Source organism: Coloeus monedula (genome assembly GCF_965178545.1).
Source record: "Coloeus monedula genome assembly, chromosome: 3".
Taxonomy (NCBI): Eukaryota; Metazoa; Chordata; class Aves; order Passeriformes; family Corvidae; genus Coloeus; species Coloeus monedula.
Window position 1 is genome coordinate 38,263,627 of NC_138783.1, and position 249,210 is coordinate 38,512,836.

The 249,210-nt window shown below is 40.5% G+C and overlaps 9 protein-coding genes across 16 annotated transcripts; 4 read left to right on the forward strand and 5 right to left on the reverse strand.

Moving 5' to 3' along the window:
* Nucleotides 1–2,699: 2,699 nt before the first annotated feature.
* Nucleotides 2,700–43,050, forward strand: DEUP1 (deuterosome assembly protein 1; the record flags this gene model as incomplete). Its single annotated transcript, XM_082279486.1, has 13 exons — nt 2,700–2,743; nt 6,489–6,660; nt 7,992–8,087; nt 13,295–13,429; nt 16,236–16,349; nt 18,762–18,974; nt 23,714–23,859; nt 24,485–24,590; nt 26,218–26,415; nt 27,412–27,498; nt 30,006–30,205; nt 36,456–36,765; nt 42,880–43,050. 13 exons carry the CDS (start codon nt 2,700–2,702, stop codon nt 43,048–43,050), a joined length of 1,992 nt encoding a protein of 663 aa, XP_082135612.1.
* A 6,651-nt stretch (nt 43,051–49,701) lies between these two features.
* Nucleotides 49,702–78,821, reverse strand: SMCO4 (single-pass membrane protein with coiled-coil domains 4). Of its 3 annotated transcripts, XM_082279487.1 has the most exons (3): nt 78,693–78,747; nt 58,112–58,180; nt 49,702–50,708 (listed from the first exon to the last, which is right to left on the reverse strand). In XM_082279487.1, the coding sequence occupies exon 3, from the start codon at nt 50,574–50,576 to the stop codon at nt 50,397–50,399; it is 180 nt and encodes a 59-aa protein (XP_082135613.1). In that variant the 5' UTR covers nt 50,577–50,708; nt 58,112–58,180; nt 78,693–78,747; the 3' UTR covers nt 49,702–50,396. The 3 variants fall into 3 exon arrangements, with proteins under 3 accessions (XP_082135613.1, XP_082135615.1, XP_082135614.1); XM_082279489.1 differs by lacking the exon at nt 58,112–58,180 and having other exon boundaries at nt 78,693–78,821; XM_082279488.1 differs by lacking the exons at nt 58,112–58,180; nt 78,693–78,747 and adding an exon at nt 78,643–78,658.
* A 25,867-nt stretch (nt 78,822–104,688) lies between these two features.
* Nucleotides 104,689–148,205, forward strand: CEP295 (centrosomal protein 295). Of its 2 annotated transcripts, XM_082278703.1 has the most exons (29): nt 104,689–104,728; nt 106,313–106,443; nt 107,172–107,372; nt 109,191–109,315; nt 110,094–110,187; nt 115,013–115,126; nt 116,021–116,161; nt 117,273–117,456; nt 119,278–119,469; nt 120,369–120,593; nt 121,862–121,965; nt 123,442–123,654; nt 124,731–124,819; nt 124,946–126,017; nt 126,974–127,145; nt 127,287–127,439; nt 128,866–129,087; nt 134,463–134,569; nt 136,034–136,148; nt 137,697–137,930; nt 139,449–139,606; nt 139,837–139,999; nt 142,079–142,722; nt 143,374–143,544; nt 144,669–144,786; nt 145,542–145,742; nt 146,297–146,405; nt 146,896–146,995; nt 147,865–148,205. In XM_082278703.1, the coding sequence occupies exons 2-29, from the start codon at nt 106,336–106,338 to the stop codon at nt 147,910–147,912; spliced, it is 5,577 nt and encodes a 1,858-aa protein (XP_082134829.1). In that variant the 5' UTR covers nt 104,689–104,728; nt 106,313–106,335; the 3' UTR covers nt 147,913–148,205. The 2 variants fall into 2 exon arrangements, with proteins under 2 accessions (XP_082134829.1, XP_082134828.1); XM_082278702.1 differs by lacking the exon at nt 147,865–148,205 and having other exon boundaries at nt 146,896–147,328.
* A 1,009-nt stretch (nt 148,206–149,214) lies between these two features.
* Nucleotides 149,215–162,218, reverse strand: TAF1D (TATA-box binding protein associated factor, RNA polymerase I subunit D). 5 transcript variants are annotated; one of them, XM_082278465.1, is made up of 17 exons: nt 162,194–162,218; nt 161,788–161,860; nt 159,641–159,895; nt 159,086–159,536; nt 158,625–158,800; nt 157,960–158,017; nt 157,352–157,640; nt 155,675–155,724; nt 154,731–154,787; nt 154,283–154,413; nt 153,888–153,933; nt 153,006–153,042; nt 152,628–152,701; nt 150,857–150,907; nt 150,408–150,519; nt 149,985–150,048; nt 149,215–149,340 (listed from the first exon to the last, which is right to left on the reverse strand). In XM_082278465.1, exons 3-7 carry the CDS (start codon nt 159,880–159,882, stop codon nt 157,485–157,487), a joined length of 1,083 nt encoding a protein of 360 aa, XP_082134591.1. In that variant the 5' UTR covers nt 159,883–159,895; nt 161,788–161,860; nt 162,194–162,218; the 3' UTR covers nt 149,215–149,340; nt 149,985–150,048; nt 150,408–150,519; nt 150,857–150,907; nt 152,628–152,701; nt 153,006–153,042; nt 153,888–153,933; nt 154,283–154,413; nt 154,731–154,787; nt 155,675–155,724; nt 157,352–157,484. The 5 variants fall into 5 exon arrangements, with proteins under 5 accessions (XP_082134591.1, XP_082134590.1, XP_082134593.1 ...); XM_082278464.1 differs by lacking the exon at nt 154,731–154,787; XM_082278467.1 differs by lacking the exon at nt 154,731–154,787 and having other exon boundaries at nt 151,853–152,701.
* A 252-nt stretch (nt 162,219–162,470) lies between these two features.
* LOC309570723 (ester hydrolase C11orf54 homolog) lies at nt 162,471–174,119 on the forward strand. Its single transcript, XM_082277733.1, has 10 exons — nt 162,471–162,548; nt 163,441–163,527; nt 165,186–165,308; nt 167,339–167,437; nt 168,377–168,450; nt 169,010–169,111; nt 170,045–170,221; nt 170,963–171,112; nt 171,697–171,813; nt 173,797–174,119. The coding sequence occupies exons 3-10, from the start codon at nt 165,251–165,253 to the stop codon at nt 173,968–173,970; spliced, it is 951 nt and encodes a 316-aa protein (XP_082133859.1). The 5' UTR covers nt 162,471–162,548; nt 163,441–163,527; nt 165,186–165,250; the 3' UTR covers nt 173,971–174,119.
* Nucleotides 174,120–174,507: 388 nt separating this feature from the next.
* Nucleotides 174,508–188,101, forward strand: MED17 (mediator complex subunit 17). Its single transcript, XM_082277334.1, has 12 exons — nt 174,508–174,751; nt 175,066–175,232; nt 175,625–175,844; nt 177,216–177,352; nt 177,452–177,536; nt 178,651–178,803; nt 179,602–179,732; nt 180,807–180,991; nt 181,513–181,650; nt 183,315–183,432; nt 184,649–184,808; nt 186,768–188,101. Exons 1-12 carry the CDS (start codon nt 174,520–174,522, stop codon nt 186,971–186,973), a joined length of 1,932 nt encoding a protein of 643 aa, XP_082133460.1. The 5' UTR covers nt 174,508–174,519; the 3' UTR covers nt 186,974–188,101.
* Nucleotides 188,102–191,393: 3,292 nt separating this feature from the next.
* On the reverse strand, nt 191,394–196,636 carry VSTM5 (V-set and transmembrane domain containing 5; the record flags this gene model as incomplete). The annotated part of the gene is made up of 4 exons (XM_082278666.1): nt 191,394–191,437; nt 192,896–193,036; nt 193,137–193,466; nt 196,552–196,636. The coding sequence occupies 4 exons, from the start codon at nt 196,634–196,636 to the stop codon at nt 191,394–191,396; spliced, it is 600 nt and encodes a 199-aa protein (XP_082134792.1).
* An 11,660-nt stretch (nt 196,637–208,296) lies between these two features.
* Nucleotides 208,297–215,619, reverse strand: LOC309570791 (high-affinity choline transporter 1-like; the record flags this gene model as incomplete). The annotated part of the gene is made up of 8 exons (XM_082277805.1): nt 208,297–208,818; nt 209,250–209,467; nt 210,283–210,436; nt 211,416–211,559; nt 212,086–212,234; nt 212,703–212,858; nt 214,458–214,571; nt 215,562–215,619. The coding sequence occupies 8 exons, from the start codon at nt 215,617–215,619 to the stop codon at nt 208,297–208,299; spliced, it is 1,515 nt and encodes a 504-aa protein (XP_082133931.1).
* A 7,038-nt stretch (nt 215,620–222,657) lies between these two features.
* Nucleotides 222,658–233,388, reverse strand: LOC309571291 (transmembrane 4 L6 family member 1-like; the record flags this gene model as incomplete). The annotated part of the gene is made up of 5 exons (XM_082278665.1): nt 222,658–222,678; nt 223,172–223,358; nt 224,126–224,271; nt 229,681–229,746; nt 233,218–233,388. The coding sequence occupies 5 exons, from the start codon at nt 233,386–233,388 to the stop codon at nt 222,658–222,660; spliced, it is 591 nt and encodes a 196-aa protein (XP_082134791.1).
* Nucleotides 233,389–249,210: the final 15,822 nt, after the last annotated feature.

Genomic DNA, 249,210 nt, shown 5'->3' on the forward strand with positions numbered 1-249,210 from the left:
CCAGCTCTGATGTGGTGCAGACATAGCTGGGTCAAGGCCGCTATGGAGCCCTGATATGCTGTTTTGGGGGCCTATGGCCTCAGCTCAGGAGCAGCATTTCAGCTCAGGGCCATGTCCCTGGGTCCTGTCTGAGCCCCTGGGTCCTGTGCTTAGCACCGCACCTTGCTGCTCCCAACTTTCCTGACTTGTCTTGTGGAGTCCCCTCAGATATGCCCATCACCATGGGCTGGGCTGGCCATCCCTTGGCCATGGAGAGCCTCGGTCACCGCCCCACTCTGCTCCTCTGGTTGGGTGCTGTGGGACTGGGCTGTGTTGGGGACAGCACTGCCCTTCACCTCAGCACTGCCCGCAGCTCTCCGTTCACCTGCCCTCACCCCGCACTTGCTGCTGCCTAACCAGCTGTGATCTAAAGAGTTCCTGGGATACTTATGAAATTAAGTACGGCCATGAGAAAAGTGCAAATCAAAAATAAAATCATTTTTAGTAGCCTTCCTGAAAAGCTACAAGGAAAAACTGTTATTTTCTAGAATGATTAGGCAAACCTCATCTGGGAGTTCCTGTCACCTGCGCTAGGTGACCCTGCCTTGGCAGGGGAGTTGCACAAGATAATCTCCAGAGATCCATTCCAGCCCTAATAATTCTATGATTCTGCAACTTTCCTGAAACTCCACATAAAATTTTATTTTTGTCTCTTATTTTGAAAAAAAGTAAAAAAAAAAATTAAAATCATCTTTCACAGCTTGAAACAGCATTTCTGCTGACGTGAAAACCATCTGCCACAGCATGGTAGGTAGGAACCCAATGAAATAGATTATTCCTTAGAACTGGTACTAAAACTGCTGTTCACTTGGCTAATTTCAGTAAACATATTAAGAAAAACAAAGCCAAAGCTGGACATGTAGCACACAGATATAGACTAACAGGTTCTGAAACTGCTCCATGCAATTTCAGGACAATAAATACAAAGTGAATGGTACCATCCTGGTAGAAAAACTCACTGGTGTTTGAAGAGATCTAAAAACCCCAAATTATTACTGTAAAGAGTTGAAATAGCTGTGATTCCTAAAAGCATTTTGTTGTTGAGTAAGACAGACTGAAGGCCACAAGAATGGAAGGAGAAGTGTCATCAGGCCAAGGTCGTTTGCAAAATAATGTGAAAATCATTTGAAGCCCTTTGACAAAAGCATAGCTAGTTCATTGAGGGGGGAAAGGGTAATGTTCAGCATTTTCATTATCTAGTAATAACAGTGTTTTAACGGGAAGGGCAAAAAAGAAAAAAAAAAAGAATAATAAGAAAAAAACACCTTGCCTACTGATTTCTTAAATTATGTTAAAGGAAAAGTACATGTTCTTTACCCCGGGTGAAATTTTCCTGTGGTGAAATCCACTCCAGCTTCCCTCAGATCGAACGAGGGACAGCGGGATGCCCGGCCTCTCCCCCTGCCCCCTTCGGGGCCGGGGCCCTCCCCGGCGCTGTCCCGGCCCGGCCCGGCGCTGTCCCGGCCGCCTTCCCGCCTCGCCCGCCGCCCTCCGCGTTACCGGGGCGACGGGCGGGAGCTGTGGCGGGACGGGCGCCGGGGTCGGCCGGGCTGCAGGGCTCGTACCGCGGCCACAGCGGCAGCGGGGGCGGCAGGAGCGGAGGGGGAGCACGGCAGGTAACGGGAGGGGAGGGGGCGGCCGCAGAAGCCCGGGGGGTGCTCTCCGTGCCCCGGTCTCCTCGGGTGTCCGGGGATCCGCGGGGTTCCGTCGGTGCTCCGGTCTCCTCAGGTGCCCAGCCAAGGCTGGCCCTGTGCCGGTGTCACCTCAGGTGTCGATCTCCAATGGAGTTAAGTTGCTGGTCCTGTGGCAGCGTCACATCTGGCGCCTGGTCCCAGTTCAGCCAGTGCCCCTCTGGCAGTGTCACCTCAGGTGCGGGGCCGCTGTGAAGCCAAGTGCCATGTGTCATTGCCCACACGTCTGTGGGTACTGGTACCCGTGCACTTGAGAGCCCCACCGCCCTTCTCCACGAGGAATTAGGGCTGTTTCCTGCTCCCCCTTCACCCATAATGTCCTTGCATGCAGTCAGGCATGCCCCCGCATCCTTGTGTCCTGCTGGATCCACAGGACTGGATTGGTTCAAGCAATAGCCTTGTTCTGATCTTCCTCTGCCTGCCGAGGTATTTGAGGGCTGCGTGTCTAAGACTGCATCTGCCAGGCAACGGAGTGACTAGTCAATAGGAATCCAAAATTGTGCTTGAGAGCAGCTATAGCCTGGGTGGAGGTTAATCACGGTATGCAAAGGTACAAATGTTTGATGAACGCAGCCATGGATCTATGGCAAATTTAGATTCAAGTGCTTCAGAGTGTCTTTGCAAATCATTGACATCACACAACAGCGAATGATCCAAAACAAACTTGCATGTGGAGACGCAGGGCTAGGCTCAAGCTCAGCACCACCTCTGGTATCTCAGTGCTGCACCAAGTGCAAGAACCGCTGTCAGAGAGCTCACCTTACTCCCGAAGTATTTGTCGCCCATTCCAGCCTGTAATTAGAGCTGCACTCCCCTGTCCTTGTTGTTTGCAATGAGAAAATTACATAATGTGAAAGGAAAGCATGGAACTATCCAGTTTGCATTACTTGGCAAGGTAAATGAATGCATTTAAGAATCTGAATTACTTGATTTTTGGTGTTTTAACAGGTTAAAACGACAATCAGTATCATGGAGGAGGATTTACAAGTGTTCCAGGAACAAGCTGTGACTAAGTACGTAATGACTTGCTGTCTTGGGAGTTGCATATATGATGGAATTGAATTATGTAGGTTTATTAAAAATGTGAAACACAAAATATTAATGATTTTGGAAGCAAACTTGATTTTCTATTTCTTCTGCTTTCCATGCAAACTGGAGAAGTTGCTGATAATTAAGACAACACATCTTACTGCTTTAGCTAGTACTCTACTCACTGTTTCTGTTAGTTATTTAAATTTTTAAAATATTCATACCTGAACAAGGGGTGGGGAGGTGGGGAATGAAAGCTATGTGGGGTTTTATTAAGATGTTAAGAAATGCTGTTTCAAACTTTTTTTTTAAAAGTACTTGCAGTTGCTAGGCTACAGCAGTATAAACTTACATATCACAGCTCTTGAAACATTAAGAATCTTGAATACAAGGCTATTCATTGCTAAAGCCCTACACTTATTTTGCACAGATAATAACTACAACAAGTTACCCAAGTATTAAGTGCACTTATCATAGCAACACATAATCCTTTCTTATTTTTACATAATCCAAGTTTAGTTCTTCTAATGTTAATCTAAAAAAATATGTTGTTATTTAGTTAATATGTTAGCATAAAGTCTTTCTAAAGAAGTGAGAACATGGGTAAGATTTGATGGAGGACCTCATCCCATCCAGTATCTTCAAGGAACCTACAACTATAAGAAGTACTTCCCCATATAATGACTTAAACAGAATATTTATGCATCATAATTTGTAAGTAAAGTTACAAATTGTTTTTCAAATAAACCAGTTTATTCTGTTATTTTTACCAAGAAACAATACAAGGTGATAGGATGCACATTAAGCATAAAAGTATTCCTTAAAATAAAAGAGCAAGAATAATGCATGCAGTTTTCATGACAGATAAAAATTGCTGCAGTAATTTTTTTTTGAGGGCATTCTTTTTGTTAGTGATATGATTTTTAAAAGTAGCCATATAAAAGCTTGAATTAGAAAACCCCAAAGATATTGCTGTTCTTTGGCTACAAGTCAGAAGCCTATTTAAAAAATTCAAGATTCTTCCTTGCCTCCTCTTTAATCAACATATATGAAATTTCTATTTCTGCTATTGCAGATGAATCTAGAGGGAGTTGTCCCATCATAAGCCAGAATTCTTGCTAGTTAGTTATTTCCATTAGCTATACAAAGTATCTGGAAGAGTCGTTTAGGATACACAGTCAATGAAAGGAAACTATTTCAGTTTATGATGACAGTATTCCAGGGATAATGCAGTGCCTTTAAATTTTGGGAAAATGGCTGAGTAATGGTGGATGGAAATCATGACAATTACATTCCACCTGCAAGGACTCATAAATCACAAATTGTCCATCCACAGATATGTATGATTCTGTATGGCTGAAAATTGTTAATTAATTAGGTGTAGTTCTTAGAATGGAGCTTTGGGGTAGAAGATTCTAATGTACTATTATATCACAACTGGTTTATATACTTCTTACTTTTAGAGCAAGTTTTGCAATAATAAAATGAATATTGACTGTAGAAGCTGGGTTAATTATCAAAACCTAATTCATATACTATGTAAGATGGAAATACTTATTAACTGCATAGGTTTTACTTGTGTTTGCATAAATAGGGCCATATTTATTTTCCTATTTGTGAGCAAATGTAAATAATAAGGGAAGAGGGTATGAAGTCAAGACAGTATGAACCAAACATTTCTTAAAACATCTGGTTTTAAATAACAACTGTATTCTAGAGTGTATGGACAATAACATTCTTTCTATGTCTGTTAGGAAACAATCAGAAAAATACAGACCTGTGCAGAACTCCAAAGCAAAAGATGACTAAATAGAGCTAGAAAGGTTTAACTAGTGCAAAAATCATTTGTGATAAAGAAAAAGGCCTGGAGATGGTAAAACTTTTTATCTGGATTTTTGTTTGCCTAAATTTGGAAACATTTAGTTTTACATGAAGAAAAATAGTTATTAATGACAGTAGAATATGAATCATCTCTATTTTTGCTTATATGGAGACAGAATAAAAGAAGACTCAGAGCTTGCCTACACCACTTTGAAATGAGATAATTTTAAGTGTTTTGAGCTGTTTCAAAGTAAATTAACAAAAAAAAAAGTAGCTGCCACTTTCTGAAGTACAATTCATTACTTCCCTATGATGAATCCATTTGATGTATGCTTTCAGCAAAGTGGGAATGCTGAATCCATATGGGTAAAAAAACCCATGCATACTTCTTTGCTCATGAGAAAATTTGTTCTTTGAGTGTTTGTTTACATTATGTCTTATTGTACAAAAGAAATCACTGCATTTCACATCCAGTGATCAAAATCAACTCTCGTAACTGTGGTGCCATACATTTGGCCATATTTTGAGGGGGCTAATTAGCACTCTTCTCAAAACACTAATAGACTAAAACAACTGTTACTGCAGCAAGTAGCACCTCTCTGCTAGTGGGTGGGGGTGACTGCAGATCTGTGTTCAATACCAGAGCCTTGGTGCAGAGTAGTTTTGGTAGTAGAAGAGCAGCAGCAATCTACAACTTCACATACAGATTTCCTGTTGCAGCTGCAAGTGTGCTTAGAGGATCCAGGTAAGGATTAGAGAAAGTGAAGATAGACTGAGGAGCTCTTTCAGAATGGATTTTTCTTTCAACAACTCCCTTTTATATAATGATGGCTCTAGGTTCAAGAAGCATGTAAGAACTGTTAAGAGAAAATTTTTTAGCAACAAATGCAGAATTTGCTTGGTGCAGGAAGATCTGAAATAGCCAGATGTGGAAATTTAAGAGTGAAAGGTGTCAACCATGGTGGATCTGAAAGAGTATTCTGATAATCTAGGCTTGAAGTTGCGTTCTTACTTGCGTAACAATGCTTAGATTATCCATGTGACACACAATAAAGAAAGTACCTATTCCTGAAGGCTAAGATCACATAGGTGAGTCACTGCTGGTGGTTCACCAAAGTGCTGCCACAATGACATTACATGAGGCTGGAAGTTCACAGGTCCCTACAGCAGTAACAAGGAAAAGGTAGTCCTGATTTGGTATCACTTTATCTTCTGTTTTCAAAATCCCATTTTATATTCCACCTAGAGGGGAGCAAAGTTTGCTCATTATTAATGCTACTTTTGAGATGGGTTCCAGGCACTTGGAGGGGGGTGTTTTTGTTTTGAGAGACGTACATCACTTGCTTGCACTTAGGTTATTGTCATCCTGTGATTCATATTAAATTTCAAAACAGCATTGCCAACAGTTTTAACATTAAAAAGTCATTAAGATTCATGTGTGCGTTTAAAAAGCCTTTCCAAGCTTAACATTGATACTGTTACAGTTTCAAGGATTTGTGGATGTAAAAGAAGTTTTGAAGACTTTAATTTAAAAAATCATGCTGAGTTTTAATTATGATATTACAAATTTAACAAATTAGCTTACATTTCCTGTCATAATTACCAAAACAAGGGATATGCACAATTTAAGCACCAAATAAAAGATTTGTGATAAACCCATATCCACATTAAGGAGCTGTTTTTTCAGTTTAGTTCAGTCAAAAGTTGACCATGCAGGCAAACTCAAGATAGATGAAGTGAGGTTCCACCTACATTTGAAGGCATCATTTAACTTTCCCATTTCTTTCTTTCTGTTGTTGAAAAGTGGTTAGTTCAATCACAATTAAAATAGAATTGTAGCAATGTAAATAAAAATTTGTTTTCTCCCTTATTCTTTATTTGAAAAAATAAATCTCTTTATGTTTTTAGAGCTTCTCCATGTGAAGCTGAACTTCAGGAATTAGTGCATCAAATTGACATCATGGTAAACAGAAAGCAAGTAGAATGGGAAAGAAAGATGAGAACTTTGGAAGCAAAGATGGATATCCAGGACCAAGAATTAGCAAGTGCCCAAAGCAAACTGGATCAAAAAGGTCAAGAGGTATTTAAGAATATCACATTCTATAAAGAAAGTATTTATTCTGGTAGTTTCTTATTAGTATGCTTTAAACTCCCTATAAGGAGACTGTTTGTTCTATCATGTAAAAATACCAAACACCCCTTAAAGGTCACTAATTATCCTTAGTGTTTTGTTTTAAAGTGTGCTTCTGTTCTGAGAAGTGATTGTAAAAATGTCATTGAAAATCTCATATTTCTTCTATTTCCCTGAAGTCTACATCAAATATTCTTGGGTTAGCTGTAAAAAGATAATTTGATGTTTTTTCTAAATGCCAGCACTTCTCATTTCATCAGAAATTTCAAATGGAAGAATGAAGTTCAAAAAGTTTCCCAAAATTATGTCTTTGTTACTCCTGTATATACCTGACTTTTAACATTTTACATGATATACTGTCTTTGTATGATAATTTTATTCGTTGTGAAGATTCAAAATGTATTACTACTAAGACTTTCTTATGAAACTTAAAGCCCCAGTGTACCTGATGTTTTCTGTACTTCACAGTCTTTTTTGCTGAATATTCATTCAGAAGCATCAAGAAATCTTTGCATGGCATTCAGTTCTAGTTCAAGCCGGCTGAATTTAGGTGTTTATATGAGGGCATTGTTGTGTGAGCTAGGTGGCTAAATTGCCAGTGGGAGTTTTGGAAATGGAGTGACTCTCCCTAATGAGCAATTAGGAACTTGCCCTTAGTCTCTGCGGTCAGAGGAACCAAGAGAAGAATTCAGATAGCCCATCCTCAAAGCATCAATTTATTTGCCTGTACAGAGACATTATTTGAAATATTTTAGCATATTCTACCAAGCTTCCAACTGCCCCTCCAGAAAAGCACAGATGCCATGTATGCACTCTGTCATATTTCTCAGGTCTCTGTGAAACTCAATTCATGATATCTCAAATAGCACTTAGGGAGCTGAGATGAGTCTACAGTGTCTTCTGGTAATTTGTACATAAATAGTGGAAGGTAAATTGTACCATTTTATAAGCCATTCAAGGAAAATTTTCACAGTGTGGAACAGCATAGTTGGGTTAAAAAGGCTTTCATAAATGGTCTTTCATGACAGACTTGTACAATATTATCATTATCATACCATCAGCATGCAATGTGACTTTTTATTATAAAATCCCTGCTTTGATGTTGACACAATCTGGGTTTGTGGTATCCAGTTTTATTATCAACTTACTGAATTAATATTTATTTTTAAGATCCCTCCTTAAAGCAGTGGTCTTCTTTCAAAGTTTCAAATTACTTTCCCAAAAATTACGTATTTTGAAACATCAGAAAAGGTACATTTGAATGCTTATTTTAACTGTAGGTGGGACTACTTCAACAAGAACTGGAAAACTTACAGAAAACTAAATATGAAATGGCTCAGAGTTATGAAACTCAGCTTCAAGCACTGAAATCTCAAGTAAGACAAATGTCAGTTTCATTATTTTGTGATTGCAGTATAAAAAACTTATACATGCCAAATTGTATAGATATGCCATTATGGATTTGGGAAGGATGAATCGTGTCATACAGATGATGATGACTACAGCTTCCTACCAGGCTTCATTAGAATTTAGGTACTGTCATGTCCAAACTCTTTGGATGGATTTTGATGTGGATGTGACATCTGTTATGAAGACAGATACTATTTCCTAACTTCAGACTTATAAACTAAAGCCTTGGTGAATGAATAAAATAAGTAATTGGATTCATACTAATGTGACTCTGATGCACTTTAGGAATTTTAAGATTTATACTGTGCTTATCATGTCTTCACTCTACTTTTTTTCTGGCTTTAGTTTCTCTGATTTACTTGACTGTTAAAGTGGCCTGATAGCTTTCCATAAGGTATTGATTTCCATTGTATCAAAACTGGAGTAACCCGCAGTAATGATATTGGGAGTTTGTTCTGGCTTTATTTATTTCAGAGTGAGCTTGCAGTCCAGAAAGCCAGTTGTATCCTGGGCTACATAAAAAGAAATATGGCCAACAGATTGAGGGAGGTTGTTGTCCCCCTCTCCTGCTCTGGTGACGCCCCGCTTGCAGTGCTGTGTCCAGCTCTGGGGTCCCCAGTACAAGAAAGACTTGGACCTGTTGGAACGAGTCAAGAGGAGGCCACAAAGATCAGAGGGGCTGGATCATTTCTCATGTGGAGACAGGCTGAGAGAAAGGACAAGGGTTTTAAACTGAAAGAGTGCAGATTTAGACTGTATCTGAGGAACAATTTATTATTTTTTTCAGTGAGGGTGGAGAGATATTGGAACAGGTTGCGCAGAGAAGCTATGGACGCCCTATTCCTGGAACTGTTCAAGACCAGACTGGATAGGGCTTAGAGCAAGCCAGTCCAATGGAAGGTCTCCCTGTTTATCACAGGGGAGTTGGACTAGATGATCTTTTAAAGGTCACTTTCAACCCAAACCATTCTATGGTTTTATGATTCAGTTTGGCTGTGTTGGCTCTGCACCTGCGTTTTTGTTTCTTCAGTATTTTCTACTTCAATCATGAATCTAAATTCTTAGCAAACTTGAGTTGATTCTGTTTCTCAGATTTTAGCAACTAACAACAACTAACACAACTCTGCATTGTTTTTCCTGCTACTTTTCTGTTCCCTTCACTGGATTCTCCTACCAGAGACGTAGTGTTATAATTCAGAATTTCCAGTCACCACACTTATTATATAATAATGTTGGATTGCATAAATTGGATATCATTATTTTCATTTAGAAGTGATAGTACCACCTGAGTCCATCAAATGCATAAATGTATTACTTATTTTTAATGTTATGTTGTCTTTAATTTATATTTTCTTTTACACATGAGAACAGATTTGGAAAACAGTTCTGTAAATAGGCAGTGAATGCTTTGGCTGTTTAATAATTAACACTTTTAATCATTTGGGAAAGTAGCTAGAAATAAAAGCTGGTTTATCATTTACACAAATTACAGAAAAGCATCATCTTAGCATGATTATTGAGAAGATAAACATCACACAATGAAAAAGAGTGTGACATTTTATGTCTAAGTAGTAAGGTATCTTTAGCAAGGCAGAACTATCCTCAAAAATATAGTAGATCTCTCTTTTCTTTATAAGATTTGCTGCAGTATTTTTCAATTAATTATTTTTTTTATCCCATGCTAAAAATGATTTGGTTTATGTTACATGTTGCTAAGATTTTTACTGAAATTGAACCTTCTGAAATTGAAACTTCAGGCCATTTTTCATAAATATTTTTATTTTGGAGTTTTTAATTATCCTACAGATAATTTTCATGGGCAAATGCAACCTGTTTTCTCTTATTTTTTTAAAGAATCTGACATTTTCTAACCTACAAGCTTTTCTCTTTAAACCTGGTTATATTTCTTGCCCAAAGTCTCCTTTGTAGTTACCACTCAGACCACTTAACCTCTCTTTGAGTTTCTTGATTGCTTCTTTTTCTATCTTTATGAAAGAAGTTTGGATTTCTAGCTCTTAAGAATATACATCATTTTCCCAATCCATGTCTCTAAACATTTTGTTCTCTCTCAGTCATCTTATTTATTCTTCTAAAAGTTCCAGCACTGATGCTATTTGCATTTTATTTTCCAGTCCCTACTCCTCTCCTTTGACCAAACCATAGTTCTTTGGGAAATACCCACCTAGTTCACCTTGACTGAAAAAGAAAACTGCTAAATGGTTATGTTAAGGGGCCTGCCTTGATTCTCTATGTGATAAACAAAAGTCTGCCTGTCAGAACAATTCCTAGCACCTATGCTAGACAGTAGGCCTGTCCCACTCTGCTCCTCTTTTACCACATTTCCTTATTGAGTTTCTTTCCTGAACTACCTACAGTGCTGCAGTGTCTGCAATGGAATGGCTTTAATGTCCCCAATCCTCAGATACCCAAATTCATATCTAAAATATAGACCTTCTGTGACAATACTACTCTTTGCTTTATCTCCTTTGATTCCCTTCTTTGGGTTCTTGTTCTCACTTGGAAGTTATACCACCTTCTAAACTGTATAATCTTACGAGTTACAATTTCACTTTGCACGAGTTGTGTTACCATTTACCAATAGCGTTGTATCTCTCTCTACAGACGTATTCTTAAAATCCCTCCCAAGATTTGTTCCTTCCTAATCTTGATAGAAATTTTAAGGATCACTTTTTCTAGCAATCAGAATGCTGGGCTATTCAGAACAAATTTCTTTTCTGTGGTCCTGTGTGCTTTTTACCCTTGGTACTGCTAAAACTAGCTGTTTAATGAGCAGTATTCCCTCTGAATTGATTGTGTGCCCGTTGAATGCAGTAAAACCTATATTTTTCTTGTATAAGGGAAATAATTCCTGGTATGTAACCTGAAACTCCTGGGCCACACTGTTGCATTCATTCAAATGTGCAACATTTTGTCATAATTAAATAGCAAAAAATTTTGGGGTTCATTTCATTACTTTGATCCTTCTTTTTCTTTTTGTTTTTTTTTTTTTTTTATTAATGTCTAGTAGTTATTCTCACTTTGAAAGTGATGGAAATCTCTCAGCAAAAGAACAAGGATCCATACTTGCTCTAATGGCTTTGCAACTAATTTCCTCATTTAGACATTTAAAAGCTACAGGTGAGCTACCCCAGGCTCCCTTTAGAATCAACAGAAAGAAATGGACACTCCCAGAATACAATTCATGTCAGTGTATGAGAAGAATTTAAGATAGCTGAAATGACTCAGCATTTACAGGCAGATTTTTTTGATGCAGAGTATCTCAGGTTTGTATGTCTAACTTCCAGAAATCTAAGCTTAGCTGGATTCTACCCCAGAACTCACAAAAATACCTCTTTTTTTTTTTTTTTTTTAACATGTATGACACACAAATAGAACAACTTGGACCTTTTAAAGCAAATATCTGGCGTTAAATGGAAGGATTTTTGGCTTTTAGTCTAATTTCCAATCATGATAACATCCAGACTATAATTTGCCTTTAATATCCTACTGTCATTAAATATCTAATTCTCAAACTAAATTTTCTTATTTTGGCCTCTCTGTTCCATTTTAGACTGATTTACTGAATTGTTGGATCCTATATTTCCTAGCCTTTTCAGCATAAACATTCTAATACCTGTCTTATCTGAATTTGCTCTTCCCAGGCAGTTCACATATGCCATAATATATTCAAGAGCAAAACTGTTATTTGAGAAAGGATATCTTTCTTCCAAGGTCAGTGAGTTCCATGTTTTTTGAGCCTGGATACTCTGACTTATTTTAAATATTTTGTCTTAACTGCGTTCTCTGGCAAAGCCAATTTCAAATATAGGCAGCTTCACTGCAAGACGTTTGATTTGGTTTTGAAGGTGATAACTCAGCTCTGTATGCCCATGTTACAGAATTGCTATTCAGACATTCCAAGTTGCTCAAATCTATGCCTGGGCCTCTCCATATCAAGAAACTTTCTAGTCCTGGACAATCTGTCTTCTCACCATGTTTTCAACTAGTTTTTGCTGTCCCATATTATGATTCTCAAGTTCATCTTAAACATGTCTAGGACATTTCCAGACGATTTTTAAACTTTTTTCTGTTCTGTATCTTTTCTGGACTTCTTTGGCCATGTTTCTTATCTGCACAGACCTCAATTGCTCATTCAGTGTTGACTCAACAGGATTCCATTCCATTTCCAAACAGTAGTTCACTTTGAGCTGTTAACAAAAATATGAGATTTTATGGATTTTATTTGGGTGTACAAAGATCTTTATGTAGAGTCAGATTTTTTAAAGTCATATATCCTTAAATTTAAAGGAACTAAACAACAAGAGACATGATCAGTGTTTATAGTTGTAAGCTTCTTTTCTACACAGTATTCTTCCCAAAGTTCTTTCACTCAACCTCCCTCAAGACCATATTTTTAGTGTTTCCTTTGTCAATATCCTTGGGTTTGCATTTTTTTTTTCCAAAACCAAATGTACATATTCCTACCAAACAGTATCAGTTTCCTGTATCAAATCTGTTAACAGGCACTAGACAGACCCTTTGTTTGTGCAGTGTAGTGAACATGAAAACTGGCTGGTTTTCTGGAGAGGCTGGTCCTTTTCCTGGTACCTTCTCTGCCTCCGACTCCTAAGCCAGACTTTCTTGGTGAGGCCAGTAGGCAGTGTCTGTTGTCTATTTAGTGTCTAATTCTGAGACCCACTCAGTGGTACCAGAAGAGTGCAATCATCACACACATAACATTTCAACAATTTTCATTACAAGGAAGAAACACGCAAGTTTAATGTGCATTAATGGTTATCTTTCATTCTGACTAGTGAAGCACCCTTTAAAAATGTCAACACAAGATGGCAGTAAACAAGTATAGAACATTCCATATGAACACTGTAGAGGAAATGACTCTGTGGGTGACAGTGCCATGCAGAGCTGTAGCAGAATCAAGTATCTGTCAAATGAAACCATTTGAGCAGTTAGTTAACATTTATGTGAGAGCTTAGTCTTGTTCGTCTGAGATAATTTTATTAATTGATTTTAACTTTATTAATTGATTTTTTGTTACATTGATTAAACATTTAGAATGCTAAAGCTGTAGTTGGTGATTCTAGTTTAAAGAAAACTTTGGCCATGTGGTCATCTTTGATAGACTCTGCATGTTGAACTGTATTTTCGTTTTCAGTTCTCAAAGTTGACACATAGTTACGAAAAGCTACAGTCACATCTGTTAAAACAAAAAAAGCTCGAAAGTAGAGACAAATGTGAGGAAAACCTGGAAACATCATCTGACCCAAGGAATTTATATGTGAAACTGGAGGTAAGAATACTTTGTTGCTATATTTTAATTTTAATATGCCTCTATAACTAATTTTTTATTTAAAATTGTAAGCTTTAGTTTGCTCATAATTCTACAAAAATTATATAATTGTCTTGCTTTGGCAAGAACACTTGTTAGTTTAAATATTAATTAATACCAATTTTTTTTGTAAGTGTAACTATGAATAAGTTTTACTGTTTTCCTAATGAATAGATGCATACTGGATAACACAATCTCTTGAGGCATGAGAGCTTGTACATATGCAGGATACTGTCACATAACACCTACCATTAATTCAAGTTTTATAGACCTCAGGACAACCTTGACCACATTGGGCTACATAGAAAGAAGGATTTAGGATTGGAAAACTGCTTGTTACACATACGTCTTGTCAGCACCTGTGTGCCTGAGGCAATCCATGACTTTCACCTCAGTGCCTGATTTCCCTCGGCAATGCATGAGGAAGGATTAGGCACTTAAAAATACATTGTACAGAATCCAGTATACTGACTGGGGGACTAGATAATAGATGCTGAGGACAGGATTCAATCATATGCCTTATCTCTTTGGACACAGGCTGGATTTTAGTGGACTTATTCTTGGATACAAGAAGACACTGATTTTTTTCATAATTCCCAGCCTTGCCTTCTCAGAGGTTACTTTATGATCTGCAGAATAATCAAATATTTATTGGACCAACAGGAAAGTTAGGCAAGACAGAAAACTGGCATGTAAAGAGTACACCTGCAAGTGGTGTCTTCTTTCCAAATGCTCCTCTGGCTGCCTTCACTGGGGCAGAAACTGATATCCAGTATTATTTCTTAGAACTGAGCAATATAATCTCTAGGTATGCTAGTTTTTGCTGATTCTTTTTTACCTGTCCAATAAATTTCCTGATACCCTGAGCTAAGTGAAACAACTTCAAGAGGAAGAATTCTGGAGCCTGTTGTAAAATAACATTTGTTGTTAGGTAGAAAACTAACATGGGAAGATTATGCTTCAGATTCTGTCTTAAAAGATTTTTACACTGACTCCTCCACTTATGGGAAGAACAGTCAAACCAGTAATCTGATTAAGTGTAGGAGGATCACAAAATTCATATTTTGTCTGTCCATCTTTGTGAAGAGCATAATAAAGTAGTGTGTGCTCCAAGTGCTTACTGGACTGGGTGCAAAAGCAAGGAGAGTGGTACCAGTTGATATGGGAGCTGCTTGCCCAGCTGCTAGGCATTGGGAAGACTTTCATGTTTATCATGTAGATTTATGATGGAGATGATTTGGACTTTGAGAACTTTGCAATCAAGAAATTCAGCTCTAGTAGATTTTAGGTAATTTCCTACTTTAACCCAAATTAAGCAGGGTCTTAAGATGTGTATTTTGGACTTGCCTTTTATGTTATTCTGTAAGATACAGGACTAACTTCTGCGACCTCCAGGTGCCTGTATCTACGTAGAGATCCTAGACACATCCCAACTCTACAGTTGGGATGTTGGCTGTCTCTTCCACATGGAAGTTCTCACCATCAGAAAAGCTACAATGCTTTGGACTGTAGCATAGCTGCCAACATCAGCTACTACCAAGAATAATAGATGGGTTGTACATCTATCACTGGCTAAATTTATCACTACTGTCAGCTAATTTGAGAATAACCTTACTCAAGATTAAAATGTGAAAATAATGTAAGACAATGCTATAATTTGATTAATTATGCAGTATGAAAAATGAGTGCTTGGAATATATTCAGCAAATTTGAGTATTCAGGAAATAATTACTGTGGTGAAAATCTACTAAGCTCAGCAGTGCTTTAGTAAAGCCTTGAACCTGCAGTCTTCATTAAATAGTCTGAAATTTCATTTGTATCATGTTTTATAAAATAAGAAGGTGTTTATTGTTTTAAATGCCAAACCAGATATTAGGAAAACTATCAAAGAAGATTTGTATTAATCTATGCTGAGAAATATTCTGTTTTGTTTCAGTAGCAAAAAAACACCTTATTTTTTTTGATTTGGGGAATATGCCAGTTTAGCTTAATTATAAAACGTCATCTGTCTTTTTGGAACACCATTTCCATTAGTTTAAAGCAGTATACTGTTATTTTGCTGAATTTTCAGACTAAAAGAGCAACAGCTCTAGTAACTGAAGTTCTGCTTATTTTGTAGGATATTGCCTTTAAAATGTATTTGTGAACATATAAGGTCTGGCATGAGTTAAAAGCAAATTCAAATACACTATAAATATGAATGTAAGTGCAAATACAAAAACAGTACTAGATAATTCTAATATAATGAATTTCTTAAACAGTTTTTTGTTTCAACTAGGTGAATTCAGAACCTGAAGCAGCAATTTTAAAGAGAGCAAGAAGTGAAATTTATTCAATGTAGCTGCTGTCCCATTTAAAAAAAAAGGCAAAAAGCAAGAACTTTGTGTCTGAATATTAAGGGTTTGATTCCCTGCTGATAACCCTGCTCAATGCTAATACAACTTTAAAGTCACAGGAACTGCCATCCAATAAAATTTGTGTATTATAGTAGTAACTCTAATATCTTATTTTATAGTTTTTATTCAATTATTATGTTTACCACTCATTTTTCTCAGATGAATAGCCCTTAAGACTGGACTTTTTCTGGTGGGGATGACTGGTTTATAGAATTGTTCTTCTTTTTTTTACTTGGTTCCAAAATTATGAAAAGATTATGTATTAATTAAAAAACTAGGTTTTTCTCATAATGACACGTTATAAAATTCTTTAGATTGAGGAAGACAGATATTTTCCCTATGCTTACTAGCTTTGTTTTGCTGTCTTTCAGGAATTTAAGGCAAAATCAAGAGAATGGGAGAAGAATGGGACAACCTGTGAAAATAACTCTGTTTATGTAGATGTGCAACCAAAATTATTGCCCGAGAAATGTAATTTATTTCAGGTAAAATTCCTACCTTCCTGCTCTAGGAAGAAAACAAACTCTTAGCTCAGCTAGAGGTTCCTCTAACTTAATTTAAAAAAACTAAGCTCACAGTGAATCTTATAATGCATGTCTATATTGGTAGTGAATATATGGTAATGGAGAACCATACTGGAAGATCTAATGATACGTACAGTTATTTTAATTTTTCTCATGAAAATGAGAAAATGAATAAGTATCATAATGAAAATTTTAACTTTTTTGTTAAAAAAACCCCAAACAATTACAAAAAGCAGTGAATGTTCCTTTTAACATTTTAAGCATATTATAGAGATACTTTTATCTTCCATGCTATTTACAAATATGAAATTAATTGTGACAAGTTATTAAAAAGTATCTTACCAAGTAAGTAATGCATTCCATTAAGGTGTTGACTCAAATAAAAAGTTCCTTCAAATCTGATAGCCTTCATTTTTTTAAGATCATAAATATACACTAGTATCATTTATGCAGAAAAATGAGTTTTCATATGCTACTCCAGAATCACTGTTGGAGTTGTTTGTTGGATCACTTAGCCCTTTTTCATCATATTTTTCATCTTTCTAGTTACCATGCAGTTCCTAATAATAAAGTTCGTATTTATGATTATTTTTTAATTGCCAATTTGCTTATTGCTGTTTTTATGTAGACTATTGATATTGCATATTTTTATTTTATTAATTCCTTCCAATCCAGAAAAAAATTTATTTAATGATGTCTTGATGACCTATCCTTCTCTAAAATAACCCCCCAGAAACTAACTTACAAATTGACTGGGACACAAGACAGCTTGAAAATTAAGTAAGGGGAAGCCAATTATGTTGCTCACTGGTAATTCCCTTTTCCACTGTTACTAAGCTCATTGGATCTTAATCTAGTGAAACACTTTCTTAACAATTCCTGTGAGACTCTTTACACATATCCAGAGTTCCCAAAGATGACAGTTAAGTTTTGGGTTTAGCTGCTGAGAGCATTATATTCCGGCAGTTGAACTTCCATACAAATGTATTAAGAAAGCAAGTCTTTGGCTAGACAAAACTACTGACTGATGCATGCTGATTGTACAGTTAGACAAGTCAAAATAGAGTACTCAGGATGATCATTCACATTTTTCTGTTGAAGCTTTCATTGCCATCAGTGAACTGCTTTGAAGACAATTTCCTTCACAACTGCAACATAACACCAACTAGTTTTTCTAAATACAAGTCTGATGGACTGTTACCCTTAGCTGTTTCAAAAGCATTAATTGTTCCTGTATCTTTGCCTCAAATTCCTCTTTTGTTAGGTCTTTGATTTCCAGTTGGAGTCTTGCACTGTATTTTTCACAGGATGCATTGACACTTTGGTATATCAGAGTCCATAACTTGGATGTCAAAGAGACCTTAATTTTTTATCTATAGAAATGAAACTTAACCTGCAAATTTTTTTGGCTTTTTATTTGATATGCAGCCAGTGGTCCATTCTACCTACGTTCTCAGCCAACACAAATTACAGGGACATAGTCAATAACATCAGAAGCTATCTAAAGCATGACTTTCTGCAGTCCTTGTCAGTGAAATATGGTATTTGTAACCCTATTTATTTTTACTATGTATTTGCTTGCCCAACTTGATCTCTGCACATGATATATAGTTTCCGGGTCATATTTTGTTGTCATTTTTCAACTAATTCTCAGTCTTCTGAAAGATTGGTATTGCTTGTTAATCTCCCAGTAGAGGGATTCATGTGGAGAGTTTTTTAAACAGCAAAAACAGTTGCCATAGTAATTATGCTTCTTCACAGTGCCTCTGGATTCAGAAACACTGGCAATACCAATTTTCTGAAGTTTTGTTTTTAGGATTTTAATTAGTACAAGAAGCTGCATGGAGTGTAGGACTCTGCCAAATGTACAAATGATTCTTCCCCAAGTTTAAGGATAACGACCTCAAGGAAGTACAGTTCCTGTAGTAACTGAGCTGTTTGTACATGACCTATGTAATGGTAGTCCTCTAGTCAAAGGTTAATATCTATCCTGAGGCACACACACACACAACTCCTACTGAGTTCAATGAATCAAAGAGGAACATTTCTCTCAAATTATTTCTCACAGGTAACTGCTTTGAGTAGGTCATCATAATCACCTTTTTCACATTTGAGGCTCATTAACATTAAGTACTAGGAAAATACACAGCACAGGAGGAAAAAATCCTTGAAAAACTTCTATGCCCTTGAAGGTTCCTGAAACATTTTTTTTTACTGAGGGCAAGTAATTCAAACTGTTTGAATTGTGCCATCTTTTCTAAGCAAATCCAGGTGAAGACACGAATAGCCTTATGATTTCAGCAGTAATGACTTGGTCCTAGCAATTTACATATAATTATTCAGTTTAATTAAAAATATTTTCTTGTTTTATAGAAGCAGACCCAGAATTATCAATTCCAAATACACAGTAAGAAACAAAACCAAGAAGACCTAATTACCTATGCCCAGCCCAGAAGTGAAAATGATGATTTGATTATTGAAAAGCTAAAGGCAATTGTGAATGAAATAGCAAGAAACAAGAATAAACTGGAAGAGGAAAATATGAAACTCCATGAGGATCTAAAAATGTACCAAAATCAGTGCCAGGTAGTAATAGTTTTTTATGATGACTTTGGAATTAACATTGGAAAATCAAGATGAGATGCCTACATAAATGTATATTAGGTATATTCTGTACGGGAACACAGAATAATCTGGAAACAGTATGGGGGAGTTTTTTTAGTAAAACAGAAACAAGTTTGATTTGTAGAAGTATATTTTTCTATTGTCTATGTATCTAGGGTTTTATAATTCTCCTATATCCATAGCATCTACAGGAACTTCCCCTACTTTTGTTCCTTGTATATAAATGACTTCTGTGAAATCTCTTTATCTGATTTACACTTTGTTGTTCATTGTGCCATATAGCTGGTAAATAAGTATATACAAACACGTATGGTATACTTTGTTCATTTTGAAAGGAGATTTTGCAGTCAATTTTTAAGAATTTTTAAGATTCTGGCCATGTAAAGAACCATCAAGTTTTATCTTTTCCCTAGTTCACTGTTTTTTGTCATAGCACTGGTCTATGAAGACAGCCATTTGCTCCTCTTCTTTTGGTCGTGATATATGGGTTCTACAGGACTGAGATAATACAAGATCTTTACAGCCATTTTTATTAGCTGTTTGAAACATATTAGGAATGAGATTCTCGTTACTATTTTTTTCTGGTAACATGCACCAGTTATGCTTTTGCTTATTTATTTAAGCACTTCTAGGTTCATTAATATATTGAATTGCCCATAGTAACTTCAAGTCTTTTTGGAGAAAGATTTGTTTCTGTTTATAGACAGTCTTTCAGAGTGCTAGCAGCATATGCAATATATTTTATAGGAATTAGCATATGTGTGGCAGAGGTTAATTTCAGATTGTGTTGTCAGGTGTCGTCAGAACAGCCAAGTTTATACATGCCATTTTCACATTAGTTCTCTGAGTCTTTTCCCGGTATACAAGTTATCAGTGTGCAAGCAAAACCTCTGTTTTGGGGCCTGTTAAAAAGGCTGCCATCAAAAGCAGTGGGACTAGAATATGCAGTGGAACAAATCATGGCAGTTGGAGCAAGTGGATAGATGCTGTATGATGGAGAGAGTAGATGTCATTGTGCTGTAGCCTTTAAGAAAATCTTCAAGCAGGAGGAATTTTGGAATCATGTATTCAAGAGAATACAGGAGCTGTAGGAAGCTTGAAGACACTTCAAGTAGAAGTGGAGCTAGATGTACATAACAGTGTCATCTATAGGGCAGAAAGTTGCAGAGTAACTGTGTTGGTGGTGTGGAATGCTGCTATGTTATCTAGAAAAGCTGCATTTGGAAATAGCTTCATAAGGGAAACACTGATGTAATGTCAATGTATGGTGAAAAGGGGTAGCTCAGGGAAAATATTTTTTAGGAACGTCTGTATGAGAAAGAAGAAAGTACATGGCCTGTTGTCAGCCAGAAAAAGTAGGCAGGTTTGTGTGAAGGAGAGTTAGGTGGAGGGTGGGAATAGTTGGACATGATATGGATAAAGGAGGAAGAAGTAGATGGGAATCTTGGTGTGGAGAACTCTGATGGCAATGAAAGCAAATTGTTCTTCATATATTCCTCTATGCCTATGACCATTTCATGTGTGCTTCTAAGTATTTCTCTTATACTATTAACTAGCAAGTAATAAAGTGAAATGTATGGAAGAGCAGTTTGTTGGCTGTACAGAAAACACAAAGTTTAAAAAATCTAAATGGACACTGCAGTCTATTTCTCTACCTTATGAATTATCTGACAAACTTATCTGCAGCCATAACATGAGAGACAACCTGAAAACATCACACAAGGGGCTTGGTTCTTGAAAAGTCAGGATTAGGTTAGCTACTGAACACTAATATACATAAAAATACACCATGTAATTGTATTTAAAAGGTTGAACAGTGTATTGGGTTTGTGTTGGGAAGGTTTTGGTAATGGGGGCACTCCAGGGACAGCTTCTCTGAGAAGCTGCTGGAAGCTTCCCCCATGTCTGACAGAGCCAATGCCAGCCAGTTCCAAGAGGGGCCCACTGCTGGGCATGGCTGAGCCCAACAGGAGTGATGGTGGAACCTTAGGGTTAATGTATTTAAGAGGAGGGGGGGAAAATACCCCTGTGCACTGGGGAGAGAAGTGTGAGAATACGTGACAGGAACAGCCCTGCAGACCCAAGGTCAGTGCAGAAGGAGGGGCAGGAGGTGCTCCAGGTGCCAGAGCAGAGATTCCCCTGCAGCCCCTGGTGCAGCCCCTGGTGAGACAGCTGTGCCCCTGCAGCCCGTGGAGGTCCATGGTGGAGCAGAGATCCAGCTGCAGCCCATGGAGGGACCCACACCAGAGCAGGGGGATGTCTGAAGGAAGCTGTGGGAAGCCGGTGCTGGAGCAAGCTCAATGGCAGGACCCGCGGCCCAGTGGAGAGAGGAGCTCATACTGGAGCAGGACTTGCGACCCCACTGGGGACCCGCACTGGAGCAACCTGTTCCTGAAGGACTGCACCCCATGAAGGGACCCACGCTGGAAGAGTTAATGAAGAACGTCAGCCTACGGGAAGGACTCACCATTAATAAGTTCATGGAGGACCATCTCCCATGGGAGGGACCCACACTGGAGCTGGGGCAGAGTGTGAGGAGCCCTCCCTGAGAAGGAAGGAGCAGCAGAGACAAGGTGTGACGAACTGACCACAGCTGCCATTCCTCATACCCCTGCACCACTGGAGGGGAGGAGGTAGGGAACTGACAAGTGAAGTTTAGCCTGGGAAGAAAGGAGGCATGAGGAGAAGGTGTTCTAAGATTTAGGAGTTTTTTTCTCATTATCCTGCTCTGATTTGATTAGCAGTAAATTAATTTCTCTGAGTCTGTTCTGCCCTCGGCAATAAATGGTGAGTGATCTCTCCCTGTCCTTATCTCGACCCGAGAGCATTTCTCTTGTTTCTCTGCCTTGTCCAGCTGGGAAGGGCAGTGACAGGGTAGCTGTGGTGGCCACCTGGCATCCAGTCAGGGCCAGCCCATAACAAACAGCTTTGAGTAGAATTAGAACAAGAGCTGATCAGGAAAATTTTGGGACTTTCTTATCATATCAAACATGGCAAGCTAGTAGAAGCAAAACTTTCACAGAAGGAAAGAAAAGATTTAATGATTTTTTTCAACTTGAAACAGACTCTTTATATATCTTCTAAACAAATCCTAAAGTTTTCTGCTTCAAAATTAATTTTCATTTTAACCAGATGCAATAGATATTTTCTAAAATAGTAAGTGATGCATATCTGATTTGGGGTTTTTTTAACTGATATGTGAAACTGTTAAACTCTTGACCTGAAGTTCTGTTTCAATGATTATTGCAGCTGCTGCTGTGGCTTCTGTTGTTCCTGCTACTATTGTAATTCACAAGAAAATACACTTTATGTAAATATGGGTGATGACTGCAGTCTACTGCAGAAAATATGACTTCTGCCACACAATTGTGCAGAATTCATTAAATCAGAGGGGTAACCATCTCCCAAATTCATATGTTATAAAATAATTGTGGCTATTTCTTGAATGCTGGAGTCATGAAGATGAGAATAAGCAAGTCCTACCAACAACTTTAACAGTTCATTAAGCTTTATTTCACTTGAATATACCCAGAGTTGCATTTTGGTGTTTAAAAAAGCTCTCTTGGCCTCAGTGTAACAAAGGGTAAGATGAATGAGTCCATATATGCAGCCCCTAAAAAAAATCCCCAAAAAACACAAAAGCACTTCATATCTGTCTTCAGCAACACTTTCAGCCAGAGGAAAACCACAGGCTTCTTGGAAGGAAGGTCATTCTCAGAGGAGGCTCTAAGGGAAATAAACCTTTGAAGTTCTTCCTTGCAGTCTCGTTTCTGGAATCCAGCTCTCTTTTGAAATTTTAAAGGCTTTATTTTTGCTCTTAAAGATGGAAGCTATATTCAAATAAAATGAAGAAATTATGAAAAATGCTAATGTTTTTAGTGTAATAGTTTTAAAGGTAGAAGATCAATATCCTTGGAAAAATCTTTTTTTTTAATCTGAAACATGCTTTTGGATCTTAGGTGAGAAGCCATAAATATTCTCTGGATACTACTCTTGCAAGAACTAATTATTATTGTTACTTTTGTTATTTGTGGGTTATACTTCCAATTTCTTATATTTAGTATGTTTTCAGGATATTTTTCATTCAGTGAAATTCTGATTATTTTGGAATTCATGTTTATTCATGCCAAATGTAGTATTTGTCTTCAGGTTGTCTAACACGCTATCAATCAGAAATTAAAGATAAAACAGAAATAAAGTTTGTCAAGTCCTAAGAAAAATTTTTTTTTGATTGTTTGAAAATTTTGTGATGTTAATTTAAATAAGCAATTAACTCCATGCAAATGGAACTAGTTTTGAAGAAGATTTATACAGCCTTGTTGTTTCTAGAGTTTAGAAATTTGGAAATGCTGTTAGGAAAATAGAAAATGGAAGCCACTTATGGCACCAATTCCAGCATGTGGAACATGCTAAAACCTGCTAAAACAAGCAAGCTATATATTTTAGATGCATTTAGTACAATAAAGAACTTCTGAATTATGTTTCCTATGATAATTTCAGAGGCAGATGCATTGGAACATTGCAAGGGCTAAAGAATATTCAGAATCTGATTTTTAGATGAGAGGAACTGACATGGAAGCAATATCTTTTTCAGAAATGAAAATCACGTATGTACAGGTATTGAATATGATGTGTTAAAACCCAGCATTTTAGGCTGTCTAATTGTATTTAACTGTTTGTGCATTTGCTTGTTTCTTTAGAACATGGAGGCAGACGTCTCAGAAATGAGAAATGAGCTGCAGTCAAGGGATAGTCTCTGGAGAAGGATACATCTGGAATGCCAACAGTTGCATAAAGAATTATTGAAAATCAAGGAGTATAAAGATATGCAGGAAATTCAAATAAAGTATGTATGGTGAAGACATATTTTAATTAACAAATACTTCTGAGCTAATAACATTTTTCTTACTTTTTTTTTTTAATTAACTCTCTTTGAAAAGATACTCTGGATTCAAATGTCAGCTTCTAAATTTTGGACTAGATAATTTCATTGAAAATTATATCAGACAATTTCAGGCAATAGATGCAGGCTCTGTTAAAAGGTTTTAATGATGCCTAGATTTTTACAAATGAACGCATTTCAGATATTTCTGCCTATATCTTTACAGTGTTTCATTTTCTCAGCATTCAAACACTTTGGAAATAATGCAGTCAAGGTTCTCCCTAACCTCCTTTGAATAAAATCGTGATGGTTTTATGGCTTATCTTATCTGCTGTAGCCATTTCAAATTATATGAAATACCAATCTATAAGAGCTTTCAGGATTCTTTCTGCACATAGTTGTATTGTCCTTAATTTCTAGACAACTCCCAAAATCCAGCCTGGTTTAGGCCAAATGTTGGTTATGTTTTGGGGTATTTTTTCATCAGCAAGCAGGTGTTCTACAATTTTACACCATGGAGAGTATACTGCAAGGTAAAGAGTATTAAATGTTCTGGTTGTTTCATGTTTTGTTTATTTCTTACTTAAAGGCATCAATCATCTTGTGTTCAGCTTACTGAGCAACTAGAAAATAAAAACACTGAGTTATTGCTATTTGCAGAAAGTCAAGAACACCAAGAAGAAGAGCTGAAAAAGGTATTTAATATAATTTCCAGATCTTAACTGCAGTATAGGATTTCTAGGAGAGAGTACTGACCATGGGTATACAGTACTCTATGCATATACAGTAAAGAGCAGGAGGATGCATTGTAGGTTGAGGAGAGCTTGAAGATTTTTAGATGAAAAGGATTTCGTATATGGTTGCATTTAGTTGTGTAGCTGCAAAATTGACATTCTGATTGTGTGCACTAACTACCTACTTCATTGAAATAATGGAAGAGACCATGCCTACGCATTACTGTGATTCAGATAATACCGTGCAACCAAGAAAGCCTCTCAAGCTATGAGTAATTAATAGCCTGTTGAGCTAAGTTGTAATTTGTAGGTGGTCTTAGAGGTAGGCTATGCAAATAGATCAACTAATACAAGTCACTGTGGCAGGTACTCACACAAGGCTAAGCTTAAACAGGTACCTGCTGCACAGTGTAGGGCAGAGCTCTCTCGTTTGAACTATGCATCACATTGCGTAGCACATTTCAAAAGTGCTGTGAGCAAGCAGCAGTGGCATGGCACTGTGGAATGGTGAATGGCTTGGCAGGCTGAAATACTTTGCAAGTAGAAGATGCTCAGAACTCCTCTTACAGGCATGTTGTGGTTTTGCCAAGTAGCAATGTAAGCAGAAATCACAGAATTGATAGGGTTGGAAAGGTCCAGTCCCCCTGCCAAGGCAGGCTCACCTAGAGCAGGTTACAGAAATGCTTGCAAGTGGGTTTTGAATGTGTCTATTTGGATGCATCTGGCTTAGGTCCATCAATTTTGGGATGACAGTCATGATCTAGCTCTTAGCTTTTTTCATCCACATCTATTTTTTTACAATTCTAATATTTCTGTGCTGTTCGATAAATAAAAATGAAATGCAATCTGTTCCTCATTGTGTATAGTATTGCAAAAAGTTGTTAAAATGGGTTCAAAAGTTGTTATGCTGGTTTTTGTAGTTTTGTTTCTTACACAAAAAAAAAAATCTGTCAGTACTAAATTGTTGATTTTAGTAGAAAGATTATGAAAACAGTTTTTGAGTTGATACTTCAGAGGACTCTGCACAGGAGGTACTGAAGAAAGTTTGACCTTAAATTTTACATGTAGTGGTAGGAAAAATTCTCATAAGATGATTTGCCAGATATACCCTTTATTTCTAACATAGTTTCATATTAAAGAGCCTCTAGATTGATTTATTTATATTGCACCTAAGTTAATTTAGGCTTCATCAAACTTATTTTAAATCTAACTAAACTTAGGTACAGTATAAATAAATCATACTTCAATTTATTGAAAGGATATTTCCTTGGATATTCTTTACCATAAATTCCAGTTCTATACATGATTTTTATTACTTTCTTTTAAAAGGTTAATTGAAGTGCATTGTACTTGGTTCATTTCTAATATTAAATAGGCAAATGAAAGTACAAGAGAAGTGATGAAAAAATACGTAAAAATAAACAAAGCTCTGTGCACTGACTTCCAAAGACATTTTATTTTACAATCTCAGAATCTCTGATTCAGTTAGAAGAGTTGGTGTCTTGGAAGCAACAGCAGAGAAAGAAGCAAGTGATGCAATCATATTTACTGCACAGAATTTTTTCTTTTTGAAATGTATTTGCTACAGATAAGAAACCATGTTTATCGAGAGGAGCAGTCCCATTGCTCTGAGCAGGAAAGAATGAAGACAGAAATCTCTGACCTGACAGAGGAGCTTCATCATAAGGAGATCACTATAGCAACTATCATGGGGAAAGCTAGTCTTCTGGAAAGACAGTTAAAAATGGAGTTAGAGACAAAACACAAATTGTTAACAGAACAACAGGTATGCAAGTAGGCAAAAGCAGCCCACATCATTTTACTCCACACTATTGATAATGACATTCACTATCTGTGGAAAAGAAGACATTCTATTCTTGCTGTAGTTTTTATCAGCGGTGCTGTAATATCTGTGAAGTATTACAAAAGCAGCCAAATTGATACTGGAACAAGAAATCACCAGTAAATGTCAACTGTACATCTAAATTGAAATTCATTCTGACCATCACATCTCGTTACCATTTTAACATGCAAAAGATCTTGAAAACTTCTGGTTTGTGGTTATTATATATGCTTTAAGTTTCTAATTTTTCAGTGTTTTCTAAAGCTTTTTGAAGAATGTTACAAATCTGTGTAGAAAATTCTAGTAATTATATAGCTGGAAACTGTAAGATTCCAGTGAGGATTTTTATGGCAAATTTTTGTTTTAAGAACAAATATATCATCTTTGTTACTTAGTTTGTAAACCAAAAGAACCATTATATTTAGACTTTTCTGGGTAGCTCTGCATTTTCTGAGAGGGTCACTACATGTGGAAAATTGTGATTGAAGTAATACTTTACTTTTGACAATAGTGAAGTTAGTCTTAGGGGAAAATGAGAGATATCTCCTGCTGTGTGGCACTCTCTACCAGATATTTCCATATCACTAAAAGAGTAGATATCATTTCAAAATATCATGAACAGGATTTCATCCAGTTTCAGAGGCCTGTAAAATCTGTCCCTCTTTGTATGTAGCAACTGCATGTGAACTTCCTGTTTTCCTAAGTCATTACTTCTTTCAAAAAGATAAATAAATCCAGAGGCTTTGCATTTGTATATGTTTTATAAATGATTTAATGCTTCTTCCTGATTTAGTATTGCTATATTTAAAAATATTATAGTAAGTTTTGTGATTCTTAACATACATTTTGTAAAATTAAGCTTAAATATATCTATACTCAATGTTATTCCAGTTAAGAGTAATATTCTTGTATTTAACTAAGAACTTAATCTTTTCCTAGTTGTTGGAATTCCGTTACCAAGTTATCAAATCTGAAAACACACGTCTAAAAGAAATGGTGGAAAACCAGGAGTGTGAAAGTTGCATGGTAATTTTTTTTAACCTGTGAAGTATGCAGAATAGTTACTTATATTTATTATAAATGTAGATTAAAATCATGGCAGATTTAGAGATTTCTGGCTTGCATAAATTAAACAAATAAAAATAAGGTGTGCAACATAATCAAAACCAAGTGGTATTCACACACAGCCTGAAGAAGGGTTTAGCTAAGAGTAATTTTTACCTTAATTGTATTAACCTACAAGTAAGCTAAATTTTTCAGTAACTGTCTAGACACTAAACAATTTCTGGGAACTTATTTTTTTTGTAAGTTATGTCACTTATTTAAGTTTAAGCACTCATCATTCTCACAGACAAAAATATGTCCCTTTTTTAATATGTTACCCCTTTGTTCACATGGTATTTAAATAGCAGTGTAAAAAACTGACACATTTTGCTCCCACCCAGCTTATTTTAGAGTTTAGTATTTATATCTCCCCAAACAGGGGAGCTTTAAAATGTAATTGATAAAAAGTGTGCTATAAGATTATGTAGAACTGTGGTTTATGAAGATATTATAAATAGTATATATACTGTTTTCCACACAAAGCTTCAAAACATCCCCTGCTTACAGAACATCTACAGTTACTGTATCCATCACTAAAGAAAACCCCACTGGAATGTTGTTCAGAAATACTGATTGGGGGGATCTGTAGCCTGTTAATTGTCATGAAAGAATGTCACATTTATCCACACCCTTAAAACAGCATAGATGCCCATCAGTGATGTCTTACCTACACATACATACACACTATCATGGATATCTATATCTGTATAAGATATATTATTGTGGAAGCATAGATGGATATGTGTATGCATGTCTTAACTCTTCTCTGCAGTGACACTTTTCTTGAAGATTGAGAAGAGCTGTCTGACAAGGGTCCTTGGAGACATCACCTTTGTTATATTCTAACAGTAAAATCCAGTTACTACATATACCAAGGTCAATAGATGTTTCAGTAGATTTGTGGACTTAAAAATTCTTTCCTACTTTACTAATGTATTGTGAGGATCTAAACATTATCAATTGTGATATATTTGATATTAAGATTCCAGGGAATTGAGTGATTTTTTTGGATGTGTTTGTGCTGTACAGTGGAGCACTGCACAGACCTCTGAGACCAGTGCCAGCCTAAGTCAAGTATGGTGAGATGCATCATCAGGCAGGGTTACTTTCAGGGTTTGGATGTCAAAAGCAATGTAGCTGGGCCAGCTCAGTTTTGGGGTTCATGCCATTATAACTTTACTGCTGATTCTAGAGCTATTAGTGGTAGGACGACTTAGTGCTCTCCTTCTTCCTCGGTTCTGCCACCCCTACCACTTGTGAGACATAGCCAAGCACCTGCTCCCCCATAGTTGCACAAAATATTAAATTTTCTTATACTTGCTGGCATTTCCCTGCCAGCTTGGCTCATAAATTCCCCCTAAAGCTAAGCCAGGCAAGGTTCACAGGAAGAGATGGCATCAAACCAGTGCAAGGAATAGACAAGCTTTCAAATGCAGGAGCACGGTTATGACAGCAGTGTACTAAGAACCAAATCTGTAATACTAATGAGTTGCTGAGTTCCAAAAGAATAAAGTAAATCTAGGAATATATGAAAGCACAACTTAATGAAATGCAAGGCGTTTTAGTCTTTTGTGTGTGATCCGATAAACCTTTTGAGAAGTTCCTGTCGCTGACAGTACACTGCTATTGCAAATGTATTACACAACGCAGAGCAGGACTCTGCAGAGAGGTAGCTCCAAAATAGCTGGCTCAGGTGTGCAGCACAGGCTTCGTGGATTAAGTGATAGAAGAAAAAAAGAAACAGAGTATCCTGGCTAGACAACTTCCAGAGCTAATCTCCATCTTCCCTTCTTGAGATCCTAGTGGATGGGGCTCTTCAGCCCCTGATCACAGTGCACATGTGGCTTGCAATTTCAGTATTTTGCCTTGCATACCATGTGGGCTAACCCAGCTGAGAAGCAGGGTTTAGTGACAGGGACAGAGAGCACCATGCTGATGTGGCTTTACTCACTGCTTCTGAAACTGAAGGTGACTGTCTCAACACACATATTAAATTGGGTCTGTACACAAACTCTGTATCTAGTATAGTAATGAACTACTATAATTTTGCATGTTATTTTTGGAGGAAGTCTTACTGGAGGGAGCAATACAGTCTGCAGCTAGAGCTGTTATGGTTGCTTTTATGTCATCAGTTTTGCAAAGCAAGGGATGAATTTACAACAATAACATTTTGAATGCATGTTTGCTGAGAAATTTTAATTTGTTTTATTGTGTTATAGAGGCTGTTATCTCTTCTTTTCCATTTATCTACAGTGATTTTTTTTTTCTGGAGGCAATTCTCTTGGTTTGCCCTAAATTTTGTGTGATTATATATGGTAGCTAGGTCTTTTCTTTAGCATAGAACATTGTTTTGTGTTTGCTTGTTAAAAATACACCCATTTACTGTGGAAAAAATAACTACTTAATTATGGTATTATCTCCTTTCACAGAGTATAGATTTATGTAACAAAGAACATGGAAATTTCACAGCTTCTGTTCACAAAATGAAACATGAGAATTTAAGACTACAAAATAGCCTTGTTAAACTACAAAATGACACAGAAGCATCAATACTGGGTTGCATGGATACATATAGGGAAAGAGAGCGCAGCTACCAAACCCATTCAAAGATGCAAGAAAAGGAAGAGAGGTAATATTTAGATTGTACACATTTATGAAACTTCTTGTAAGTATTTTGGAAGGTCTAACTGGGCCAAACTGTCAATTTTTTTGCTGTTTCTGTTCATTCAGAACTCCCACCAATGTAAATATAAGATCTAGTAAGTATATTTGTAAGGACTTCCTACATTTTTCTGGATGGCTAATGGAAATTGGCAATAAATGAAGTCCCAGAAATGTTTAATTTCTGTTTTAGTATTTAGCACATGAAACTTTAAAAACTTTTTATGTGCTGCTCAAGTTACTCTTAGTTCCAGGTTTTGCAAAATAGAGCAGACTGTATTTTTACTACCAAATAAAAACAAGACAAGGAAAGGAAAGGAAAAACCAACATGAGAGGTAAACTGCTCAACAGGAGTTTCTCTTAATAAGCAGTTTGAACTATAAGCCCTGCTGAAAAGCTTTGTGTCCTACAGCTTCATTTGTTGGAAGTTTCATTAAATGTATTTTAATGCCTTTTCTAGTTTTGGTGTTCTTGGGTGACCTGATTTTAAAAAGAAACAATTTCAGATGCCCTGAGTAAGTCATTACTACAATAAACTCCTTGTTAGGAAAAAATAATGAGGCTTGAGAATATTCAGACTCATAGAAAGAATTGTAGCGATGACTTTCTTCTTATTTCCCTATATTCAGTGAGACATTGAATTCCCTTCAAACAGGTTATAATCATGGCATTGCAATAAAAAAAAAAAAAAAGAAAGAAAATAAACTCCCTGCTAAACAGTATTTCACAGTACAGGAAAATAAAAATTAATAGGAAGCTAAATATGTTGATTGTTTGTAATAAAGAACTTACATGATGGCATTAACATGAAACAGTTCTGTGAAGTAAAGTTTAAATAGTTGGAACCAAAACTGTACATGTTAAGATTTCAAACTCATACATTTAGGTTTTGGCAAAATTTAAAATTATTTTCTTTCTGCAAAATAGAGCGGCATCCCAATACACGTAGCTACGTTTTTGCCTAAAATTTCTTTTTAAACAATGTTGGTTTGTGTTGGAGATAGTATTCATGTGTATATAAAAATAAATAGATATATTATATGCATATACATAATATACATAATGCATGCACATATATATATATACATATATATATACACACACACACATATCTTTGGAAGTGGCAGGTATGGCTGATTTCCTGGGAAGTTTCAAATTATGTTGAAGATTTTGCTGAAACAAATACTTGCAAACCAAGATACAGGTTATTCTGCACCAGTAGGTCTCATAACTTCACAAAATTGGTCAGTGCAATTTTTGCGCATGCTTCGACTCCTCTCAAGTGAGAAAAAGTAAGATTTTTCCCATTTTCTCAAGAGTTACACTTGCTGGATATAAGGGACTGTGAAATTTCATTTATAAGAACATAAATATTTGAGACAACAGAACTATGCATGTAATTTGTAGGATTGTGATTTCGTAGCTATTGAAGACCAATCAAAACTGTGAGAGAGAAACCTGAGAGTTAACCTTTCTTACAACAGAAATCTCAGCCAGACTACTGGACACAATTTAAATTATTATTATTATTGTAATTAATATGATGAAACAGATATATTGAGCCTGGATTTCAGGATCTAAATCATGAATTAGAATTCCTAAATGAAAAGCTATTTAGATAAATAAATACACAGATTTTAAAATGTGCAAATTTGACATGTACTGTGTATGCACATCAGCCAGCCAATGTTTTTATGATAGGTCCCTCTCTGTACTGTCAGTTCTCTGTTCCCAAGCAGGAAACTACCTGATTTTTCCAGAAAACTATAATTAAATTTTCAGCTGTAAGATGTATGCAGATAAACTAGGAAATAGATGTTGGTTATGTTAAAATCTGGGCTAAGTTTATTTTATTGTGAGCATAAACCCTGTTATTTCTGGTTTAATTTGCAGTTCTGTTTCCATGGTAATTATGGCACTGGAGAAATGGCACAAAAATTTTTTTTACATGGCAAAAAATTAGAAAACTTGGTGTTTGTGCAAGGGACAGGTGTATATTCTACAATATTCTTCAGTTGTGTCTCTCAATCCATACTGGAATCCTGGGCCCAAGCACCATCATGTCTTAGACAGGAGACCTCTTGAGAAAACATACGAAATTGCAGGAAGTTATACTGGCAACCCAAAAAGCAGCATGATTTCTTCTTTCTTTCTTTCAGTATACAGTGAATTTCTAAATATTAGAAAGTAAGATACGCAGAAATAGCATCTTTTTGCTAAAAAAGGACTGTGCCCACGTTCTACCTATAACCACCTTAATTAATTGCTGTTTTCTTATATAATTATCTTACTTCTAATTGCCATTTACTAAGCTTTTCCCACCCTCAAGATTTCAATCCTTTAGGTTAGACCTTAACCATACACAGCTGATTTGAATTTGGGCACAGTTGAAGAGGAATTTCTCTGATGAAGCTGATATGTTCAGTTCGTTTCTCCTCAAATTAAAACATGCCTGTGGGTTCTGAAATGAAAAGCTATTTATTTACCACAAAAATACGCACAAAATAGGTAACTGATCAAGCCAAAGGGCACCTTCATCATGCAGGAAAAGTGAAGGGTAAATGCTAAGACTGAATGCCTGCTAAGGGATCTGGGGATTGCTTAATGGATGCGTGTTTGCAGTGAAGTATCTGTGTTAAGGAGGTTTTCACTACTCTTTGGAGATCATGAAACTCCTGTCACACTCACCACTGTATCAGGTATTGCAACAGATAAAGTGGAAGCAGTGAAAACAATTCTTCAGGGAAAGGCTTTTTATCCATTTTAAAATCAAATTAGGCATTATACTTGCCAGGTAAGAGCAACAGCACAAATTCTCGAAGACATTCTGGTCATTCAAGACCTGTAGTTTTCTTTCTCAAGACTGGATATGTCAACCAACAAAGCTGTGTAAGGAGTTTGGGGTTTTTTGCATCACTGAAGTCATTGACTGCATAGGGACCAGGCAGGTTTTATGTATGAGTCTGGAAAAATAGATCCTGTCTATATAAATTCCCTTTGTGAGGACAGTGTTCTTTCACTACTTGTTCCCTATGTCACCATGTCAACAGTGATATTATTTGTGTGAAGTATGTGTGGCTGTTAAATACTCTATGGCAGTAATCCCACCGAAAGCATAAGTTGTTCAGCTGCAGTTATAGTGTATTTGCATTGGTAGTGTTAACAAATGGGCAGCTTTTTATAAATTTGCAGACTGTATTTAAAGATCTTAGATATTATTTTGCACATGAACCGGTAGAACTTTAAACCACAACTGTAAAAACCATCCAAAGCACCTCTATGTCATTGTCATGTTTTTCCACAATACCAGGCAGCCCCAGCAATCCTATGGGTTACAGTAGGAATGGGAGTTCCTTTTAAAAAAAATCAAAAATTAGTCCTTTTTCTTTTTTTTTTTTTTTTCCTTTTTGGGAGGGGAGGAGCAGCATCAGTTTTTACTGTCTAAAAGCTACCATAACCTAAGTCAAGTAGCCACTCAAGTCTGAAAATTCTGTTCTTAGAGAGGTAACCTATAACATAAAAGTAATAATTGTTATTAAATACATAGAGAAGCAGTTCTGGGGGAAAAAAAGAACACAGATCACATAGACTTTACTGTGGGTTTAGAGAGAAAATTACTTCCAAAAAGGTCAGAACACATGAAAAAAAAATCTGTGATTTTATTATTCATGCCATTTATCTTCAGTTGTGGCAGGGCTTTTTCACTGTGCCCTTCGTCCAAACCATAGATGGAATGAACTTTAAAATAGGGAGGAAAAAAAAAAGAAAAAAGGTATTCTGTGCCCAAAGAGCAGAGTATATTTATGTAAAGAAAAACATGAAAGAAAGGAGAAAACTCTGCCTCCATAAAGGTAAACATTTTAGATTATTGAGAAAACTGGAAGGTTTGGTGAATAATCTCAGAGAGTTTTATGTTAGAATGTATAATAATATTATTAATATAGTAAAAATAAAATTATAATAATAAATAATAATATAGCATCATCCTTATAATTTGCTTTCCCGTAGCATTCAGAGTATCTTAATCACAGCTTCTTTTACAATCAGAGAAAACAATACGTTCTTCACTAGGTCTCTGAGTTGTTCTGCACAGTCCCTTTATTGAATACTCGGTTTCATGTTTTGGGGCTGTTGTGCTTTAACCTGGCAGGTAAAGAGCACACAGTCACTCACTCACTCCTCCATGCCCAGGGAATGAATTGGGATTTTTAAAAAAGTAAAATTCATGTGTGGAGATACAATTTAATAGGACAGAAAAGGAAGGTAGTAATAACAATCATAATCATAATCATACTGCTATAATTAGAATATGTGAAACAAGTGATGCCCAGTGATAACAGTGCAATTACTCACCACCTGTCATGTGATGCCCAGGCAACCTTCCCCCAGAGTTTTATTGCTGAGCATGATGCCATATAGTGTGGAATATCCCTGCGATCAGCTGGGATCAGCTGTCCCAGATGTGTCCCCTCCCAAATCTTTGTGCGCCCCCATCCTCTTCACTGGTGGGGTGGGGTGAGGAGCAGAAAAGGCCTTGACCCTGTGTAAGGGCTTCTCAGCAGTGACTAAAAAACCCCTGTGTTATCAATGCTGTTTCCAGCACAAATACAAAACACAGCCCTGTACAAATTACTGTGAAGAAAATTAACTCTACCCCTGTAAAAACCAGCAGAAGGGCTTACGTAGAAGCAGGTCCATCAAGGCTGCACAGCCACCCTCTCCCAACATCAAATATTTAAATTAAGACTAGAAAATGATGGTGTGATCTTTTCTGCAGAAAACACTGTCTTTTCCCTGCACTTAGCAAGTTCTTCTTTTTATTTAAAAAGAAAAAAAAAGTACTGAATAGCACTACATACTCCTGAATATTTATAAAATTACATTTTAGTGGCAGAGAACATGCTCTTTAAAAGCTTTTAAGCTGCATTTGGAATTATTAGAGTGTTTTAGGATATTTGCAATGATAGAATCCGTTCAAACAGCTATCATGTTTTAGTAGTTACCTCCCAAGATTAAAATTTCAACATAAACACAGGCCTCAATACAATGGAAATTTTTATCTCAGCTAGAAATATTGTAACAGAAAATTATTAAAATCTGAAATAAATTTTTTTACAAAGAATGATGCAACTGAAAATTAGTGTAATTTTGCAGACATCTGGGCAAGCTAGTCTCAAGATTTTCTGCTCTTATCAATACATTATCAGAATTGTTCAGTTAACTGTCAGGAAAAGAAGGTATTTTGAATGGGAAGAAAATGGCTTTCTCTTTTTTTTTTTTTTAAGTTACTGTTAACCCTAATAGGTTTTACTTTACAGAACTACAAATGATTAGAAATATGTACTTGAACATCAGTTCTGATCACTGAGATAGAAGAGTTATGGAACATCATGATAAAACGCTTAAAAATTATTTTTTATACTTGAAGATTTTGTTTATTTTTACAAAAGCATCTTCTTGTACAATTTTTTAGAAAGTGTATTTTAAAAATTTATTAATTTTTTTATATTAATCTCCAAAGTGCTGTCATTAAATCAGTGGCAAAATTAGCACTGCAGTAAAAATGCAGAATCAAAGATTCTTGTACTATTTTTTGTTTAAGCATTTATTCTAAATTCTGGCCACTTGAACATAGTTGTTTAAGATAATATTAGATCCAACCACTAATAATAGGTTTTTTTCTCTCATCTCACACTTTCATATTTCATTTCCTCTACTTGTGTGGCTAAATTCACTCTAGTTCCTATCATCCTGTAAGCCAAGACATGGCTAAGAGAGCTTGCATAGCTTTATCCACTGGAAAGCCAATAGCAAAGGCTAGGCAACAAACACTTAAGGAATATTGGCATCCTCAATATCTGAAGTGAGTTTGTGTTTTAGCTCATCCTGCCACAGTTATACCAACCAAGGCAAGGTTCCTCAACCTAAGCTCCCCCAAAAGGGTTTAAGTGAGGATGGTTTAATTTATAGCTGAAGTAGACAGAGAAAGCACACTCAGACTTCTACAGTAACTTAGGTGGAAATTGCTAAATTGCTGCAACTTTAATATTAAGAAGAAGATAATGCTGAATTGTACATCCATAACTTCATGCATGAAGCAGTTTGAACAGCTAAGTAATCAAAACTATGTAAACAAATAAAAGAGAAAAACCTTGGCTTTGCTGCGATAGCTTGAAAGTTTTAACTGGCTTTCATACTTTGATTTTTTTTCTTTTAGATCTTTCCAAAATAAATATGCACGGGAAGTGGAATGTCAACCGATTGCTGTGCTCACTGCCGGTGGATACCACAGAAACTGCAGTCCTGCTTTGTATGGCCAAGGCAATATCAGCAATATCACTGGTTCAAAAAGTGATACCACTTTATTTTCTTATCCACTTCACAGAGATCATGAAAAGAAAATAGTTTATAAATCTCCATTACCACCAGTGGGGTATCCTTTGGGCTTTCCTGGGCCATTTCCTGAAATGGGCAGAACAGGCAGTTTTCAGAGCCCTGCTTACAATGCAGAAGAAATCAAATTATCCGTAAGTAACTATTTTCCAATAACGCCAGTATTTTTTCCAATATTCTCAAAAAATCCATCTGTGGACCAAATGCAGCCTTGGAGAAGCCAAAAATTAGATCACTCTTGTTGTCATTGTTATTTGTACAGTGCCAGCCCAGCAAAAATGGAAATACCTTACCCTAACAGAAGTGTGTTTTTTCTGGAGATTAAACATCCCCTACTGAGCCATGCCTCTATTCTAATAATGGTGGCGATAATTACCTGCCATTATGTGACTGTGAGAAATACTTCTACATTTTAGCTTGTTGGCTTCTATATTGGGGCACTTGCTTTGTACTGCCTCTGTAAGTGCAATCTGCTTCAAGTATATTTCCATAGTACCTGCAAACTTACTGCCTTAAGTGCTGTTAGACAAATCAAGTTCCTACTTGATCTACATCTCTTTGATTGATGAATGAAATCCGAGAAATCACAGCAACTATTTTCCATATGTTTAGCCATCGTATTTGAAAAGAAACAGAAATTATAACTGCTGTGATCCTTATTTTTCTTGAAATGAAAGAGTAATAGGACAACATTCTTTCTTTTAGTCTTCACAGGCTGGAGACTATCACCCTCCATGACAAGTGGGACAAATCCCACTTTGCCTAGGACAACTTAAGAAAATCTTCCCATAACTACTTGGCTTTAGAGCTCCCTTTAAATTTGAGCTTTATCCTCTTCCTTAGTATCTTTTATTCTTCCTTAGGCCTCCACTACAGGCCACTATTGCTTTGCACTTGAAAATTAGCATTTTCCTGACCTCAAACCATGAAACCATACCATCAGTAAGCAGTGGAACTAAGAATGTGAGTAAGGAATGAACAACAGGCATCCCTCTGTCCAGCTGTCATGGATCTTTGTAACCAGGAGATTCTCAGCTGCAGGGCTTTGGCTGAACCTAGAGAGGCAGAAGAGGGAAGACTTCAGCATTTACTAGGGGGGATTTACAGGCAATTGTACCTGTGGTTGCTGTACCCTGATTCTGCTGTCCACTTCAGAAACAAATGCACATCCTTTCCTATCAGAGACATGGCTGTTGGAGAGCTATCTCCATAGTCCAGAATTCACTGTTGATAGGAAGAACCATAATGATGGCCTGCCTGGGAAGCAGGGATTGCAGTGCAGCCCTTCACTGACTGTGGTCCCATCAACTGTGTCCTAGCAGCCTGAGAGCAGGGAGAACCATGTAGTCCTGGGTGTTTGACCTCACTTCCATTTTTATATTCTTATGTTTCACAGGAATTTTAAGTAAATGGGTTTTGGGTTCTCACGGCTGAATTTTCCTCTTTAAACTGCTAATCATGAAAAGAGTTTGTGGACTTTTTCAGATGCGCCTGATAAACACCAATTCTTCTCTCTTCTGTCAGAAGTGTCAGACAGAGACACCAAATCACAAAGCTTCTCTTTCCAGACAGCCTAGGAAAAATGTCCGTTCTGAGATACTTCTTCAAGCTGCAGAGAAACTATTTCCCAGCTGGCACTCAGGACAGGGTCAATGCCAAGACTTTCCAGCTGGTGTGTGGGCAAAGTACATAATAAAATTATTAAGTAAGAGATATTTCTCATACAGAGTCTAGGTCCAAATCAGTGGCACTGAGGCAGGTACAGGTTCAAACGTGAAATTAAATCGTCACTCAGGCTGACACTGGATTCCACAGCTTTAGTGCAGAAATCATTCAACAGTCTGTTACTCCAGACTTCTGTGTTCAAATGGAAAGCCACTCTGTTGAGGAGAAAGAGGGGGGAAAATACACAATATGTTAAACCAGAATTCTTTGGCAGAGTTCTGAGGACTTCAGGGGTATAGAACACAGGGAGAGGACCCACAAGAAATCTCCAATATGTTCAAAACTTAAAAAAATGTTATAAGGCACTAGTTTTCTGAAGAATATTTGTAGCACAAATTGAAAACATCAAATTTCCAGGTGATGTCCTGATACCTACCAAAATTACTCTCTTGGTATTGAAGGGAGGGAGAGAATAGTCTGTAGGGCTTTAGACAGTGATGTCTCTCCTCCTGGTAGAGAATCTTCAGACAAAGATTAGTAAATGTTCCACTGAAACCTCCGCCCTTTCACATTCTTACTTAGATGTTACATGTATAGAGAGAGTCATTCTTGCCTTAGAATAAACTAGAAAGCTCAGCTGGGATTCACTGGAAATTCCCATAATCCCAAAAACTTTTGTTTCAAGGGTTTCCAAATACAGGGAAATACTTTTTCTCTGAACAGTACTTCAGGCTGTGCTCTCCTTCTGAAATGAGCAACTTCAGAAAATGATTGCCTGATCTTTTAGTCATAAATACTTGCTCAGGTTTCTCTTCAGATGATAGACAATTGTTGTTTGTTCTGGCTTTCAAGGCTTGGAAATACAAGAAAGTATTAAGCTGTAATAATGAAAATTTAAATTAGGCATTAGGAAATTTTCTAACATTAGTATGGAAACTTGCTTAATAAATAGATTGCAATGGAAAGTTGTGGAAATTCTACCACTGGACATTATTAGGAATTGTTTTGACAGTCTTGATCCTTCCCTGAGGCATGCTATAGTCCATGCCTCTCACTCCTAGGTATTACTATTACCTAGCTAGATTATCTAGCTAGGTAGGCCCTCTAAAAGTCTTCCTATGACACTCAGCAATTTTCTAGGCATCTCAAAATTAATTTTCACATATGAGCAGAAGTATGTTTAAGACAGGCCTCTGTACCTGCTGCCTAAGATATACTGCAGTGTAGGGTTAGAGGAAACTACTCCCAAAACATTCCAAATTTAGTCACTATGAGACTAAAATATGCCAGACCAGTTTCTACTCTTGGTATTACAAAATCTTTCCTGGAAAGCAGAAGCAACTAAACATGAGAAGAGTACAGCTCTGGGGTTTGACCCTTCATGACATGACCACTAAACGTGGAAATATCCCAAGTGTTAACGTTTTCTTGCTGCCCTGCTGAAGGTACATCCAAGAATGCTGGGACAACTCATGGGGCAAGTAAGAGGTTACCTCTAGGCAAATTAATTAGGCAGCTCTGTCTCCCTCTCTCTTTGAGAGACAACAGATCTAGCTTCCTGAAGGGCTCCTCCCCAGCAATCCAGAATTAATTCTTAACCACTTTGGGTAGTTCTTATTTAAGGAGAAGACATACTTAGCACGTATTTCATATATATAAATATGCATCTCTATCAGATGCACTCCTTAATTTCTAGCAAATGATGAGGCAAAAAGGCGATTCTCATTAGTGGTATACACCAAAGAAATATGAGATCAGCTGGCACTGTAGAAATGAAAAAATAGAGTCTTTGTTTCCTTATTACCCAAACAAGTTAGATGGAAAGCTTACAATGAACCCATCCCTATCCAGTTCCATTTAGAAAACCAAAAGACATAAAAGCAGTGATATCTGAGTAAAGGAAATACGAAATCAGGGAGCATGAATCTCATCTGAGACATGGATTAAAGAACTTTCTTTGTTTTTCTTCCTCAGAGGCCAAAAGTAAAGACAATAAAGAACATAATGAAAGAACAGACCAGAGGCTTGGAAAGCAAAGTGCTGCTGACAAAGAATGTTGCCTTTTAGACTTGCTTAGATAAAACCTTCTCTCAAAGTGCATAAAAACCAATGCATTAGGGACCTATCTAAAATCATAGTCTGTGATGTCTGACCCTCGTGTAAGGAGCTGTGGGGAGCCATGACCTGCTTATTCTAAGTGATAAACATTCTTCTCTCAACTCTGAGGGAATTCAGAAATGTCTCATTTGGGGTTTACAGTGTATTTCAAGAAGAAACACATCAAAGTACCAGTTGAATCAAAGGACATTTAACAGTTTAGGAAGACAGCTTGATCATGTGGCCAATCTACTTCCAATGACAAGTCAGTAATTGTAAGCACTGTTATCCTGAATCTCTAAGAACCTCTTACAACTTGATGTAAAGTTTCTGAAGACTGGCACCTGTGAAAATCTGCAGTCCAAGATGTGACATTTTTCTCTAGGTGATGACACCTATTAAATACATACTTCAGATTTTCCCAGTTTCTCATGCTTCTCATTGCAAGTATTTAATTTGCTCAGTATTCAATCAGTGATTTCATAACTGGTATTCAGTAAGTGAAACACATGGTGATTATTTAAGTAAAGCCTGCAAATCCAATGTATTCTTCATAATACAAAAGCCTCCTTCAAATAATTTAAAAAATAATTTAAAAGGCAATTCTATCACTGAACCCTGACATTACAAGGAGATGTATTTGTGATCTAGCCCATAAAGGAATAAATGTGCATGTAGCCATGGCATTCAGAATGTCAGGAAAAAACTCTTCATATGAGAACAATGATAATTTATGAATGAGAAATCATGAATGTGTTTATAAAGAAAATCAGAAGACAGGTGATGTCCTCCCATTTTCTTAAACTTTAGAAGATTTGCATTCTTTCTTATTATTGCTAGTACAAGGATTGAGAGAGGGGTGTTATGGCACAAAGTGATCCAATACCTTTAGGTTTCTTATTCATACATGTCAAATTAAGTCACTTTTTCTTGCCCATCATTTAAAAACACTAATTTGAAGGGATTGAGAAAAGGAATATTCTGCTTTTTCTGTGAATTTCATTTTAGGAGCCCTGTACATCAGGAGGCCTGTCTCACTCAGGAAGGATGGTAAGAAACTCAGAATTTATTTCCAGCTATCACTTACTTGTTGTACTTTGAAAAGAAAAGGGGTTTCCTATAGAAAATATCTAAATTTCATCTCAAGGTCTGCTGCAAAGAGTTTGAATGGATTGGTGCTTTAGAGCATTTCTCTAATTAGTATCTTTTAGTCTTAAAAGCTGCTAAAGAGCAGTTTTCAATGACCAAATCTGTCTCTAGCCACTGTGGAAAGAGGGATTACCCCATTCTAATACAGTGGAGCCTGGAGAAAAATTTATGGATGTAATAGAATTGACCTTTTCCATAGACCATCTGAATATTTGAACTCCTGTTTGATGTGCTGACATATAAACTTCTAACATTTTTAACTTCTAGAAAAAATAAAACCCAAGATTCTAGATTAATAACTTAATCAGTAACTAAAACTATTTAAGATACGGTTTAACTAAGATTAAAGATGTCAATCATTTTTCCCAATATATGACAATATAAAGATAGATGATTACCTTTCTTTTAATATTAAAGCTCCTATACTGTTTTTTCCTCAGCCAAACCTTAAAAATTCATGTCATAAAATTGCATTTATCTATACAAAAAAACATTGAATGTACTTAAACAAGCATAGTATCTTTAGGTGAAGAAAAAATTATTTCATATTTCTTTTGATAAAGACTTTCCAATGAATGCATCTTAGGTATTAGCAAGAAAATTAACAAAAATCGTTGCTAAAAAATTCGGAACTTGTTCCAGCAAAGATTCACACATGTCCTCTGCTATATACAACTCTGCATCCCATGACAACCATCTAAAGTCCGATTTTTGGTATGGTTTGTGTCTGAATGTACTAAATGCTCATTAAATGGAAAGAAGAATTTTCAATTAATTACTTGCAGTGAACAGAAATTTAGTATATTTTCCAGAATGTCTGGGCTTGGAGTTCATAGCACTGAAATGAGCACAGGTTTTCTTCCTTTCCTCAGAAAGCATCATATCACAGAAGCAGAGAACTAAAATTCCAGGAGGCAATCAGCAGTATCCAACACTAATTAAACTCTGTAATTCCAAAAAAGATTATTGTCCTCTGCCCTGGTCTACGTTATACAAATAACTAACATAACCTGTAGTTGATACAAAGATTTTGGAGGTTCTGCAGCAGCTTAATTCTGTCTAGTGGGATATTTAAATTTTTAATGGCCAATCTACAGCCTAATACTATGAGTATCAGAAATAATCAAACATAATGTTCATTTCATGTCATTTAGGCACATGGCTGCCTTTAAAAATGTATGCCTTTAAAAATTATGCTTTCTGGGAGAGGTGTAAAGCATTATTGTGTTATTAGCTGCTATAGGTCAGGATGTTTTTCACATCTAGAATTTGATAATGCTAATACATTGTAGCACTTGCTGGTTTTTCCTAACCATGATTTTCTATTCATTGCTCAGTCTCCCCTTGAGATGTTTTTCCCTGCAACAACAGAAAAGTTCCTTCAAGAGGAAGAGAAACACGCAAGAGAATTTGAAGAACGTTTAAATTCACACCTTGAAGAGTTGCAAAGATATTCTGAAAATACTCTAAAAAAATATGCCAGGATGCAGCAAAGCAGGCATACATAAGCCATTCACACAATTAAGAAAAGCAAACCAAGTAATCACCTGTGAGTTTCTTAGAACTAAAATCTGCAACTAGCTGCTTAATGTATTTAGGCACATTGCCAATAGCATGTATTTGTAACACCAAGTTTTCAAGAAAATCATCATTATCCTACAGATTTAAGTATACTGTGATTTGACTATATTACAAAATAAACTCTAAACATATTCTAAAATATACAGGTGGGTTTTGCACAGTGCAGCAGAGACCCTGTTGCAGCACTGTAAATTAAGAAAGGTACAATTCTGTAATGTACAAAGGGCTAATAAGTGGAATTATTCCCTTGAAATTAGAATCCACCAAAAGAAGTTCTCTAGATTGTACAGAAAAGTAATAAAGGCCTTTAGCCATGTCTCAGCTCCTGGCATAAAAAGCTTATCTATGCTCTGGTGATTCTTGGCTACAGAAATAGCCCCTGGGTCTCTGGAAATGCTGCTCCATGAGAAGAACATGAAAAGACAGAGCACATGTTTTGAAGCCACCCACAACTCCCCTTTTACCAGACCTATAGACTTCACCAGGGGCAGACCTTGATCTCAGGTGCTTTACCTTGAGACTTTACAATTTTTAAAACCTGTATTCAAAAGCACTTACTTTGGGTTTAAGTTTTGTTACCATGTTGGCTTGTTGTTCAACTATATTGGAACAGTGAGGAAGAAGTTTAACTTCAGACAACATGTGATCAGTCTTAGGTGAGGGCCTAAATTCTTTACATTTTCCTACATCATAGAAGAACATTATATAACCAAGCAGAGTTAATTCAACTCCATGTGGCAAAAATCTGCATAATACTGAGAGTCCTTTTATTTGCAATTCATACTGAATTCTATTGCTGTGCAAGCGAAACAGAAATTACAGACACTGTTGATGAACCACCAATTTCAGTGAATGAGATACTGAAGAACTGCTTTCCAGCATATACTGTTGCCAACTTCCTGGGAAAATCTGGATAAAAATAATACCAGGCTGTCAAACTGCTCCAGTTTGTGAGTAAAAGAAGTCTCATTAATATTCAGGACCATGGCTAAAATGTAAATTGTTTTTGGATGCTATATTTCCACTTAGACAAAATACACTACATCATACTTACACAAAATACCAAGATTTTAAATACCAGTTTGGCGCAGCTTGCAGTAAAATGAGTAACGAAGATGAGGACATCAAAGAACCTTTTACAGGAAAATTCAGGAAAATTACTAGACTCAGCTGGAGGAACAAGGACTGAATAAAAAGATGACGGAAGGACATCTGAACAAACTAAATATATATGTATCCTCAGCTTAGGGGGAGATGCAGTTTTAAAAGAATTAATGAAGAAATTCAGGAACCTCTGAAAATAAAGCTAAATTTTAAGCTGGGAAACATCTATAGAAGTAAAAGGCAGCAAAATACTGTCTTTCAGAAGGGCAAAATAAAAAAATTAGCCAGTTAGCCAGTCTTTTGCTACTGTCAGATTCAAACACAAAAGATGATAGTCTGCTCCAGATCTTCAATGAAATGTGTCTGCCTCCAGTTCAGACCTGAGGATACCTCTCAAGGTATAGGTCTGTGAGATGATGCAGAATGAGTGAATGAAATCATCAAAAAATGAGTAAGATTTTTTTTCCTAAAGTTTTTTGAAATCTGAGCAAGCTACTAATTTTTGATAAAAAATACCAGTTAGTTTCAGCCTGGCTTTTGTGCAATGCCATATAATAAACTGCCTGTACGAAGCATTGAAAACTGCAAGTACCTGTATCTGAAGAGCCTACTTGTTACTCTTCCTGCCTGCTCAGAGAGCATTATGCCACAAATGTGCTGAGACACAACGGATCAAGGTGCCATTTTCTTAACACCTACCTACCAGAAAGGTTGTCCTTCTCTTTCTCAGGCAAACAGCAAATGTTGTTCATCTGACAATCCCCAGTTTAAATGAACCCATTGCTACCACAGAATAGCTGGAGCCACACCACTGGTTTGAATACTTTAATTGCATTAAAAGTATCAAAAACCTCAGCTGAGCTTTTTGAAGGAAGATGTTATCATGACATCAAGATATCATGATGTTATCATGACAAAAAAACTTTTTAAAGAATGATGCGGAGCAGAAATAATAAAGACTGAGAAATGATGCGTTTATGAACAGGGGTTGGGCATGGATGTATATTGTCAAAAAAGGAATAATCAGAAGGGTCCGAGGCTATAAATGCCTGAAAACACCAATAAAAATGAAAAAAAGAAGTAGTAGTAATCATTAGGCTAATTTGACAGGACAAGGCGCAATCTTTGGGAGCTGCAAATTGCCCAAAAAATACAGAAAATTTCTATTCTATTTTGTGAATAGCAAGGCAATGGAAAATTTTTGTAAGCTGCTGGACTTTGATAATTTTTCAACGCTGTACTGAAAAGCAACTTTTTGGCTCCCAGTTGAAAGACTTGTTTTAAATACAAAGAACAATGGCTCAGGCTGCCACCAGCTTTTTTTTTGACTGAAGGAAAAACAGAGGCCAAATGCACGATGTTGCCAACATGTTTCATCAAGATGTAATTTTGAAATAGTTGGTGGCGTGAGAGCTGCCAGAGCATTGCTGTCCAATTCATCCCCCAAAACTTACTCTGAGGGGGCTGAAACAGCAGTTACTGAATAGAACAGTTTAGAAGTGGCTCACATGAAAGTTGGATATTTAGCACATTTTCTTCCATTTCTTCCTCTCTCCTTTTATGTATGGGAAATTTAGGAGTGTAAGAATGGAAGAGTGTCAGACAGTGAGTACTCTGAGCCAATGTAGAGAGGAACGCAAACTGCAGCAGCAAAGCAGTGCCAAATGAACACAAAAATGAACAAACAATCACAGGCATGGCTCCCTTGCTTTTCCGATGGGTAGATTTAAACAAAGGCCAATAAATCTCTGCTGTGATCAGAGATAGTACAGAAAGTGCCTTACCCCCCAGTCTCACTGTTCTGGCTTTATTGTAGTGTAACTGGTTCTAATTCCTGGTTTAACAGCAGTACAACAGCACACAGAATCAAGTCCACCAGCACTTAATAATTCAAAGCTCAGCTAAACACCTCTGGTGGGAATGAGAAGAAAGCCATTAACAGAGACTGCTGAATGCATGAGCCCCAGGTGACTTCACATCTACAATCTGGCATGCCAGTCATCAAAGCCTGGATTACACAGCCAGCTCAGGTATGTGCTGAACTCCATTCACTCCTGCTGCTCTCTGCTCCTGTATCTCCCACAGACTCAACAGCTGGGAGAGTGCAGAGGGCACTGGGGAGAAGGTCCTTAGCTTGTATCATTCCTCTCTGGCTTTACAACCTACAACAGCCAATTATATCATTCACATCATTTTCTTCCCCATTTAATTCCATTCAAAACAGCTATCCATTAGATTTTACACAAACTGCCTTTTGCTAGGGAAATTTGGTTTTTTTTCTTCTCAGACACAGCAGTCTGCTGAGAAAATGTTAGATTAAGCAGAGTTCATTGGAACTGGCCAAACCAATGAGGGAACTGTGTGTTGTTTTTTCCTCGCTGTAGGGATCGGATCTCAAAGTTCACTGTGTTGGAGTTACAATTTAATCACATGGACACCCTCAAATCCATAAATAGGCTGTAATTTAATGTACCGCACCTAAATTTCTGCTCATGGATTGAGCAATGCCCCTAGACTGTGATACGCTGCATTCCTGCATCCCTTCCTAAGCCAACAGACCGATCTGGTTTTTTCACCTCTTCCACAGCTACAGAGTGTTCAACCTGTACATGAACCATCTGGGCACTGAACATAAACCCTCTGAAAAAAGAACAGTGCATCTTCTCTGATATGTGCATTTCAACTGAACATCAGTGAATAAGTAAATATTTTCTTGTAGACGGATTGAAATGTAAGACCAAGAGCCAAACTCTCTGAGCTCTCAAAACATGTGCAGTTCTTCCTTCAGCCCACAGGCAGTGCCACTGGCTTCTCTCACTTGGCTCTGGGGAGCTGGGGCCGTGTGTAACACAGCTGGGCATTTACCCACTGCTAGAATACTTGATGCGATTGCTTTGTTTTCTGAGCACTTCGCAGACATTTATAAAACTCTATTCAAACCTTGATGTTTAAGTATTTGACTCAGATTTGATGTATGCTTTGAAAAATTTGGTTTTAAAAACTGCTTCTATAACTTGATTTTCAGAAGGCAATGGCAGGTTTTTAATGACTTCACCTGATAATAAGCACTCTTGGAAACCATAGGACACTGCAGCATGAGTTTTCTGGTAAAATGCTTGTAATAAATCATTCCATTTTGCCCACAAGCTACTGTATGCTGGGAAGAGGTTTGAAACCCTATTTCTGAAACATTTTTGAAGGCAACTGACAGCTGGAGTAATAAACACAGTTAAAAAACCAGAGGTACAGTTGCACCTTTGGCTGAGAAGCTCACACAAGCTGACATTTGGGCAACCGCCATTAATTTACTTCTCCATTATTATTCAGTGATTTTTGACAGTTTCTGTCTGCAGAGGCTTCATACCTTTTTTCCAAATCCACATTCTCATATTCAATACTAGTAAAAGGGGAATTTGGTAGAAAATGTCAGAATCCAACTTCATTGTTTACTACAGAAAAAAATACTCTTTTTTTAAAAGTGGAACTCTGAAATCCATTCCAGCTTCTGCATAAGGAACAATTCAGAAAGTGTAACACTATTTTCCTATCAATTAGCACTCAGTAAAACTGCACATTTCAGAGAATTGAAATACACAATGTCCCTAATTAGCTATAAATTCATATTAATAGACATTTGTCTCTGAAAAGATTATTACTGTGACCTGAAGAATTTACAGATGACAAGAGATAAAGGAAGGGCATAAGAAAAAGCAGAAATGAAACATCTCATTAGAGGAGTAATCATAAATGTTATCTAACCCAACTGACCTTTGACCTACTTAGTTGTTATCAGCCAGTTCATCAGTTCATTGCTCTTATGTGTCACAGACTCAACTCTTGCAGAAAATGAAGGGGGGGGGGGGAACCACATAAGGACTCTGAACAATTTCAGGGAAGGCTCTCTGAATTATAAAATCATTGTCTGGGCTCATAAAAAAAGCCCTGCAGGTAGAAGGGACTGAAATAAGCTACTACTCAGAGGTGGGAAAATCACAGGGACTTCGTTAGAGCCATCACAAAGTATTACAGAACACGCAGGGTCAGAAAAACCTTGGTTAAGAATCTATGAAAGAGGACAATGAGGAGGAACCTGTGCAAGAGGTTATCGGAAACTGCACTTCTATTCTAGATGCCCAAGACCCCCAAGTACCCTGCAGGACACACATATTTAAAATGCACACACTTCCTCAAATTTTATTCAAGCTGAACAGCTCAGCTGAAAAAGGTGCAAACCACCAGAGCTCCATTGCAGCCATCCCTAACTGAGGATAAAATAAAAATAGGAAAAGGATTCGGTGCCTGGGAGAACAGAAACAGCTGGGAGATGACAGACTAAGCAATTACCTTTACAGATTCATCATTTCAGAGCTCCCCAGTTGAAGGAAGTGGTTGTCAGTGCAAAGCACAGATAATTTCAGTGTCAGCACACGGCTCGCTGAGCACAGGGGTTTGCCAGCAGACTTCCCGCTGGTCACTCAGTGGGTAAACGCTCTCGCAGTCAGACCACGCTGGCCATCCTGTCTGTGCAGTTCGTTGTGCAGATAGCCCAATTATGATGCAAGCTGAGGGGGGGGAACAACCTAACAGTCCATCCAAACTCTTCATTTAGGTTTTAGTAAACTTTGTATTTCAAAAACATCTCAGTCTGCAGGGCTCATTTAATTCTAGACACTCCCAACAGCAGTAGCACTGCGTCAGGAGCCACGGCCATCCTCACACCATCAGGTATCTGCATCATTCCCCCTGGAGCTGGTTTATAGCTGGACATACGCTCTCCCTGCTCTGGGAACACGGGCCTTAGGGGAAAGTGCACTGCAAGGGCCTGCATTTGCTCACCTTAAGCGGTTTTCTTTTGTAAAGCAACTCTGGCTGGCAGCAGCACTCTGCAGAGGAGCAGTACATGGGGGTAATGCAGGAAACACAGTCCCCTCTTTCACTGGCACCTCTGTGAAGAGTCCCACTGACTGGGACTATCCTTGTGCCGAAAGACTACATGTGAGGGAAAGACTCAAGGAGTATTTAGTTTTCAGCACAGAAGTAGTTCCTGCCATGCTCCAGTGCACTGTAGCATCATGTTCTTCCTTGCTTGGCCTGCATTTAAGGAGCAGTGAAGAAACAGTTTTCAATCTCCTTCCCCAAAATCTTCTGAAGGTTAATGCCCATTGAATGCCTTAAAATATCTGGATGAGAAAGGGTTGTAGTAGAATACAGGGTCATTGAGGCATTTTGATGAGAATCTGTAGCTTGAGTTCCTAGAATTAAACTGCCCAAGCTGTGCTCACAGCTTCCTTCCAGTGAGGGGATGGGGGCATGCCAAAGGACAGCACTTCACCTCAGCAAACAGATCAGAGACCAAAGTTACTTTTCCTTCCTCAATGAAAGAAATAATCAAGAGCTGTAGGCAAAACCACCTATTTTTATTGCCACTTACACAGTTTCAAATATTGAACATTCAGATAAGCAACTATCTGTGTTTATGTAGTTTGTTATTAGTTACTTCACCATAACCTGGCAGAATCTCCCTTTCCAAATTCTGTAAGATTCCCTCCAGCAGATCTTGAAGTACTCACTTTGCATGGTGGCATCTCGCACCAAAAAAGAATTCTTTTTGAGTAAACTATATAGTGGTTGATGAAAAAATTATTATACAATGTAGGCTTTCACAATGTCACTTTTTTTTTCAAAATAATTTGAAGATTCCAGGTAAGACTTCTTTTATTCAAAAAATAAATATATCCTTTCTGAATCAAAGCACTTCATATGACATTAAGTACAAAGAAGAAATGTACTTCTTTGGAAGTTCTGAAATAGACATACAAGAGCTCATGGGAGCAACATTATCCATAACAGTGATAAAAGCTGAAAGCTGATTTTTTACAAATTTATAGCAGAACACGATTTCCTTTTACAATATAGAGCTTCAAACAGCTTTAAGAAAAACACCATTTTTAAAAGTCTGAAAGGCACATAACTGGACCATAAAACGTACTGGCACATTCACTAATACGTTTTATGTTACATTCCTAAAGAGTATCCACGGGACCCTAACCAAGAGAAAGACTGAAAATACCAGCAAGTTCCTTTGCAAAGTACTAAAAGAGTGGCAGAGAGTTCCTTTTGGCTCTTGGTAAAATTAATATCCCAAAGCTAGAGAGTCTGAAAAGCTGCATCATTCAGTTGTATTTGGACGAGTCGCTACATAAACAAACACAACAATCAGCAGTACTACGACAGCCAGCGTGGGAAGCACCACAGTGGTGATCTGTTGCCGGGCCTCTTGCATTGCCTGTTTTCTCTCCTTTTTATCTTTGGAGGTCTCTTTTTTGGGTTTTCCTCTAAGCTGCCTCATCCTCCTCTTTAGATCTTTTTTTTGCTGAAATGTGGGACCAAAGGGTGTGGAACAGCAGAAAATTGTCCAAAGTCTTTTGAAACAAAAGGCTGAAGAATTCCTTTTCCGTTGAGTAGTTGGCTGTGCAAGAAACTGCAATAGAAAAAAAAAACAATTCTTTTGAGCAAGATCTACACACATTCCAGTCATTAAAACCATTTGCAGCTCCCCTTGGTAAATCTTTCTTCCAATGGACACCAGTGCAGCTTCTTTCAAGGAAACAGATCCATGGCATTCAGCTCATCCACATAACACTTCCCCCCAAAAAAATAGAGCCCTTCATCATGGTGCATATCAGCCCAAGAACTTGCACTCAAGCCAGAAACAAAGCCTGGCACCATATATTTTATCCTCCAAGACAAGCAAGGTAACACAGCTAAAAGTTTAATAATATGAATTAGTCTTGCATCAACACAGGGTCCCAGCTGCCCCTCCTTGAAATAGCACCAAGCTCCCTGCTCAGGGGCTATGGCTCCCCACAGACCTGCAGAACAAGGAGGGGCAAGCACACACCCTGCCACAAGAGTTTATCATCCACAACAGGTATTTATTGGCATAAAGGGTACTCCAACAGGAAGAAATGGGGAGAAAGAGCTGCTTAATTTAATACTTCTAGTTCTGCTGCCATAGAACAAAGTCTAAATCATAACATGACTCAGTGCTGTCCTCTTATTGCAGCTGTCATTGACAAAAGAAAAAAAGCCCAAGCAATAACTAGTCTGCTAACGAATCACTGGTGTAGACAAGCAGTCATCAATAAAGTGGAAGGTAGTTGTTCTAAAGCATCTCCTAGACTTTTTTTAAATACAGAAGAATCTATAATGTGAGATTAGCAAAAACACAGCATGGTATGAAAGCCTCTCTGGAAGGAGTATTAGCAGGTCCTTAGTATTTCCATACCCAAAGTTTTTGCCCTTGAGCTGCCTAGAGCTGTGCAATTCCCTGACTGTGCAGCAAGGGTGGATGCCAGCCATTGCTTGTATTCTTCTCCACCACATCCCCCAGTTCTGCTGTGGCACAACAGCTGGACACAGGCCATGTGAGCTGAACTGAAGTAAATTATGAACTCAGGTTTTTCCATCACTCTAATATACTTAGAAGAAAATATATGTAGAAATTAGCGGGTTACTGCATCTTCCTCTTTTCTTTCCCTCTTCTTTATATCAAAATAGAAAGATGATTTTGATGTGCTGCTTGCTGTAGGTGAGAAGCATGTGTCAACAAGCACAGCTGCAAAGCTCAGTTCACCCCAGACAATTTCCTCTTGATATGAAATCTCTGGTCGATGCTGAAAGTTGTCTTATGACTACTTCTTTAAAAAACAAGAGGAGGTTTCACTGAGTGGGATGCTTTCTGTTGGTGTTACCACTCAATTTCATTTGTCACCCTGATCACAAAAGCAAAATGGAACTAAGAACACTCACATACAAAACAAGAATCCTCACCTAAAGGTTATGTGCTGCTACAAAGGACTTTTCATCCTTTCTCACAGGTAACAACCTGCCTGCTGTGAATCTCATCCAGGCAATTACTTTGCATCATTTAAGGTACAATGTGGAATAACTCTGCTAAACTTGAACCAATGGAAGCGATCAAACTATCATAGCAACCCTGTGGTACTAGACAACCAGCAACAAGGCAAAGCATCAATACTTGTGGCTTTATATGGTCCATCCTGAATACAATCTAAACAAATAAACAAAACCAAAACAACAATAAAAATCCCCACTCCCAACAGAAAAAAAGGCTCAAGCATGACAAGATATCAGTCTTCAGCTGGATTCATCAATCCTGCATCCCCTGTACACACATCCTTCAGGAAGTTTCTGATCATGAACTTCGCAAATTCAGCTTGCACTCTGAAGCAAACCTTCATTTTGGTTTTGATACAGCAGGAAAGGGAAATTTTGGTGCCTGAGATATTTTTCAAAAGAGGAAACAATAAAGTTCAAATCTTAAGAAGAATCAATTCCTTCTGAACACTGCGGCATTAGAATTAAAATACGTAACAGATTTAGAGACCAGAAGTGGTCAATGAACTTCCTGAGGGGGAGGTAAACAGGAACTGGATGGAGCAACCACACAACACCCTGTTCCAATCTTTTAATCTATGGGACTACTTAATTTTTAAACTTTTGTAACCTTCTCAGAAAATCCTCAACTCTCTCCCTGACTCAGGGCAGAGCTTTTGGTATTACACCTTCTGCAAGCCATAGGTTTCTGGTCTGGTGTTGTTTTTTATCACTTCTCTAATTAACTCCTGAATTTCTTCTGGAGCAAAACAAATCTTTTATCCCTTCCATTTCCATTCCCTCTCCTGCTCTGATCACAAGATTTATTACCAAACTCTGGAAAAACTACTATGCAAAATAAAGTTTTACATTTGTCCTCCAGCAAAATTAGCCAACCAGAGCATTTCAGGCTGTATTTTGGTATTATTTTCTGTTTCCACTGCTAATGTACGTCTGCAGGTTTTGTATCTGGATTACCCACAAGACCCAAGAAGTGATGGACAGCAAAAGCCTCTGGGAACAAAGAGGAGTTGCCATGAAACCAATCTCTCTAACAATAAATGTATGTCTTGTTCTGTGCAGCATCACTTACTACCCAGATGTTAAAAACATCAGGATAGTTTTTTAAAATCTCTTTTGAATGAATATTTCATTCTGAAGCAGAATGATACCAAGTTAATTACATACACTGGCTAACATCTGATGGCTTAGAACAGAAAGCCTTCCTGCAAACGTCAGCACCACTTGAATTGCAAGCTGACACTCTCCAGTTTGAGAATCTGGCATCAATCTCCAAATAAGTTTCCAGTAGACTGTGTTACTTGGCTTTGCTACTGGTAGAGATGGACTCACACAGAAACTGGCCCAGAGTTTTCAAAGAAATGAGCCTTAGGGTTCATCTTAACTGAACCATAAAATGGAAGTGGGGAATCTCTGCAAGTTGCTGCCAGGGTCCTGCTGCCGCCAGGTGCCCGGCCGTGACTGCCAGGATTGGACATTTGCTGCAAGAAACAACACTTCCCCACAGGAAAAGTCCAGGATGTTGTAGATTCTGCTATGTTCATCCTGGAATGAAACAGCTCTGAAAAGCCAGTGCTCAGCTGGATATGAGGAAACTCTACAGCCCATATTGTACAAGCACATTAAGAGTGCCACAACTATCCCCTTCCACTGCCAAGCCTCTTACCAGCCCCCGTGGACTCCACTGACTACTGAAAATTATGGGAAGAAAGAAACAGATCCATAAAGCACATCAAGGCACTGACAGGGGCAGGATTACAAAATTAGGGTCCTGTTCCCTGTGGCGTGCACAGTCCATGAGAAGAAATGATCTGACATTACTGAGCTACATCCTCCCTCATCCAGCAACCACCCTGCTTGTGCTCAGGGAAGGCTGAATGCCAGTGAAGAGAGGAAGGAAGAAATACAGCATTGGGATGGGTGTAATTAACAGTCTCATTAGCACTGCTCATTTAAAACATCTCAGAGCAAGTCACTATCAAAAGGTCAATGAGAAAGTGATGTCCCACAGGTACTTCAGTCTTGTGCAAACTCTTACCTTAGACCAGCTGCAGAAGAACTGGAAGCCCACCTTTCCTCTTCAGACAGAAGCTGAGTCTCCTTTTCATGCCAGTCTCCCCTGAACAGGGCAGGGCTCACTGCCACAGGCTGGACACATCCCATCCTCCTAAGGCTGCTTCCCATTACTATGAACTGCTCCACTGGCCCAAACATCTGCTGAGGGGGGGGAAGTGATCACCAAACTGGTTCAACTACTGCCCTAACTGGAAAGTCAGCAACTCCCTCAACTGGGACACAAGTAGAACAGCAACAGAAGGGATTAACAGACTCTAGAAGAGTCTAAAACCTGTAGTCCACAACACTGTGACAGCAGCCTGGCACTACCCAGACATGGTAACTTCACCTTACTTTTATCAATTTTGAAATTTAAAATTCGATAATAAAATTGCATGGGGTGATGAGGTTATTTTTAAGTTCACTATAGCAAAGTTTCCCCCAAAAGCAGGAACTTGCTGGCTAGAAAGAAACAATCTTGATTGCCAACTCAAGAAAATGAGTGTTGACTTGGTAAAATTATTTGAAACACCCATCTCACAGAGCCTAATGCAGCTTGATACTGAAGAGCTAAGGTTTCCAGAAGAAAAAAAAATTAAAAATTTTCAGGGTACTGAGGAGAAACCTAAAGACATTGTTCTTCAATGTCATACAAATTCACAAATTTAGTACTGTGGCTTGCCTACTAGAGCAATTACATTCCCCCTTGCCCATCATCCACGTTGCTTTTATATACAAAAGTGCTCTTCATTCTGTCTTCTGGGTTAAGTTATTCGGAATTGTTTCTGCAGAGCTAACATCAAAACCTGAAAACATGAATTGGTGGACTGAGTCACTGAAGTCACTCATATCACTGCTGAAGTATTTGCCAGCATCTTACAGCAAGTCAACTGCGGCTAAGCAGGGATAGTTTTATACCAGTAGTCTGTAGTGGAACCTGTAGGGACTGGTATCCTTCAAAACATACCAGCAGTCTTCCAACCAGATCAGTGGCAGTCTGTTGTCTCCTTTTTTTTTTGGTAAAATTAACCCTGACCCTCAGTAACCTGCAGTTAAAAGCTCCTCACACCACACATGGCTATTCCTGCGAGGCTGAATGGCAGCCTTGACTCCGGCTACGTCAGTGCTCATGGAGTATTGCAAATTTGCATATCCTTCCACATGCAACACATGCACAAAAGATTTTGTTTATCTGCACTTAGGGTAATTGCATGTCTCGATGTCTAAAGAACTTACTATCACCAACCTTACAGCATGAATGTGTTAACCATGTTAAACTGACTAATTTTTTTCCAAATCCAAAATTACAGGTGTTTGCAAGCCAATTTGGATCAACCTGGCTTCATGATCCTGCTACCAACACTGCAACATTCCTGGAACAGCAAAACAACTTGAAATTCAAACAAACAATCTGACAGGAATTAATTTTTGTAATTTAAATTTTCCCTTAGGGGCATGGATGTTACTGAGACATTAAAAATAAAATCAAACAACAAACCAACAGACAATCTGGACACACAGTATTCAGACTGCCTGCCAGCAGTTGGAAAAAAAGACACAAGACATCTAAGCAGACAACACTCTTCAGATTATTTGAGTATTAAAAAGCCCCCAAACCAGTAGTTCCCAATCACCAAGCCATGCCAGCATCAGAGTTGAGAAGACCCCAAACCAATCAAGCTTATCAGCTTGTTATTTCATTTTGCTGCTGGGCTGATTACTTGAGGGTCGTGCAGCCAGAGCTGCTGCATGGAGGCTGGAAAAACCATTGGGCCCAAGAGCTGGAAAGAGAAGGAGGTAGAGACCCAAGGGGCAAAAGGAAGCCTGGTCAGCAGAGAACCACTGCTCAGCACTGTGTGGTCATTAAAATAGGAGTACTCCCCAACCTCTGGCAAAGATCATCCTTCCCACCAGTGAAACAGGACTGTTCCTTGAGTGCTGCTGAAGCTCTGAAGCTCCAGGCCACGGCACAGTGCCCTCTCCTTGCGCAGTCCCAGCAGAACGGACACAGGGGCTCTGTGCAGCCACAGCAGCAGTGCAGGGCCTCCTACACACAAGGCTTTAATGCCCTTTACCTCACAGAACTTCAGCTTCCCTGCAGCCGAGCCAGTGGCCACTGCAAGGAAATGGCAGCCCCTGACAGAGCAGAAGGAACCCTGACACGCTGCCTCAGCCAGCATGGGGAGCCCAGAACCCACAAAACAGCTGAAGTACTATCATTCTTACTTCTATCCTTAATAAAAGTGGGGTCCAAGCAACAGAGATGCATTATTTCCTACCTTTGAAACCCGGCAAATGTTTTGGGTTTTTTTAATGAATGACTGAACGGCATGTAACACTGTAACACAAACCATGGGTATTATTTAATAAAGGCCAAGTCTTATTTTAGGCTACCCCACAGAATCACAGTATCAGCTGGATTGGAAAAGGCCTCTGATATCACTGACTCCAACCTATGACCAGACATCCCCATGTCAAACAGACCATGGCACTAAATGCCATATACAGTCTTTTCTTAAACACCTCCAGTGACTGTGGCTCCACCTCCCCGGGCAGCCCATTCTAATATCTAATCACCCTTTCTGAGAAGAAATTCTCCCTACTGAGAGCTTGAACCTCCCCGGTGCAACTTAACACTGTGTCCCTCTTGTCCTGTCACTGGTTGTCTAGGAGAAGAGACCAACCCCCACCTGGCTACAACCTCTTCCCTGGTAATTGTAGAGAGTGATAAGGTCACCCTTGAGCCGCCTCTTCTCCAGGCTTCTTCTCCATGGAACACAGATTTATTTATCATTACTCTGTAACTGATTTTACCTTGAGGTGACATACCACATTTTGGATGGGGAATTTTCTTTCATGAAACTCTAAGGTCTGTCCCTTGCAGGAATAGCAAGGTCACCAATTTCTAAGGTGATTTGGCCAGATTAGACATGCAACTAAATGGGAATTTTGAGAAGTATTTCAGTAGAAGTCTGGAACAGATGTGCAAGCAAGAATACCAGTGCATGGAGCTCTAGATGAGGTCTCCACAGAGTACAGTTCTGCACACAGCATTTCCATCCACCCAGGGTCAACTCTGTTTACTCTGTTTTTGTTTTGGCAGATGGGAGAAAATAACAACCCTTACATCTTCTCTGAAGAACATCTTCATCGCTTTGTGTGGTTATTACCCAGGTAGAACTTGCAGGAGCACATGGACCAGTTTGCACCCATCTCCCATGCAGAGACAGAAGCTAAACTTGCCCCGGTGTTTGTGTCAGACCCATTAGGCACCCAGTGCCTTACAAGCCTGGCTCTATGCAGGAAGCTTTTTGGGAAGAAAAAGGCAAAAAAAGCTTGACTTTAACAGTTTTTACACAACTGCAATAGTAATTGTCCAGCAGTACTTCCATCACATTCAAGTACAATTACTATACTTCACTTTTAATACTAAATGAAAAATTACAGTTTAAAAAATCTTCATTAGTTGACTGGTTCTATGCAATCACTTGTGTGGGTGACAGAGCAAAGATTTGCCAATTTGACTAAGAGTGCTGAACCCTAAAGATTGGGCCTGCCCAAAGGATTAGCAAAACACTTCAATCCTAGTCACATCCTCCATCCCTCTCCCAAACCTCCCCGACAACCCACTCTGAGCAACACAAAAGCGGCTCCGTGATGAAGTGAATATTCCAGCTAGAGGAGAGTTTCCTATGGTAGTGAAACACAGTTCTGTGCAAGCACTAAAAAGGGGAACTTATTATCAATTGCTTAAAAAAATCCCAATTTTTAATTTGTACAAGCCACCCCCTAACAAAATGATCAATGACTGCAGCAACAGCCAAAAAAAATAACTTTCCTTCTCCATGATCAAAATGCTCTGGGTCACCCACTCCTTTTAAACTGAAGCTGCACAGAACTGATGCATACCTGAAGATAATGCTTGCAATGCTAAATTTGAGGTCTTCTCTTTCAGTGACACTGTCATGATTTCAGAGTCTGTTAAAAATGAAGAAAAGCATTAAGAGAAAAATTTTTGCTCTGTGAAAAATGGATTTTCACATTACAGCATGAGGCCAATTCTTAATATCATAAAAATTTACCTCAGTCTATTTGACTGTAGCAAGGAATTACAATTAGCAAATCAAAAGAACCCTGTTTTCAAGGGTGAAAGCTTTTAATTATACATGTAGCAATATGGAAATATTAAGATTCCGTTTGAAGTCAGTTTAACATTATTTTTTAGTGAGACGTGGTGGCTTTTTTTCTAAAGCTGAATTGACCCATCATTACTGCAACATCACATTTACTGTAAATGCAGCTTTGAGAGTCTCCAAACTACTCACAGCATTTGGAAAATGAAAGCCATCACTGAATGCTGCCAGAAAGTCAGAGAGAGCAAAGCTGCCAAAGGAGAAAGCTATTTCTATATGATTTTCACAGTTCTAAGGACTTGGGTATAGCGAGCAATCGCCATTAGAAACAAAGAGCCGAGGATCTCAGCATTTGGGAAGGCATTGTTAAACAGAGGCGAGGAGATGTGCAGTGCCATCCTATCTGCCCTGAATGCAGCAAAGAAACTTAGCAGAATGCAATTAAAACAAAATAAATAAAAAGGCAACTTCTTTCGCTCCATGAACAGGTGGATAAATAACCCGTATTTTTCCTGGTAGAGAACCAACATCACGACAACTTTTCTAACAGGCAGTCCAATGAAGAAATACAACTAATGTTTACTGAAAACACAAGAAAAATAAGCATGTAATTTCTGCCACTGCATGAATTCAAGTCCTAGGGGAGGCTGTAAAAGAAGAGCTTGCCATTCATATCTTTACAACTACAGATGATCTTGCAGATAAATGCATTAAACCACAATGCCTAGCATATGACTTGGTATTATGTGTTTGCTCAGCTGTTTTCATAAAAGGTAATTTTCTCAGCTGTTCCTGACAAGGCTCCTTTGGATACAAAATATTTATCTTTCCACTGTATTTACAGAAATTCAGTCAGTTTCTAAACAGCTACACTAAATAAATAATAAACTAGTCACTAGTGCCAGAGCTCCTCAAAATTTAAGTGCTGCTTTCCCAGACCAACCCCCAGAGTCTGGCATCCGCCAAAAGGGGCAGCAACAGGAATCTGTTGTGAAAACGATGTTTCTGTTTTCCAGTCCAGCTGCGTCAGCCCACCCAGACCTCGAGTGTCACTGCCCACACCTCAAGATGAACTGTCACCAGAGGGTAGCAGCGCTCATCTTCTGAAATGATGATGACCTAGATGGGAAACACACTCTTCCTACATGAGGTCTGGTTGTTGCTTCCCCTGCTCAAACTAAGGGGTTCCCAACACAGTCACTCAGTAAGACAGCATCACTATAAACGCGTTTGAGACAGATCCCCAGGCATGTGCCAGGCACAACGCCAGCAAGTCCGAAGCCTGATGTTACAGTTTTGTAATGCAAACAGGGAGCTGAGGAACGGTCACTGCTTTTCATTACAATTCTACTGTCTTTAAAACTTCGGCACTGAGAACTCAGTCCAGGCTAAAGATTGGCAGGCATTAAATCCATGCCCAAAGCAAGCAAGGATGGAATTTAAATCTAAAACCACAGAAACCAGAGGTAAGAGCTGAGCCTAGGCGGCAGGTGTGTGTGTGTGTACGTGTGTGCTCTGGAGAGGGGAAGGATGCAGAGTGACTGAGAGAAGAGAAAAACTGGAAGAACAGTCCCAAGATAGCAGAAATCTAGAACATCCAGAAATGTGTACTTCCTGACCACAAGACAATCTGTGTATGTGTCACAGTATGCAGGATCAAAGCTATTTGTGAAACAGTTTGTTTCTTCAGAAGGCACAAATGGAAATCTCGCTCTTCTAGCTCAAATATACAGAACTATCTGGCACAGGAATAAGCAAGATGGGTGTGCACCTGGGTTCCTGAAATTCACCCTGACAGTCCTGCAGGGGAAACTGGACAGCACTGCACTAGCAACAGCACTTACGATTTTATTCTATACAGTAGCTTAGACATATTCACAGATTTAAAGCAAGCCTGATGCAATGCCAGAACACACTGAATGATGGGTTCAGATCTCAAACTCATCCCCTTCGGGGCTTGTCTGAAGTTCTGGTTTTTCAAGCTTTTCTTGGCACAGACAGTTTTCCAGTAGGAGGCTGAGGAAAGACTGCTGGCAACATGCCTGTCTCTCCCTGCTTCTAGATGTGCCAGGGAAGGACTGCATTACACTAGAGAGCAACTAAATCACACAGCAATCAACCCAAATACAACCGATGAAGTGGGTACCTGTGTTACTCCCCTCTTGACTTGCTTTCCAAGCTTTATTTTAGAGCTCTTGCAGTGCTGCCATTTGGCAGATTGCACTCCCACCTCTGCTGCCTTCTACACACTCTCATTTGATCTGGATAATCATCAGTGAATGAAATAAGAGCTTCCACCTTACATTGGAAGAGCACTACAGGTTTAGGTTAAAGCTCTTCCTCCAGCAGCCAGAAATCTGCATCTTTCCCTGACACTGCTGGAGCTGCCTGAAGCCACAGAGTGTCCAGCTGCAGACGTCCTTGGTGTCAGCTGCAGCAGGCAGGGGTCAGCTGCAGCCTGCAGGAAAAGCTGGCTCCTTCGCAAGGAGCGAGCCCCAAACAAAGGTGGTGTAAAACCGTCCGCAGTGGCAAAGGATGAGGTCTTTCGTACGAGTTCCAGCTGGTTTATTGCCAGTGGAGGATCCAGGGTCAAACGCAAGGGAGTGAGAGAGAACAGAACATATTATATGGAGGTGGAACAAAGGGAAACAACCAATGGGGATTGACTGAGGAGGAGGAGATAACAGGGGAATATCCAATAGGGATGACTTAAGGGAGGGAATTATATGAGTAGGCCAATGGGACGTCAAAGAAGGGAGAACTTTCCAGAACTAATATGTAAGCAACTAGGGGAAATACATAAACATGAACTTATACATAAAACTGGGTGGAGAAGTCCTGAACCAACAAACTTAAACAGGTAAACTAAGAACTAGTGGGCACGTGGGAGCTCGCAGTAACCATGGGGTGAGAATCAGACCTCTGTGTTCTGGAGGCCTGTCCAGTAGTCCTCTGAATGCTCTGCTGCAGTGGCCACTGCCACATGCACTGCAACATTTCCCAAATTCCTTTCAGTTACACAAACGTTCTCAACATCAGTGTGAAAACAATGCAATCAAGACACCTTTTTTTTTGAGGGGGTGGGGGGAAGGAAGATAAGAACTGAGACTCACAACACAGGATGGGTGGGGATTTTTTTCTTCCTACTACTGGTCTCAGTAAAATCTCATTCTGTTTACTCCCCAGCTTAAACCTGAAGTCTTATTACATTTCACTGAACAATCCGACATTATAATAAAGCAAGTCGGCTTTCTTGCCATGATTGACAGACTCTTTACAATTATTTAAGGGGGAGGCACATAATTACATACAGCTGGATTAGGCTGATCAAATCCCTGTTAGTGTCTGTCAATATACACATACTAAGACATTAATGTAAACTACTTTAAATGCAGAAAATTTAATTAAGACTTAATAAAATTACAAACAGAAAGAAGAAGGTTTTGCACAGTTTAACCAAAGGAAGTTTCTCAGCAAAGCCACCCTATAAACACAAACCTGTTTTGCCTCATCAGCTCTGCAACACTGGTTCTTGCACCACATATTTATGTATTCTTATTTACAGTTCTACTGCCAAGACTTTCCCCCAGCTCAAAAACTTCGAGGCAAAAGCAAATGCTGTGAAGCCACGTGTGTAACAGAGTCCATTATGAGCAAGCCCAGGTAGTCTGAGGAAGATATCTCAGAAGTTCCTCTACAACACTCTGAACAGCTATTGATCAGTACCACGGTTCAACACAGTACAGTACAAGTCACCTCCTTTTAAAGCACTTACCAAGACCAAAACATCACCTCCCCCTACACAACACAATTCACATTCACCCCTCTCCTTTGGTCCTGTACAGCCTCCTTTTCCACTCGGGTTGTTTTTAAAGCCATCTGCTACAGTCACAGTGCTCTCAGAGTCACCAGTGATACACAATACTGCATTAACCCCAGTAAGCTTAGTGCAAGACATCAGCCTCACTCTCTGCTGCATTTTTCCAAGGGTAGTCATGCTTGTGCCCTGCCTTAGCTGTCTTTTTCCTGCAACTCATAAGGACACGGTTGCAACTGATTTCCTAATGATAGGTGAAATATACTGGCAATGGCATACCAGGCCCTTCAGCTCGTGTAAGCCCGTGTGCAGTGCCAGCCAGGAGTCCAGTTGTCTGCACGCATTCCCTTTCCCCCTTCACTCCATGATAAGGACTTGGCTTATTCTGTATCTGAGCATGTTATCACCATTTCCAGCATAGATGCCCCTGCTGTTTCTGTGCCAGCATTTTCCAAGACAGTGACCCAACCAGAAGGGTGCAGAAGCCACACTGTGCCACTGCAGACCTCCTCTCCACCATCAAGGACGCCTGTGCTTTGTTACTAAAAAGTAGCATAGCAGATCTTACAAAGGGAAACTTGCTGATCCCAAACATACTTGTTTTCCCATGCTAAGATTTCCTGATATGCTCCCCGCCAAATTAAATCAATTTGAGTATCTCATTAAAGACATTGCAGATTTTGATCTATTTTTATTAGTCTGCCAGTTCTCTGTGTTGCTCTGATCTGGTTTACTTGACGATTCCTTAGCTTCTACGCTCAGCCACTTTTCTGTGAAGGCCCTACAGTGTTTCAGGAATATTAGAAAATGCTGAATAAGATACAGGACCCTCACCGTGGCCTTACCCAAAAAGGCAGCAAAAATTCTGAACAAGTCCATTTCACAAACATGAACATTTCCTGCAGAATTAGGTCTTGTTAGCTCAGGGAAGAAGAAGACAGAAACAAGGAAAAACTTGAGAAATATAAGTGCTAGAAAGGATTACAGTGCAATCTTCTGGAAAATATATTAAAACTCAATACCATATTAAAACTGATGAAAAACATTAAGCCCTCCTGTGTTCAATCACATCCCTCCAAAGCTCTTGGCCAACCTCTCCATGCTAGAGACAAATCACTGTTAGACAACCTTTTCTGAACAAGTCTATCACTTATTCTAGTTTATGTTCTGTTTCCTTTGGCAGCAGAGCTATTTAAGTCATCCTTCTAATCCAGAGCCTCTGGTAATTTTTCTTTTCTGTTCTAGGGCAATTCTTCAAAGCATCATAAAGGCAAATTTAATAAGCACCTCAATTTGTATTGCTTTCTATTTATAATACTGCAAGTACCTGCTGCTGCTGAGATCTAAGCACATATCTATCTATCTTACTCTGTATAGACTGATTTGGATTAATCTTAATACTTTCGTATTTTAAAGCAATTTCAAGAAACATTGCTTCAAGCTGCTGGATGGATTGGTTATGGGTTTTCTTCTCTTTGGGGTGTTGCTTTTTTGTTAGGTTTGGGTTTTTTTTTTCCTTTAGTGTTTTGTTGGGGGTTTTTTTGTTCATATTGTGGTACAGTTAGTTCTCCCTTACCCCCTATTTTTATTAAGATACTGCTGACCAGCTCTTAAAAATACAACTCATTTTGCTTCCTTGTTTAAACCATCCACATTTGATATGTGTATTATTATTATATATTTTATATATATATAATTTTACTAAAGTATGCAGTAGATCCCTCTTGTCACTTCAACAGCAGGCACTCAACAATCAAACCAAGCTGCTCCTGGAACCCCAACAGCGGAAGTCAAGTCAGCACAGGGGCTCACGGATGGCTTTGGGAGCTGTGCATGTGCAGGGAATGGGTGCTTAAAGGTTCCTGCCATGATCCAGTACACGTAGGGTTTGAATCATGTATTATTTGACCTTCTCTCAAAAGAGGGATATATTTGTTTTTAATCTTATCCAAGTGCTTGCAAACACCAAGTGACAGCTAAGGCTACACAGTACAGAAGTTAAGTCCTACATCTGACCTTTCAGAAGGGCTGAGGAATCATGTCCTTAGGCATCTCTTCAGAGACTGTCTTCCACAGCTTACAGACAGAATATTAATGGCTGCACCCTGGGCTAGGGACATCCTGGTATCCACAACATCAACACTGACCACTCTTGCTGTTATTTCATTTGACAAGATGACAGATAGGAAGTTTAATGCAGTGGGGGGAAAGGAAGAAAAATGTTATGATGCAGTGCAAGTAGGTGAGCAAGATAATGAAGCCCAGACAGAAAGTGCAGGAGAGCCCCCTTAGTGCACAAAATGAAAAGAAAGACAAACCAGCACACAGAAGAAAAGCTGCATGGAAGTAAAATAAAGACTGAAAGAAGTGAATGGAAGAGTCCATCCATCACAGAAGACAGACATCAGTGATGGGTCTCACCTCTGCACTGTGTGTCTTTGCTTTTAGTGGCTGACAGCTGAGGTTTGTATTTCTCATCCATCTCCTGCCTATGTGATGGAGCAGCCTCCTCCACAACCGGTCAGGAGACCTCATGGAAGACTTCACAGGACACTCTGTGGACAATTTAATCTCAAGAGTGACTCTCATTCCCATAAACTCCTACTCCAGAGGGGCTGTGCTATTTGCCACCCTGCAGTATTTAATACAGGCTTTATAAGGTAGGATTTTAAGTATTCCCATTAAAAACATGCCTCTTTCTCAACAAAAGAGTCTCTGGTTGCTGTTTTTATTCACCCCAATCATGGCAAGATTGCTGTTAACTTCATGACAAAAGCATGCTCATGAATGTGTAAAACAAAGTTTTCAAAACTGTTTTTAACTGCATTTGATGGAAAATTAAGCAAATGGAAAGGCTCAGAGAGAGGAAAACATCATTGTAAGAAAATCAGTAGTATGCCCTCCTTTTACTTATCAACAACAAAAGCCAATGCAGACATTATCTTGGGAATCCATGGATTTTTACATTTTCTATTAACATGAGAAGATACAGATTTCCTCAGAATATAAATGAGGCACAGGGAGACCGTGGATGTCATTTATAAAGAGGAGATGCCATGTATCCTTCAGCCTCTGGCTGTGGCTTCCAAATTAGTGTCCCAAAACATCTGTAACCTTCATGTGTTCTCATCTTCTTCCACAATTACTTCTTATCATGTGGGGAGGTCTTGAACTTTTGCAACAGCTATACTGAGTAATCAGCTATAAACAGACATGCTATTGATACTCCAAGCCAACAGCTAATCATGATTTCTAGTCTTTCAAGCGAATAGGACAACTTAAAATGGCAAATATTGCTCTATCTACTCATCCATAAATTAGGAGTGACAATAGCAGATTATTACTCATTCACTCAGAGCATTTGTTTGGCCCTGAGAGAACTGGCTTTATTCCAAGAGCTGGCAAACATTGGTTAATATACATGTAAATGTTTTATTTCTCTTGGAGTAGGCAATTTCACAAAATGAAATACCAAATTAAAGATGACCTCAGTTCTTCTGTTGATGTCTGTCTTGGATGCAGTGCTGCTGGAAGCCTTTGCAAGCTTTTTCACACCAAGTCAACAGGGAAAAAGACACCTTTTCTTTTCAAAGTGAGACAATTTCACTGTGGAAACATGAAAGCTTTTATATAAATATTAATCACCACATTTGTCCTGAAGTTAAGTGTCCTGGAGACTGGCTTACATAAGGTTGCAGTACTGACTTGAAAACAGTGAGTGAGATGTACTGAAATGGTTCTGCAAATACTGCTCCAAACAAGAACTGTGGTGCAAGAAGTAGATTAGCAACCCCAGTATTTAATCTGAGAGTACTATAAAATAGCACTTCACTCCTGAGAGTGAAGAAGGGGAATTTTGTCCTTTGAATTTCTGGTTTAAGTGTAAAGAAAAGGAAAATGCTTATTTCCTTTAAAACTGCAACTAATTTGAACTGGGAAGAAAAGAGGAGACTAAGAAAAGGAATGGAGGTTCAACACAGAGGGGGAAATAAACTAAATATCTGAGCAAAAACCAGGCAGTGGTTTAACAGAGCCTCTTACTAACCTATCCAAAACCTAAATATTCTAAATAACACCAAGCGTACTGTACCCATACTCCTGAGCATGGGTCTCCAAAACCCAAGAGAATCAACAAGCACATTCTGTGCACTTTGAGGTGAAGACAATATACACCACCTCCAGCAGGACTCCGAGAACCATCTTTTTCCTAAAAGGCCTGGAGGTATTAGATGTGCTTACTCCTCCTATGATACAGGCCATCAGCCATTGCTTACCCCTCTTTCCCACAGAGAAGTGAGATTTCTTTTCACAAATTAACCAAGACTTGAAACTAGAACTACAAACACAAAGCAGATTTGTGAGAAGGGGAAGAGAGAAGCATCCTCTTATCTACTGTGCTGTACCATATGTATCACCTCACTTTCCTTGAGGGCACACTGAAGTTTCAATCAGCAGGGGACGCTAAAAACAGTTCAAGATTGTTCATAAACCTAAACAGAAATTACCGAATATTAATATATTTCACAACAGCAAGTTTAGAATGAAATACAAAATAAGGTACAAAGCTGAGATCACAGTAACTTGATGGAACCCACTTGATGGAAGCAAAGCGCATACAACAATTAAGAAACTCCCAACCATCAAGACAGCTGCAGTCTAAATTCACCTCCTTCGAGTGAAAGGAAAAGATAGAAGATGAACAAACACTGATGGGGAGCAACTACCAACAAATAACACTTTCAAAAGATTCAGGACTATACTTAGTGGCAAGAGCTGATGGAAGGTGGTTTGGCAACTCATCTCAATTGCTACTGCGGTGCTCCACAGGTTTCAGCCAGGTCTCTCCATGGACATGATAGGGATAGGGAAGGGACATCAGATCTGTATTTTATGGAGATAAATACATCAAAAACTGCTGACATTAGAATTGCACTTCCTCACACTCTGCTTTTTAACAGGAAAACAATTAAGATTTTACAGGCTATTACATTAACTACAGCTACTTTTGAAATATTTTTCATTATTTCTTCCCAAAATGATGTTTCTTTTTCTTTTCACCTATAGAAAACTACTGCTGGAGCAAGCACACTAACTAGTACTTGACATTACTTTGCTTTGAAACTTGAACCTAATGCTGCACTTTTCCATGCTGCTTTCACACAAAGCACTCTCCCCCCTCTTGTTTGCTACCGCTTACATGACACCTGCAGATCTCACAGGGAAACCTGCTGGAACAAAGGGCAACACAACAGAACACAACAGTAGCAGCTTCAGCTCTGAAAAGGATTTTAAAATTTATTACAGGGTCTCACTTGGCTAGTCGGTGTTCTACGTGGCTGAAATGAATACACAAGTCAGGTGGAACTGCAAGAAAGGCGCCTCTATAAAAGGCGACAGCACTATTACCAGATAAGCCACCAGTTAGACATCACTGATTACCACACTGGACAGAGATTTTAACTCACCTAGAGAGCAGACAGCTAATCGGATTTCTTAATGGGCTTCACTCAGTTTCACTGGGGCCGATGCATGCTGCATACAGGATTTGGAATGAGATTTTCCCTGAATAGCACATACTGCTCTGCTACAGCATTCTGTTATCATCTTGGCTTATGCTTATATAAAATACCAGATGGAAGTTACATGAACAGTCATTAAGAGGTTAATCATTAAATTCAAGCTATGCCTGGGCAGCAACAAAGCTGACCTCTTGAATAAATTGAGCTTGGATAAAGGTTACATTGATTTTCCTAAAGAGGTTTCATTACTTAACTCTAGATTTGTGATTTCTTTTGAGAGTAGGAAGTTAAGAGCTAATCCAAATTTACTATTTATTTTCTACCAAAGAGAAACCAGCCCATTTAAAATGCAGACAATATGATAGATCTCCCTCCTTTTCATTGTTCTCTCTGAGAGAAACTCAACTTCATACGACTTCAAACCTCAGGGAAGAGGGGAGGAACCCACAAAAAAAAACTCCAAACCCTAAAAACCTTTAAAAAAAACCCATTTCATCTTTATTTTACAAGCTTTTCCTCCAGCACTGAAAATCCAATGTGTATTTTCTCCCAACTACTTTTACCCGTGTATTGTTCTTAACACTTTCCTAGAAAGGATGGATTTTTAGCACCCAAGAGAAAAGCTTTAATTTGATGAAAGGATGGGGGACTGTTTGGAGCCCAGAGTCAGTAAAAAAGGCATGAAGTAAACATTTGGATATGCTACAGGATCCTGAGTCTTTCTGCTATATTTTCTCCTTTCCAACTCTGACCTTCCTGTTTTTGTTTTTAAACAGGTATCAGAATCAACCAGGTGACAAGCTATACCATTAAATTGAAGAGTTTCCTCTTCACCTCCTTGAAGTATGATAAAGATCATCCATAAAAAAAGTGATCTGAGTTCCCCATTTCCCACAGGTATGCTAAAATATGTACTCAACCATGGCAGTTATGTCCATGGCAAATGGAGCGTGTTATGAACTTGAGGTTTCCTAACTTTCTGAAATCACTGTTTTGACGTACATCTTTGGGAATGAGAAACTTACTTAAATCTAAGAAAAATATCTAGGAAAAAGCAAGGGAGACAAAGTTATTTAGAAAATAAAAAATAGCTCCCCCCCCCAAATACACATCTTTTACAAGGGGCAATTTCTTACTCTCCAGTTTTGAGAGCTCTGCCTCTTTCATACTTAGCAAAGGCTTCCCAAAGCAGGCATCACTGATTGCATTCCTTTGGAACTTACGTAAATGACGTTGAAATAAGAAGTGGAAAGCCAAAAAAGGATATTAAATCACGGGATATATACATCCCAGACCCTTGTATGTATCTCTTCCAAGAGAGGAATAACAAGAAAAAATGGACATGAAAAAGAAATAACAGTAGACAAGAATGGGGAACATGAAAGGCTTTTTGCTTTTGGTCCCTCATGTCTTAAGAATTTATTAAAAGATGATGTTAGAGCACCTGAATTTCAGCGAATTGCTTCTGAGATGGCTCCTGTTGCCACAGCTTTTGCTGGAATATTTCACTCTGGCTGTCAGCCAAATCTTTGCTATGCTGATGCCAAATAAACGATACCAATTTCAACGACAGATGCTGTTGTGTTGACACATAATTGATACGTTTATATTCAGGGCTCCCTGGAATTCTGAAACACTTTATTCACAAGAAATACAACTGACAGCAGAATTCAAAGGGACTTGCACATAGCTGGTGCCACTACACTGCTGTTATTGTGAGACTGGAACGAAGAGATTACCAACTGTCTGGGGTGATCAGGAACAGTGAAGACCAAAAATTTTCCAGGGCAAAGGAAAATATGGAGAGATACAGCCCAGCAGTAAAAGTTAATTTGCTCAGCCAGAAACCTACATGCCCAGAGAAACAGGAAACCTGTAAGTTTTCAACACAAGTCACATATCCCTTTCCTGCAGAGTTTCTAACTGCATAGGAGATGGAAGTCAGAGAAACAACACAGCATTGAATAACAAATATGTCCATAATCTCCTTTTCTCTTTGACTTCCTTGGTTTCCTAGGCAGGAAACAGATTAGCAACTGTTAAAAATATATTTACCAAAGGTATGTTCCAAAGAAAACTGATCCTTGCATGTTCACTTTCCTGCAGACAACTTGAAATAAACTTTCATAAATAGCATTTATTTTGGAAGCCACTACATCCCTCCTCAAGCTAAACACACCTTTGCATCCATTGTAAAGGATTAAATGCCGACAGGAAAAAAATGCTGATGACATTACAATACATGCCTACAACCTGATTTTATTTGGTTTTGGTAACGGAGCATTGTATTATTTTCACACAATGAATAAAAACATAGATGGAAATATTCCGCAAAAGGTTTGTATCCACTCATTTCACAAGGGAAAAAAAAAACCAACCCAGCAACAAATAAAATTTGGCATAAAGTACAAGAGCAAATAAATGCCATGTGGCAAAGTTTGCAGTCATTTATCCAGATGGTATATGCTGTTCAGCAAAGATGCAATGTGGTATATTCTGCCATGATGCTTCTTTTTAATTAAAATAAGGTTAAGCTTAAGAATACTTTTGAATTGCATTATATGGGGATTATCAAATACATTTGAAGTTTGCATATGAACGGGTTTCACTAACTGGAAACTCCTAGAAAATGTGTTTTTTTGACTGTTTCGTAAATTGTATTTTAGAACACTGATCACAGCCCAGAAAGCTTCTGCAGTGTGAGTTCTGCTGCTTGTGAGGCCTTATCTAGGTCTCAAATATTGTCTGTACTTCTCTACCAGTACCACAGGAAAGACTTTTTCCTCCAGTCAACTCTTTTCTTTCCACTGTATGAAAAAGGGACTGATGTTAATTCTTCAGACTTTGCACACTGCAGCTCTTTCCTTTAATTCTTCCTCTCCTGTGCTTCTAAGGGTTGCTAAGGGCAAAACTGTCACAAGACCTCTCTTCACACTGAATTTCTCCTTCAGGAGTGCCCAGCACAGAGAATACAGATAAAGTTATAGAAGGGAAAAATGCATTTATCATCAAAGCTCCTATCTCTCAACCCCCCAAATTTTCCAGTTAGTTCAGCAACAGAGAATATATAAAATATCCAGGTTTATATCCTTGCAAAAGCACAAAGTGCTTGAAAAGTTCAAGGAAGTGCATCAAGTAGAAAAGCATTTAGGGGCCAGGGTTTTGGGTTTTTTTAAACTGTTCCGCAAGGCACTGGGAAAAAAAAAACAACCAAGAGCAATTTTTGCCAAAACACATCCAGAAGTAAAAAGCTTAGCAGCAACTGCACAGGTACCTTCTTCCAAAAACTCCCAAAACACCTCAAAACAACCAACTAAAAAAAATTACACAAAACAAAAACGAAACAAAAAAACCACCACAGAACAAAAAGTTTTAAAAGCCCACCCCAAAGAAATCACATCCCTCCCCAAGCCACACAGAAACTTCTGTCAGTCACAAAGGATAGCTGGGACTAACCACCCACTGGCATTTGGGCATTTCAGGAACATATAGAGAGAATCATAAAATGGTTTGGGTTGGAAGGGACCTTAAAGATCATCTTTTTCCAAAGAGAACATGAAAAAAAACAGCTAAGCCAGTTGTCAGCAGCTTTGATTTACCAGAACCAGGCATGGGGTATGACAGGGTATTGACACCACAAGCAGACCCAATTCTCCTCACTCCTGTTCAGAGGGGATCAGATGCAAAGCAGCTCCAGATGCTGTGCCTAAGCTAAAGAAGGCCAGTCTCTCAGCACTGCATTTTACACTGAGCACAGCACGGAAATAACAAAGCTCAAAGGCTTACACAGAAGATCCTGCTCCTGTCTTATTACTTGGAAGGGTGTGTAGAGAAGTGTAGGTCAGTCTGCAAGGCATTGTGCAGCTACACCCTCTGTGTGTTAGGAGGGGTGTAATCAGTTCAGGAGGAGATCAATGCTAAGACGCACAAACCAAGTCGAATATTTCTACTTGTTACTGCATATGCTCCAAAATTTATTCCTACAGCTCTTTTGGGGTGTTTGAAAACTCATACTAAAGTCTTAAAAAAACCCCAAACCATCATATTCAATAGTAATAACCCATCCTGTAATTAACAAAGGCAAGAGTTTTAAAAGTCAAATGGATTCTCACTCCTACTATTGGCTTCTGCATTTTGTTCTGTTTGGACACAGAACATAAAGGTTTCACTGTCTCCCAACTCAGGAAGGCAGTGCTATAGCTGGAAGACATGAGAAAAAAACAATAAAATGATTGTATACAAATATTTCTGTTTCTCTTCCTCAATTTATAATGCGATTTAAAAGAAAAGCAGAAGTGTTTTTTGGTGGAGATTAGTGCACAATGAGTTTAACATGCTAAAGAAATTATCAGCAGAAAAACTAAGTCATCCTCAACTTTTAGAAGTGTAAAAGACTTCGCAATAGTTCAGGCAATTAGATTTCAGATCAAATCTTACTTTTACAGACACCATTTCCTGTACTCTGAAGTATTTACCTTACCACTGTGGGAAAGACTTAAACAATTGAGGGAAACTGTTTGCTCTGCAGATTGAAATAATAATTCAGCAGCAAGAACCAACATCAAGACTTTTGAGTAACAGTATCAAACCCTAACATTAAGGCAAAAAAGTTGACATGCAGCCCTTTCCTCTATGCTAAAGTACTTCATCACAAGCAACTCTAAGACTCCAAGCCTTCAAACGTACTTCTCAAGTTATAACAGTATAAATACAAGCCTCTCCTGTAACAATTATGAATTCAGAAAACTTGAGTTTTTCTGATGCTATGCAGCACTAACTCCTAAACCTCACGAGCCACTTCAGACACATTTATCCTGCAGTTTTTGTGCTAAACTATGCTAGAATTTAACTGTGTGTTTTTCCATTCAAAGTAGGCTGTGAAGGTTGAGTTGATGGCAAGACCCAGCACAGTAAGTGAACAGGTCTTTAAGCAGACTTAAATTTGCAAAAACAACCAACCACAGGTGAATTTCCTGAGCCTTTTTGTGGCATGACTGCAGGCTCAGAGTCATATTTTATACTGGCACCAGTAAGTCTAATAAAAGACTCTGGGATCTTGTATCCTCTTTTTATCATGACAGCCATGTATCTGATCTGTGTTTGAGGGTGTACTTTTATAACTAAAAACTCCAACCTGCAGCTTCCTTCTTTTTGTTACTTTTCTAGCTGGGTGTCAAAGTCAAGTAAAAGATCTATCCTGATGCAATGATGCTTCTGGCACCTAATTACCAGTAAAGAGCCATGCTAAGAACAAACATTTGAGAGGCAAAGCACTACAGAGAGTTTTAATAACAAATTTATATAACACACCTCCCCTCCAGACCTGACAATAAGCACTGTACCATGGTCAGAGAACTCCTTTCCAAATATACAAGCAAAGCCAAGGTGCCAAACCAAAGTGACATTGGGTGAAAAAGCAGCAAGACAAATTTATAAACCAAAAGCAGTCTAAGAAGGAGATGGGAGGAGACACCCTGAGGTCTGGTACATCCAAACCATGATTATCCTCTAGCATGATACAAAGCCCAAAATCAACATGACCTGAACACAAAGGTTTTATGCTTAGCAACTAGTAAGGCTTGAGGAGCCTTATTAGAGACCCTTCTCAAAAGAGCCTATCTGAGGGCAGATGGTACTTTGAGTGTTAAAGCCTACCCAGCCACCTCCTCTCATTTAAGTTTTTTTCCCCAAGTTTACCATCATGCAACCACAGCTCTTCAACTCTTTAACTGTAGTACGTCTTTATTCTTCATAAACTTTTTTAGACTAGTCTATGGAAAAAAAAAAAAATCAAAAAAATCACAGCAGTACCAAGGCAGAACAGTCACAATCAAACTGGATTGGGTTTGTTACTGCCAGAGTCTAAGGGGCACCCACGTAAGTAAACATAAGGCCACATCATTCTGCACTCCCCCTCACCACACCAGCTCATTTCAGCCTCAAAAAGTCATTTGTGCCTGCAGCAGGGCAGGCCACATTTCTACTCTGCATGTGACAAAGACACAAACAGTGGTTTAGGCAGAAGCAGCTTTTGCACTGATGCTGCTCTTTATTTTCCACTCTTTTTCTGAAATACAGAGACAATTTCTGAGCAAAGCCTTTCGGGAAAGAGCTTTACTCAAAATCACTAGTCCTCTATCTAGCACAATAAGAGCAGAGAATGCAAATTAGTTTTAATAAAAGCAGCTGGCAATCAATAAGAAAGAGCTGGTCTCTAAGAGTGAAACTGATTCCTCTAAGGATAAGAGTTAAAAGTAGAAAAACATAAGGAAATGAATAAAGGAAGAATAAATGTAAACAAGGTGGTACACAGGAGAAAAATCTAACAATACAATTAAAAAAAAAAATCAGACAAACTGACAAAGACTAGCTGGGGGTAAACAGGAAAGAAAAATACCAGTGCAAAGAAAAGGATCACGAGAAAAAGTCTAATGGAAAACATGTGCAATCCAAACAAGATAAAATAAAAATCATGAAAGGGATCAGGTAAGAGGTTAGCTGGCACTAAGGCTTAGGGCACCAGTCACGAGTTCACATTCTAGCTGGGTTTGCAGGCTTTGGTAAGTCCAATAATGAGTTCTGCTTCCACTGCTTCCACCCATCTGGCCATTTCACAAAACCTTCTAAACCTGTCTCCTCTGACCTTCTGCCATAATACACGAAGTCAATACCCACCTGAGCAGATCAGAACCCACCCACTCTGCATGCAATCAGACTCCTCTGCTGCGTCCCTTTACCTTCAGGTCCACAAGCACCTGGAGAGGACTGGGAAAAGCCCAGCATTATAGTTACTACCTAATTTAAAAAAAAAAAAATTCAAACACTCAAGATTGACACTTTCACTGAATTTCCATATTATTGTGTCTCGTTTTTATAAGTCAATTAGAGAATGCATTATGGTCACAGAAGCAGCTGTTACAGACAGGGGAAAACACAAGTGTGGCACTGTTAGCAACCTCCACTCGAGAAACCTAACAATCAAGTTCCTTGCATACTGCAAACGTCAGTGTCACACATCACTTACCCTCTATCTTCCACCTACAAATCCAGCTCCAGTTGCTGGTTTTATCAACATCTCCCACCGAACCTTGGCTAAGGTGGAAGTAAGGTCCCTATCTTGCACATGCCTCTCATGCAGTGTATGAGTAAACAAGAAAGCAGGCAGGTACTTTGCAGCTTTTTATTCCTAAAGAATCTCACCACAAAACTACACAATGTAACTCCTCTGGCCCCAAGAATGCAGCCCCCATCAATGAAGTAGCTACTTAAATAGTACACATGAATTTTAAAAAGTGGCATTCCCTACACTCACCGGAAACTGCAGTGGAAAGATCACTGCACACGATTTCATTTACATTAAGTTTTGACCAGCATACTGATGGACTAGAAAAATAAGCCCTCTGACAAGTCGCTAATATACTTAACATTATGCTTGTACTTTCATAACTTTAATGCAGAATAATTTGTTTGGGGCATGCTCTACCTTTTGAGAAATTCTACAAGATTTCTAATGACAATGTGGTCAGGAACTTTTAGGTACATAGAAACCCAAAAGCTCACACTTTTAAGAGAGCAGGAATTAACTAACTTCCTTGCACCTAAAGTGGGTATACAATACAACAAACAAAGAAGGATACAGAAGACCAAAAAAACCCCCCTGAAACTAAACGAGTGATAGGGCAAAAGACAACAGAGAGAATATTACCACACATTCTCATCCCCTCAAGATATACATGTGCTGAAAGGGCTCACAAATATCTCATCTCTGGTTGCTTCCCCCATGCAATATACAAAGCCTGGTTCCTCTATTACCTACAGAAATTATTTTATGCTTTGTCTTAACAAGTAAAAATATCTCTCAAAAAACCCAAACAAACAACCAGAAAAAAAAAAAAAGGCTGGGGGAGGAGGTCTGCACTGTTGCAAGATTTTACATCTACAACTACATGGCCTGTAGCTACTGCTAAGACACTTACAGCATTTTAACAGCACATTTCCCTAAGGTAGGTGGCGAGCAGTTAAGACCTTTACATACTGAAAGAGATGCCTTTCCATACTAGCATGACTATCAGCCACAAACAGGATTAAGAGCTCAGCAAATCCTCTCACAGGCCACATCTGCAAACATAACTCTTTCCCATAATGAGCAGAAAGGAAGGTAAGTTCTCAGCTTTATGCAACACTTCCAGGGAAGCTGTTACTGCTACAATTAAACAATGAAAAAAAAACCAACAACGAACAAAAACAAACCGAAACAAACCAAAAAAGAAGCAACACAAAACAACATCATGAAGACCTCAGGATCTTTCACCTGTAAAAAACAATCTCACGTGGTTACAGAACTTGTGGTCTTATAGGCCTGCCGTTGCTCTGGTGGCCCTGTACAGCCATCAGCCCTGGGGATCTCCAGAGAAGACAACAGGCAAGATCTCTTTGCAGGACAATTTTTCCAAGCATGACAGCATTTCCATAACGAGTCGAAAACCAGAGAAATCTATATTGACATGCAACACAAATTGCTACTGCATGTCATGGACATCAGTCCACCCAGAGATGCTTCTTGCAGTGCGTGATTAGTATGGAGACAGAGATCATCTTATTCTGAGGCAGCTGGACCTGAATGAGTTGCCAGATCCATTCTCAAAGGGCTCAGATGGCTTTGTGAGCAGCTGGAGCACAGCTGTAGCAGTGAAAGCATAGCCCAGCCCAATTCAGCAGAGAGAATTCCTGGTTAGTTCCCTCAAACCCCGATACCACTGCGAAAGATCAATGTATCTCTCTGAGTTCAGTCCCCATGACAGCAGTGAGTGCTGCCTGCTGAACCAGGACCCATCTCCTGTGACTTCATGGAGGAGTTCTTTCACCTTCTTTTCACCACTGCTTCTGAGTGGAACACCACCATTGGGACAAGCCTTATTGGTCTTCAAACTAACAGGAAAGGGAAGAAGATAATGGAGAAGGGAAATTTTTGAAAACTAGTAAGGAAACTGCTTTACGTTACTCATTGCCATTATCAAAGATATCTACCATCCAGTAAGATAGGTCTTATCACCTAACCAGCATGTGTATCTCTTACATATATATATACACACAAACATTTCCATGTTTATTTAATACATGGAAAAATGTGATTAGACTTTTTAAAAATATTAAAATTGTTTTGCTAGCATACAGATCTAGCAGCGACCAGTGATCACACAGTCCACTGTCTCAGTGCTACTGCACCCACACCCCCTTCCAAACAAGGAGCAATGAGCCAGTGATAAACTAGGAAGCATGACTGAGGGTTATCACCTCACACAGGCCCATTTCCACCCCACACTCTGGGGTAGGTACAAAGCTCAGACAGTGTTCCACAGGCAAGAGGTGTGGGTGTGCAGTCACTACTGAACATTTGATGTCTCACACAAGCCAGTCCCATCAGACCGTGAACACCAATCATATGCCAAAAAGGTGTAATGTGCGCTCAGAACTCCCTAGGAGGGCTTTCCAATGTCCACCCTGGCTACATCTGAAGCTGTCCAGCTCTGCAAATTGCTTGTCTTTATCTCTGTAAGTCTGCCAGTGCTGTTCATGCCCTTCTGTGCCACCCTGCATTTGTGGCCAACAGCTCTGCCAAAACCCTCTCGAGGAGCAGAATAGAGACCTGTGCAAGTCCAGGCTGGAAAATGCAATAAAGAAACAGGTAGTTCTTAGTTCACCCAAAATATTGGGCAGTATTTGATAGCTGCACCTAAAATTCCTGTTGGTAGATGTCCCTTGTATGTTTCCCACAAAGCATGAGGGAAACCAGCAGGTAAAATTGCTGTGCAAGGAACAGTTCATTTATCTGACAGAAATCAGTGAAATCAACAGAGGTTGAGAACAGTCTAAAATCAGTTTTCTTCTTAGCTTCAATTTAGGAGGTCTGTATGTTATAAATAGGCCACTAAAAGGCAATTAAGAGAGAGAGGGAGAGCAAAAAGTTATTAAAAATGTACCAATGAGAAACTCATTTCACTTTTTTTCAACAGAGCATCAGGGAATTCCTGTAAGACTCTAGTTCATTTGAAGGAGGAAATTCTGAACAAAGCTAAAAATAACTGACAATCAAATTTTCGAAATTGAGAAAAACACAGAAAGCCCTAGAGGTTCGACCCACGGTGGCACCACCCCACAGACTGATAAAAATATCATACAAATTTCAGGCAGGATAGGAACCACAGAATAGAAATCACTCTGACACGAGAACATTTAAAACATTAGACAAAATAAGAGAAAGGTTTGAACTATAACCGGTTTAGAAATACGGCAGAAAACAAATTTTTAAGGTAACCAACAATAAGGAGAACCACAAAACTATGCACCAAACTCATGACAGCTCATCACAGGGACAAAACACGCACAAATAAAGGCACGGTGCTTTAAAAGACAGACGAACCCCATGTTTTTACATTCAGAACAGATCGTTTTCATTCTTTCTTGGGTCACCTTTAATGCTTTCCTGAGATATTTTTTTGTTCCAACAGGCTGCTTAAACATAGGTCTCGTCGTTTCCCGGCACAACTGTACTCGCGACTGGGAACCAAAACCAAGCAGATAAAAAAAGAAAAAGCAACAACACACAAACCCCGAAAGTCTTCTGTGAGTCTTTGGAGCAGTTACTTTCCTCGCCAGCGTCTCAGCAGAGCTTCCCGGGGGCTGCCACCCAGCCCCAGCAGCGTGGTCCGGCGGCGGCTCCCTCCCGCCCGCCCGCCGCCGATCCCGGCCGGCTCCCGGCTCCCCGCCCGCCCTCCGCCTTCCCAAACTTTCCGGGCTTATCCGCGGCGCCCCGGCCGCGGGACGGAGCGCTCGGAGCCCAAGTCCGCAGGAAGTTGTCCCGCCCGGGAGCCGATCCCGCAGCCCTGCGGCTCCCCCGGGACACCGCGGGCTCGCCCCGTGCCCCGTCACAGCGCTCCCCACTGCCCCCTTCCCAGAGCCTCCCGCACCCACCGGCCTCCCCCGGGACAGCGGGCGGGAGCGGGGCCGCCGCGCGCCCTTACTTGGAGTTGCGTTCTCCTGAGGGACGGGAAGGGCCGGGCAGCGGCGGGAGAGGAGCAGGGTCCGCAGCGCCGGCCGCCGGCAACTTCCCCGCTCCGCCGCCACACGTGGGGCTGAGGCGCGAGCTGCGCTCCCCGCCCGCCGCTCGCCGCCGAGGACGTGGCAGCTCCGGCCCTCCCTCCGTCCCTCCCCGGCCGCGCCGGAGGCTCCTCCCGGCCCCGCTCTGCGGAACGCGGGGCGCCCTCTGCCGCCCGCCCGGGGACCGCCGGCCCGAGCCGCGCCCGGCCCCGACGCCCCGAGGAGCCCGGCCCCGGCCCGGCCCCAAGCCCGCGGGCCGGGGGCTGTGTGCGGCGCGACCGGCCCGCTCAGGTGCCGGCCCGGCGGTCGTGTGGGGCGGGCGCGCAGGACGGGGGAGAGAGGCTGAAAAGGAGAACGCCAAAATAGGTGGGATCAGGACAGTAGTTCCTTTTTTTTTTTTTTTTTTTTGCGTACCAGCAGGACGGAAGCGCCTGTTGAGTTGATCAAACTCTGCCATAATGGGCCGAAAATAAAAATGGAGGGCAGGCTCCACGTCCACCGGGAACAGGGGCTGGCTGGGCAGAGCGGGAGGACTGGGTGTGCTGAGGAGCCCTGTCGCACACAGCCTGAGCTGCTGTTCGCTCTGCATCAGCGACACCCCAAAACTCCTGCCGCTGCTTCCCGTGGCTTAGGCTGACTCTGTCACAGAGACACTGCTTTCTTACTGCGGAGCACAGACCTCTCACTGCGTTCCTAAACAGACAGTAGCTGTAAATGGTCGAAAATAGAAGACCTCAGACATAACTATTTGTGTTTTCTTCCTGTCGAGATTACACATTTTGAAAATAAAAAATATTTCTTGGGCTTGCAGTGGTTGCAGTGCACCTGACACACAGCTTTCTGCTGAAAAGGTTGGTTGGGAGGAATCTTGCCCTTCTTCCAGGTTAATAACAACTGCAGAACTCTTTCCAAGCTTAATGGTTTCATCCTTTTCCTTATGCCTTTTCTTGAAGTGTTTCCTGTGAGGGTGTTCATGACAGGCACCTTAGTGTAACCTTAATATACCTTCTAACTGAGTGGTCTTAGACTGTCATGTTGTTACCTCTGTTGCTCTTCTTTCTGCTGAAAACATCCATTTCTCAGGGTGATGGGCAGAGTTTTAATCTTGAGGTGCACTGCCAATTTGAGGCTAGGATCTGACTTTGAAGTCGTAAAGAAGTGCTGTTGCTGATGCTCGAATAATGCTGAACCGCTTAGGGCTAAAGCAGAGAAGAAATAAAATTGTGTTTTTCTAAAACATCTCTTGCACTGTGGTTATCTCAAAGGGCTTTATTATGTAATGTCAAGTAAAGGGGCACCTTTAAGCATAGCAGCCACTCTATGCACAAATGTACCTTCGAACACGAAAAATGTTGGCATTAGAGCTATCTACTCATTTAGTAGGGCTATTATGTATGTTTAATGATCACTTGCAGTGCCATGAGAAATGTCCAATAATGGTCGCCGCTTAAAACCATTAAGGAAAGATAAATTATGTGTGTATATTAAATTCCTCCTTGGGCTGACTCTAAGTAAGAAAATGCAGCCAAGTCGATTTAAGGTTAAAGTGAATGTGTGAATCTTTGCTACATATTCCAGGAAAGCTGTTAAACTTACAAAGTACGTAATTTGTTGGTTATTAAGTTATATATGTATGCTAAAGTACTCCAACAACAAACTCTACCTAAACTTAAGTGTGAGCAGTAGATCTGTCTAATGCTGGCAGGCACACAGTTACTTGCTGCTATGATCACTCCAGCTTCAGAGATGCCCAGCAACAGGATGTTGCCATTTAGGAAACATAGATTCCTTTCTAAGCTTTAAGCAGAAGACAGTACATGGGCCATATAGGTTTTCCAACCTGCATCTGTCCAGAACAGATATGATTAAGTACATTTTTGTTTAGCTATTGATTTATTCATCTGGCTTCCTCAAATATCGGATATATGTATGTCTTTTGTCCAAGAAAAATAGGGCTGTTCGGAGTATTGATTGCAGCAGTGGAGTCTGCAGTAAAGCTCAGTAAAAGGTTTGGTTCACATTTTAAGACATTGCACTGTTCTTTAATAAACCTACATGTCCTTGGATATAGGTGTAAAAATCTGCTGTCAGGATTATAATCTTTGTTATTTATTCTTAAGGTAGGAAAAAAAAAAACTCTTCAGTTTGAGCTATCAGTGTGCAGTAATCTCCCCCTAAACCTGCTCAGAATTTATAGATTTATTTTATGCAGTACTGAAAAAGCATGGGAAGTGCTATTGCCAAATTCAGTATTTTGTCCTTTTGTTGTATCCTACTTCTGTGACAGTAGCAGCTTAGTCTTTTAATAAATACATATGGTTTTACATATGTGCATGTATGGAGAGAACAAGAAAAAAAAAAAATCACACATAAAGTGCAACTGAAGTGCAGTAACTGTGGTGTTCCTTACAAATTCAGATACAAAATATAATTGAATGGGTTCATATACCTGTAGATTTACAGGGCCCTTTCGCTTGAATATTATTTCCTTCTGTGAGAACTTAGAGTGGAAAAACATTACAGATTATATCCTTCCCAATTGGCAAAATACGTTGTGACAGTAAGAAACAAACGTTGTTTGCCAAGACTCTTTGGATTTGTGATTTTTACAGTCTCTGGCAGTTTTGGACTTTTTCTCCAATGAGTGGCAGAGCCACAGCACAGATACTTTCCCCTTCTGTGCCGCTGCACCCCTGGGTTTTGCTGGTGTCTTTGCCTTCCAAGAATGCCTTTGCCTTTCTGACTTCTTTTTGGTTCCACACTTGCTTTAGATATACTCTGCATTCTTGTTTTCTGTATTTTCTGTTCATATCAATCTCCTGTGAGACTTCCCCTAAATGTTATAATCGGAGTCTTCTTTCTCTCATGAGATTCAACACGGAAATCTCACAGTTACCTCTAACACTCAGATCTGTCAAGCTTTGTGTGGGACAGAGGTGCCATGAAAGTGCCTATTTATTTTTTTCTGTCTATAAAAAGCACATAAGAAGTAGATCAGATTTAGACATTTAAAGCAGGGTGAGATTAATTCCATCTTATGATACTTCTCTGTTGCCACTGAAGTCAAAGACAAACTGAGTAATCTCAGTACTGAAAGATAAGAAATTTTTATGTCCTGGTAACAGTGGTACCTGAGGTGATGGGTAATGAATGCCTTCTTTTCTAGCTCAGCAGCTACCTCAGAACACAAGTGACCATTAGTTATTACTAGAAAGTAGTTTGGTAGTCTTGGAAAAATGAAAAATCCACATGGCTTTAGTCTGTGGTTTCAGTGATTGCTTCATGACAGATGTCACTCACTGAACTGTCTCGGAGACTATAATGCTCCCTCTCCTCTGGAGAGGAGATCTTTGGAGCTCAGTCTGTGTTAGAACAAGTATATCTAAGAGGTGCTTTAAGGAGCAGAGCAGCTGTGGACTGGAAGTAACCATGTATGGAACGAGATCCTAGGAATAGACTTCAACTAAAGGTAAAGCTCAACATTTTCACACTGAGATTAAAAGCATGAAAGCAAATAAATAGGGAAAGTAATATACATCCTGAAAAATTGTCAGTATTAATAATGTCTAAATTGAGACAGGATGCTTTCCTGACTTGGGCCCAGAAATTATGATGACTTCTATACGTACAGAAAGCCAAAGTAAATGATCAACAGTGCTTTCTTCTGACTTTACAAATTATGGAAAAAACTCTTCAAACAGACAGCTGGGTCATACTGACAAGGTAGAAGAAGCTGGTTTGCAGTGTCACCATCCAGAAGAACTCCCTTTTCTGAAACCTGAATAACACTTTCACAGTCACAACCGTTTGCCCAGCGTAAAGCCTAAAATAACCTTTAGAAGCAGATGTCAGTTTTGATAGAAAACAAAAGACTAAATTCATCTGCTGGTGTTAACTTGGCATAGCTCCATTGAATTATATTGATTTATAAAAGGAGAAAATCTGATCTATAAACATTTGAAGCTAAGACTAACACACGCTAAGACACTGTCTTTTTCCCTAGTACTCCAGATCACAGCAGAACTCTTGGACTTCAAAATTCCTTTTTAAGCAGAACATGATATGTAACATTCTGAAAGACATTACAGAAATGTGTCATCACCAGAACAGGCTGATCTTACCTGAAAACCATAAAAATTTTTCAGAAACTTCTGAGAGATAATTTATATTTTGTGTGTTGGATACACACCAGTATATTTTGCAGGCTAATTCTGTAGTGCAAGTTTAGTCTTTTTACATTTCATCCACTGTCACAAGTGATAAAATGACAGATAAAAAATTTACTTGATAGTAATTGAGTATGTCATCTGTTTTCAAAGGCTCACAGTTCCAAAACTGGGAAGACTGAACAAGGAGAAATAGATAGTGTCTCATTATACTTTATCTTTCAGGTAGCTAAATATTGTCACTAAAAGTCAGACTAGACAGTTACATCTGTACCATGTTTTACAGAAGTGGAGAGATAAGTCACAGATGGTGACAAGGCTTTCTTCTGTACATTCTATTGAAAAAAATGCTTTAGTTGATCTGCTTATAATTTTTCACGCTGTGTCCTCTTTTGGCACTGAACTCTATGAAATTTACAAAAGCAACACCTGCAGCTCTCTCAATCGCAACCATTTTGAAAGTTGATGTCTACATATAACATTCTCACATTCAATCAACCTGAATGTGTTAACAGCTATGTGACTTACAGTGAATCCCCGAAGACTTACGCTTGAGAAAGGATCTTCTTTGTTTGAAGATGTCTCTCTCTGAAGAACCTGTCATACCAGCCAGACTCTCAAACTCTGCACTTTAAACACCATGGCGCAGTGCTGAGCAACTTCCTGCGAGTTACTAAATGCTTTCAACTCTTATTGATCTTTTAGGAATCGAAGGAAGTTGACTATTTACAGGAAGAGGTGAGACTTTTAAAGAATGAAGTGCAAACTAATTTTATTAGCTTACATGCTTGTAGTTACTTTTAGGTATAGCTTGACATTTTCTATTTTTTCTTCTTGACATAAAAATATACTTAACTGGCAAAGTCTTGCTGTCACTTCAATTAAGATTCTCACACCAGCCATCAGCTTCTTCTGTTGCTGTTGATGTTAGAGGACAAAATGTTTTGGAGGAACTTCTGTGTAAAAAGCTTTAGTTTTTAAAGTTAATGTGCATCTCCATGAATTCCAGCAGATAATTTACTTCCCTTATGTATATAAATGTACTAATGCTGTGAGCTATTTTGTGTTTTTCCAAAATCATAGCAGACAGATATCCAAAGGACCAGTTTGGTTGTGGACTTTTCCCTAAACAATCAGTGTATTTCCAGACCAGAGCTGTTGGCTGCTCAATGATCTGTTGAAAGATTCAGTAGCATTTGGCACACAGATATTGTTTACAGCCTGCCCTTCATTCTCTCTGGCACATAACAGAGCCCTCTGCTTCCTCCTGCTTCCTTGTTGATCACCTTACAGTGACTCTGGAACTAAAATAATACAATTAAAGGGAGTGTGGGTATCTCCAGATAACATAAGAAAATCACATACCAGGATTATGTAGCTTAAACTTGCTTAGCAAGTTTAGTGTAAAGATGGGTTCTGTGCTTTTTTGACATAAATGTATGTCACTATAATTCTTTGTCATGGGCCTTCACATTTGATGACATTGCAAAAGCAGAGTGGGATAGATTCAACCTTGAAATAAAGTGCAATTTGTGGGAATAATTAAACAGTAGGGTGCTTTCACAAGGAAGCGGTGGATCACTGTACGTTGCTTTTTTTCAAAGTAAGAGTTGATATCTTTTGTACAAAATATGCTTAAATCATCTGTAAGAAATTTACAGCCCCTGTACTGAGATTATGGGCTGGAAACATTGTAGCTCCTTTTGATTTCAGGAACCATGAATCCGTGAAGAGTTTCCTTTCTTTGTGGATCGTGGCATAGTGAGCAGAATTGTGCTCATAGTCCTTACTTTGCTAATAGTACTTATAGTTCTGCATTACACTAATATGTGTAATTAAATTTCATCTCTCGGGACTTCAGATGATTTTGTGAAGTGATTAGGAAGTTTTCTCTTCCTCGCCCTCTCACTTGCCTGGGCAAAACTGGCCAGATGTGCTTTTATCTATCTTTTCTTCCACCAAACCCATCAAAAGTGAGATGCTGGATAGCATGGACTGGTGGCTAGAGAGGGTGAAGATTTCACACTGGCTGGCTGGAATGTCTTGTTCACAACCCTGCTTTGGGCCTGAGGAAGAGAGATCAGTCATAGGTGAATTTATATGTTTCTGTCAGAAAGAAGGGGTTGGGGGTTTATACTTACACTTGGGTGGAGGAGTGGAATAGATTCTGGCTGCAGATGGGTTCCACTAATATCACTGATGATGTCACTATAAAACATTTTCATGCATGATGAAAAGAGAATGTTTGGTTCCTGTTGACCTGCCACTGAAAAGAAGTTTGTAACTTGACTATAGAGACTTTCCCAACTACCACATTTCTTGAAAGCTTGCGCCGTGTCTGAGAGTTATACTGCCATGCAGATTGAACTAGGCAGTAAAGACCTGTTCCTCATAAAACTATGCAGGTTTAATTCCAGCCCCAAACCCCTTTTATTTATTAATATCAGACTTGGGGATTTTAGGAGAAGCATAAGGAACTGTCTTGTATCAGCAGTTCTTTCTGGGCTCAATTCCAAAGTCTTTCTCCACATTGTATCCATGAATATAATATCTAATATTATATCTGTGGACATTCTTAATAATTCAGTTACTTGGATCCCAAAGGCCAAATTCATAACTTTTCTTTTTTGTTGCCCTCAAGGTTCTGTACTTGTAATGCAAAGATATATATTGCACTTCTTTTTTTTTTTTTTTTCTTTTTTTTTCAGTGTTGCGAGAAGTGAAGAGGGGAGATACTCTTATCCCCTTCTTCTTCAGTCTAGTAACTTCCATGAGTAGGTGCTACTCAGCATGAGGGACTTTATGGGAGCAATCTCACCAAGCTGGGGTGGGCATGAAATTCTATTTTGAAACTGGACCCACACAGAAGCCCACAGTCAGGGGTGGGGGTATTTGAAATAGTTCATTCCTGATGGCTTCAGATTGGGAGTTCTGGCTTTGGATCTTTTCCCAGTGGAGATAAACATGATTATACACCCTAGCAGGTATTATATAATCTCTAGTCACTTTTGGATTCACTGCTACGTATGTTTGATACTTCCTCTCATACAAAATATTAGAGATTAGTTCTCTTCACCTCCATCTATGTAGCTGGGTTTTTTTCCTATAAAATTCAGTAACAAGAAAAAATCCAATGCATTTATACGCACAGAAAACCAGTCATGCAAAGCATTCATTTATGAAAGAGAGATGGTTACACTGAGTCAATGCTAATACAATTACCTACTTGAACAAGCTCAGTTACTCAATACATTACCTAATTATTACCTAATTCTGTCTTTTGAGAGTCTTGCTGGATTGTTTTTTTCAAGGTTCTCTTTCTTTCTGCTTTTATTCTTGTGTTTTCAAGAACCACCAGTAGCTAGAAATGTAGAAGTACACACTGTTGTCATGGAAAACCTGACTTACCTACACAGATTTCTTACCCTCACTGTAAACAAAAATCAGATGCAAGATTTGCAAACTATATTTACAGCTCTGAGACACAGTAGGTTATTTGGTACAGCTAGTAAATATTTTTTTACGTCTGTGAAATAAACTTTTCTTATTCCCAGTGGGACAGAAGTTTTCCTTATTCCAAGTGGGACAAAGGTTTCAAGGGGCAGGGAGGTGAGTGGGGTGAAAATTGTCTCTACTAAATTTTTTAATTAAAAAAAATTTCTAGATGACTTCTCATGTTTTACCTTACTCTATTCCAAATGTTTTGTTTTGATTTAATTTTTTTATATCAGTTTCATCACTAAATGGCAAACCATTTTGAGGTTAAACATTTCTAATTTGGAGAATATGGAAAGAGGAAGGTTTTTACTATTTACTAATAGAAATTGTTTTGACATTGATAATTTCACATAACCCCCCACTTCTGTAGAAAGGGTGCTTTCCAAACAATATGTTAAAAAGCGTGACTAGTCTAGTTTATCAACAATTCTTAAAAATTATGATTGTTGGTTTGGAGTTATATCTGTGACCCTCTGATATCAATGGGAATCTTCTAGTTTCTGGAGACTGGATTAATTCTTTTTTGCCAAGTGTTAAGTGCTAAGCTCACTAAAAAAAACACCCCAACTACTTTAAATAGGTTTCACTTCATCTTAGAAACCTACTGAAGTTTAACATATCCTGACATTGTTGCCCAGGAACAATGGAACATGCATCCAAGGAGCATGGAGATGTTGGTTCTTCCCATTTACTTGTAGTTAGAGAAGTTGCTCCACTGCACTACACCTGTTTGGGTTGCACTTGATCCTGCAAAATTGTGGATTATCCCAGATTGTCTCACTGATCACAGTTTGAAATCCCTTCAAAAGGCACTGGAATCCAATTGTGATCTACATAGGAGAAGTGAGTGGTAAAGATGCTCCTCTGCCACAGCTGTTCATCTCCACGTAGTGTTATGGGCAAATTTAAGTGTGTGTCATTGTGCATTGTCTGCTTAGCATTCATCCTAAGTTTTCCATAGCATAATTAGTAAATTAAAGCTCATATACTCCCTGGAGAACAGACAAGAAACCCCTCTCCCTCTCTAGTCCCCCCCTTAATCACAAGTCATGCTCTCTCAGGTCCCTGTGAATATCAATTATTCTACATAGAGGGGAACAGCTTCAGCAGAGATGGTGGGACAGACATTCAGAGTGCTCTGTAACTTTGACATTATGGCACTTCCATAGGAAAACAAGCTTAAACCTTTAAGACAAGTGAAGTAACTGGGGCACTTCTGTCCTGGGCTGCATTCAAACTCGAATCCTTATCAGTGAGTTGTTAGTAAAAACACTTATCAGGAGCATCCAGCAGGCCCAGAAGAGCTCAGCCTTGAACCTAATCCAAAGCAGTTTGGTAGCAGTACACTGGTCACAAGATCACGGCTGGTACTAGTATGCCTTCCTTTGGAGTTAGCCATTATTTAGAAATAATGGCTGCAGTGGTTTGGTTTTTGATCAAGCAGAAGGAATGAGGGTAGAGCAGCCCCCACATTTGCTGTGGCACAAGGGGAATGAAGCAGCAGCTCTTTGGGAAAGCTACTGCTGGAAGTCTGCATCGGCTCCATCACTCTGCAGCTGACCACTGGGAACGGGCTGGCTTTGCCGAGCTTGACAGCAATGAGCATCACTCAGCTGACAGCTCAGAAAGCTGGGGCTGGCTCATGCACAGCCATCTCCAGATGATAAGTTGCGTCAATTGATACATTCACTTTGGGAGACATCGTAAGAATACTCTCAGTTTGAGCTGCATGAGTATCTCCCTCATTGGAAAGAGAGATGAGGCTGCATACAGGACAAGGCACGATTAGCAGGAGGGAAAAGAAAGAGAGGAGTATATCTTTTGGAGAGAATAGTTTCAATCATTTTTCCTTGATCTTCTTGAAGGGGTTTTTTCCCCTTTATTGTCATGTATCCCATTTGAAGCCAATGGGACTCTATGCTTCCACCTTTCCACCCTTTCCCCATTTTTCACATACACTGCATAGACTGCACAGCTATGGGTATAATTTAACAGTTCTGCACATACTGCATTTCTTCTCCAAAGAAGAGGAACCATTATTTGCAAAAGACTCAGGAAATAATGACTCTTTTTGAGAGTAAAAAAGTGCAGCTGGACACAGAAGGGGACCAATCCCTATAAGGTTACAGGGTACTGAGGGCAAAAGAACAGAACTGATGGATCAGATGCCTGGAAGTTTCACTCCATTGCTTGTGTTCTGAGCCATCTGGAACAGAGCAGGTTGTTTGGTTTGATTTTTTTTACCGGGTTGCATGATACACTATAAATAAGAACAAGTCGCAGTTCAGTACTGCTCTTCTAGGCAGCACGTAATCTTTTTTGGTGCAGGGAAACAATGAGCTCTTGGCTTTTTCTTTTAATGTGCCATGCACAGGAGGAATTCCTCATGTTTTATATAGTCAGTTGCTGCTAGATTTTTTCTGCCGCTAGCATTCAGTCTTTGTTGTTGCTGCATTTGCCACAGCTCTAAGTGCCTAATAACAATCCAGTACATATTAGCAAAAATATAGTGACCTGTCACTATATAACTTGCTGCTATAGCTGCTGCAAGAACAGTTTTCTTTTCCTGTTTCTGCTCAGGGGAGAAATTTTCTTTAAAACCCTTAAATAAATCAAATATTCCCAGTGTGCACCTTTTACTGTCAAACTTTCCTGCTTTTAGGGCAGTGTGCAAGTGTGCAGGGCACTGTTACAGCCTGTGAGTGTGCAGGACACTGTTGTGAAGTTGGGATGTAATGGAGTGGCTAGGCCACTCCTCTATCACAAAGGGCCACACTCGACAAGAGCAGAACAGGCTGGAATCAGCTGGAACTGGCTGGAACTGGCTGGGAACCTGCAGTGTGCAACCCCTGTACTTCCAGAATTGTAGCCTCTGGTCTGCTGACTTCCCCTTGGGACAGCTCTTGAACTCTCACATCTCCCCGTTAGGGCAGTTCTTGGGATCTCTTACCTACACACTGGGACAGCTCTTGGTATCTCTCATCTTCTAATTTGTACATCTCTTCGACTCTCACATCTTCCTACTGGGACAACTCTTGGACTCTCACATCTACTTCATATGGAGATGTGTCACTGGTAGCCTTACAATCCTGCAGTGTTAATCAAACCAAACAGCGGGCTTATTTTGTTTCTAGTACAGATACAGATCCTTAATTACTCCAGGACTGTTTTAACTGCCTCAGTATGTTCTTATCTGTTTTACTGTACTTCATTTCATAATACACATTTCCAGTTGGAGGCTTGACAGGAGGCAGAAGCAATCAAACCATATTGTCTTGCATAACAGTGGGGAAACTGCCATGTCTCTCATGCAAAAGATTAATCATAGACTGTGTGCTGTCTTTGTGAAACAAAAACATGTCTCGCTTAAACAGCTTAGAAGTTACACCCTGTGTGGTGCTGTCAGGTGGGGGCCAAAAGTCAGATGTCTGAAGAGTTGAATCTTTGAAGAAGCAGATTTTTTTTTTCCCTTGTAAATCATACCATAAATTGCTGCAGCTGATCTCAGAGCACGATGCTTACACGAGACTGTTGCTGCAGATACGAAGGGACAAACTGTTGCTGGGCAGATCAGTGGGGGAAGCAGAGTACTTCAGGTGGAGAAGGAATAGCCTGCTCATCCCAGGTGAGGGAGCTGTTTAAGGTGCAAGCTTGAATTTTAGATCCAGACATTAGCTCTGGAATATAAAGAGCCTAATTGCATTACTGCTGCCCTAAAATACCTGTGAGGGGCAGGCAGTTAATTTCTCAGTCTGACAACAGCTTGGAAAAACCTACATAGGTGCTGTCTCCCTCTTCACTATGTTTAATCTGAGGAGGTAGGGATATGTCCAGAATTATTAAACAGAAAAAATAGGAGTAGCAAGACTTGTGAGGAGGTAACAAAAGTTTATTTGGAATTTTTACCCACAGATCTGTTAAGGAATACTTCGGAAATACATGAAATCGCTGTAGGGACTGATTTTCAATCCAGGAGTATAACTCCTTCCTATTGCATTTACTATGAACCATCTTGTCCTAAATATCTGAATTGAAGTTAATGCAGCACAGAGCACTGGATTCTGTTAATCTCACCAAAGTACAAAGAAATGGCTAAACAAAAAATTTGCAGGTGGTGGGGAGGAGGCAAATAGAAAGTCCTGGCACAGGGACTTATCCTATGCTTGCAGGGAATGTATAATCTTCATTAAAAAAATTCAAAGCCTGCTTGGCATGGATCCTAGCTGTGTAGCAGTTTGTTTAGTGATGATGGAAAGCTCAGTCTACATTAATTCCTAATGGTTTATTGCAAAATGTTCTGTAATGATGATGTGCTTGAGCTGTTAATTGATTATGAAATGCCTTGAGATCTTTATGAAAAGCATAAGATACAACTATTATTGGATCATGCCACTCATTAACTTTAAAGAAAATAAATGTGCTGTAATTCCAACTGTCCTGTAAATCTCTTTTCTTTGGAAATATAGTCATGTCATCCTTGTTTTCTCTGGTAGTATCAGTATTTGTTGCTTGTTCAAATTCCAGTACATTCAGGGAGATTAAGGGCCTGAACCAATCTGACTGAAGTCAACCTGAATTGTTTCCATTGGCTACAGAAGGAGTTGGAGCAGTCCTTGTTTGCTCTGTCCAAGTCCAAAAAGAAAATCAGTGGAAGAGCATGGCAGCCATGAGACTTTCTGAAGAGAGGGGACATTGATAATTCTTGTTTCTGAACTGGGAGAAATACTTTATCCTGGAGATGTTTCAAGCTCCCAGCTGTCTTTGTTGTCAAAAAAATTCTGCATAAATAGTGAGGTGTAGGAGATTGGGACAATATTTGCTGTGATACTATTTCATCTGGAATACTCAAGATTTAGGTCCAGTAACCTCCTAACCTGGTTTCAAGAGGAGTTTGAATTCTCAGGGTAGCACTGAGATGTGATACAGACACACTGGCCAGTGCGTAAGGGCCAATCCAGGACAGGAGATTAATGAGTGGGACTTTAACCTTGTACTGAATGGGGCTTAGGGAAGAAGCTTGGTAGTGATCCTCTGTGTAAGGCTGAATTTCAGCTCTAATTCCCACACTTGCAGCAAGTCTATTATAAATGAGAGATAAGTATTTTTATAATTAATACATTAGAACTAATTTAACTGGAGACATGAAAGTTGTATTTCTAAGCGTTTTCAAGTTATATTACCTCAGAAATAATGCTGTTGCCACCAGTTATTTGGGAGTGAACACATGGGTTGCAAAAAAATTTTCTGTTTGATCAGAAGTAGTGTAGACCCCTAATTTCTGCAGAGCATTCTGTCTAGAGAAGTCAGCAGACTCCCACATTACTCCAGACCTCAAATGGCACTCTGGAAGTTGAAAGTGAATTCTGGATATTCATAAGTAAATTGAAGTAACTGATGTCCCATTGTTCTTTTGCTTTCAATTAAAAATATAAAGAGAGAGAGAGAGAGAGTATAAGAAATCCCCCAAAATATAATGAAGTATTTGCATAAAAAAGACCTTTAACTTACATTCTTTGCTCATTGGCAGTTTTTGGAAGCCCATTATTCTTTTCTGTTGTTAAATTTACTCAGAAAAAACATTCACATTTCTGGGCAAGTAGAAGTTTATAAAAAAATTATTGTTGTTCATTTATTTTCATAGGATGCAGGTCTTTCTAGACACAACAATTATTTCTAGACACAAGTAGGAGAAAAATGTAAGATTCAGTGGTGGTGTGTGTTTGGTTTTTTAAAATATCCTAGATAAAGGTTTATAGATGCTGTATCAGCAGAAAATCTTATTATAACAGCAAAGGAAACATGGATGTCTTCAGTTACTCATCCTGAGTGTGCAGCTTTGTGACTAGATAACCATGAACAAATGACTTCTTATATCAAGGACTAAAGTTAGTGTTATTTCTACTGGTGTAAATCTGGAATAACTCCACAGAAGTCAATGGCGTTAAAATGCTAATTCAATATTGTTTCCTTATCCATAAAAGAGGTTAATGATGTTATCCTCTCTTGGGGAATATGTCAAGGATATTTAGTTAATGTTGACTCTGTAAAATGCTAATTAATTGTTAGTGCAGAATTTGTACCGTACAGGTGAAAGAAACAGCACACAAGGTACTCATGCTTAACCCACTCTGCTAAAGAGACATCCTGATATACTGGCTTTCATTACAACATCTCAACCCCTTTTCCCATTATCTCTTTCATTTGGGAGGGAAGACTGATCCATTCTATTAGGAAAGCAACCAGATGCATGTAAATAAATTAACACCAAAAGACTACCAAGCGTAGCATGTGCATATGTCCTACACTATGCAGCTTGCTTGTGTACCAGTTCAGTGTTATAAGCTTAAAATAAGCAGCTTTGATTCTGATAAGTAATTTGTTGTTATATATAGACTGAGAGAGGATAAAATATACACAGACAAAATGGTGGACAGATAAATAATTACTGCCAGAAGTGATCTGCAGCTTTCAGGCAATCCTTTTAACATTTTTCTGTCTCATTATTTCTGTATATAAATGAGAAGTGTCTTTTTAAGAAGCAGCAATGATACCAGGCATGAAAGCCTTGGTACCTGTCTATCCAATGCAAACAGAAACATGACTGTAATTCCTAGCAACTCAGAATTTATGAAGCACTCATGAGACACTGTCACAAAGCAAGTAGAAGCATGTAAAACTGCAATAGCAAAAATTTCCACTCCTGTTATGAGGTTCATGCTGGTAATTCTCAATGCATTTTTCAAAAATGGGTGTGTTATTCCCATTTTGTGGATATGGAAAGTGATGGCCCTGGGGCAAGTGCCTTGCCTAACCAGAAGAGCTGATGAAAGAGGTGAAGGAAGCCATGAAGCTGAGTGCAGGGAAGAAAAGAGCAAGAGTGGGGGTCACATTTCCAACAGCAGCCATCCCACAGAGCTGCTCCCATAACCAGTTTCTCATATGGAAAGAGAAACCTGGCCTACCAGCTCCCATCATCTATCCACTGACATTAGATTAAAGGTAGAGGACAGAAGGATACCACATAAAATAGCATCAGAGCTCTTCCTTATGAATGACCAACTCAAGTGTTGGGCTCTCCTGGATTTTTTCAGGTGCCACTCTTCTCAACAGTGTGTTAACACTGATGTTTTCCATTGCACTTTCAGCTAACAACTTGCCAGTCTGCTTTTGTTATTGCCTCTACTAGTGGTGCAATGATGAGGAGGCTGATTGAACAGCTCTCATGTTCTAATCTTTCCAGGGGTTCACCTGTGGTCTCTTGAATCAGGTCTGTAGGACACAGCTTTGCAGCATGGACCAGCTCAGGTTTCTGTTCAGTCTGCAAGGACTGGTGAAAACAGACAGTAATGGTTAAAGCTTCCTTGTGTCTTAGCCACATGTCCAGTGAGATAATTTCTCCAGAGAAAAACATTGTTAACCAGTTCTGTATTAACCAAGAATATTTTTACACAGAACTCTTGAGCTGGCAGTGTAGTTAGAGTGGCTTGGGCACCAGCTGCCAAGTGTTTACACAGGATTTCAAGCTGGCTTGTTCAATTCATGCTCCCATACTCAATTCATGCTATGAGAGCCACGCTGCTACTGGTTCCTCAGTTGTCATGATACACAGCTTGGGTTTATTAATGTGACATAAGAACATGCTAGACTTACCTTTGTTGCTAAAATGTTTGCAAGGAAAAAACAAAAATTCTACAACAATCATGGGAAATCACACACTGAGAAAACATTTTATTTCCAAAATTAGGGTTTTGTATATTAACATGCTAAAAGGAAAAGCAGCCACAATATTTCCTATACAGTTTTAATTTAGAAAAGAAAATAATCAAGTAACTTCTTCTGTAACCTCTATAAATTAACAATAGCACTGGTTTGGCCAACTTGTCCTGAAAATATGTTCATTGAATCTAATTGCACACACTGTATAGCAAAGAATCATATGAAAAAAATGTCTGAGTTTTATGTCCAATTAGACGCATACTCAGTGGTGTTCAGCACTGATTCCTGTGGTGGATGTCTGCCAAGATACATTTAACTAAAATTAATACACTTCAAGATAGAATCAGCCCTGACAACAGGGAAGTCATCTATTAGAGGCAATAACTCAAAAATCACAGCAAAATTGCATGTTAAAAGAAATCGTAAACTTGGGAAAATATCGATGTTTATTAAAATTTATTATCTCTGATTTAAACAGATGGCTTAGTAGAAGAGATTAGGTTATTTTAAAGATCTTGTAACTTGACCATAGTGAATCAAAATGAATGAACACATGCCTTGCAAGTAGAAAATAGGACACATATCCTCCCCTACAGTCAAAAGCGAAGGGAAAATGCACAACTAAATAATGTGAGGATGAGATCCAGAGTGCCTATTTATGCATCACAAAGTCTGGGATCAGTAGGGGAACTCAAATAACTAAATTACGCATGCCAGATCCATATTCTCAGAGAAAATAATTAGACACTCTCCAGGGTAGCCCAGAATACCACAAGGGCTTAGTGGTTTGCCAGTATGAGATCCTCAGGATAACAGGTGTCTGAGCAGTCCTCTGTTCCTGAACCTTAGAGCTTCTTTCTGCTCAGAACATGCAGAACAGAGCCTTCCCACCACGGCAGTGGCCTAACTGAGCATGGCTCATCCTTTCCAGGTGAATGGAACGGCTGAAGGACAAACCTAACCTGGAGTCTCAACTCATTCATTAGTTTTGAAATTTCATCTTATGGTTGTCTAATGTAAAATGCAATGATCATTCAGAGCCCAGCAGAGAATTCAATCTTTGCTCGACTTCCAGGTCCCCTCACCTTTCTCTCTGGCACTGCCCTGTCTGCTTTTTTTCCAGTCTCATTCCTGTATGCACAGCAGCCCATTTGGCACAGGATGTGCCCCTAAGAGACTTTTCTAGCCTGAGACAGGGCATTTGCAGGCTGAGGATTAACCCCAAATCTCCGCTGCCCTAACTGCTTTGACCAGTAAGCAACAGCACTGAAGAAGCAAAAGCAGCATCACTTCTGTAAAGGGTAACTTGGCTGTCATGCTTTACACTGAATAAAATACAGTCCCCTTATGTGATATATATGTAAGTTTACAGCTCATATAGTCATTTCTGGTTTCATCATGGTGGACTTCTGTTTTCACCAAGCAGGCACCTACTTTCACAGAAAAGAGCAATACACAGAACACTCATTAGAAGCGTTGAGAGAGCTTCCAAGTCAAGTAGGGGCGTGCCATTTCCAAGAGTAGGTTTTTTGACGAACATGGGATTTTGAAGATTGTCATACATGAAATCCCTATTTGTGCTTGGTCTTTGCATATTAAGTGCTTTAAGTAATTAATTTTGAGTTAATTATTTTTAAATTGAATGTCACAATTAACCCATCAGCCCAGGTACAAAAATCCAGTTCCATTATCAGTGTTTCCGTTTGTTTAAAGTTTATTAATAGAGTTGCACCCTTCCCAGTTAAAATTTTTCCCAGTAAAAAATCACAAACTTGCCCCTTTTCAAGCTACAAACCACTGGTACACCATAAGAGTTACCTTTCCTGTGTTTACTGTATACTTTTACAAGTGTTTTGAGGTGTGTTGGATGTATTTTAATACTTTTTGTAGGTGTTTCACTTGCATTTTGATTCCAAGGCCAAACCCCCCACCCAGTCTTAATAGCCAGCAGCTATTTTTAGCCACGGCCATTACTCTGCAGGCAAGTTCCATGGCAACCTGAATATCTGAATTTTAATGAAGGCATTGTATTCCCTTATCTCTAACTGATACCACCCCCCTTGACAACGATGAGCCATTGGTGGACAGAGATGATCCATCAAAGGGAAAGCACCAATCGCCTTGGACCGAAGGGGCGGGCTGTGGGCGGACTGGGGGCGGAGCAAAAACTATAAAAAGGATGACGCAGAGCGGTGGGCTCTCTTCTCTCTTCCCCTCTTGCTCTCTCCAGATCAGCTGTGGGAGACATCGGTGCTGGGGCATTCAAAGCCTTACCCCTTTTAAGGGGCTTTTAGTAATGTTTTTAAGTCAACCCAGCACTGCAAGTTCTTTTTCTCTACCTGAGGTCTAGTGCTGTCTGAGCCAGAAGATCTCAAATCCCTGCGCTCCTGGGGCATACCATCTACTGAGCCATAGGATCCCAAATTTTTATATTTTTCTGATTTCTGTAATTTTTCAATTTTTCTGTTTTCAATAAATTAATCTTTTTAAGAGTTGTCTCATTTCTCACAAAGATTAATTTCTTGTGTTCTTCCAAACTTCTTGTCTTTAGCCACTTAAGGCATGTCCCTAGAATTCCTCATGGATGCAAGGCATGATACCAGCTATAGGGCAGTTGCAACCAAAGCACAAACTTGTGTTCTATACTTAAAACTTTACCTCCATAACTCTCATCACATTTCATTCATTCAGTGCCCAGTCTGTATTGTCTGAAATTGACAGTATGCTTCAATATGCTTGTCAAATGCCTTCCCTCTCTGGATCAGGATTTCTGAGAACAAAACCTCCTATTAAATCTTTAGTAGAGGAACTGAGTATTTTGGAATAGAGATTAAAAAACCATATGCAGTATGGAAGCTAGCAAGCAAACAAGCAACTTATGTTTTCAGTAAATCTAGATATTTGTGCATCTCACATCACTACAGTACCTGAAGGATTCAGGTATCACTAGTATTAACCTACTTTTATACTGGTCACTGAAGCTCAGCTTTTTTGTGTTCCAGTCCAGTGTTCTCCAGTAGCTCAGGCATTCTGTTTTCACTTGATTATTGTTTTTTCTACTAGCGTTGCTTTTATAGAAATAAAATCAAGAACATAAACATTGTCTAATTCTGTTTCCTTCGTTCTTAGACCAGTCTTCATTTCCATGGAATAAAATACAACTTTTGGCAGAGGACTGAGCAGCAGACCTAAGCACATTGACAAGCACAGATTGGCCTTGCATGCAAAGAATTCATCCTCGGTCAGTCCTTTTCATCCAGGCAATCTCAGTGTCTTTCACTGATTCGTGCCTGGCTGTTCCTTGCCACCTGCACTGGAATGAGATGCCTGACCAGCCAACCCAGCCTGTTTGAGAGGAAGTTAACAGATAATGTGCAATAGAGCTTTATTGTTTCCCCAGTATGTATTTACTCTGCATCACAGAGAATCCATTTGTCAAATATTAATTGAATTCTCCAACATTTGGCATATTTGCATAACTATTATGAAAAAGAGCATTATCTCCCTTGGTATTATACCCATTTCCCTTAGATAGTGTCTCTTTGATCCATTAATCATGTTTCCTGTATCCTCCCACAGAAACTTAATTGCTCACATCCTGCAGAACCCACTCACAAAGAAAGAAATTAGCTTTATGTAAATCTAAGGTTATTACCTTTCCTCTATAAATGTAAAACAATTAAATTATCCTCTAAAAAGGACAGTGATAAAATTCCAGATGAGCACTGATCACCCAAAGAAGCCGATTGAGGCAATTTTATTGGACCAGTGGGAAAAAAGTGGTTTTGCTCTACCAAGGACATTACTGGGGTAAATGATATTGCTGCCTATGTCTGTCTCTGCTACCACTGCTGTCCCCTTTACTGACTTCAGTATTACTTTAATATCTGAAACAAAGGGTTAGATTCAATAGATGCTTCCAATTTCAGAGCTGATGTAGGCTCATACTTGTGGGTATACCACGTGGGCTTTGCTGGAACCTCGAGGTATGATCTAAAGATGTGAGCACACCTTTAGGGAACCAAGTAAAGTCAAAGGTGCATGTGTCCAACTGCCTTATAGGAAATACTGAGAAAAGGAATATATCTTGAATTGCACCTCTCAGATCTGTAGGGATATGATTTTCAGAAAATACAACTTCAGTCTCAGACATCTACTAAATATCAGAATCCTCATAAAAAAACCCTTTCAGTACACTAGATGTTGATGTACATATATCCATATATAAAAAAAGACAATTCCTGAATCTTGTTCAAGCTTAGATTCTGAGCCTTTCAGTCCTGTCAGCATCAGAAGAGCTTGAGCATATAAAGATCAGCAAATCCAGAATCTCATGGATCTTTAGGATTAAAAAATATTAACAGCTTCTAGACTTTAGTAGCTTATGAAGGCTTTTCAGAATCAGGATTCTGGGACTTAGTTCCATTTATCCAATCCATCCCAAAACTACTAAGCCAGCATCACAGGCACGAAAATCTCTCATCTTGTAGAAAACAGAAGCCAAGACTCCAGTTTACCAAACCACCATCTAAATCACTAATAACTCCTTTACACATTTGTTTTTCACAGACTTGACTCTTAAGTTTACTTCTGCAATCACTAAAGACCATTTGTTCTTTCACCCTGCCTTGGTTTCTATAATATTTAGCAAAATTACGACGGAAAATGTCTCCATGTCTTTAGAGAAATTAGTTTCTGTTGAAAAGAGTAAAATGGGAGCAGTAAGAACCAGTATATCACTACTCCATGTTCACTGCTTTCTTCTGAACTCATTTGTTCACTCTGCAGCTTTTCCAAATTTCTTGTCTTGGTGCAAATTCATTCTCACTTCTTGTAAATTTTTCTTCACCACCCATTCCTTTTGTAAGGTTCTCTTTGAAACACATTTCATCCATAAAGCCTTTTAATGACTTCATCTATATAATCAGTTTCTTTCTACTAAAGAAAACATCAAAGTTAATTTGCAGTAGAAGTGTAATGTGCTGTATCACAAGTCTGTCTGATCATATAGTCTTTGATTTACAGCATGAAGGTCTTGATCAAACCAGGATCCACTCTTTTACACTGTGAACACTTTTTCTGGTATTTCATAAACAATATTAAGATGTTATAACAGATACCAAGAATAATGACATGTACATTCCCCAGAGGAGACCTGCATCCTGTATCATATCCTGGATGTCACCCACTGTAGAGGTAAGTTGTCAGAGAGATAGCAGAAGCCAGCATTAAGGAAAGGGAGTATCCAACACACATTTTTAGTTGCTTTATGTATAAATAACTACTAAGACACCAAAAAGAATTCTGAGATTCTATGCTCAAATTAGTCAATATATTGGCAGGTCCTGACAATTTACTTCTTCATGATTTTATCCAGAACCTTAATTAAACTTTTTCTTTGGAGACTTATAGACTTAAAGCTATTTTTCAGGATAAATTTCAGGATTGCAGTAATTCCTTTCTTTATGGCACAGCATTTGGACACACATCTGAGAGAAACTAAAGCTTGTGAAAACTCCCATGCCTCCTGTATAAAATGTAATAAATATAAGCCATCAAATGGAGGAGACAAACAATACAAAACAAGTCAAATTAGGGTGGAGAAGAAGTAATCATTTTAAAATTAGAAAAAAACCTAGTTTTCTCCTTTCATCTGTACTACATGCTGAAAATACAATGCTTACTACTAACATAGGACTAAACTAAAAAAGCATTTTTCATCACATAAGGAGGGGTTTTCCTACAAGATAAAATTTTAAGCCATTTAAAAGATCTTGCTGGAGTAGAATCTGTTGTTTAAAGAAAATGTGAGAAAATCTAGTTTTCTGCTTGAAACTACCTGCAATAAAGAAAGGAATGTTCAATATAGTTTCTGAAATTGAATAGAAGTCAATATTAGAAGAAGAAACTCAGGAAGGTTAGCCAAACAAGATAAGGCACAGCAGTTGAGAAAAGCTTGAAAAGACCAGCTGTAAACTCACTGGACTGAGCATAATTGGCCTATTTAGTGCACATAGTTACTATGCATATTTTAAGAACTGGATAAAATTCTGTGTATGGTTCCCATATATTTCAGAAGGCTGAATGCAGGTTACAAGAATTTTAGCAAATTAATGTGCACACACCAAGTTTGCATTGTAGAAGTCTACACATGCTGGCATCGCTGAGTAATTAGGCAGACTGATTCTGAGGATATACAACAGGTACACAAGGCTCCTTTTTGTCTGTAAAAACCTGAATCCGGCTCAGTTCTGTTGGCTTCAAGCTTTGGGGGAGTTCATTTGTTTGAGAGCCCATTTTAAAATGACCTTAGGCAGCACTGTGGTTTATGCATGAATAATAAGTTCTTAGTCACTTGTTGCTGCTCTTACCACCCCAAGGCTGGTTGTTTTCCAGAGATCCAAATCATTAAGCCGGGCTAAGGATGCTGGGTGAAATCCCAGGAGCATTTGTGACAGAGAATGAGTTCCCTAATAAGAGCTTCTGGATCAATGTCATAGGACAGCACACCTTTTTTTTGTCTGTAAGACACCACCATATATATCTAAAACCACATCTGAATTTACATTTCCTTCCAGAACAATAATTTTAGGATGTACATTGTATTTAATTTAGTTACACATAATTATCCTTTTGCCAGCTACACAGCCTTTGATGCCTCATATTTCACTTCTTTTTTCTTTTCTTTTTTAAACTGCAGCATCTTTCTTTGGACAGAATCTGCACCTTGAGATTTTATACGGGCACAGCTCTGGATACAGTTGCTTTGGTACTGGAAAGCATAGCTTTGCAGCTTTCTATTACATGACATGGAGTATAATAACAAAAGCTACTCTTACACATCTGTCAAGAAAATTTATCTCCATATCAGTCTCAGGCAGAAACTATTATAGGCTGTGCTTGCACAGGCTGACCATGGTAGATTAGTCAGCCTCAAAAATAAGCTCTTCTTCCTTCTTAGGAAACTCCGTGTCTTTGTGCAAAGCTTACACATGAATGCGCTTAATGCAAACTATTTAATAAAAGCACCTTGCAGTTTTGAAAATGTATGAACTGGAGGATTACAAACATTTGTAAAACTACATCCTGCCAGTTCCTGGCGGTCACGGTAATTAGACATCAGGTGCCAGGTGCTAAAAGAGAACTGCATGGGAGAGGTAATCACACATGAAACCAAATGAACGATAGGGGAATGTTTAAGACATTATATGACAGTGTGGTATGTGACATTGAGGAATACTGAATGCACAGAAAGGCCAGTTCAGACTGAGATAAATTCTCATTTCATTCTGATACTTCAGTTATCAGCAAGAAGGAGACTACAAGCAGAAAACTGCTGTAGTGTATAATGATGTGTTAGAGGACTCAGGGCAGGGGGATTTAGTGTCTGAATGTGACACTTTTTTAAAAGTTCTTCCTTCAGGGTTTTTCAAGGAGAATACTTAATTCATGCAGGATGCCAAGTCCTGCGCAAGGGTGAGCTGTCAGGTGTTTGTACTGTTCCATTACTAGATCTCAGAAAACCTTTAATACCAGGGCTTCCCTGCTAAAGATGCAGAAAAGCCTGCAAGGTCATCTTTCCTTTGTGCGACTGAGAGACATGAGTGGACTGTGAGGAATTTCTAATGAAGAAAGGAGCAAGTGTTCCTGTGTGGCAGTGAAAGGTATAGGTTGCTTATGCTGGTCTACTCGACCTGCCCATGAGACAAGGAATATTTTCTCTCAGGCCACACAAAGTCAACTCCAGCCTCACGAAACTCATATTCAGACCAAACGGCCCCACAGAGCACACTGAGGCAACGTGCCTGTGCCAGCATCTCTTGCAATGGTTCATCTGCTGATGGAATAAACATCCTCTGTGATAGGGAAGTACAGTTTGCTCTCAAAAGACATTTTCTGGAACAGCACAAGGCCTGCGCTGTGATTTGAGCCCCTTACCATGCACTGCAGGCCAACTCATCAGCAGCCTTCACAGTCATACAACCCTTCTTCAACTTCAAACACATGAAACTAAAATGATTTCTTTCAAATCTGTGTTTTCACGTAGATTCACTCTGAGACATTTTTTATGTATGAAAAGCATTCTGTTCCTGAAAAGAAATTCAGATTTTCCACTGGCTGTCTTGGGACTTTGTAGATAACTCCTGCAAGTGTAATTCCTTTTCCCCAGGAGAAATGTGACCAGTAATTGAAGCTCAGGGGAGCCAGTACCTCCAGTTTTATAGATCCCTGACTAAATGCACCAGCACTGCTGCATCACTATTCACCTTTCATAAAAGGAACACCATCTACTTCACAGGGGGAAGGAATTAATGTAGGTCTGTAATACCAAAATTCAAATGTGTGTAGTAAAAAGTAGAAAACATTACAGTATTAAAAACCCTGGTTTTCAGTATAAGTATGTAAATTAAGCAGTAGCAGAAATAATTCTGCAAGACAATGACAGAAAACACCCTTGAAACAAAATTCTTACCCAGCACATGTAGGTTTCATAATATCCCTTTTATCCACCAGTATAATTGAGGAGCATATACTTGACCTCTTTCACATTTTATAAGTAGTGGATTCTAAAATCCATAATCTCAATTACTCTCTTAATAGACTGTCTTGATTTTTTTTTTTTTACTGTTGACCTGCAGGATAAAGCTATTTACAAGTGATGTTATTGAGGAGAGCACTGCCATAATGAAAATGCTGAAGGACAAAAAATCCGATAAGGATACTGGGAAACACATTTGGAAGCGCACTTCTTAAGTCTAATTTATTCAATATGCATACCGTGAAACAATGGTGTGTCTAACGAACAATCAGGTATTAATTTGGTACCAGCTATTATAGTCAGCAGTTTGCAGTAAGTTGCAGGCCCTTGTCAGAAAGCAAAAGTCTGTGAACAGGAAGGCAGTTCAGCAGTGAAATGCAGAAGGCAGGGAAGAAAGCACATAAAACTGCTGTTACCTTTTCTCCTTATGCTCATATCTTTTCTTTTGCAATTCTATATTTTTTTAGTCTATTTCCTGTGCAGCCATGCATTGATTGGCATGCACCAAACCGCTAAGTTCTACCAAGTAATCTCAGCCCTTCTGGTTTCAGTCCTGGAGGGCACAATATGATGGGTTACTATGGCAGTTAGGTTCTACTATAAAATGGTTTTTTCCTTTCTAAGAAACTGCCAATAAGGTAGCTATATATTGCACTCAAGTTTCAGCACAAGACAATTGATTATCTCATTTGTGCCTGGTGTGCTTTAAGTCAGGAACGTTTCTTCCATTTTTGTAGCAGCAGCTCAGACTCTCGGAAACATGCTCCATGCAAAGAAACAGTCTAACACAGCCTCCCTTGCCTCATCTGTAATTGTGTGTGGCAGAATTGTTTCCCTCAATACCAATAACATTTACATTCCTCATAAATCAAGGATATCTGATGACTCCACTTTCAAATCCCAGCTGCAGCAAATCTTACACGTATGATAAATGCTCCGTTTTAGAAAGAGAGGCTAAGTGTGAGGAAGAATCATAGATTCGTAGAATGGTTTGGACTGGATGGGACCTTAAAGATCATCTGGTTCTAACCCCCCTGCAATGGGTAGGGACACCTTCCGCTAGACCAAGTTCCTCAAAACCCCACCCAATCTGGTCTTGGGGGAATCCAACTTCCAGGGGTGGGGCAGCCACAGCTTCTCTGGGTAACGTGTTCCAGTGCCTCACCGCCCTCACAGTAAAGAACTTCATCCTAATATCTAATCCAAACCTATTCTCTTTTAGTTTAAATGCATTCCCCCCCATGTCCTGTCACTACATGCTACCAGCAGAGAAGCAAGCATTGCATCAGACTTACATGGAGCAGATGTTAATTAGGTTTATAAAGGAAAGATTTAGCTACAAGGTTGAGGCAGCAACACATATCTGCCCTTTGTAGAAGCCATGTACAAGCCTGGAAGATAGGCAGAGCAGCACTACAAGTACAGGGGCACTGCCATAGCCTGAATAGGGTTGGAACTAAATGATCTTCGATGTCCCCCTCCAAGCCAAACCATTTTATGATTCTATGATACTCCTTCTACTAACACAGCGCAACCGAAGAGAGGGCTGAACAGGGAAACTGCATAGAAATGAGGCAGAACCAGCAGGATTCCGTTTTATTCCGCTCCCACAGCGCTTCAAGCTTGACCAGTGCCCCTCCCACGCAGCACTCGGAAACTCAGACTGCGAGCTACTGGTACAGTGCTGAGAGGGAGCCGTGCTGACGAACCCCTTCACGTACGCACTGAGATTGCCGCGTTAGGCGGTCCGCACTTAGATCGGTCATCGGGAAGGGGCTGACTGGGCACAGAAGGACGGGCGAGAGCGCCATGGAGCGCAAACGCCTTCTTCGCCCACAGCGCCTGTTTTATGTTGGCCGCGCGCGCCCCCGCCGCCGTCCCGAGCCCCCATTGGCCACCGCGGGAAGGGGCGGGGCCCGGGCAGCGGGGGCGGGCGGGGGCGCATGCGCCATTGGCGGCCCGTGGTGGGCGCGGGGTCACGTGGCGGGGGCGGTGGCCGTTGGCGCCACGGCGACCGGGAGGGCCCAGGCGGCGGTGGAGGGTGCGTGTGGGGCGGCTCTGCTCGCTTCCCCCCTTCCCTTTCCCTTTTTCTTCCCTTATCCCCTTCCCTTATCCCCTTCCCCCGCTGTTTTACTTTCTCTTCCCTCCGCACTGTCGCTCCTCAGCTCAGGCGGATCCAGGTGCGGCCCCGGCGGGGGCTCCCGGTGGCTGGCGGGAGCGGCCCGGGCGGACCCGGGGCCCTCGGCGCCTCGCACCACCCGCGTTGTCCTGCGGCTGAGCCCGGGCAAGCGCGGCGTTTGCAATCTCTGCCTCGGCTCTTCTCCTTTAGATCTAGGCTTTGCATTGGTCATCCTCCACGTTTTTCCTCTCTTTAGGAATGTGTGTGTGTGAGAGAGAGAATGTAGTAATCTGCTGCTTAATTTGTGATAAACTTCTGTACTTCATCGGGTGACTAAGCGAGGGCTGGCAGGAACCAGGATGCTACTGTCCCGCTTAATACTGTAAAGAGCTTGGGATTCATTCCTTTAGTAACCCTGTACCAAAACTATCTTAAGGATCTTCGGCTTTACACCTCACCTGATTTCTTTATAGTCTTGCTATTTTACCTGTGATACTGTGTCTGTCTCTAAGTATACCAAGATCAGTATATATGACGCTGAAAATAAATGTTTCCAGGTGTGTCATGTTGGTTAAATGGTTAGTGCTATATGAATTGCTCACTAGTTTCTTAGAATTAAACAGTGGCTTTTGAAAGTCTTTGCTTGCTTCTTTCGTGCGAATATTTCCAGGGTTATAAATATTTAAAGATCCAGTAAAAATATGGGGGGGAGGGGAATTTTAGACTAGGCTACATATTAGATGGAAGTCATCTTTTTTTTTTTTTTTTTGTGCATATGAAAATCGTAATTAGAAGGAAAATGGGAAGTGGTCTGTAGAACCGGAAGATTCTTGTTCCACAGTAAAATCTCGAGGGAAACAATTTGAAACTTGTCTTCCTAAGAAAACTTGAATAAAAAATCGTTAGTGAGCAGTTCCAGCTTTCCAGTGAAATGCTTGGCACACAGGCTGTTGCTAGAGTTTCAGAGCCTGTAAGGAAGAAAACCTTGGAGTGCAGCCAAAAACATTAGCAAATTTGCTGTTGTATCTTACGTCTTCTCTACAACAGTTACAAGAGTATTTCAGTAAAAATCACCTGGGTGACCAGTCTGCCTTACTGTGGGGTGTGCTTTTCAGTAGTTTGTAGGTTTGTTTTTAAATCTTCCCAGGGTGGAATGGTGTTCACTCTTCACTTTGCAAATATTCATGGCTGGTCCACAGAGTAGACTGTGAATCTGATACTACTGCAGTGTTTGGTACATAGCTCAAAGTAGTTCAAAAGCATTTCTGTTTGTGATTGTGACAGAGCCAATGCTGTTGATTACAGTTAGAGTTGTTAAGGTTGGAAAAGACTTCTGAGATTATTAAGTCCAGCCTCCGGTTGGGAATGACATGAACAGTTGTAACTCTCACATGCAGATACCATGATAGATTTGACAACGTTATGGCAGTATCCTGTTTTTATAGCTGTTTTGTTACTGTCATTTATGCAAAATTTCTCTTTTTCTTTGCATTGTTCTCAAAAAAGTTGATTATTCAACGTATCCAAAGATGAAGAGGAAACTTGCAACAGCTGGGAAATTGAGGCTTAGTCCCAATGAAGAAGCCATGTTTCTGAAAGAAGAATACGAACGAAGAAGAAAACTAAGGCTACAACAGGTATGCCTGTATTTTTCCATGTGTTGTATTTCATTTGATGATGTAACAAATAATTGAAGAAAAGTAACTGAAAAGATTATTTCCTGTAAAAACTAAATTTCAAGGTAGTAGTATTGTAGAATGGTGGAATTTTCTTAGGTTGGAAAAGACCCTTGAGATTGTCACATCCAACTATTAATCCAGCACTGCCAAGTCCACCACTAAACCATGTCCCTAAGTGCCACATCTACAGGTCTGTTGAGCTTTTCAAGGGGTGGTGACTCAACCACTTCCCTGGGCAGCTTGTTCCAGCGCTTGACAACCCTCTCTGTGAAAACGAAGTTCCTAAAATACAAAGTGGAAAATAATAAAGTATATTTACTTAGTTTTCAGTATAGTGGTTGATATTTTTTAAACCATGTTGAATTGTAATAGGAGTCTTTCGTAAATTATTGTGTTATATTTTTGGAGGGAAGGCTATTCCAAGCAGTTTTGGCAGTTTGTCACTTGTATGTCACTTTTTGGACTTTACCTGAAGCATTTAATTAAGATTAAATTTATTATTTTATATATTAATTTTGGAAAAAGGTAACAGCAACTTGAAAGTATCTTCTGGACAGATTATGAATGGAATAGTAGATGAGATGGAAAGATGGAAGGAGGGTAGACTGTGTTGTGGGAGGTCTTGCTGCAAAAAGTGTTGTGCTTTTTCTTGAATTGCTGACAAAACATGAATGCTATTTCTACAGGTCAGAGAGCAGCAGAAGTATATCTCCTTCCAGATAAGGCAGAAGGTAAAGCAGAGGAAAGAAGAACAATTGCATCTGTTAGAGGAGGCACTGAGAGCTGAATGGCAGAAGGCACAGGATGAGAAGATGAAAGCCCTGGAAGAACTGTATTTCTCAAGCTTAAGAGCGATTGGGGAGGGTCACCGACAGGCCAAGGAGAATGTAAGCGAGCTTAATGTTATTGTGTCATGGTTTCACCCCAGCCAGCAGCCAAGCACCAGGCAGCTGCTTGCTCACTCTCTCACCTGTGGGATCGGGGAGAGAATCAGACGGGTAAAAGCCAGAAAATTCACGGGTTGAGATACAGACAGTTTAATAGGGAAAGCAAAAGGCACACACACAGAGCAAAGCAAAACAAGGAATTAAATCACAGCTTCCCACAAGCAGGCCAGTGTTCAGCCATCTCCAGGAGAGCAGGGACCCATCATGTTTAATGGTTACTTGGGAAGACAAGCACCATCACTCCAAACATCTCCCACTTCCTCCTTCTTTCCCCCACTTTATGTAGTGAGCATGATGTCATATGGTCTGGAACATCCCTTTGGGCAGTTGGGGTAGCTTCTCCTGGCTGTGTCTCCTTCCAGCCACCCCCAACATCCTTGCCAGTGTGGCAGCACAAAAGGCAGAAAAGGCCTTGGCTCTGTGTAAGCCCTGCTCAGCAATAACAAAAACATTTCTGTATTATCAACCCTGTGTTCAGCACACATCCAAAGCACAGCCTCACACCAGCCACTGTGAAGAAAATAAACTCTATCCCAGCCAATACCAGCATATATTGTCAGAGAAATTTTTGATGCTTTAGAAATACCAAAATTGCTGTTTGTTTGGTTTTTCTTTGGACATTCCTGGTTTTTGAGTCCTGATACCTAAATAGACAACTTTTTAAGAATGGAAACTTTTTAGAAGTGGTTATGTACTTTTTTGCAGGTATCTTCCCACAGGGTAGTCTATGGGCCTATCTGCTAAATCTTTTGCTGGGCAGACTTTGAAGTTACTTTCTATTAACTTGTATACATGTATGATCATGTATGTTTGTACTTGACTAAATTGCACACAGTGACTCATTATCTCAGTTATGCCAGTAATACAGTAATTTTTTCTTTACCATGGATCTTTTCTACAGTTAAGAAAATACACTTAACATTTTTTTTCCCCTTCAGCCCTCCAGTGACATCAAAAGCCTTGGTAAGGGATGCAGAGGCCTTTGCATGGATTGCAAATGGGTGTCACTTTTTAATTCTGCACCTATAAACTGGTTTCACTTTCTTTAAAATTCTGTAACTTGTGTAGGCTCTGTTTGAGAGATCGAGATTGCTGGGTAGAATTTTTCTATAGGTTTGACTCTGACCCAGGTTTACAGAAATCAGCCAAAGGTGCCATAGATTTCTTACGTGGATTTTGCAGAGTAGCTTACTTCCTGAATTAGTCAGGATCTTTAAACCCAAGTAAAATAGCATTAATGCTCTTCCATATATCAGTGTCACTAAATCAACTTCTTTATAAAGTCTGTTCCAATGCTAGGATGGGTGAGTTTGCAGAAAACTGTGGTACCAGTGTTACAGGAACAGAGAACTAATCGTAAATGTTTCTGTTGATACGCGATTGTTGCAGTTAATGACTGAAGGGTAGTAACACGCTTCTTCTATGCGGTTGAGGCTGCATTTGCTACAGGGTGTATATATAACTGTGTTTAAATTATCTTTTTCATCAAACTGATGCAGAGGAAGCTAAGATTTCTCCATCAGTGTTTGGTTAAATTGGCTGAGAAATGTGTCAGGTTCGCTGCTGTTGTTGGCAGAGAAGAAGAAAATAAAGATGTCAGAGAAAGAAAAGTTATTAGAGTATTTTTACCCTAATACAGTAGAAGGTAGTTTTGAGCTTGTGCTTCTTACCAGCAATATGTAATTTGAAATATCATACTGATACTATGAGATGTGAGTAAAATTCTGTATTAAGTGATTACAGTATTTTAATGTTAAGGAACCTGACTTAGAAGCTCTGGCAAAGCAAGCAGAGGAAAGGAAACAAAGAGCAGAGACAAGACACAGAAAAGCTCTGATAGAACAGAAGCAGCAAAAAGAAAGATTACTTCGTGAGCAAGCAAGGTATGCAATAGTTATTTAGTTTTATTAAGGATGCATTTTACAGTGTCATAAGGTAAAAGGCAAAAATTTTGATGCTTCTTGCTTGGAGCTTTTTCAGTCTTGAAATTTTATGGGTTAGAGAATTAATGCTCATGGACAAAGCTTGTGGCTTTTGATAAAAACTGTAGCTTTAAAACCAAGACAAAAATGTCAAATATTCAAGCTGGCCTTACAGATTCACCAGGAGTTCAGTGATACATGAAATGAAATGTTGTCAGGCCAGTTCGTGATGGAGAGTTACCCACTTGTAAAAAGGACCTAGTGCATTTGTCATGGTCTTCCTTCTTCGTTTTTTTTTATTAAGTAGATAGGACCAAACTTGAGCTGGCATAAAAAATGGTCTACGTCCTTTTGGGCATAGTTGTGCTTGAGTAGAACTGAGACCTGTTAATTAAATAGTTAAGTATGTCTACACTCAAGCAATTAAATTATGTTAAAGTGCATGATGCTTTCTGGAAACTTAAGTCAAAAGCAGAGATTTTGCATTGCTTTCGGAATGCTTGTGTGTATTAACATTTTTGCATAATTTGAAGAAAGTAATTTTTAATGCTGCCTTCCAGCCTAAGTTCTGTTGTCTTTTCAATATGCTTCCCCATCCCTATGGCCTGAGCATTCAATGCAGGTACTTAGGAATCTGATTTTAGGTTTACTTTTTATTTTGCACTGTTCTGTCAGTGTTGCTTAAATAATTTTCCTTCTATCTTCTCTTTTGTGGTTTGTTTTGTTTTTGTCCCTCAAGACGAACAGATGCACGTAAACGTGCTCTGGAAGTGGAAAGACAAAGAGCAGCCAAAGTTGCAAGCCTGCCACCTCCTCCACCACGTCCTTTTGAGGTATGTATCCCTGATGCAACAGTGATCACAATTTCAGGGGTAGCACATATATTTATTGGTCTGACTCCTCACAACAGGACATACAGAGTTGGTATTTGCATACTATAAGGAGACTGGTTCAGCAAAAACCCAGAGAAAAAATTAATTCTGTATTAGCAGGTTTCTTGCTACTAAGCTTTGCTACTTTACTGACCTCTTGTTATGTATGAATCTTATTTCTTGTCATCGGACTCTTATTTTTGTAGTTAATGTGTCATTTTAAACTTTCATCATATCTCATTTTCATTTGGTAACCTTAGTGGTACAAAACTTTAAAATTATCTCTCTCAGCATGTACATTACATGCCTCCTCAGCCTTCTGTCATACTGATGCATTTAGTAGCATTTTGTTTAGTTCTGTAATAAAGGCAATTCTGTCTTTTTAGCTGTGGGGCTGCTTTTTTTGGGGTTTTTTTTCTCCCTCCAATTTCTTTTTCTTGTAGGGAGTACTGAATAAAGGGTGAGCTCTTTAATTTTGATGGGAAACCATCACCCAAGGCTATTTGGAAGGCTGCAGCCTTTTTAGATGTGGCATTGTACCCCATTCATTCTGCATAGAGCTGGTGCATACGTGTAGAATTTCCTGTAGGATTGCAGATCTGAACTGCAGAAAGAACATTACGTGCATTTTTACTTTGGAGTTAACTAATAGAACTTCATGAACGCAGAGTTTAAGTTGCCTCATGTGGTGTTGCCCTTTTAGACCTTTGGGTTCAGGGGTATTGAAACTACTGACAGGAAAAGAAAGTATTGAGGTATACTAGCCCCTCTCAGAGCCAGTGAAGCTTTCAAAACTTTTTCCAGCTACATCCCAGCACATTATGTACAGGTTAGAGTGCAGGATGATAGGGGTTTCATGTTGTATCTGGAAAAACTGAGTAAGGTTGACCCTCACAGTTTTAAGAATGATTAGGAGGAGTACCTACGTGCTTCCATTAGTACAAGTTTCTCTCTAGATTTCCTCACTGCAGCCCAAGGGTTTTCATGTTGTGTAAGCTGGATATGAGTGAAGATTAAAACAAGTGTTGTAAAGGAGTGGTAAAGTTTGGGGTTATTTTTGGTGAAGTATATGCAGTATTGAAATTTAGTACATCTGGAATGAGCTCCTGTCTGGTACAGTTCAGGTGAATTCACACTCCCTTTCATGCTGCTGTTTCCCTCTATGTTGTTCCACATGGTGTTTTCCTGGTGTGTCTGTTGTAGAGCAGGTGAAGTCTGCATCAGTCCAAACTTTGACTCTTTATTTCCTGGTTTTCAGGTGCCTCTGTTGCTCACTTTGGCATTGTTGGAAAAGCATGAAATGCTTGGCTTTGCTTTGTAGTAACTTTTGCAGTTTAGAATGTGTACTATGTTGCATTTTATTTAACCCCGCCCCATAGAAAGTCACTGCAGTTAACCTCCATAACAACTAAAATCACACAGTGCTTAATATTTAATACTTTAAATTTAAATACTAGATATACTAAATACTAAAAATTTAAACTTCTATCTAGCAACATCAGTAATGCATCTCCCCTTCCATTTTACAAATGAAGAATTTTCTCCTCGTCCTTTAGTATTTTGTCACCAGGGGAAGCAAGAAGGCTTTGTTTCCAGGTTTCTCTAGGTTCTGGTGAAACCAGAATTGCATATACACTTGTGTTGGATGACATGTCTGGGTCAGTACTCTATTTAAGTATTGTTCCTTTCCAAAAATTAGTGCATTTGCACCCATTAGCAAATGTCCTTTACTCGCCTTTTCAACAAATGTGATTTGTAACTGGTTTTATAGCAGAGTTTGCAAACATCTGGATTTTCTACAGACACTACAGTATGTGAGTTTTGTTTCTATTATGAAGTTCACATTGTGAAAATGGCAAAGTGAATCAGTAATTTTGCAGACATGTTGAGTTTTTGTTGAGGAAAGAGATTGCTCTGTTTCAATATAGCACAGTGTGTCAGTTTGTTCCATTTAAAGACTAGCGGACTTTAAGCCTTTTTCCTAGTTTTCATATCTGTATAGATTTTAATCCTTTTGTTGTAGATCTATGGCTGGGAGGGCACAGGGTGAAGAATAAAGGTATTTTCTTCAAAGAGTTATTGGGTGCCATGTACTTCATGGGGGAAAATGCTAAGTAATTGAAAGATTGAGAGATTTTATTCCTGTTTCTGCTTCAAGAGAGAGAAAACAAAAGATGTTGACTCAGTTCAGAGGAAGGTAAATCTAGGGCTTTGTCTTGCAAATGTGTTACTCAAAAAGCACTGAATTCAAATTGTTTAACATTAACTGCTGTGAAAAACAGCAAATTACAGGGTCATCTGAATAAGTCTGCTTGTTCTTTTAAATCAGTTTGCATAAGGAGCTTATTGAATACAACTATAATCATAATCTGATGCTCTGTTGCAATAACAATTTACTGTAATTCCATAAAAGGGATTTGGGCACTGTTGTTCATTGCACGATTACTTAGAATATAAGAAACATTCTCTAAAGATACTCCTATTATTGTTACTTTACCCAGTTAGAAAATAAGTGTTTTTAATGACATAACCCATTTTGGTTCTCAGAAGTATGGATTTTAGGAATTGAGGCCATATTTTGTTAGAGCAAATGAAAAGTTACTTAAGTTAAACTGTAAACACCATTTTATTGAAAAGTGTTGCAGAGTTCTTGCAAACTTACTTTTTCTTATATGATCTATTAGATTGTTATGTAATGAAAATAAAACCTAAAAAGTGTCACTATACTCTGCTTGATTATTCATACCATTTGTAGAGTTGGGGTCATGGGGTTTTTGTTGTGTTTTTTGTCCCATTTCACGATACTTTGCTGCTCCAGTTTTGCCAGATTTTAGAATAGAATTATTTGCTTTTGGAAGGAGGAAAAAAATAAGGAAGGAGTTACAAAACTATGATGGAAGTATGGTATTTTTTACAGCCTAAATTGATTTTGACATTAATTGGAAAATTGCAGCCTCCAACATATTTCTCGTGTCTTCCCAGCTTTTGAGTAAAATTCTGGAGGTTTGATTGATTACATTTAATTAATAATTATTTGTTATTGGTTTGTTAATTTAAAATTTTTAAAACTAATTCAGAAGAGGTGTTTATTTGTACATTCTGAAAGTAACCCAGTACAGGCTAAGCACTGGCAATCTGGCTAATGAGGTTTCGACCTGGGACTTGTCCATTTTCATAGCAATAATCAGTATCTGCAAGTGTTTTGGTTAATGTCAATCTGTTACAATTAGAATGATTTTTACTGATTAAGAAATTTAGCAGTTTATTTTTTTACCTACTAGAATAACATGCATTTGTTTAAGTACTATAAAATAAGTTACTGAAGTTCTGTTGGTAAGGCTAAAAATAGTTTTATCTGTTTTGGGCCCCTCACTGCAAAAAAGACATTGAGGTCCTGAGCATGTCCAGAGAAGGGCAACGGAGCTGAGAAAGGGCCTGGAGCACAAAGCTGATGAGGAGTGGCTGAGGGAGCTGGGGGTGTTTATCCTGGAGAAAAGGAGGCTCAGGGGGGACCTTATAACTCTCTACAACTGCCTGAAAGGAGGGTGTAACTGGTTGAGGGTTGGTCTCCTCACACAGGTAACAGAACAAGAGGAAATAGCCTCAAGTTGCACCAGGGGAGGTTTAGACTGGATATTAGGAAAAATTTCTTCACTGGCCTGTCAAACCCTGGAAACAGGCTGCTTGGGCAAGTAGTGGAGTCACCATTCCTGGAGGTACCTAAAAGATGTGAGTTGTGGCACTCAGGAACGTGGGTTGGTGGTGGACTTGGCAGTGCTGAGTTAATAGCTGGATTTGATGAAGGTTTTTTCCAATGATTCGATGATTCTTTGATTTTCATTTAAAGACTTCACTTTCTACAGTCTTCATAAAATAGTGATAGTCAATTCTGAAATTTTGTATGCCTCTTCTTATGCAGAGATAAGTTTAAGATACTCCTGAGACTTAATGCTGCTCTTTGTGCATGTGCATTTCTTTATGGTCAGGTTAGTTTTAGACCACTCAAGCTGTGAATCTTGCTGGTTTAGTTAATGTGAATAAGAATCCCTTTTTAGGACAAAGTAGAAGGAATGGCAAGTTGAGAGAAAATTAATGGAGATGTTAAAGGCAGGTCCTACAGGATATTGGGTTACCTAACCTGGCTACTTTGTTACTGAGAACATGAGGCTAAGCCAAGGAAGAGGAGGGTCTGATGGCTCATTGCTCAAACTTCCAGAAAAGCATTGAAATGGGTTAGTGTATCCAAAACTTTCTAAAAAACCCAGCAATTTAGCATTCTGTGGATATACACTTTCCAGTGAAGTTGCAGAAAATGCTCTTTTCTGTGGTCAACTAATAAATTGGACATAATGGCTCGGAGTTTCCTGAAGGAAGTCTCTACTTGACAACTGTTGCTTTACTGTTGGGTATAATTGTATTGTAGGTCTGCGGTTGCCCTGCTCTGAGTGTGACAGCTGTTGTAAGTGGGATTTGTATTACTGCATTAAACTCCAGTGCTTTTAAATGAGTGCTTTTGAAACGTAACACTGATGAGCGTCAATTTGTGTGCAGGGGTTTGCTTAAGACTGTTAGATGCTCTTAGTTATTAAAGTCCTCTAGATCTGCCGTGTGCTGATGTGGTTTATTAATTATTACACGTATATAAGGTTTTAAACAATATTTCCAGGACAAAATTTGGTGGGGTGGATTTCTTTTAGTAATAATTTAGCTTTACAGATCACTTCTGTTTAGTTGCTTTGCTGGAGATAATATTCTGATACAGCTGTAGTTGTACTTTTCTTCCCAGAGTTTTGACGTGAAAAAGATTGTTGCGATGAAGCCCTCTGGTGCTGGCAACTTTTGTGTTACACGTTACCATATTTCTGAAGCTTTGGTGGACAGAGAAGTGGACGGAGAGCAGGTGATTAGCTCCAAGTGTTTGTGCTACAGGCTTGCATATATGTTTCTTTACATTGCATCCAGTGTCTGGATATCAGCTGTTGGGTTTTCTAGAACCTGTTTAAAGATATGAAATTGTCTAAAGCAGCTTTCACACGGCTTACTAAAGAGAATCTCAGATGGGCAGACTTGTAAAGCCTGTTACGTGCTCGGTCACTTGGGGGATCACACCTGGCACTTTGTGAACAGGCCTTTATAAGAAGGTGGGATCACAAGACTGGCATCAAGTTCAAACACCCAAATTGGAAGACTTATGGCTTATGCTGAATTGATAGCTGCAGTTGCCCTGCTTTTCTCTCTTCCTCTCTTTTTAGCAATATACTCCCAGCCTTGCCTTGTATTTGCCTTGCTTATTTGGAATGATTTTTTTTTCCCCTAAGTATTTTTTATTTTCATGTTTGTAAGATTTTTGTTCTTTGAAAATCACAGATTGTTCTGGTTTCCCAAATGAGATTGATTATTTCTATCCTCGTGGTTTTGTTTTAAACAAGGGAAAAAAACCCCTTGAAATATTTTCAATCTGTAATGTTGACCATATTATTCACTTTACCATACATTGTAGGAGAAATAACCACTCTGCTATAACAAATAAATCATATAAATTATTATCCCTGGTACAGCTTGAAACTGGAAAACTCTGACACCTAAACTTACGAAATATGTAAATACGCATTTTTTCCAAAGGTAAAAAAAATGAGCTTGGTCCTGCTTGCAACATAAGCATTCAAGGATGTTCATATGGCATTGTATGTTGTTTTTGAAGTGCTTTTGCTGCAGAATTATTCATTTATTTGTTGTTACATATGCTTTAAATGATCAAAGAACTTAGTGGACTAAACTGTTGATTGACTGCCAGCCAGATGCTCATTTAGCTGCTGAAGAAGAGGGGAGACGTTTGGAGGAACTACAGAAGGAGGCAGAGAGGGAGAGAAGAAAGCAGCTTGAAAAGGCACATGTTAGAGGAAGTCATGCCTTGAAGAAGATCCAGTTGGCCAAGGTAGGCAAAGTAGTTATGCCTGTTTTTAATGTCAGAACGACCACTGTCAAATAAGTTGTAGGTAGGTGATGAATAAAGGAATTACAGGAGAGAAATTTATGAACTAAATGAAGTTTGCAGAATGTCTTTGAAAAAAAAAAAGTCAAAATCTGTTTACTTATTTTGGCATTTGGGACAAGTGAAAAGGAAAGAATATCCTCTAATTTTTGTTATATGAATGTTTGACCAACTATTAATGAACAGGTAATAGTCAAGCAAAACTTTTCTAATAGGTTATGAGTTCTACTTTTCCACATTAGCTTTAGTTGGACTTGGTTATTCTGTACTTCAGGGGAAAAAATTATTGCTAAGAAGGTAACGGGTTTTTTTATTTTTTGAAAGCTTTTCAAGGTTTTTACTTAAAGACTGACATTCTGTTAGTGTGCAAGACTGTAAGTGTTGAAATTGTTTCCTTTAAGAAGTAAAAACTGATCTACCGAGAAAAGTCTCTGTACTGACAGCTACACTCGAAAAAGTTTTACTTTCTGTTAGCTTCACAAGTATTTTTGGTGGCTAGAAAAAGCAAAAGCTTCCTTTTTATCACCTGAGATATGATTAACCCTGAATGAGTAACCAAACTAAAATGGGGGTTTCTGGAAATATTACTGGTAGTCCTGAAATTAACAGAAAAAAACCCCAACAAACTACTTTTTTTTTTTTTTTAATAGTTTTCACATGTACTCAGTGTGCCAAAGAGTATATAGATTACATCTTAAAAAGTAACAATTGCTGAATTATGTACTAGCAAAAGTCACTTGCCAAAAGAAATGCTCATTTACCTTATAAAACAGAAGATTTAATTTTCTTCAGGGAAGTTGGCCTACAGGTGTTGAGTCTGATCCTTTATTTAACATGAAATCTTCTAGTTAGTATTGATGACTCCTATGTCTAAAGGTCTGATACAGCCTTCTCCTAAGGAAGTACTTTCTCCCTAGAATAAGATTAACTTTGAACGTTAAAAATGAAACAAACATCATGGTAACCAAATGGAAGCATTTTGTATCGGTCCTGCTGCATGGCTGTCTGAATGTGAGCACTGGAGGTTTATGTTATCCCTTCTTTATACTTGAAGGACAGGAAAAGGCTCCTGGAAGAACTGGAGCAAATGCAAGCTCAGGACCGGATGCGCAGGAGACAGGTTGTCGCACAGATGCCACCTCAGCTTTCAGTGCCACCATACAAACGCATGGAAATAAAAGAAGAAAGGCAGAGAGAACTGGAGTCTGCGTTTGAAGAAATGTACAACGAAGACTGGAGTAAGTTCTTTGTTGGAGGTTGCTGAATCTGGCACCCGGTAGAGGAGAGGCTGCTGCAGCTGCCTCTGCCCAGGTCCAACCGGTGGCAAGGCTGTGTGTGTATCCACAGTAGGCACACACACAAGCGGCCTTCCAGGGCACATGCACACAGGGGGCCATGCAGGCCAACAGGGAAAACAGCGCTAGCATTAAGTACCAACAGCACAAATGGCCTCCTTCTGTTTACTGCTCTGGCTGATCAAGGTGAAGGCCTATTAGGGGGATATATGTCTGTCCATATGGTATGGATCCCTCCAGCAGTTGTTCTTAGACACTCAATCTATCCAGTAGTTGCGCTCTGTATCCCACGTCTCTATCTGCTGTACTACAGATCCTTCATAGGTCTTAGCCAGTCTACCCAGTGATCATCCTGGAGCCTTACAGTTACCTCTCATACTCGTGTATGCACTCAGATGCACATGTGCTCAAATATGTGCTATGGATCACTTGGTGAATAGCTTTAGACACTCACTCATACCTGGCAGCTGGCCCTTGATCCTTAGTCTTCTAAGGATCAAGAAGACTTGATCTTGAAGTTGCTGACTCCTGGGCATGTGAACCCCCAAGATCTGCTGCTCAACTCCAGTTGTTGCTACAGAGACCCAGCTGAGCATGTGAGCGTACGCACAGACACGCACAGACAATGGATTCCTGGAACTGACCTTATATACTCAGTCTGCCCAGTAGCTGATCCTGGATCCTCTTGTAATCTTGGAGATGCACACACATGTGCTGGCAGGTTTCTTAGGATCCCTTCATCTCCTTTGTAGCTGGCTTGAATGCTTGGATCTCCTGATCCCTCCACTAGGCAACTTGTAGATTCCCTGGCCTCTGCAATACCTAGCCCAGTCTTACAGCTGCCTGATGTATAACTCCTGAGCCTCTTACCATTCTTACTGGCTAGTCTGGCTTGCGATTTGCTAGCCACTGCATGCTGATACTCATACTCACCTAAATGCACTCATTATGACCTCTGCAGGTGGTAGTGCTTTAGACACAGGTGCACCTGTGACTTTTGGTCTCCATTCCAGTTGCTGGCCCTTATATACCTATGCACACACATGCATACAAAATATAGTGTTCCTCACATTGGAAAACAGCTACAAGTGGAATTTAGTGAGAATACAGAACAGACTGTCAGGAACAGTGCATGGCCAGATGAGTGTACTGACTGTCTCATTTTATCTCACTATTTTTATATTTTTATTTCATGCTTGTTCTGCCCCTAACTTGATCCTTTCCTTTCCCTGCCTTGGGTTCCTCCCCTAAGTAACAAGTATACAATTCCATCTTCCCCTGTGCCCCACATCCCTTGTAGGCAATAACCTCCTCAGTCACTAAGGTGAGCATGGGAGAATTCCTGTTGTGCAGTGTTCTGGGATTTCACACCCGGACCATGTGATCGCTCTTCTGTGGCAGCCTTGTGAGCAGCCAGGTCAGGGTGTGTCTTTTCCCCGATGAAGTTACTGGGATTGTGTGTAATTTTTCCTTTGAGCTGCTTTTGGTGTAAAGATGAGCCTTTCATCCCATCAACTTTTATTTTGAAAAACATAGCATATTCTAGTGGATGCTGCTGTGGAGGTTCTGAATGAATAGATGGCTATTGATCTAAACAGTTTTGAATATTCTATTTTGGTGGGAAAAAAAATTGGATTGAATCTGTTGTGAAATAACCTATTGATACTTGAATTTCCTGGGGATCTGTGTATGAGTGTAGTCTGGCAATGTTGTTTGCTTTGTATTCCAAATGGTCATTTTATTTTGTTGTGTTCTTTTAATTAGATATGAAAGGAGACCTGATTTTGCGGTTTGAGCCACAACCTTTGCCAGCCCCTTCTAACAGAGCTCAAGATAATGATCTTGATATCTCTTTGGAGCAAGAATCTGCTTGTGACACTCAACCAGAGTTTCCTTGTGATACTCAACAAGAATCAGAACATGTGATAGAAGAGAAGGTCCCCAATGAACCAGAAAGTAAAACTTCTAAACTTCATATTTAACTTAAATCTTTCCATTTTATATTAGAAAAGATTAGTCTAGTATATCAAATAAATTAATTTGAGTAATAACTGAAATGTTTTAACTAGTAAAACTTCTTAATGTATGTAAAATATTTCAGTATCATGTGGTTTATGTTTAGCATAGATGATAATAACCTAATGATTATGAATTTAAAAATGAAAATGTGACGTCTTTTTCTGATATGCTTCAGTTCATTAGTATACCGAGAATAATTCTCAGTTGTAAAAACTACACTGTTAGTATCCATAATTATTCCTATAGAATTAGTATAAATTATGGACTGATGCTGCTGTGTGAACTTAAATATTTTGTGGTTTGAGATATTTCAAAGTTAAAGCTTACAGTCTGCTTATTGTGTGTCCTTTATGTTCAGGTTTGTGATTGAGCTGCTGCATATTGTGAGTAGGCTGGAACGGATGCATGAGTGTGTCCTGTTTGCTTGTGGTGTGTCCACGGTCATGTGATGTGAGCCAGAAGTGTCTCAGTGACCTTTGCTGCTTGGCCAAATGCTTCTGCATCCCTTGAGTTGCACAGTCTGGTGTTTGGTCTGTGGTGCATAGTGTTTCCAGTGCTGATACAACACAGAGGGCAGGTGTGGGGATAGTACTGCATATTTTTGCTACAGTTTGACTGTAAAACACTGCATCCAGCTTAGCCCTTCTTTTATAGCTTGCAGAGACACATTACTGCTTTTCTCTTGCAGGTAAGAGAAAATACTGCTAAGATTTTAAAAATATACCTGAGCTATTTGTCCAACTCTGTAAGCAATAAAAAAAATAGTTGGTTTTTTTTTTTTTATGATATGAAGATATTCATTACCCAAAACTCTTAACAGTATATATTCTTTATAGAGCATGAAGAAGGAGAAGCCTGCCAGCCTCGATCAAAACTTGCCTTAAAGAAATTGTTGAACAAGATTAGAAGCCAAAAAGAGGAGTGGACATCAAAAAGTGAGAAAGAGAGTCAAAGTGAATTTGAGACTATTGAATCAGGCACAATTGCTAGTGAAGAGAGACCATTATATGATTTAGAACTTAACAAGGAGCAGCAGAAAATTACGGTATCTGAAGCCAAAGGTATGTAGTACATACTTGCATCATAAGTTTGTTGTGTAGGAGCAAAAAGACTTGTACAGGGGGACTATGGCAAAACTGTTCAATGAACTTTCAGTGTTAAATGTTTTGTCATGGTGAATGAAAGTATAGTTTCCTATCTGAGCCCACAAGGCATTGTGGATTTGTTGCAACCACAAATAGGAGAGGTTTTTGCTCTTAACTCCAACCTGTCCTGAGATCTTGAAAAGAACAGATGTCCAGAATATCTTTCTATCCTTCAAATCTCACCCAAATTGTTGTCACTGTTGGTGTTGCCATGCTTTAGTAGGTCTTTGCCTCCAGGGATAGAATTCTCAGTGCAGAAGTCGGCATTGAAGTCCTGTACCTGTTGAACTGGAAAAGCTGCTTTCTTTGGAGATTTACAGCTGTAAATGCCCAAGACAAGCATAAGCTGATTAGTTTTCTCTGCTTTTAGGCACCATTCCAAAACCCTTTTTTGTAAAATTGGAATTTATAGCAATTAGACATTGCAATTTGTTTGGTAGCCAGATCATCTTGGGGTTACTTCCCATGTCTGTCCTTGGTGCACTTCTGGTTAGGCTAGTGCTGAAGTTGGTGATCTTGTATGCTGAGTGGGATTTCTGAAGTTTTAAAGTCATCAAGTTGTGGCAGGTGTTTTGGTTGTTTGGGTTTTTTTGCTTTGATAGGGTGCTTGTTTTTTTAAACAAGATAAAGTGATTTAGTTCAGTCATGTACTTGGCTATGCCAGCATAATGCCTAGGGATTGGAGAGTGCAGCATGAGTGAAACCATGCCTTGGGGAAAATGTGCTGCTATTGAAGCTAACAGTACAGGATTGAGACTTGCTTTTTGTGCAATAGCTAAATGTTACATCATTTGCCCAGTGACTGCCAGTTTTAGACCCTCTTTGTTCCAAGAGGTTAATGTGTGGCTTTTGATTCTTCAGGATAATCTTGCTCTTGGGATCCCAAGTAATCTGTTAAAAGTAATTTTTGGTCTCATTGAAGCTGGGACATTACTGTGTATTCAAGAAAGACATATAATAAAGGGCCATTAAAGACTTAAATAATATAAAAAACTGATTTTCCAGATTATGGAGACAGGCAGAGTAGTAAAATAAAGATCTTTTCAAGAGCAGCTTATGCATTTGTTTAGAGGTATTGGGAAACTGTAAAGCAAGATGTGAAGAAGATCCAAGGCTCTCTCTGACTGCAATTACACCAAATAACATGTATATTTTAGACCCTATGAAAATGTTGGAAAATACAGTTGCAGGTGAAAAGTCAGTTCTAATCCATCCTCAAGAACAAGCAGCTAAAACCAGAATGGAAGAGGCAGCTAAAATTAGAATAGAAGAGGAGAGACAGAAGTGGGTAAGTGTGTTTGTATTTATTCCTATCTCAGTTGTAGTGTAAAAAAATGATTTACAGAGGACTTTAAAATGTTTCAGGTTATACAGCAGCTATAGGTGCTCTTAACATTTAAACTTTTACTGTAACATTTTTTATACTTTTCAAAAACAGCAAAGCTGTAGCTGAAATTTAGAATAGAGTGGAAACCCCCAGTTCCTTCAAATCTAACAAGTGCTGTAGGCAAGGGATGCAACCATGGTTAAATGAGAATCCCAGCTGTACATGAATACCTTTGTTTTGTGAAGGGAGGATATAGTCAGCAATATACAACTCTGAAAACTTTATTAACCCTGTGTAATAATGTAGGAAAGTCTATGGGATTGTGTTTAGAGTGACAGGAAAAGCATACAAACCTTGAGTAATTTTTTTTCTGGTTATCTAGGAAGCAGATGCAGAAAGTTTTTTGTGTCCCTGGGAATGCTATGTCTATTATATTTAACAAGTAGTAACTTTGTGTATTATTCATTATATGTATTGTGTATGTGTTTCGTTGTATTTTAATTTTTGTTGTATCCCTAGAGACCTGCCAGCTGTTATGTGGTGGTTTACCAGTTAAAAGTTGAAATTTGGGTCTAAGTGCAGCCTTAAATTGTGGAGTTTACATTCAGAAATAAAGGAAACAAAGATTTGACAAAATAGTAATATTTTAGGAAAAAAACCAAGCAACAAATCCTTCATGAAAGTGTGGCTACTTTCTTTCACCTTCATTTCTTCCCACTTTTCACCTGGCCAGGTGTACAGGTTGCTGTGTCCACAAAGCTGTTCTCAGGCCCATCTTTTTCTTGGATTGCTTTTCCTGACATCCCCATTCAGATTGTCATTAAAGGCTGTTGTACACTTCATCTTTGCCAGTACTTCGAAATTTTTCTTTGCTTTCATTCTAAAAGCACATATGCTGTTACTAAGTGTGGATCTAAGTGAATTGTAGCTGATAGGTACATGGAAAGAGAATAAACAGACTACTTCAGAGGTTTATGGACTACTCTCAAAGTGGTTAAATATTAGCTATTTCAGAAGCTTTTGTAAAGCTTGAATAAGCGTTTAAATATGTTCAACACTGATGAAAACTCAGTGAAATTCAAAATAGATTTCTCAAGTAACTTTAAGAAAAGGACTTCTTTTGCAGTCTTTGGAAAGTGATAACGTATCTTGAATGGATTCTGATTTTATTCATCTTATTAATTTGAGAACAGGTAATAATGCAATAGTAAATGGATTCAGGGATTGTTAGAGATGTTGAGCCAGTAAAACAAAGTTATTCCTGTAAACCTCAGAACTACTTTTAAAGGCCTGTTGCAATTTGGAAATACCTGTCACAAGCAATAGAATTTCTTCTGTAATTTGAAACAAAGGTTTGTGTGTGGTGGTGGTGTGTGAGCAGTCTGGTTTCTTCGTCATTCAGTTCTAGAGATTCCCCCTCATTTTTCTTTTCAATAGAATGAGGAAATAGAGAAACAGAAACAGGAGCAGCTGACCTTGATTAAAAAAATTGAGGAAGAGAAAGCTCTTTTGGAGGCTGATTATCTGAAGATCCAAATGCAAACCTGTTTGGAGGAGGCTAAGAAAAAAAAAGAAGAGGAAGAGCAAGGTCAGCTGGTGCAAAGCCACAGTCTCCCTTCCACAGATCAGCAGAACCAAACGGAACATGAGGTGAAGAATTATAGAAAATTGTGTGTAGGTTTTTAGTTACTATTACAATAAAAATAAAGAACACCGTTTACCAATTTTAAACTATATCAATCAAGACAATTTTTATTTCTTAGGCTGTGAATTAGAAGTTTGTATGTATAAAAGCTTCCTTTTCTAGTGTACAAGGTTTATTTCACATGGTATCACTGGACCTGAAGGAGTGGCATGAATCTGTGTCAGGGGAGGTTTAGGTTAGACGCTATGAAAAAAGGTTTTTAACCAGGAGGGTGGTTGGGCACTGGAACAGCTCCCAGAGAAGTGGTCACAGCACCAAGCCTCTGAGTTCAAGAAGTGTTTGGATGGTGCTCTCAGGTACATGTTGTGGCTCTTGGGGATGGTCCTGTGCAGGGCCAGGAACTGGACTTTGATGACCTTGTAGGTCCCGTTCAACTCAGATATTCTGTTATTTTATGATTCTGTGACTTTTGCTATTGTATTGTCTCTCTATAGTCCAAGGGACAGCACGTCTGTTTATAATGCCTGTTAGTAAAATCTGATTAGAGTAACATAATGATGAAGGCATGTAGACATAACGCTTTTCAAGAAGGAAAAAAGAAATCATAGTCGGAAAAAAAAATCACAAAAATCTCCCTTTGTCTGTTTAAATCTCAAACAGCTACTTAAAGAAGAGGAATTTATGGAGGATGTTGAAGGAAAGTAATCTTCTTTATATATAAAAATCTTGATTCATTTGCACAACCTGTGCTCTTTTTAGAGTCTGATTGCCTTGGAAGTGCAGCTGTATTGGCTCATTGCTCCCTGAGTTTGCAGGGTATATTTACCTCTAGGCTGAGCTGCTGTAAGCACCATTGACTTTGATGGTGTGTGCAGAGAGAGACTGTAGCTGTGGGCCATCCGTTCTAGAAACTCCTTTAGCTTCATTGCCTCAGGCTGAAATCTCACAGACTTCAAACATGGTGGTACCCAGTGGCTTCTGTAAACTTAGGATGAAGAACACACAGCTTATGGTTGTTGCCATAATAGTTTTCTGTGAGTTAGTTGTATATGTGCAATTAAAATTATTTTATTTTGATTAGACTACTGTATCAGACACCAGGAGTCCAAGAGAAGACAGTCATATACGGATGATCCGTAATTTTCAACAACGCCTTCTGCAGCAAAAAAGGTAAGCGTCTTTATGGACTGTGAAGTGTCTTTATGGAATGCCTGTTCAAAGTAATTGGAATTGCTTTGGTTATTGAAATTGATGTTTCTTTTTGCACTGCTCTGATCATGTTTTCACTCTGTTCAGGTTGCACAAACAGACCATTGAAGAAGCGAGAAAGCATCTACAGGAGTATCAGAATATGCTGAAGCAAAGGTACTTGTCTACTTTTGCAACACCTCTGAGCTCAATGGAAACAAAATCCATAAATTTAGATCCTGTCTCAGAGCCACTCCTAGAGAGGCAAGGAGCACAGCCAACACAATCCCAGGCATTGGAACAAGTCAATACCCAAGAATATGCGCGGTCATTACCTGCATATTCAGGAGCGTTGCGTCTGTTGGAAAAACCATCTTCACAGAAGCAGGAAGAGCAAATGCGTAACATTTGTCCTGGAAGATCAGTGCAGTTTTCAGAAGCATCAAAATCGAAGCATGGAGAGTTTAACTTGCTGTGTGACTGTCCTTCACAGGAACAAGTGGGAAAGTTCAAAACTGCCAGTAATCACATCAGAGAACCATCCCAGTCCCAGTTACCATCAGGGTCAGTCAGGAAAGAAGTCACTGCAGTAAGAACACAACCAGAAGCACAGCGACAACACGTTAGATTTGTGTTGCCTGCAGGAAGTTCCTCTGAGTTTTCAGAAACAGTGCATTCTGAAGAGTTAGCTCAGAAGATACCTAACTATCAGAAAGAGACAGAAGTTGGAGAAGAACATCCATTTAAGACATCCCTCATGCCAGCAACAAGGAGATCAGCCTTGGCTGATCCTTTAGCCTGTCAGCAGGTATCTGTAGAGAGCAGCAGCGGAACAAGCCCTGATCAACTGCTCAGTTCTTCTGAACCCAGGATTCTAGCACGTGAAGAATCTAAAGCCCAGGGTGTTGAGGAATTATTGATATCAAAACCAGGAGATGCATCTTTGTTAAATTACTATTCTGGTATATTGAATTTAAGGGACAGAGTGTTGGCCTCATCAGAAAACATCCAAGCTCAGCAAAAGTATTTGAAAGAATTGCAAGAACAGCTAGATGCACAAAGAGAAGCTCTTCTTTCTAAACGGAGAATACAGGAACAACTACTTTTACAGAAGCAAGAGAAATTGAAGGAGCAGATGCAGAGACAGCAAGAGGCTTTGAGAGAATTTCTAAACAAGCAGGTAAGCTTTACAAACACTTTGCATGGGGAGTCGTCTAGGAGGTGATCAAACTTATGAGTCAATGCTGCCAGTTAACAGAGTACCCCATGTTGATAGTTTCAGGTGATTTACCATAATGAAAATTTTAATTAGGACTTGTGATTTGTAATCAGTACTTTTCCTCTGTAAGCCCCAAGAGCACAGTTTTGTTCAGTCTAACAGAAATACTGTGAACGTCTGTGCTTGGTCTCTGAGCATAATGCCTATTGAAATTGTTATGTTGTCTGAAATTCCTGTAGGTAGAGTTGTCTTCTTAACTATAAATGCACCTCTATGTGTAAAATAGCCCTCGTATTAAAAAGACTTAAACAGTACCTGAAAGGATATCATAAGCATCTTGAATAGGTTATTTTTAAAGCTTGTCTTTTTGTGTGTACTCACTAGGAAATTGGTTTGGCAGCTGCAGTCTTGACTTGTAATTTGCTTGTTTCTCAGTAACAGAAGAAAGATCCGAGTTTATTCTTGAGCCACTAAAGAGCCTCCTTTTGCCTTCCCTTGTGTTTTTTTTTCAACTGAAGCCATCTTAGAAGAATAACTGTTCCCTGTAGAGTTCCTGTCTTTTGATTTTTGCAGCCTCCAAACATCCAAAATTCTTGAATTCAGGAGCTGAAAAAGTAAAAGCAGACTTTTAAGAAATTGTTTCTGGTAAAAATGATGAGTACTCTGATCTAATCTCACAAAGGCCTTGAAAATGTAACTAATTGAGTTTTAGCACATTCGGTTTGTAGAGCTAAGTAAAATTCCTCTATGTCCAAATGTTTTTGTGAGCTAAGCAGATCTGTCCAGTATCCTGTGTACTCAAACTGCTTTCTCAACATGCTCAATACTGTCCTATGTGGAATACACACAAGAAAAAATGCTTGTTTGATAAATTAGTATAAATATAATCTTACATAAAAATGCTTCCCCCTTCTCAGGTGAAACGTATGTGCCCAAATGAAGAAGTGACAGAGGCACAAAAGCCTGACTGGATTAATAGAACTGACTTTCTCCAAGTCTCAGAAAACTACCAGCAAGAGAATTGTGGCAGGAGTAAATTTCACAGAAGTGAAACGATTTCTCGGTGCATTCGTCCAGTTGAGCAAACTGGTAAGTCTGTGTGTTATTTTTCATTATAATTTTTATTGGTTTACAGCTGAGCTGGAGTTCTCTTCCATCTCTCCAAGTTAATTTGAGATATGTGGGTGTGTGTACCCATATTATTGCAACATACTCAACTTTGTTTTACAGACCAATCTGAGAAAGTTCTCTGTAGAGAGCAGAAGCGGAGATCTTCCAAACCACCAGTGACAAAAGTCAAGTTAGGGCTTGGTTTGCAACAACATGAACTTAGTGTTATACCAGAGATAGACACACCAAAAAGTTGCAGCCTCTCTTTTGCAGGTAATGTATAAAATATATAATACATGCTGTTATGAGTAGATTGGAGGAATATAATCTTCGAGATTATTAGGAAATAATAGCTGATATTTTTGCCTTTCTTAAGGTATAACTTAAAAACTAGCAAAGTGCGTTGTAGTTCAGAAAAGTTTATCCTGTGAGTGTCTGTCTAGAAAATCATAATTTAAACAAAATTTCACCAGGAGAACAGAATTCATGGTTATTCCATGATGTTAGTTCCTTGTTGATTTTTCTTTTGGGCAGGGTCTGTGTTAATAGGCAGTTGTACAATAACTCAAAAGAGAAGTTGGTAGATTTTGTTTGAGTGTTTACCTTTTGAGCATACCGGGAAAGTGACTGTGAAATCTTTCAAGTAAGATGTTAGTATCAAGCTTCTACAGAAACTTTCAGGCCATCTTTTTATGTTGTTTTTTCTAGTTAAAAAACACTCATTGCAAAAAAAAATTTGAAGAGCAGTTATAATTTCATAAATATATTTGTTACAGTCTGCAGCCAATGCTTTGCAATTCTCTATAAGGAACATTAATTAACAGGTACAACAAACTCATGTTTTCTAAAGGTAAACATTTAATTTTTTTTTTTTCAAGGTCTCTTCACATCTAAAATGTAATGCATATTTTACAAAGTTTTTTATGTTGTGTTCTTAAAAGGGCTCAACAGAACAATCTGAGTAATTATAGGCCTGTCAGGCTGGCATTCATTGTGAGCAAAATAATGAAACAGCTGATATGAGACATCCTTCAATTAAAGAAAAGTAATTACTGTTAGTCAGCATCAGTTTATACAGAGTAATTCTTGTTTGACCTATTTGGTATCTTGATTAGATAGCAGGTTCTGTGGGGTAAGGTTTTGACTGAAGAATGTATTTATGTTCCCAAAAGCACTTGGCTTAGTAACTTACACTTAGCTGTATAATACTGTTATGATCCACACGTGATTTATTCCTATATTACCAAACCATTGGTCATGGTAGGCGGTAAAAAGTTGAGATTTTTACTGGGTTGGGTGGCCAAAAAGGGCTGTTTCACAGGCCAGGTTGTAGAGAAAGAAATCTTTAAACCAGAGCAGAGAAGTTACATTGCCTCTGGATCTGGAGAAGTTACTGAAAGTTTTGTTGGATTTGCTATGTGGAAAAATTTGTTTGAATTTTTTTTGAGGAAATACTTTGGTGGAGTTAGGAATTAGTTTTTGAGAAGTCTATGATCTGTATAATCTTTCAGCCTGTATAATCTGTAGACTGTGATGCAAATGTGTTTACTGATGTGATACAACTAAATTCATTAAAATGGGGACCATGCAAATTCAGCAGGTTATTTCTGTAGAATAGAATGTGCATCTTAATGTTCCTCATGACGCGCAAAGCACTTCTTTTCTATACCCAAACTGATTACAAATGTTTTAAATTCAGATAGAACAGATGCTGGTACTGGAGAAACTTCTTTGATTTCAGCCTCTGGGGAGTTTGCATGTGTGAAGCATCACAGTCATGCTCTTCATGAAGGCACCTCTCCTTTGGGCATAACAAACTATGAAGGAAAAGCCTGCAGTGGAAGTCCAAGGCAAACTAATCCATCAGGGAGATTATTGCAAGAATTGCTGATGATGGCTGCTGAGACTTCATATGATTCAGGTGAGAAAATCCTCTTCCTTCAAGGGTTTTGTGAACACCATTCAGCATTGCTGATTTTACTGCTGTTTATTTGTAGAATATGACCTGAGTTGTTAAAGAGCATGCAGTGCTATTTAATGCTATTGAATTTTAAGTGTAAAAAAGGATGTTTCAATAAGCACTTGTCTCAGAATGAATGAGTTTTTATCTTTTGGGTTTTTGTGATCCATTACCATTCTAGTAAGAAGTCCACACTGCACTACACTGCTAGTCAACAGTTTCTTGTCCAAGGCATGTCCTTTTCATCTGTAACTTTTAGAATTGTAAAGGTTTGCAGGTCTTGCAGGTGGGAACCTGTTTTGGGCAGACCAGTGGTGTTCCTGATTCAATACCCAATGATTCTTGTAGTGATACAAAGGAAATCAGTGCTTAAAAAGGCCTCTGAAGTGTTAGTGTGTTGATTTAGATATCCTCTGAAAGATCAGTGTATGTAAGAAATTACTTAAAAATATGGTTGAGACAAAAAATAGAAGGCTAAGGTCATTGTCAGTTCAAAAAAACTTTGAAAGAATCATGTCTTAGATGTGACAGACATAAAAATTGAGAAATGTAGAATATATCAAATTGAGAGACCTGAGACCTATAAGGGTCGAGTCCAACTTCCTGATTCTCCCAGGATTACCTAAAACAAAACCATTGACTAAGAGTATTGTCCAGTTGCTCCTTGAGCTCTGATGGCCTTAATGCTATGATCACTTTCCTGGGGAATGTGTCCCAATGACTGACCGCCCTCTCAGTGAGAAACCTTTTCCTAATGTCCAGTCTTGTCCTAATGCAGCTTCATTCCATTTCCTTGTGTCCTGTTGCCTTGTTTAGTTACAGGTAGTTATTTTGTATCTGCAATGTCTCTTTAATTAGGAAGTTGTGACTATCAGCTCACCGCGCATTAGGCTTGACTCTCAGCTTGTGAGACTAACACAGTGCTAGAGTTGAGCCAGACACCAGAATTTTCAAGTAGCTGTGAGGGGTCTCCTGACTAGGAAAAGTCTGTGCATAGCTAGTATTCAGGACAGGCCCATTCTGCTTTGACCCTTTCCAGTAGCCATCATAGGCTTTTAACATGCTCCACTGAGTATGTCTAAAGGAACAGTGCAGTCTTGTAAGGACTGCTTTAGCTCTGTTCTTGTCTGTCTGTGAAGAGCTTTTATTGAACAAGAACACCTTTGAGGGTAGGCCATGTCCATAGGTGGCAAAGTTATTTGGATTCCATAAAATACAACAAGTTGTTTTGGTTATCAGCAAAAAGGTTTTTGCTAGAAAGTGGTTTGTGAATGTTCAAAATAATTTTGTTTCAGGGACATTGAAACCTGCCAAACATGTTATGGGTAACTTGGCTGGCTTTATAAAAGGACAAAGATGACTAGTTCGTAAAACATTCGCTAAAGCAGTTTGAAGCTTTTTACAAGGTGATGGTGTTGCATGATCCAGTACAGTTTTCAGTATCCATCTGAAATATTACTGGAGCTGCAGAGGAGTTCCCAGAAGCTAGGTAGCCTTCATGTGCTCATTGTTACAAGCAATACAACTGTGTAGTACGCATCTCCTGGTTTTGCTAGAAATTTCACCACTGGCCCTAAGCTTTAATTTTTCATTTAATTTGCATTGAGACATCATTTCCAATTCAGTCGGATTTACTTGGAATTATAGTTGTTTTGAATAAGTACATATACACTCATTTTCCTTCAGCAGTTTCTTTATTTCTCAGAATGCCCCTTTTGAAGTATATCTATATTTAAACTTAAATTATCATAAAGTCATTTTGCCTTTTAACAGTATTTGAAGAAAAGACTTGTATCTGTCTGGGTAAGTTGTAAAAGCATTGCTAGAGCAGCTGTTACCAAATTAATATAAAATAACTTGGTGTAGTGTCTTCTTACATTGAGTATTGTATATGAACAATGCAATAGTTTATGTAAGAGGATTAGGAAACTTTATGTGAACATCTATATTAAAAGAAAAAACCGAAAGCTTTCTGTGATTGTGTTTAAGAGGATTGCCCTCTTGAGCAGATCTGTAACCAAAGTGCCAGCAATAATCTTGATAACGTGTAGGCTATGGCGCTCTCTCTGGTATTTTCAGTAACTAGTGTGGTATTTCAGCAAGTAAATCTACAATCCCTTGCACTTTAAATACAAAGTTTCTGAAAGGAAAATTTAAGGTTCATTTTAGGTTGTTGCTTATGGTTTTTTATTTCATTTGGTTTTCAAATTTTTTTTGCTACTTGATTCTTACCAGAACATGTTTGCGTTTTTGCCATGTTTTCAAGATGTAATTGTATCTCTACAGGTAAGAGCAAATGAGTGCTTTGTGTGGTCTTTGACCTTGTTCTTTGAAGTTATGCTCTTGGTGGTTTCAGCCTTTGACCAAATAATGTAAGTCTTTACAACTTATGAGTTGTACTGCTTTCATGATTCCAGAACCACTAGCTGTGTACAAATCCTTGGTCACTGCTCACATGCTTGTTCAAATCAGACATCAAAGATGAAAAGATAAAGTTGGTAAATCTGCTTTTTACATGCAGATGCTTTAATCAACAAAAGTGAGTTTCCTTTGATAGGAGAGCTGCCTTGGGTAACAGGCAGTTTTTTAAAAAAGTCTATAATTAGCTGTATTTCTTTCTTCAGTTATTACAGGAAAAAAGATGACTTTAACCCTCTCAAATTTAGTGGCAGATATGTCTGAATGTAAAATGGGTCATAAGGACTTCTTGTGGTTAGGTGAGGATGAATCCCTGTTCTCAGTATTGAGTGGTTGCAAGTGCTGCACCAACTGATCAGCTGGTTGCAGCCAGAGGACAGGTAATTTTGCTAAAGTGATGTTGCATTAAGTGAGTCTAAAATCTGAATTGCTCTTTTGCATGCCATGGATGCATGATAGGATGAGTTGGGAACTTTGGACACTTGATGTTCTTTCCAATACTCTTTGGCTAGAATGGGCTAATAGAATTCAAACTGTTAATAGCAATTTGCAGAATAACCCTGCAGATGAGACAGGCAGTTTGATGGCATAAACCTAATTTCCTTAGGAAGTCAGCCTGGAACTAGTGACTAGGTTTGATACATACACTTCTTCCACCGTTCTCCTTCAGGACATATCAACAGGCTTGTCTCTCTTTATTCATCTGCATTGGTTCCAGAGCAGTGGTCCAGATGTGATTATCTTCATGTGTTGCTACTCTGTACGGGGATGTTACTCCAAGAATATTTCAATTTATTTCTAGTAATCCCAAGTATTTGTCCATTATTCAGCATTTCAACAGACTGTCTTTTCCATTACCAGTTTAGCTGCTGTTGTTGTTTGTCTACATGCCTGGATTTGGACTAATCCTTGTTTTTACATTGTCTTCACTGAATGGTTGGGCTTTCAGTCATTTGTCTTTCAAGTTGCACCCTAAAACAATTGCTGCTATTTTACTGCCATTTCTGTTGGGGGGGAAAAAAAGCAACATTTGGGATATTACAGATTCAGATTTTAAATATAAATTCTTTGTGACACTGTGGTGGCCAAGAAGTTAAAACATGAAAGTCCCATGTCGCTGTGAGGAACAAGAACCTTGCACTATTAGTTTAGAGGAAGGAGAGAAGACAGAAAAACCCTCCTTTATGAATCACCAGATACAGGATTTTTTAAGGATATTAATATAATAAAATCATGGGATATGAGCATGTATTTTAATTAAATAATTTGGTTTGTAGCATGAAATTGATACTGTTCATCCCTGGTATTAATATCACAAGAACAATGCAGGTTCTTACAGTACAGTAATGAAACATTTGTAACATAGCTGTCCATAGAATTTATATACAAGAGATTAATATTAAATGCTTGAATCTCATCTCTAGTGTATCCTGTACTACTGCCCATCACAGCGATAGTCTATGGAAAATAAAATAACTTCTTTCAGAAAGGGATCTCTAATGTTGATGGAAAGGTATTAGAAAATAAAGAATTATGTGGTAGCTTGTCCCAGCATTTACTTTTTTATCAAATTTTAAAATAAATACTCTAGTTTCTGAATGTCTTGACAGCCATTTCTAGACATTAGAATGTTACTGTTTTAGGTTTAGCAATCTCTTGTACTGCGCACTTTTTCTTCTGTGGAGATATTTAAATAGTAATTGATTAGATGATTGCGGTTCTCATGCTTCTTCAAGGAATTTTCTTGAAGGCCTCGCTCATTTTCAGGATCCTCTGTCTCCTGTATCCTGCTCCAAGGAAGAGGAGCAGACTTGAGCAGAGTACTTGGTCTCTAAATAAATGCATTTTAGATGTATTTCCTTTCGTGTTTTGTACTTTCTCCTAGAAGTCTGCTGGGTTGTAGTGGCTATAAGAAACCTTGGATTTTTTTTTCCTCTCCCTGAAACGAGTTGCAAAATGTTTCATATTTATTGAGAACACAATCTTTATTATTGTGACATCATATCAATATGTTACTGGTGTTGCTTTACAGAGGAAACATCCCCTATTTTTTTATAGTATGAAAAATGGAACCACTAAAGTTTGCCATCTGGTAAGAAACTGAGCTTCAGCAGACGCCAAGTACAAACTTGTGTTACGATTCACAAAAAGTTAGATCTGCTTAAGTAGAGAATCTTACGAAAGCTGGAATGAAATGTCTGTCACTAGCAGCCTATTTAGAATTTGGAGAAAGCATACCTACTTCACTTGTGTTTCATTTCAGTTTCATACTTAGCACTGTTTTCTTGAAAACTATTACTGGAAATAAGAATATGTATTTGTTTGTGACAATTAATTTGCAGTCATAGAATTGTCAAACTTTGAAGGTGCTTACCAGCACTGAATGCAGAAATTGTGTTTTCTGGTTGCTGCTGTGGTGGTTTTTTTGGACAGATACTGATCATACTTATTTTTATGTGTAAGAGCATTATGGCAAAAGTGACTCAGTTCCATGGTAGTAGTCATTCTGTAGTTAAGCAATTCAGTGTTTCTGTGTTCTCTGATTTACTTAGAATGTCTGATTTCTTTGTAATTACTGTAACGGTAGATTGTAAAAGATTCCCCCCACTCCAGTGAAATGATTGATGATGCCAAAGCATGAGTTTAGAGCTCTTCCTGCTTGCTCTGTGGAGAGCAGTCAGGGTAGTTAGAAATTTTAGGAAGGCTGGTCAAGGAGAACCACAGGTTGCTGATGAAATTGGTGGTATACTGGAGCAAAAAGTGTGTAGGTGAGAGGAAAGTGGTTAAGGATGGGCAAAATCAGTGCTCGAAGAGTGAGGCCGGCAGCAGTGGAGTGTTACTGCCCTCTGCTGTGCATTGCTCACTATGAACTCGAAAATTGCTTTTTTCCTTATTGCTTCTCTTACTTTTGTGTTCAGCCCAGTCCCAGGATTCTCAAGTGTCTCAAGATTCATCAGTTCTTGCTGCTGAAGGTGGAGAGAGACTTAGAACATGTTCTGAACCATCATTCAGGCTTGATAATACGGTTGGTCACATCAAAATAATCCTATAACTCACTCTTTATTTTGTGATGTAATCTTTCTCATATTGGGTGGCTAAGAGTGGGTGCACTATTCTAGGTGCAGCAGTAAAACAAGCACCAAGTAAAGAGATAACCACTGTGATGGATCTGCTCTGTTCCTGTTCATACAGCATGGGATGCTGTTGCTCCTCTGTCAGGGCACACCATGGGCTTACACTCAGCTTGCTGAGACTCCTTTTTCACAGTGCTTTTCCCCAGGCAGGCCTCAGCTGGGACTGGTGCTCTGGCTCCTTCCTTTCCCCGTGCTGGACTTTGCATTTGCCTTCATACCATTCCTGTAGAGGCAGCCTCAGAGGTCCCTCTGGATACCAGCCCTGCTGTTCAGTGCATGGGATGCTCCTCCTGCCTTAACGTATCTGCAAATTTGATAAAAAAGTGTGGTGTCACCTCCTCTGGATCATTCACTGCCAAGGACAGACCCCTGTGTACTTGTTCCCCACCTCCACAGAGTGTGTAACCCTGCAATCACTGACCTCTGAGCCTGATTATCCAGCCAGGTTTTTAAAGCCAGTTTTTTTTACCCTTCTTACTGTCCATCCGTCCAGGTTGCAGCATCCAAACTGGGATCATAGAATATTGTGAGACTGTTAAAAATCTTGGCAAAATCAGCACCAGTCTCCCTCTTTTCTCTCACCCAAAGATTCCATCTTTTTTTTAGGAGATAACAGTATTTAAAACATGCGTGTATTACATGTATATATAAAAGTGTCTTAGGATGTAAATATTTTGTATGAGTATGTTCAATATATTTGTATAAATTAGTACATAATGAAGATTTTTTATTTTCTTAGGGCACATTTAAGTCAGAGTTTGAAAAGAATTGTTCATATCTAATTGTTCAAAATTTTGAAGCACAGGAGCCCTCATTGTCTGCTTCACGACTTTGTAGAGCTTACCTTAAAATTAAGGAAGATAATGCTTTAGAGGATTTTGTGTATTTTAATTTCACAGAATTAGATTTTAAGTCTCCTGTACGCAAAAACCTCAATATTGCAAGTACTTGTAAAGCTCATGACTTTTTAATGTTTTGCATGTATGTCCCTCTGAGATCCAATATTCTACTGAAGTGGGTCTGTGATGAGAAATAGCCAAATCTGACCACCAGAAGATAAAACAATCTTCCAGGTGTCATGATTTGTATGCAGTTCTGAGAGGCTTTATAACTCTGTGTGTGTGTGTGTGTGTGTGTGTGTGTGTGAGTGGGAGGGGAGGGGGCTGTTGGGGAGTGAAGTGCCTGGGACATGGGGTGTGAATGTCTTGTACTGAGCAAGGATGAAACTGTATTTGCCTGACTGCAAAACATGAAGGCTCCTACACTTGACCTGAGCTCAGAATGAAATGTGTGTGTTTAAAGCTTTACTTCTGAACATGTGAATACACTGTAATAGGTGTGTTGCTTTATCCTAGGAAGTACCAGGTTCAGAGGCTTTCATGCAACAAATACCCTGTGATGTAACTTCAACAATTTCCACTGGCAGCTTTTCAGCCAGTGAAATGTTGAATGCAAGCCCTGTTGACACTGGTGAGTGTTCAGGTTTTGTTTTCTTGTAAAAGGAAAATTGTGGTTTAATTTTATGGCAGAGTGAGTCCAACTCACTGAAAGTAAGTTCTTCTGAAATAAACTTACGTCAAACTTCACCGAAGGTTGATTAATACATCTTACAGAGTTGGGTACAACCAGAATGTTTTCTTAAGTGCTTATGATTTTTTACTTTTATAATAATTTAACATTATAATACATCTGCTTTGGCAAGGGATAGTTTGAGCTTTATTAGGCAACTGTAACACTAGCAGCTTTCAAGAGGCAGTTTTTGTTTTAAAAATTGTCTTCAAATGATACACTGATAAAAGTTTCCTAATCAATATATATCATGGGTTGTTGCAGAGCTATGATTTTCGTGCACTTAAGAGAATTGTTCCAGTATCTGCTTGTCACCACAATAATTCTTAATGACTTATTTTTTAAAATGTCACTTGAATGCCATATTAACTTTTAATAGTTTTCTGGGAAATACATGTTCTTAGTATTTTTTGTTTGTAGTCTGCCTCTTGATGTTATTTTTTCATAAAATCAAAAACAATTCCTTTATAATAAATACATAAGTGCTTCTAACATTATTACTTGTGAACATGGAAGTGAGTTTGAAATTGATTAAATAGTGACCCTTGGATTTACTTACTTGAGGTTTAATATTGTGTTACTCTGACACACATCTGATTTCTTAAGCAACATCTGTGTATGAGTTGTTCCGTGTTTATAAATCAATTTTTGAAGATTACAGTTTTTACAGCCTGAGATTTCAGTGGCTCATTTTAACCCTAATGTTCCAAACTAATGTTATTTTGAGTAGTAAACTTCATAATTCATGTGACAAATCTGTGTTTTATTGATGTAAGAAAGCTAAAGCCATTTCTAAGATCATTTGTTTGTAGTTTTTCTTCTCTATTTTTTTTAGTTGTGAAAGAAAAATACCAGAAGTTTTGTTATTTGACTAAATAAATTTTTCAAGTCTAGCTGGGTCTTCACCATACACTCAGTGCTTAGTAATGACCTTTTCTGGTAGCTTTGTGCAATTCTTCTGTAAGTTTATGGATAAGAAGGGTTGGTATGCTGTCTAGGAACGTGACTTTGGTTGTCTTGATCTCTCAAATTTCTAGTGTTGGTATTAAGCCATTTCTGTTTAAGCATGAATAAAACCACTGTGCAGTGTCATGAAGATATTCAAGATCACATGAAAAGATTGACACATTTATATACAGTAGGAGGTAAAGAGTGCTAGCTAGCATAACATAGCAGTATTAATTCTTTTCTGATCTTGTAATTTTAGTATTTCCTAAGTCTACATTCTGTAAAAGTGCTAAGTACTGACTGCTCCCTAATTAGATATTAGCAACTTGCATTTGTGAAAATGTGTGGTAAGGTTTGTAGGAGCGTTGACAGGAGACAATTAAAGAAACAAAACCCCAGAACTCTTTATGAATATTTCAGGATATTAAGCACTGTCTTCTCAAATGATGTAATGTATGTGATGTGTATGCAAAACTGTGAACATCTAACTTACTATTTCAGGATTATCTTCTGACTGTAGAGAAGATGGAATTCTGAGAGAAGCAGCAAACCACCCTTGGAACTCCTCACTTCCTTTTACTTTGCAGCAGAGGCAAGAGAATTTGTCTGGAGCATCTGAAAGTCAGTTCTCTGAAGGAGAGATGTACTTTTATAAGGAAAACCAGAAAGAGCAGATCCTGGGGAGACCTACTGGGAACTTGAGCTTGAACTCAGAGGACAGTACACATATCCAAGGTATTCATTATTTTATAGCACTTTGGTGCTACTCTCTGATCATGCAGAATGAGGAGCTTGCTCAGTGTTAGGCATTGGTCTGTATTATTTATATTCAGCTTACATTTTGAAGTCAATAAGGATTCTACATGCAAGAATTCAGTACTTTGATGTTCTTGATGCTTTGTGTTAGGTACGTGTTCACAAAGCATTACCTAGTGCAGAAAAAAAAGATTAGACTGACCACATTTCTGTCAGTTCTGTGCAGCTTCCTGCCACTGTGGCTGGGGCTGTTTGCTACCTGTGCCATTTTTGTCACTTGTTTATGCACAGCTTTCACTTCAGGAAGGTAGAGAAATACTATATAATACTTATTGTTCACAGGGGGTCACATAGTTGGTGAAACTCTGACTGGTTGGTGGGAGTTTTACGGTCTCTAGAAAAATGTAGCAATTAATGAAAATTAAGATCATTATTAGCTATCATGAAGATGATGCTAGTGTTTTCATTCAAATCACTTTCTCCTGGAATGTTTGAAAACCTCAAATGATAGAATTGCAGCATAATCTAGACCAGGAAGGATTTCTGGTTACGTGGCCCAAATTCTCCTTCCTGCTCACAGCAGAGCCAACTTAGACTGGGTTGCTTAAGACCTTGTCCAGGCTAGTTCTGAGTATCTCCAAGGACAAAGATTCTACACACGCAAGCAACATTTTAATAACTTTCTTATTTTCTTTTTTCTTTTCTTGCATGTTCCAGGAGACTGCATTTTCTTTAAACTGACAGAGGATACATTTAGATTAAATACTAGGCAGAAATTAATCATAGTGAGGGTGTTGAGGCACTGGTACAAGTTGTCCAGAGAAGCTGTGGATGCCCCATCCCTGGAAGTGTTCAAGGCCAGGTTGGATGGGGCTTTGAGTAATGGTCAAGTGGAAGGTATCCCATTGCAAGGGGCTTGGAACCAGATGAACTTTAAGGTCCCTTCCAACCCAGACCATTCTAGGATTCTCTATAATGTCTCTTAGGAGGTAGTAGACAAGAGACATTTCTTGTACCACTTCCCTCACACCCCCAGTTCTTCTTTTAAGATTGAACAAACTCATTTAGCTTCTCTTTGGACATCATGTGCTACATCCATCCTCTAATCATCCTTGTGGTTCTTTATTGGTCTTGTTCTGCTCTGAGTTTTGTACTAAGAAGCCCACACTACTTCTGAGGCAGTCTTACAAGAGCTGAACAGAGAACTTACAGACTTCACCTTTTCATTTAAAGAATAATAAAATTGAATCAGTGTAACACTTTCTTACTGCCTTTTATACCTGCATTGTGTCAAAGAATTGGATGCTGTAAATATTTCGTTTTTATGAGCTGGTATTTGTATACCTGCAGAATTCTGTAGGCTTTATTTACTGTTTATAGAAACAACTTGTGATATGTCCATTGTATGGGGGGAGAGGGTGGTTGTTCTTACAGGGAGTTGGTTTTGGGGATATGGGTGATGTTTGTTTGTTGTTAAAATAACCTCTTTTCTTACAGCTCCATCAATTGAACGCTATTTTCCTGAAATGGAGAGACCTTTTCCAAACTTTCATCACCAGCTTTTTCAGCCCCTGGAACCAAGTATTGACATTGATGCATCATCATCATCATCCTGTTCTCAGTACAGAATTTCACAGCACAGAGAATTTAGCAAGGTACTGCAGAAAAAACTCTGGTAGAAGAAATACTTTTGGCTTAAGATCTTTAAATGGATAATCCCTATACTGTGTTCTATTTAGAAGAAACACAACAGTATATGTTATATACGTGAATTGCTGATTGTAGCAGAATTGTGACCCAAAAATCAGATACTACCTTTATCTTTTTATCCTCCATATTTCTGAGAAAATTAATCTTAAATCAAAATTATTTTTTATGCCACCAGACTTCAGAATTTTCAACAGAAAGTCCAGATGTGTCTACATTTCTGGAAGTGGAAAACTCCAGTCTGAACAGACAAAGAGGCAGTCTACCTCCTAGTCTTGAAACAAATCGGCAAAACAACACTGCATCAGAAGAAGAGTCTGCTAGAGAAAATGTCACTCCAGGTATGTACAGTGTAGTCAGATCAGTGCTTTCAAAATCAGCTTTGTGCCAGTGTATAAATATGAGCCCTTAGTGTGGGTTTGCAATGTTGAAATGGGGACAGATCTTGCTTCTCTCAGCCCTGCTTTGAAATGTCTTAACTGCTGCACTCTCACACACTATCTCCCTCGACCCCCCTTAATGGTGGAACTCCTAAATTTTTAAAGTTCATTTCTTGAGCAGTTATGACTGTGGTATAAAAGCAGACTGCCTTATTCAAGTCACTGTAATGGATATTATGTTATTTATTCCTTCTGCGGTGATTTGTTAGCAAAGAAATGTCAACTCTGGCTGAAATTGTCCTTTTTCAAATATTTGTTCATGTACATCCATTACTTTGTAAGTTTGAGTAAGCTAAGGAGATTCCAAAAATTGATTAAAATTTTGTTCATGTGTTAGAGTCTCTCTGAACTGACTCATTTGTCTTTTATATAGTGTTCTTCAAGAAACAATTCAATTTTCCTTTGCCACTGTTACGTCACAGCAATATATTGCACACTGCAATACTTGGTCTGATTATAGAACTGCCTTATCTCTTTACAAAATAAAGTGGAGGACAAGACAGCAGCTATTGAGCTACAGTGTTGTAATTAATTTAGTGGATTAGGAGTTTATGATTAAGTTAACTGCATCTTATAGCAGGAAAAATATTTTTTAATGTTTTGCAGTTAAATTTAAATTAACCTGATATTTCATGTAATTCTAAGTTCTAAAAATTCCAAATGCAGCCAGTAGCAATCTAAACATTTCTGGAGCAAGAATCAAGTGTTTCCATGTTTCAAGATGCTCCAACAAAAAGCTGAACAGGAATCGGAAATGTGGCACAATAATTTTAGTAAAAGATGTAGTTATAATGTAAATGTTACTGGTCAGTTATATTTGTGACTTGCAAAGTAATAAAAAATGCTAGAAGAGATTGACACTTCAAGACTTCGTGACTGTGGTCACAGCAAATAGGATTTAGGAAACTCCATTCTAAGGTCAAACCATTCTGTTTCTGAATTGCTTGTAGAAACAATCTTTGTGGTTTAACTGCAGTATCTTCCCATCTCTTAAGTGTTTTTATAATCCCAAACCAATTATTTAAAAGGAGGGGGAAAATAACATAAGCAACAGGCTGAGCAAGTGAAAACTATTATGGGTTGTCAGTTCAAAGAAGGCTGATATGCAAGTGCATCATCTGGAGAATTTTCTGTTGATGGCTGATGTTGCAGTGTAATTCTTCCCTCCCCATTAACAGCTATTTATCAGCAGACAATATTCATTATACATGTAAAACTAGATATTTTCTGTCTATCAAAGAATGCAAAAAAAGTCTAAAGGAAACCATTAAAGGTTTCTGTGGTACATTCTGGTGGATATAAAAAGCCTGGTGATAGCACAATGCTGGAGTCAAACTTAGGACAAAACCAAAGTAATTTAAACAACACTGTTGTTTGGCAGATGCTGTTCTGCTGAAATGCCTCCCCAGTAATTAATGTTGATACCAAATCTTTCTCTTTGCCCAGCCTCTTCTGGGGAAAAATGGTATCTTGACTTGTATGCTCAGATGAAGAAAGGTAATTTAGGGTGCAATACGGTACCTTGCAGGAACAGTAGTCTTTCTTCCAATTTGAATGTTGCTTTCTACTTTGAAGATCTGCCCAAGTAATGGTGTTTTGGATCATTTTCTTTCTGGTTTGGAGATTTTGTTGCAGGCCCCAAAGAGACTCAAAGGACTTCCATTTACAGAGTTTAAGCTGTAAAATGTATTGACTTCCAGTGTAGTTATGTCAGCACCATCACAAAGTCCATCCCTAAACATATTCTAAGAAGCAGCAAAAACTGTTGTTTCTTGAAGTTTCGTGTACAGTGATGGAATAATGTTCTGTAATGTTAATGGTATTATGTTTGAGGAAACTTAAGCAGTTTTTTAAACAGAATGTTCCTTCCTATTTACTGAACTTCTTGTACATTACTCAAAAGTCTTACTATGGAGAGACTTAAAGTGGAAATTCTGTTTTGTTAGCAAGAAGTTTGACTTCTGACAATTTCTGAAACAGGATCTGAAGAATCTTTTCACCCACTGCAATTAGAATATACTCTGAGTGATGACTGTCAGAATGCTGATCAGCCAGAGGATCTTGACACCGTGTCACAGAGATCTTTTGAACGAATCCCTGGAATTAAAAACAGAGGCAATGAGAACTGTATTTCACCTGCAAGTGAATATGAAGAGCTGTCAAGAAGTGTGGGATGTATTAATCTGCAGAGTTCAGTGGAAGATCTGCGGAATGCAAGTCTGATTCAACTGGAAGAGCAAAAATCATTTTATCAGCTAGATACCACACCAGTTACAATGGATGAAACTTTCCCTCAGCAGTTATTAGAAGAGACTGTGTCTTCTGAAAAGTTACCTTTGGAGGCATTTGATAAGAAGAAACATGTGAAGCTTCCTGAAAAATCAGTTCATGTAGATGAAGTAAATAAAGCTGTGGAGCTGCATTCTCAGTGCAGTATGAATATAAAGGAGCCAGATCAAAGCTCTTCAGAAGGACAAGAATCTGTGAGGGTTCTCAGAGAAACCAGCTTGGAAGACTCAGATGTCCACTTGCACACTGTTCTACAACAGAACAGTTCTTTACTGCAAAGACATGAAAAATATTCTCATCATGTGCCCAGAAGCTCATGTCATATTCCAGTCTGGGTGAGTAGAACAGATTTCCAAAACCAGGGGTTTTGTTGTTGCATGAAGTTTTTTTAGACCTTTGATATCTGAAAGCTTGGCAAATGTTGATTTTACAATTCTAGTTCCCATTTCCTGGAGTTTTGCCCTATTCCTTCCTTCAGATCATAGCACTGAGATAATTAGCAGCAGTTCAAATGAGCTAAGTTCCCACAGTGGTTGGAGGAGCTGTGGCATCTCTACTGCATCTTCTCTTAGCACCAAGGGATAGAGCTCATGCAGCTGGGTTCCATGGCATGGGTACCTCACTGAACAGCCCCGGCCCCATTTAGAAGCCTAAAGGATGTAAATAAATTAACCAAAGCATAGGCAAACTTAAAGAAGTAGCATTGATGTAGCTTTAAAAAAAAGTTTGCCCTAGATCTAAGTAATTTAAACTTGAGGAGGGGGGGTGGTTCATAGTTGTTTGATTGCTTTGGGTTATTTGTTTCAGCTTTTTGAATTCTAATGTACAAGTGCTCTTTCTGTATTTCATTTACTGCTTGGGGCAGGTGTTCTTTCTTCTATATGTTAAATGACCCTCCTTTTTCTGACAACAGTGGTTGCTATTGCTGAAAATACTGGGGTTTTACTTTTTTTCCTCACTGGTGTCTTGATTAATTTATTTTGTAGGAGACTGAGTCAGGATGTGGTATTATGGAAGAACCTGAGCTCACTCTAATAAGCTCCAATGATATCAGTATTGTAGAATCAGACACTGAGCATCCTAACCAAGAGAAAATTAAGGATGCAATGGATAACCCAGCAGGTGTGGATCAGTCTGAATGTAATGTTTTTACTGAGGTGAGCATTATCTAATGTGATTCTGTTTTGAACTTAGTATTAAGCACAATAAGGAGAGGCCCTACTGTAGCAGGTAACCCACTGTTGCAAAACAAGAGATTGTTGGGTTCTCCAAGCTTTGTAATTGCTTTGGATCATCTTGGTTTGATGTTGTGTTTTCCAGACAGATTGAATAGGTCTTAAATTTGGGCTATTCCTTGGAATCACTACCTTGTCATATTGATGTAGATAGAGTTTGGGAAGACCTGCTACAAAAACCAAAACCATCTTGCTGGTGTTTGCAAGACTGAATTGTGTCTTTATAGTTGAAAATTTGAATGAAAGGAGAGAGAGGGTTAAAATGCAAACTACAAACTAAACAGGAAAAAAAGGAAAAACCCCTCACCTTGTGAGGATGGAGCCATACCATGCTGACAGAGCAGTTTGAGGTTTATGGGGAAGATGAATCAGCTCTTCATAACTGCCATGCTTACTTGTGGTGTTCTTTTTGCTGCTTGCTTAAATAAAGCAAAGGCTGTAAATTGCAGAGGGGCTGGGCTGTAATGAGACAATAGTTTGGGTGCTGAAGCAGTGATGTAGAACCAAGTAATCAGAGTCTGTTAGATGAACAGATTAGATTAAATCATGCACTAATTGCAAGAGGCATCTAGAGAATTCCTAAAAGTGTCTAAGGATGGGTCTTTATCAAGTAGCTGATACATGGGTGAGGTGGAGGTTGGCAGCTGAAGGCTGTACTGCTGCAGTGGGTGTCACCTGCCTCTGGGAAAAGGGGGAAAAGACAGAGCAGGAAGAGAGTGATGGGAAGAACTGGAGAGAGCAGGAGGAAAGGAAAAGAAATTAGATTTGCAGACCTGTATTAAGAACAAGCAGTTGAAATCTGGTGGACAAAAAGTCTTTAATGTAGGTATTTTTATTTTTCTTTCTAGTTTTAAAATGTTTTTAGAAAAGAGCTTTTTCATACTTACTACCAAAGTTCATTTCTGATTTTTCTTTGCATCAGGCATAAAGGCAAAATAATGTCTTATATTTGCACTGGGTCTATTCTAGTGGTACAGTAGTGTACTGCTTCACTCAAATCTGTGGTATATTTTAAGCATTTCCAATCACTGATCATTTTGAAACAGGAGAGAGAATTTTTACCAGTAGCTCCAGATGCAGATTATTCAGCATTCATAAGGCCTGTCAGTTCTCCCAAAGCCCAGAGTCCCAACGAGAGTGGCTGTCCATCACAGCAGACTGCAGGTAATTATGTGGTACTTCAAGATACTGAAGTTCAAAGTATTGTTTTTAGTATTAAAAACATCGACAAAATACACCTCTCATTTGGAAAACAGAGGTGCTTTTACTTAGGCAGGTGCATCCTGCTGCTCAGGCTTGGTGTGTAGTACCTTTGACCCAGGTTTAGTGTGTGCCACGTTATCTCTTCCTGTGCCAGGTTGTGTCGCATGAAACTTCAGAATCTCTACATTACACTTGTTTTGTGTTGTAATTATTCAGTTTGAAAAATTCTGTGTTGTTTTCTGATTTGCTGTCGTAGTTTATGCACCTTCATTTATTTCTCATTTCCTGTTAGTCGCCCAAGTCCTGTAGCCAAAGAATTACCCTTTTTTTTTTTTTTCCCCAATTCTGATGATAGAGTGGAACAGTAGTAAAATACTCACTTTTTTTTTTCTCCAAGATGAACTGCAGTAACATGAAAGACAGGAATTCACAGAACTTAACTGTGTTAGGGACTTATCAGGTCTTCAGTATGTTTTGGGGCATCAAGATGCTTTTGATACAGTATTTGTCACAGCATTTGTCTGGGCAGACCTGCTGCCCATTACACAGGTCTGAACTGCTGCCTGTCCTGCAGGATGCCTCATCATTCAATGCCATTCTCCTCATGCCATCTACAAAAGTGCTCAACTCAGCATTTTAGCAGTACCTTGAAATGCATGACTTACTGCTTGTTGTTAACAGTGAGAAATGTGGAGATTTTTCCTTTTCTTTCACAGTGATGCTTCTGGAATTTGCAGCTACCCCCGGAAGTTTACAAAAATCTTTTTTAAAAAGAAAGCGGAATTTCATCCAGGAATCTCTGAAAAGAGTAGAAGCAATAAAAAATAAGGAGAGAGAAAATGAGAAGCTGGAAGCAAGAAAGCTTCAAAGAGGAAAGTCTGAGAAGCTAAGAAGCAGACAGGAGTCTCCAGACTCTGGTAGGTTTATCTGGGGACAAGACACAGCATTAGGTATCCCTTCAATTGCTGTTTTATACTAAAGAATAGATTTTGTATTGGCTACATGTTTGCTATTTCAGACTGGGATATTCTTTGTTTCTTCAGGGAATCAGGGAGCTTTGTTTTCCCCCACTGTGTGGCTGCCTCTTCAGTGTTGTAAAGGCCCTTATGGGGGCTCCTCATATTTCACCATCAGCCCACCTTTATCATCATAAAGTGCCTCAGCAAACAACAGCTGCTTGTCACAGAACAGCCACATTAAACAAACTGGTGCATCTCTAGTGCCTGGTACTGGGGACTTGGAGGTTGGCTGTGGAGAGTCATGGATGGCCTAAAGCACAGGCAGCAGCCTCCTGAGAGAGACTGGGAAGATTTATTTTAACTCAGGATGCCATCTCCATTGTGTCCATTCTGCTAGCTTGTTTTGGTGTTTGTCATGTCATTTAAAAATCTCTGAAATCTCTCCTGCTTTTGCGTTAGCTGAACTAAGGATGTAAATTTAAGGTATGTTTGGCTTCTTTTTTTTCCCCTAGGAAAAAATGGTGCACTTGCAAATCAGTTGAAAAAAGTAGGAGAAGTGAAAGTATCTTCTCCAGAGGACAGGAAGGCTGCAGAGATTGAAATGCACCAGCGTACGGTCAGGTATTGCATGAACACAAGTGGGGGAAGTTTAATTAAACCCCAACAGAAGCTGTTGATCTGTGTCTTTAGAAAGCTGCTGTCTATCTGTGCTCTTCCACCTGGACCCAGTGCTGCTTAACACTGAGCAGGTGGGAGAGGAGCCAGGTGTGTTTGATGCAGGTACCTGCTGGGAAATGCCCTTGCAGAGGTGGCACTGAGCAAGGTCACCCTGCTGGGGCATCTGTGCCACTTAATGCCTGACATGGGATGAAATTTGCTGCCAAGTTCACATGTGCACTTAGGAGCAGCAACATGCAGCAAGTGCGGCTCTGAATGGGGACGGGGTTTGTTTGTTGCATCTGAAAAAGAATTTGAAGTGATTCTGGATTCCTGGAGAGTGGAGTAAAATTTTCCCAACTGCTAGCAACTGAGCCAAGGCATAAGCTTGTTAACTTACTCCAATTTTGCCACTTCCTTCCTGCCCAGACAGTGGTTTTTTTTGTTTCCACAGACTTTATAATCAACTTGCAGAAGTAAAAATCAGAAATGAAGAAAAAACAAGGCAGGAAACTTATGCTAGAAACAGAGAAAAAGCTAAAGAGTTTCAAAAGGTAATAGTTTGCTACAGTGTTCTGTTGCCCCTTGGTCACATGATTTCACTGAGTTTACAATCAGCGTCCTTGAGATGTAGTGGGAATGGACCTCAAAGGGAGACCCTCAAACCAGGCTGGATGTTAAGCAGTGCCATTGGTACATCCCATTTCTGTGGCAACACAACTGAGCTGAAGTTTTCTCTAAAAAGCCTCAAGCTAAATTTTTCTGACTTGAGCTTGAGCAAAAAGGCTCCAGCTGCCAGAAAGTCCAAGTGGCAATAGAATGGCAAGCTCTTTTTTACTCCAGACTTGACCAAATTTCTATTGTAAGGCAACATTTTGGTTAGTGTTTTTCAGGCTGCTTTGGCTACTCCAGGTATGGTGAGATTCTGGGTGTGCCCAAACTTAAAAGGTGCAAGAAGAATCTTGTCTGGGTTTTGATGGCAGTTGCTGTGGAACAGGGTTGAACAAGAGGCCTGGACTTGTCAATTTGCCCATTCTCCTGTTGAGCCTCAGACAACTGAAAGGAAGGAAATGCTTGATAATCCTGACAGGCTGTGACTCCTGGGGTGGGGGGTGGGGGGTCCAGGTTCAGTTCCTGCCTTTAGCCCTGACCACATCACCTGCTTTGTGGTGGCATGAATTGCTGCTTGTAACATTGCTTTACAGATCCCATAATTAACAGAAGAGAAAGAAGCACACCTTGGCTCCTGCCCCGTAATCCGTGGCCTCTTTAAAGCAGGGGCAGGCGCTGCCCTCACTGCTGTCCAGACCAGCACTGTCCACTCCTGAGGTCCAGGTTACAGTACCACAGCTGTGGCCCCCAGCCCTGCTGGCTTTAGGGCAGTCAATTCAGCACTGTAGTTTCATGGTTTGTTTATTTGCAGAAAATGCTGGAAAAACTGCGAGCCAAGAAGACTTGGAAAGCACCATGACAGGCAAAGACTTGGGCAACAAGGACACACAGTGGTATTGGTAAAATCCAGGCCACTGAATGATGCAGACTTAGTGAATTGTGAAGCCACTTGGGAATCCTCAGATTTAAGCTGCAGGAGAACAGTGAGTACCCCAAACCCTGTTGTCCCCGTTCACAGAGCTCACTACAGCAGCAGAGGGACTGTGCTGCTTTCAACATTGTCTCAGACTTATTCGCCTGAAAGGCCTCTTATATGTTAATATTTTAAAGAGATACTAAGTTTTGTAATATACATGTATAAAACATTTTCAAATAAAGTTTTAAGATTATTTGAATCCTTGGGTAACAGAACATTTCTTCTGTAAAGCTGCAGTTTTTACCAGTTCTATGCACTACGTGATTTAAGATGTGTGGGTTTCCTGCCATCACAAGGTACATATAAAAGCACTTGAATGGAAGAAGAGAATAAAAATCTTAAGTTACTTCTTCCAAAGAGAGATTTTCTATTCATGTTTTCTGACCTAATTACATACATCATCAGGACAAAGTCAAAGCTCAACTTATGCTGTAAACTTATTAACAGGTGCAGTACCAGGGGCATTTCATTAACACTCATCCTGGTTAAAATGCACCAACAAATCATGGAATAGTTGGGGTTGGAAGAGACCCTTAAAGGTCCGCTGGTCCAACCCCCCTGTGATGCTTCAGGCTCTGTAAACATCTCCCTGGAGCCTTCTCTGCTCCAGACTGAACCCCAACTGAGCCTTTTTTTCACAGGAGATGCTCCAGACCTGCGATCATTTTTGCAGCCTCCTCTAAATCTGCTCCAAGGGGGGGTCTTAGAAAGCCGACTTTTGATTAATAACTGTACTTTGCACTTGTGTTTTAAATGATTTCTTTCAGTCTGGTGCAGTTGCACATACTGCAGCAGCAAACTTGTTCCTCTCTCAGAATACCAAGGGGAAGAGAAAGCTTGCATTCTGCTACCAGCAAGTCACAGGTGATTGATCAGCTGGACTAATTTTCTCAACCCTTTGTTGGCTTCCCAGTGCAGCAACAGGAAATAGCCTCAGGCTGCAGCCCAGAGCCCCAAGTTTGATTTAAATGCTGTGACTGTCTGTACAGAAATAAATACCTGTCTGGGGCTTTGGTACAGCCGAGTTCAGTGACAGGGAAGTGAGGGAAAAGACCTGATAAAGCCACTTCCAGGCACCTCTATACACTCAGCTTAGCTGGGTCTTCTCTAACAGGCACCTTCACCACAGCTCCCAGGAGGGCAAGAGGCAAGTAACACCATGCACTACTGCACTGTGCAAAGCAGTAACAAGTTAAAATGAATGTTTAATTCTAAAAAACAGCAATAATAAACACTTTAGAGAAGGTTCTTTCTTCATTTGCAACAGCTGTGCAGTTCTTTGCAGCAGGCTTGCAGCAACATCACCAGGATCTGAAAGAGGAAAAACATCAGCACTTTTAAGCCAAAAAAAAAAAAAAAAAAAAAAAGCCATTTTCCTAATATCCTGTCTAAACCTCCCATGGTATGACTTCAGGTCATCTCCTCTCATCCTACTGCTTCTTACTTGGCAAACCAACCAACCCCCACCTCACTGCAAGCTCCTTTCAGGTGGTTGTAGCAAGAAAGTGCCCTGAGCCTTCTTCAGGCTAAACACCCCCAGCTCCCTCAGCTGCTCCTCATCAGACCTGTGCTCCAGACCCTTCCCTGGACACAAAAGTAGCAACTGGGCTGCAAGACTGCTCAAACCAGAACTGTAGCAACCCTGTTCTCCCATGTCCCATGCTGCAAATTCTCACTTCAGAATGGAACTGAGTAGCCTCTCCTCTACATCAGCATCACAAAACCCCAAAGGCAGCAGAATAAGGCCCTTTTTCAGCCCAGGAGGCCAAACTACACGAGGTGTTTATCTCCTCACAAATAGACCATAGCACACATGGAGTGTCCACGGCATCCTGCAGAGGATTTCAATATGCGGTCACCGCGTTAAGAGCTGCTGGTTTTTCAGCCATGCAAACCCTCTTTGAAGTGACCTTAAATTTCCTTACAGTACCAGCCTTTTTGCTAAGTGCCCTTACCATCACAGTCACTTTGGTAGCTCCCACGTGGCGTTTCTCTGACACAGCAACTTGGTAGCAGACTCTAGGAGTTAAAGAGTCAAGGTTTGGTTTGTACAGGGCAAAAGTCAACACTGGGTGGTAAATGCATGGAGCAGCCTTTGTCTCCCTTTTTTGCTTCTGTTCCAAAGAACCACCCTCTCAGCAGGAGCTCTGGAATCCAATCTACAAATGTTCCAACTGGAACTTTTATTCCTCTGTAGCTTAAGGGCCCAAGGATACAGCCACATCCCTACACCTCAGCAGGAACCTGCTCTTAACAGCAGATGGGAATATTGTGTCCTTAGCCTATGTTAAAGCTTTATTCCCAGCAGACTTGGTGCCACATCATGTGGCAACACAGGAGTCTGGTGGATTTGCTTTACGGTCATGTCCACAGCTCACCAGAAACAGGAACATCCCAGCAGCCTTGGTAATGACCAGAAGTCCCACTGCTCATATGGGACTTCACTCAATGAACCAGCTCCCATCCTTTCCACTGAAGGACCAATCAATCCTGCCAATACAAAAGCCAAGTTGTGAGCAAGCCTAAAATACAGCACAAGCTCCAAGCACTGAGGAATTCCTCACAAGCAACAGCAGTCTCATTAAGACACCAGTACTACAAATGGCTGCACAACTGTGACAGCTGTTTATGTATGCACACACAAGAATGACTCACAGATGAGTGATCTGCCAAGATCTGCAGTGATCACTACCCACTCATCTCTGCTACTACATAACCATTTCTGCACTTTATTATACAACAGTTTAGGGAAGTTTTGATGCTTAATGTGATACAAAGATAATACACAAACTGTGAAGTAGTATTTAACTAGTAACTCAATACCTACCTGTCAAACAGGTTGCTCCCATGTTTTTAACTCGGGGAAGTTCACTTCATCCTGTTAGAAAGAAGAAATTGAATGCACTTGCTGAGTTCCAGAGGCCAGTATCCAGTTTTCACATGGATAATTAAAATGAAGACAAATGAAAACATCTATTTTCATTTTTTCACATGAAAACAGAAAGCAAGTACACTTAAATCCCTGAAGAGGTTAAAGACTGTTTCAGCAAAAATACCAGGTTTAACAGACACACAGCTGGAGGAAAACCAAGGATGCCAAATGCTGCACTGCAGTAGCACTGCTTTTTGAACATCCCACCAGGAGAAGGCTCCTGGGTACAGGTACTGTAACACTGCAACAGCTACAGACCTTCAACCACAACAGCTCATTTTACATTCAAGCTTCTTGCATGCACCAGGGAGTGTCAGGGAGTAAGAGGTAATCTCCACTCCACAGAACTGCCATGCAGCTGAGAGGGAGAAGGAAATAAAATCTTTAACAGCAGCTTTAGAATTCTCCTATGTGAAGATTTATACTTCTTCTACAGTATTTTGCTTGTTTTTACTTTAAACTCTTCATTCCACAGAAAAGAATCCAGGAATTTCAACAGTATAGAAGTAAACTGGCTGAGCTCTTCAGAAATTAACTCTAAATCCCATACTTGAAGATATAACCCAAATATTGCTGCTCAGTATGAAACTGTGGAGCATCTCTCAATACAAAACAAAATTACAGCAAGTTTATGAAGTTACTTCAAGACAGACATCACAGTGTGGTCTGTTCTTACCTACAGCCACTGAAACAAGAAATAATAATCATTCCCATCATTATTAAAAGGAGAATAGACTGTTTCAAGCCATCCAGAAAACAAGAAGCAAAAAAAACAGTGTTACAAGTAAGGTACCTACACAAAAACCTGGGCAAAAGACTAAGTTGAGCCCATGTAATTCAGAATGTCAGTTGCACCTGAAGTCCCAGAACACACTGACTTTTGACTCTTACCAAGCTCTTCCACTTGAATCACTTTTTTCTTTTGTACCCAAGCACATTACACCTCAAGGAGTACACCTAAAGGAGAATACTGGGCATCACTGCAGTTCCTAGGATGCTACACTAAGATTTGTCTTGCAGTTTTATCCCACAGAGCTAACAGGTAGTTCAGTGGGTAAAGCCAAACCACAAGTTTATTCTGTGAGGCGTTTCCAACGACACGAACCTACAGAAAAGATCCTATCGGGATAGACCTCAACAATTCTGGTACTATAACACAAGAGATGAATAAAAATCAAGCAGAGTGGAAAGGTGTCTGGTACATATCTCACTAAGTGTCATTTTGCATTGTTTCAAGACATTTTGGGGAAGAAGGAAGGTAAATGATACACTACGCACCTCCTTTGTACTAGCAAGTTTTTAATTGTAAGTTACCCGATCAGCAAACATCAAAGAGAATTAACTACAAAACTGTGCAGAATCCTCCCTATAAAATTCCAACCAAGTGTAACTGACTGGTCAAAGCAAAACTATCCGTTTAAGCAGTTAACCTGTTCACCTTGGTTTTGACTGAGGGATTTATATGACCATTCTGTGGGCAAATTGAAGTTACAATAAATTTTTCCCATAACAGAATGAATGATACTTTAAGATATAGTAGTGTAATGTTGAAAACAGTCCCTGAAACCTTCACAAATTAGTAAGCTTGTTCTGAGACTTCTGGCCACTGAAAACCAGAGCCCCTTAGTCATTAAGGTATAGGTAGAACTTCAGATGTCATACTAACCCTCAAAGAGGCTTCAGACTTCTGTGAAATGGCATCCTGCATTTCTTCCTTCATCTTCTTCTACGTACCCGCCACTTGAAAAAAACAAGTAGTCTTACAAACCAGCATGTATGTGCACACAAGTCAGCAGAACCTACAACAGTACTGAGTAGATTTGTTCAGAAAGGCTCTTCTCACTCACTCTCTTCAGAGCAGTTGAACATTTTGCCAATCATCACAACAATTTTCTCACAGCATTCTCAAGTTTGGAGAAGAGCTCTCATGTTTTCCAAACCAACACTGCATTTTCTTAGTAAGAAATGAGCAGCAGAAATTAGCTCACCAAGTTAAAGACAGGCAACAGCCAAGGGTAAAAAAAAACCAGTCACACAAACTTACCAAGATGTTAGTTCAGACTGGACTTCAGGTGCACTTCCTAAAATAAAGTAAAATTGTTGCATCTAAGTAATACTTTCAAGTTTCCTCAGTATTTTAGCAGCCCATCAAGACCTGGGAGCTTTTATCTCAGTATGACGCCAGGGAGACAGTAGTCCAGTTACACCGGCTGAATGCTGATGACACAACAAAGCATTTCATTTGCAATTAAACCACAGCCTAATTTATCACACAATTACCAACAAGGTTTATCTGCAATTTAAGAAATCAGAGCACTATGGCACAGAAAGTACAACTAAGGGGTTACCTCACAAAGAAAACATGGAGGACACCATCTTAAGACAGCTTGAAATTATGCTCTTAATAAACGATCTACAAGAATTCAGCACTGCAAGTATTTTTCCTCTACCTGCTAATTCTCCTTCTTTTAGTACATAGGATGCAGAATTGCAGCACATCAACTCGAGCTTATCCTTAGATTTCATAGTAGCTGCATTTTTAAGTATGTTTGCAGAATTGTCCCACTAAGTGAACTTGTTACAGGTCTCATTGTCACCACTGCAATTAACTTTACAGTGAGGAAAGCAGAACCTGTTACTCTTCTAGCCACGTTTTCCAATTCAGACACACAGCAGGTTGTGTCTATTTGCTGAACAACGAGGCATGAAAACTCCACAGCATCTGTAGAACAGCTTGGTTTTTTTATCCTAGTCAGGTAACTGGGAAAGAAACCTGGTTTTGGTGCTCATCTGTGGATTTGTGTTTCAAAATAGAATACTTTTTCTTTTTTTGCCAAAAGGCAACCAAAAAGTTAAGACTTGGGCTTTTGTCTTCATACAACTACCTCCACCTAGGAAAAACCCCAACTGTTTCTTTAATACTTACACTTAAGTAGGCTTTTCAATCTGTTCCATACATCACAGGAATGCCCCTTTAAGAAAAAACATTTTAGAACAATGTCACCAATTTAACTGTACTTTTATCCCATAACAGTTGAACAGGTTTTTTATGTTGTATTTGATAAGTTTCCCACTAAGAAACACTAAATCTACTTGTTTCAACAGAAATACCAAGTTTAACCAGCACATCTGCATGAAAACCAACGATGCCAGCTGTTGAAATACTGTAGCACTGCTTTTTGAACACCCCATCAGAAAGACACTGCTGGGTGCAGATACCATCCAGTGCACAAATTAGCCTGATTGCTTGCTGTGGGAATAGCACTAGACTGAAGAAATCCAATAGTCTTATGCCAAACTCAGAAGAAACACAAAGCTTACCTCTTTTGCTACCATGTTGCACAGAAGTCCACTGAAGTAAGGCATCTGTGAATCAGGACAGCCAACAGCCCTAAGAATTCGAGAGATTCCTCAACAAGTTAAAACTGCTGCTGCAGAGTGAGTGTGCTCATCTGCAAAGAAAGATATAACCAAACTACACTTCTGAAAATTTGGAACACCAAACTCTAGATTGATCAGTATTTGAATCAATTAATGAATGCTATTTGAGGCCATGCAAATATTGTCCCTTCATATAAGTAACACAACCAATACATTCATCAGCTGTGGGTTGCAAAAGAAGGGGTTTTTTCTAAGCACTAGGTTCCAGGTTTTTGTCTACAGCAAAAGACAAAACCTGATCAAGTGCTGGAACAAACTGAACACATTCATTTTTTTACTATTTTTGAAACAGCATTTGAAGCGACTTCCCAATTGTCTGTATACTTACTGTTAGTAGTAATAGAAGCCGACAGTTTCCATGCTTTCCAATTTTAGGGACAGGCAGCTTGAACAGAGGTGTGTGAGGAGTTCAGAATCACATACACTCTCCTCCGAACAACTTACACTGTGTCAACCTGACGTGCTTCCTAGGTCAGTTCTCCACCCAGAGCAATGGCCAAGTAAGATGTCTGTCCCTATCATGTTACTCAAGAATGCTTTTGTAAAGTTTCACTACTTTCCCACCCTCAGCTCAGTGTTTCCCATGTTAAAGGGGTTTTCCTACACTGTATCCTTACAAGGTGCATTTTTCCATGCTACATGCTATTTCCTACACTGTCTTAGCCCATGCAAACTTGGTAACATCCTACAGTAAGAAGCTTTCCCAGCCATGTACGTCCAAGACTACCAGCTGCTCTCTGCTGTCCCTCTTGTTCTTGCAGGGAATATGAATTAAGATGGAATTTTACCCCAGGGAAGCTAGCAGAAGCAGAAGCTGTATGATACACCCTGGTACAGAAAGTGTGGGAAGCACCACCCAGAGACTACGGGGACAGTAGTACTTCAACATCTTCAGCAGAGAAAATTCCAGACAGTGTTGTCCAAACCAATTCAGATCAAGCTGCCCTGCAGTATTCACCATCAGGTAAAACCAATGTATTTCTATAAATAACTTCAACAAAAACTGCACTTAAAGAGATATTCAAGAACTCAAAAGTTTTTGGTTTTGTTCAAAGAGTGGCTACAGGTTCTAATTTTGGTCAGACTGATGAAACGTATGTTGCACTGAACTCAGTACCTTGGAAGCTTCACACACACAAGCTCCTCAGCTGTGGAGCACTGTAATGTATTCATTTAAACTAAGAAGCACTGTTTTTTTCAAAACCTTTTGTGAACTAATGCAGAAAAAGCTACCTGAAAGAAACAAAACTGAAACCCAAGAAAACCGCTTACCTTGTGCAACAAGAAAACCAAGAGGTATTTCATCTTCCAAAAGCAACAAACTAGAAGGGGAAAAAAGGCAAAGTGAAAAGAAATGTCATATATGGTCAAATAACTGAAGATTCCCGAAATCAAAGCTAGATTTCAACAATCAATATAACAGCTGTAATAAGCCCGATTTCCTGTGTATTTATCCAGTTCTAATCAGAACTGAAATTTAGTTCATTTCTGAGTCACTCAGCAGTTGAACAGCAAAATTCATCACATGAAACTGCAGAATGAGCAGGATTCCACACACCCCTCACTATGCCCTACCAAGCAAGAACACCACTCCTAGATCCAGGATGAGTCTTTCAAGCCATTGACTATTTCTCAGGTAGATGCCTAAAAGAGTTACATGTAGCCATTAATTCTGGACCAATTCTAGTTGTGATCTTTAAATACTGAAGAGTAGTTTTTGCAGTTCTAGAGCCTTTAAGTTGCATTTGGGAAACTTCTTTTACAAAGGTTTGGGACCTTAATTCAAGCATGTAAATTACACAGCTTGACTTGCTTGGTATTGAGAATACCAAGCACCTACTGCAAATCTCCTCCGACTGTCACCTGCATTTGAAGGAAATTAAACCAGCAAATAAACCCTTTTTCTTACAAGGTGCTTGTTCAGCACAGATTACTTTTACCTGCTGGGCAGCTGTCAGTTAGCTGCTGACAGCAATCTGGTTAAGAGTATCAGAGTGAGGCTGTGAGGTGACTTGTTTTTAAATCTTGCTGATTTCGCAAGTGAACTTTTTAAACATTTTTTTTCTCAGCTACCACAACAGTTGCAGTAGGACTTAGTGGTATTCAGACCACTTCTAAACACTAGCCCTGTTTCCTACTGACTAAAACACCTTTGAGAAAGGTATTTGCAGTTGGGGCAATGCCTGTTAAGTACTGTTAATAAAAAGCTTTTGTCTTCTGCTAAGTCATGTTCACATCAGAACCCATTATGGACAGAAGAGGACAAGAGGGAAAAAAGAATTTTTAACCCAAGAGTCGCTATGCTGCTACAATTATTTTTAAAATACCTTACAACTTCAGATTATTGTATTAGATTCAGGAGCAGAGAATTAGTTTTCTGAGAAGTTATTCCATGTGGAATAGACAACCTCAATCATACAAAACTGATTTTATCATTCAAATACATTAACCACATTTTGCAATAGACTTTTGTCAAAGTTCACCAACCACTTCTGCACTTTTTTGTTGGCACTTGACTTGCATTAAACTTCAATTTTATCTTCAACCCTTTAACTTTTGAAGTACTTCAAACCTGCACCTCTAAGACAGAAAAACAATCTCTCAAGGACCACCCCCGAAGAAGTCAGCTATGAAAGAAAGGCATCTGAACTGCCCTTTTAACTTGAGCATACAGATGTATGCATGCCAACACCTACTTTTCTATACTGTGCTCCTGTTCTGTTACAATATTTGGAATTTGGTTTTCTATTTTTAATTATGTAAACTCTACGATCCATTGCTAAAGAGAAGTCAAGTTGCAGATGCCAGAATTTCACAAAGATCATCAGCCACTGAACCAGGGATATTCTACTCTTGATAGAGAATAGCACAGAAGACATTTAAGAGCTTAGCAAGAGGACAGGTTATACTTTTTTTTAACTGTCTTGGACACGAGCCCAATACACTCACAGTAAGCCCAATGTGTCTAGGCAGCTTGGTGGAGAGCTCAACACTGACTGCAGACCAATGTTTCAAGCCAAGTAGGCCCATGAAAGAGGTCTCTGAAGAACAACCGCTGCCACCTCATTTGTCCATCTGGGGTTCACCGAGGTGAGCCTTGCAGAGGCACCGACTTCTCCCCAGCACAGTCTTCTTCATCCACTATTTCAATCACTTCAGTTGGTTTTGCACGTTTTCTTCCTGGCTTTGTTTTTTTCTTACTGGGAATTGTGCTGCTTAGAATAAAAGAGCTGTTCTCCTACAAAAAGGGAAGACAGGAATAGTCACATGTCTAGTTTTGAGATACTTAACATGTAAGATTTCAGTAGTAAATTTGCAGAGTTTAAGAACTCTACAGAGAACTGCAGAATTTCTGTACATTTCATCATTATATCAAAGAGAAGAGTGTGGACTATCAACCTCCTCTCCTGCATTAAGAGATTAAGATTCACAGGGATCACACAGTTAACTCTGGATCTAAGCTCAAGAACTAAATACTGAAAACCTTATCTACTAATTCTTTTGACTTTGGAACAGAAAGGCTGGAGTGTTTCAGAAGTTAAGGAGTGTTTACTTACCACTACTCTGGCATCAAGTTGCTCCTCAGAAACAGAATTCAAGCTGTCCTCATCATCACTGAAAAAAAAAACCAAATCAAGCTGTGTACTTTTATAGTATCTTAAAATGTGTAAGCTACAAGCTGTTAAGTGAACAGTAGCTGAAAGACACCACTGTACCTTTACACAGTCTTTTAGGCTTTCTAGTTTTAAGGTTATGACTATATTTACAACAGCAAGTATTCTTGCTGATTTACTGGTCTTTTTATTGCACTAAGCTAATTGCTTGACCTTAAAGACCAAAGATGACACTGTGGTTTTTAATAATGTAAAAAGGAATTAAAAATTATCCTTTAGTCTTTGTTATAGAACACTGTACTTCATTTGGGATAACTATAGAGGAGTGAATTTCAGGAAATACTTTATTTAAATTTCTACCACATAATTTTAATCAGACAGTACAAACCACAAGAACAATTATTAGTCTTCAGATCAGATTAAAAATACCTCCTTCTGTGAGAACTTTCAAGTCAAGCATTTACAAACACAGCATCCCAAGCGGTAGAGTGCTTTGTTCCCAAAATAAACAATGCTTTCATAGGTTAAAAGGACAAGAGAACAACTGAACTTGATACACACACATTTAAGTTAGTTAAGAACAAAAGAGCAAGTAAAGATGAACTTACTCTGTCTCCTGAATAGGGGAAATGGGGCCTTCATCATCTAAGTATTTGTGTTTCCGTAACACCATGCACTCTTTTTCTAAGTCTTCACTGGCCTGAAGAGCTTTTAAAGCTTTTTTAAGATGTTCTTCATATTTAAGTACTTCAATATACTTGAAATACCCCTTTGCAGCTGCTTGCTGTAGAAAAAAATACTCAGGTAAGATCTTTAAAAGTACCACTATAAATCATTTATATTATGAACTGAATTGTAATATTTATCAACTCCCATATATATATTCCTGCTGTGTCTGTCTTAAAATGTAATAAACACACAACATCAAGTGTCCCGTTTAGCAGAAGTAAAACCTCTTTTGTTATTTCATTCTAGCACATCAGGTAGAACTGCAACATATCCCATTTCAATTCACAATTTTTATGACTAAGAAAAATAATATATTTATCCCACAGAACAGAGGACTTACCTCATAGCCAAGAACCATCTTTAAGGGAATATGTTTCTCCCCATAATGTTTTTCGACAAAAGGGAATTGAAAACCTCTGTCTAGAAGCCTCCTCTTCTGCTCCTGAGGTGAGGCTGTCAGTGGGGGCCTCCCTGTGGGCATCTGTGTGCTCTCATACTTTTTCTTTTTCTTGTTCTTCCCTGCATGAACTTTGTATTTTCGGTGTGCAGCTGCTTTGAACTTCCTTCCCCTGAAGTGATACGCAAAAATGGCCTTCAAATTGAGTTTTGACTTCTGCTGCTTGGAAACGTCCAATGATTTTCCTGGACTTTGGGGAGACAGAGAAGAATCTGAGGAGCTTTCATTGTCAGATACTCCTGTAACAGATTCAGCTTGTTTCCTCGAAGATTGAGATCTCCTTTTTTGCTCTGAAGGTGCAATGGAGCACTCAGGATGAGCAGCAGGGACATCACTGAAGAAGAAAAAAAGTATTTACTTTCAAAAGAAGGTACACTTCTACGATACATGACACAGGTTCTCCACAGGAAAAATTCTAAACTAGAGATAAAAACTCACATTTCTGAATCACTACTAATCAGTAAAACCTCAGCTGAAGCTGCTGCTGATTTACACATGCTGTTAAGATGATCTGAAGACTCCCCAGAAGCAGCCCTCTTCTGCCTTGACCGCAAATGCCCTGTTCCTGCACTCATTTGCCATGAATACACCTCAGATGGCTCCTTCTGCTGATGGCTGATCAGCTCTTGGGCATCAGGGTAATCAGAGCCAGAAGCCTGGGGTTCATCTGTATCAGTCATGTTTCAGTTTGCCCTAAAAAGCAAAGAAAATTCAAGCAACTTAAAAAGATTTTTACATTGATCAGGTAACAAACTTTCCTCTACTCCACTCCTAATTGCAGGGTAAACTTACAGGAACAATCTTGAGCAAACCTGAGCAGAGATTTTCCTATGAACCATGACCAGTTACATTCTTCACACTAACAATTAAGTCACAGCCACTTATTTAAAGATATTCACTGCATAACTGAGGTCAGAAAATGTTTTTTTAGAGCTCTTTACATTCAACACCTGCCCAAAGGAAGGCAAACATCAGTGGTGCAACAGAGACTTGTTCAGAGATGAATTCTGAACATTCTAACCCTCTCCCTACTAGGGTTAAGTTTTGCTCCAAATGAGCACACATACAAGTAGTCAATGGCTTCTTACACTTGTAAGGATATTACAGTTTTAAGTCATATATAAATACGCATTTCACTGTGGTTTAAAGCCTTGAAATTAATCCAAGACAGTATCATCATGAGAAGCAATGCCATCTTCCCTCTGTTCTTTTGTTAGCTGTAAGATACCTAAAATCTCCTGCTTTTAATAATCCATCACCTATTTGTTCACTGCTTATCAATCATCACAGACACCAGTCCCAAAACTAAAATGTTAATTTTCACTCGAATCTGCAACACAACACAGTCCAGCCCTACAGTGGCCCAAGTCTATACAACAGAGACTGGAACATACAGCCAAGGAACCTGGTTTTCCTCTGTAATAGCCTGAAGTTATTTTACCTTGTCAAGTTGTTCACTAGTCCTGTATATCTGCATCTTTCTAATTTTACAGTGCTTTTTAGAGTTTTACAAACTCATCATCATACACATTAATATTTCAAATATAATTACACAGTTCAGCATCTGAAGGCGCTATAGCAGAACTTATCTAATGTCCTCACATAACCTGCAGCAGATCATCCTGAGGGCACATGCATGTCAACCAAAGAATCAGGCCCAGCCAGCATGAATTTAGGAAAGGCAGGTCCCAACTGACCCACTTGATCTCCTTCCATGACCAGGTGACCCACTTAGTGGATGAGGCAAAGGCTGTGGATGTTGTCTGCCTGGACTTTAGTAAAGCTCTGGACACCATTTCTCACAGCCTTCTCCTGGAGAAACATGCTGCTCATGGCTTGGATGGGTGCACTGCTCATTGCCTGAAAAACTGGATGGATGGCTGGGCCCTGAGAGCAGTGCTGAATAAAGTTCCATCCAATTGGCCTTAAGTGATGTTCCCCAGGAACCAGTGCTGGGGCCAGTCCTGTTGAGTGTCTTCACTGACAACCTAAACAAGGGGATAAAGTGCACCCTCACTCAGTTTGCCGTTGCAGGGAAGTGCTGATCTGCTGGAAGGCAGGAAGGCCCTGCAGAGGGATCTGGACAGGCTGGATTGATGGACTGAAGCCAGCTGTCTGAGGTTCAACAAGGCCCAGTGCTGGGTTCTGTCCTTGGGTCACAACAACCCCGGGCAGTGCTACAGGCTGGGGCAGGGGCTGGGAAGCTGTCTGGCAGAAAAGGACGTGGGGGTACTGGTCAATGGGCAGCTGAACACAATCCAGCGTGTGCCCAGGTGGCCAAGAAGGCCAATGGCATCCTGGCCTGGATCAGCAGTGGTGTGGTCAGCAAGACCAGGGCAGTGACCGTCCCCCTGTACTCAGCACTGGTGAGGCCACACCTCCAATCCTGTGTTCAGTTCTGGGCCGCTCACGACAAGAAAGACAGTTATGTGCCAGTTACGCTATGCCTTATGTGGGCACACTGCTAACACTGGTTCACCCACGGCCTGACAAACACAAAGCCCAGAAACAAAACAGCGGAACGCCTGAGTAAGGACAGAGGCAGCAATGCCACTCTGACCACACAGACCCTGACTGGTACTCACAGTTCACAGCTCAGCATCCTTCGCGGCCTCTAGCCCAGCTCCGTACTGGAGCGCTGGCACAGCACGCAGATCCCTTAGGAAATAAAAACAATCATCTAAACTTGCTGAAGAAGCTGACCGAAAGGCGTCAGGCAAACCGCTCGCCCCCTCGCCAGGCTCGGCTGCCAGCAGCACGCTGCGGCTGGCGACACGGGAAGGCCTTTCGAACGCGGGCACCCACCGAGTCACCACGGGCCGGGGACACCCCGCTGGCACCGCTCCCGCGGAGCCCCTCACCGACAGCCGCCACACGCCCCAGTCCTCAGGGCACGACTCAACACCGCCAGGAGTGTCCCCCCACACCCGAGTCCCTCGGTCCCAGGTCCCGGCAGCGCGGATGGCGGCGGATCCGCCCGCCCGGACCAACCTGCACGCGCCTCCCGCCGCCCCGCCGCAAAGGGCGCGTAATGGCGGCCCCGCGCCTTAAATAGCGCCGGGCGCTCGCGAGAGGCGCGCGGGCCGACGGGAAGGAGGGGAAGGGGGGGATGGTGCCATGCTGGGAGTGGCGGCGGGGCGGCCGCGCCCGGGGGCGGGCAGATGCCGAGCCGAGCCGAGCCGAGCCGAGCCGAGCCGAGCCGAGCGGAGCCGAGCGGAGCCGAGCGGAGCCGAGCCGAGCCGAGCGGAGCCGAGCGGAGCCGAGCCGAGCCGAGCCGAGCCGAGCCGAGCCGAGCCGAGCCGCGCCGCGTCTTGCCTTGCTGTGCCGGTCCCGGACGGCGGGGCAGGTACGTGCGGTCGGGCGATAGTGGTGATCGGTGCGGGGCAGGGATCGCGCAGGTCCCGGCTTCCCTCTGCTTCCCTCCCGGTGAGAGCCTCCAGTTACTGCTGTCCTGCTTCTCCGCGCTGCCCAGGCTTCTCCGAGCTGGCTGCTCCAGCCTGAACAGCCCCTTCCTTCCTCTCGCAGCCGTGCCAAGCGCGCTGCCGGCTTTAGCGCTCCCTCGCTCCAGTACTCTCCGCTGCCTTTGCCTGCAGGGATACTCTCTGTCCCCACGGACCTCAGCCTCGCCTAGCACGTCTGTTTAAACCCTGCCGTGATCCGTCTCTTCCCCAAATCCCAGCCGCTCAAGCAGTTGCCTGTGCTGCCCCGCAGCCTTCCTCCGCCCCGTATGGGATCTCCTCGCACCGCGCCAGGCGAGGAATACGGTCTCTGCATCTGTGGATGTCTCGCTCTTCTGGGTTTCATCGCTAAATTTCTCTCTCACAACTGCCATCTCCAGTTTTTTCCACTGATATTTCTTCCCCCACCACCCCCGTCCCCGACCTATGTCCAGCCTGCCTATAACCTCTCCTTTTTGGCTTTAACCCCCCCCCCCAAGCTTGTTTCAATTCAAGTTTTGATAACAGACACCCCACACACATAATTAATCTAATGGTTCACATTTCATCTGCATTCTCCTGGCACCTGGCTAATCTCTCTGATGTTTTCTTCCCACTTCAAAGGTAGACTTTAAGTCTTTACATACTTGTTGCCTCCATTCTTGTTGCACCATTCCACATCTAATAATCTTATCATCCCTTTAGAATTTGTGTTCTTTCTTTGAAAGTCTTCTGTAGCAATTCAGTGTCACTGCATGCCTCTGTGATGGAGCTTAATTGTGTGCTGTTGTCTCCTTTCAGGTTCTCTCTGTCCCACACCACACAATTCACTCCCCTGTGAATATCTGCAGTGGTGGGCCGCAGACCTACTCGTTTGTGCCACACCTGGTAAGCCCTACTGTCTAGCAATCAGATGAGGTTTATTATGTTGCATCAAATTTTTCTACAGTCGTTCCCTCCTTTCTTGATTGCAGGGAGCTAACTACTGTCCATTACACAGCAGGAGATTGTCCAGGTGTCATACCTGAGCCTATTTATTTGAATAGTGTCCAACTCTTGCCTCTGCCATTTGCACAACAGCAATTCTAGCTTATCTTCTCAGACTGTTTCAGGACAACCAATGTGTTGAATGCTGGCACAGCCTTGTTCTGCATGTGGCAAAAGGTTCTTGAGGAGATGAGGATCATCTAAAACAGTGCTGCAAAAGCCATGTTCTCACTTTCTGTCTGTGGCTAATTACTCCCTTTCTTGGTGCACACTAAAAGGCTTGGGGTATGATCCACTCCACCTGACATTAGGCTTCTACCAGAGGCACCAAATCCAGCCTGTTACTTTCTCCTCCAGAGCCAGAGGAGGGACGAAGTCAACTGTGGAGATAGACCACAGTTCTCAGATAAGACCAGCTAAGACGAGAATTACTATACACAACTTGCAGCCTTTCTTCCTTTCTCTACTGCTTGCTACAGCAGTAGTTTGGGGTGGCTGAGCACTGAGCTCAAAGACTTCAGTTAGGTAACTGCTATGATCTCCCCACTCTTTTTATTTCTTCCCCCCCCCCCCCCCCCGTTTGTTTTATTTTTTTCCTTTGTGCAGGAAAAAATGTTATAAGGACAGTTATGAGTTTTGACAGTCATAACAGGATTTTTTTTTAAATAGAAGCTAGAACTATACCTAAGCAGCTGTCTCACACTGTAGTCCTTCCTAACAAAGACTCAGTCAGGTCTGGGAATGTAGTTATGATTTTGGCTTTTTCCTTCAACACCTGAGATCTGGATAAGTGGGACCCATTTTATTTTTTATTGATGTGTGCAACAAGTATGGGGCTAAGGAGTTAATGATTGCTGTAGCTGATTTTTAGGTAGTGTACAATCAGCTGTTTCTGCCCTGAGCTGGTGGCTTGCCCTTCTAACTGACTTTGCTGTTGCAAGGCTGACTGAAGCACAGTTCATTTGTGGAGGGGCTCTTAAACTTATGTTCAAAACTTTTGTTACAGGCTCTGTACCCATACAGAGTCTGATACTGCAGAACTTGCTGCTATTGATTTCTGTTTTGCTGCTAGCCTGTTCCTCTGGAAGGGGAAACACATGCTCAGAATCAATTGGAGACCATGTCACAGCTGGGGTTGAAAGTCCACCATAGCCAGTGCTGGAAAAGTAAACATTAAGGTTGGTAAGACCTTAGGAGGCACCTGATGTGCTCAGAAAAGCCCAGTTTTCTTTCAAAACTTTCTTGTGATTCCAGGCTTACAAATGACACACAAATCTCCTGACGTCTTGACCTGCATTCAGCATAGGATGTGTTTTCCCTACACCCAGCTGTAAGCTTGAGGACTAATATGTGTAGTGCTCTGAGCCAGCTATAGGGCTGACAGACACATCTTCCAAAGTGCATAAGAAATTTAGCATTATTATTGAAGTCATCAGTCTCTCCTGTGATGGCAGAAACTACAGTTCTATTGCTGTCTATGTACTTGAGTGAAATTGAAAAATAATTAACATATTGAAAGGAGCATGTTTAAATTGTTAAACTATTATCTTTGTTGGCAGACCAGTCACTCCACAGTGTGCTGTACTGTAACTTCTTACCTGAAGAAATCAGCACCGATTAGGAAATGGCCAAAGTCGAAAGGTTTGCTTTTCATGTCCCAAGTCTGGAGGAGCTTGCTGGGGGTAAGTCATGCAGCATGTACTTTATACAGACGTGTAATGTACTCTTCAAACTTATCTTAAAGCTCATACCAAAGTATTTCTACAGGTAGTACATGCAGAATTACTGCTCTTAGCACACTGCAAGGTGAAGAACAGCACTATTTCTTTATATGCGATGATTTCTCAGAGCACACAGTGACTTCTCCCCCAAGCCCCCACGATATTTAATCACACAGAGAGGCTCTCAATCCCTTTAAAACTGCTGGATTTGCTGATTCTTGCACAGGTTGTGAAAGTTTGTCAACTACACATTAAACTTTACACGTACAGAATCATTTGTCCTCCTCTACCCTCTAGTATTTCTTTTTCAGGACTGCTCAAAACATAGCTGACAAGATGCAGTGTAGCATGGCAGATCCTGTTGCTTGAACCTAGTTGGCTCCTCCTTTGGTGATTGCCTTAGAACAGGGCTGCAGGAAACATTTCTTTAGTTTACTTCTTTCTAAAGCCTTCACAAGATGTGCTCAGAATAACAGAATGGTTGAAGTTGGAAGGGACTTCTAGGTTCAGCCCAGTTGCTCATGAGCTTTTTTTCTTGCCCTAGTAGGAAGACATTATTCCTTCTGGCAGTCTCTCCCCTTCAGCAAATATACTAAAGGTTTTTTGTCTTTTGGAATGATCCCCAAGTTCAGTTTGCCAGTTTCCCGAATCTGTGTCAGTTCGACATTTCCAGGTATTGAGAACATGTGGTCCCAGCAGTCCCCTGGGAGGGTCCTAGTGCTTTTCTCACCCAGTCAAACTGGGGCAGTAGGCCAGGGCTGCTGTAAACCTGTGAGCTCTTCAGAGAACACCACATACTTGAAAGAGTATCAGAAAAATTCCATCACAAAGCAGAATTTTCCTTTTTTTCCCCATCTGTCCTGAGGATCTCCTGGGAGCTGTGCATTGTGTTGCTGTAAAGATTTTGGGTATAATTTGAGGAGTGCCCTTTTACTGTCCTTGTCCACTTACCTGAAGGTACTGAGATGTATTTAGAAATGTGCTAAGTACCATCTACTGACCCTTTTGGTCAACAGCTTGGTAAATCTGATCTCAAGAAGTAAGGTATGGCTGAAACCCTAACTGGTAGAAATAAAGGCACAGGAAAGTCTTCTGTGTAAATAAGGAACCACCTGATTTGAGATCACAGACTGCATGTTCTTTCTTTAGTTTGAGACATCTGTCTAAGCAGACCACCAGGCATGAAAGAACCTGGACCTTTCAACATAGTATTTGAAGCAATGTATTGTGAAGACAATCCCACACTCAAGGTTTGGAAGTTGTTTCCAAACAACATACTTACCTAATCGTCCCTGTTGTTTGAGTGACTTTGCAAGTTCTGATCCTAAAAAACATTGATATGAAGCATACCAAAAATTTTAGATTTGGTTCATTATCACCAGCACCATTCATTATATGTCTTGCTCTGACTGTGGCACTTGCCAGAAAATCTCCACAAGACCATAAACATGATAGGCAGTATCCCATGGCGGTAGAAATTTCCAGACAGCAGAAACAGTTTGAGATTATAATCAAGGTATTGCAAACTGTCTGGTTAATGTATTTAAAGAACTGATTGTTGGTTCAGGTAAATCTTCTTCCTCCTTTGCTCTTGCATCATATTTGACTGTGATTGTAATTGTCTGCTATTTGAAGCAAACCTGCTGCTGAATGTGGTTGAAGTTTACCCACGTTACTTCACACTGTGCTGCTCTGAGTGCTACTAGGAGCACTCAGTTAATGTATTTCAATGAAAATGGTTTTTAAATTCTTAAAATTAATTAGTGGGGCAGCCAACAATTATCTGAACAAACTTTTGCTCCTCTTTGAAGTTCTGAGTCATGAAACAAGTGCCTTCAGACATTTAAATTAATGGAGTTACTTAGGGTAAGCATAAGTAATGTATCTTGCTGAAAAAAAGCCCAAACAGATATATTTATTGTTGTTAGAAACTTGTCAAACTCTTGGTAATTTTTCATTGTCAATAATTTTGCCATTATTCTTTATTACAGTTTTGCAGAAAGGGCTTAAAGAGAACTTTGCTGATGCTCAAGTCTCTGTTGTAGACTGTCCTGATCTGACTCAGGAACCCTTCAACTTTCCTGCTAAAGGTAACTTAGCATTCCTGTCTTCCACTAAGACTTCTCCAGTTCTTTCTGCACAATCCTGCTTAGTTTTGATCCTCTAAAGGTGTTGAGAGAGCTTAAATTGTTTTTCAGGTAAAGAATATACATGAGAGGAGAGCTACACTTTATTTCTGGATTGTTTCCTACTTGATGTATGAAAAAGGACAAGTCATTACTAAGTACTTGTCATAATTTTTTTTCCTAACCTATCATTGCACACCCACTTACTTCATAAGCTTTACTTAGTGTACTGAAAAGGTTTTGAAAATAAGTTGTTTTCTTTCAAATGGAGAAATTTTTTTGAACCATGCCAATCACTATCTGAACCTAAGGAGTTGTGCTTCCATTAATTTTTAAATTCCTGACATTCATGTATGTCAGTGAAGTGAAACTGTCACTAGCTGTCTGGAAGACAGACAGACATGTCATCTGTGCTACTCATCTGAGTTCTCTCTGGCATCAATGGGAAAGAAAACACCTCCAGAGGATTATTCATCACTTCTTAAAATACATATCCAAATAAGTGGGATTAATTGTCCTGGGACAGCTTTCAGCTTTGCTAAAAGTTTGCAAGTGGAGTCCCAGCAGAGGTCTCCACTGTGTGGTGAGGACGTTACTGGAGAACAGACAAATGGAAAGTGTTGATCACTCTGCCTTTTTTTTTTTTTTTTTTTTTTTTTTTTTTTTTTGTGCTTAGAGAATGTTATTTTACAACAGGTTGTGTAGCATTAAATCCTACTATGAATCATTATAGGGCTTGGACTTCTTAGTAGTGCAACACTTTATCTAAGCACACTAGGGAAATAATGTTCTCAAGGGTTTGAGAAGTTTGAGGAACCAGTTCCTTGGTGGGTTAGACTGTGTGATTATTAAATATTATTGGGAAAGAATATTTTACCAAGCTAACTGGGTGTATTTTTCCAGGAATCTGCGGAAAGCCTAGGATAGCAGATGTGGGAGGTGTTCCTTACCTCATACCTGTTGTACAGAAAGAAAAAGTGAGTTTTTTCCTGTAGCTGTGGGATTTAATATATTTGTCAAAAGAAAAGCAATAAACCAAACTAAGGACTAAGAGATACTATAGGATTCTACTTGTGAAAGACACTTTTCAGTGTTTAATGAGACTGATTCTGGTGTGTGTTGTATGTCTCAGAATCTAATAAGTACAATAATTCAGTCTTTGAGTAAAATGAGCAGGGAACATACAGGTAAAACCTACCTTTTAGAAAATAAATAGATATCTACCAAGTTTGTTATAACTAAATGTTATGTTGTGTTCAGAAGCTGTGTTCAACCTAATTATCAAAAATATTAATGCAGGTGGGTGTTGTGAATTAAATGCCTCCAGGACTACAGTGAACAGAATGACAATTGCAGATCAGAGCACCACATCAAAATCATAGAATGGTTTGGGTTGGAAGAGACCTTAGAGATAATCTAGTTTCAACCCCTCCTTCAGCAAGCAGGGATGCCAGCCACTAGGTCAGGTTGCTCAGGGCCCCATCCAGCCTGGCCTTAGACGTTCCCAGGGATGGAAGGATTGCTTTTCTTTTGCAGGTTTATGATCTAAATACAGTTGCAAAGGACATAGAGCTGCCTGGAGCTTTCATTCTTGGAGCTGGAGCTGTTTCATCCAAGGTTCTTGGAATAAATGCTGAGGTCAGTATGTAAGTGTGATGGTTCTCAATGAATTCATGGAAGTATCATAACACTAGAGCAGTATCATGCTGGGTATGTCCCATTTACAACAATGTACTTAATAAACACTTTCACACCACAAACACGTAAAACACGTTAGGAGGAATTGAGATGAGTGGCATCCACTGAGGTGCATACTCCTGAGATAATAAAGATTAATTTTTAACTTGTAATTCTTCAGGAAGCATGTGATTACCTTGAAGCATGCCAGAAACATGGTTTTTTGAAACTGATGGACAAAGACTTGACCAGAGGTTTTAATTCCAAGATTTAGAAATGCTTGTCAAACTTACTAGTAAATGCCTTTTAAATGCTCCTTGTCTTTTACCCTCTTGGATTATTTTGTTTCACCATTGTGAATTTTAAAGATACCACACACACAGTGATAAACTGCAGGAGGGATAGGAGACAAAAACTACTACCTATGGAGACTTTGGTTAATCACAGTTTTTTCAGGCATAAACCTTAAGTCTTGCTGTCTCCTTTTGATGGATTTATTGGCAGATGAGATAGTCCACATCAGCATTAAGTTTGGGCCACTATAATAGTGGTTGTTACTGTATGCTGAGAAAGTATTACATAGAATTACAATACTGGCATGCAGATTATAGATTTTTTTTTTTTTTTTTTAGCACTGGCATTCATCTTTATAAAACATTAAGTTTAATCGTCCAGATAAAGTAAACCTGTTTTCTCGACCTTTCAATTACATTACAATATTAGTCCATTTTTCTTACCAGTACAGACCTCATCCTGAGAGACAGAGCTGTGTGATGAAGTGGATTTTTTCTTGGGATCATGGCCAAAGCTTAAATCACATTTATTTGAGTTCAGTTCATTGGGCTTATTCTTGCATGTTCTTATTGACTTACTCTTACATGTTCTTTTTCCCAGCTTATCCCTATTGTTCAAGCAAAGAGTGAAAAAAAGCCTGCTGTAAATGGGAGCTACGTTGCTCAGATAAATCCTGCAGACAAAGGGTGCCTGCTTGAGAAGTACAGCAGTAAATACACTGACTGTGAGTTTGGACTGTTGGCCAACCTTTATGCCAGCGAGGGCCAACCTGGTAAGGTACGTACTTGGATCAAAGGTGACTTTGCAGTGCTTTGTGACTGAAGGGAAACTCATGGTTCTCCTATCAGTTTTCTGTGATAATAGTAAAATAGTAATTCCACAAGAGAAGCAGGCAAAACTAAAGAGCTGGTGTCAGTGATCAAGGGGAAGAATTATTGGAGACAGAGGCACTTGAATTTTTGAGGGATAAGTATGAGTTTACTAAAGGTTTTCCACCATAAATCATTCATCCAAATCCAGTCCAAATTAGCAGTGATTAAAGCTAACAGTGCAATGTACTTGTGTAAATGAGATGTGGGCACTTACATAGCTTTTTGCAGAAGTGCTTCTCCTGACACAGCCAGCACAAAAAGGTGCTGACAGAACGGTCAATAACCTGACTGCTGCGTGGAAACTGAACAGCCTTCTCCCTTACCCAGTGTTTCTTTCTGACAAAGTGGAAGCCAGCTTCCATTTTGTCAGCAGCCCCAGAAGGGGGTTGCTCATGTCACTGTCTCACGCATGGGTAAATCTCTTGCTGCCCAGCTCCCTGTACAGGCAAAGCTAGCATTGAACTAAGGAAAAGACAGTTGGTCATATACTGGAAAGATGCAAATGCAGCAGCACTTGCATGGAACCTTATCTTTTCAAAAAGTGATCTTGGGTTATCAGCTTGGGAGAATTTCAGAACAGCTTTCACAGACCTTTTCAGACTATTGCAACAGGAGATAGCAGTGACCAATTGACTTTATCTTCCAGGTCATTGAAGTGAAAGCCAATGGAAGAACCGGGGAGCTTAACTTTGTGTCCTGTCTGAGACAAACTTTAGAGAAACACTATGGAGAAAAGCCAGTTGGGATGGGTGGTACGTTTATCATTCAGAAGGGGAAAGCAAAGATTCACATTATGGTACGTTGTTCTCAATTCATGTAACTTTCTTTGTCTTCATGAAAACAGAGGTATAAATCAGGGTGTAACATCTTAGTTCGTTAACTTTGTTTTGTACTTTTAAATGTATGCATAAACTAATAGGATGAGCACTGTATTAAAGTAAGGAGTTGACATTACAAAATCGGTGTTACAAAACTAGTAATGCTGTTTTACTTGGCATCAATACCATCATCTTTTGAAATCCGTGTGCAGCTAAAGAACTGGAGAACTACTGTAAAACGAATTGAAATGAAATACATTAACTCAGATGATACTTATAAGAAACATTAAACTTTTTTAAAAATAACTGAGTTTCTAAAATGTACCAGGGGGAGGAGCATTCTCACTTCAGCAGTTCTCCCATTGTCTGTGCAATGAAAGATGCAATATTCTGGTCACTTCTGTCTCTGGCAGAAACAGAGTGATGGGCTGTGGTGAGCTTCTTTCAGTCAAGAAGGAAAATGAACAGAATAGTGGGGAGGGGAAAAACAAAGTTGCTAGAGAAAAAGTATCCTGATGCAAGTGTCTTCCTTTTACTTTAAAAGCTTTTATTTTCGCTGTAGCCTCCAGAATTTTCTTCCTGTCCACTGAACACTGATGAGGATGTGAATAACTGGCTCAAATTCTTTGAAATGAAGGCTCCACTGATTTGTCAGCCAGTAATAGTTTCCAGAGATCCAGTGAGTCTCTTTTACTCATTTCTAAGTATAGACTGAGACCTGTAATGAATTTTGGATGTGATTTTCCTTTTAAGAATGGGAGTGTGTATGTATTGTGTTAGACTCTTCCAGAGTTGGTGCCGTGGTTTAGAAGCGTCTCATTTCTGTGAATTGTTTGAATTGAGGACAGGTCAATCTGTTCTGAAACCTAGTGGCTGTTCATAGTGGATTAATTTAATGGTTCCAGTTGCAACTATGCAAAAGTGCAAGTGTTTGCATCCCAAACCAAACAGCACAGTTTACATTCTCTGCTGGCCACACTGGGAGAAATGTCAAGAGCATGGAAGCTGGTTTAGCCACGTCTTTATGTAGTTCACTTTCATAAGAACTCCCTCTGCTAATGCTGTGTCAAAAGACATGAAGCATGTGTCTCATTGCTGATGTAAATTGAAGTCTCTGCAAAGCCTTGTGCTGGAAACTTATCTAGCATCTTTCACAAGCACCAAATTTAACAGCAAATCATTCAGGATAAAAACCAATCTGGTTTCAAAAACCATTAAGGTGTTCATAATTAGGAAAACCATTTGTTTAAAAGTAACCAGAAAACCATAGATGAAAATTACTATTTTATAGGTAACAATGCAGCCACAAGTAATATAAAAATGTTTTTTTCCAGAGTTAAGTGGCACATACTGTAGGCTTAGATGTGTTGAAGGGTGTGATTTGATTGTGTCATTATGTGGCAGCCTTTGGCCTAAGGCTAAATTGTCTGCATCTTGCCATAATCAACTGATGCATACTTTGAAAGCAGCCATCAACAGCTGCCCTGTTCAGAACCAATGCAACTTGTGTGGTGGATGCTGCTGAGTTTCTCCTGTTTGCATCCACTGCAAGCTCAACACTTGGTTTTTGGAAATGTTTGAGTGTCACCACAAAGAGAGCAGTAGGCAATGGCATTCCAGTGCCATAGCACTATTCAACAGTATCCCCTTGCAGCCCAGAAAACTAATCCTATCCTGGGCTATGTCAAACTAGCTGTGGCCAGGTCAAGCCGGGTGATTCTTTCCTTCGTGAGACCCCACCTGGAATGCTGCATGTAGCTTTGGGGTCCCAAGAAAGATGTGGAGCTGTTAGAGCACGACCCAAGGAGGGACATGAAAATGAGCAGAGGGCTGGGGTGCCTCTTCCTTTGAAGACAGACTGGGAACTGAGATTGTTCAGCCTGGAGAAGAAAAGGCTCCAGGAGCACCATATTGCAGCCTTCCAGTACTTCAAGGAGGCTTTTAGGAATGGAATGACAAAAGAAGAGGCAAGAATTTTAAATTGAAAGAGAACAGATTTATCTTGGACATAAGGAAAAAAATGTTTAAGCTGAGTGTGGAGAGACAGTGGAACAGGTTGCCCAGAGAAGATGTGGATGCCCCATCCCTGGAAGTGCTCAAAGCCAGGTTAGATGGGGCTTTGAGCAAGCTGGTTGAATGGAAGATGTCCCTGCCCATGACAGGCTGGTTAGAATAGGTGATCTGTGAAGGTCCTTTTGAACCCAACCCATTCTATGATACATAAAACTAGTGGTGTTGATCTCATGGTTTAGTATGTTAGTTGCTATTTTATTCACCGTTCTTCCCATATTCATCTAACCTGGCTCTCAGAATTGGAGTAGAGACAGTCCCTTTATCACATGGGCCTGTGGCAATTCAGTGCAAAGGGGTTTGATTTCCAATAGGGGTTCCTTGGTGTGACTGCATTATTTAATCCCAATGGAAAGAAAGGTGGGGGGGAAAAGAAGGTTAAAAAGGAGATCTCAGTAAGCTTAACACCAAAGTTGGGGGCTGTCAGGGTTTCTAAATTCTTTTGCCTTACTGGTTTCACAAGTGTCTTGCAAGTTTTCACTGCTTAGCGTTTGGAGCTATGTGGAAATACGCATCTAGGCTAGACTATCCCGTGACTTTTAAATGCTGTTCCCATGAACGCCTTGTTGACGGGCCCTCTGTGTGATGCCAGGGCTTCGATCTGCGCGTGGAGCACACGCACTGCTTCAGCCACCACGGGGAAGGAGGGCACTACCACCAGGACACCAGCCCGGACAGCGTGCAGTACCTGGGCTACTTCCAGCCCGCCGAGCTGCTCTTCCGCATCGACAGGCCCCAGGAGACGCACCTCGTCGGGAGAGACTGAGCCCCGCGGGCCGAGTTCGTCTTCCTCAAGTACAAATGCTGATTTTTTAATGCTTTTAATTATGCACACTTACGAGATTTAAGAATAAATATGAGAACAGCAAGCTGCCGCCTTCTTAATTGTGTCACAGGGAAGAACTCGGAGCATACGTGTCATTGGAGTTATGACCAAATACAAACGGTAATTAAATTGCAGTGTTATTGTATGTTTTCCTGTTGTTTGGTTGAGCTTCCTGCGTGGCTGCAGCTGACGATGGGAAACCAGAGGTGAAATTATGTTTAGAACGGGACATGAAACCAACTTCTGGTCAAAAATAACGCTGTAGAAGAACACGGCAGGAGCTGCTGGGCTCGGCACGGCCCCTTCCTTGCCCTAGCCCCGCCCCCTCACGAGCGCCTCCGGAGGCAGCCGAGCCTACTCGGCACAGGCCCCGCCCTCTCACGAGCGCCGCCGGAAATGGCCGAGCCCACCCGGCGCTGGCTCCGCCCCCTCTCGGGCCCGCCGGCGCTGCCCCGCCCCCTGCCGAGCGCGGGCGGGGGTCGCTCCAAGATGGCGGGCGTGCCGGCCGTGCGCATCAGCATCGAGTCGGCGTGCGAGAAGCAGGTGCAGGAGGTGGGGCTGGATGGCAGCGAGACCTACCTCCAGCCGCTCTCCATGTCCCAGAACCTGGCGCGCCTGGCGCAGCGCATCGACTTCAGCCAGGGCTCCGGCTCCGAGGAGGACGAGCCGGGCTCGGCGGGCCGCGCCTGGGCCGAGCCGGGCGAGACGGAGGATGAGGAAGGTGAGACGGGCCCCCAGCCCGAGCTCTCCCGCCGGGATGCAGCTGGTGGAGGCCCGCGGAGCTGTGGCGGTGCCGGCCTGCAGCTCCGCGGGTGGTTGGGCCTGGCCTGCTTTCCCTTTCCCCGGGGTTTCCCGTGGTTGGCAGGTCAGAATATTCGTGATCGGGTCCCAGTAAATTGCAGTGGAAAAGGCAGCTGCTGATATGATATCCTTTTGTATTTCGTGCAGTTATGATGTCTCTGAGGTTTAAAAATGAGCCTTTACACCGTACGTTTTTAAAGTAATTTGTTTTCCCTTCCTTTGTTTTATTTTTAGGATTGGTAAAGTTTCAGCCATCCCTCTGGCCTTGGGATTCAGTGAGGAACAACTTAAGAAGTGCCTTGACTGAGATGTGTGTGTTGTATGACGTTCTTAGCATTGTGAAGGATAAAAAGTTCATGACTCTAGATCCAGTCGGGCAGGATCCCCTTCCTCCAAAACAAGTATGTTGTACCTAGTTGCACGCTTTGTGTGGCCTGATGCTAAAGATTTTATTGCAGTGGTTTGTGTTTTTTTACCTGTGATAAGTATAAGATTTATCAAAATGTTCCCTTTTATGTGCTAGTGCAATGCTTTGAGGGTCAGAGTAAGGTTGGGAATTGGAATTGAGGCCAATTTCAGAAGCCTCTTTGCTGAAGCTCTAAGTCAGAATGCTACTTCCAGCTGTATAATGCTGGTATGAAAATAATTCTCAGTAAGTTACTGGACATCCAGCAAAACCAACTTATCAATCACTGTCAGTTAGTTTCCACTAATAATAATAAATAATAATATTTTGTGAATTAAGGTGCAAGTATCTCTTTATTTTCTTTTATTTTGTTGTTGTTGGTACTAGAATCCTCAGTTTCTACAGCTGATTTCAAAAAAGAAGTCATTAGCTGGAGCAGCTCAGATTCTGTTGAAAGGTGCAGAAAGATTATCCAAATCGGTTGCTGAAAACCAGGAAAATAAGCGACAAAGAGACTTCAACTCTGAACTGCTAAGACTGAGACAACACTGGAAGCTGAGAAAAGTGGGAGATAAAATTCTTGGTGATCTGAGCTACAGAAGTGCAGGTAAACAGTAGGGTCTTTTTCAGAAGGATGGGTATTTTCTGAAATTTTCTTTTTGTAACTGAAAAAAGAGATGGAATATCTCATAATAATTTCATTGTGAAATTACTGTATTTATGAGACAGGTTTATAACGGGAGAACTCATATTTTAGTATCAGGGAAAATATCTTGCCATCCTCAATCCAGAAAGTGATTTTAAAGGCTAACTCTAGTGTTTTACTAAGAATTTGTTCACAGAAACAGTTCTGCATTTGCAGTGTAGTTGATCAGTTGACAGGCAGACTTTGTGAATCCTTGGCTTTTATCTACGTTTGGTGCATAAAGCATTTAAAAAAAAATGAAGAGTGGGTTATATTTTTTTTTAATCAAAGATCAGAAAATCATAGAATATCTCGAGTTAGAAGGGACCCAAAAGGATTATGATGTCTAACTCCTGGCTCCCCAGAATTCAGACCAGGTAAAAGTAAACCATGTGACTAAAGAGTGACATTGAAGATAGACTATTATACCTCTCTTATTCCTGCAGTTGAGAAATGATGCTGAGAATATGCCTTATTTCATGGATTACAGTAAAAGGGGGTGACCAGCTCAGGGTTCTAGAGGCCATTATGCAGTGACAAAGTGAATACAGAATCCTGCAGAACTTCGGATGTAGGTACAAAGCAGGCATCAGAACTGGATGTGTTGAGTTCCTGTTGTCATCAGTGAGGGAGGGGAAAGACAAATTTAGAGTTGTTAATGAAAAAGCTGTAGATGTACCCCAGGCTATGTGTCTTTTTTTAGTTGATTTACCCTGAACTAGGTGAACCGTGCCCTGGATAAAAAAAGTATGCAGCTAGGACATACAGATGTGGGTATCTGCTTTTATCAGTTCCTGAACGACTGGCTATAGAGTTATCTTTTACAGTCAGAACATGGTCATAGTTTTAAGACTTTTAGCCAAACATTATCAGAATTCCTTTAAATGAATAAGGGTGTTGTTGTACCTTTAACTACCTGCTTGCAAAACTTCACACATTTACTTTTTGTCTTTTTTTAACCAAACATCTTTTTTTTTCTCCTTCCTTGCACCTATTGACTCAATTTTGAAAAACTCTTGGTTTCCTCCCATAATTATTAAATACTCAGTGTTAACTTACTGTAAAATATTACACACTGCACTGTGGAAGACTGAGATGCTTATGCAGTGACATGAGCTTTCTAATTTACCTGGGTTTTTTTAAGAAGTCATTAAGAAATTTGTCAAGTCAAGTGCAACTCTGAAGATTTGGAGACTTGGAAATACATATTCTTCCAAAACAGAGATACAAGCTTTTTCATTTGCAGAAGGTGCTTTATATTTAATGCGTATGTCTTTGTCCTTCTTTACTCAGGCTCCCTTTTTCTTCATCATGGTACATTTGAGGTGATAAAGAACACTGACATTGACCTGGATAAAAAGATACCTGAAGATTACTGTCCTTTGGATGTTCAAATTCCAAGTGATTTAGAGGGATCAGCATATATCAAGGTTTGTCAGAGAAACCTTAATAACGTAGTGGAGTTTTGTTTCGGTATTTTTATGCTTGCAACAGAGAACACACATTAAATACTGCTTGCTCTTGCCTAGGTTTCTATTCAGAAACAAGCTCCAGATATTGGTGACCTTGGGACAGTCAATCTCTTTAAAAGACCCTTGCCAAAATCAAAACCAGGTATGGCTTATATGTTGTTTTATGAATATGTTCTCAGTGAATGAGTTTGCCTATGATGCTTGTTTGAAAATTTCAGCATACAGCTGGGAAGAAGAGTTGAACAAGACTTACCTTATTTAAACTGAAATTTTCTGTTTGGGTGCTGGTTGGACTTTGGAAATGATGCTTTCAGAGCATGCCTCTTCAGTTTTTTATATGTGTTTATTCAGTTCTGAAACAAAATTATTAGGGTTGTATTTTGAGTGTTCTGAAACCCCTTTTGTTAGACATTAAAAATTTGAGCCCATAATTGAAATCAAACCAAGGTGTTGTGTTTCAATCAGTTACATCCCATTAGCTGAGCTGAACTCGTGACTGTTCACTCTTAACTCTGCTCAAAATGCATCAGTTGTGTCTATTGCTCACATGTTTTATCTGGGTCTGAAACTCTGCTGGTGGTCTGTGTGTTAATTACCAACAGCTCACTTGGCAGATAGTACATTGATTTGTTTAACGTGTGCCAGTATGTGAAGTTGTACACTTTTGGCTTCAAAATCCATCCTTTACTCTTTAGAGTTAGAAATAAACTGGCAGGGTTTTATTTCACAGTTGTCTGTGGTATAGATGCTGGTGCTGTCCTGAACATAGACAGAGGTGTTTCATATGGTATTGAGGGTACATTATACAGCTTGTGTGCTTACTCACCCTAGAATCTCCCAAGAATTTTGGGCCTATAAACCCTGTGAAAGCACATACATGCACTGAACATTATTGGTAGTTCATCATAGAGTGAATTTAATAAAGCCAGAAGTATCATGGAGAGTAAATTACAGCTTAAGGAGCAGAGGTTTATAAGGAGAGTTCACAAAAGGCCTGGGAGTGTAGTACACTGTTCCATAAAGGCCTTGCACTTCACAGTATACATATGTGTAAAATTGAATCAAAGTTAGTTTTAGTTTTACCTTAAAGTGCTTGCTTAACTGAGATAAAATTCTGATAATACTCCATTTGGGTGAAAGGTACTGACTGCTTTATTAACGATCGTGCCTAGCTACTGCATAGTATCTGCTCTCTGAACAAAAAGGTGGCTTCTCTTTGCTCTTCCTGTCTGGACACATTGATTTATACTCTTCAGGTTCTCCACACTGGCAGACAAAATTGGAGACTGCACAGAATGTTCTTTTATGTAAAGAAATTTTTGCCCAGCTGTCACGGGAAGCTGTTCAAATTAAATCACCGATTCCTCACATTGTAGTGAAAAATCAGATAATCTCCCAGCCTTTTCCAGGTACGAAGCTTTTTAAGACTCTTAACCTACAATTATTTGCTTAAATACGAACTGAAATTACTGATTGATGTCACCTTTTTTAATGCTCTGTCCCTACAAAAGAAAAAACAAACTCCTTGATTTTCAAAGGTTTTGAAAAACAGAATTTCAGCTAATGCACAGTAGTTTCTAATTTACTCTGTTTTCCTTTGTGGTTATGTTTTTTGTCAGCAGCACTTAAAACTGTCAGCTGTAATGCCATGTGCATGTATGGCAGTTTGGAGCTGTGCATAAGTCATTGCTCCTGGATTGCATGCAAGAGAAATTTAAGACTTGAGTTAATGGGTCTTCAGAAGAACAAAAGCAAATGCTCTTTCGTGAGGATAATTAAGCAGCATAAAGGTGGCTCAGTCAGTGGTGAATCCTCTGTTTTTACAAGGGGTACACAGGTGATTGTATCATGCAAAGAATATATTTCGGGATTGCTTAAAATGTGAAAGATGGTTAATCATTCCTTCTTTGAGAAAGGAATGGGGTCCTGGGGATTTTCCTTTTTGTCTGGGATTGAGTCATAGAAATTGAGGTGAAATGCACCTGGTGAGTTCACAGTTGGCCTGCCAACACTTCAGTGAATAGCAAGTCTTACTTGCCTTTGGTGCTGTGCTCTCCACCATCATTCTTTGATTTTTCTCTGATACAGTGAAAACCTGTTGTTAAAGTACTGAGTGTAAAACATGAAGAAAAGCAGTTCTCAGTAGCAACCTTGAAAATTGCCAGTGCTCACTTTTTAAAATCTTTTTTTCCATCTTCTTTGTGCAGGTTTGCAGTTGTCTATTTCTCTGTGTCACTCTTCCAATGACAAAAAGTCACAAAAGGCTGCTTCTGAAAAACAGAATCCAGAGGATCATCTATATGTTCTTGAACATAATTTGCATCAGCTTATCAGAGAGGTAATGCATCTATGGCCAAATTCTGAACAGTTTTTGGGCTTTTGTTAGCCTTCTGCTTAGTGTGTGGCACTGGTGTAACAGCCGAGTGCCACTAGAGGCCAGTCCTTTCCCATCCATTTGTGAAAGGCAGCGTACTGCTTGGTTTCCATGGGTGTGGGTGGTTTGGGAACAGTTCCAGTTACTGCTTTCATGGAATGCTCGTTCTTTACTTAACCTCAGACCTGGCTGCTGACTTCAGAAAATCCATGCAAAGCTTTTCCAGTAGAGTTCATCAGTTCTGCTTTTTTTTTTTCTGTGTCTGATAGTGCTCACCTTGCAGTGTCAGTGAGCATCTGGTCAGGCTGTACCCTCATGAAGGAAGAACAATCAATTGCCATAATAGCTTTGTTTCTTTTAAGCTCCACTTCTCTGCTTCAGTGTTTTAGATTCTTGTATAATCTAGCAGAATAACCTGGGGTACAAGGTTGAGGTTGTGTCTCTTCAGGAAAGAAGCACAATTTTGCATCTCTACGTAAAGTTGAAACCATGTACCCAGAGAGCGTTCATTTCCTTAGAGCATGGCTCTGCAAGTCATGCAGTTATGTGGAACAGTCCAGTATTTTGAACATTGGGTTCATGAAGTGCCCAAGTGCTCAAGGTGCTCAGTGCCCACCTCTCCTATGAATTTCCTTTCTTTACTTTGGACAGCTTGCTTAAACTTCTTGTACTTCAATTTTTTTTCATCTAAAATGCTTCCTTTCTTTTAAAGTGACTATTCTTTCTGTCTCCATAGATGTGTATAAAGAAGACTTACTAGTAGGAGCTACTACCATGCTACCAAATTTCTGTTAGCTGGCACTTTTTTTTTTAATCACTTTCTATAACATTTGAACAACCCATATAAATGGGGGGAAGCAAAGTATGAAAAACTGTCTTTAAAGTGCTGTCAAGTTGATAAAGTTAAAAAGTTGCACTTTTTGAAAGTATGTACACTCAAAAAACCTGATATGAAGCAACATAGGGTAGCATACATAGTATTTCTTGCAGATACATTATTTGGTCACTTCCTTTTGTAATATGTGTTGGTTGTTGCAGTGTCACAAGCAAACCCTGAGCTCGACAGTGATGCCACATCCAGCTAGTGCACCTTTTGGCCACAAGAGAATGAGACTTGCAGGACCCCAGGCTTTTGATAAAAATGAAATCAGTTCTTTACAGTCAAATGAAGGACTTCTGGAAAAGATCATAAAACAGGCAAAGCATATCTTTTTGAGGCGAAGGTCGGTCACAAGATACTCTTGTTACAGTACCATTATAGAATATAATTGATCTTTTTAAAGTGTTCTTAAAACTAGCTGCTGCTTCCTTCACAGTTAATACAGTCTTTATTTGTTAGTACTAAGAACCAAAAATTATGAAAAAATATGACCAAACAACGTTCGGCTAGTAAAAAGGAAAAAAAAAAAAAGAAATAATGCAGGATTTCTTTGGGATCCCTGTGACAGTTGCAACCCAAGCTGCTGGTAATTGTCCCTACTTATCTTAAACTGCATAAATCCTTTTTTAGTGTTCTTTGCAGTGCAGTAGCTGATACTGAGTAATACTAGTTTAATACTGCTGCAAAATGTATGAGAAATGTACAGAATAAACAAGTGTACTTCATTAGCACCAGAACAGTGCTGAAATAGAATTTTGATCCACATGCTTCTGTTAAATCTAATAACCTCCTTGCTTCCTGTAAGCTAGATAACAGCACAAACTGTCTGGATTACTGTGTATGGAATATGGCTTTATCTTCTAGAACTGCTCGAACCATTGACAGTCTGGCGAGTCGTATTGAGGATCCTCAGATTCAGGCTCACTGGTCCAATATAAATGATGTTTATGAATCCAGCGTTAAAGTTCTAATAACTTCTCAGGGATATGAGCAGATATGCAAGTAAGTATGAGAATGCATGTCCTTTTAGTTGTAGAAGCATGCAGCAAAGGCAGCTTATATTCACGTTGTGCTTTAAAGGTTTAGATTTGCTTTAGACAGACAAATAGGAGTCCATTTTATGTGTGTGTTTGTTTTTCTGACTTGTGGGGTGAACAGTCACCTTAAGAAAACTTCACCCACTTTACCCTTTAATGAAGATATTTAGTACATCTTTAATTAGCACTGTTTCCTTTCAAAGAAAAAATGGAGGGTAAGAGTGGACCTTTAAGGGGGGGGATTTACTTTGGGTAGAGATGACTGAATACAAAGTTATCATTTGATGTGCTGGATTCTAAACTTCAGTTTGGTCATGGAAAGCTAATCAGTGCTCAGTCCTGGCTTGGTTGCATAGGTACTGAAATGTGGAACTCATGTAATTCATGCAATAATTTTGCACATTGTTATTGAAATACAAGATTTCATGTTCCAGAAATAAATGCCTGCAGACTGAGCAGCAGTGAATTCACTAATGCATCAACAGTGGTTTTTTCCATTTGGAGCAGTGCTCTCTGGCTGTGACCACAGAGTGGGGCAACCTACAGTCATTGGTGTGTTTCCAGTCTTGGCTCCAGAGTACATAAGCTGCCTGAGTCTTGGCTGTGGGATAGAACACACCATTTTCCCCTGCACACCTGGAAGGAAACTTGGGCATTGGGGTAGGCAGGGAACTCTGAGGCTTCCTTGATCTGAACAAGTGGAAGGCCAGGTCTGGGAACATGCCACAGAGTATGTCACCTGCCATATAGAGGGAGCTGTTGTGGTGACTGATGAAACTGGAATGTTTGGAGTTGCTGTCACATTGCGTAGGCTTTGCACCATCTGTCTTAGGAATTCTTGTCAGTGACTGGGTGGGATTCTGTGTTCTTAGTTTTGTGTTTTCTTAAGCGTTTAATGCTTTTTGGATAAATACGGATCTTTGTTGAGCTTTTGATGGGATACCCTTCCTTCTTGGACCAGGGTAGAAGAGCAGAGGAGGCTGCTGTCCTGATAAGTTTTTTATTTCATCATCTCTTAGCTTTCTTGAAGGCAGAGTTCAAGGAGGTTACATGATAAAGCCAAGCAGCGACAGCAAACAGGAGGCAGAAAATGGCTGTTTCTTCTAATTCTAGTTTCTTCTATATTTTTTTCTTACAGAAGCATGGATTATATTTGTTAACTGACCAATAAGATTAACACATGATTCTAGTTTCCCTTTGCTTAACCTATTGTGGTCTAATTCTACCAGTTGTAAATCTTACACAAGTGCTACATGGGTATTTATCTGTACATAGCTACAGATTTGTGTATACAGTTTCTGTCAGCTCTTGTTGTTTATGTGAACACTATCTAAAAAATGTGAGCAGTATAGTTCTAGCTATATTTTGTCTAAAGTAAAAGAATTCTGTGAAAGGCCAACACTACTGCAGTAAGAACTGTGTTTTAAGGTCTCTGCTGCAGCTTTTTAATGTTTAAGGCACTTAGCACATATTTCTACTAAAAGTTAAAAATCTATATTTCTATTTCACTTTGGTGTGATTTCATGTATCTCAGCTTATCTAAAGGTTTTAATTCAATCTCTGTGCTTTGGCTTTCCTCTGGGCCTGAGTCCGGAGAAGCTTTCACTCCAGCATATCTTGTCTTCACAGATCCATTCAACTACAGCTGAACATTGGAGTTGAACAAATCAGAGTTGTGCATAGAGATGGAAGAGTTATTACATTGTCCCATCAAGAGCAAGAACTGCAGGATTTCCTTTTATCTCAGGTAGACTCATATATGTTATTCTTCTCTTTTCATGGTGTTTGGGAAACAGAAAAACTTAGAATCTCACCTTTATCTATGTAGAAAATAGTTTAGAACTTCAAATTAAGATAGTGAAGATGGGAAGGTGGATGACTGAATTTAAACAATGTTTGTATAGAGTCTTTAGCAGCTGTTACTAAAATAGACTGCCAGTTTTCACTAGGGTCAGTAGTAGTAATAATTTTTCCCTCCTATTTAAAATGCATTTCTTTATACTGTTCACTATGGGAGAAACAAGTCAGTGGTAATCACAGCAGACAATAAGGTATTCTATATATGAAATTTACTGTAGCCATGTTCTTAACCCACAATTACTGTCATTTCAGCATTGTCTGTTAATGCTCACTTTGCACGTCATTACTAAATCAGCTGATACTTGAATGAACACTGTTTTCTTAATTGCTTATGACAAGCTGCTGGTTTTATTCAGAAGTAACAATCTCCCCAGTATGCATTAAAAATAGTCAAAATACAGGTCTTTAATAACAGTGGTTGGCCTGTTGCAGTTATATAAAACTCCACGACACAGAAAACAAGTTGAAACAGATTCTGCTGAGGTCATGTCTTTTTGGTCAAGTGTTGTCAGACTTGTTCGCAGAGAACTGTTGAACAGTGCTGGATACTTCCTTGTTACAAGGGTTAAGTCATGATACAGGAAAACAGTAGCATTTTAACTCCTAAGCTGTTAAAGCTCAGTGCTTACACTTGAGCATTAATGGAGGTAATCATGCACATGAGAACCTCAGCTTTTTTTTTCTGAATTTTCTCTGTTAATACTTTCTCCGATTTTTATATATTTTACAGCAGAAGTATTGTTTCTATTGAAAGACAGGACTGTTTAAAAATTAATTTTTTGAGACCTAAATGAAGGTATTTGTAAATCGAAAACAATACTTTAATAAAATGCATAAGCCCATATACCTATGAAAAATTCATTTAACTGCATAATACAGTGGTCTTCTCTGTCTGCAGAGGAACTAGTCTAAATTCAAATAACACAAAGCTCTACCATCATATAAAAAAGAGTTCCTCTGAAAGTAGAGAACTTAAAAGACAAAGTCACTTTTATAAATAACTCTTGGACAGTAGAAGAAAACAGGCTTGCTAAACCCCATAAGCAATTCTTTCTGTGGTCTGCAAATATTGAACAGAAAACAAACCTCTTGTTATGTTTCAGATGTCACAGCACCAAGTACATGCAGTTCAGCAGCTTGCAAAAGTTATGGGATGGCATGTGCTGAGTTTCAGTAATCACGTTGGTCTGGGGCCAGTGGAGAGCATTGGCAATGCATCAGCAATAACTGTAGCATCACCAAATGGAGACTATGCCATTTCAGGTAGTGTTTCCTCTTGCAGATAGAAGTCAAATCTTTCTGAGATTTTTTGTAGAATATTTTGGTGTAAATTGATATTATGCTCTAAAAGTCTAGAGACTGTCTCTTTTGTGTATGAAATTGACATCTAAATAGAATCATCACCTTGCTCAGGAAGCCACTTAATACATACCTGATTTAATTTACATAGGCTTCAAAATATTACTTACAATTAGCATGGAAAATTTTATTCTATAATATGCATTATATAAATACATTATTTAAATCTATTGTTTTGATAAATGTAATATAAATATTGGTTTATATAATATACAAATACATATATTTAATGATATGTATTATTATTAGCATAGAAAAAAGAGATTACAGAAACCATCAGAATCCTGAGAGAAGGGAACAAGATAAACAACAGGATCACAACTCCAAACTTAAGGAGAACAGAGTTTGGTCTGTTTAGGGATCTTTTTGAAAGAATCCTATGGGATATGGTCCTATGGGATGGAAAGAAGAGGGGTCCGGGAGTGCTGTGTGATTATTTTTTTTCAAGAGTCACCTTTCAAGCTCAAGAATGGTCATTGCTATGTTCAGGAAGTTGTGTAAAGGTGACAGAAGATCTGTGTGTACAAACAGGGAGCTCATGACTGAACTCAAGACATAGGAAGGAAGCTCCAAGAGATTATAAGCAGTTGACCTGGGAGGGAGATAGAGAGACTGTCCGAGCATGCATTGGTAAGGATAGGAAAGCTCCTGAATCTGGTGAGGGATGTACAGGGCAGCAAGAAGAGCTTCAATAGATATGTCAGCAGCAAAGGAGAGATTAGGGAAAATGTGGGACTGCTGTTAAACAGAGATGACCTGATGGCACAGGACGTGGAGGAGGCCGAGGTACTCAGTACCTACTTTATTTTGGTCTTAAGACTGGCCTTCAGGAATGGGTCTGTGAGACCCATGGGAAATTCTGGAGCAAAGATTCAGCCTCAGTAGTGGAGGACCAGGTTAGAGAACCTTTGAATAGACTTAGGCATACCCAAGTTCATGGGACCAGATGGGATATATCCGTGACTCCTGAGGGAGCTGATGGATGTCCCTGCAAGGGCACTCTTGATCATCTTTAAAAGACCAGGCTCGGGAGGGGCTCCTGAGGGCTCGAAGAACGCAAATGTCACATCCTATATTCAGGAAGGAAAATGTGGGGAACTACAGTCTGATCAGCCTCATTGCAATTACTGGGAAGATGAGGGGGAAAAAAAATAGTCTCAGAAGAAGTTTCCAAACATACTGTGAAGAAGATGATAATGGGGAATAGTTGGCACCAATTTATGAAGGCAAAATTATGTTCAATCAGCCTAATATCATCTCTTCATAGAAGGCTGGCATGGTAGATGAGGGGAAAGCTAGGTGGTACCTCCCTAACTGCTTATTTAAAAAGCCAACACACACCACTCCCTGACATGAAAACACATGAAAAACCCATCCAAGCCAACAAAGCACCACCACCCTTCCACCAGTCTTGCAGAATTTTGTGATTAAAAGTAACAACTCTACTTAGTGATTTAGATCCTGTCTATTTGAGATAAATCCACTAGAAATAATACATATTTCAACAGCATAGTGGGGAATACATCCAAGGAAAGAATGAGCAATAAAGCCTTTGCCCTTCCTGGCATCATTGGGGAAAAAGAAATGCATTTGTAAGGTGTACATTTTGGGGTTTATTAAAAGTTTCTCTGTCTTGATCTAACCAAGAACATGCAGTGCTAAAGCAACAAAATCATAGAGAAGTGGGAGACGAGAGAAAATCCGAAAAAAAAGCTTCCAAAAACGAAAGGGAATTTCCCTTGTTTGTTTTCAGCATGTTTGGAATTGAGTAGGGGTAAAGTATAGCCATACACAAGGAAGAATATTTAGTATGAGGAATTAGTACAGTGTAAAAATGCTCATTAAAATCTCCTTTCACCACAGTACGCAACGGTCCGGAAAGCGGCAGCAAAGTCATGGTGCAGTTTCCACGGAGTCAGTGCAAGGATCTCCCCAAAGGTGATGTCCTGCAGGACAGCAAGTGGAATCACCTCCGGGGGCCGTTCAAGGAAGTGCAGTGGAATAAAATGGAAGGGCGTAACTTTGTGTATAAAATGGAACTCCTCATGGCTGCCCTAACTCCTTGCTAGTGAAGTGTCAGCCTCTCTGTGAGGGCTTTGAACTGCCTGTGCAGCAAAGGGAAATGGGAGCTATGGGCCGATACAAGAAAGCAAAATCAAATTTATTTCCTGTACAGAAATATCCACTTTGCTATTTGTAATAAAACCTTTTTCAGTGGCATGTGAAATGCATACAATTTTTTGTAAAAGTTCCTTTCAGCTGTATTTTTGAAAATTGCTCTGTCTAGAGTGATGTAGATGAGTAACTAATGTACTTTTTGTTTATAAAATTAGATTTGATAGTTCTTGAGTTGGAATTTGTTTGTACGTTGATGGGGATTCTGGGTGACCCCATTATTTTTGAGAAATATGTTTACTTGGTGGTTTAACTTGAGAGTGTTACAAAGTCACCGCCTGTGGCAAAACTCATTCCTCTCTGAGGGCCTGTGTGATGTAGGCTACTTTGTTTGTGTTTTCCTTGCATGGAAAGGGCCTTACTTGGCTTGCAAAGTTCTGACAATTTGAGTTTGTGGGTGACTTGTGACTTAGTGACTGGATAGAAGAAGGTAACTCTCATGCAGTAAACCTCCACACTTGTGCTGCTGGGTCTTTCTCCTGCACTCTCCATGGTTATCATCCAGGGAAATAATAATATCCTCCTGAATATCAGCTCTTTTGAGTTCTTTCAAAATAAAAAAGTCACGTTTTTTATAGTTTTGGTTGTCACTGTAGGCTTCTTGAAACTTTGTTTAACAAGGCTTTTATTTTGTTTGGTACTTAAATACTAAGGATCTTTGGCAACCTGTCTGTATGAACTGGTTCAGATTCATGTCCACATTGTCTTATGAGGTGTCTGTATATATGTATATATATATATGAACTTCTTGCACATAAACATGTTTGAATTGAACATCACACTTGCATGGTGACAGTTGTTATTTTGTTGTATTCTCAAGTATAAAGAATAATTGTAGGAAAATCAGCAACAAGCTGCTGCTAAGTGTGTCCGAAGCAGGTCTTGTATTTACACTGGTGTTTGTCAGCATGGAGCATCTTATTTCAGTTCCTGGATGTACTTGCTTTTGTGTAACTGAGCTATGAGAGAGAAAGGGTTTTCCTTTCAGGTGCTCATGTGTTACCCAAGATGACTGATGAAAATTAAAAGCCCAAGTTGAAAATAGTCTACTGATCTTGAAAAAGGGGTGAGCCTAATGTAATCCCCACGATGCCGGGTCCTGTATTGCTCTGCCAGCAGACACTGTATGATTACAGGCAGAGGGGGGTTTGTTTCTTGGTGAGCAGTTCAGCCAACAGCCTGATGCATCTGTTCATGCATCTGACTAGATGAGGCTGTTTGCAGTCCTGCCAACACAACAGATCTCTTAATAATTAGAAGATGAGTCTGTGAAACTTGAACATGTCTTTATACTTCAGTGTTCTTAACCTCAACTGACAGATCTGCATGTAGCAATAGCCTTTTCATCAAATAAGTTCTTCTTTACCAAGTAATCAGATCACTGTGGATCTGTTGAAATTTCATGGTTGCAGGATTTCTCTCCTGAAAAGGACACCTCTTGTGTTGCAGAAAGGCAAGCACTGCATGTTAGCATGAAAACACTTGTCAGGACTTCTAGGTCTAGCTGCAAAAAGGATAATAATAACAACAAAAAAAGATAACTATTAGAGACCTGGAGTGTCTGTGTTTTAGTGTTGAATACATAGGGATTCCTAATTTTAATGGAAAACAGACTGATTAGACTTCTAACACTCTTGAAACTTGGTAGTGCATCTTTGAATGTGAAATGACAGTGAATGATTAAGATCTTAACCATTGATTGCCAAAGCAATGTGGTGAACTTGGACATCTCTTTAATTAAAGTAAAATGCCTCAATCCCTTTGATCATGTAGAATACTCTAAATACTAAATTTGCTGCTGTTCTGCAGGGAATTTAGAAGTATAGTAAGAACAGCTATTAGTTAGTTTCTGAATTCCTACCGTAACAGCCTTCTGTAAGACTTTAGATGCCCCAGGGTAGCAAGAGACTGGTACAGACAGTTTTGCCTCACATTCCATACCTCAAATATCGACATTAATAATGGATATCAACAAACATAATTTTCAGGAAAACGTATTTTTTAAGTAACATCACCTGTGTAGAGTGAGCATGTTAAATTGTGGGTAAAATTTTTGAGTGAGGAATTGTCTATAAGGAATGCTATACACAGGCTAACTGTACTGGATGTTCTTGCTGAACACTGCTCGAGTTGCTGTTGTTCATACGGGATATTGCTGCCTAAAAGCGAGGTTGGCACCAGGTTCAGTAGCCAAGGATGGGTGCCTGAAGTTGCAGTGACTTCAGCCTAGCAGAAAGAGGTAGAACAACTGTGCTGGTTGTAAACTTCTTTGTTGTAGTACATTTTAAACTGAAGAATTTTAAGTGTTCATTTCCTACTTTTGTCACAACTTTCAAAAAATATTGTGGTTTAAATGCGTGTGTGACCTCTGCAATCACAGCAATGCAGTGGAATGGTCATTCATGTCTGGATACGTTTCCTGACTGCCTCTGACAATTGCAGTGTTCAGGTCAGTATTAGCAGATAATAGTGGTTTTATGTGAAAGCTGCACTTTTGTACTTTCTAAGTAAGTCTGGCAGAGCACCTGCTGTATATTCAGCTCAGCCTAGCACCTAGCTTCACATTCAAAGTCGAAGATTTAGGGCTCAAAAAAAACCCTAACCGTATTTCCATATGCTGTAAGCGTACTTTACCAAGTAATTTAAGCTTGGTGATTGAAATAAATGCACTTACAGTTTCCCTGTTGTCAAAGCTTAGTTCACTCAAAGACACAAAAGATGGGTAATACATGTTTAAAGCAGAGAATTGGAATAAACTGCCACTTGTCTGTGCTGTATCTGAGACTTACTTCATTTCTCACCTTTTTTGACCTGTTCTAGATACAGGAAGGAGCAAACAGCTGAATCTGCTACCTCAATTTATGAGTGGGAGAGAGGCCCTTTGAACTACAAATGGCCAGCTCAGTATGGGATGGCTTAAAGGTATCGTGCACAGGGTACTTTGGAAAAAAACTTGTTTGGCACCTGCCTGCATCGTTACACACTCGGTGGGAAATTATCTGAACGTTTTTCCAAATGGAGCCCATAGTACCTCTGCACCTGAGCATCCCAGTCCCTGACCAGAGGGAAAGCTCTGTCAGCCTGTCCTGTAAAAGGTTTTTGCAAACAAGTGAGATGAAGTGTAAGGTAGTAGCAGCAGTTTGACTCTAACAGCCACGTGGTGATCTACAGGTGCAGACTAGACCATGGTGTCTTCCAGGTTCAAAGTTTATTTCACACTGCAAAATTCCATTACAAAAGCAAAACAATAATTTGGAACGCAGCCAGTTTACTGCTTTCTCACTGACAAACACGAATGTTACTCCACCCAACAGATCTGCAGGTGAAGAATTGAAATACATGCAATACACAGATTCAAGAAAACATTAGTTGGATCACTTCAAGTTTTCTTACAACATAGGGAAGCAAAGGTGGCTTCTCAACAGAGCAATTTTAGAACTGTATTTGTAAATACTGTATTTCAAAGTAATGCTGTTTTAACTTTTCTTCTCAGTTCATCACTGGGCTAAGTTTGTAAAGGACTTGACATCTTTCACAAGAAAACTGTTTAGTACTTTGCCACCCCACTGGTGTTGTGTGTCCGTGTTTTATCTGACCCCTCTAATCTTTATAGACAGCGTCCTCTTTAGTGCCTGCACTGTTCCTTGTATACCCACCTGCTCTAGTAATGTCATAAAATGTGTGTTAACATCCATCCCCGGGCAGTGTAAACAATTGGAAACACAAGTGGGAGAACTTTGACCAGCTCAGCATTCCTTCTTCAGTTTTGCCTCATGAAAAATTGCAGTTTGTCTTCAGAGCTTCAGGAAGTTCCTTACACCCAAAAGTAGCAGCACAGGTGCAATAAACAGAATTCAATGCTTGCAATTAATTTTTTAAAGTAATACTGTAATTAGATATTTAATTTATTATGTTGATGGATGCTAATGACCACTCCGTAATAGGAGACTTGCTGTATCCAAAATACAGGTGTCCTTCGACCATGATAATTTCCTTTATGGGTTGATCTTAGAGGCTTGGTTGGTTGGTTGTTTTTAAGAGTAGTAAGAGGCTGTAGATTTTATTAGCTAGCCACAAAAATGTGTTCATGCTCAGCATGAAAGCATATGCTTTTTTACTCTGACCTTGTCTAGCAGAACCAAAAATTTAACAGGTCAAAACAGCTCCATCAGACACTGCTGATTTAATTACTTTGCAAGTCAGGATGTTTCTGCAGTAGTCACAAAATTTTACCTTCTATGTTTGTTCTTGCTTTCTTGGCTAGTACTTTCTCCTGAGGTAGAATTGTTATTTTTGTTATGATACAGTCCTTGGCTAGCACTCAATGGTTTCCAGTTCAATCTCTTCCGTTGTACTCGCTGTAAATAAAAGGATATTGTTATTGATAGGCAAATGGATTGGAAGGTCAACATTCCAAAATTAACTGTGATGTGTTAACAGCCAAGACATTTTTAACTTTTTAATATTAGCTCAAGCTTGCTCATCTAAAATTAGGTTTTAAATACATATTTTCAAAATATTTAACTACACAGTCTTTAAAGTGACAACAGTTTCTTGCAGAACGAGGCCAAAGGCACTACAAAAACTAAGTCCATAGGGCAAAAATTAGGTCTCTGCTTTGGACCATTTCCTGGGAGATCACGTGGCAAGTTTCTAGAAGTGTGGTTTTCCTGACCTCTGCCATATATGTGTATGTATATTCAATTCAGCTCTGTGGGAAGATTGGCTTCAGCTGGAGGAAGAGGCTTTATCTGAACAAAATCTTGTGTATTCCAGCGTGACAGGAAAGTTTTCAGTATCTACTAAAGCTTGTGAGTGGTGTATGCACCGTGAAAACAGCATCAGCCCTTAAGAGCTGTAGGTGAGCGACAGAAAGGAAGAGGCAGCTCAAGCCAGGTTAATTTCTTCTTCTATCAGGTTTTTGCAGGGCTGACACGAAGTCTGGGCCATGAATCTTAGGATACTTGAGTATCTGTGTTGGTCTAGTAAAATACTGATAGCTAGACTGCTTGTTGTAATGTAACACTTATTATAGAAGAAATACAGACCTTTTATCTAGAGGGCAAGAAACCATGAGTGGATCTGCACTTACAAAGAAGGGAGGTAAACACCTGAAATATTTTGAAGTGGTGAAGGAAACCTCCCATTTCAAAGCTTGATCCCAGGCGTGTAGCATGCACCTTGTCTTTCTGCCTAGGCCAAATGTCCCTGGTTGTGGCTTGGAAATTTCTTTTCTAATATGTCCCTTCAGTGTAGCCCTTGTGTTCCTTGACCTGCTTTTCATGACTGTTGTCTTTGGTATCAGGTTTTGATGTTACTCAGTGTTTGCTGGAGTCTACAACTGGATCAAAAGTGAGGACAGATGAATAGGGGATTTGAGAGGAGAAGGAGATGCAATCCTCCATGAACTGAGGTGGGGCCACTCCCAAGGGTAATTTGGGTATTTTCCCCTAGGATACACCCTGCTGATGTGAACTCTGAAAAGTTGCTAATGCTCTTGACTTTATCTCCTGCCCTCTGATCGGGGGTTATTGCAGGTCCGGCCTTTTCTCCCCAAGTTTTGCAATCAGCAATGTTGGGAAGTGTTTTATTATTTCTAATGTAAAACATATAAGGTAGATGTCCTGTGGATCGTTCTGAGTTAAACACCTGTCATTCAGTTGGCTCAGCTAGTAAGGAGTTAGAACAGGATAACTGATCTGAGCCCTTTTGTCTTGTTTCTTAGTAGCCCTGTTTAGCACCTTTATGGTAGAAATTTTAGGCTCAAATTTCAGGCTTGAAAACCCTGTACCCTGACTACATTTTTAGAGAAATACCTGTTAGTTTGTGTGTTGTCTTCTTCTGAAATAGATGCAGAGATTTATTACACAGCCACATGAAGCAGATTAGAATGGCAGATACTGCAGCGAGAAATGCAAAGAGAACTGCTACAAAATGCAAATCTTCATAGATAATCTCTGTAGGAAACATGGAAAAAAACAAATATTATAAAATTGATTACAAGAAGATTGATGCTTAAACACAGGGTAAAGCCATGAAGTCCCAACTCATTTGTACCGTAAACATTGACTATGATGGTGCCGTAGGCGTTGGTTCCATGCTCCTCTGTTACAGTGACAAAATAGTAGCCAGCATCTCTCATGCCCACATTCCGAAGCTGTATAGAGCCATTTTCAAAAGTAGTCACTCTGTCGTTGTAGGCTGTGGATATGTTGACGTGATTCCCACTTCTCCACTCAACAATGCTGGTGGTGCCCCAGCTTGACACATGCTTCCACTCAATGGTGGCCACGCCTCGGCAAGAGTATTCAACTGAGAGGAGGATGTTTTGTGCCACTGTTGCATTGATGTTGGGTTGTGGGACAAGTAAGGATACTCCTCCAGGAGCTGAAAGACAAAGGAGGGTGATGAGTCTGGAGGTGATACTGCACCAACTATCCAGGGCAGGTTGGAACCTCTGGGTCCTGGTGATTCATCCTACCTATCTCAGTGGTCTGTTTTAAGAGAGGATAAACTATGCTTCGCAATACCTTTTTCTTTCTGCTTTCCATAAAAGTAACATACATACTTGAAGACTAAATATACATTTTTAATTGGTGATAGCAAAAGTGCTTCCACCATAGTGGAAGCATACTTGCATGTGTTTCAGTGTTTTAATGCCCAAACAGAAAGGGACTTTGGAAAGGTCTTTTTGGGTAAGCATAACATTTTCTGAAAACTGAGCAATGTTCTTGTGTTCATCAGTAACTGGCTTTCTTTAAAAATTCTGCATTTAAATGGAAAGTTTAGTCACCATGTCTAAGGTAACCTGTCATATTCATCAACTACCATCCCCCAAAAGCAAGAACTGTAGTAGGCATAAGTATGTGAAGTCTTGGCAAGGACTTTTTCGTGTTTTCAGGATGCGTAATCAACATTAGGGACATCAGCTTCTTAAAGGCGGCTGGTTATAAGCCGGCACAGATAAATCACGTTACCAAAGGTATGCAGTTTCATGAGAAGCCAGGGACTTCATGTTCCTGATGATATCTGGGCAAAAATGCATATAAAAGAATATTTAATTCTCACCTACTTCCTCCTGATGTGATTACGGAGCTGTTCATAACACTGTGAAACTGAACCGACGGCTTAGTTTAATGTGTAACTGCGGTAGTTTCTGCTCGCATGTGGGTGTTTGTGCACGAAGATTTGGATGAACACCAACATTGGAGTTTTAACTGGCATGCATTTTTCCTTTTTATTAGTGGCTTGTTTGAGACCCTTGGCTAAAGACTGAAATCCTGTTATCTACCCACAAAAATCAAAGCAGACTAAAGGCAAATAAAGCACAGAGTAAGGCTGAATGCCTTTTCCTAGTTTGTCTTGAGTAGAGCTCACCTGCTCTACTCCCTTACTGCAGGAACAGCCAGACTGCAAGAGCAAAACGAAAAAGTAATGCTGACCTGCAAATGTCTGTAACCCAGTGGGGGAACGAGAACGAGACCCTCAGCTACACTGCACGAGTGCAAAACAGGACACCTGGGGATGATCCTGGAGGTTCTGCAGAGCCTTCAGGGATAAGAATGATTAAGAAAGGCAAAGAAAAAAAATCACCAAGGGAAATAAATTATTTTTAAAAAATCTTAAAATAAGAACCCTCCATAGCCAAAACCCACAGCCACCAAAAATGGAAGAGATGGGTGAATTACAACCTGACTTCACTGTATTTGAGATCTGTAGCAGAATTCACTAACTCTGCTGGTCAGGGTAAGGGAGGAGATCTCAAGAAGCCACTTCAATTCCCAGGCCCTCATCAATGGGACAAAATAGGATTTAGGCTTTTTTTCAAGATAACATTCTTGGGTTTCCCCCTTCATAAGCATTGTCATACTCATGCTGCCCAGTCCCCCTGCAGGAACATCAGGCTTTCCAGGCAGCTCAGTGCATCCTCAGCTGAGCTGTGGTCTGCTGTTCAGCCTGTGTGCAGGAGAGACTAACCAGAGCTGTGAAAACGAGGTTTGTGCCAGCTACAGAAACAGAACAGCCGGGAACCTCTGGTAATCGCTGCAAATTGTTCCAATTGTTTTCTGCTCCATGTGTTTATTTAAAGGCCTTTCCCACTGTTTCTGACCAGACAGGAGCTGAGTGTCTCCCCTCAGTGACCCTTTCATGTTTTTATAGAGGCTTTGTTTTTAATACGTGATTGCAAGGTAAATGTAACAAAAAGAGAATTTAAATCTTTCCATTAAATGATTTGCAAACATGTTCTGTCCTTATTGGCATGCAAAGCTAAAAAAGGCAGTGCAGTATCTAACCATTCAAAAATATTTTTAGTAGGCAGTGTGCCTAGATCACCTGAACTGGTCTAATCCAACAGAGCTGCACCAGGCTGGAGAGCAAATATCACACCCACTGGCAGCGCCCTACGCAAGGCCCCTACGCTCTGCTGCTTGCAAAACCAGCCCCTTCACACCCAGCCGAACACCCACCCAGGAGAAGAGGGTACCGGGGCTGCTCAGAGCACACTGAGTTTGCTGTCCTGGCATGCTGCTCTACTCCAAAGTGTTTGCCTGGCCAAGAGTCAAAGTGGGAAGTGCGGCTCTGTGTACCAGACCTGGCCGTGGCAACGCAGCCGGGCCTGCAGTGTGCTGGGCAGTGAGCTGGGAAAAAAAAGGCTGGCAGCGAGGCGCCTCCACACAGGAGCTCTAAACTAGGGGGACAGCTCTAAGATGGGCCTCTGAAACCCTGGGGACTGTTTCTCCACCCTTTGGTGTCCTGCTTGTGCGTCGCTTTTGTTGGTGGAGTGGTGTGACCAAACCAAACTCACTGGTGGCACTGCCACCCCAGGCCCCAGGCGAGGGTAGGTTTGACAGAATCCTCCTTCAGCCCACTCAGGGAGAGGACCGGACTGCCCTGTGCGTGCTACCGCATCCCCACTCACCCCCCGTGGGGTGCTGGGTTGGAACGCACCTTCCCTCTTCACCGCCGCGTTTCCCAGCGTGCACCCAGCATTCCCCGACGCCCCTGGGGCTGATTAACCGGGGTCGTTTTCCCCTCCACGCCTTGTCCCCATGGTCGCTGGAAAAGCAGCGGGGGAACGGCGGCTGCTGGGGCCGCCCCCGCCGGGAGCGGGCGTGCGGCCGGGGCGTGGGGCCCTCCCCCCGCGGCCGCGCGGGTCCCGCTCGGCTCCCCCGCTCCCTCCGAGCAGCAGGAGCGGGGACGAACCTCCCCAGACCATGTGCAGCCCTCAGAGAACAGCGATCCCTGCCTGAGCCTCGGTATGTCCCGTTCCCTTCCCCTCCCCAGCAGCTCCCGGGCGTCCCGGTTGCGGACGGGCTGGGCAGAGCTCTGGCCGCGGGCGGGGGTCGGCGGGCGCTCCGCACCGCCCCGCAGATGCCGGGCGCTGGGGCTGAGCTGGGGCATCTCGGCGAGCAGCAGGTGGACAGGTCCGGGGGAGGGAGCGGGGGAGACAGGGACGAAGTCGGACACTTACTCTGCAGAGCCCACCCGGCGGCCAGGCAGAGGGTGACGGTCCCCACGACGACGCCCCGGCCTCGACAGCCCTGCAGCGGTCTCATCAGCGGGAAGCCGATGCCCCAGGGGTTGCATTTAAGTGGCTGGGCCGGCCGGAGCGGCCCGACCCCGGGGGCTGCCTGCCCCAGGCCTCTCCCTCGCTTCTCTCCCTCCTCCTCCTCCCGCTCCCGCCGCGGCGCCGGGGCTGCTCCCAGCTTCCCCCCGCAGCGGCCCCCGGGCGCTCCCCCGCCTCACACCCCGCGATCCTCCGATCCGCGCTGGAGATGCAATTGGCTGAGGAAGGCAAGGCGCTGCCCGGCCGCCGGCCATCGCCCAGCCGGGAAATGAGCGCGATGGGCGGCCGCGGAGCCGCGCAGCTCTGCCCGGCCCTGCCGATGCCCGGCCGGAGCCTGGAGCCGGGAGCCGAGCCCTGGATCGGGACATCTGGCCGAGGAGGCTGGTTTTAATTGTGATTTGGCAAGGGAAATTTCACTTCGGGGTGTTAAAACTGACTTTTTTTGCTCCAAGAATTCTGGTGATGTTGCAGGTGAGAAGGGGGATAGGGAGGAGGGTTGGACAGCAGCATCTCTGTATCCCCAGATATCATCTCAGATGACCACGCTGGAAAATGAACCCGGTTCCCATCCCACTGTACCCAACACATGCACTAGGTGCTCCTCTCTCCCTTCTATTGTCGTCCAGAGGAGGTCCCCAGCAATGCTTGTACTTCTTTCAGATAGCACTGGACAGTATGAGATAGCAGGAAACATGATTAGAAAACATGAGTCTCCCAATCCTGAAAATCCATCCTTGCACAGAGGCATCCTTTTGTATGGCTACCAGAAGCCATATACACTCCCAGGAGAGCTGCCCCTCTGACCAGGGAAAGAGTTACGCACCAGATGAGCCCTTTTGCAGATTTTCCATTCTCTTTCTTGTGTTGCCCTCTCCTCAGGTTTTCTTTAGCAGAGTGTGGATTAAAGAGAGGCATTTCAGTGTTCTGGTCACCACAGGCTTCTCAGGGTGAGTGGGAGGAAAGGGCAATCACCCAGGCAATGAGGGACAGCTGGGATCTGCCAGAGCCACCTGCACTGAGCAGCCACTCTCCCGCTGCACTGTATGGAATTATGTGGGTTTCCTTACATACTGGCTGGCTGTGAGGAGAACAGGGGGGTTCCACGGGGGTCTGGGTGGCTGAATGAAGCACAGCTCTGGGCAGGGGGGCTGAGCAGGAGTGAGGCTTGTGCAGGGTCAGCTGCAGGGGATCTGCTCCTGCTGGGGCTTTCCAACCAAGGGTGATGCTCTCATGTGGTGCCATGCTCTATATGGCATTACAGCTTCTTTCATGCACATCTCAGAGGGGACTTCTAGGACTTAAGGCAGGCGTTGACAAGAGGCAGTGCAATCTGCATGGGCTCCAGGGCCCAGATTTTGTTCAAGTGCAAAAACATCCCCAGCTTCCCCAACCTCTGGTGCATCTTTTGAAGCTTCAGTGATGATAGTCAGATGAAGGGGCAGGGGAAGAGAGGTCAGTGAGGACATACTGCCCAAATGTTTGATCCCACGTAGGTTTTGTCGCCTGCCATGGCTCTGGGGTTGTCTGAAAGTGTGTTTGTACTTTCGTACAGATCGCTGCAGAGGCAGGCCATGAAGTGCTTCCCTTCCACCTCATCTATCTGAGCTGCTCCTGTGCTTTGCCAAATCCCCTCTGCTGCATCAGGACAACATTGTGCCTGGGTGTCCCTGCTGAAAATGTAATTGCATGAAAAAGTGTGTAGCGCTTCCCCTGGGAGAGATTCCATCAGACAAAGTTTCTTCCTGATCCCATCACTTCATGGCAGTTTTATTCCTCAAAGCATTAAAGAAGGTCTCATGGTGTTGTGACTTTTATGTCATTTTCCTTTTTATTTCTTTCAGCCTTTACTTAAATTATTTTTGAGCTTCTGGCCCAGTGACCTATTCTGGCAGCCCAACATATAGCTATATTCTCATATAAAATTAATTAAACCTTTCATATTTTAAATGTGTCATACTGGTTGCATTGAGTAAATGCACTCTATTGGAAAGAGAGATGTTAGTAATGAAATTGAAATCCAGGCTTGGAGCTCCTCTCAAATTTCAGCAGTTTTGATCCAATAGGTCAAACATTCAGTCCTGTGACAAAAAGAAGTCCTGTGTTTGTGTTCAGCATCAAAAATCAACAGAAAAGAACTTTTGAATTCCTTCCTTTTAAAGGGAAAATTATAAAATTTCTAGAGGTTGGGTTTTTTTCAATATAAACTGCACCTCAAGAAGTACATATCACAAAGTGCTCAGCATTAAGAAAGCATTTAATTGAGCTATTATAAACCATATTTATTTGAAAGCTGGCTGGTTGCTCTCTCCCTAAGAGCCCCTTGGAAGCAATGCTTCCTCCTTCTGTGCTGCAAACATCTCCTGTGGAAGGGAGGAGGTTTCTCTTAAGCAGAAATGCATCAGGGTGTTTAATGGCAGGGCTGGGTGAGCGCTGGGCAGGGTGGGGGCTCTTGGCAAGGCAGAGGAGCAGCAGAGGGCAGGGGCAATTTTCAGGGCAGGCTTCTTGCCTGAGGCCTGTGGAGGAGTGTGGCTGTAGCGAGCTGCACCATGGGGGCTGGTGCTGGGGCCGTGGGGTACAGCCCCATCAACAAGACTACAGAGAGAAGCACTTGACTTCAAGGAATCATGGAATCATTTCAGCTGGAAGAGATCATCAAGCCAACCATGAATCCAGCACTGCCAAGTCCACCACTAAACCATGTCCATAAGCACCATATCTACATGTGTTTTAAATACCTCTGGAAGGTGACTCCACCACTTCCCTGGGCAGCCTGTTCCAGTGTTTGACAGCCCTCAGAGAAGCAATTTTTAGTAATATCCTCTGGCATAACCTGAGGTCATTTCCTCTGGTACTGATGATGGCTGGATTATTGATTAGCAACCAATCTAATTGAATTTAACCTTGATGCTTGACCCCTCTGAGTCCCCCCAGTACCTTCCTGCCTCCCAGCACCCCAAAGGCAAGGGGGGATGAGCTTCAGCAGATATCTCCTGCTGTTAGGCTGGAGTTTGAAGAGGATGCTGTGGACAAGCTGGTGGATCCTGGGCTTTGGTGCTTGGGCATCAGTGCAAGGCTTCAGCAGGGGAACTCTTTCTGCCAGGTAAGTGAAGGGATGCACCCTGCCTGGGTCTTCTGCAGGATTTGGTAGCTAACTCAGGGTAACTTTACAGAAAAGCCAGGTTGGAGTGTAACTCCTAATTTTGCTTACCTTGGCATATTCATGATGTATTTTCCTACGAAAGTTTCTTATTAAAATCCCATCCAACCACATTCAGAAGAGGCTAATGATATGCCACTTCAGGTTGTAGATTTGTCATCCATTAATGCTACTCTTCTGGTTTTATTTTTCTCTGCTTGTCAAACAGCAATTCTAGGAAACATAAATGTATCAAGCAATATAATACACCCTGTAAAAAATTAGGTTGTCTTTGTTTAATTACAAAGTGGCCTTAAACTACCAGACTCTGGGAATGACTTACAAGGTCTGTAAAAGACCTTTAGTTTGCCATTCCTACTCTGCTGTAGGCACCTGCAGATTTTATTGCTATATGCTCAGTATTTTAAGTATTCCTTTGCCTCCCCTTTGCTTATTTCCATTATTTAAAATGTTTTTTTCCTTTCTTCTCATTGCCAGATGTGAGATGACAGTCTCTCAAGTTTGTCTGGAGGGCCTGATTTCTCTTTCTGGTGCCATTAATAATGGAACAAAACCACATTAACGATTGCAACAACAGCCAGATAGGAGCCAGAAAGCTCCTTTTGCGCTCTAATGTACTGCATGAGTACATGGAAGTGCTTTATACAGAGGGTTTGCCTTTTTTTTCCCCCTCACCCTTTTGTGTTGATGTCTTTTTTGGACTTGATAAAGTGCTTGACCTTGTCTTTTGCTGAAGAAAAGAAAAAACCACCAGAGTTAAATATTCAAAGAGATTACAGACCTCAGATAGCCCTTTAGAGGTAATTTTATCCTGCAAGAACCCATAGGAGAAAACTCAGCAAAGAAATGTTAACAGTGAATGCAGGGCATTGCATCCGCCTGGTCAGACGGGCTGCAAAGGCTGCTCATTGCCTTGAGATGCTTTTGGTTGATGATGCAGTGAGCTGGGAAACAGCTGGCAGAGAGCAGGAGAGAGCTGTAGGCTTCCAAAGCAGCAAAGAAATGTGCACCTGGCACAGGCATAGTTGAAAAATAGGTAATATCCTGCTGGCCCCTCCTCTTTCACATGAGGTTAGTCATGTGAAAGAGGCTTAGCTTATTCTGGTCTTCTGGAAGTGAGAAGAACATTTGTTTGTGAGGTCTTGCTGTGTAAAAACATTCCTTCCATTTGTATGAGATGAAAAAGGATTTTTCAGCATCTGAAGTAGAACCTGGTCAAATCTGCCCTTTGCATGTCAATGGTTTCTTTTTGCCTTTTATTTTTTCAGCAGAGGCACAATACAAAAAGCCCCTTTCTTAGCTCAAATCAATCAATAGCTGTAAGAGGAATGACAATGGGCAGTTTTGGTCTGTCAGCATTCCTCCACTTTTTAAGCTATCTAGACTGCCTGAGTCTCCTTGTGGGTTTGGTCTGTGGGTTTTCAGGTTAGGGAAATAGGGGAAAAAATCAAATGATGATGCAGAAATGTTTATCTGAGAACACACAGATGCTTAGTAGAAGGGAGACATTTGGAAACAGCTTTTATCAAATAGGAGGTGCTCAAGGCACACCTTTGACCAGGGATGGCTGGCATTCTCCCATTGGGGTGCTGTTGTGGCAGTAAATACCTTCCAAGACAATACATCCTCCTTCTGTATTCACAGAGAGTGGAATATCCTCATGTTCTTTCAATGGGAAACCAAAGCACAAAGTTGCTTTTTTTTGAGGAAGTTTATGTCAAAGCAGAGAAAAGAATTCCTCACTTTCTTGAGTCTCTGAGGTGGTCTTTATCCTGCCTCTCTGAGAAGCCTGTTCCAGTAATTCACCACCCTCACTGTAAAAATTTTCTTCCTTATATCTAATCCAAATCGACTCTCTTCCAGTTTAAAACCATTACCCCTTTTCCTTTCACTACAGTTCCAACTGCTCCTTGGCATTCATCACCCGATCTTTACCCTATCTCCCTGTACTCTTCCCAGGATACCTGTTCCTGCTCCACTGCCTGTGCATTTCCTTCATGCCCTTTAGCTTCTCTAGCAGGTCTCGACTCAACCATGCTGGCTTCTTGCCATCCTTTCCTGTTTTCTTATACCTGGGGATTGAGAGCTCTTATGCTCTATGAAAAACGTCCTTTAAGATCTCCCAGCTCTCTTCTGCTCCCTTGCTCCTGTGGGCAGTTTTCCATGGGGGTCCTATTGACTAACTCTTTGAAGGATTGGAAGTTTTTTTCCTAAAATTTTTCCTACAGTTCAGGGTCCTGATGTTATTCTTCGCCTGACCTTTATCCCTCAGGATGTGAACTCCTCTAGTGCATTATCACTGCAGCCCAGGCTGCCTTCAATCTTGATTAACTCAACTTGTGTTGTGGTGGTAAAAATAAAGTCAAATAATTATGCAATTCCAATTAAGTAAAGAGAATCATGTTCCACTTTGGACACCAGAAGGTCAGTCGTTCATACAACCCTTCACCTCACATCAATGTCCCAAGTTATTGTCTATTGGTTAGTGTTATACCATACAAAGAACATACGAGAGGAGCCTTCATCACATGGAAGATTCATCTGACCATTTTCCAAGTTTCTAGTTCAACTTTGCTGACCCATGGTATTTTTCACTGTTGTCCATTAGCAGTACAAATATTTTCAATTTCAGAATTCAGCAAAGTGAATGGCATGTCTATCCACTCTGTGCAGAATGAAAACAATATCAAAATGGGGCAAGTGCAAAAGGGTCTCTTGTGTCTTCCATTTTTTCCTTTTTTCCCCCTCTTTTTACCCCCTTTTTTCTCCACTTTACTCTCCATTACCAGAATAGCATACTCTTTTTTCATCTCAAATCTTGGGATGCCCCAGCTGCTCAAGCCTGTCTCTCATCTCTGGTTTGATCACTGTCCTAAAATGCAGGAGTATTGATATGTACAGACTGGGCGACAAGTAAAATTAAACATGAGCAATAATTGAGAAAGGCAATAATTAAGCATGATTAAATTGGTCTAGATGAAATGCATCATTTAAATATTCACACTTTAGTCTCAACCGCACCTTCTATGTGGATCACCTGAACAGCTCTCCAGTTCATTTGGCCTAGATTTGGTGCAAAGTATTTACTTTGACCTGCCCTGCCAACACAGCTGAGTCCTCATGGGGTCTGAGCTGCCAAAACCAGAACTCTTTTTTCTACCACTTACTAGGCTCACTCTGGGTTTGCTGAAGCACTGAGCAGGGGTTGCCGCAGGGTCTCATTAGAGAGCCAGGTTTGATGATCCTCACTGCCGGCAGCCTCCTTGTCTATACTGGTTCCCATGTCTGGACACAGCACCTGCAAGGCGGCTGAGAATACAGAGCACTGAAGTGAATAGAACCAATCCCATCTGGCCCTGCAGAACAGCTGCTGAAGCATGTCAGGCATGTGGCCCTTCAAATAATGGCTGTGATTGAGCAATGGTGGTGTAATTATGGTGTCTCCCATGGAAAAAAGTGAGGGTAACTCAGGGCAGTCACAGCTCAGACCCTTGCACAGGCACAGAGGGTGGTTTCCCTCCTGGAGCACCACACACAGACATCACAACACCAATTACAGCTTTGGCCTTACACCCCACCTCAGTCTATGTGTGTGGAGGACTTAGGAACTGCTCCCAATACACCAGAGATGAGAACTTGATTTTTCAGTGCAGGATGGGTGGGTGGCTGTTGGAGGAGGTTATGCAGCACCATCACCGAGAGGAGACCTTCTTCCCTCACCTGTGAACAGACAGCTTGGTGTCCATTATACAGAGAATCTGCTGATGGAGGAGCCAGTTTAGATTTAGAAATCCAAATCACACTGTGGTCTTGACTTCTCATTGTTGGAGTCCAAGGGTGGCAAGCAGGGCTTTGAGCAATGTTAGCATTAAGACAGGAGTGGCAGTCAGTGGTTACCTCAGTGGTACCTGATTGCTCATCTCCAGCAGGGCTAGGAGAAGTAAGGAACAAATAACATCACTGGGATTTGTCAGTCTGAGCTCTGGGCTGGACATCAGATACCCTGGGGCTACCCTGAATTGATTCCTCTTAAAACAGACGGATAACTTTCAGAAAAACTTTCACTTTCACTGTAGCATTTTCAGTGATGATAAATCTACCTCAGTCCTTGCCAACTTGCTCTATTTAATGGACTTTACGTTTAAAATGCGGAGCCTCATTTGTAATCTTTATTTGTCTAGTTTTTACTTCCAGGCACTGGATGTTGACATAAACCCTGCCTGTGAGGAAAAAAGAAGAGACAAAGTAGCAGGAGCATGCTATGGGTAAGGTTGATCTCATCTAAATCTCGACATTGCAGTGCATAGCCTCCTACCTTCCCTGAGGACAACACAGCCAACAGCTGGTTTTAGGCTGGGATACACTTGATCTGTCTGTTGACACCTGCATTAGATTGTCCATGAGCCCACACTGACCGGCAGCTCGTTTGGCCAGCTGAGCACATGATGTGGACTGCTCCTCATTGCCCACCCAGTCACTGGTGAGTGCAGTTCCATAGCACAATGCCAAGAATCAACCTCCCTAAAGGTTCTGATACTGGATGATAATTTCCTACTTGTAATTACATTTCCAACCTGTCAGTTAGCCAGTTGTTAATCTACCTAATGTACATGGCATTGATTTCTCATTGTTCTTCTTTTTAAATCAAATTTCACTCTGATACCATCTCAGATGCTCTGCAGATGAACTATAAAAATGTCAAAGAAAAGCAAGACAATGGAAGCCTCAGGGCATCTCAGTGCATCTTGCCATCCCAGGCAACAACAGAGTACTCCCCAGATGCTGGTGTTTTCTGCTTTATGTAGCAGCTATCTAGGCTGAGAAAAGTTAATGAAAACTGAAACTGTATAGAGTCATTGGCATGGATACTTCTAAGGGTCAAAGGAGGTAAATCCACATGTGGAGAGGTAAACTGGGGTCCTCCAGTGCCCAAGTGAATTTTTTATATGGGGGGAAAGAAAGAGAGAGGAATACTGAACTGGAGGCTGTAACCCATGAACAGAATGGCTTCATGGGAGCTCGGTCATTATCCCCCATGCTAGCAACACCTCAGGGACCTTGGGTCTGCTGGACTGGAACAACTAGACATTTGGGCATTAAGTAGAGGACAGAATTACTTTTATATTTATTTTACTTGCAGCTAATTGCTTCCAAAACTTTGTCCAACTTTGATGAATGTTTTCTTTCTAAGTTTGCTGGGGGATGTTCTGAGGAGAGAGTCATATAAGGATGGAAAATGGTAAACATTCATGAGAGTTACAGTAATTGTGTCTTTGCCATTTTCCTCTCTTCACACAAAGCGGAGCGCTTTTAGTGGTATGAAATTTAGGGAAGCTTTGCAAGGGCCAAGTATGGCTGAGTATGCCAGGTACCCCTGACAGCAGTAAGATTCTCATGTTTGAAGTTGCTGTGAGTTTCCGTGGTGACGCTGGGTGGTAACACGGTGGTGGTGGTGACACTCTTCAGCAGTGTCCTTTGCTGCTCTCTCAGGAAGCTGTGGATCTATTGCCAGCCATGCCAAGCCTGTTAGCACAGAAAGGCTTTAATGTCAAACTTTGGGTCCCTGCAGGGTAAAAGCAGGAGAAGTTGAGCACAACAGTGGAGTGAAAAGGTATCTCCAGATGTAGGCATTTGCCTGTCAGAGCTGCTGTATGGGGTGGATCGTGGGCTGCATCAAAAGCAGCGTGGCCAGCAGGGTGAAGGAGGGAATTCTGCCCCTCTGCTCTGCTCTGGTGAGACCCCACCCACAGTGCTGCATCCAGCTCTAAGGTCCCCAGCACAGGAAAGATGCACTGAGTGGGTCCAGAGGAGGCCACAAAGATGATCAGCGGGATGGAGCACCTCTCCTATGGAGACAGTTGGAGAGATACAGGGTTGTTCAGCCTGGAGAAGAGAAAGCTCCAGGGAGACCTCATTGTGGCCTTCCAGTACCTTAAGGGGGCTTATAAAAAAGAGGGAAGGGGACTTTTTATATAAGCAGATGACAGGACAAGGGGCAATGGTTTTAAAATGAAAGAGGGTATTTATAGATTAGATAATAAATTCTTTACTTAAAGGTTGGTGAGGCATAGGAGCAAGTTGCCTGGAGAAGCTGTGGATGCCCAATCCCTGAAAGTGTTCAAAGCCAGGTTGGATGGCGCTCTGAGCAACCTCACCTAGTAAGTGGCATCCCTGCCCATGGCAGGGGGCTTGGAACTAGATGATCTTTAAGGTCCCTTCCAAGCCCCTTACATTCTATGATTCTATGGTCAGGAAGCAGGGTGATGACCTTGGCATGAGGACATTGGGGTTTCACTCTTATCTGGGTCGTGCAGCAGGTCTGTGCCCTGGATCAAGTGAAGCATGTCAGCTTGGTCTGCTCCTGCTCCACATAGTGGGATGGACAGGTCCCCAAACTAGGTCACCCCTAAATCTCTCAGGGGAGTATGCTTGAATCAGCATACGGCAGCTGTGATTTAACGAGAGCCCTGTTCTCCTGGCGCTGAGGTAATGATAGCTTTGGTGCCTCCCTTGGCTAAGCACGACCTCACATGCTCCCACTCAATCACTGCTGTGTGAAAGACTCCAGTGGGTGACTACCTGGGACCATAGTCAATGGCAATGCTTTTGATTTTTAAACCAGTTTCTTTCCCTTTTCTAGACACATTATAATTAATATTTCATGGCAATCTCCGAGACATGGGAGAGAATTTCCAGTCTTGGTTTAACAAAGTATATCAACAGGACTGCTGTGCATAGGAAGGTTAGTGTGCCCAGGTGTTCACTAACACTAGCACAAAACATAAGGCTATGTGCTATTTTTCTGATGAGGAGCAGAATCTCCACCTTGCTGAGGATGGATGTTGTAAAAGAGATGAATGATCCCCACAGGGAGCAGAGTCATCAAAGCCGTATCTAGAGTGCAGGGCTGACAGACCTCCTCCTGAGCCACGGCAGGTGCCTTGGTACAATTCAGAGTCTTGTGGCTCCTTGCTCAGCTTGCTGCAGAAATGCATGGTGGCACCAGCAGAGCTTCTCACCTTGTGCATGCACATGCTGGAAGTAAATCATAGAGCAGCACCTTGTTTTCACCTCAGCAGCTCACTTGGCTGTGAGAGTTGCTCTGCTGCAGGGTATTTTGGTTATGCTAGTAAATATCTTCCTTTCAACAGCGCCAGGTGTTTCCACTCACAGCAGCTCCCACAATAACTTTGGAAAGGTACTGTGAGTGTGGTTCCTGCTGGCTATTGTGGGTGGATTGCAACTGACCCCTGGTAAGATGCTGCACAGCTGCTGAGGGAATGTCAGCCATCTGTGAGCCATTACTACAGAGTCCTCCTGAATCTTCAATTCAGCTCACATCTGAATGATCCATCTCACTGGGGGATGTTCTCAGTCCATCAGACTTCAGGCTAGAGGCCAAAATCACTATTTAGCTGGGTTTCTTGTCTTCCAAGCCATTAAGGATTTATGCAAACTAGGTATTGGGGGCTCTTGTGTACTCATCTGTAACTCGAATCTTTTGGGATCTTGCCTTCAGGATTTTAGGATTTTGTGTCCCTGCAGGAAAGTTTAGGATCAGTTTCCAGCACCCTTCTGTCATCACAGTCCTCTGAGTTCTCACACACCAGTTTGTGTATGTCACGTAGCATCCTGTTGCTCTGCTAGGGTAAAACTTTGACACAAATGATTTACCAGGTTTTAGACAAATTCACCCAATAGTCTCTCTGGCACCTCTGTTCTTCTATCTGGTTAAGTTTTTGTAGATGGTGGCTATGTAAATCTTTCTTATTGAATAGTTAAGGGCTGTTGCTTTATCTTGCTTACCTGCTGCTGCCCTACCAGATCGTATAGAGGGGATGTCTCACACATTCCCAGGCTGAGGGATCCACTGGCAGATACTGCAGTGGGGAGAGACACGTGGAAAAAATTCTGCAGTATGAAGGAGAGCTTTGTAAAGTATACAAGGAATGGTGCAGAACTGATATTATTTCTGGACTGCTGTGGCAGTTGCACTGCTTTCATTAATTTGTGTTTTTAGAGGTGTGATGTGCTTTCCAGGGATGATTATGCTAAACCCCTTGCTGTGTAATGGAAACAGGTCTGCTCACCAGTTTGTTTTTTTTTTTTTAATCAAGAATACCCAATCTATCAGACATTGAGTTGTTTCCTTTGTGGTGAGAAAAGTATGTGACTTGGGAGCACCCTAAGTGTTGGAGCAGAACTATAGCTTTGCTTTCTGGTGGAATACCAGGGGCACCTTGAAGCAATCACTGCTGGGGCCCAAGGTGTCCCGTGGTCCTCACCACAAGATTGTACTCCACCACCATGTGACTTTAATCACTGCTGAATTCAAACTCACATATTCTCCTTGGATGAAGAGAACGCCTCTTTATTTCTCAGTGAGGACTTTAAATAAATCATTAGTGGAGAAAGCAAAGGGGAGAGCGATGCTGTCTGTGCCATACTCTAACTGCTGAATTCATCACGGCCTTTCAAATGAAGTCCCACATTTAATTGTGTTTTTCTTCTAGTGCAGTGGTTGGGAAACACTCCTGTTTCTCCACCTGCTGCAAGGGGATGAGAATGCTTGTTCCCCCCATGATATTGCAAACATCCCAGCTGCGAGGGAGGAGGTTTCTCTGAAACAAAGCCTTCGCCAGGTATGAAACAGCAAGGATGGTGCCCAAGGTGAGAAGCACGGTGAATGTTTTAAAGGGGAAGAGCTGGCTGTAGGTCCCGTTCACCAGGGAGCAGGCTGGGTAGTGGATGACAGGGGGGATGCTCAGGGCAGGCTCCCCTGCCAGTAGCCGCAGCAGGAGCCCAACCAAGAAGCCAGCAGCTGATCCATAGGTGTTTGTGCTGGGAGCAAAGAGGGCACAGCAGAGCTGGGGGAAGAGGAGGGCGTACACCAGCTCCCCACTGAGGAACCAGAGGTCGTACACAGAGCTGGAGTAAAAAGCCAGACCAGCAGCCCCAGCCCCAAACACCAACATGGAGGTCCTCATGGCCCACAACACCTCTGTCTCTGAAGCCTGTAAAGCAGAGATTGCAGCATTAGAGACACAGTGTTTTCTGGCAGGATGGCCAGCATTGCGCTGGCCTGGGCTGGTTCTTGCCAAGCCCTTGATGCTTTCAGGCACTACTTGCCACCAGCAGCCAGGCAAAGCAGGGTCCCCTGGAGGTGCCCTCTGATTTAAGGGTCATGGTTTTATGCTGTTTCCATTAACACCTTAGCCCAAATTTTATGCCAGTCATGTTAGAATGAGCAAAGCTCACCCGTATGGGGTATTGGTACCCCTACCAAGGATACAAACACCCCTGGATTATGTTTGGAGCTCTATCTCCAGAAATCAGTTCAGCAGCTGAAGGACACACACCTTCAGCCACAGACTGGTTTAGAAATAGCCTTGAAACAAGACTGTCTTTCCTGACACCAAAACTGCTGAATGCTGCAACCAGGTACCTTTTTCCTCAGGATTTTCCTGTAGATATTGTGAGCAAACATGGAGCCAGTGGAGAGAAGAGCTGAATCTGCAGAAGACATTGCAGCAGCAGCAATGGCCCCCAAACCAGTAATGGAGATATACGCTGGGCAGAGATGTTGCAAAACAAGTGGCAGTATCATTGCTGACTCCCCTCTCTCGAACGGACTGGGAAGACCGTAGCTTGTCTGATTCCAGTCTTTAAAACAAGGCAAGGAAAAGTCACAACAAATCCTTTGTGGACATTTCTGCTGTCTTTGAAGTTGCCTTTTCACAGGGGCCAGTCACAGAAGGGCTAAGAACTGAGATCCACTCAGTATTTTAGGACTTAGATTAATTTTTGGGTTCTTCTGTGAACTTTTGTGATTCCCCTTAGCATGCTGCAGCTCCCACTAGATCAAAGATTTCCCTTTTCCTCAGCAGCATCTATAGAATTACATATGCTTTGTGTGATTCCAGAATTGGCTCAGGTAAAGGTCAACCTCTAGACACTGCTCATGAGGATAAGGGAATTGGATGAACTCATGACTTCAGCTGATTTCCTTAAATGTTCGGTGATCTGGCTGCTCTTTTACCCTTGCTCACAGCCAACACAGGACTGATCCCCTGCATGAAGGCTGTGAGTTTACAGGACTGAACTTCTTGATTCCTTCAAGCAAGAACCTTATTAACAATCTGTAGTAATATTCCTGGGTCTTACATGTCTAAGACATTAACAAAAGGAAGCATAAAATTTCTTCTAAAATACAGGGTTTTAGAGAGTCTTTCCTCAGTGTAAGGTCTGTGAAAAGTCATTTCATCATAAGGAAATATCTTTAAACAAATCTTGGGCTTTTTAAATGTCTTTAAATAGTTGTGCACTGTACCTCAGAAGGCTCTGCATTTCTGGTACAGTTCACCTATCTTGGTGTCAAGGGCCACAGGCCTGGGTAATTTGAAGTCTCTATTGGGACTTCTTTTAATCACCTTTGCCAAAAACATGTTGATTACTCAGAGACAAACGGTTCATTTTACCTGTTGATGCTGCAACTGCCCCAATGAGCACCGAGGGGATGGCCATTGCAAAGCACCCGAGTCCAGAGAGGTAGGAGATGAGCCTTGCCTGTCCTGTCGAGGCAGCAGAGAGCACCCTTTGGAAGTAAGTCTGCCACGGGATGCTCCCAAGCACCTGAAACATTCATAGGTTACCAGTGGTACCCACCAGGCTGCTGGCTGCTGTACAGCATCATCCACAATAATCTTTAGTGTTATCAAATTCTCATTTCAAATGCATAAATGTTGCCCAGCTCTAACCTCTTGAAGATGATATTTCTGATAGTTGAGAATTCCCTTTTCCTTTGGTTTCATTGCCAAGGATGTGAAATTTAAATGAAAGCAGGTAAATGGTGTGGCAGACTGAGAAAGCTGAAAAATGGTTGCTTGGAATGGTGAGTGAGGCACAGAGAAAGTGAAAGGAAAGTTTTTCAGGAATGCAACTTTTGTAAATAAATCTACCCAAACTTAGATATTTTGCATTTAAAATGAAAAATAAAACCACAATTTTCACTTTCTTAGTGCACAAAATTAATCAGATAAAATCTGAAGATTCTGTCCTCACCAAACAAGCTTCTGTGTGTCACTATTATCAGTTCAGTAAGAGCAGAAAAACCTCCTGTAGTCTTGGCTAGATTGGTAACTCAAAAGTTGTGTCGTGCACTGGAGCCAATGGCACTGTGCTTGCTGATGAACTGCAGTCATGTCATTTTAATTTATTATGTTTTTTCAAATAGAGGGAACTTTACATACTTACGTTAGAAGCACACTATTGAGGCTGCAAGACAAGCATCTCAAAAGGTAGGAAATTACTCATTTAGGTGCCAGGAGAGAAACGGACTTTTTGGATGGTCTTACTCAAGAGGTATGTTCCTCCATGTGGGTTAGGGATGGAGTGTCCTTACTGCTTCTTTTCATCCCATAGCTGAGCCCTGAGTCTCCCCAGTCCATTTAGGTTGCTGCAGGGAGTGCTGAGGAACAGTTTTACACATCCAGCCCCTGTCAGCTGGCCTTGCAATATAGGGCTCCTGGCTGGAAGAACCCACACGCTTTCCAGACAGAAAGTCCCCACACAATTACTCCCCCCAACCACTTGTCCAAGAAATACTCCGTACCAAGTAGAAGAAGTCATCCAGCCACCTTCCAAGATAGTGTTTTTCTATCTTCCCAATCCAAGGGTCTTGGTAAGATTGATGGGTTGCAGTGTAATAAATACTTTCTGTTGCAGAATTCACCAGGGCAAAGGGGATACAGATCCACTAGGATAGAAACGGAAATCGTTAACCATTTTCCCAGTGTCCTTGTTCTTGGAGAACAGATATTTAGATTAGGGTATATGTAGAATGTAGAGTTACATAAGATTAAACCTAGACTTAGAGTCTTCTTTTCTCCCCCTTCCTTGCTCTAAATCTACATGTTTGTGTTTTATGGCATCATCAAGAACATGTCTATAATTCAGGTTAATTGGTACTTTCTGTAGACAGATCTCTCTCCATTTAAGATGGTTCCTCCATTCAAGATGATTCTGGACAGGTTCTGCAAACTTCATTTTTGTGCAGACCTTTCTGTGTTCACCCAGCAAGGCCAATGGCTTGTGTGAGCACAGTCTGAAATGCATAAGGTACAAAGACTTATAAAGACTGTAACATTTTTCAGGAAACCTGTTCTCCTAAAGAGGACCTGTAGGTCAAGGAAGTTGGTTTTGGTCTGAGACATGCCAAAAATAAGAGCAGGATTTTTCCCTTTAGTTAGAAAACTGCTAACAAAGAAATGCACAGGACTTGCCAGGCTGAGGGTAATGAAAACCATCTGGATGACATCAGTGTAGGCAACGGAGTAGAGGCCTCCCTGTAGAGTGTAAAGTATGACAGTGCATGCCGAGATGGTGATAGCCAAAGAGCCTCCAATATCCAAGATGACCCTCATTGTTGCTCCTGCAGACAAGGACAGCAGTCAAGTATTTTAGGACAGATTTTGTACATGCAGAACACAGAATAAATAAGAATATGTTACTCCTGTGGTGACAGTACAACACAGTGTATGAAAAATGCAGTCTACAGAGAGTGTGCTGAGTGGGAACTGGAGAAAGCACATTTCCTTCCTGCTTTTACTGCCTCACCGTGCTGCATTGCCATTGCCAAGGCATTTTGCCTTCTTACATCTGCTCTCCTACAGGCAAGAGGAAGGTACAAACTCACACTGGCAGATTTCTCTATTATAATATAATGAATATATAGCCCTATTTGTTTAAAGCCTGAAAACATGTTTTCCAGAAATGAGAAATGCTTGTTCCCCTCACAAAAGGAGACAGGAAGCACAACTTTGACAATTCCCAGATGTATATTACACTCTGACAAGTCCACATGACCTTTAACAAATATAACAGGAAAACAAGTATTTACCCAGGGATGCCAGGATAGCTGCAAACCAGAACACCTCTCCTAGCAGTGGCGGAATGAAGAGTAAGGTTCCCATCATATTCCCATAAGTTTCTTGAAGGGGGTCCATCACTGTCATGTAATTCTTGGATCTCATTGGATTTACAAAGAAGAAACCACCTATCAGAAGTTAATGACATTTTGGTAGAATTTTGCATGTTTTATATTCCAGGAAAAAAAAAGAGGTAAGAATAGTATGGTATTTGAGTCTCAGACCCACCTAGTGAGCATGGAATTCATACATAATTGATCTTAGAGAATGATGCAGCCAACCAGACACCGGGGCTTAAATTCACCTGCTAAAAGTGGGGTTTCATCCATTCAAGAGGTCCCAGCTTATAAAGGGTATCTGCTTACAGCTGACATATATGACCAGGCACTTTTGGCATGCCTGCATCTTTCTGGAGTGGCTACTGGAGGCCAAGGAAGACCCCTATGTCACCCCAAACAGCATAAAATATCTGTGTGACTGTAAGAGGAATTTAGCTCAGTGGACACCCATATATAATCTGCTCTCCATCCCCAATGACCTACCAATCTGAGACATAAAGTTTTCTGAAATGCATCCTGTGGAAGATGTCACTAGACAGAGTGAGGCGTTGAAGACTCATATTTGGCTAAAAAGGAGGCAAAGTTTGTCCTTGGTCATGTGATACAACCTGTGGATACATGGTCCTTTTCTGATTACATTTTTCATTTTGGCGGCTTCATTGTCTCTTCCCAGAACTATATTGTTTTAATCTGCACATTGAGCAGAGTCCCACCCACCTTCATCTAAATATTATACTTCATAAATATTAGACTTCAGATGTGCAGCCATCTCATTAAAACCAAAGAATATGTATTGTGTCTAACCCTGAAGCCAATAGGACTGCTTGTCTGGGCACCACTGACCTGAGCAAAGATTGCAGGATCAGACCTGCACTCTTCAGTTTCATTAGTAAGAATTACTCACATAAGCAATGCTGGCAATATATGTCCAAGCCTGATTCATATTCACGTCAGTTGGACTCTTTTCTTTGACTTGACAATAAAGGTTATTGTTCTTTTAGAAATTCCCGTGTAAGGTCTGCACAGGTCTCCTTGCTTTCATCATCCTGTGTCCCTAGAGAGTTACGGTATAACACAGTGTGGCCTGGAAGCAACGTTGGTCTTGGCAAGAGAGCTGAACCTCAGCACGAGTCCAGTAATTCTCTGAGTTAGAAATGCCAACTCAGGTACAGAACACTGCACACTTAGCTTAGTTTCAACAAAAAAAGAGAGCAGCTATAAAGTGGGATAAGCTGGATGCATGACCCATTCATCCTGAGACAAGACTATTGAGAAGAATGCATCTTAGTGGAAAAATCAAGGTCCTATTATTTCATCACACAGAAATTCCAAGGAAATAATTAGATACCAATACTCTCAATTGTCTATGCATTAGAGACCATGTGAAAAAAAGCAATACGCACATAGACACACTCTTCTAAATTCTCAGATAAGATTTTTGTCCTATAAATTGCTACAAGCAGGCAAAACTCCACACTAGCTCCAAGCTACCCTGACTTGTTATGTTTCAGTTCAGAGGTTAGCATTAGAAATGCTTATTCTCAATATACGGGAGACTGAAAAAACAAAATCACATTTAAAATGTACCCTATATTCTGTTACATATGTTAATATACTCCTATGATATAGTTTTAAAGCTTATGTGTCCTAATTACATGAATTATTTACCAATAGCAAGGGACAAGGCAAATCCCAGCGGTGCCTGGACCCACAATAATCCTTTTGAAGGCAGGTAGACAATTTCAGCTGTGCTCTCGATATATGCCCCTCCAACCCAGGTGGCTGTAAACATGGAAGACAAAGAGGTCAGAATTGAGAGACATATTCTCAACTAGCCTTGTAGGACACTGAGAGCTTGTAAACATTTTTCTCATACACATATTTAATCACACCTCTATTTTCTTTGCAAAGTTTTCTCCCATACAGAGATGTGCTGCTGACTACAGATAATAGTATTAGAATCTCACTCTAAATAGTTTTCCAGCTTCAAGAATTCATATGTGTGTGTGCACAGAAAAGCTCAATGCTTAAACATTTAGAGGCAATTTGAATATAGTCACTTTTAATTACATTTTTTTCTCAGAGGAAGAGTTTTGCTAGAGGAAATAGAATTGCCTTTGAGAATTGCCCTCCTTGAAGAGCATTGCTTACAGGGCCTAAGAAAGTAGACATTAGGGAAAACAAATGCAAGCAGACATTGCAGTCAGATAACAAACTTACAACAATGTCTTAGCCAGGCAAATGCCACTGGGGGATGCCTTTACAAAAAAGAGGTCAGGGAAGCAAGTTTCAGATTATGCCAGGCAGCAAGGAGAGAAAAGAGAAGCTGAGGGAAACTCTGTTTAAGAGAGAGACCAATGCTCACCATGAGTGAGAGTTTATTCCACACAGAACTGGACTTTTCCATGAGTAAAATTCTTCTGTTATGTTGGATAACAGAAACTGGTTCACAATTAAGACCACAGTTCTCCTTAATAAAAAGTGTTGTATTCTTTTGTCACTCTTAAATTAAACTCTTAACTCTTAACTAAACTCTTAAATTAATCTCTTTAATTTAAAGAATCTACATAAACATTAGGTTCTGCTCAGTGAGGAGAGGTTTTTAAGAATCCATCCCAAAATGATTCATGAAACCATACTCCTTTAAAGTCACACTTAGGCAAAATCTACCCTGACATTAAAGGAGTTCACTTCCTTTGAAAGAAAAGTCACACAGAACTATGCAATACATGTGCTTTAAGAAGAATTTTTTAAAGTCTTAAGAAAGCTTACCTGTTGCAGTAAACAATCCAAGGAAAACATTTATATTCCTGCCTCCAACCATGGCCATCTCTGTTGGGTTCCTGTTCTGCTGATCCTTTCTGCTTTTCCAAGAAGCCCAAATTCCAGTAGCTAAAGTTAACATAAAAAATACACTCACAGATACTAAGCCTGGTATATTTAGAGCCATTTTGTGTTGTTGAATTTAGGTTATAGAGAGGAATAATGGCGTGATGATAATGTTCTTTGATCGAGTACACAATCAGAAAAAATCAGTAAAAATAGTGGTGCCTTGTAAAGAAACTGCTGAGTATTTGCTGGACTTGGCAACAAAAGAAGCAGTATGAAACAGAGTGATAAACGCAAAAGTCTGGAGAACTGGATGCAGAGTCTCAGTCTTTGGAAAAACACTGGCAGTTCTGCAGCCTTCCCCCTTCTCCAGTAGATATCCAATCCTATTTTTGTGAGGAGCAGTGATTAAGAGCATAGGAGTTATTGTTGATATGAGTAATGGAAGACTGATGTGAGGGGTAATACCAGATTGGTTTAAAGTAGGAGAAATGTTATCTTTTGTCTGATATGAAACGGTATGAAGATAATCCGTATTTCTCTGGGTTCTAGGCACAAGGCTAAAGCAGAAGATAGGGCTAAGAACTTGTCTGTTTAAAGCTGACTGAACCAAACTCTCAGTAATGATCACAATAAACCTAGGAAACAGTAAAAGAAGATTTACCATTGTCCAGTGAAAGGACCTACATGATGATACTCAAAGCAAGCATTGGAAACTGGTAGGAAAGTGAGCTGGTGGTGGACTCTTCAATTAAACTATAGGAATGATACAGACTTTTTGAAACTACTTTGTGAAACTCCCTGTAAGCGGAAATAACTGTGGGAAAACACCTCATATATGCATTCCAGAATTAAGCTGGTTACATTTCTTGTAGAGTTGCCACACCGATATCTTTTTAGTTGCTCTGTCAGTCTTTACCATCTGTCCACGTATGGCTCTTTATAACCAATTCTATGTCAAATCTGCCCTTTTCAGGGTACATGTATGGCTTTCCTGGATACCCTTGTTCATCAGTGGAGTGGGTGGCTCCTTTCCATGGGGAAATCTCAGATGCCTTCTTCTCAGATGCACTCTGAGTGAAAGACCAAATCTTTAGGAAGGTTTTCTGCAGTGTGCCAGCTCCTGCAGACAGACAGGGGTAGCTGTGCATGGAAAGGACAGTGGCACAGGCTAAGCATATCCCGTTGGCAGGATGTGGTAGGAACACACAGGCACATAGGTGATGGCTGTGGAAAGAAAGGGGGAGAAGTGCAGGAACTCCATGTTTTCTGTGACACCGCTCTGTACAAGGGGAAATAAAGGTTTTGGTAAGATATGCACAGATCTGGTTGGAAGACTCTATAATTAGTGCTTAAAAAGAAGTGAAAATTAAAAGGGATGAAAAAGCCTGACAACCAGATGATTACTTAACCTACCTTAGGACAAATATTCCTTTATATTTATAACCAAATGCTATTTTAACTGAGTAATGCCTTTTAAAATTGACCCAATGTTTTAAGTATCAAAAGGGACACTGTGCATTTAAAAGGCACATTTTTTGGATGGTAATTAGAAACACTCCTTTCCACCTTAAATGAACCTGCTACAAGGTCCTAGAAAGTGCAGCTCCATTGTGGGTGTCAGTGGAGACATTGGTGTCTCTGGTTTGCCTTCCTTGCTCAAAATGGGTGTTTCAAAATCTTTTAAAACACTGTACACATACTAAGTTTTTTTCTATGAACAAATGTTTCACAGCATATTTTGTAGACAGGAACAGGAAAAGGTTGAAGGTGCATGTGGGTGAGGGTGAGTGCAGCCAGGTCTCAGCCTTCTCTGCAGTCAGACACTCCTGGGAGGACATACCTGACCTTGCACCCTTCATGGGAGGGTCAACTAAATTCAACAAGCCCAAAGCAAGATTTGAATTTGTTCTTTGACATCTGCAGAGGATGTCTGGACTGTCCCTGCTTTTCTTCATCTCTTGGAAAAAATGCCAAAAAACTGTCAGGCATGAAATTCTCCAGGGAAACTTCATTTAGAGACCCAGAGGGGTGGAGGGCAGATGTGGTAGGACACAACAAAAGTGAAAATATTACATGATGGGATAAAAGAAACTTAGAGAAAGAGGATGTGTAAGATAGTTCATCTGAATCGGGAGTGGTTTTGCTGATACACAGTGCAAGGAAGAAGGATTGTATGAAAACAAGCTTATAGCAAGAAGACCAGTTCCTCACTGAATCTGTTGTACTGTCTTGCCATTAAATCACTCTCAGCTAATGCATCTATTTTAAGGAAAAAAATAAAGAAATCTCACCAATGAAGAGATTTTAGAGGTGGGCTTCACTCCTTGCTCATAATGAGGGGCTGCAGCTCCAGGTGCCAGCTGCTGGGCTGCTATTTCAAGCTCCCTGAGTAATCCATGGGGAGAAGTACACAATTTTAGGGGCGATTGACTCGCCTGTTTTAGGTCTGATGAGGAAGGACAGGGTCAGACTGATGAACTCAGGGTTGCTTCTAAGAGCAGTGTCACTGTACCCAGTAGATGTTTCAGAACTTGATTTGGATGCTCACATAGAGATGTCTGGTGTCACCTGAGATGCTGTAAAACCTCTGAGGTGTCCACTGGGGCAAGCCGAGGTTACAGTCCTTGTTGGAAATACCATGCCCTCCTGGAATAGCAGCCAGGATATTCTGGTGTATCTCCAACGATTCTGAGCTTAGGGGATACAAGTTCCTTCCAGTACCTGATGGGGCTACAAGAAAGCTGAGGAGGGACTTTTTACAAGGGCATGTATTGACAGGACAAGGAATAATGGCTTTAAAATGAAAGAAGTTAGGTTTAGATTAGATATTACAGAGAAATTCTTTACTGTGAGGGTGGTGAGGCACTGGCACAGGTTGACCAGAGAAGTTGTGGATGCCCCATCCCTGGAATTGCTTGAGGCTGTTTTGGACGGGGCTCTGAGCAACCTGATCTAGTGGAAGGTGTCCCTGCCCATGCCAGGGGGTTGGAACTAGATGATTTTAAGGTCCTTTCTAACTCAAACCATTCTGTGACTCTGCAATACTCTGCTGAGCTCTTAACTCTTACACCTCATTAGTTGGCCTTGATGGAACAGACTCTGACATGGGTTGTAGATAAGAACAGAGGAAAGCCTGAAAGAAAGTGAGGAGTGCTGTGTACCAGTGAAGTTTTCTATCTATTGTAGAAATGATCTGCACTGTAGTGAGCTCTTACAGCTACTCAGCTTTGAAGCTGACTGACAGGAAGAAATAAAGATGGACAAAGCAGTGGCTTCTGTGCCTAAGGCCACACCTTTGCTCTGCCTTTCTGGGATAAATATGTTACATTACTGCTGATGGGCTTTGGATGGTTCTCTGTGGCCAGTGGGATCAGGACAAAGGGGTGCTGCCGGGTGACAGAGGTCCTACAGGGAAGGGCATATCTGAAGGGTGGCTGTCCTCATCACTCCTCTGGAAAGGGACAAGCCCAAAGAGCTGGTGCTCTGTGGGAGATGAAATAAAGTACTCTGAGAGTTCGGAGAGGTTTGGGGTTTTTTTTTAATTCCCTTTGGGATTTTTTTAGGTTTGTTTGCACAGAAGGGTTCACCTGGGAGGAGAGGCACAGGACTGGGACTGGGACAGTAGAGCAGAGACCGTGGCACTCTGAGGTCTGCAAGGATCAACCTCTCATTGCTTTGCTCTGCAAGCCAAAAAAGTCCAGAACATCGAGTACCAGCGCCTGAGGCATCTGAGCCATTTGCATCAAAATGAACTGACAGTTCCTCTTGAAATGAGAGGGTATGAACTAGTCTGTGGTGTCCAACCCAGGTATTTGGATTGTGTCCTTGATCCTGACAGCTGAAACTCTGGGCTGTTGGTCTCCAAACATTTACATTTTTTCAGGTGATGTCCTTGGTCTAAAGTTTTATTCCTATCACAATTCCTATCCCTATCAGTTCTAATTGCAAGTGATCCCCGTGTGAGCTTCAAATGCAGAACAGAGAGGGATAATTTGATGCAAACCCAACATATTTAAGTCCTTCTATCAGAGTCTGTGTAGTGAGACTGTACAGTGAATTAATATCAAAATGAAACAAATATTTTTGTCTTTATGTCTGGGTAGTTTTTGGCTAAGTTGATAGACACAGAAAAGACAGACAGACAGATAGATAGAAGATGAATATAGAGAAAAGATAGATATAGAAGAATATTATCAGTTCCTTAGTTTTACTAAATTCTTCATCTATACAATACAAAAAACATTTCAAGGACAAAGTTGCTCTTTTCCTTTGCTAGGAGATTTCCCTGAAAGAATTCTTTCCATTTTGGAAAAAACACCAAACCAATAACTTAAAATCTGTAGTAATCCTAATTCTGAAGCATGATATCTTATCTTCAGTCAAGCCAACTCTCTGTTGAAATCAAAGTTTTTATTGTATTTAGTATTATGTAGACATTTTCCTTTGAAGCCTTGCCCACCAGAAGAGCTTGGGTTTGCAGGTCTCCCCGCAGTGCTCGGCCAGCTCCTGGAGAAGGCTCTGATGACACTTCTGAGAGGACAGGCTTTAAATAATGTAAAATGTGATTTGGGGGATCCAAAAATGCATGAGCTGAAATAATTTCATCTAATTTTAGTCAGCTTTATATATTTTCACTAATAAATTTTTAGCAGCCTTGTGTTTGCGAGAGACAGGTGTTTGCTTTGGTCATCCACAGCTTTGTGTTGTTAGGTCCAGATGAGACTCTTGGATCTCTGGACATCTGTGAGTGGGTTCTTTGCTGCGTTTCAAATGGCTCCTGTCCATGGTGGGCAGCTGAACCTTGCCCAGGAAGGCAATGCCTCCCACTTGCCTTGGGCATCGCTTTCAGTGCGGCCTGGGGGAACGTTCCCTCTCTCCAAGGACTAGGTATCTTGATGCTTACCCTAGAAGAGGCTTCATTGTGGTGGTTCAAGTTAGACAATTTAACTCCACTTTCTCTGTTATTCCATTTATCTTCCTATTGGAGGTAGTTTGAACTCACAAGTCCTTCAGATCACACAAATCAAGCCAGAAAATAAGTTCAGAAGAGCAATATTTAATATTTACATATATCAGTGAGGCCAGTGGTCAAACAGTTGGAAGGACAGAGGGTGTTCCCAGGAGCACAGAGACATGACACTAAACATCCCCAGGGAAGGACAGCCTGGAACAAGCAGATGGCAGCAGCACAGTGAACTTATTTTTCTGTGCTGGAGGTGTGTCCATGGGCATCTCTTCCCCTCCTGGTGCTAGCACAGCCAAAGTTGGCTTTATCCCAGAGGTGAGAGTCAGGGAGTCAAAACTAAGGGATGAGGGAGGGTGAGTATTTAGGGACTATGAAGAGTTCATAGAACCCCCATGCTGATGAAGGAGTCTCTCTCCACCTGACTACATGTGAATATCCTTATTTCTCGCTGCCTCTTTAACTCTTATCCTGGTTTGTTGTCTGCTGTATGTGGTAGCACTGTCCAGGCTTCACTGCTGGCAACAAACACGAGCTTTTTAAGCCACCTGGCAGGTTTGTATGCACCTAGTGATGATTGCAAACTTCAACAAGTCTTAACGCTTTCTTCTTTACAGAAGGTGTTTTTAAGTTTTATGGGTTAAATTTCCTGCTTCTAGGGGTCAAACTATATTCCAAGGTGCATGTGCTTCTCATCTAGGCAACTGGCATTTTTTCCCCATTTTATATAAAGGAGAATGCAAAGCATTTTGCAAGCTGCATTAGAGGACAGCACAAGCAGCTACATATGTCTGCAATAAGTGTGTTTGAAGAGCTTGCTCCCATGCTACAGTGCAGAAATATGAACAACTTCGAGAAAACATAAATGTCTCTCTGAAAAGTAGGCTTCAAGTGCTTTAAATATATTCAGATTTTCATAGCTGCTTAAACACATGGATGGGTAAAGATTATTTCACGGTTTGGCTGACAGAGGAAAGATAGTTCACGTCCAAGAATTCACCTTTGAGGAAGTCACTAAAATGATGAGTTTTCTGAAATTTCCCAGTCATGGACATTAGCTCAAGATCAAGATCTTGCTCTTTAGTGATGACGAGGAATTATGCAGTTCCTGGTTGGTATTACTGTTGCAAAAACACTAAAACTGATGCAGTTTGTTGCCTTCAGATTATATCTTCTATTTGTTACTAAGCTGCATATAATTACTATCTATATCTTTGTTTATCTTTGGCTAGTTAATTCCTTAGTCCATGTGCTCTGTTCTAGAACAGCCCTACGGACATGTGTGGAAGTTAGTGAAATTCTTAGGCAGTTTCATCAAGGCAAAATTGGTGGTGAGGTTCTTCACCCTTTTGTTAAACCAGATATTTCTAAACTCTTGCTGCAAACCCTATTATCTGTGTTGACCCAAATGCTCCTCTAAGGCTGCCACAGATCTCATGCTCCTGAAGAACCGATTTAGAAGTGCACTGGGCTCTGACAAACAAACTACCAAATGGTGTAAGTGGATCTGGCTCCAGGGTGGCAGAAGGAGGCTGAAAACTGTGTTCTTCAGTTGTCCCTGCAGTGTCTCAAAGACTGCTCATCCTCTTTCAAATCTGTGAGTGCCCCATTCTAAAATTAATAGGAACAGACAGGTGAGCTCACGGTGGGATTTGGGGGGGATGGGAGGTTATTTACATCAGCCAGAGAGCACCTGCTTCATGCAGCTGATAACTACACACATTAACAACAGTTCCATTTCCCACATAACATGAGGGCAAGTCATGATCTTTTATCTGAGGACTGTTGTGCTTTGTACACAAGTACAGCAGTAAGGACCAGATAGATTAATGTTTTTGCCAGTACCTGAGGTTTAGCAGTATGTTTAGAGAGATGAAAATGTGGAGTCTCAGATTGAAATGATCTAGCCCTTTTCCACCCTGACTTCTTTATTAAAAAATCATTTTGCCCTGTGAAACATCCGAGCATTTTGGATTTTCTTTGTTGTCCCCCCATAAATACAGTACAGTGCACTATCCTTATTGTATGTGAATCGGCAGCTCGGGGCTTGTCTTGGCATTCCTTGTAGGTCATTCACATTCCAGAAATATTTGTCTGAAAGGCAACGAATGAAAGATGTTTAATTAATATTCCAGGGGATATCTGATGCTGCAAATATCTTGTGCAATGAAAGTAAACAAGGAAAAGGAAGCAATAGTGATGAATGAAACTTGGAAGATGTTTTCTTCCATTCTGCAAAATAACAATTTTACTACTCTTGACCAGTTAAAAACGTCTCTATTTTTTGTCTCTCACTTTCATATGCTGGGGAGGGCCATTAAACTTTATCTAAAAGGCTTCTTAAATAGGAACACAACCATGCAAGTGAGTATGTTAATATGTTGTACTGGTCTGCTGTTTAGGACCAGGTTATCCCTGACTATAAAGTGATAGAGAGAAAGAGAGTGTGCAAATGCTTCTGTACTGCCTCAGCTCCCCAGAGGAGCTTGTCCAGGGTATGTGCAGATCTCTCAGCTCATGTACCACTACCAGAGCCTGAAAAATAAAACCGGAAAGAACGTAAAGCACACTTTTACTGCGTACCAACCTTTCTTCTCCTCATACATGTGCCACATATGAAGCCAGTGAGTCCATTGATGACTTGAATAAAACAAAGAATAGCTTCAATCACACCAATGGCCAGGAGAATAGAGAAAAGGACAATATTCCAAAGGATGATGTTTTCAGGTTGTTTGCAAATACTCCATGTTGTCTGGTTAAACAAATAATTGTCTCTGTGATAGAGGAAAATAATTGGCAAGGTATTAGCAAGTAAAAACTTGAGAATGCTTTCTGTGTTTTCTGGCATTTTATTTTCTGAACTTGATTGCACAAAGTGAGTCCCAGATGGTGCTATAATTGTTAAAAGCTGGTGATTCTCCCCAGAATTCCCTTTACAGAGATGCAATTGATAACTAGGGAAGAGAGCCACATCTGTAATTTGTTGCATGCACAAGAATCTCCTCTTTGTTGTATGGCAAAATTATGTTAATAACAAAAAAGAAAGGTTTTAAAATGTGTCTCAATATTCTCTATTCCTGCTGTGGTATCTCAGCCCAGTCCATTCATTATCTCTAGCACTGGCTTGAAGAGCATGGTTGTCAAGGCTGACTTTAAAGATTCTGAGAAGATTTTTGCTTTGCTTTTCAGAAGTAGGTAGAGCAGGCTGAATTCTTGATAATTTAACAGATTAATGTGGCACAGTGAGCAAACATCTCCTTTTGACTCCAGTGGGAGTCAGCTCACCAGCCTTTTGAAAGCATGGTGCAAATTGCACGAGGGGCTTGTGACAAGCACAGCAGACAAAACTCAGGCAATTTGCCCAAGGATGGTTTCCTGGTCAAACAAATGACCATCTGGAACATGCTACTCAGAGAAGTGTGAGTTTAGGTGTACACAGGGTGAACCACCAGTTCATTTTGGAAAAATCCAAGTTTACTTTAAAAAGATACGGGACGGGTCAGGGAATGTAAAATTGGAGGAGCCTGTAAGCCATACTCACTCCAGAGTGTCATTCCTGAAAGGGTAGAGGTATTCTCCATCACCTGTGTCACACAGAGGACCCCCAATCAGCCCCAGTGAGGAGATGACCACACAATATGCTCCTCCTGCGAATCCCAGCACAGACAGGATCACTGACAGCAGCATCTGAAAGGGAAAGACCTTCAACATTGTGTGCACAGAGGTTTGAGTAGCATGGAGAACTCACAATGAATGGGAAAGAATTCTCTTTACTTCTCTTACTTTGTGCTGAAACTACTACTGCTACTAAATTTGTGGAAATAAAAAGCAGTTGACTTTTTCTGACTAATTTTCTAGACGTTCTGGATGTTAAAGAACTTATTCAGAATTTTATACTTAAGCTATCACTTATGAAATATCTGGTGAGTTTTCTTTCAAAAACCAGTACGAGGCCAGTCCTGGATTGATCTGTTCCATATATTGTGCCTTGGCATTTCCAACTCTTCAGCTTTCTTGGCCCCTGCACCAACAGAATCAAGCAAGCAACTACTGAACCAGGTATGAAAGCAACAGAAGATACATTAATTGGTTTTGCTAATTGATGGAACACAAAAAAGCCTTTCTTATTGCTGCTTTCCTTCATTTTGCAACAGCATGACACGTGATTACCACTGCTCATGTTGAGAAATCTAATTGTGCTGCATGTGGCAACAAACCAGCAGTGGCTTCGTATTGTATGTAATGCACTCATGTTTTACATCAGCTGCTCCCACAGAAACGTCACCTTTACTCCATTTGGGGATAGCTTTCTAGTAATGAATGGGACGTATCTGGTTGCTGTTTGTATATAGAAACAAAAATCCCAGGAGGGTGCTACTGGTGGTGCATCTGGGACAGGCTTCCCTATAGTCTTGTTAAGAATCACTGTTTGTGGGTGTTCACAACTCTGCCAAGTGGGGGAAGAAACTCTGGACCAGACAGATAGAGCCAGGGGAAGACCTGGGGCAGGGACAAGGCAGCAGGCCTGCCTTAAAGTCAGAGCAGTGGCATGACCAAGGAAGCACGTATGAAATACTCTCATCCATGACTCAGGTTTGAAGCCAAATATCTCAAGTCGCGTAATTCCCTGCTGCCAGCAAATACCAGGTGAAATCCAACAGCCCACATGGCAGGTAGAAACCTTCTCCTAGTCCCAGTTGTTCTACTACACTGCAGAGTCAAATGGAAATACCCACCATCCATGCTGGGGTTTTGTGACAAAGCCTTGAAAAGGCTATTCTCTGTCTGAACATGCTCAAGCTGGTGAATGCAGTTTCCAACTTGACAGCCAACTGCTTTCTGTAGAACCTTCCACGATGCCAGTGTGTGAATTGACTAATTTTGTGTGTTGCTTTGCCTCTAAAGCAATCCTTGAGTTAGAAGTTGCTGGGATTTCTCATGGGATTTATTTAATTATAACTGATTAACAACTCAGTCTTTTCTTGCAAAGCTGGATACCCTTTTTTTAGTCTTTATCTGCATGTTGGCTGAATTGACTCTTAACAGAGCTCCATTGTCAGCAAAATGTAGGTAATTTACTCTATTGTCCCAGACCAAAACAGTGTCTGGGTTGTAGCTGATGCACTGTCTCTCACAATAAGATCACCAACCATGCCTTGTGGTGAAGGTGAGTGACTGATACTCTCTTTGAAACTCCTACCTTTGCTGAATGACTTTTCTCCACTTGTTTTCTCATTTACTTCAACTGTGCATTCTGCTTCTTAGCTGAAGGATCCTAATTATGTTAACAATTCATTTTAGCACAGCAGAGCAGTACAGGGCATCCCAAACACAATTACGAAGAAAAAAATCAAATGGTCCTTTGCTGTTACTATGTTTTATGATAGCAGTTAGTTCCAGTAGTCCTTGCCAGTGCTATCTCTGATGACTATTCTCTGTCACATGATTGTCTCATTTGAAATCTGTTGACTGTGTGACTAGCCCCATCCTAACTATTTCCCTTACTGTGTACAAGATCATCTAGGCAAAAACTTGTCACCAAAAGAGTCTGAGGTTGCTGCAGCTGTTAAGATAGGCTCTCCTCAGCATTTTCTAGACATGCAGGGGCATTTCCCCATTTTATCTACTGATCTGGAGACTTTTCTGGAGGCTTGCCTCATAATCTGTGGAAATCCAAGAATTTTATTAACCATTTCATCATCTCAACCTTTCAGCATTTCCCCTAGTTGTACTTCTCATTGAAATATTTTATTTCCTCATTTGTGTCCCTAGTTGCAACAGGAGGCCTAAACCAGGATGCTTGAGTTTGTTAAAATTAGCTTCCCATGATGTTGACCTGTTCTGCACTCCTGAAAAGGTTTTGCTGATCATTTTTGCTGATTTTCTTTTAATGTTTTCCCAGCTTTATCCTTCACACAATTGAATTGTCCCTGGTGAACTGATGAGGACTCTTAGAATTCATTCTTTGAACGTTTGCAGCAGCTGCTTTGGTGAAGTTAGCAAGTTCCTCCTGTCCCAGCCTGTGCTACTCTTTATTGCCCTGGTTCCTGTTCCATACACATCTCTTTCTTCTCTGTTTCTTTGTCTGGAGGTGGGGGTTTTTTTTGTTTTTGTTTTTTTGATGGAATTGTTATTCTGCCTAGTTATCTTGATGTCTTTGATGATCTAGGTTTGTTTGTCTGGAAAGCTGCTATGGCTATTCCTGTTCTACTAGTAAATCTTAAGGAAGACTTAGAAATACTGGAGTATGTTTGCTGATGCAACGAGAGAAGCTGTACTTTGGGTGGGCCTTTTCCCTCATGACGTCAGTGCAGTGGATGATTTCAGATGTGTACGTGCTGAGCTGCAAGACACTGAAGCTTTCTAAATCTATTACTTCCAAGTTCATTACTCCACAGTGCAAGGACAAGAAGCCATTTATGTATGTTTGTAACTAATAATTTAAAGTTGATTAATGAAAAAACTTAATGCAGCACGTAAGCACTGTGAACTGGAAAACTCACTAAAGTGAATAAAAAGTATGGGAAACATAGTAATTATTATTACTGTTGAAGTAACTTCGGCAGCATGTAAAGGCTTTGATGAAGTCCGAAACTATTAAACCAGGAATTGCACAAAATAAAATAGAACAGAGTCCCTGCCCTGAGGAAAATGTTATGTTTCGATTGAACAATAATTCTGATCAGTAATGACGCTTTAGCCTTTTTTTTTCTTTTTACTATGACAAGCAATTCTGAGTATTCAGTGTAAATTATCATTTTATACCTAAGATCTCCAAAGCAGAAAGGTACCCAAACTGCCTTTGGAGTGCAGAGGCTCCTGAGTAGTTCCAGTGAGGGCTGTTTCTCTGCCAGCAGGTGGAAGTAACTGGGGACCCCTTATCAGGTCCATCCAGACCTACCTCACAAGGAGCTGTGGCACTTTTGGAGGTTGCTGCCATTGTGCATGTTTGAACCAATCCCAGGAGTTCTCTGCTCTCCAGGGCCTCACACCATACCCTGCCTTGCATATACAGCTCATATAATCAAGGCATCTGAACAACCCTGCTGTGGATGTCTGTGCATTTTTTCCCACTCTCCCCAAAGCAAATTTTGCCTGAGGTTTCTTCCCTTTAAGAAGTACACCATCAGCCTTCAGAACTCCCTGCAACCCTCACCTCTTTTTGAATGCTTGGAAATCACTCTTCCCCAGGAGCTGGGCAGGGTAAACTTGTTTTTAGTGCCGTTCACAGCCACTCTTTGCTCATGTCCCCATTTCATCCCTACTTTGAGCCACAGTCTGTTTAAAACATAGGGTGTAGAGCTTCACTCTTTCCACCTCACAGAGGTGTGTGACTCCAGAGAGGTGTGTGTGTCCAAGAAGACAGCATTTTCGTAGATGGACTGTCCTCACTGAGCCTATTTTCCAGTTAGGTTTGGGTAGCTCCATCACTTGGCCATCAGCCACTTTGTGATATGGTCTGGTGGGCATGGTGGTATTCATTTGAAGGTTGGACTTGATGAACTTGGAGTTTTTTTCCAACCTTAATGATTACGTGATTCTCCTGATTCTATGAAATATCACAGTGCATAATAAAATTACTTTCTTAACCTCTATTTTATTCCTCCATAACAGCAAATAAAGAAGAGGAGGAACAGCTTGTAGGTAACCATTCTGTGACCGGAAGGTGCAGACAGGGTATCTGGCACTGATGTACTGCTGCTAGGAATGGCTCAGACAGAGAAAGAGGAGGGGGAGAATGGAGGATGGTGGTGGGCTGCTGGATGACACTGAGCTACCACCTATGTTGTTGGGCTGGGGAGTGAACCTATCCAGCCTGGGGAAGTTTGACTCTTGGCTCCGTAATATTTAGGGTTGGGATGAAGAATGGAAAAGAGACACCTGAGATGTTGTATGAACTCAGCCCAGTTCAGCTGGATGTCCCCTCGTGACTTACCACATTCAGTGAGTGTAGGAACCACTACAGTGGCTATTTTTCACCACTGCTTTCTGCATCACTCAAAACCAAGCAAAACAGCTGGCTCAGGCACTGTTTGCAGGGTGCCTAGGATCTCACCCCAGCTCTACAAGTGGCGTGCTTGGCCATTGTTAGCATCCTGTCTGTGCATGTGACCTTTGGTAAAATCAATGTAATGGCATGTCCCTTGGGATGTGCTTGCTGACATCTTAATAAAGAATGCTATTTTGGTATATGGATAATGAATTAATTTAAGTAAAATGTTTTGAAGAGGCAAAGGTCTTCTCATGGATCAAGCTAAATATTAATTGAAGAGTACAGAAGAGACGTGCTTTATTGCATGGAATCTCTCATTCCAGTCTGGTCCTGGGAAGGATGCAGACTCAAAAAAATTTCTAAGTCAGTCTATTCTTGCCAATAATGATAGCCACACAGAAGTCTGTGCCTGGGGCTTGAGGATGAATGGAGATGCCTGTATAACATGTTGCTTTATAATATTCTTAATTATCAAAGAAAAAAGTCTCTCTGGCCTTTCTTTAGATGTCAGAGAGCCTAAATTGCATTTTCACATTTCATGTACGCAATGTTTGGGCAAATGTGAGCTACAGTCAGAGCTGCAGGAAGTAGTGCTGGCTCCTCAGTGCCAGATGCATCAGCTCAGGCTTTTGGCATGGACCTGCAAATAGGAGACCTATGTATCCCTACAGCGAAAAGCAGGGATGAACCTGTGGAAAAGCAGATTGTCATGGAAGGGTATAGAGGAAACCAGACTCTGTGGAAGCAGGATGAACAGGCAGCTGTCTCAGTCTTTAGGATTGCCTTGAGCAGGGGAACCTGTAGCCACTTTATGTGATGAAGTCCTACTTTGCCCTCAACATTGTGCCTAAGGGCTCCAGCAGTGTCCCTGGCTGATTTCCCTCACATCAGCAGCTGCAATATCATAACGTTCTTGCTGGCTACTGAGTTCTCAGCCCCAGCCCAGGGACGCTGTAGATCAAGCTCCTCTTCTAGGTTTCCCTGATATGGCTGCTGAGAGTGGTGTGATGGTTTGTCACTGCACATTTCCACCTGCTGAGCAGCCATTTAAAGAGCTATTGCAGAAACTGTAGTGCCATTTCAACACATAAATATCCACTTACCCCACATCTGTTAGCGCAACATCCTGCTCCACCTGCTCCCAGCATCATGAATGCCGGCAAAATAACCTGTAAGAAAAGCACAGGCTGAATTGGTGTGCAGCACTTCTGCTGGGGTGGTTTTTAAATTCTAGGAGCTTGGGCATCATGTTCCTCAACTCTAAGTCACCTTCTGACTCTTCTCTGGGAGTCACACCTGCTTGGATGTTGGTGCTGCTGAAGAGTTACTCAGAAATAAGTGTGGGATTACAGCTAAAGCTGTCTGGCAAGTTGCTGGCGCATTAATTCTGATTGCTGAAGCTATACTGCTTTTTTCTGCAGGGCATTGTTGGGTTTTTTTGTTTTTCTTTTTTTTAAATGTGTTAGTTTTGAGAAAATTGAATTTCTGCCCAGAAAATATACATAGCTGGACTAAAAATTATGTCAGTTTAAACCTCCTGAGCATTCTGCTTTGGATTATAATTGGGAAATCAGCCTTGAGCTTCCTGAAACAGATCTGACTTTGGTTTGGGAGTTTTTCTTGTGCTAAACTTCTGGAAAACCTATGAGATGGACTTCAGTCAATGGGGAACTCCCAGTTCACATCAGCACCAATTCTCCATGGTAATTATCAGGTGGAGTTGGACCAGTACAATGCAGTCAGTAACCATCTATGACTTGGGATATACTGCTGCCTTACAGAGACACTCTGGAGTTAGGAAAAGTTGCCTCTAGTTTGGTAGCCTGAGGGCAAGAAAGCTTTAGTGGGTCTGGCTGTGCAGCCAACACACTCCCACTGCCTTGTCTCTACACACCAATGCTGGTTAAAGCATCTCAAAGAGCATCACAAGTAAAGGAATATTGGAGAAAGTAGGAAATGGTTACCATGAAGTTAATGAAAGAAAGAGAGCCCAAACAAATAAATCAGTCAATCAAACAAACAAATATAAAAGGTAAAAACTGTAAAAATTGGCCTGACTGGCAAGATTTTTTTTCTCATGTAGGGCAGGAAGAGCAGAATGTCCATGATGAATGAAGCCCGTGGAATTTATGTGTGTAGTGTGAATATCTCTGTTGAAGAGTGTAGGACAGTGTTATGAAACTTGCTTAGATTTGCAGGCTCCTGAATATTTTTCAAAGGATTTATTCTCCATTGCCTCTTATGCACACCCCAGGGGCAACCTACAGCACCTACAGTGATGGCTGGACCACCTCTGGAAACCTTCAGAAATAGAGCATTGAGGTTAAGAAGGTGCTCCTCTTCCTGCAAAGAAGTCAGCTCTTAAACAATCACAAATGGTCCTAAGGCAGCCTCAGCCCCAGTGTGCTGCTGTCTGGCACTCAGAAGAAGAGTTAATACCTCTGCCCATCAAACCAACACTCTCTTTCCTTCAGGGCTGTAATTTTTCTTTCGAAGTTTCCCCTCTAAGCTGCAAACACTTTTGTGTCATCTATTAGCCTGGCTCAGGATGAAGGGTTTGTTTGGCAGCTTTCTTTTTATGCAGTGCCTGATTATAAACACCTGCCTTTTGACATGGGAATGAGAATTTGCTGGATTTGGCCGTTGTCAGTAAACAAGAGCTGTGTGTGAGCCATGGCTCAGTCAAGGCATTTCTTTGTGTTGTACACAGGCTTTCCATGAGGAAAGACATTACTATGACACATAGAGCCAGTCTTACTCTCTTTGCATCCTAAATATTTGAAATAAGGAAATTGAGAGGTTTTCACGTCATATAATTTCCATCAGAGATTCAGCAGAGGAGGAGGAAAGGGTGGAGCTGGCTACTCAGCCAAAGAGTGGACTGATGATCTATGTATCAGTCTACAGATGAAGTTCCCAGGTAGAGGGAGGTTTACTGGCTCACAGAACTAAGCCAGGCTGTTCTGAAGTTTCTCCCACAGTCTTGACTCTGAAGGCTGTGTCCTAGTTGTGGGGAGATTCTCCAAGGTCAGGCAACCTGTTGGCATGACTTGCCTCAGTTTCCTTTGGGAGAAAGCCATGTGCATGGGGGGAACGTATTGCAGCACCATCTCTCCTCACTGTAGTGTCAGGATATGGACCAGACTCCAGTCGTGAGACATCCTGTCTCTTGTTTTAATTCCTTAGGACACTGAGAAGGCAATCTTCATTTTCCCATGCTTCCAGCACCTGGAAGATGGAGCTGATGATAATACTCTCTTTCCCCTTACCTGTGGGCATTTCTCATGCTGTTTTCTGGAAAATATGTACACTCAACAGCATTGTTTGTGGATCAATAATTACTCCTAATGCTGTGTTTTGAAGGTCAATGCAAATTTTTCCTCTCCTCTGACTAGCTGCTCTCATTTTTGATGTATGTGGTGCTGGCCACAGGCAAGTCTGCGTGGAAGCCTCAAAAGAAGGCGCATTTTCAATGAGCCGATGACGCTCTCACATCTAACATCAGCCTTTCCTTTCATTGAACGCCAATGACTCCTGGGCTTGCAGTGATACGAATTTTCCACAAAGTCTCTCATGTAGTTCCCCTTCTTCCTTCTACAAACTCATGCTTATGTTCAGGCTCAGCATGAGTAATAGGCCCAAGTGGTAGCTGCAAGAAGAAGTAGACAAGCCGCTGGTGGAGAACAGTTTACTGAATGATCTTATACCATGTTTCTGCTTTGGGAATACGAGTATGGACCACATCCACTGCAGGCTTTCTGAAGACTTAAGCAGCAGGTGCATCACAGTGTGACTGTGAATGAGATTTACTTTTTTCTAAGTTAATTATTCCTAAAAATTCTGCTTTTTTTTTGCTCAGCTCTGTGCCAGTTTGCCATCTGCCCAGTACTGGTCAGACGCATGTTACTCGCTTAGCTTTATAACTGCACTTGGGTAGATAATTGGAAGACCAAAAAGGGAACAGGCTTTCTGATGGACTGGAAAGATAAGTGTTCCCCAACATGTTCCCTTCTAGCTATGGAGATTCACATAAAAGTGATCTTTCCTGAGACCTGGAATGGAGAACTAGTTACAGAAGAGCACATTCAAACCAGATCAAACAGGGAAGAAGGTAAGTGGGAGTGTGGGAACATGAGGCATTCAGCTTACTAAGCCATTTGCAGCTCCACATTTGTAAAGTGTTAGCTGGGTCTCAAACTAACACCTGCTGAAACATGTTTCAGTTTTTCCCTTAATGTTTTTGCGAATTGTGTGTACATAAAATCAGCTGGAGGAGTAACGAAGGGGTGCAGACAAATAGTGAAAACTCACCACCTCCAGCTGAGCTTAGGACCTCAGCTTTGCTTTCACTCTTGGAGGACGAACATTCATGTAACTCTTCTCCACAGTAAGCAGTCAGTCCTAGTGCTTCTTCCTAACTTGGAGTCCTGGTATTGATTTCAGGAATATTTTGTATTTCTTTGACTAGGCACTCTTTTGCCTTAAATGCATTTTTTCAGTTACATACCCAACTTCACATTTAAGCTGTTCACATGTTTATGCAAAACACTTTTTTATGACCTGGTTTTTAATGGAGGTTTTCTTGGCCCCAAATTTAAAACAAAACAGAACAAAACTCACATGAAACATTCATCTCTTACCAGTATGCCAGCTCCCAGAATGCCATGGAAAAACCAAACCATATCAGTTATCTCAGTGAGCTGTAGTACTTGTCCATTGGGGAAGTACAGGAGAATGTTGGAGACAATGGCACATACTGCCAGTGGGAAGAGGGTGATCCCAATGCACTTCGAACACTTCCCTGTGCACATGGCAGCTCTCTGCTCAGGAAAGAAACAGGGAGGATTGGGTTACTGCAGTACAGGGAGCACAGGATTTCAGCAGTTTTATTCTTTAATGAAAGAAGAGTCAATTTTGACGAAAGAAATGTTCCAGGTAAGACTTAGACAGATAATCCTGTTCTACAGAACCTGTTCCCTTAAGAGAATTTATTTAAAATTGAATTAGTCAAAGCTGGGATGTTTAATGGAATTTATTTAAAATTGTAGGACCACACCTGTGTTGGTGTGAAATTACCAGAGAGTTTCATCTTAGTTTTTCATGGACAATTGTCTGTCCATTGGGAATATCAGTAACAAAACCATGACCCCACAAACAGATACCCTGGCTGGTAGTCTCCATGGTAGGGCAAAGGCCTTGAGTGGAAGTGGAGGTGGATGCCCTGGGTTTTCTGGGACCACTGTCTTGGGAAGCTGATTTAGAATCTCTTGCCCTGAAGGTCTAGAAGAGGAGGAAATGGCTAGCAAGAGTGCCATATGAATGTTCAATCCTGCCTTGGCGCTGTGGCAAGCAGGGAAGCCTCCCCAGGGTGCCTACCAACTGTATTTCCTCTATTTCAGTCAAAAATACACTCTCAGCAAGAATTGGAGAAATATTTATTACTGGTTACTGTGATGTGCTTATTCTGCACATAAGGGTAGGTAGGAGTGTGGATTATGGGCCTGTTCGGCACCCACCCTAAAATATCTGAAAAGCTGTAATCTTGTCTAATTCTGTGTCTACTTGCTAAGGGCAGGTCAAAAAGCCATCCCATCTCATTTTCAGAGATCTGTCATAACATACAGTAGCTTAGTAGTTCATAGCATCCAGGTTCTTTTTTAAAATCAAAGAATCAACATAAATGAAGCACTGGTTTAGAGAGATCTCTGCAGGTATCCAGTCCGACCTCCTGCTGAAAGCAAGACTACCACCACCACTAGGTCACTGTGTCAGCCACGGCTTTGTGTAGCTGAGTTTTCAAAAGGCCCAAGGATGGAGCCACCACTACCTCTCTGGGTGGCCTGTTGCAGGGGTGACCCAATCTCTTGATGAAACAGTCTTTTCTCATGTCCAATGTGAATCTCCCAGGCTGTACACAGGGCTGTTGTTCCTCATATCCTCTCACACCACTCCATCACCTCTGTTACCGCCCCCAGTTTTTTGTAGGCTGCTATTAGACCCCTCTTCACCAAAGACTACAACCTCAGCTCACACTGCACCCATGCTGTGATCTACAGCCAGAGAGAAAGGGCTGATCAGTACAAAAGTGCATCCACAGATATTTCTCCATGTCAGTTTGGAAATTTCAGACTACTGGGTTAGAGATTATTGAACTTGCATACTACCTTCCACTTTATGGCACAAACTGATCACAACTTTTTCATGATGTTGTATCATAGCTTCATTCCAGCTCAAGACTTTCAAATGCATAAAAATATAAAATATGCATGAAAATACAAAATACCAATCTGTGGATTTCTATCCTCAGAGAGAACTGTCAGTTTATGGCACAAAGGGTTTTGCTCTCCTGTGAGTAACTTACCAAATGCAAGAGAGGAAAAGGATGTGGACACACACCATTTCAGGACACACACCCGTAGCCATGCACACGCAGGTGCCTTTGCTTGTTACTTGCAAATAGTTTTTGTAATAACCGAGGCAGTCAGCAGTGAAATGTCCCTCAATTTACTCATGCATGTTGGCTAATCCTGAAAGTTTTATGACAAAGGTTGTGTGGAGAAGGTATTAAGCAGGCTGGGAACACAGAAATCAATCAAGGCTGGGTTCCCAAGCAAGAAAAAGGCCCAGGTGAAAGGTAGCTTGAAGCCGTTTGAGAAAGCCAAGGACAGGCTAAAACAGACTTTGGTGACAGAACGAGGACAGTGAAGAGGTAAGGTAAGATATCGGGTGAGATGTCCTCAGAGCTCTGTAACTGAGAGGGAAAACAGTGTTAATGGGCTGTCATATACTGCTGTGAAGCAGCTGTGACTGCCAGAGATTTCTTCTGAGTTTGCATTTCTATAGCAAAAAATTTGCATTGTTCTCTGCTGATATGAGTTCAAGAAGACCACTGTGCTTATATACCTTTTCTTCTGAGCACTTTGCAGTCATGTTTTGCTTTATAATCCATCTTTAAAATAAGTTAGCTGTCATTAAACTATTCCAGATGGGATCATTTTTAACAGAGATACTTCTGTGTTTATGGTCACTACCTGTTGTTTATACAGTGCTCAAAATTTGGCAAAGCATTTTGCAAGCCTCTGGAAAAAGCCCAAAGAGATAAAACCCAAAGCTCAAAGAGATAAAAGTCTAAACAGACCAACAACATGCAAGCGAAAGATGAAGTGGGGAATGGGAATGGAGGAAAATGGAAAGAGTATTGGATATTTCACCTACTTTTTAAATAATCGATGTCTAGGTTATTTTTTTTACACTGACTCTTGCTTGCCTGCTTTCCCATCTCATTCCAGCTTTAACTTTTCCATTTGTTTGCCCAGGCTCACCTAGTTCCCCTCCCCAGAGAGAAGCAAACAAGCACAGGCACAGCCTGGCCTCCTTCTACAAATGCTAAGCCTTATAGTTGAGTTATAAATTCTCTTCTGCATCTTTCGTACATGGCCGGAGGGCCCAGTTCTTGTACGGCACAAAGCAACATGACGCTGCTTTGGCTGGAAGAACTGGGGGTTCCAGCCCATTCCCTCTGACCTATCTCAATACCACTTCAAACTGCAGGGAGAACTTAACCTAAACAACAATCACCAGACCTAGCGAGAGCCTCTACCACCAAAATCAATGCTGCTTTGCCACCTGTGCACATCAGAGGATCTGCATGTGTTATTACAGCTTAGGAAAACACTCTGGTTTGCCAGAAGCACTTAAAACACTTTATTAATTCACCAAACAAAAGCACATTCTACAGCTTCATTAAGCAAAGTGGCTAGAGAAAGCTTCTAATTTTTAGAAAGGTTTTTAGAAAGTTTTCCTTTTTAATGCTACAGGAAGTGTGTAAATACTTCTGCTTACCTTCTAAACAGGGTTAAGGTGGCCTCCAGGCTCCAGAGTTCCCCACAGCCGGCTTCAGGCTTTCCAGCTCCTCTCTCCGGGAGCGTGGCTGGCTGAGCGAGGCACAGCAATGTTTTTGGGTGACAGACTCTATTAAACAAATAGCTGTTTCCCTCTGGAGAATGAGGAAATACCCCAAGTTATCCCTGGTTGGCCAGTGCAAGGTTGGCGTGTCACCCGCGGTTATTGATTATTTTAAGGCAGTGTTCCAATGGTCAATGCCCCAGCCCCCAGGACACGTGGATCAGAGCAACAGAGAGGTTTTTACATCTGCAGCCATTTCAACTGTGTGGAGTTTGGCAGAAGAGGAAAGGCAGGAGATGGCAGAGGAACAGTGAGTACATGGCAGAGAATGTGGCTGGAGCACGAGGTGGTGGCACAGCAAAGTCTGGTGTCCTCTTCTGCACACCAGCCTGTGGCTGTTAAAACTCCATAGTGGCTGTCCTCCAAAGCATGGTCCTGGGAGAGCTAGGTGAGGGGAGTGGGGATGGGAAGGGAAGAAGACTCAAAGTAAGACAGGAGAAAATGGAGAAAGGACAGAGGCTGGGGAGAAGGGAGAGATGTGACCAAGGGAGGGAGCAAGGAAACAAAAACCCACACTATTCCAAGGAGGAAAGAATGGGAATATAGAAGGGAAACTGAAAATTTACTTTGGCAGTGGAGAACATAAAGGTAGAAGAGACACTAGGGATGGGCCAAGAAATGTAAAACACAATGAAGGGTATTAAGACATTACAATTAAACTGGGAGAAGACTCATATGAGGAGAAAGGGAGTTTCTTTTGAAGAAAATGTGATGATAGTAACTGTTAAAATATATCCAAACATTAAAACATATAAATATGTATATTACTTTAGGTAGCATACATAGGTCAGATTTGGCCCCAGCTTTGCTGGGAATATGCTCAGATCCCTCCCTTCTACTGAAAACATCCCCTCTCTGACAGGCATCTGCATCCTCACCTCTCACCTTCATCCTCTAAAGTGGATAGTAGATAGAAGATTTCTATGAAAGATCAGTTGTGAAGGGTGGAATTCATCTCATGTGACTTCGGGCATAGATGTCAAGCTAGGCTGTGTTTATTTCTAGTGAGAGAAACAGACACTTCTAAGGAAAAGAATCACAAGATCTATTTTAGGAGTTACTCTAGGGTTACAATAAATCATTAATGGCAAAAGAATCTCACAACTTGTTCAGATCTAGATGTCTGAATCTGTGGTCAGAGAAATCACATCCATGAGGACTACCAGCATGGCACAGTGACTGCAAAAGCACCAAGAATTCAGTCCCTGGTTGTGTATTTAATATAAATAATAATATAAGATCATATAAAATAAGGCTCTCTTCATCACTGACTCACAGCCAGTGAAAATTTTTAGTGATCTCGGACCAATCTCAGGCAAAGAACCTTCATGATAATACAGATGGCAAAAAGGAGGAAAACTGAACTCACTGAATCCAATGCCCCAAACTTCAACTGGTATCAGCAGCTACAGCCTTTCACCATGTCTTTTGTGGTGTTCCTTCAACCCCAAGGGAAAGGAACAAAGTGTCATAAAATCTTCAGATAAGACAAAGGGATCAGGCCTAGTGAGATTTAAAGCAGTTAAAGAATTAACTTTAGAACAACTTGAAGACCATCAGCAATTTACACTGACAGCTGGAACAACTGGAGGGACCTGCAAGCGTATGTAGAGAGTTAAGAAGGAAGTAAGTGAATTTCATAATGATACTTAAGATGAACCCTGCCCCTAAATCTCATATCCTGGTTGCTTGGACTTTTTATAGGCTCTAATCCCATAATATCTCTAAGGCACCACCTTTCCCATCTTCCCATACCTAACACCCTAAGGTGGGCTCAGCATCCTTCATTTTGATTCTGCTTTTCTCTAGTTTTGCCTGGGTCATACTCCTCCAGGATGATGTGCAAAACTCACCTCTGTAGTTTCTCACCTATACTGTGTCCCCAGCATTACACATTCTTTTACTGACCTTTTTCATTTTCTTCTCTGAACTTTCCAAAGTCTGTCTATCTACTGTGTAGATTTTAAACTGTTTGGGGCAAGTTCAGTGTTTTCATCTACATTTATACACACTTATGTGCTCAGGGGCTTAACCAAAGACTAATGCTTCTACCCACTACAGAAAAAAAAATACTAGTAAGCTATATTAAACTTTGTTCTCTTACTGGTTCAAGAATATCTTTAGTTGTGCTCATTATTGAGTAGGATCTACATTCAGTTTTTGATGAGTTCTGTACTAAGTAGCGAAGAGTAAGTTCTGTACTTCATTGTGAGGCACAGGAAGAATGCCAAAAAGAAGAACATAATAAAAATCTGTAGTAACACCAGGCATCCTGACTCCTACCTGTTTTTCTGAAGTGACAGACTCACCCAAAAGAAAGGAAAGCAAGCAAGCTCTAAAACACTTAGAAACAGTGAGCTTTGCCTGTGAAGTGTTTAGTAGCTAAGCTGAGTGTATACGATTGTGTACATCTATTTTCCCCCCTACAATATTGACTTTTAAGGCAATGAAAACATTTTGTGTTCCACTGATCAATGCCTCCTGATTATATTGGTTTACTGTACACCAGCTCTGATCCTCCTTTTATTTCTACCCTCTTAGCCATAACCTCTTTATTAATTTTCCAGTTGCATGTAGTAGCATGGGAACTGAGAGAGGAACTGTAAATATGTGAAAAATCCTGTTCATTGTGATAGGAATGAAAACAGCTCCAGCCCCACAATTTCCCTGAGCAGTGCAATGTGAGAAACTGAAGAATTACAGCCCTGTGCAGGTTTGTGAAGGGCATATCTGACTGCCCACTTACTCTATTAATAGATCTGGCCCATCTGGAGCGCGGCTGCTGCGCACTAAGGAAAAATGCCCTTTTTGCTGTTGATATGATGTGGAAAAAAGAGCAAGACAGCTCTGTTCTCATCTATTCTAGTGCAAAACTTAAGAGGCTTCTCTGAAGTCAAAGCTTTATTCTGAGTACACAGTGACACTCCAGTCAATTTAATTTATTCAATTTTGACACAAATTATTTCTTGCTGCTGTTTCCTATGACATGTTGCTGTTAATACTCCCTTCAATTGAGGGAAAGGGAGGTTGATTTTCCTGAGATCAGACTGCTGTTAGGAAATTTAACTGCTGTTAAGAAGCTTTTTCCGAGATGACCTGGCTCTGAGGAGGTTCATGTGCTTGGGCATTGCAAGTAACCTGGCCTGGAGTGCCAGCTGCTTCTGCTTCTCCTGCAGCAGGTGCCCAGGTTATCCTGCCTGCCTGTATCCAGGAGCATGCAGATGCTCTGTTAAGGTAGAAACAGCAAGATAGAAATGGCACTACCAGCGTTATTCAGGTTTTCCTTTATCTGGAGTATCCAAGACCTGCATGACCCAGGCCACAAAGAGCTGATTGCATGGCACGGGTATTGAGGAAGCTGAGAAGTGGCTCAGTGCAAAAAGGCTCATGGCTTGAATCAGATCAGAGATAGACAGAAAATAATTACTTTTTATGATTGAGTGGTGCAAGTTAAGGTGCTTATATTAAGGATCCCTATGAGTCTGAAGAGGTGGAATGGAAGTTATTCTGGAAAAATTTTGAAATAGGCTCTCTGCACTCTTTGTATTCACTGCACTGCACTATCATGCACTGGACACAGCATATACAGGATGTGCAATTTACAGCAACGACAGTCACATGGATGGATCTTTCCTTCTCTTCTGTTTTACCTATTTCCTGTTCCCCCCCTTCTTTCTGTTCTCTTGTCTCTCCTTTTATGCATAATCCCCTTTCCTACATACTTAGACTCTCTCTGCTCCCTGAGGTGACATCCTGCTAAGCACAGTTTTCCCCCTGCAATGACAGCACACACATCATTGCCACTGGGGACACGAACACCACTACTAAGAGACCGTGTTTTGAGAATAAACCCTGTCATTATCAGTTACTCTGTGACCCCAGGGCACCCCAAGGTGGCACAGCTTCTGCTCTGCAGAAGCACCTTCTGGGGTGAGGGAGAATGGTCCTGAGACAACACCCCGAGAGCTCTGCCCATCCGACCAAGCATTATCCATCGCTTGTTTGTGTGCATGTATGTTCATCTGATTTATCACAAAGCTTGTTTTATTTAATTACCTGAGTGGTTTACCCAGGGACAGCATTGTACCAACCCCAGTGTTTTCTAAAATAGCAATGAACTGTGACCCGTGGCCAAGGGTTGTTTGTACTCCCAACACAGAACAACACTGTCACTACCCAATATTAAAATAATTAGAGGTTTGTGCTTTCATTTTGCTGGTTTCATGCAACACTTCTTTCTGGTTTTGGCTGAAAGGCATTTCTCATCCATATGTTTTGACACTGGGGTTTGCCCAACTATGTGCTTAGGGAGAGGGCAAATTAGGAGCTAAAATAGTACTGACTGGAAAATGCCCCTATTTACCTCAACAAACAGGAGAAATGTAACTGGTGATCCTTCTCCTCCCTTCTTCTCTTGCCCTGAACTATCCCGGGTTTCTCAGGAAGTCTTCAGTAATGAAGAACAAATATTGGGAATATGCTGAAGAAATATGTGGTTCATCAAAAAAGCTTGTTGTATTTTTTAGAGGTGTTTGACACTGTCAGGAAGGAAGGTTTCTGTAGTCCAGAGTGGTGGTTTTGGTCAGACTGAGAGATGTAGCTTGTCCAGGTAACTTGAAAGCGATTAAAAATTTCTGTGCAAGGCTGAGGGATCTGGGGCAGTGAATCCCACCAGAATGAAGGAGGAGGGCAACACCCACCAGGTCAGAAGTTAAGTGTTTTGTTATTGCAAGGGGCATTGTCCTCTCATTCACCATCTCCATCTAGTTTTGTGCCGAAAGGAAAATCAATACTAGCTCTGTGTGCGTAGCTGTGATGTTTTGAACATGCACATGAGGCCAGGCTTGTAGCCAGAATTACTGCTTGCTAGTAGAAGTACTACTTACTTTGCCTGTTTCAGAGAAATGAGTATATGTGGTAAAACTGGATAAGGCTTTGGAAATACAGCTGGTTTTCAGATCCTGAGATTTGTCTGGTTTTTTTCCAGCCGGTGCTGGCTGATTGATGAAAGGACAATCCATCCCCTTGTTGACTCCAAAGTTATTAGTTTGGGTCCATTGTAGGACAGGATAGTACTTAAAATCTCCACATGAATAGAAGAAGGGCCTGAGGCAAATAGGTCGATATTTCCCAAAGTGGGAAGTGCTTTCAGGCATTTCTTAGCACTGCATGGGTTTCTGAAAGGGATTCTCTGCTTGCACAGACAAAAACATCCCGTATTATCCCAGAAATTAAGCAACTTTAATCTTCAAATTATTTATTCTTTACTGTTGCTATGTCCACTGGAAGGCAGATTCAAGGCTTTTTTGACAGTGAGGAGATGTTGAGGAAAGTGGGCTGCAGGCAGTTTGTTTTATGTCTAAAATTAGGCAGATATAATTAAAGGTCCTTTCTGAAAAGGGGTGAACTGTCTGCCTCCATCCTTAGAGATATATCATCTCCAGTCTTGGAAATATTCAAAAGCTGTCTGGGCATGGTCTGGGGTAGCCAGCTCCAGGTAGCCCTGCCTGAACCAGCATGAGGAAGACATCCGAAAGCTAGACCTAAAAAAAATGAACAAACCATCTGGCATATGCTCTTGTCATTCCTCAGTGGTGTAATCCATTTTTTATATTAGGTGTGGGCCTGAACTGAGCTAAGGGCAAGACCTGCATTAACTCTGCAGCGATGGCACGTCTCCAGAGGCTGGGAGAAAGGCAAGAACACGGGGAAGTGTTAAGAGGGAAGATACTGGGTGGAGACAGGATCATAAAAGAGCTAGGTGAGAGATGAACCCACACACATTACCAAAATAAAAGCCTGGAGGGCCTCCTCCAGGAGGTACATCTCGCCCTGTGCAACGCCAGGGCTTTGTGCCTGTGTGGTTCCCTTGCAACGGCACAGAGGGGCAATGAACCACGATGTCGATGGCCATTAGAGGGAGCATGGAGGAGCCCAGGGATGAAATGCAGCCCTGGAAAGCAGAAGCAGTGTATGGGAGACAGATGGTTCAGCATTTTAAACATATTTTTAATATCCTTGAGATGCTTAATGAGATAAGGAGGCATTTCCCTATGATCTCCAAGAAACACAGCTGCCTCTTCCTTGGAATAATTGCTTTTTGAAAGAGGCTGGGATTCTTTTAAGAGTAGTTCAATAGTTTAATTAAAGCACGTGTCTGGTGGTGTCTTCCATCGGGCATCCTCAACCCATGATAAATTCAACGAAAAAATGCAGCTGATGTTGTCCCAAGCATGTTCACCAGCTGTCATTAAACGATCTGGATGCTTTTACTTGGGAAAAAGCAAACAAGAAAACCATTTGGATTCATACAGCAGTCAGAGCAAGCTTCAGCAATTGCTGGATTCACCCAGGACGTTGCAGGTCCAGCTACAACCTCATTCCACTGATGGGCTGAAACAGACCCTGAAGGAGGTGAGGGATGCAGATACCTGACCCCTGGGCTAGCCTCGTACTCCCTGACCCAGGATCTACCTCTGCAACCCTTCACACTCTGAAGGAAAGGTGTGATGGCCCAGATTGGCACATCTCATCCCAGAGCATCCCAGTCCGACTACTGGCCTTGGTCATGTTTCCCCCTCCCTCTACTGAGCCAGCACCAGCCCTTTCACAGTCACGTGTGAGAGTTATCAGCGTCTGTCTGGGACCCACTTGGTTTTTTCACTTCTGTATCTGTCTGCCTGTCCAGTCAGGTATTAGATAAAGGAGCCAATTACTGTGGAGCATCTCATCACTGCATGTAAACTCCTCTGTGACATACACCCAGCCCCCTGGCACTTTGGGGAGAATGAAAACTAATTGTGAGAGATTCGCTGGTACAAGGGAGGGAAGAGGGATGAGCTGCCACCAAGCCCATGTTCACTTCCTTCCTGCTGAGCAGTTGATTGACAGCAACCTGTTACCACCAGGAATTTGTTCTACATATCCAAATACTTCAAATTGTTCGTGGATAATTTTGACTTCTTAATTAACGAAATATTTTCAGTACTCATGGCTGTAAAGAAAAACTTCAAAGCATGATCTGCTCAAAATTAGAGGGCAAATAAGGAGAGTAAACATTTACTACCTTTTGCAAAAAACTTTTCCCTTTTTGAGAGCCTGATTCGCGATTTTTAAATACCTTAGAACAGTAATATTGTGCTTTTTTTGGCTAACAGGACACTTGTAAAAAGCAGCTGTTGCAAAACCCAACCCGTGTGTGGTAAGTCGCTACACGCATTGCGTTTGTCTGGGTTTGCGCTCCTTTCCCCGCTCTTTGTCTGGTTGATCTGGCTGGTAAGATTAGGAGCACTGCAGGGCAGGGAGGATCCCCGTCTGTGTATTTGCACTGTGTCTTGACACTTGTAAAGGAAGCGAGTAATCATCACTCTTGCTGCTTTCATGTCTCCTTGCACAATAGAAATAATTAATAGTAATAGCAGTGCTTTGCCTATCTGTGGCCCCTTTCATCTGAAGACCTGAAAGTGCTTGACAAGCATTAACTAAATTAGCTTCCAAATACCTGCAGCGGGAGTCAGATATAATCATCCCCACTTTTAGATGAGCACACAGGAGGAGAAGCTAAGCTAACTGAGTGCTTACAGTTAGTCAGCTGAAACCATATTTCCTCCATTGAGGGAGCTTGCTCAGCACTTAGGCTCAGGCTGCTTTTTGAGGTGTCCAAAGGTGGGGTTTGATGTCCACTTTTTACTTCCAAAACATACAGACTGTGGACCTGTGTGATCTGCCGCGCAGGAGCTGAAGGAAGCACATCAGACACTGTAATTCATGAAGTTTACCATTTGAACTACTAACCTGGCCTGGGAAAGAAGGAAGTTCTGCTGACACCATGTTGGCAAAGCCAGAGTGACTCTGAGTTAGTCCTGATTTCAGAAATGTAAGTGGCCCCCGGCACAGAAACCCTCCAGCTTGGACCCAGGGGTGGTTCAGACAGATTTGCATCGTGCTGCCTTTCACTTCATAACCCTTTCGGAGAGGAATCTGTACCAGAATTGGCAAATTTGGTCAGCCTTATATACATAGTGTGGGCTTACCAGGCCCTGCCATGGTGTTCACAAGCGCTTTCTTGCTTGAGAAGAAAAAGAAAAGAAAGATGCTGAGAGTCCTGACCCAAATCTGGAGACTTAAATAAATCTCTTTTGAAACAAGTGATGCTTTAGGTTTTAACTTTTATATTTTTCAAATCCTGTACCACCTAGTGTGTAACTGAAGTTTCTTGTAGCCTGTTAACTACTGTTCTCTCATGCTAGGTAGACATAACAAAGCCCCTCCAAGCTTGCTCTCCAAGGACACCCAGATTGTCCTAGGCCCAAAAGGTGTAAACTAACATCTTAAGAAGGGGGGTAAATTTGGGGAAATTACATCATTAACTGAAGTTTTAATTGGAGAATTAACCCTGATATGCAAATGAACCAAACTTACGAAAGTGTGAAGAACTCGTGACTTGGGGTCCATCTTGGGTGTAGCCTTCTAGCTCCCCCGGTGTACCTTTGAAGGCCCTTCAAATAAATACCTACCTTTATTCCCTTATTCTTGTCTAGTCTCTGTTTTTAGGTGGCCACCCCAGGCATCACAAGGGTGCTCTGCAACTCCCAGGACTGCACTCAGCAGGGGAAAGGAGAGACAAGGCAAGAGCTGAGCAGAGGAGAGAAGAAATTCTCAGTAACAACTATGTAAGATCTGGTACTAACATGCAATTATAAAACAAAGGCAGATGATGTTTTGAAAGACCACAACAAGCTCTTCAAAGTGGTAACTGGGCCGGTAGACGAGAGAGGTTTTTTCCATAGTCTATGGAATTTCTAATGCTGCAGAGATTATTTTCCTTTTTAATATCAGACCTGAAAGGCTTCCATTCCAGGAATGATGCTCTGGCTATAACATAGGCTTCTTCAAATAGGAAGTACCAGAGTCACTGAAGAACAGTAGGGCTGCTCCTTATTGCAAAACTTTATAGACGCAGATGAAAAACACTAATAATGTTGGCAGCATATCCCATAAATCACATAATTTCACTATGGGCAATCATCCAGGTTTCCACAAGGTTGTGACATTTTCCACATTTTCTCCTTTCCAGCAGAGAAACTGGCCAGAAGAAGTTGTCTGGACATCAAGTAATTCCTGTCAGCTCCTCCACACAGCCCCCTCCCATTTAATCAACAGACCCTAAGCAAAGTGTCACAATCCTGCTGGGAATATGCAGCTTAATATCACTCTTGGGGATGGCTTGCCTGCCAAAATTGAGTTTGCAACAGTTTGGAAGCCACTTGTGCAGATGCAATCTCGTCAATTCTTTCTGTTCTACTCACAGTGCTTGATACCTTCCTTTCTGCTACCTGCTTTAAATAGTCCTGGTTAGGTTTTTTTTCCAGTGCCAGGATTTATTACCACAACTCCCCTGTTTACCCAGAGAGAAAATGAGGCAGTGATCTCATAGGAGGAAAACAAAAGGGTCACATTTCCACTAGAGTAAGTAAGTAGGTCAGTGCCATGAGGCATGTTGGAAGAGGATTTCATGATGCCCACTGGGTGACTAGAGGAGGCTGGACAGGAAGCAGAGCTGCCTGGAGGAGAGCTCAGGTGGATGTTGGCACTGGCCCTCCTGCCGGCAGGCAGCAAAGGTGTGTTTGAAAGGGTTTCACCATGCAGCTGATCACAGCATCGCTTCCACAAACTCTGAAGTCCAACAAGTCCCTGATCTCCACCAGCCTTGTGGTCAGGGGGAAGCCTGTGGGACAGGAGGGCTGTTGCCTTGCTCCCAGCTCCGGACAGAGAGTCAAGAGACCAGGCTGCCTTGCTTCATGAGCGTCTGGACATTGCGTATCCTTCCTCCTTCCTCATTTGTATAATAGGGTTAATAAACACGTTCTGTCCTACAGTACTGACGTAATGTTAAGCTCTTTCATGTTTGTTAAGTGCTACAATAGGCAGCACCATAGAAACTCATAAATAATGTCCCTTGAAGTTCTGTCGAGGTATTAACCTTGTTTTAACAGTGCAGATTTACATGAGTTGCCACACACAAGAAGCTTCTCTTAATTAGGATCAAAACTTACTTTTTTTAGCTTCGTTTTAATGGCTTTTAAGGATGAACAATTTTCACTTGCCCAGCCTATTTGGCAATTTATTGTAATCTTTTCAAGCTTGCAGTTCCTTTCAGTACACAGTTAAATGCTTTTCTTCTCATCATTGCATTCCTTTACATTCTTCAAATTAAAATATGAAATATTTTTAGGGTGTTCTTACAAATGTATAATTGGTTTCTCTGAAATCTAAATTAATCTTGTTATCATACTTTTTTGGTGGTGTGAGAGATACTGGGTTTAGCTCAAAACTTTGATGGAAAAGAAAGGATCTGTGCGCTGCTTCTGATACAACAGAGGCCCTTTTCTCCATTTCACACCTTGCCTCAAGATTTGTCCACAACTGGTAACGTACCAAAGTAGCTGTTCTGCATGGAGAGTGTCTGCACAGAGATGTACAGAGAAAATTATTCTGTGATAAAGATCTCCAGACAACCACTGCGGTAAATGCCCAGTTGTGACCCTGAGCTGGGTGCATGGAGTGAGCCCAAATGGCTGGAAGGCAATGCCGGGGAGCCATGCGGGCTCTGGCATGGGAATCTGGAGGGATGGGTTCAGTTTCCATCTTGCCACAAAGACTTCTGGGCAGATGTGAGTCAGGTTCACTGTGTCACATGTAATATGGGATACAGCTGCCCTTCTAATATCCTCACTGACTGTAGATCTTTGTTATTCATCGAGTTCCAGCAGCTTTTTTGTCTCTCTGTCTCTAACATTTTCAGTGCTCAGACTTTGAATGCTCCACGGAAATGCTGTATATGCCAAGGAAGCCTTTCTCACCAAAGTCCTATCCAGAGCTGCAAATAGAAATTGTGAATGCTTTTTGAGATTTTCAACCTACCAGTGTGAACTCAAAAGATTCAAGTAACTTACATGCACCTTGTGTGACTACCCAAGATAACATGAGGTTTATATTCTGTTCACTACTGCTGCAACTCAGAAAATTATTAGAAAGTGCAATAGAAACTGTTGATGTACAAAGAGACTTTTATATTTAATGTGTGCTTGTGTCTGGAGAGTGTGGGACAACTGATGAAAAGAGAGAACATCTTGGTTGAAAGGCTGATGTGAAACTTAGGAGGGTTCAGTTCCCAGATGTATCACAGACACTCTTTGTCACCTTGGGATGGTCACTACAGGCACAGCTCCAGGGCTGGTGGCAGTACTAGCTGAGGGTAATCTTATGCTGGAAACAGAGAGACTAAGTCCCCAACCTGGACTGCAATGGAGACACAAACCAACACAGCAGAGGGACCAGGAAGGATCAGCTACTGCTATCAAGAAGAAGCAGAGAAAATGGAATAAACAATCACAGAGCAGACAATCTGCATGAATATTAGCTCATCATCTTCCCAATGGAGAATGAAAGTTGGGCTTCAGTCATAGGCAGTCTGAATAAAGTGCTCGTCTATGATCTAATTTCAAGGAATTGACAAAGGTCAGCACATCCATCATCTCTCTTTGTTGATCTTACAGCCATCACAACTTAAGTATTGTAGTTTAATCACTAACATTAGCTGGCACAAGTCTGGGCTTTAGTGCACTAACTTAAGGTAATGAATTCCTGCAATAATTCCTGATTTGATTGAAAAGAAAGCTCTATTGGTGATGTTTCAGGGCTTATCCACAAACTGGTATTCAAGATGTTCACCCTTCAGTCCTATGAACGTTCCTTCTCATTGCAAAACTTTGAAACCCAGCCATGCTCTAATTTTAGCCTTCAGAGGGACAGAAAGTCTCAGAGTAACCAACATCCAACTCCTTTGCTGAAAGGATCCTGGACAAAGTGACAAATTTAATCCCATGACTTCACTGCTGGAAGGGAGCTTCCCAGAAATTTTCCTGATGCAAGGGCAAAACAGCTGTTCTTTCATCCTTTTCTGAGTCACGCCCACAGCACCTCTTCGGAATGCAAATGTGCCTGGGTTTAATGATGTGACAAGGTAATTAAGTGCTAATGTGTGGATGCAAAGGGTATACAAGTTGCCAGATCTACTAAGTGCTGAAGCCAAGCTAAGGCGTTTACCGAACTTACAACACATTGCTGATATAGAGTGCTAATGTCTACACATTATTCCTGTTACACAAATAAATTTTACAGTAATAGACAAATAAATTAACTTACTATTTGAATTTTAAAGAGTTATTCTCACAAGAAAGCAACCAGGACCCAATCCTAGGTGCATGAGAAGCAATAGAAAAACTAGGACATAGCACTAATACTATTTAAATGACTGTAATGCAGTCAGACGCCAGCTCAGAATTAGACACTCCCCCTTCCTATTCCCTATTAGCTTGATGCACTTGTCTTATATGAGTCCACATCTACAGAGACTTAAACATATAACAGAATTCTTAACTTATAAAAAAGCACACGAACAGGAAGTCATAGCAACACTGTCTAAATTAAATTGGCCATGTACCCAGTCCTTAAATATTTCTAATGGCATGCAAATGGCTGATTTAAGCAATTGAACTCCACACAATCTCATTCAAAGTGCAGCAGTGCCCTATAAATAAATATATTTCTTACTCAAATGCAAATGATTGCTACATTATGACAATGAATATTTGCACAACAGGCAT

What these genes read in the sequence shown, in the direction of transcription:
- LOC309570723 (XM_082277733.1), top strand. Translation starts at nt 165,251, where the DNA reads ATGGCCAAAGTCGAAAGGTTTGCTTTTCATGTCCCAAGTCTGGAGGAG. An exon ending in TTCTTGGAATAAATGCTGAG is followed by an intron (nt 169,112 to 170,044) that starts GTCAGTATGTAA and finishes TCTTTTTCCCAG; the next exon opens with CTTATCCCTATTGTTCAAGC. An exon ending in TAATAGTTTCCAGAGATCCA is followed by an intron (nt 171,814 to 173,796) that starts GTGAGTCTCTTT and finishes GTGTGATGCCAG; the next exon opens with GGCTTCGATCTGCGCGTGGA.
- TAF1D (XM_082278468.1), bottom strand. Translation starts at nt 159,882, where the DNA reads ATGACTGATACAGATGAACCCCAGGCTTCTGGCTCTGATTACCCTGAT. An exon ending in ATTAGTAGTGATTCAGAAAT is followed by an intron (nt 159,537 to 159,640) that starts GTGAGTTTTTAT and finishes TTTCTTCTTCAG; the next exon opens with TGATGTCCCTGCTGCTCATC. An exon ending in TCCCCTATTCAGGAGACAGA is followed by an intron (nt 158,018 to 158,624) that starts GTAAGTTCATCT and finishes TTTTTTTTTCAG; the next exon opens with TGATGATGAGGACAGCTTGA.
- MED17 (XM_082277334.1), top strand. Translation starts at nt 174,520, where the DNA reads ATGGCGGGCGTGCCGGCCGTGCGCATCAGCATCGAGTCGGCGTGCGAG. An exon ending in CTTGCCAAAATCAAAACCAG is followed by an intron (nt 177,537 to 178,650) that starts GTATGGCTTATA and finishes TATACTCTTCAG; the next exon opens with GTTCTCCACACTGGCAGACA. An exon ending in GGATATGAGCAGATATGCAA is followed by an intron (nt 181,651 to 183,314) that starts GTAAGTATGAGA and finishes TTGTCTTCACAG; the next exon opens with ATCCATTCAACTACAGCTGA.
- SMCO4 (XM_082279489.1), bottom strand. Translation starts at nt 50,576, where the DNA reads ATGAGGCAGCTTAGAGGAAAACCCAAAAAAGAGACCTCCAAAGATAAA.
- CEP295 (XM_082278702.1), top strand. Translation starts at nt 106,336, where the DNA reads ATGAAGAGGAAACTTGCAACAGCTGGGAAATTGAGGCTTAGTCCCAAT. An exon ending in AGAAGATCCAGTTGGCCAAG is followed by an intron (nt 116,162 to 117,272) that starts GTAGGCAAAGTA and finishes TTATACTTGAAG; the next exon opens with GACAGGAAAAGGCTCCTGGA. An exon ending in TCCATCACAGCAGACTGCAG is followed by an intron (nt 144,787 to 145,541) that starts GTAATTATGTGG and finishes TTTCTTTCACAG; the next exon opens with TGATGCTTCTGGAATTTGCA.